The 288358-nt window shown below is 38.9% G+C and overlaps 13 protein-coding genes across 13 annotated transcripts; 6 read left to right on the plus strand and 7 right to left on the minus strand.

Moving 5' to 3' along the window:
- The first annotated feature begins 997 nt into the window (after positions 1 to 997).
- On the plus strand, positions 998 to 9638 carry LOC134650689 (uncharacterized). The gene is made up of 6 exons (XM_063505625.1): positions 998 to 1461; positions 2885 to 3105; positions 5389 to 5524; positions 6168 to 6433; positions 6842 to 7049; positions 9531 to 9638. The coding sequence occupies exons 1-6, from the start codon at positions 1413 to 1415 to the stop codon at positions 9599 to 9601; spliced, it is 951 nt and encodes a 316-aa protein (XP_063361695.1). The 5' UTR covers positions 998 to 1412; the 3' UTR covers positions 9602 to 9638.
- A 1825-nt stretch (positions 9639 to 11463) lies between these two features.
- Positions 11464 to 17417, minus strand: LOC134650678 (pro-resilin). The gene is made up of 5 exons (XM_063505614.1): positions 17127 to 17417; positions 15696 to 16868; positions 14717 to 14906; positions 13270 to 13305; positions 11464 to 12164 (listed from the first exon to the last, which is right to left on the minus strand). Exons 1-5 carry the CDS (start codon positions 17133 to 17135, stop codon positions 11575 to 11577), a joined length of 1998 nt encoding a protein of 665 aa, XP_063361684.1. The 5' UTR covers positions 17136 to 17417; the 3' UTR covers positions 11464 to 11574.
- An 11990-nt stretch (positions 17418 to 29407) lies between these two features.
- On the minus strand, positions 29408 to 55266 carry LOC134650700 (facilitated trehalose transporter Tret1-like). Its single transcript, XM_063505635.1, has 9 exons — positions 54954 to 55266; positions 42276 to 42411; positions 39178 to 39392; positions 38340 to 38484; positions 37687 to 37825; positions 36242 to 36411; positions 31144 to 31339; positions 30096 to 30279; positions 29408 to 29622 (listed from the first exon to the last, which is right to left on the minus strand). Exons 1-9 carry the CDS (start codon positions 54984 to 54986, stop codon positions 29440 to 29442), a joined length of 1401 nt encoding a protein of 466 aa, XP_063361705.1. The 5' UTR covers positions 54987 to 55266; the 3' UTR covers positions 29408 to 29439.
- Positions 55267 to 76912: 21646 nt separating this feature from the next.
- On the plus strand, positions 76913 to 93120 carry LOC134649422 (uncharacterized). Its single transcript, XM_063504206.1, has 17 exons — positions 76913 to 76984; positions 77065 to 77288; positions 77488 to 77587; positions 77662 to 77792; positions 78523 to 78838; positions 80138 to 80335; positions 80679 to 80756; positions 81372 to 81526; positions 84156 to 84327; positions 86917 to 87146; positions 87562 to 87661; positions 87912 to 88048; positions 88677 to 88968; positions 89968 to 90138; positions 91315 to 91392; positions 92660 to 92814; positions 93042 to 93120. The coding sequence occupies exons 1-17, from the start codon at positions 76927 to 76929 to the stop codon at positions 93099 to 93101; spliced, it is 2655 nt and encodes an 884-aa protein (XP_063360276.1). The 5' UTR covers positions 76913 to 76926; the 3' UTR covers positions 93102 to 93120.
- Positions 93121 to 96047: 2927 nt separating this feature from the next.
- On the plus strand, positions 96048 to 99686 carry LOC134650710 (DNA methyltransferase 1-associated protein 1). The gene is made up of 8 exons (XM_063505646.1): positions 96048 to 96326; positions 96509 to 96672; positions 96897 to 97115; positions 97337 to 97468; positions 97870 to 98130; positions 98605 to 98746; positions 99218 to 99372; positions 99539 to 99686. The coding sequence occupies exons 1-8, from the start codon at positions 96125 to 96127 to the stop codon at positions 99653 to 99655; spliced, it is 1392 nt and encodes a 463-aa protein (XP_063361716.1). The 5' UTR covers positions 96048 to 96124; the 3' UTR covers positions 99656 to 99686.
- Positions 99687 to 100003: 317 nt separating this feature from the next.
- Positions 100004 to 100685, minus strand: LOC134654057 (rRNA-processing protein FCF1 homolog). The gene has a single exon (XM_063509475.1). It carries the CDS (start codon positions 100592 to 100594, stop codon positions 100028 to 100030), a length of 567 nt encoding a protein of 188 aa, XP_063365545.1. The 5' UTR covers positions 100595 to 100685; the 3' UTR covers positions 100004 to 100027.
- A 573-nt stretch (positions 100686 to 101258) lies between these two features.
- On the plus strand, positions 101259 to 104926 carry LOC134654069 (NADH dehydrogenase [ubiquinone] 1 subunit C2). Its single transcript, XM_063509486.1, has 3 exons — positions 101259 to 101467; positions 101560 to 101703; positions 104765 to 104926. The coding sequence occupies exons 1-3, from the start codon at positions 101308 to 101310 to the stop codon at positions 104812 to 104814; spliced, it is 354 nt and encodes a 117-aa protein (XP_063365556.1). The 5' UTR covers positions 101259 to 101307; the 3' UTR covers positions 104815 to 104926.
- A 524-nt stretch (positions 104927 to 105450) lies between these two features.
- On the minus strand, positions 105451 to 108983 carry LOC134650720 (zinc finger protein 568-like). The gene is made up of 9 exons (XM_063505656.1): positions 108816 to 108983; positions 108286 to 108425; positions 107766 to 107796; positions 107643 to 107674; positions 107372 to 107533; positions 107126 to 107251; positions 106782 to 106848; positions 106110 to 106238; positions 105451 to 105874 (listed from the first exon to the last, which is right to left on the minus strand). The coding sequence occupies exons 1-9, from the start codon at positions 108924 to 108926 to the stop codon at positions 105488 to 105490; spliced, it is 1185 nt and encodes a 394-aa protein (XP_063361726.1). The 5' UTR covers positions 108927 to 108983; the 3' UTR covers positions 105451 to 105487.
- A 4943-nt stretch (positions 108984 to 113926) lies between these two features.
- On the minus strand, positions 113927 to 187161 carry LOC134649582 (lysosomal-trafficking regulator). The gene is made up of 57 exons (XM_063504437.1): positions 186951 to 187161; positions 183764 to 183839; positions 182390 to 182475; positions 181976 to 182091; positions 180917 to 181053; positions 160997 to 161130; positions 160504 to 160587; positions 157977 to 160339; positions 155345 to 155520; positions 154674 to 154799; positions 153848 to 153938; positions 153209 to 153320; positions 149118 to 149302; positions 148486 to 148683; positions 147706 to 147816; positions 146007 to 146123; positions 145356 to 145487; positions 144518 to 144669; positions 144220 to 144274; positions 143572 to 143747; positions 142587 to 142661; positions 142281 to 142398; positions 141615 to 141781; positions 141082 to 141414; positions 140611 to 140754; positions 139837 to 140007; positions 138657 to 138806; positions 136835 to 137031; positions 136447 to 136493; positions 135687 to 135826; positions 135091 to 135195; positions 134298 to 134471; positions 133684 to 133773; positions 132902 to 133036; positions 132050 to 132220; positions 131856 to 132008; positions 131195 to 131281; positions 130844 to 130925; positions 130557 to 130730; positions 129963 to 130046; positions 129501 to 129619; positions 127783 to 128015; positions 126787 to 126977; positions 126166 to 126309; positions 125657 to 125837; positions 124996 to 125217; positions 123525 to 123786; positions 122886 to 123033; positions 122133 to 122273; positions 120996 to 121210; positions 120347 to 120502; positions 118644 to 118833; positions 117228 to 117364; positions 116409 to 116644; positions 115697 to 115905; positions 115307 to 115493; positions 113927 to 114332 (listed from the first exon to the last, which is right to left on the minus strand). The coding sequence occupies exons 2-57, from the start codon at positions 183827 to 183829 to the stop codon at positions 114209 to 114211; spliced, it is 10509 nt and encodes a 3502-aa protein (XP_063360507.1). The 5' UTR covers positions 183830 to 183839; positions 186951 to 187161; the 3' UTR covers positions 113927 to 114208.
- Positions 187162 to 187513: 352 nt separating this feature from the next.
- Positions 187514 to 196109, plus strand: LOC134650731 (sphingosine-1-phosphate phosphatase 1-like). Its single transcript, XM_063505665.1, has 5 exons — positions 187514 to 188002; positions 188866 to 189019; positions 190423 to 190519; positions 193688 to 193860; positions 195619 to 196109. The coding sequence occupies exons 1-5, from the start codon at positions 187585 to 187587 to the stop codon at positions 196034 to 196036; spliced, it is 1260 nt and encodes a 419-aa protein (XP_063361735.1). The 5' UTR covers positions 187514 to 187584; the 3' UTR covers positions 196037 to 196109.
- A 7193-nt stretch (positions 196110 to 203302) lies between these two features.
- On the minus strand, positions 203303 to 223619 carry LOC134651636 (NF-kappa-B inhibitor cactus). Its single transcript, XM_063506738.1, has 5 exons — positions 223037 to 223619; positions 221085 to 221404; positions 213661 to 213749; positions 203829 to 204044; positions 203303 to 203576 (listed from the first exon to the last, which is right to left on the minus strand). Exons 1-5 carry the CDS (start codon positions 223432 to 223434, stop codon positions 203523 to 203525), a joined length of 1077 nt encoding a protein of 358 aa, XP_063362808.1. The 5' UTR covers positions 223435 to 223619; the 3' UTR covers positions 203303 to 203522.
- A 608-nt stretch (positions 223620 to 224227) lies between these two features.
- LOC134654078 (DNA replication complex GINS protein PSF1-like) lies at positions 224228 to 225097 on the plus strand. Its single transcript, XM_063509498.1, has 3 exons — positions 224228 to 224330; positions 224418 to 224482; positions 224564 to 225097. The coding sequence occupies exons 1-3, from the start codon at positions 224259 to 224261 to the stop codon at positions 225012 to 225014; spliced, it is 588 nt and encodes a 195-aa protein (XP_063365568.1). The 5' UTR covers positions 224228 to 224258; the 3' UTR covers positions 225015 to 225097.
- Positions 225098 to 273575: 48478 nt separating this feature from the next.
- Positions 273576 to 279401, minus strand: LOC134654516 (uncharacterized). The gene is made up of 3 exons (XM_063509964.1): positions 279033 to 279401; positions 277876 to 278778; positions 273576 to 273694 (listed from the first exon to the last, which is right to left on the minus strand). The coding sequence occupies exons 1-3, from the start codon at positions 279148 to 279150 to the stop codon at positions 273576 to 273578; spliced, it is 1140 nt and encodes a 379-aa protein (XP_063366034.1). The 5' UTR covers positions 279151 to 279401.
- Positions 279402 to 288358: the final 8957 nt, after the last annotated feature.

A 288358-nucleotide genomic window follows, 5' to 3' on the forward strand; every position in this document is an offset into this window, starting at 1 on the left:
AGAATATTGGCTTTTCACTATTTTTCAGATGAGGTAGGTAAGCCGTGGCCTAGCAAAAGATCTGAGCCGGAAAATTCCTTTTCCCGCAGAGATTTTGTTTCTAGACAATGTGAGAAAAATAGATTGAATGAAGATCTATATTATAATACCTTACCTGGAACAGCAATGGTATTCCTTCTTCTCATCTTAGGGCTTTCCCGGCTGCATCCAAGAGCAGCGCAGGACTCTGGCACGCTTTGGCAACCTAATTCCAAGAATCGGCGCAAGCACTAGCATTTACGAAAGCGACTCCCATCTGACCTCAAGAGGGAAAATTACGAGTATTTTATTCCTTATTGGGATTAGTTTCGTTTGCCTCACGATGTTTTTAATCGTTTTCAAAAACTGTAGCCATGTAGAAAAGAATGGTTACTTACTTACTATATTACTACTGAGTGGCTATTGATTGATGACCTCTCACCTCGTCACCCTTCACACGGCATTATAAGTTAGTTTTTAAAATGAGATTTAAATGTTGTTCTTTGTTTGCTACTAAACCGGGCGCAGTTAAACTCTATATTTTCTATTTTACTTACCCAAGTGCCCTACTTTTTGTGCATTTCAGCATTAAAACAATCGTCAAATATTTTATTACCTACGCAAAGCAATATTTCAACAACGTTTCATTTCGGAGTTCAGAGAAGGGTGGGAGCTAGGAGATCACTCCTAGCGAAGGTAGAGGCCAATTTGACCCTATCCCGAGCTTAATTAACGTGCGCCCGAAGCGAATATTAAATGTTTACAAATAAACTTATTTGTCCGACTGTACGGGCACAGTGTGAATGGACCGCAAATCCACATTAATTCCGGCCTCGAGACCTTTGTTACGCTCCAGGTAGCTTTGATACTACTGTAGCGGATATGGGTGCAGATTCATTGTATTCATATAATATTAGGTAATAAAAGAACCTACTTAATTATTTATATTTCGCATTAAAAAGTAGCAACAAGAAAAGTTCCGAGAGTCTCTCAGCAATAAAACTCGCTGATAGTTTCGTTTTAATGGCCTCTCAGACGTTCTCATTCAAAATGGATCAAGGTCCACAGCATACAATTAAAAATATGTTTTCCATTGTCCAGCGCACAGACGCGACAGTGCACATGTATAATATCTCCCGATCGCCTCTTGCGCATGCGTGAGACATCGCGACAAGATTTAAATTTAGCCGAGTCGCCGGAATTTGCTGGCCTATTTCGATTCCGCCGCAAACGGCAAATTTTAACTGACTTCAAAGTTCCCTTATCGTTATTTATTGCCAAATTATCGTTAAAAGTGGATAATTTATATGGTAGTGCTGTATAGGTCGCTGTGATGTGTAAAGAGAGGACGCTAAAGTGTTGCGTGCCGACTAGGTTATAATCAGCTGTGAGAGATGCGTCCAGCGTTTGTGTTAAGTGTTTTGGTGTGGTTACTAGTGCAAGGTTTGTAAGCGAATGTAAATGTATTACGTATTTAGTTTTTAATTTGTTATGTGTAAATTTAGTGTTAAAAAGTTACCCCCGGTAGTAAAATTTACTAAATTTGTGTTTAGATAGCGTTTAAATGGAAAGACTAAATGAGACATCGATTGGTAGCTACTCGTGTAGTTTATTTGTTTGTACCAATGTCTATAATTTGTTTGTACTTCTTATAATGTTACCAAATTCAACATAAAACGAGAAAACACCGGCGCGGCGGGGTGCGACGACGCGACGATTAATATTTTATTCCAGTGGTTGCCGGCCGACCAGTGTAAGCCTATTTCTGATCGCGCATATTGTTACGAGTCTTGGGGTCTGATTATACCAGAACCTAACTCAAATCCTAGCCCGTGAAAAGCCTCGATCAAGGGTCAAAGCAGAATAAGCACGTTTAACAATCATCTCACGTTTTATTGCCTGTAAATCGGTATTCGTGATAATGACATCGGAAAAGAATTTTTGTCAATGAAGAGTTACAAAACAAGGGAGGCGGTAGATTCTTTATTTGTTTTGTCAGTCATTCATGAATCTATTAAAACCCCTTTTTAGTCGTGTCAAGTAAGATTTTATTTTAGAAGTTACGCACTTATTTATTGGTAAGTAGGTAGAATTTTTAGGGTAGGTAAAACTGGCTTCTCCACTTGATTTGTTATTGGTTTTCAAATCAGACCCAATGGTCTGATTTAATGGTGTTATTCGTCAACTCCTCTTTAATGTAATATGCCAAAATGATAACATAAAACGTTGTTGCGTTAAATGTAAATTGATACATTGATAACGTAACTTGGTCCAGTAAATAAAATGTAAATGCCCTAACTGAAAAGTAGGTACCTAAGTAACAATAACATTGACATTGCAGGCCTAAGGGGGCTTAAATCAGACATAGGTACCTACTGTAGTTGCATATCTTCTTCAATATTTTGTACGCATTTCGACACTTCGGTATTTTACTACTTTTGTAGAGTATAACGATAATACGAACTGAGTAACATAGGTAAAAAAAATGTTATTACATTTTTGTGGCCAAAAGTTAACAATTAGTGTGCAAATAATATTATATGCTATGATTATATCACTCAGGAACCGACGTTTTGGTTTAAAAAAATTAGGCTTTATAGTTATGTCCACAGGTGAGACGTGAGTCTATGACCCAATTATCGTACCGATTAGCAATTGTCCTATGATAGAGATTGTCAAGTTTTCAGCAAAATTACCAGTACTTACTAACATGTTATTCTGAATAACGACAATACCTATTGATTTAGTCTGCCTATGTTTGTGTTTATTTTTGGGAGACTGAAATATTTACAATTGTACCTAGAAAAGATAGCATGAGGCGAGGCCCCTGTTCTAGGAAATTATTAAAACGGCCATCAATTCTCAGATTCCATAACATGTGTGCGGATCCGCGACCTGCGGGTGCCGGCGCACGTGGCCGAGGGCTCGGAGGTGGTGCTGGGCTGCATATTCGACATGCAGGGCCATCGGCTCTTCTCCGTCAAGTGGCTGAGGAACGGAGAGGTCTTCTACCACTACAGGCCCGGAAGCGGCACCTACAACGTGCCAGACATTAGGGCCTTCTCAGATCAAGGAGTATCTGTTGATGTGAGTAATGGTAGAATCAAAGAAGGTAGAAGTAGAACGAATCCGATTTGTTATGATTTCAGGTCAGTACATAGGTACCAAACGGTTTTATTTGTTACCATATGTTACAACTAACGCTAATATGCCTAAATCGGTAAAAGTGCTAATTAAATAGTTAATCTAGTTAGTTTATAATTTTAGGTTTTGTTAGGTATTGTAGTTAGTTGTAGTTTTTAATTTTTTAGATATATTACTTTGATAAATAAATAATCATCTGCAAACTATCAGATTGACACTGTTATAGTAGAAAATGATGTAGAATTGATGCATTTTACCAAACAGCATATGGTTAAGATAAAGCAAACTGTTTCCGTATTTAATATGCATATTAAATTATAAATGCTGCAAAATTTACGGTGTTTCACCTTACCTCTGTTTTAACTAACCTCGGTCTCCCCTAACGTTAGAGAACGTCAATAACTGCATAAAACCGGAAAAAAGCTTTTGTAGTTGCCAAATACTTTTAACTAAAATAGACCAGTGACGCCGGTAACTAATTTAAATGCATTAACTCCATCTTTTATTGGCACCATCTGGAAAAGGTCGAACATGGGTCATGTACAAATATAGTAACTAAGTAAGTACATACTGCTACCGAAAGAAATTATTCTTTGAGATCTTTACGTTTGTTACTAGTTGGCAGTGGTTTATTGTTATAATACCGACATTGAATGTAGAGTATGTATAGAGTAGTGTTAATGCGAATATGCCTATCTTGGCAGCACCATAATTACCAGTAATTACTCGAGACACTAGGTCCGTGGGGTAGGGGGGCTCGGGGACTCCACAAGGCGCTCAGCAAACGCCTAAGGGAGGCCACAGGTGACCCTCGCGCAGGCAGTTTTCTCGCGCAAAGATTGGCCATAGCAATCCAGCGCGGGAACGTTGCCTACGTGACGGGCACCCTACCAAGGGCGCAAAATTTTGATAGGTATTTTTAATTTTTTTAGCTTTAGTTATCTTAATTGTAGTAATGTTAGTATTATAGGCAAGCATAGGGTTGAATGATAAGCAGAGGTAAAATCGCCACGACGGAAGTATGATTTTATAATACGTCGATTTTCTTGTGTTTACGCGCACACATTCACAATAGGGCATGCAGTACCGGTCCCGGTACCAAGAATTTCATTTCCCGGTTCTGGGCATGGCCGGAACCGGGATTCCCGGTTCTTCCCGGTTCTCAAGGCATCTTATGATTATTTTTAAGAAATTGTTTGTGTTAGCGTCACGTTAGCGTACAATCTTTATGAGTGACTTATTTTCATAAAAATAATTTCATAAATATTAATAAATGGCTTAAATTATAAAAAAAAGCCTTAATTAGCGTTCTAACCCATTTTACGAAATTAACCAGCGCACTTTGCCTCCGCCTGGGCTTAAAGATTTGCGTGCAACACGGCCGTAGTCGATACTCAGCACTATGACGGCGCGGCATACAGAAGTTAAAGTACCTATACAAAAGCGCGGCATACAAAAGTTCAACCCGAGTACGGAATATTTTCATATAAACCCAACTTCCTAGAAGAAGAATATTCCAATATATAATATCCTACTTAAGATTTAAAAGTTGTTTAAAGATATAGCTTAAGTCGCTCGGGTCAAAATATATTGTTAGACACCTAATTCATCTAAATAGGTGTAATTTAGTAGTATATTTAAAACTGGGTGAATTTTTACAATTTACCAATATCCGTAATACCGATTGGAAGTTAGTTTGTCCGGTTATTTGGGTCCCCCGTTTCATAGCACCATTATTAAAATGTTATTTAATGTCCCGAGCTAAAGCACTAAACATAACTACTATTGAAATGGGAATAAATACGCATACTTATGAGAACCGGGAAGTACCGGTACCGGGTCTTCAGAACCGGTTCTTTCGACACTATAAAATTCCCGGGAATTCCCGATTCTCAAATTCCCGGGAGCATGCCCTAATTCACAACTCGAGAACGCGCGGTGAATGGCTCAAAGCCGGTAAGTAATATGTGTGCGTGTGAAATTGTCTTATATTGAAGTTTTGTCTAAGCGATCCTACTTATTTTTTTATTTATTTTATTTAATAGGTCTGCCAACAGCGATTACAATAATACATTGTTAGGTAGGTACATACGATAGGTGTCTTAAGTTTATTGCACAGCTAATTATAGGCACACACCACATGTGTAAACTTAAAGTTAAATTAATAAGATTATACTTATATTTATCAACTCTGGGATAATAGGCAGTATTTCCACCTGTTGCCAGGTGTCCCGGTCGAGTATGGAGACAGTGACGCTGCTGTTCATGGGGCGCGAGTCGGCGGGCGAGTACCGCTGCGACGTCACCGGCGAGGGGCCGCTCTTCCGGAAGGATTCCGCCAAAAAAAACATCACGGTCGATCGTAAGCATAATATTTTCCTTTCTTAATTACATTTTGCGGTATATGCTACATACATTGCTGTTGCTACACCTGTATTTAACGCTTTAGAGATTTTAATATTTAGTCTGGCCTAGTGGGTAGTGACAGTGACCCTGCTTTTGAAGCCGATGGTCCCGGGTTCAAAACTTCGAATAAGGGCATTTGTTCGTGTGATGAGTACGGATATATATCGTTATCTAAGTACCCACAAACCAAGCCTTATTGAGCTGTGGGACTCAATTTGTGTAAGAATGTTCTTTAATATTTATTATTTATACTAGCGCGCCTACTTAATTGCATATAGTTCCTAGTTACCTAAAAACAAAATAATATATTTTGGAGTTCAAATAGTTATAGATATGTCGCGGTCATCAGATCATATAGGTAGATTTTGATCATTTCATGAAAAGCCATTTTTTTAGACTTGACAAGTTCATGATATGGTTAGGTTTGATTTGACCTTTTCATGATGTGGCCACCGATGGTTTAACGAACTGATTGTCACATCATGAAATGATCCGTTCTAAGATTAGCCACAACAGATAAATCAGCCTCTGCAGATCTATACAAGTCGAAAAGGAACATCAACAGGAAGGAATCTATGGAACATTATTGTCTGTTCCAGTGGTACCTGAAAAAGAGCCTGAAATTACGGGTCTTCAGGAGTACTACGACGTGGGTTCACCTGTACTACTGAACTGTAGTTCCACGGGCGCGCGACCCGCGAGTCGGGTGCAGTGGTTTGTGAACAACATGCAAGCGCAGAAGTACCACGTGCGCGGACCATGGTACCGGCGCTCGCTGCACCGGCTGGACGCGTACGACACTACGGTCGAGCTCTCATTCGGAGTGCGGGAGTCACATTTCTTAAATGGAATCATGAAATTAAAGGTGAGCGTGATGTTTTATTTATGAAAATATACTTTCACTTTTGTAGGGGAGAAAGTGGCATTGAGGAGCTAGGTGTTGAATTGTGCGAGCTTTTTTTTTACTACGAGTATAAGTAGGTATCATTGATTTCCCGAAACCTACAAACATTTGACTCGTATAAAATTATCTCTGAAATTACCGAAATAATGCAAGTGTCTCTTTCAAAAACTAGCTCCTTTATTCTCCTTGTCCCCTACTTTTATAGAACCTTGAATTTAGTTTTTGGGCAAATATATTGTTTTATAGCGATGAGGACGTTTACATCTTCTTAAATTCATATCATACTACTCGTATTCCGTATTATTTACGTTTGAAGGGCTATACCCATTATTATTATTAATAATATTTGTATTATATGTACATATACAGTGTGAGGCAACATTAGCGCCATTGTATCGCAAGGAGGTGGAGTTCAAATACCAGAGACTCCCGCGGACCAGGGGAGGCATACTCATGGAGACCACTACGAAGTACCTAGAGAAAACCACTGAGGAACCCTGTACTGACACCCTAACTGTGGAATTGGACGAGCCGCCGCCGCACTTGGAGCCATGGTCGATTGAAACACCTGATCCAGGTAAGGTTTATTTATTTATCTATTTAAAGTTTATTGCACAAAGAAAAACTTAATGTACAAAATATGAACTTAATACCATGGGGCATTCTCTACTTGTCAACCTTAGGGCAGAACAGAAAAGAGTAAATAAAATGAGAGCACACATACATATATATATATACTATTTAAATACATAAAGATATGTCGCTATACGCCACCCTTATGGCGTGTATGCATAAAGGAAGGGATGGAAAGATTTGCGATGTCCTGGTAGGCTTCCGTAGCTCAACTGGTTAAGAACTTAAGAGCAACGGAAGTCCTGCCGGAAGCGTAACTTTTTCCATTTTTTCCTTTTTATATAATTTGTATCTATCGATTATATCGATATACATATAATACGAGTATGTATACACACATTAAGCAACTCGTGAGACCGATACTTATTACTTCGCTCGAGCGATAAACTTCATGTTGTTAGGTTAAAGGTTTGTTATTTGTTATGCCCGTGATGTACCTGTTTAAATTTTTGCCTAGCCCCAGTTTATAAATAGTAGTTTGTGTTACAAGGGATCAAAATGATATATTTCCGTCAAGGGCCTACATTGAATTCTGAATGAAGCGATGGATTCTACAATAGAATCCCGAACATGGTGAGGGATTCTAAAGTAGAATCCTGAGCGTAATGAGGGATTCAAGTGTTAACGCCCAAGACGAAATAATTTTGATACCGTGTGACACATACTGCTTTTCACATGCTTTTGAGGGAAAAAAAAATCTTAGTGTTGACACAATCTGATGCTTAAACAGATTATTTAAGCTAAAAAAATTATGTGCAAAAAATGAAAAAATAGTGTGCTAGAACAAAAAGTGTTACTTTAATCCCTCCTAGCAGGGAGGAAAAGTGCCACTTTGATCCCTCCTAGCAGGGAAGAAAAAGCTCTTTTCCGAATAGGTGGTGTGGAATAGTTATTTTCGATACAAGTGCGAAAAAGAGGAAATTCGAAACGAGTGGCGATAAATTAAAACACGACCGAAGGGAGTGTTTTAAATCGACACGAGTTGCGAATTACCTATTCGCACGTGTATCGTACAACGTTTTACAGTACATATGGCACTTTAAAGTTTCGACATACGCACGAAAAGTGCTATTTTACGCACTAGTGCGGAAAAGTAGCCCCATATGTACTGTAAAGGATTTTTTTATCTTATGCTGGGACATTAGGAATGTTTTTTTCTGATTTATAAGAGATGATTTTGTAGTCAGAATGGAACTTTCCTATTAGTCTCGCCATATCAGTCTGTCCATAAGTTCAGAAACCGTTTGGGATCGCGTTTACGGCGGTCAATTACTTATAATAGGAGTTTAATTTAAATAAGTAGTTTAATTACTCTCTAATTGCGACCACGGAACCGACTAGTTTATTATTAAAGATTTGTAATTTTGTATTCTAATTTAGTGGTACAAATACAATACAATCATATCTGCTAAATATTAAATTGCTCGTCGAATTATAATTTCAAACCAGTGTTGTCTTATTAAATTGTACAACGGGACTTAATCGCGTATCTAAGTTTTTAAGATTTACCTCCGACGTTTCGAGGACGGCGTTGTCCCCGTGGTCTCGGAGAAACGTCGGAGGTAAATCTTAAAAACTTAGATACGCGATTAAGTCCCGTTGTACAATTTAATAATGTGTAAAAATCGTGAATGTTTAAATCAGTTTTGTCTTGTTGCAAATATACCTACTTACTAAACTGGGAATTTTAATAATTCGCTTTTTTTTGGGACGACATCATTAAGTAATGAAGTAGTCGTTTTAACAACATAAGTAAAATTATTATGGATTAGGAATCAAGAATTCTTGATTTCAATTTGATATAAGCTAAACTTGTTATATTATGTACTTTTTAGGTATATAGTGTTAGGTCCAATAATAGGAATATTGAGAAGGAATCGCGTCGTTAATATCGTTACGTTATATATGACACCGTAAGATTGTGAACCCGTTAGTTTATAATCTAACGTAGGTTAGGTTAGATCAGCGGTCGGCAACCTGCGGCCCGCGGGCCGCATGCGGCCTGTGAACCTGTCACTTGCGGCCCGCGAGCCTCCCTGGCTATTTTGTATGTAATATTGACAAACTAAAATGGCTGATAAAGTCATAAATATTAACAAAGTGCGGCCCGCGTCAACTTCGTTAACTACTATGTGGCCCTTGGCTGCTAAAAGGTTGCCGACCGCTGGGTTAGATTATAATCTCCCTACCGTCAGTTTATAATGTAACTAGCGAGATTATAATATGACGAGTGTTTACAATTTTACGGTGACATATATATTCCAATGTATCATTTCAATCCAATGCAATCGCTATGCAATGGTAATGTCATTAGCATTCAAAGAGAATAATAATATAACCACTACGTGTCATTCTTAGTGATAATATCGGAACAGCATTAAGAACAAAAAATAATATTTAATGAAATACATCATTTATGTTTCAGACGGCGCCACGTTCACCGGATTGTCCGTCAAACTGTTATACCTCTGCATTTTATTAAGAATATTACTTTAAACGTTTTTTTTAATATATTAGGGATTGTGGCTTTAACTGTACATGCACACTAGCTTCTGTGCTACTGCTAAAAGAAAATACTATATGTATCATAGATAAATGTAAGAAAACTGATGTATGGAGTTAGTACTCTTTCTTTGCTTATATTTATTTATGGTATGTATTTACTTCTTTAACACTTGGAATATTAAAATATACAGTCAGCTGCAGAGAAAATTGACAAAGAAATTTGTATGCAAGCGAATAAATAGCTTAGTACCTATTGCTGACTGTATGTTTTACTAGTCAGGTGAATAATATCGTGTATTTTAGGGTTCCGTACCTCAAAAGGAACAAACGGAATCACTCGTGCGTCTGTCTGTCCAACCATCCCCCCCTTTATCTCCGAAACTAGTGGGTCTAAAACTTTGAAGAACATACACAAAATAGTTCTTTACCTATAAGATAACAGGAAAACCTATTAGAAATGTGCAGTCGAGCGTGAGTCGGACTTAATTACTAGGTTTTAGCTCTGACCTACGGGGTTTTTAAAGTAATTTCATTCATTTCCCACATATTTTTTTTATGTGGAACCAGAATGAAATGACTTTAAAAACCCCGTAGGGGTCGGAGCTAAAACCTATAGTTATTAAAAATTGGGTAATTAACGAAACCCTTGGAACGCGAGTCCGACTTGCACTTGACCGGTTTTTTTTCTAGACGCATTTGGTTAAGATATATGTACCTATACCTACTCTGTGCCACATTTTAAGATGTCAGTTTTGATTGACTGAAGCGAAATTAAGCACAATACATTCATTCTGATTGTGACAACCATTTTTCTACAAATAAAAAAAAGTATTCATAGTCATTTACTATTTGTCATATGTAATTATGGTATAAAGTAAAATGCCGAATTATATTTTGTTTACATTTTTTTTTCATTTATTTCATGCTTGTTGCTGCATTACGTAGGCAGGCACCTACTTATATTCGCATTTCAAAAATCATACGGAACTCATAAGTATTTCATGAGCGCATCGCTCAATTTTGATCAAAATATAATAGTATTTACAGTACATATGGGGCTACTTTTCCGCACTAGTGCGTAAAATAGCACTTTTCGTGCGTATGTCGAAACTTTAAAGTGCCATATGTACAGTAAAACGTTGTTCGATACACGTGCGAATAGGTAATTCGCAACTCGTGTCGATTTAAAACACTCCCTTCGGTCGTATTTTAATTTATCGCTACTCGTTTCGAATTTCCTCTTTTTCGCACTTGTATCGAAAATAACTATTTTAACAGTCTGCTATGTTCGAAATGCCAATCCATATTTCATTTTACCGCGGTTTAACAAAAGGCCTAACAATAACAAGTGAGCGAGTGAAATTGCGGTGTATACGAGGCGTTAGCACGGTGCCGATGCGGCCACAGAACGATATGCAATTGACTTTGTCGCCAATTTTTCGAGTCTCTTTGTCCTCGTGAAATGAAGTCGCAAAACTGTCTAGTTATATGTATCAAACAATAAAAATTGTAGTCTTTTTCACATTCGATCTCACAACTTTTTCATTTTGAAGGAGGTTTGAATAAATACTTATCATATTTCATTAATCGCTGTAACATACCTAATGATGGTTCCTTCTATTGTTACGTCAGTAAATCTTATACTTTAAACGAGAAATTCTTGTATAACATATGTATATTTCTATATTTCGGTGATCTCGTAAGCGGCTCTAAAGATTTCGATGAAATTTGCCATATGGGAGTTTTGGGGGGCGAAAAATAGGTCTTATCTCTGGGAAAACGCGCGTTTTTGAGTGTTTATATGTTCACTGTATAATTGTTGTTTGTTACTACTAGTAAAAATAAAATTAAGATTATAAAAATGTAATTTTATTATTAAAACATTTATTTACAATGCTTCTTATTTTCTAGCCTCGTTTGACGTTATGAAAGCGTAATGTACATAAGAGTTTTTATTGTATTTCTTAATAGCCAGAGCCCCTTGGACCGTTAGGGCCACCGCTGGGGTATCCTTCGTCTCCGCCCCGACCCCCTGATCCTCTGTTTCCTTGGCTGCCACTAGGGTATCCGTTGTCAGCAGTGAGTCTATCCGGAGAGCCTGAGCCCCCCTGTCCTCTGCCGCTCGGCCCACCGCTAGGATATCCTTCGTCGCCCCCTTGCCCACCACTGGGAAATCCTCTACCGCCCTGAGGTCTACCGCTAGGGTAACCACTATCCCCATTCAACCCTTCCAACCCGTTCGTGCCGGGGCCACCGGACGGGTACCCGGCATTCCCCTGACCGTTCTGTTGTCTCTGAGGGGCCCTAAGATCTCCAGAAAGCTGTTGGCCTCTACCGCCTCCAGGTCCTCCTCTTGGATATCCTGCTTGGCCTCCCTGGGACTGGTCGTCGTAGCCCTGCGAGCCACCTTGGCTGCCTTGTGGTCCAAACCCAGAATTTCCTTGGCTAGGTCCGCCCTGCGGATAGCCAATATCGTTATCTCCAGAGAACCCTCCGCCACCGGCGCCCGGGCCGCCGCGAGGGTAGCCTTGACCCCCACCACCGGAACTTCCACCTAAAAGTAGTAAAAATGCAAAGATGCGTTAAATTTGGAAAATAATTTGTGAGCTTGTTCGCTCGCACTAACGCGAACCAATCGTTTAAGTATGTAAAACCACTATTTACTTTGAATTCAAGCGATTATGGCTGAAGGCTGTTTATTATTTCTTTTAAGAGTCTAGTCTATTAAAATTCAGCCAGTAGAAGTTTTGTATGAAAAACGTTACTCGCTCTATTATCTTTAGATTACAATATTTAGCAACGAAAACGAATACCAGACTAAACATATAGTATTTATGTTATTTGAAAGATCAGTATATAATTTTAAAATGAGAGAGTATATTCTATTATATGGCGGTGGCCAGGTTCGTGTGCGTCTTAAAGTTTACCAATTATTACACGTGTCAAAAATCAAATTGTGACTGGAGGACCCTGAGGTCTAATAATTTTATTACGCATACTATCGACACTCTCCTGGGGAGCCCGCACTATATTTATACTGGATCAACCAAATCTTGTCAGTAGTAAAAGGCGGCAAATTTGAAAAATCGCGGGTTAGCAACACTGTGTTCGAATAATTCCAAAATCGCGTGTCATCTGTGTGTTATCTGTGGAATGTGGATCGTGAATGACAGCCTTATTGTTTGTTACATTCTGAATCGTTTCTATTTCAAGAGAAATTTCTGCTGTCACCATTAACTACCAAGATTATGCATGACCTCAAGCAAAGCTAAGGTTCCTACAATGTACAATCATGCTCGTTGACGGTAAACACAAAACATTACTAAAATTTGAGGTTATGATAATTCACTCGAACTGACGTATGAAGAGCGGAAAAATAAACACGTTTTGGTTCGCTGTACATTGCTGCTTTTCTTAGCGCAATTCTGCTCTTTGAGTGTTACATGGTGTTACCCTACTTTAATTTGCAGTACATTGCTACTGACAAGATTTGCTTGACGCACTATATATGCATTTACATACAAAATATATACGTGTGAAATAAAGAAAATGATTGATGAAAAAAAAATGATAAAGAAAATTATTGTTTACAAGAATATAACGGACGCAATATTATTAATTAATAGGATTATATCATCAGGAAGATTTAACCAGATTACCTGCGCCAAACCCGGATCCGCCGCCGGCTGCTCCACCTGATAGACAACATATTTTTTGTTTATTTTTCACTATAAAAACTGTTACGCTTTTACTTAATCTTTTTATAAGTTGGAGTTGTTGTTTTCAGAAAATTAAAAGTGAAAACAGATTTAACCTAAACTTGTTTGATTTACATGCAGAATATCACTTCACTAGAGTTATAACAATATTACAGTTTGGGTCAAAGTAGAATTTGCTTTTGACATTAAATTAAATGAAATTATGACTAAACTATTACCAATATTACTTAATTAAATCTGAGCTAAATAGAATGCGTGAATAAATTTGACGACCGGTCTAGCCTAGTGGCTAGGGACCCTGTTTGTGAAGCCGCGGTCCTGGGTTCGAATCCCAGTAAGGGCATTTATTTGTGTGATGAGCACAGATATTTGTTCCTGAGTCATGGTTGTTTTCTATGTATTTAAGTATTTGTATATTATATATATCGTTGTCTGATTACCCACAACACAAGCTTTCTTGAGCTTACCGTGGGGCTTAGTCAATTTGTGTAATAATGTCCTATAATATTTATTTATTTATTATTTATAAATTAAGGTGATACCTCTAAGGAGCCATCCGACACTTACTACGAGCCAGTATTTTCTTTATAATATGCTCAAATTTTAAATGTGTAAATACTTACAATAGATATATATCTACCTAAAGTTATAACGCCAGTTCGGGTAGAAGTCCTCAAGCGGGTTAATAGTTTAGAAATACAAGTAGAGGGTAAGTACCTACTTGAAACACTATCATGATGGGCTTACTTTTCAAAATAGTACCGGGAGCGGTTCCTTTCTCATTATTTGAAGACACTTTGAAGACCATAAGCTCTAACAACACACATTTATTGAAGGCCGATATTATAGAAAATTTAATGAAGCCTACATTTATTGTATTGGCAGTTATGTTATAGCTTCAACAATTTTTATACAGAAATAATAATTGTAAACTGGGATACAAAAGTGCAGGGAGGAGGGGAAACAATCAGTTTACGACTTGTTTTTACTTCTATTTTTTGTAACTATAATAAGCTACATGTATGCCAAGTTGTATTCTTTCTTCCGCATGGGACCATATTGCTCTTGCTAACACGTAGGTATGCTCTATCTTTAATCTCTATCTAGAATTCTAGAGTGCCCAGGGGGCCTACTGTGAACATCGCATGATTCAAGACAAAAAAACGAAATTTCGTTGTTCACGGTAGACCCTTAACCCACCAGTCAAGTTAGCTCAATCGTTTATAAGTCCGACATAAAGCGTTCGTTCCGTACTTGCAAGTATGTGAGTGAGAGTGATAAATGCTTTATATTGGACATATAAACAATTTCATAGCTAGTTCTTTCATCTTATAATTTGGATAAAGGAACGCAGGGTGTTATGTGGATATACTTGCAATGAACGAACCCTCGTATCGGATCATAGGCTTGTATCCCTGCAGGCCCGCCTCGTACTCCACGACCTGCTTCCTGCCGTCGGGAAGCACTACGTTATACTCCCCGGTGGCGACGTCGCCGTCGCGTTGTTCTGAATGACCAAATTTAGTACCTGTCTGCGCATCGTCCACTTCATAGTTATACTCGTATTTAGCCGGCTCCTGAAACAAAACAAAAGTTTGTTTTTCTAGATTTTTTTTATTATTATTATCAGTCAGGTTAGGTTAAAAAAAATTCCATACAAATAAAACTGTGGTTAAAAGTTAATTGCGCAAAAATATTTCCGACAACGGTAATGATATCCAGAGAGGAAAACTGAGACTACGTTTGTATCGAGAAGCGGTAACATGACGTCGAACTCCTTCCTCTAACAACTAACACCAAAACCTATCGTAAAAGCTGTCAACGTTATGTATCGCCTAAAATGTGGAAAACGGAATAGAGTACGTCCATTGCTCTGGTACAAATATCCGCGATAAACATATAAGTAGGTAAGCAAATTCCTTTACCGGGATTGGATTTGCCATAAGTATTAATCAATTACGCATAATTTCTAGTTAGTTGAAATGAAAATAAAAAAACGTGTAAAAACATAACTGTTATTATTACATTTACCTAGTGTGCAACATAGCGTTGAGGCGGACAAAAAATTAAATTGGAACTTTTAATAAACTTTTGCGTAATTCGACACGTGGCAATATTTTTTTTAGTTTTTGCAAATATGTAAGGCTATGTAACGTTCAGATAAAATCTAGTTACGGTTGTTATTTTGCACTCATTTAACCATGAACGCTGTAAAATGTTGTGAAAATATGTACGAGTAGGTATTACGTTGCCTTTCTTAATAGCGAGTTTAGTAAATTTATTTTTTTAAGATTTTGGCGCATAACTATTATACGCTGATATTCTTTACGAGGGAATTATGGATTTTGAAATATAAAAATACTTACATCAGATCCGTTATCGCCAAAGTCAGAACCGCTGTCGCCAGAGCCACCTCGACCAGCGCCCCCACTACCACCAGCGCCGAAGCCAGGCGCGCCATACGACGAGGAGGGTGCACCAGACGGGTGACCACCGAATCCACCCGGCGGCCCGTTAGCGTTCGGAGCTCCATAAGAAGATTCTGGTGCTCTTTGAGAATTGGGCGACTGACTTCCAGCACCGAACTGGTTATTCGGTTGCTGGAATCCGCCGCTAGCAGGTGGGCCGTACGAGCTATCCGGCCGTTGGCCACGGCCTTGGTCTCCTTGACCGCCACGTCCTCCAGCCCTTCCACCTCCAGGTGACTGACCTAAACCCTGATTTGGAGCATCGTAGCTTGTTTGTGGTCGTCCGCCACTTCCAGGCCTTCCTCCTACACCGGAAGATGACCCTCCTGGTTGTCCAAACGAATCAGGGCCCTGCCCGGGAGCACCATATTCAGCACTCGGAGTGTTAAACCCTCCTTTTCCTTGCTGCGGCGATTGACCTCTTTGCCTGCCAAAAGAACCGCCGGGGCCCTGCTCCGGGGCACCGTATTCATTACTCGGAGCGTTGAAGCTTCCTTGTCCTTGTTGTGGCCGGGAACTAAATCCTCCTTGCGATGGCCTTCCTCCAAAACCACCCTGAGGACCTCCTCCGCCTCGAGATGAGCTAGGTCCACCACGATCTTGGCCTTGTGTTGAAGGTGGTCCATACTGCTTATCTAAGTTATTAGATGATCCTCCGAAACCACCTTGAGAAGATGGTCTTTCTCCAAAACCACCTTGTGGGCTACCTCCAAAACCACCTTGTGGACTACCTCCAAAACCACCTTGAGGAGAGCCAGGTCCGCCGCGACCCTGACCTTGTCTTGAAGGTGGTCCATACTGAGTGTCTAAATTATTCGATGGCAATTGTCCTGGGGGCGAGTAAGACTCGCCAGGCTGATTTTGGCTTTCTGGTCTTGAACCCAGGCGGCCTCCAGGACCGCCGAAAGCAGCAGGATCTCGGGAATTACCACGGCCTCCGTTGTTGGCTCCGGGAGGCCCATACTCTGGAGATGGTCGGCCATTACCACCGGAAGATGGCGGGAGGTAGCTGTTTACTGGAGGCTCGCATTTAGTCGTTGACCATGCAAGGGCGCTAAGCCAAATAACCCACTGAAATCGAATCAATATTTAAAACACAGTTTCTTCTTAAACCTTCTTTAGAAGAACGCAAGTTTCATATTTTAGCAGATTATTTGGTTTACCTAAAAAGTTCATTTTAGTTCATTTTGGTCAAAGCGTGTTTTAAGGAAAGTAAATTATTAGTAAGTACCTAGTAAACAAAATTAAAGTATGAAAATGAAAATTTATGACGTAGTACTTTTTAGTTTAAAAAAATAGACTATTTGCATAGACAAATAAAATTCTTACTAAAATCATCGTTGGCTATTGTAGTGTTGTCATGAATATAATATTATTCTAATATTAATATATGAATTAATTGGAGATGCTGCTTTAATGAGATTTAACTTAGGAATAGGTTTGACGATCGGGACCGGAGCTTATATAGTTCGGTCGGCGAGCGTGATATCAGTGGTAATGCAAGAGCCTCACGCGTTCGTGTCGCGTTTAATTTCGTGCATCTGACTATGGCCGCGGCGCCTGCGCCGTGGGAGTCCTTGTTCGCGTCGCGCTAATACTAATAAATCTATACGTATAACTACTATATCTGTATGGAAATGGTTTGAATATTAAATAATTACAGTCTACAGCAGGGTTACATTCGCAAACCTTATATTTAGAGATTTTAAAGGACCGACAAAGCGCTTGTGATACCACTGTATTTGTGAGAGTCCATAGGCAGTTGGTGAATAAGGTGTAGGGCTTGCAATTCGAATATTCGAATATTCGAATTTGTCGAATATTCGACCTGTTTTGATATTCGAATATTCGGCCGCTCAGGTTTCGAATATTCGAATATTTTTTGATTGAATAATGTATAATAATAATAATGTAACACATATGGGTATTTTCCTGAAATAAATTTTAATTTAATTTAATTTAAATTTTTTATTACTATAAAAAAATCTATGTCATCCGCTGTAGTTACAGTTTCTGTGTGTTTTACGGGTATTTACAGTGAATGAGGGACGGTAGGTACCCAAATACGAAGGATATAATATTTTTACGGTATTCCTCTCGATAGACTTCGTGAATACAGTGAAACCTAACTCAATTTAAAAGAAAACGAAATCAAAAAGTATGTTATTTTTACGGTGCGTAAGTTTTAAGTCAAAGGGTCATTCTGTTTATTCAGTACAAGCGTACGTTAAGCGAATTTTTGAAGTCTAAACCTTGCCATTTATCGAAATTCTCAAAATTAATCATACCAAACCTGCCCAACTTGGTAATCTAAACATGCACCTTTAGCTGACGAATAATCCACCCAGTACTCAACTAACTTTTTCCCTTAAATATTCCAATATTATATAATTAGCCGACCATTAGGAATAATAACTTGCCAAAACAAATAAAGTCAATAAAGATTCAAAATACAATGAAATTAAAGGCCTTTTTACAGGCCTCTGAGTGATTACAAGTTAATTTAAATCGGGAAATAATTACCTACTAAAAAAATATCTTACATACCTAGGTGTTTGGATGGTTAAAGTTATATTATTTCACGCAACGACGCATTTATAATAAGTTTTATCTAGAAATATTAAATACGTTTAATTTTGGCGTTTTACTTGTTTTTATAAATGTGGGCATCTTATAAATAGTAGGATGATAAAATCTAGTCATTTAAGTGGATTTCTGCTAAATATCCTTAGTTTTAGCAATATGTGAAAAAAGCTTTTGAATAAAACGATAATAAACCGATTTCTCGTTCCTTTTCTTATTTTTTATAATATTCGAATAATTATTCGAATATTCGAATACGTCGTCAGAAAAAGTCGAATATTCGAATATCTGAAAGTTTCGAATATTTGCAAGCCCTAATAAGGTGTAACTGCAAAACCGCTAAGACGAGGAGGATGTAGAGTTGGGAAGGTGAGGTTGGGGGTGGTGATGTTTTCATAGAAGTGGGTATCTTTATTTGAATCTAGTTTAACTTTAACTTGCTCAACGTAATTCAAAGTTGCACCGCACAGACCTTTGAAAGTTTACCCTCCACTACTTACATAGTAGCCAAATATAATGGCTATTCACCGTCTACGACTTCTGCGCGCTTTTTGGCCATAGTGCGTAAGAGCATTAGAAACTTGTAATTAAAATTTAATTTTAAATAAGGAAATTGGATTGGTCCAATTGGTTGTTCCACTCGTGACACATTGTTTAACGTGACACGCCGAAAACATGTGCGTTGATAACTTACATAATATGCTGAAAATACTTGTAAACAAAAATCTAAATCGTCCTAGGTGGTGCTATTAACCTCGTAAGTCCCCGCGTACTTGTACAAGTACAAATTAAGGATAGCACTTCAGACCTGACATTTTAACTAGATAGATGGCGTAACTGCCTAATGTACTTACTCAAGTACAAATTTTTCATTCCCCATTTACCGGGTAGTTTTTTTACAACGGCAACACTGACACGGTCATTCTCATTCTATTTTCTATGGTCAATTTCGCCATGTTAGACAGGTAAAGTCAACTGTCAGTGTCAGTGTCACTATTTCGCAAGATGGCCACACAGTCAGGTCGCTGGCCAGCACGAGGTAAGATAATCGGTTTATATTCAAGTAATCACTTGTTTTTTCTGTTGTCATACGAATGTATTAGTATATTTAAATTATAAATATTGTAAAATAAACAATATTTCAAAGAAACCTGTATATTTAAGGAGGATCGTGATTGGTCAGAATAATTTGTACTTACGGTAGTACGTTCGGTCTAACTTACAAGTATTTTTTTTTCTTATTCTAGCGTTTGATGAAAAGCAAATATCACAACTTCTCAATAACTATGTCTTCAAGGACTCGGATAATGAAGATATGTTTATATCTGAACCCGACCAAGAATCAAATAGGGACTTTTCTAATATGAAGATGGAGAAATAGAAGTTGTAGTACGCGGACGTGTATCTAGTCATCGATTTCAAAGTGCTCGTGGTCAATGAGGTGGGCGTAGCCGTGGTAGTAGCACAAGTGCACAAGGGCGCGACGTGGGCAAAGTGCAAGGGGTAGGTCTGGAGATCTAGTCCAGATTTTGAACACCCAAATCCAACCTTCGTAGATGTAGTATGGTATTAAAATAATGAAAAGAGCTTTTTTAATTCACCTTTTTATAAGAAGAAGATTAGTTATGTTGTAATAAAGTAAATATTTTACTTTAGTGATGTTTAGACAAAATATATGATTTAATTTTAATATTAAATAAATCCTTTAACTTTTTTTATTATACTGTGTAAAAACCCAATGTACTCACACAAGTACAAAATATTTTCAATAATTTCCTTCTTAAAGAGGTGCTATACATAATAAACATACCATAAAAAATACTGAAAATAAGACCCCACTTCAAAAATCTCTAAAATCGACATCTTTTTGTTTCGGTCTGAAGCACTATTCTTGGTTTGTACTTGGTATAGTACAGCCGGCAGATATGACTACTGCTGTTGGAAAAACACAGGACTTACGAGGTTAAAACAAGTGTGGACTCAAAATTAAATAGGAAATACCTGAAATCAGATCGCGAACACTCTTTAGTCTAAGCTACCACGATTAGACTTAAACCATATTCAGTCCTTGAATAAAGCAAATAATCACGTCAATGTGCCGGTGCCATCAATTACAAACGGTATCGAAATCCGTGATGGAGCGCATGTGATCTGTGCCATCCTCACTAGTTAGCGTCGTGACGCGCTGACGCAACGGCGGCGGAGCCCTAGGGCTGCAGCGCATCATGGACATTGCGACATATATTTGTTGGGATCCCTATATTACTATATATGTACATCTCATGATATCGCTGAATGAATCATTTTTTGCGGATTATGGCCCAAACGAATCCTCCAATGTCTGATGTGTGGGGGAATTTTTGGCGGTATATCCGATAACAACAAAAACAAGTAAGTTTTTGGCAAACATTTTATTTTTAGTACAAGCTTTTATCGCTGACTGTACTTTTCTTACGACAGACAACTAATACTCATCGAGACAATTCTAAAAAACCCTAACACAATTAGGTTGCGTTGTTTCATCACAGAGTTCCTATGGCCACCTCCTGTCTCCATCATCAGATCAGTTCGACAGTACCATATTATTGTATTGTCATCAGAACTACATCCAGCTGCCAATTTTCATGACGCTACGATCCTTGGAAGATGGTTAAATTAGTTACCTTAGATTCCATTACATAGTTACATACAGGTCGACCTAATAAAAGCTTGTTAAAAACTAAAACACTCTTATAATGTGTATTATTTCAAAAACATCTAGATATTGTCGTGACAATAGGGTAGGATTTGTTGACAGAATACTATCTGTAACTTTCTTCACGCACAGTAGGAGTAGGCGCCAGTAGTCGAGTTGCTTAAGAGTGCTATTACATTTCGGGGATGAGCGAGTTTAGGTATTTTACGCGCTGCGGCAGGCCCCGCGAGCTCAGTACGCCGATCCGTTCCACCGCATTTTCCCTCGGTCGCACTACAATGATGGATTAAACATTCTTGATCCGATCGTGAAGCATATTGAAATCAACCATAACAACACTAACTGTACCTACTTTAATATCAAAGTCCTAAAAATGTTATGTGGTACGAAAATACTAAATCCAGTGCAAATATACATACTTATGTAGGTCATTATTACTAAAAAGAAATTATACGTAAGTACTTAGGTACTCGCTTATTTTCATTTTTCGTAATTGCATATGGTATAGGTTGTATAGTGAAACTATTTTAGCTATATAATAAAACCTTTAATTTGTATCAACGAGGGTTTAGAAACGAGCTGGTACTAAGCATCTGATGATGAAGCCTGATGATGATGATGAAGGTGGTCACGGATACCAATCAACCATGTAGTAACATGATTAGGCTCGTTTGATTCGTCTCAACAAGATCTTTGGCACTAGGTGATACTCAGGGTCTGATGATGGAGCTGGAAGGTAGTCACCGGTACCAGTCAACCATGCAACTAAACCACTTCGTGTTTGGGCTCGTTTGATTCATTTCAACATGATCTTTGACACAAGATATGACTCAGGGTCTGATGATGGAGCTGGAAGGTGGGCACCGGTACCAGCCAACCATGTAACTAAACCACTTCGTGTTTGAGCTCGTTTTATTCGTCTCAACAAGATCTTGGACACTAGGTGATACTCAGGGTCTGATGATGGAGCTGGAAGGTGGTCACCGGTACCAGTAAACCATGCAACTAAACCACTTCGTGTTTGGGCTCGTTTTATTCATTTCAACAAGATCTTTGGCACAAGATATGACTCGGGGTCTGCTGATGGAGCTGGAAGGTGGTCACCGGTACTAGTCAACCATGCAACTACGACATTACGTCACACGAATTTCTAGGTTTTTTTACCCCTCCCGTCCTTGTTACACTTGGTCACATTTTGCAAACCCCACCCCCCTGGTGTGACGTCACATTTTAGGCAATTTTGTTTTCAACGAAATCGACAATATTAACTCGGCATAATTTTTTTAATAAAAAAATATTTTTGATATATAAATATTAGTAATTTTATAACACAACGAAAGTTACATCCAAAATCATGTACATGTACAGCGAATAAAAAAATATAAATTAATTTTCGGTTACTGATGAGGTTAAAGTGACATCACAATGTTTGTGACTCCCCCCTCCCCCATGTCACAACATGTCACATTTTCTTGACCCCCTCCCTCCCCCTAAACGTGTGACGTAATTAATGGATGGTTGACTGGTACCGTTGACCACCTTCCAGCTCCATCATCAGACCTTGAGTTCTGTCTTGTGTCAAAGATCTCGTTGAGAGTAATCAAACGAGCCCAAACACGAAGTGGTTTAGTTGCGTAGTTGAGTGGTACCGTTGTCCACCTTCCAGCTCCATCATCAGACCCTGAGTTCTATCTTGTGTCAAAGATATCGTTGAGAGTAATCAAACGAGCCCAAACACGAAGTGGTTTAGTTGCGTGGTTGACTGGTACCGGTGACCACCTTCCAGCTCCATCATCAGACCCTCAGTACTATCTTGTGTCAAAGATCTTGTTGAGACGAATCAAACGAGCCCAAACACGAAGTGGTTTAGTTGCATGGTTGACTGGTACCGTTGACCACCTTCCAGCTCCATCATCAGACCTTGAGTTCTATCTTGTGTCAAAGATCTCGTTGAGAGTAATCAAACGAGCCCAAACACGAAGTGGTTTAGTTGCGTGGTTGACTGGTACCGTTGACCACCTTCCAGCTCCATCATCAGACCCTGAGTTCTATCTTGTGTCAAAGATCTCGTTGAAAGGAATCAAACGAGCCCAAACACGAAATGGTTTAGTTGCGTGGTTGACTGGTACCGTTGACCACCTTCCAGCTCCATCATCAGACCCTGAGTTCTATCTTGTGTCAAAGATCTCGTTGAGAGGAATCAAACGAGCCCAAACACGTAGTGGTTTAGTTGCGTGGTTGACTGGTACCGTTGACCACCTTCCAGCTCCATCATCAGACCCTGAGTTCTATCTTGTGTCAAAGATCTCGTTGAAAGGAATCAAACGAGCCCAAACACGAAGTGGTTTAGTTGCGTGGTTGACTGGTACCGTTGACCACCTTCCAGCTCCATCATCAGACCCTGAGTTCTATCTTGTGTCAAAGATCTCGTTGAGAGGAATCAAACGAGCCCAAACACGAAGTGGTTTAGTTGCGTGGTTGACTGGTACCGGTGACCACCTTCCAGCTCCATCATCAGACCTATACTCCTATACTGTGGATGTGGACCTATATATGTATATTCTGAGATGTCATCAAAAACATTTGTATTCAGCCATTTTTTTCATTTAGTACCTATAAAATATCAGGTCATTACAAATATTTTTAATGCGGTCCGGTTGCATTTACTATACTATATAAAACCAAATACACAGTAGTAGGATCAAAGTTTCTCAGTCGCCGTTTACACGCAGCGTCACGCACACAGTATAGCATTTTACACGGCGCCTGCCGCACACAACGATAAAAAACCTCGTCGACGCCGTTGTAAACGTGCGGAGCCGACCGACACACGTCCTACCTCTACAAGCTCTGCCGCGGCACTGAGCTCACGACCGCGCGTCATCGGTAATATTAGACACGTTTTCAAAAAATTGCCAAAAAATTATAGTAGAATTTCATAAACACTAATGTATACCAACAGTATAAGCAAACGCTGCAGATTGCTTGAGTATGAAAATGACTTCGATATTAAGTAGAATTTCGTAGGAATTGACACTTGTTTCGGAGAGAAAATTGAGTTTGTTTTTCTTCGATTTTCTCTTTCTCAAAGGTATTTAGGAAAAATGTCAAAAGTAATTCCTAAAGTACAGGGTATTAGTAATACAAAATAGCCAGCTTTACCAGAGTAAACTTCTCAACATTTACAAATTCGAGCTCACAATTCAGTACTAGACGTGGTTTTTCGGAAACGACCATCAGAAAAAAATTCATTATTAATTTAATAAGTCCTTTTTCTAATATTTACAAAGTAATTCCTAAAGATAAGAAGACGCTTTTACTGGAACAAGTACTCATTATTTCTAATAATGAGCGTAAAGTACTGAATGTCATCGAGGAATATCATCAATTTTGCATTATTTCGACTTTCCTTGTGGGAGCGCTCTTAAACTTCCCCGTGCTACAATATACCTAATACAATACAATGTGTAACTTTGCCAACAATGTTTTCCAGTATAGTTGATAGTTGCTATGTTTTCTGCAATATTTTTGTCACTGCACCCAGTTTATGAGTGAGGTATGTTGTTGTTAAATAGGTACCTAATATCTGGGAGAGCGAGCTTTGCTCGGAAAACATAAAAACTCAAAAATGCGCGTTTTCCCAGAGATAAAACCTAGCTAGATCGATTTTTCGCCCCCGAAAACCCCCATATAGCAAATTTCATCGAAATCGTTACAGCCGGTCCCGAGATCCCCGAAATATATATACATATAAATAAATAAATATACAAGAATTGCTCGTTTAAAGGATTAGATAGATTAGATAGATAATAGAAATGCGTCAGATTAGTCGTAGGCAAGCCGGAGCTAGTTTGTCTTTACATTTCATCATGATCAGTAGGAAAAGTGCTCAACTGCTACTTAGGTAAGCCCATGGGAACCGAGTTCTATGAACGCCTTGATACATACCAAACTCCCCTTCCCCATCTAAACTCCCACCCTAAAATCTCTTCTCTTTCTAAAATTACAACCGCATGCATTCGAGATCAGTTTTATCCATATATTTGTGGTTGCCCTAACTAATGTTCACTAACATTATTTTGTCGCACTTCACCTCTTACTTTTAGCCATCAGTCTCGGGCCGACTGGGCGATTATTCATCTACTGTATGAAGAACCTTGTCAAACTATAAACCATTACAGACTCTACAGACCATATTTCAGTCTGTTAGGAATTGTTTTCTCAATTTTCATAATCATTCTTACTTATATTTATTTTTTTATTCGGGTAATTTCTGTGGCAATTCATCACGAATTGGCCAATAGGAAAATTGAGCTAGATTCAGAGTCAATGTCAATATTATATCGGTACTAATAGAAATGACGAAGTAAGTAGGTATATTATTGTTTATTGCTTGGAGGAGGATATAATCAAACGGAGACGCCATGTCTGTAATTTTCTGTACAAAACAGTCTGCCGATTTTTGCGGGGGAGGGGAACGTCAACTGTATGCGTAACGTAAAAATAGCCATGTCAGATAAACGTCAGTCCATACATTGTGTATGACCGTTGGCCGCCTATTTTCGACAGAGGGGAAAGCCTGTTAATGGCTACTCCGTTTAGTTGTATCCTCCAAGGTTTATTGTATCTAGGTACTCTAGTTGGCACAGATAATGATCATTTATAACTATAGGTTACCCATTTTAATCAAGGGCAAATATCATATATATACAGTAAAACCCCCTTAATACGATCACGTTTAATACGAGTTCCCGCATAATACGCCATTTTACGCCGGTCACTGCAACTTTAGGCCTGTTTTCATACATTTTTTCACGGTTAATACGACTCGAGTCCCGCTTAATACGCCATCTAAAATTATATATTACTTATCCGTCCCATTACGTACTATCTGCACGTTTGTGTTTTTGTCATAACCGTCGTATTGTTATGCAATACGCCGTTAGCCAACATTTTTTAATGTGTTTATTACCTATTATGTGTAATGTGTTTTTTGTTTTGTCTAATCTCTTTTGTCGGGTCCTTATCGGCGTGCGAATGCGATGCCATCTGCTTGACCGTTATGGAGCACGGAGTGCAAGCTATCGCACCCAGATTTATTTGCAGCCAGTTACTCCAAGACTTTCTAGTTGAGCCTATCGTTAGCGTTCCTAGATTATTTAACTTATACCTACTACACTTAAGATTTAATTCGCTCATTATCATCCGTTATTATAGTTTTTTTGTTCACGTTTAATACGATTTCCCGTTTAAGACGCTTTTTTGCTAGGTTCCTGCAGAGTCGTTTTAAGCGGGGTCTACTGTATTTATATAATTTCATAAAAAAATCTATGTGGGATTGTGCTCCAGCTAAGTATGCCATAAAGACAAACACGGCGAAGCTATTCGTAAGGTACAAACACAGGGTACAAGACACACAATAAAATTAAAAACCTTAAGAGGGGCGAAAAGCCAGGAGGGCTCAATTATTCTGAAAATATACTTCTAATAACAAAACTTTCGTGAGACACAGACATATTAAATATATTAAATTATTATTATTAATTTGAACGTTTTCGACTACGTGAGTGACCCGTTTTTAATATATTTTTTCTACTCCAGCACTTAAATGTGTCAATTAAATGACTGACAGTGATATCTAAAGCAATGTCATTTGAATGATTTGTCTATAGGCTCATAAGATGACTGCTAGCAGTCATCTTATGAGTATAATAGAACTGCTTTATTTTTTTTAAAGATACAAGTTCCGATCATCTTGATTGAAAGAGGTATGTTTTCATTTACAATAATAACTCTTTTTTTTTTAAATAATAACTCAATTTTTTTTAAATAATAACTCTTTTTTTTTAATATATATATATATATATATATATATATATATATATTTTTTTTTTTTTTTTTTTTGCTGCAGCTGTCATAGAAAAAGTAATGTATGCAACAGCTCATAATTGGTTCTTAAAATTCTCGGGTCTTTTTTTACAAAACTCGACTACGTCTCGTTTTGTAACTTCGACCCTTGAATTTTAAGAACCCTTATTATATCACTGTTGCATAAACTACTATAAATATACTTCTATTCAAAATATTCCCTCGGGTAGCTATTTTATACTAAAATTATACTGCTATAAATAAATGAAAATTAGACATGGTTTCGTGACTAATTTGTGGGATTTTTTACATTTATTGTATTAATAGCCTGAGGCTAGCCTGATTGATTTTTAGGTTCTAAGATTTTTATTATTGTATGTATGCTCGTTTGTAAGGATACGTACTTTACAAACTGGGCCTTAGTTGCTTGACAATAAATGATATTTAATTTAATTTAATAGGTATTATACAGTATTACGGGGAAATAATAATAAAAAATAATAACATTTTGTTTCCTTATATTTTTTTATTCGTGCGACTTCTCATATTCGCTCTTACACTTAAAACTAAAGTATCACAGATCTACTTTGCACTACTAACTAAAAGTGGTATTCCAAATTAGAAAAGAGCCTAACAGGGTCATTCTCTCATTTCGTGCAAATCGGTGATATTCTCTCGATTTGTAATCAATATAATAAAAGAAAGTGTATAATGTGCGTGCCGCTAAAACTCAGAAATGAGTCCCGATACGATCAAGGAAGCAATATGGGGTGGTAGCCCTCTATCTGCCGTCCATGAAGAAGTTTTCTGTTTTTACCTGAAGGATGTGCTTTTGAAGATATAAGGGGTGACATTTCTTGACCAGAAACAATAACTCTGGTACAATTTTACATAGGACCGATAAAAACCGAAATTAATTATAGTTACTATAACTGGTCAAGCAGATCTTGTCAATTGAAAAAGGCGGCAAATTTGAAAACTATAGGCGCGAAGGGATATCGTCCCATAGAAAATTTGAATTTCGCGCCTTTTTTTACTGACAAGATTTGCTTGACCAGCTTTATTTATTATTTTCATGTTAGGTACTACTCTCACTCTCAGTCATTATACCTACTTAAAACAGAATGATCAAATACAAATACAACAACTGTACAGTTCTGATGAACACACACGTGATCTCTCCTGTGGACAAAAGTTTCCAGCTTGTGGGAAGCATGTAGGTAATGATATGATCATACTTATCCAAATAAAAGGAGTACCTTTTCATGTGGATAAGGGTTAAATAATAAAATTAACCTTTATAGCCCTTAACTTTTTGGTATGTCTACAGGATAGATGCGAACACGGTTTTTTGTTTAACCCAACTGTAGGTACACTAAGTTGTCATACACATGTTCATTTTAATATACTTAATTAAATAAATAAACTAAACTTTCCATTAAATATGTACTGGTATGTGTGGTATGTCCATAACAACAAATAAGATTTAATCATCCTTTAGACTTGTACGCATATGTAGGTGAAGATTGTACTATGAATAATTCTATACAACCTTAAGGTTTAATGTTTTTTTATTATATAATCATGATATTTTAATAATCTCAGTGCAACTCACTCGCTTTATATGTATATCAAATTGATGTACCTAGTTAGAAATTGAAACCGATCCCATTTGAACTGACTTGCTGGCTGAAAAATCGTATTGCGCACACTCGTCGTATACGTACTAAATTAATTTAAAGCATTATGCAGTTAGATCGTATTTTGCTATGTTTTTATTACTTATATTGTACAATTAGATACCTACATTCATATTGCTCACACTCACAATTGTTCATTTCGACAATTAATTTTAGATTGGAGTAATTTTACACCAAACAAACTTCGAAAAATAACAAATTACTTTCATACACGGTCTGAAAATATATGATGTGACATTTAATTAGAATGAAAAAAAGATGTATTTATCATTCAGAGTTGAGATAGTTCAAATCTCGCCTGTTGTTTATATTATTAATTGTTTTCAACTTTTAAGGTGTCTAATAAGGTGGATTTACAGTGTAATATACTTGCCAATCTTCCTTATATGGTAGGCCGCTAGAGGCATAGAGAAATATAATAAGACAAGAGTGCTCACTCCATACATCAGTTAGACTATTAATTTCAGTGTCTACATCTAGCATCGAGTAGCGGAACTTTCAGTACTGCTACTTGACAATAGATGTAGCACCGACCGGAAAGTCTTATGCTGTTGAGATAACCTGCTGCTGCTGCTGTTGCTGTTGCATAAGACCTTCCGGTCGGTGCTACATTTATTGTCAAGTAGCAGTACTGATAGTTCCGCTACTCGATGCTAGATGCTAATAGTCTTTTTGGTACTAAAACTGATGTATGGAGTGAGCAAGCTCCATACATCAACATTTTATTCTCTATGCTAGAGGTAAAAGTATTAGGTATAATTTCCTACTTATTTCCTAGTAACTATTTAATTTATCCCTACGCTATCGTGGAGATTTTTTGTAGTATGACCGCGTCGGATTTCTTGTTGCCGCGGAAGTGCTCCTCGATCTCGGCCAGCGACTTGCCCTTGGTCTCAGGCACCATGAACAGCACGAAGAAGAACGCCAGCGCGCAGAAGCACGCGTACATCCAGAACGTGCCGGCAGATGTCAGCACAGTCTGACAAAAATAAGATAATACAATAGGGTATTTGACTGTATTCAAAATAAATTATTGTACACTATGCATGAAATAAAGCATCAGAAGATTAATGGAGAAACGTAGATAGCAGTTATTCTTAGACACAGTATCTATTTTACAACCCGTATAAAATTATAAAGAGTAGGTAATTTGATTGTGACGTCACATGCTAGTGTTTCATATAAATTCCATGGGAGCCAAATCATTTTGACAGTTCTAAAAAGAAACTGATTTGACTAGTTATCAAATACCCTATTGGCAGGAGACAAATTCGGAATAGACTGCACTATTACCTGTCAAATCCCACGATATGACGTCACCATAAGCGTTCTGGCTCATATATGAGCCGTGGGAGCTGACAGATTAATATAATATATGATGCAAATCGGTATGAAGATGCAACTTAAAATTATACACAAAGGCGGGTCAAGTAGTGGCATGTATATAGGTACCTCTAACGCATGGAAGGATTTGATGACAGTGAACATAGACAGCAGGTTGACGGCGCTCGCCATGGCGGAGAGCTGCGAGCGGTGGTGCGCGGGGAACAGCTCGCCCAGCAGCAGGAAGGGCAGCCCGCCGAACCCGAGCGAGAACCCGATCATGAACACCACTAAACTGCCCACTGGGAGGTACCTGTAAAAACAATCCGGAGTCTGATCAATTGATCATCTCGGTGCCTACCTATATAGGGGTATTAGGGTATTGATGTATACAGTTAGGTACGCCATAATATAAATATAAAGTCCATTTAAATATGGAGGCCAGTTTTGGGGGGTAAATAAAAATTAAAAAATGAAGTATTTTAAACTATATCGTGTTACATATCAAATGAAACTAATGAAAGAGCTCATTGTAAGAACCAATCTCAAATATATATTTTTATAATTTTAGGATACCTAAACAGTTTAGCAGTTATTCAAGAAAATAAGCAAAAAAATACCAATACAAGACGATACAATCACAATAAAAGCATGTACCGAAAAGGTTTTTTTTTTGCCAAAAAACTTATTTTCCTATTCAAACCCAGTATAATGTTATGTACCAGTACCACCCTGTCCATACAGAATTCATAATATTTATATAGGTACATAGAGGACTGATAGCACAAAGGCGGTATCCTAGTATTTGCTCAGTGTAAAGGAAAAGGCGTTAATTAATTCATCTTTAAGACACTGCAGGGTTTGACTGAACTAATACGTATCTATAGCGAGCTAGCGATGCCCAATACTGCCAATACTAACGATACCCTGATATTTTTATATTTTTTTCACCATTTAAGTGTAGATACAATTTACAAGAGCTACTTAAGCAATGCGCTAGTGAGAGCTGAAAATGTACCAGCCAGTGTATTATATATTATATATATAAGAAAATATCGAAACGTTCCACTATTACCGTGACTACTACCGTTGCTTTAAAGTGCTCCAGTCAAAATCCGACTATAATCTACCCAAACCACGGTTTTGAGTGCTCCGTAATGTCAGTAAGACAACCTACCCAAGCCACGCCGAGTGCTGCAGCTCCATGTAGTAAGCGGTGCCCATGGCCAACATGGAGGCACACATGACTGCTGCAGACAGCAGCAGCAGCGGCCGCCGGCCTGCCCGGTCCACCACCATGGTGCTCACTCCGTTACACACCAGCTGCACAACGCCGACTATAATCGTCGCCATCATAGGATTCAGAGTGCTTCCTGGGGACAATAATAAAAGTATCCTGTAGTAATAAGTTTAGATAAGGACTTAATTGACCTTTAGAGTTCGATAGTGTCTTACAAATCATACAATGTTCGTAAGAGCTAAAATGAATCGGAGCAGAAGAAAACAAACCTTTATTTACGATACAACTACTTTCCAAATAAATAAAAAACCGGCCAAGTGCGAGTCGGACTCGCGCACGAAGGCTTCCGCACCATCAACAAATAATAGAGCAAAAAAAAGTCGTGTTTGTTGTATGGGAGCCCCCCTTCAGTGGCGTAACTAGGGGGGTGCTGGGGGGGGCACGTGCCCCGGGCGCCGTCCAAGGGGGGGCGCCAAAATGGGCCAAATACCTCTCATAGAAAATGGACCAGCCAAAATGTAGGAAACAGTCATATTTTTTTTTTCGCGACTTAGGGGTTGGTCTCAAAGTAAAAATTGGTCAGTACCTATAATCCCAAAACCTCCCTGGCAACGGAAATGCAGTTATTTTTTAGCCACCCTGTATACAGGGTGGTCCAAACCTTGACGTGAAAAAAATTTTTTTGGAATCCTAGCTCGTCGTTGGTTATCAGAATATACCCCATGTATGTTAGCCGATTTTTAGTAGATTTCGAGTTTAACTTTTAACTTTTGTTAAGAAATTCCGGGGTGAAGCTTTGCGTTGTTTTTATGCCTTCTAATAATTGTTCGTGGTATTTGCACTGATAACATAAATAGCGATGGGGAAGTGACCCCATAAAATAATAGTAGAAATAACAAAAGAGGATTTTTGTAATGAATTACTAATTTGGAAGCTTTCCACCTCAGTTCCTTTGGCCGGCGACTCTGACAAATTATGACTATTAAGTATCAGTTTTTTGACCTTTTAAAAAAACGTAGGGTCTAGCAGTTTCTAAAATAACCAAAAGTCTTTGAAATCGCTTGTATTTTTTATTTATTTAGGTAAGGGCAACATCTAAGCTTGACATGCTTGAACGTAAAAGTTTGTCTTTTTTTCCCAACTCAGCCAAGTGAGGATGCTGATTTTTATTTAGCAACTGCGCCGTTTGTGAAGGATTATGTTACAAAAAGAAATATTCAAAAAAGTTCAATAGTTTTTTTTAATAAATAATTGCTTCACCCCGGAATTTCTCAACAAAAGTTAAAAGTAATAACAATAAAAATCATAATTCGAAAACTACGAAAAGTCGGCTAACATACATATTCTGATAGCCAACAGCATGAGGAATCTAAAAAAAAATTTTGGACGGCATGGTTTGGACCAACCTGTATAACACATGCCGTGCCAACATCTCGTTCTGTGATACTAGAATGCCGTGAAAAACCTGTGTCAGGTATTGAGGTATCCAGAGTTTTGGTGTGGGATCGGGAGAATTTAGTCCAATTCAATCCCACCAAGGCTCAATTTTGCGCGTTTACCGCTAAGAAAACCTTATTTTTCAAGGCACAACCCATCCCATGTCAGGGAGTATTGGGAGCCTGGGTGTTGACATCTCCATCAGTGACGTCCAATAATTTCGTAGCCATCTTGCTGGGTAGGCTGCGCTCGTATCCAAAAAACTCGGTATGCTCAATAAAGGGAGGCGATACTTTACTCTGGGGCAGACAGATCCATAGGCGTACCCACGGTGGGGCAAGGTGGGGCAGTTGTCCCACCCTGGTCTCTGACCATAAGCTAAGAATCTCTGTTTCAACCGTACTCTGTTAACGTCCCCAGCCTCCCCTACTTCTGCCCCACCCCTTAAAAAATGCTGCGTACGACCATGGACAGATCCCATATAAAGAGTACTGCTGTCACCTTTGGGCAGGAGCACCTAGATGCCACCTTGGTCCCTTCAAATCAGTCCAAAGGCGCGCTATGAATAGTCTACGATCCCAAACTTACAAGCGATATTGAATCTTCAAGTCTAAGGAGATCTCCAAAAAGAAGTGTATAAGTTTTAAAATGGTCGACAACGCGCATTACCCGCCCCTGGAGTGTAGACGTCCATAGGATGCGGTGACCGCTTACCATCAGGTGAGTCGTAAGCTTGTTAGCCACCGATGGACTAAAAAACACTTATTTGTCTAAATCAAAAGTAAACTTTAATAAGTAAAAAGTAACCCTTTCGTTAGTTCATTTCGTTTGGGGGGGGGGGGGGCAAATTTGGTGCCTGCCCCGGGCGCCATATCCTCTAGCTACGCCACTGCCCCCCTTAAATATTTATTTTTAGTATTTGTTGTTATAGCGGCAACAGAGATACATTATTTGTGAAAATTTCAACTGTCTAGCTATCGCGGTTCATGAGATACAGCCTGGTGACAGACGGACGGACGGACGGACGGACAGACAGCGAAGTCTTAGTAATAGGGTCCCGTTTTTCCCCTTACCAACCCTAAAAACGGTGTACTTAGGTATAGGTATATATTTTTAATGGCTCACGACTAATATACGAGTGCCTCGGCGATACACATAATACCTACGGACGCAAAAACAAAAATTGTCTCCTATGTATCCGGAAATTATTAGTTTTTAATTTAAGTGTTATTTATTATGTTTTGAAAATAAAGAATCCGGAAATTAGGATCTGGAGTCTAATCTGACTGTAACCTACTCGAATATCCCCTAAAATATGTCGCAGCGTACCTATTAAAATTCGGAGCATTTGATTTGAATCACTAATTTTAATTAACTTTCTGGAATAGAAAAGACAAATGAAAACTAACGTATTGTTTGCGTTAAGTAAACCTAAACCTCTATTAAAAAAGTCGAATCGAGTCAGGCATAAAAATAGAGTAAATAATTCAATTTTATTTTGGCAAACTTTCATTTAAATCAGCGGCTTCGTTAATAAAATTTGTACTTATTTTAATTGGTGTTTAGTTACGCATATAAAAGTCGAAACCTAATAAATTGCTATTTTGCTACAATTAGGTACTTACGTAGCACGACATTACTTTCTTACCTACCGATGTTTATGTTATCCAGAAAAATGAGTTGGAAAACTATGTATTCGTTTATTTAGCGTATACTTAATATCACAAATTGCTTTGTTTTGTCTCTCTAACATAGCTGACTAATTAACATAGAGACTGCAAAGCTTTACACTTCCTATCCAGTAGGCGGCCTAAGATGGTAGCGCTTATTTTTTTTTCTTCTGTCACTATAAATACATACTTAGACGATAAAGTCGGTTTTTTTTATAAACTTATAAATGGAGAAGTCGCAGAATAGTTAGAACCTGAAAAGAAGAGGCTTGCAAAGGTCTGCTTAATCCATTTATGTAATTCTCTACAGTGTAACAGCTTAGGCGGCCTAGCCAAGGTGACAATCGCTATCGCTTCGCCATCGAATCGCTTTGTGTCTCTCTATCACTCTTCCATATTAGTGTGACAGTGACAGTTGCGCTTCGTTCGCTATGGAGCGTTAGCGATTGGCATGTTGTCTACGGGGCCAGTTCATTCTGCAAAAAGGGTGACCTGGTATGGTCAAAATCGCTCGAAGGACAGATGGTTTTTATGACTCGAGTTAACAATTTTTATATCGCCCGCGTTCTTACGTTCAATACTTTTGTGAAAAGTGCTATAATATTTTAAGCTACATACATTCATTACAGATATTTTTAATGTTTGACGTAAAGACATGTACATAAATAAGCGATTCGATTTATGACCCTTACTGAAGCACTTTTAGATTGTTTGGTACATTAGAAGTCTTTATTATTTTACCTATCTAATGATATTTAAAGAGGCATTTGGCATTAGTAATTATGTCCACGAGAGCTAATAACGCTTCCTTGTTAAACGGTAAGTGGAACCGCGAAGTTATTCCGGCAGTCATAGTACTTAATTGCAGTTGCAACTTGCAAAGATGCTTGGCGATTATCCTTACATCCTCATCTCACCTTAGACGTGGTGCTTAATTGCTTATACTACCTACTATTTGCGTGGTGCCCTAAGCAACTGCTTCGTTTCCTTATTAGGTAATCTGGCACTGATTTCTTCCTAATTTTTTTGTTAGAACCTTAAGAGACATTTGATATAATATTTTTCACATAGCTTGGTGGCTGTGACAGCTATCATCTCCACCATTCATTATTTATTTATTGAATGAAGGGGCAGCCTCACGGGCCTTTGCCAAAATACAGTAAGCGTAGATTACAAATAACAGTACATTACGCTACAAGTGCGAAAATAGGAAATTCGTATCGTTTTAAAACACTCCCACAATTTACCGCGACTCCTTGTGAATTACCTATTCGCAGCTTTCGCACATGTATCGTATCGTTCAACGTTTACAGTACATATGGCCATTTAAATTTTCGAAATAGTTACGTAATGTGCTAATTATCGCACTAGTGCGGTAAAGTATATTATTAAATATTAATGCATGATGTACGGTGGTAATTAGTCAGGGTCAAGGCTTTCACGATGCACTGGAGGGTAGCTGGAGCAGCAGTCCCTACAAAGCATAATGACGGCCGAGACGGTCACGAACCGTCAAATCATGTCCAAAGAATTGGTTATTTGCATTTCTAGCATAATTCTGGACTTCATTAATGTCACCAGTCGCTTGCCATTTACTGCATAATATCCTATCAAAATTATGTATATGACACCGTAAGATTGCGAACCCGTTAGTTTATAATCTAACGTAGGTTAGGTTAGGTTAGTTTATAATCTCCCTGCCGTCAGTTTATAATTTAACTAGCGAGATAAACTGACGAGTATTTACAATTTAACGGTGACATATACATACATTAATCAGCAGCATGCAAAAAATATAGATTTCTGAAACACGATCTGCACGATCCGCCATTAAACTTCTTGAGGACCCAATAAAGATTGTTCAACCATGTAACGTCAGCACGATTTTTGTATCCACCCACTATTATAGCAGCATCCATGAAACTAACCTGCACTTTGGAAAATTTCAACAGTGAAGAATATGACGGCGTCGATGCCACTGAACTGCTGGAAAAAGAGCAGCGAGAAGCCCACGATGAGAGGCTTGATGACCGAAGACGAGAAGAAGACTTCGCGCGTGAACAGGCTCGGCGGGGCCAACTCCGTTGCCTCCGACTTCCTGAAATTAATACATACATACAGCTATTATATTATATACAAAAACGGGAAGACGAAAGTGGATGGCCGGGCCGCGAGAAATCGCTTTTTCATACAAACGTAGTCCTCGCGTTATTAATATACATCAAATTCCAGTCTCAGTCTTAATATCCAGAGATGAAAATGGGGACTTAGGGCCGATATAAACGGACTGCAACCCGATTGCAATTTGTATGGGAACTACACGCCAACTGCAGCATCGGCGTTCAGTTCCCACACAAGTTGCAGTTGGGTTGCAGTCAGTCTGTACCGGCCCTAAAGGTACCATTACAATTATATATGTATGTTTAAGTAACACTACTATTCTTAAACATCCACACCATTCAACACGATGGTCTCACATGTCCTATTTCTTGTTCCTTTAGGTATTACATGGACTACTGGATTGGGAAACAGCTTGGGAACAGGTGGCAGAGAAGAATTATCTTACCTACTAAAGTTTGGATATTTCTTAATCTCAATGACCTCAACAACGCAACATTGAAGCGATATATTGAAATTGAGAATGAATTGAGAATGTTGCATGAGGCACTTGAGGTTAAGAAATATCCATTTGCATAACATATTCGTATATTATTTCATAATATATGATATTATTATTTCATAATATAACGGCCGCCGTACACTACACTTCTTCTTCCTGCCCTTATCGCAGCACGTTATGTGGGGTCAGCACAACATGTTTTTCTCTTCCATTCTCCTGTATCTTTCGTTACCTCTAAACTCACTCCTTTCTTTCTCTTTCCTCTTTCACACAATCCAGCCATCGTTTTTTGTGTCTACCATCCGCTCTCCGTCCATCAACATTCATCCCTAACACACTTTTCCCTAACATGGCATGCACACTGTTTATATATTATGATAATTGATAACCGATTATAGAATATTAAAATCAACTGCGATGAGTTTTCGTAAAGTTAGAAAGATACAATTTGGCATTGGCATGGATTTATAAATCAAGCCAACAAAGTGGTGAACTAAAAACTATGTAGAAAACATTATTTTCGGGTAGGTACATATAAACTCTCCTACAGGTAAAGTGGGAATGTTTTTTTTTTCGATTTTACTATTAGTATGCCTATCGTTGGATAGCTCTTTCAAAAAGAAAAGGGATTTTCATTAACAACTTTTTGATAAAGTGAATGTTTTCGAAAATAATCACTCCGAAAGAAAGCAATAACTGCCATTAATAGATTCGAAGCTTTTATCAGACGGGTACAATACAATTTTCACGTACTTTGGCACATCGTCCTTGACCACGGCTGTGGCTCGCGAAGAGAGGTGAAGCCATTTCTTCGCAGCCGTGGAGTCCAGCCCCCTCGATTCCAGCCATACGGGTGACTCGGGCAGCGGCAGGAGGACCAGGAACAGAGCACCTGAATAAACAAATAAATATAAAACGTAAATACAGACAGAGTAAGTATCCTCCCCTCCTCCTTTCTAGAGTTCATCTAAAAATGTAGTCGTTAAAATTCACTATTCCCTAGTACGTGTAGGTAGGGAGGTTAACAAAAGAAATCTAACGATAAGCTAGGAACCTACTGTAAGATTTGTACCTTTGATCACGTACTAGGTCGCGCTCTAATATCCCAAAAAACAATCACTTAACGTTCGCATAAAAATGTTTTTTTTTTGCAAATTTTGATTGGATTTGATTCAGTTTGTCATGTTAGTTAAAACCCAGGACTATTCAATATGTCACTTACAAATTATTTTGGTTTAAAAAAGAGAAATTGCATTAGAGTCTGTGCGGAAAGAGAGGACCAGACTCTTTCCAAACAGACTCTACCGGAAAATGTCACAAAGAGAACATTCAGGAGAACGAAAATGGCCAGGAACTTCAACCACCCGCAGATTTTGACGTTAAACTAAAATAGTAGGATGACATACCGCAGAATGTAGCGGAGAAGAACGCCAGATGCCTCCAGGAAAGCCAGTTGCCCGCGACGTACGATAAGAGGATGCCCAGCGACATGGAGAGAGTGGGCAGGGACCCCAGCCGCCCCCGAATTTCCGGGTCGCAGCACTCGCTCACCTAACAAAACAATTCATTCTTCAAATGGCAGTAATATTGAAATTGAACATCAGCACATTTACATACAGACCGGAGAGCCCTTTTAAGCTAATATGTTTTTTTGCGACATTTGCGGTTAAGGGAACTTTTAATGCGTAATTAAAGAAAGAAGATTATTTTAACGAAATGGTTTTATTTGAGTAATACCTACCTATTTACTTTCAGCGATATACATACGATTACAACACATCTAAAAGATCTAAATAGGTATATCATTAAAATAATGTGCAAAAATAAGTTTAAGAAATCATTCATTGTCACACGAAAAGTTAGAACCTAATAATTTTATGCTTACTTTGTATTTGTATACTGCTGTCATTCAAAGCAGTATAATTTTTTTTTTAATTATAATACTAACTACACTACACAATTAACTACATAATTGAGTAAACTTGCAGAGCTTAATACCGTGTAATACTACATATTTTTCATACCGTGGTCGCAAACGAGCCTATGAATCGCCTGGTGGTAAGTGAACATCGTGGCGTAACCTATGGATGCTAACAACTCGTGAGATATCACATATTGTACTTTGTGTGAACCAGGATAAAAACTGTTATGACATAATGTATAAGCAAGAGATCGCCTAGAGACGGTACGCTCCGCGTTGTGGTCTTACTCGTATGTTCACTGTTAAAATAACAATCAACTTACGTAAACTTGCGCGGGCGCCAGCGTGAAGCCGACGCATAGCCCGTCAACGAAGCGAGCGAGGAGGACGAGCGGGAACGAGGGCGCGAAGCCGAGCAGCAGCCAGCCGGCAGCCCACAGCGGCGCGGCCATCTGCAGCGTGCGCTTGCGGCCCGCGTGCTGCATCACCACGCCCGACATCATGCTGCCCGTGAACGCACCGAGCGGGGGAATGGCTCCTAAGTAGGAACATACATGTTGATTATCAGTACGGTTACCATCAGTTTGTCACTGACATAAACGCCGTCGAGAACGTAATTTACTTTCTATACATCTCGCTCGCACTCGCATATTAGTGCAAACGGGATGTATAGAAAGTAAATTACGTTCTCGACGGCGTTTATGTCAGTGACAAACTGATGGTAACCGTACAGGCGGCTTAACTCCACACACACACACACACTCTATCATCATCTCTCATTTATCTATCTCTCATTTATGCGTTAGAGGGAGCAAGTGATATTGCTATCTCATTCTATCGCATGGCTGCGTCCCTTGGAGTGGCCGGTGCTGGCCCATCGTGAAGAGGAGCCATAAGATGACTAACTATAGATGTATTGTGTTATGTACAGACAGCTTGAGAAATAACAGACCTAGATGCAAGTGCATAGAAATTTGTTTGCGGGGGATCAGGCTTTTTCTGCAGCTTACTGTGCATAGGTTTAAAATTGTTGATTATGACAAAGTTATGAAAATAAATTGGTACCTATACTTTTTAAATTTTTTATTAAACTCATGCATTTGTAGTTATGCCCCGTATGGAAGCTTTTCTTATACTGCAGACATAACCTAAATCCGTAGATCAAATTGCCAATTTAGAAATAGCACATTTTTTAAACTATTTAAAGCGTAGGTAAGCAGTAGTATTTTGCGTCTATAAGACCATTATGTTGCAAACGAACGGTTTTGAACAGACCTATTAATTAACAAGAAATATATAATAGTAGTTTATGCAACAGTGATATAATAAGGGTTCTTAAAATTCAAGGGTCGAAGTTACAAAACGAGACGTAGTCGAGTTTTGTAAAAAAAGACCCGAGAATTTTAAGAACCAATTATGAGCTGTTGCATACATTACTTTTTCTATGACAGCTGCAGCAAAAAAAAAAAAAAAAAGTTATTATTAAAAAAAAAGAGTTATTATTAAAAAAAAAGAGTTATTATTTAAAAAAAATTGAGTTGTTATTTAAAAAAAAAAAAGAGTTATTATTGTAAATGAAAACATACCTCTTTCAATCAAGATGATCGGAACTTGTATCTTTAAAAAAAATAAAGCAGTTGTATTATACTCATAAGATGACTGCTAGCAGTCATCTTATGAGCCTATAGACAAAGCATTCAAATGACATTGCTTTAGATATCACTGTCAGTCATTTAATTGACACATTTAAGTGCTGGAGTAGAAAAATTATATTTAAGACACATGACCTAAACGTCAAAGCAATAAAGTAACTTTCTACAAAAGACCACGTAAACCGTCCTACGCATCCTTTTTTAATGAAAAAGGACAAACCTTATTGTGCTAATTACGGCCGGATATTTAAAAATACGTTTTCCAGCAATACACTGGAAGTTGTAGAAGTAGTCCTTGTCCAATATTACAGGCCGTTTGCAGCTTAGAAGACGACGCCTATGGTTGCTATAGTCTGTTGTAGTGGTGTTGTTGTTGTTGCACTATCACTTCACCATCATCTTCCTCGCGTTGTCAGGCATTTTGCCAGGCTCATGGGAGCCATGGGGTCCACTTGGCAACTAATCTCAGGAATTGGCTTGGGCACTAGTTTTCACTATCACTTATGTTACCTAACTCGGTGACCCGGTAACATCTTAGTAAACGGAAAAGGAGCACATAGAATACTGATTATGCGCAAAAAAATTGTATAAGAAGTGCGAACATCGTTACTCAATGCACATAACATAATATGTATTTACTTTTATTTGCAAAATTACCCCTCTATAGGCTGATACTTTGCGAATTGCTTAAGCGAAAGTAGAATTAACACCTATTTGTTAAATTTTCTTGAAACGCAGTGGGCCAAAATGTTTAATCATGCTCATATAAAGCCACTGATAATGATTAGGTAGGTATGTTATACCGTACTTTCATACAATTTAATTGAAGGGTTTTGTTTTTTGTGTGAAAATAGGCTAAGTTTTATTCAGGCATTTTATTTTCAGTTGTGTTGTTCATCTTCCGCCCCCACTTGACCAGCCCTAGTTTAGTTTTCATAATGTTGATTTTTGACTGTTTACACTTTACAGTAAATAGGTAGGTACTCGTATAGGTAGCGTCAAACTTGGCTCTCTTTCAAATACCATTACTTTTGTTCATTTATCATATTTTTTGTGATAGATGGCATGGACAATATGACAATACTGAATTAATCGACCGTTAATGAACTAAAGTGTCATTCTATGGAACTTGCTAAATAAGTATGTAAACAAAAGTCACTAGTAATATCATTATTTTTGACAATTTCAATATGGCGGTTTGTTTACATTGGAACTTAGTTATTTAGTTCATGATAATGTCATGATAAAATTACACTTTCTTTAGTGAGCTTAATATTTTGTCCTATCACTCTTGTCACTTCTCCACGCTTGGAGGATATAATCAAACGGAGACGCCATGTCTGTAATTTTCTGTACAAAACAGTCTGCCGATTTTTGCGGGGGAGGGGAACGTCAAATGTATGCGTAACGTAAAAATAGCCATGTCAGATAAACGTCAGTCCATACATTGTGTATGACCGTTGGCCGCCTATTTTCGACAGAGGGGAAAGCCTGTTAATGGCTACTCCGTTTAGTTGTATCCTCCAAGTCTCCACGGCAGGCATTGCCAGATTCAGAATTTTATTCATAAAACATAGTCATTTACCTACATGTCAAATTGGGTACGTACCTAAAACAATTCATTCACTGAATACTAAGCAATACACATTGCCAATGCCATGTAACAACCGTTAATCGTTAAATTATATTGCATTCAATTTTTATTTTTATTTTACACGGGAAATGTATTTATTTATCAAAAATTTAAAATTATAAAATCATGTTCATACCTATCCATGATTTTTGTTCGCTGGTCTGGATGAGATTGGGTTCAAGAGCCTCGATGGACGGCAGAGCAGACGCGGAGTAGCCTCTCACCAGGCCGATGATTAAAAATGCCAGCGAAGCGCCAAATGTCAGCCATAACTGCAATTAATACAAGCACAATATAGTTTGAAATCACAAAACATTAAAAGCATACAAGAAACGAAAACAAAAACCTATATATATCTATTCTCATAATTCATAATTCTTTATTGCAACCATGGTACAGTATAGATATCAAATATAATATATGTACAATGTCTCACATGGACCCTATAAGGGCACAGCATAGCTTACTTATAACATATTATTATTCTTTTTTTGTATTGTATACTAGCAAAATTATCTAAAAATCAGGTTATAAAACAATTCTTGTAATTATACATGAGATCGCTAAAAAATATACATATTCTTTCGACTAAGTACGAGTAATTGAATGAAATATTAAACAAAAAATATCCGTTGCACTCATCGCGTGTGAAGACGCGAGTTTGAGAGCGCAACGCACTGATATTATGAATCTGAATGGGTATGTGTATGTATTTTACATTTCTGTAGGTACTCTACCAGCAGGTAGCAGGTACCCTACACCATCTACTCGTAACGAAGCAAATAAAGCAACTTGGAAATATTAGAGCCATATTCTGAACTTTTGTTTGCAGCTTCAGTCCATTATGTTTATAAATATGTAACCCCCCGGATTCTGCGCTAAAATTTAGTACCTATAGCTATGTATCAAACAGGGATATTGCGAACATCCGCATCCGCAGTAGGTATAGCCGGTCAAGCAAATCTTGTCAGTAAAAAAAGGCGCGAAATTCAAATTTTCTATGGGACGATATCCCTTCGCGCCTACATTTTTAAATTTGCCGCCTTTTTCTACTGACAGGATCTGCTTGACCAAGTATATGTATTTATTATTGCAAATCGGCATCAAGTACCACCCTGCGTGTTGTCATTGGTAAACGCGTCCACTTCGTAACCGTGGTGTGTATTAATATTAAAATATGCAAAATACTTACCTACTAGTAACTGCCACCAGATCAGCTGCTGCAGACACGATAAGATAAGGTTTCGTACAAACCTTATTTGAAAAAAGCGAACTAAGTAATTAATTAATATACATTGTAGTGATTGAGCACTTATTGTAATACAGTGATTATTATTCTACTCTAAGTAGGTATCTACTTGAACTGCTAATGATTGTAAACGATATACAAACAGATGATGTAACTAGTTTACTGGTGAATGTCATTGCCCTTTAGTAGTCAATTCATTCTATCAGGCACGTGATCGTAAACACATTAAATGAACTCTTGAACTTTTTGTTCTAGTTGAAGATATATTTTTTAAACATTTCACGGTGAATTAAACATATACCTGAACTGGAAATATCTCGTACAAAATATTATATTAGGTAATTACGATTTCTACTCGGATTTAGCTTCCTCTAGTAAAAACGAATCCGAAAGACAAAATAGGTATGATAACTTGTCACACGAAAGAAAAACTTCAATTATTTTGAGGGAGACAAATAAACTAGTTACAATTGAAATTAAATCTAAAGATAGAAAGAATATTTAATTACACAAACGGGTCTATCGCGATATAATTTCAGTGTTTTTACCTTAAACCCGTAGGTAGACCCGTTTGTGTAATTAAATATGTGTACAAAACGTTTAAAGTGTGATTTAAAGGAGTTGAATTGCTCCCAAAAAGAATCCAATGTTAGAGAAAAAGTAAACTTTAAAATAAGTACAAATAATAATGTAAGCACGAGTTGCCCGGGCTACCATAGTAGAAGTATTATCACCAATTAATAATTTCTTAATCCGATTAAATACGTTCGACAAGTTTATTATAATTATAAGCGCTCAAAGTTTAGATTCAGTCAATATAATTCCAAAACAACTTTAGCATTGTACCTGCTCATAAGTATGTATGAACTCATACACGTGTTTGTAATTATAAGGAATAGGAACCAGCGCAAACTACCTCTACTACTGACAAAAAAAACTCGAGGTCACGGCATTCAATAGTAGAAAGACAAAAACAAGAGTACCTACCTACCCAACCTAACCATAATAAAAAAGTGCGGAACACGAAGCAGTCATTTAAATGTGAGCGTGAGAAATGATCTACCTATAGTGTGCTATAGTATAGTACTACACAAAGCAAGAAGTTAGACTGCTTAAATGTTTACGCTTCCCTTTGCCCGAGACCTATTTGAACTTGAAGTTTAAGATCACGACTTGATGTTTCACTGGTATGAGACCGATCATGACACAATGCATCTCACATAACTCGCAGTGTAAATTTCGTAACCGACTTCACAAAACAATTTGAAATGACATAAACATTATTTACGACCATAGTGCAGCTCATAACAATTTACAATTAGCCCCAAGACGTAAAATACTTGTCGTGGAGGAGTTCCATTCTGGCTTTCAAAACTTCTTTTTTACCAAATAGCACTGTTTAAAATAGTTTAAATGCAAACACTTGGTTTTTATATAAAAATAAAAAAGCGGCCAAGTGCGAGTCGGACTCGCCCATGAAGGGTTCCGTATTTAGCGGATTTATGACGTATTAAAAAAAAACTACTTACTAGATCTCGTTCAAACTAATTTTCGGTGGAAGTTTGCATGGTAATGTACATCATATATTTTTTTTAGTTTTATCATTCTTTTATTTTAGAAGTTACAGGGGGGGGGGGACACATTTTACCACTTTGGAAGTGTCTCTCGCGCAAACTATTCAGTTTAGAAAAAAATGATATTAGAAATTTCAATATCATTTTTGAAGACCTATCCATAGATTCCCCACACGTATGGGTTTGATGAAAAAAAATTTTTTGAGTTTCAGTTCTAAGTATGGGGAACCCCCAAAATTTATTGTTTTTTTTTTCTATTTTTGTGTGAAAATCTTAATGCGGTTCACAGAATACATCTACTTACCAAGTTTCAATAGTATAGTTCTTATAGTTTCGGAAAAAAGTAGCTGTGACATAAGGACGGACGGACAGACAGATAGACAGACAGACAGACATGACGAACCCATAAGGGTTCCGTTTTTGCCATTTGGCTACGGAACCCTAAAAATCGATAAAAGTCGGTATGCTTATAAGATTTCAGGAGGTAAGGACTTCCTAAATTCCTCATGAAATACACCATCAGAACTCGTTCATGACAAAACAATTGCTTAAAAGTCTTAAAACCTTACTTACTGAACAAACTTAACGAAACAGACAATTATCCCTAAACCTGAAATCTTTTTGAGGTGTTCGTTCATAGCTTGTAATTATGATATTGCTGTTCACTGTTCAGCCCATGATTCTGGCGGCACATTCCACTGTGCAAAAGGGATAGTAATTGAATTATGCGCGTGCGATAGAGATAGGAACAGGCGGGACTAATACAGAAAAGACCCATACTTTAAAACGAGAAGGCTTATGTGATAAAAAACATCTATAGCTAAATATAGCTTCGATATATCATGAGTTGTATTCAATGCACTTCAGCAAAGAAATTCAGGTAGAGTCAGCATCAAATAGATAGTGATGGATATAATGGCCGAATATATCGTAACACACTTTTGTTACCGAATAAATATTTAAGGATGTGATGTGTTACAATATATTGGTCTACTTTGGCTGTCACTATCAATTTGATGCTGACTGTACCTGTCTGTACCTGACTGTTTGATGTAATGGGTTAATAAACAGACATAAAGAAATTTTAGGGGCTTCATTTTTTTCTGCTTTAAGTACTGAACCTTAAAACTATAATATCATATCACGTTGTTGCTATAAACAAGTAACATAAGTATTTCCTATAGTAGGTACAAAAGTTAAGAGTCGCTACAATTTTATTTTATTGCGATGTCATGTCATCACGTCACGCATCACTTGGGCTATTAGGTGTAGGTAATAATAGCGAATTAATTCATTCTGCCACATTTTACGCATCGTATTTGCCATTGAGTCTGCTTTTCTGGTCTTTTCTCTCCACTTCGCGCGATCGGACGTGTCGTCTACTGAAACGTCGCAGGCCCTCATGTTTTTTGCTATGTGTCCGCCCATCTCATCTTCGGTTTTCCTCTTCCTCTGGACTCAACAATGATCAGATCCATAGCAACATTCCCGATGTAATCAGGAGGTCTTCTTTTTACGTTTTAAAGAATATATCGTAAGCATGTTAAGCCCTATATATTACTGAAAATTCAGGGTTCTAGCTTCAGCCAGCACAAAATTACAGGACGTCGAAAATGGCCTGAATCGCTTCGAGAAAAGGATGGTACGGCCGTGCCTCTTTGTTTTGCTCGGCGGGGGCACTGCCGTGCCCCCAGATAGGTATCTATGTTATGTTGCTGTTAGAAATCCCAAGAGTCGTCGTTCGAACAATAAGATACCTACGTAATGTCAAATATTAGATATTGTGGTGGTGTGCAGTGATTGGAGAATTAATCTTGAAGCTCGTTAAACCACCATTATGGAGTCAACGGCCGGTTGTCCACGTGCTTCTTGTAAGGCCGCTATCGCTTTACAAGAGCTAATAAAATCACCGTTCACTGTCTTGTACTAACCGCACAATTTTAGTCGTATTACCTTGCTCCTAATACCTTGATACTGAATGACTGGCAAAATATCCCACTGGACTGAAGCCATAATTTAAAAAAAAAGAATGGATCTAATATTTGACGTATATCTTATTGTTCGAATGGGTACTGCTGGTGTGTGTCTGGCTTTAACGTGGACAACGGAAGTCACTCAGTGTTATTACCGCCCGAGTAAACAAATCGCAATTTCACAACCTGCCATAATTCCGCTATTGTCCAGCCCAGCGTGCGTGTACGACAAACGATAACACATTACATAGATAACCAATATTATGCCAATACTTAGAGATCTTAATTAAATAATATCTGGGTGACCGAGCTTCGCTCGGAAAACATATAATAACTCGGAAATGCGCGTTTTCCCAGAGATAAGACCTAGCTAGATCGATTTTTCGCCCCCAAAAACCCCTATATACCAAATTTCATCGAAATCGTTTCCGAGCCCGCTCTAAGCCGTTTCCGAGATCCCCGAAATATATATATATATATATATATATAAATAAATAAATAAACAAGAATTGCTCATTTAAAGGTATTAGATTTCATTTTCGATTGCTTGGATAGATCGGCAAATAAACTCAATGTCATCGGAATTCTCTGAGCTATCTACGACACGGGCTTGGATACTTCTACGGCTAGAGCCTGTGCGGAAAGAGAAAAGAGTCGTGGAATGTATGGGGCCCAAATCCACGACTCTTCTCTTTCCGGACACTCTACAACCAGTTTGGGACTGACATAAAAATGCGGCATTTTGAGTGTGTCATAACCGCTACTAGGTGATAGATTGTTATTGCTGTCCGTTTATGTTTTAAATCGCTTTCTGTTTTTTCACTAACACTTAGTTTTTAATCTTAATTGTTACTAACCATTGGGCCATTGCTGTCTATTAAATAAATAAATTAAATTGAATAAACGCTAACGTAAACGTAACTTACTTTAGCCTACGTAACTTACTTTAGCTAACGTAAACGTAACTTGCATCTCGCTTGTACTGACATATTAGTGCAAGTGAGATGTATCTATAGAAAGTAAATTATGTATTACTGTCAGTGACTCATGGTACGGTTACTAATCATATTACTGTTGGCGCAACATAAGTACTCGTGCAAGGACCGGTTGACGACACATGACGTCACACACATACGTTACGGCTCCCCGTTCCGCGTACAGTGTTGCCAGATCGTACCTTTTAGTACGGTTTTGCGTACTATTTTGGATCCTTGCGTACCTTTTTTGTACGCAGCGTACATCGTACTAAATTCGTACCTTTTGAAGTACGATAGTTTAAAAAAAAAAATCGGTATATTGGTTAATTCGGGGCAACATTTCTAATTTGAAAATAATGGCCAACATAAAAAAGTACCATGTACATGTAGGTACTATAAGGAAATTAAAATTATGGACAATATATGTCCAAACAATGTACTTACGTAATTACAAATAGCAGTTGCAGTCGGCAGTTGTGTCTTAACAAAACTCTGATAGTCAAAATTCAGTCGGCCATAATTTTTCATGTATATCAATTTAACTTTGTTTATGTTAAAATGTATTTACTGAGAGAAATACTTAAAACAAATGAGTTGTATTGTGTACTTTAAAATACTTAGTTCTTTTTTTAATTGCAAATTGCAATCGCAAAATGATAGCAAAATGTAGGCAAACGCTGATGCTGTTTTATAATATAACCTTTTTGAATCTGAGGGCCTACCGCGAAAACCGAAATAAGCAAATTGCGGGGTTCTTTCTTTTTTACTCCAATGAAGGCGTAATTAGAGTGACAGACAAAGATGCCCGCAATTTGCGAACTTTGATTTTCGCGGTTATAGCCCTGAGGGTCAACCGCGAACCACTTTTGACTTGTGGCCTCTCTGTCTCACTTATGAATTCGTACGTAAGTGTGACAGGGAGGCAGGCAACACGTCGAAGGTGGTTCGCGGTAGGCCCTCTGGACTATTAGCCGCGAAAATAGATGTTCACAAATTGCGGGCATCTGTCTCTGTCACTCTAATTACGCCTTCATTGGAGTAAAAGAGAAAGATCCCCGCATTTTGCGAATTTAGGAATTCGCGGTAGACCCCCAGATTCTTCAGAAATATTATTTCTGTAAGAAATTTATCCTAAAAAAAAATCCGTACTTTTTTTACCCAAATCGTACCTTTTTTGACGTACCTACGTACAAAAGCTGGGAACGCTCTGGCAACACTGTCCGCGTACCTACATTTAGACTGCACCGTACAGCCGAAGCGGCTGCACATATTTTGTATAGATTTCCCAAAAACCTAAACGATTACATGTATCTAGTTGTTAAGTAAATAAAAGAAGATTAGTACTATCCTGGAGTTCCTTCATTCTTCATCCGAAGAGCTTTAATTGAGGAGTACATCGAACACATACCTTTCATATATAGCGTTGGTAGCGTAAAAAGGTAAGTTTCGTATGAATAAGTGAATTTATAGATAGCATAATAAAATTATGTTTCTTATTATTTCAATTTTAATGTTTTTGGTTTCTATGCTAACGAATGGACAGCATTTTCATACCACCCTGTAGCTGAAAGAAGTTTCCATAAGGAAATTGACACGTAACACATTACGGGATCGAACTCGTGCAAAGGAAGAGCACCTAGTACAATAAAGACTGCATGATGTGATTCGTGGGAGGCCAGACTCAATGCCGGATTGAATCGTTCAAGATGTCGGGACAGTCGGGACGCAATTCTTCAACAATTTTATAACAACTTACACTCATCCTACGCGTGCATCGTGCAGTTATGGAAAGATTTGTAGCTGTCGACAGTTCATATGCACTTCATTATACCCGGCGAAAAATGTTTTTTTCCAATCTAAATTTTTTAATTACACCTTATAGGTTATTATTACAGGATTGTTATATTGATAATGATACCATATGCGGCTTTCCATCAGAGTATGGTCGTTATGCTTCATGTGCAATAAGGACCTTTCTATCAGAATTTATCATGCATTTCAGATAAAAAAAACCTTGTCGCACTTGAAAAGGACCCTTCTGTGATGGAAAGCCACATATCATTATTGATCGATAGTTAGCGAAGCTTTTATAAGCGTTGCTTTTAAAGTCTAAGTTATATCTCCTGAATGTAGGTTTCATATTTTCCAGTCCGCTAACACGTTTTGGTACAAGCGGGCCGCTAGGCCGCTACGGAAATCTAAAAGTGGTCACGATATTGAATTTCCTGACTGTCTTTTTCGGACTCATGAAATGTTCTTATACGTGTGGCTCCCTTTTGGACAAATCAATTATCTTTAGTGACTATCGTAAGCATCATTTTAGATCTGTGCAAAAAAACAACATGACTATGAAGGTGACAAGTTGACAACGGACGGACAAAAGGTCGAGTAACTTATTACCCTCCCTAAATACACCGACACGTACAAATTTAAAGGTTCAGATGAAAATCAGTGACCTTTAAACTACCAACCGCTCCTGGGAAATATCACTAATCAAGCGAGCTGGCAACAATGAAATTAAAGTTTCCAATCCCTAATAATATTTCAGGTAAATTTAGTTTAGGCGAACACGGCTCTATTACCTTATGTTAATTTTGTCCGGTATCAAATTAGTAACGCCCTACGGAACACAGCAGCGTCAACTTGTTTCGCAAAATATTATGAACCATAATAATGGATGTTATGTAGGTAAATATGTTAATGAACTGTAGTCTAAATAGGACAAGTAACACCGTTTTTTGATATTTTTAAAAGAATTTCAGAGAAAATATATACTTAGGTACAAGTTTTCCAGTAACATAAATATTTAATAAATAATAGTTCCGCCTGTTGTTTACCTTTACATGAGTTGTTTTCTGTATTAAGAGTATTTTCACATCACCTATTCGGAAAAGGATTTTTCATTTGTCATGCTCTGAAAGAGGGTCATTGTTGTTCTAAAAGGTGTGCAGAAAATGATACGTTTCTGCACTAGAGCATTTTACGTTCCAAGTACGACTACATTTTTTACGATAAGCAATTGAAATTTGGGTTTAAATGGGTTTATAAAATTTCTATTCTGATATTTAACTTCCCATTCCATAAATAATGATACTTTTGCCTAAATTGTTAATTGAAAGTGTTCAAGATTTACTCGTACTGTAAAAATGTCTACTTTCTCATGTTTAAAAAAAACACATACATTTTACTTTCCTCGTATTCGAAATGTAAAGTAGAGTGTTTAACTCGGGTGAATGGCACTCATTTCTGCCGAGGTAGTTTGGCGCTCTCTCTAACACGTTCGAGCGCCAATATTCCGAGGCTGAAATGAGTGCCTTCCATCCCTTGGTTAACAATCTACTATTTTTTCCTGCAAGGAAGCATCAAAGGGGCACTTTTCTGCTCTAGGGCATTTTATTGCCAGTATTAATTTAGAAAATTACTTCTGCCTTGGGAGTTAACACTTGAATGTACGCTCAGGATTTATGTAATGTCCACCCACGCCGTAAATAAGTCATTTAGCTCCCTGAATCTAAGTACTATTTATTCCCTTGTATAAATAAATAAATATTTGGCTTCAGAATTTGAAATCATATAATTCCAAACGAAATACAACTCCATATCAACACGGCCTTATTGCCTGCAATGTACATTAAGGGAGTGTATACAAGTTCTTGGCCCTTCATCCGTAAAGATAATTTAGAATTTGTACTACCAAAGTATCTTGATCATATAAATATTTTAATATTTTAACAATTCCCTTGCATTTTAACATATCTGTTCCATTGAAAAATAAATATACGTCTACCTATACCTATACGTTAGACAAAAGAAAAGTTGAACTGGGAAAATGTTGATAGTTCCATCAAGCTTGCCTTGTTATTAGGTGTATTCAGTTTTGTTCCCAATATAAATAAGTAGGTATGCGTATGAAAAGCGATAAGAACGATTTACGCATTCGAACCATAAAAATGAGACAAAATGAGATAAAAATGATAACAAAACCTCGTGATCATCTTCATCAGCTTCATCTAAGATCCAATCTTTATACCTAATCTACTTAGCTTGTTGAGATTGTCAATCACGTCAAGTCTAGGTTGAGATTATCGGTGAACGACCGTTGGTAGAATCGAAGATAATAATAAATTGTTTATCAGTAATCACTGTTCATGGATCATAGACAATATAAAAATAAACAAAATCAGGACATTAAGGACATAAACAAACCCAAACAAAATATGTATATATAAAAGTAATAATTTGCCTGTTTGCAAGAATATATAGTACCTAGGTAATATAGTTTTTTATGCAACCGTTGTTTAAGAGAGGTCAAAAAAGGCGAGTGGCGTGAGTAACAATATGAGGCGAAGCCGAAAATTGTTAATAAAGACGCCACGAGTATTTTTTGACTCAGTTAAACAACGTTGCATGCAATACTTTTTCTACGACCAAGCACTTACTTTGAAATAAAATTGTAAATTTAACAAATATTTTTCATTCAAGAAGTAGCAAAGAATCCGGTACGGGCGGGAAAAGATGGAATAAAAAAAACATGTCTATGGTTCACTCATCTGTCAGAGACACAGACTTAAATTTAAGTCTGTGGTCAGAGATGACAATTAAAATTAGGTTTGCAACAATGTATTTCATACAATATTTTTTAAGTGGTGAATACACGAAGTATCGTAAAAGTTCCAAAAAGATACTGTGTGTATGCACAAATACTTTTTTGGGAAATAGACTAAAGACTTGTCGTGACAACTATAAGATAGGGGTTTAAAGGTGTGTGCGCGACCCTTTAAATGACAAATAAAAGTACGGGAGTAGAAAAAAATATATAATACCCATATATAGAGTCGAACCAAGCTAACTCTGCGTCTCATTTTCTAACAAACTGTGGAATTGTCATAATAAACGTCAAATTCTATATAAAAAAATAAGATGACTCTTCCCCGCTTTGTTCTCTCAAAGTTGGTGCAAAGTTCGCTTAGTTAGACGGCCTTCATTTCTCTAATTCAAACAAAATATGCAATGTAGTCGAGTCAGCCTTTATAGTACCTAAGCACTCGAGTACAAAATTAATAAGATTATTTAGTTCAAGTGCTCATAATAGTGCTGATAAGTGCATTACGAAATGAAATTACCTGATGGAGTATAAAAAAATAAATGAATGAGACACATGCAAATAAAAAGGAAAAATAGTACCTAAAAACTAACCGAAAAAGTTTTTCTTGATTTAAGACGAGCTCAACTTTATTAAGTTGAGCTCGTCGGTCAGGTAAAAATTAGGTAAAAGTCGAATTCCTAGTTAAGTTTCATAACTATTTCAATGTTTGATAATGATAACTTGAGTGGCGGTTAAGCATGTTCTAATAATATATTGTTTAAAACAATGATATCGTTCTTCACCAAAGATAAGAGATAGCCTAAGACCTTCTTAAACTAATGGGAGATAAAGAACAGTAACATCTACAAATTTTGTGTTGGCAAATATTTCACATCATATTTAGAAATAGGTAATATTTTTTCTTCTATTTAACTGGAAATGTAGGATATGAGATTATACTTTCTCCTGATTTTTTTCTAGTAGCTTTTTCCCATACCCACATCCCGCGGGTTTCCCGGCCACCAGTATTTACCATAGCGACTGCCATCTGACCTTCCGTCCCAAAAAGTAAACTTGGCTTTATTGAGACTATTCCCGTTTCCCAATGTTTCTTTAGTTATCTCCAATTTGTATTTAATAAATACTGAAAATAAATTTCCAAATAAAGATTCTTAGTTAAATACTTACCTACAGACCAATCTAAGTAGATAATATTTTGTCTCATGTTGAAATTAAATATTTATTACTAATTTACAGTAGAATTTATTTACAATTATTAGTACTAACTATTATTAATAATTTTGAATAAACTCTACCTATACTTACCCATCCATAATATGGGAAACTCGGAGCACCTTCAACTACATATATTTAGATAAGGGTGGACCAATGTTCGCTCTTTATCCATAACTAAACCAGACCATTCTATTATACACTAGCGACCCGCCCCGGCTTCGCACGGGTTACACTAAACCTTAACAAATTATATACCTAAACCTTCCTCAAGAATCACTCTATTGATAGGTGAAAACTGCAGGAAAATCCGTTCAGTAGTTTTCAAGTTTATCGCGAACATACATACACACAAACAGACAAACGCGTTTTGTTTTATAAGATGTAGTGAATGTAGTGATGAGAGTATACTTGGTCCAGTCGCATAAAATAGTATTTACGATTATTATGTATTTATGGTACATAAGTACGCATAAAAAAGAATACCTACCGCGTGTGGTGGCATTTACATGAATTTATGAGTTTAGAGACAATAGGTAAGTACCTATATTTTTCCTGTTGGTAAAATTTTGTATACCTATAGGTACCTATAACTCACTAGGTATTTCACTTTGGGATTAGAATTTGTGACATGATTAACTTTTCATTTATAATTGATAGACACGAGGCAATTCGTAAAAATACAGCGTATTTTTGCCAGTGATATTAAATTGCATGCGTGTCGCCGGCTGTCAAGCCGGAAAATACACAAATAAATAAAATATACAATATACAACCTTAGGAAGAATTTAACGCGACTAACTGACAACCTAACGCTGCATAATTTAATTTGGGGAACACTGATGATAATTACATAAGTAGTGATTGCCATATATTTTGTAAGGGTTGGTAAGCTGTAACGCAATATTAACATGCGTGCATTGTTGACGTTAAATTGCTCAAATTTCGGTAACGATAACGGCCATCACGATCACGGATAACGTACATTATTTTATGCTACTGTCATGTTTTATTTAGGTAAACATTATTCAATTTTATTATTGGTAAATTGTACCAAAACCAAATATAAATTAACGCTGGTTGAAATAATAATTCTATACAATGTTTAAAAAATTTATCCCTACATAAACGTAACTTAAAATCTAAAAAATATTAACTACCTCAAATTATTAATAAGTACCTAATATTAAATAAATTAAACTGTCGTATTATATATATTTTACCTGTTTCAAAAAGGCTGTTGAAATTTTAATCATGTTGGTTTTTTTTTTCACTGGCACAAACGAAACTGGTCAATCACTGCTTCACTGACATTCATGGACACTCGCGTGGCTTACTACGTACTAAGTTTATGTTGTTATAGAGGTGGAGGACCGGCAGCTCGTCACCACGGGCGCGGACTGCGATCATCCGAGCCTCACCACCTGTTTTGATGGCCGGTGCACTTGAAACCAGCTTCCATCTGCGTCACCAGCGGTCATGTGAGATGAGGATTGCTACAGTTGAAACGGATTACTCGCGTGTGACTGACCGCATATGTTCGGTACCTACGCTTACGCGGAAAATAAATAAATGGTAATAATTAAATTGAAGATTTGAAATGATATTTAGCAGTATGTAGCTACTGCAGAAATATGTGATCTGGGGGCACGGCCGTGCCCCCGCCAAGACGAAAAAAAGGGCAAAAGGCAGTGCATATCTTTTCTCGGCATAATTATTATACGTTAAATAAATCATGTGGCTCGATTAAGCAAGTTGTAAGTCTTTTTTTTATTTATTAGAAAATCTCCGTAGGACTTTTCATGAGATTAATCGTCCTTGTTGAAATTATTTCATTAGGTATAAACCTTATAAAGCACCCGATTATAATAAAAGTGTCTCTAAAATATTAAATTAATACTTGTAAGTCCCCAATCCGCATTGGGCTAGCGTGGGGACTATAGGTCGAGCCCTCTCGCGCATGAGAGGAGGCCTGTGCCCAGCAGTGGGACGTATATAGCCTCAATCAGTGTTGGCCGTAATGTGTAATTCTAATTAACAATTAATAATTTCCATTAACCATTAAATCCGCAATTAGTCAATTGCATTACGCATCAATTTAAATTAAGTTAATTAGAATTGAATTTTGAGACGTTTAATTACATTGATTGTCAATCTAAATTAACGTTTAATGCAATTAAATCAATTTTTTCATAAACTAATAATTAATGTTACTATTGCTTAGAAACTTGGAGCTAGGTATTAAAATTAAAAATAAGCATATGAATACAAGCTTCAGTGAATTATCAGGTCGTGATATTTTAAAATGAGACAACAAAATTACCCTGAAACCTGGCAGTAGGTACCTACTGGAACTCAGGTTTGGTGCAACATAGACACACGCCGTTTAGGCTATTCGACTCGTCACAATGAGCACTTGGGAGAGCAGTACCCAAGATGGAGCTGATGCTGAACCTTGGCTGTACCTAGTGGAACTCAGGTTTGGTGCAACATAGACACACGCCGTTTTGGTCATCCGACTCGTCTTGATGAGCACTTGGGAGAGCAGTACCCAAGATAGAGCTGATGCTGAACCCTGGCAGTACCTAATGGAACTCAGGTTTGGTGCAACATAGACAAACCCCGTTTTAGTCATCCGACTCGTCTTGATGAGCACTTGGGAGAGCAGTACCCAAGATAGAGCTGATGCTGAACCCTGGCAGTACCTAATGGAACTCAGGTTTGGTGCAACATAGACAAACGCCGTTTTGGTCATCCGACTCGTCTTGATGAGCACTTGGGAGAGCAGTACCCAAGATAGAGCTGATGCTGAACCCTGGCAGTACCTAATGGACCTCAGGTTTGGTGCAACATAGACAAACGCCGTTTTGGTCATCCGACTCGTCTTGATGAGCACTTGGGAGAGCAGTGCCCAAGATAGAGCTGATGCTAAACCCTGGCAGTACCTAATGGAACTCAGGTTTGGTGCAACATAGACAAACGCCGGTTTGGTCATCCGACTCGTCTTGATGAGCACTTGGGAGAGCAGTACCCAAGATAGAGCTGATGCTGAACCCTGGCAGTACCTAATGGAACTCAGGTTTGGTGCAACATAGACAAACGCCGTTTTGGTCATCCGACTCGTCTTGATGAGCACTTGGGAGAGAAGTACCCAAGATTGAGCTGATGCTGAACCCTGGCAGTACCTAATGGAACTCAGGTTTGGTGCAACATAGACAAACGCCGTTTTGGTCATCCGACTCGTCTTGATGAGCACTTGGGAGAGCAGTGCCCAAGATAGAGCTGATGATAAACCCTGGCAGTACCTAATGGAACTCAGTTCTGGTGCAACATAGACAAACGCCGTTTTGGTCATCCGACTCGTCTTGATGAGCACTTGGGAGAGCAGTACCCAAGATAGAGCTGATGCTGAACCCTGGCAGTACCTAGTGGAACTCAGGTTTGATGCAACATAGACACACGCCGTATTGGTCATCCTACTCGTCTTGATGAGCACTTGGGAGAGCAGTGCCCAAGATAGAGCTGATGCTAAACCCTGGCAGTACCTAATGGAACTCAGGTCTGGTGCAACATAGACAAACGCCGTTTTGGTCATCCGACTCGTCTTGATGAGCACTTGGGAGAGCAGTACCCAAGATAGAGCTGATGCTGAACCCTGGCAGTACCTAGTGGAACTCAGGTTTGATGCAACATAGACACACGCCGTATTGGTCATCCTACTCGTCTTGATGAGCACTTGGGAGAGCAGTACCCAAGATAGAGCTGATGCTGAACCCTGGCAGTACCTAGTGGAACTCAGGTTTGGTGCAACATAGACACACGCCGTTTTGGTCATCCGACTCGTCTTGATGAGCACTTGGGAGAGCAGTACCCAAGATTGAGCTGATGCTGAACCCTGGCAGTACCTAATGGAACTCAGGTTTGGTGCAACATAGACAAACGCCGTTTTGGTCATCCGACTCGTCTTGATGAGCACTTGGGAGAGCAGTGCCCAAGATAGAGCTGATGCTAAACCCTGGCAGTACCTAATGGAACTCAGGTCTGGTGCAACATAGACAAACGCCGTTTTGGTTATCCGACTCGTCTTGATGAGCACTTGGGAGAGCAGTACCCAAGATAGAGCTGATGCTGAACCCTGGCAGTACCTAGTGGAACTCAGGTTTGATGCAACATAGACACACGCCGTATTGGTCATCCTACTCGTCTTGATGAGCACTTGGGAGAGCAGTACCCAAGATAGAGCTGATGCTGAACCCTGGCAGTACCTAGTGGAACTCAGGTTTGGTGCAACATAGACACACGCCGTTTTGGTCATCCGACTCGTCTTGATGAGCACTTGGGAGAGCAGTACCCAAGATTGAGCTGATGCTGAACCCTGGCAGTACCTAATGGAACTCAGGTTTGGTGCAACATAGACAAACGCCGTTTTGGTCATCCGACTCGTCTTGATGAGCACTTGGGAGAGCAGTGCCCAAGATAGAGCTGATGCTAAACCCTGGCAGTACCTAATGGAACTCAGGTCTGGTGCAACATAGACAAACGCCGTTTTGGTTATCCGACTCGTCTTGATGAGCACTTGGGAGAGCAGTACCCAAGATAGAGCTGATGCTGAACCCTGGCAGTACCTAATGGAACTCAGGTCTGGTGCAACATAGACAAACGCCGTTTTGGTCATCCGACTCGTCTTGATGAGCACTTGGGAGAGCAGTACCCAAGATAGAGCTGATGCTGAACCCTGGCAGTACCTAGTGGAACTCAGGTTTGATGCAACATAGACACACGCCGTATTGGTCATCCTACTCGTCTTGATGAGCACTTGGGAGAGCAGTGCCCAAGATAGAGCTGATGCTAAACCCTGGCAGTACCTAATGGAACTCAGGTCTGGTGCAACATAGTCAAACGCCGTTTTGGTCATCCGACTCGTCTTGATGAGCACTTGGGAGAGCAGTACCCAAGATAGAGCTGATGCTGAACCCTGGCAGTACCTAGTGGAACTCAGGTTTGATGCAACATAGACACACGCCGTATTGGTCATCCTACTCGTCTTGATGAGCACTTGGGAGAGCAGTACCCAAGATAGAGCTGATGCTGAACCCTGGCAGTACCTAATGGAACTCAGGTTTGGTGCAACATAGACAAACGCCGTTTTGGTCATCCGACTCGTCTTGATGAGCACTTGGGAGAGCAGTGCCCAAGATAGAGCTGATGCTAAACCCTGGCAGTACCTAATGGAACTCAGGTCTGGTGCAACATAGACAAACGCCGTTTTGGTTATCCGACTCGTCTTGATGAGCACTTGGGAGAGCAGTACCCAAGATAGAGCTGATGCTGAACCCTGGCAGTACCTAATGGAACTCAGGTCTGGTGCAACATAGGCAAACGCCGTTTTGGTCATCCGACTCGTCTTGATGAGCACTTGGGAGAGCAGTGCCCAAGATAGAGCTGATGCTGAACCCTGGCAGTACCTAGTGGAACTCAGGTTTGATGCAACATAGACACACGCCGTATTGGTCATCCTACTCGTCTTGATGAGCACTTGGGAGAGCAGTACCCAAGATAGAGCTGATGCTGAACCCTGGCAGTACCTAGTGGAACTCAGGTTTGGTGCAACATAGACACACGCCGTTTTGGTCATCCGACTCGTCTTGATGAGCACTTGGGAGAGCAGTACCCAAGATTGAGCTGATGCTGAACCCTGGCAGTACCTAATGGAACTCAGGTTTGGTGCAACATAGACAAACGCCGTTTTGGTCATCCGACTCGTCTTGATGAGCACTTGGGAGAGCAGTGCCCAAGATAGAGCTGATGCTAAACCCTGGCAGTACCTAATGGAACTCAGGTCTGGTGCAACATAGACAAACGCCGTTTTGGTTATCCGACTCGTCTTGATGAGCACTTGGGAGAGCATTACCCAAGATAGAGCTGATGCTGAACCCTGGCAGTACCTAATGGAACTCAGGTCTGGTGCAACATAGGCAAACGCCGTTTTGGTCATCCGACTCGTCTTGATGAGCACTTGGGAGAGCAGTGCCCAAGATAGAGCTGATGCTAAACCCTGGCAGTACCTAATGGAACTCAGGTCTGGTGCAACATAGACAAACGCCGTTTTGGTCATCCGACTCGTCTTGATGAGCACTTGGGAGAGCAGTACCCAAGATAGAGCTGATGCTGAACCCTGGCAGTACCTAGTGGAACTCAGGTTTGATGCAACATAGACACACGCCGTATTGGTCATCCTACTCGTCTTGACGAGCACTTGGGAGAGCAGTACCCAAGATAGAGCTGATGCTGAACCCTGGCAGTACCTGCAGGTTCAAGATGTGACGGATGACCTAAATAGCGTGGGCCTATGTTGCACCAAACCTGAGTTCCACTATGTATAGCCAGGGTTCAGCATCAGCTCTATCTTGGGTACTGCTCTCCCAAGTGCTCATCAAGACGAGTCGGATGACCAAAACGGCGTTTGTCTATGTTGCACCAAACCTGAGGTCCATTAGGTACTGCCAGGGTTCAGCATCAGCTCTATCTTGGGTACTGCTCTCCCAAGTGCTCATCAAGACAAGTCGGATGACCAAAACGACGTGTGTCTATGTTGCACCAAACCTGAGTTCCACTAGGTACAGCCAGGGTTCAGCATCAGCTCTATCTTGGGTACTGCTCTCCCAAGTGCTCATCAAGACGAGTCGGATGACCAAAACGGCGTGTTTCTATGTTGCACCAAACCTGAGTTCCATTAGGTACTGCCAGGGTTCAGCATCAGCTCAATCTTGGGTACTGCTCTCCCAAGTGCTCATCAAGATGAGTCGGATGACCAAAACGGCGTGTGTCTATGTTGCACCAAACCTGAGTTCCACTAGGTACTGCCAGGGTTCAGCATCAGCTCTATCTTGGGTACTGCTCTACCAAGTGCTCATCAAGACGAGTCGGATGACCAAAACGGCGTTTGTCTATGTTGCACCAAACCTGAGTTCCATTAGGTACTGCCAGGGTTCAGCATCAGCTCTATCTTGGGTACTGCTCTCCCAAGTGCTCACCAAGACGAGTCGGATGACCAAAACGGCGTTTGTCTATGTTGCACCAAACCTGAGTTCCACTAGGTACAGCCAAGGATCAGCATCAGCTCCATCTTGGGTACTGCTCTCCCAAGTGCTCATTGTGACGAGTCGAATAGCCTAAACGGCGTGTGTCTATGTTGCACCAAACCTGAGTTCCACTAGGTATAGCCAGGGTTCAGCATCAGCTCTATCTTGGGTACTGTTCTCCCAAGTGCTCATCAAGACGAGTCGGATGACCAAAACGGCGTTTGTCTATGTTGCACCAAACCTGAGGTCCATTAGGTACTGCCAGGGTTCAGCATCAGCTCTATCTTGGGTACTGCTCTCCCAAGTGCTCATCAAGACAAGTCGGATGACCAAAACGACGTGTGTCTATGTTGCACCAAACCTGAGTTCCACTAGGTACAGCCAGGGTTCAGCATCAGCTCTATCTTGGGTACTGCTCTCCCAAGTGCTCATCAAGACGAGTCGGATGACCAAAACGGCGTGTTTCTATGTTGCACCAAACCTGAGTTCCATTAGGTACTGCCAGGGTTCAGCATCAGCTCAATCTTGGGTACTGCTCTCCCAAGTGCTCATCAAGATGAGTCGGATGACCAAAACGGCGTGTGTCTATGTTGCACCAAACCTGAGTTCCACTAGGTACTGCCAGGGTTCAGCATCAGCTCTATCTTGGGTACTGCTCTCCCAAGTGCTCATCAAGACGAGTCGGATGACCAAAACGGCGTGTTTCTATGTTGCACCAAACCTGAGTTCCATTAGGTACTGCCAGGGTTCAGCATCAGCTCTATCTTGGGTACTGCTCTCCCAAGTGCTCACCAAGACGAGTCGGATGACCAAAACGGCGTTTGTCTATGTTGCACCAAACCTGAGTTCCACTAGGTACAGCCAAGGTTCAGCATCAGCTCCATCTTGGGTACTGCTCTCCCAAGTGCTCATTGTGACGAGTCGAATAGCCTAAACGGCGTGTGTCTATGTTGCACCAAACCTGAGTTCCACTAGGTACAGCCAGGGTTCAGCATCAGCTCTATCTTGGGTACTGCTCTCCCAAGTGCTCACCAAGACGAGTCGGATGACCAAAACGGCGTTTGTCTATGTTGCACCAAACCTGAGTTCCACTAGGTACAGCCAAGGTTCAGCATCAGCTCCATCTTGGGTACTGCTCTCCAAGTGCTCATTGTGACGAGTCGAATAGCCTAAACGGCGTGTGTCTATGTTGCACCAAACCTGAGTTCCACTAGGTACAGCCAGGGTTCAGCATCAGCTCTATCTTGGGTACTGCTCTCCTAAGTGCTCACCAAGACGAGTCGGATGACCAAAACGGCGTTTGTCTATGTTGCACCAAACCTGAGTTCCATTAGGTACTGCCAGGGTTCAGCATCAGCTCTATCTTGGGTACTGCTCTCCTAAGTGCTCACCAAGACGAGTCGGATGACCAAAACGGCGTTTGTCTATGTTGCACCAAACCTGAGTTCCACTAGGTACAGCCAAGGTTCAGCATCAGCTCCATCTTGGGTACTGCTCTCCCAAGTGCTCATTGTGACGAGTCGAATAGCCTAAACGGCGTGTGTCTATGTTGCACCAAACCTGAGTTCCACTAGGTACAGCCAGGGTTCAGCATCAGCTCTATCTTGGGTACTGCTCTCCAAGTGCTCATCAAGACGAGTCGGATGACCAAAACGGCGTTTGTCTATGTTGCACCAAACCTGAGTTCCATTAGGTACTGCCAGGGTTCAGCATGAGCTCTATCTTGGGTACTGCTCTCCCAAGTGCTCACCAAGACGAGTCGGATGACCAAAACGGCGTTTGTCTATGTTGCACCAAACCTGAGTTCCACTAGGTACAGCCAAGGTTCAGCATCAGCTCCATCTTGGGTACTGCTCTCCCAAGTGCTCATTGTGACGAGTCGAATAGCCTAAACGGCGTGTGTCTATGTTGCACCAAACCTGAGTTCCACTAGGTACAGCCAGGGTTCAGCATCAGCTCCATCTTGGGTACTGCTCTCCCAAGTGCTCATTGTGACGAGTCGAATAGCCTAAACGGCGTGTGTGTATGTTGCACCAAACCTGAATTCCACTAGGTACACCCAGGGTTCAGCATCAGCTCTATCTTGGGTACTGGTCTCCCAAGTGCTCATCAAGACGAGTCGGATGACCAAACGGCGTGTTTCTATGTTGCACCAAACCTGAGGTCCACTAGCTAGATAAAAATTACGGGGGCCTTTATAAAATTACGATATATTTTTGTTAATTGATAATTATCAATAATATTTTTAATTATCATTAAAAATTGATTTAATTTTTAATGGTTTGTGAAGCATTAACCATTAATTCTTTTTAATTTTTAATGGTTCGAAATAAATTAATATTAATGCAAATTGATGTTAATGCGAATTGACAATTAATTTTCCTTCAATGGTTAATGGTTAATTCGAATTAACCTTTTCAATGGTTAATTTTTAATGGTAATTGGGATTAACGTTCGGTCAACACTGGCCTCAATTTATTGTTAATACTTGTAAAAAAGTAGAGATCAGTATTTTACGCCACTTTATTTGTCAAAGATTCCGTTTTGATCTTCAGTAAAAAAAAAACATAAAAAGATCCAACTTTTTAACCGACTTCCAAATCTCAAAAGGAGTCCTGGTTATCAATTCGGTTGTATGTTTTTTTGTATGTTTGTTGTATGTTTGTTACTCCATATCTCCGTCATTACTGGACCGATTTTGATTTTTTTTTGTACGGGGCCAATCTGTATGCATAATATAATACAGATTGGTCCCGTTTTTCTCAAAGCCCAGTTCTGATGATACAATCCATGAGGAATCGAGGGAACTCCTCAAATCATATAAAATATAAATACATACAAATAAAGGCATATATATATATATATACATATGTAGTGATTTTTGTGTTTTTATCAACAAATTAAGCATTTATATTCAAAAAAGTGACATTTGATGAAGTGAAACTGCTGATGATGATCAGAACGGAACTCTTCAACAACGCATAGCTCCCGTTTGGCGATTTGTCCTTTTCGCCATGTTCGTTAACCAAGTTAGGTTTTTAGGCACATTTATGTCAATCTCAAGTTCTGAACATGGGATCCATGAGGAATCGATGGAACTCCTCAAATCTTATATTGTATTTTCATCAGAAAATCAAGCATTTACATTAAACATTGTCGCATTTAAAGAAGTGGAACTGCTGATGATGATCTGAACAGAACTCTTAAAGGACGCATATTAGTAGGTACACGTTTTGTGATTTTGAATTTCGATTTTGACTTGGACAGGGGCCCGGACTCCGGACTCGTACTCCGACCCTTGGACCCGGACCCGGACTCGGGCTCGGACCTTGAAAATCACTATGATACCTAAACTAAATAAACCATTATGATTACCATACAATGTATAGGTACATATTACGATGATATTATACCAAATAAAGTATAAGCGCCGTTAAGTGGGTTAGGTTAGTAGATAGAAGTTGGTTTTTTAGAGTTCCGTACCTCAAAAGGAAAAAAACGGAACCCTTATAGGATCACTCGTGTGTCTTGCTGTCCGTCTGTCACAGCCTATTTTCTCCGAAACTCCTGAACCAATTAACTTGAAATTTGGTACACATATGTAAGTCTGTGACCCAAAGACGGACATCTGTGACCCAAAGACGGACATGTAACGTAATTAAATGATTTTTAAACATAGGGGGCACTTTTGGGGGGGTGAATGAGACAGAAGTTTTGCAAACTATATCGTGTTATATATCATATGAAAATTATGAAAGAGCTCACAATCTCAAATATATATTTTTCTACTCCAGCACTTAAATGTGTCAATTAAATGACTGACAGTGATATCTAAAGCAATGTCATTTGAATGATTTGTCTATAGGCTCATAAGATGACTGCTAGCTATAAAGATACAAGTTCCGATCATCTTGATTGAAAGAGGTATGTTTTCATTTACAATAATAACTCTTTTTTTTTTAAATAATAACTCTATTTTTTTTAAATAATAACTCTTTTTTTTTAATAATAACTCTTTTTTTTTTATAATAACTCTTTTTTTTTTTTTTTGCTGCAGCTGTCAGAAAAAGTAATGTATGCAACAGCTCATAATTGGTTCTTAAAATTCTCGGGTCTTTTTTTACAAAACTCGACTACGTCTCGTTTTGTAACTTCGACCTTTGAATTTTAAGAACCCTTATTATATCACTGTTGCATAAACTACTATTTTTATAATTTTAAGATCATTTTAAGATCAATTGTTTAGAAGTAATTTAAGAAAATAGGCAAAAAATTACCATTACTGGGTCTAAAATTTTGAAAAAAAAATACAGAAAATAGGTCTTTACTTATAGATCACTGGAAACCCTATTAGAAATGTGCAGTCAAGCGTGAGCCGGATTTAATTACTTATTAGTTTTTGATCCGACCCTTACGGGTTTTTTAAAGACATTTCACTCACGTTTCACATCAAAAAATACATTGTTAAAAATTGTGTAATGTACGGAACCCTTGGAACGCGAGTCAGACTCGCACTTGGCCGGTTTATTAGGGTTCCGTAGCCAAATGGCAAAAAACGGAACCCTTATAGATTCGTCATGTCTGTCTGTCTGTCTGTCCGTCTGTCCGTCTGTCCGTCTGTCTGTCCGTCCGTATGTCACAGCCACTTTTCTCCGAAACTATAAGAACTATACTGTTGAAACTTGGTAAGTAGATGTATTCTGTGAACCGCATTAAGATTTTCACACAAAAATAGAAAAAAAACAATAAATTTTTGGGGTTCCCCATACTTCGAACTGAAACTCAAAAATTTTTTTTTCATCAAATCCATACGTATGGGATATCTATGGATAGGTCTTCAAAAATGATATTGAGGTTTCTAATATCATTTTTTTCTAAACTGAATAGTTTGCGCGAGAGACACTTCCAAAGTGGTCAAATGTGTGTCCCCCCCCCTGTAACTTCTAAAATAAGAGAATGATAAAACTAAAAAAAATATATGATGTAGATTACCATGTAAACTTCCACCGAAAATTGGTTTGAGCGAGATCTAGTAAGTAGTTTTTTTTTTATACGTCATAAATCGCCTAAATACGGAACCCTTCATGGGCGAGTCCGACTCGCACTTGGCCGCTTTTTCTATTAATGATTATCTCTATAAAAATGCGACACCGGCAATCACCTTGCTTGCTAGTTGGTTTTTGAAAGCCTTCTATAAATAATGAATAATAATTAACTAAAAAATATACCTAGGTACATATTTATAATATGGAGAAACAATAATAATACATACTCGTATTCTTTATTGTCCACCATACAGTTAAAAACAAACAGAAAATTAAATACAGATTAAAAGCTAGGTAACAACAGGCGTTCTTATCTCTAAGAAGCGATCTCTTCCAGACAACTATGTAATAAAAAAAACAACGGGTTGCACTCCGGGAGTGCTGACAGAAGTGAAAACTCAATGACTAGTCCAAAATGTCTGCAGCACTATGTATAATTGACCCATCCTCCTTTCTATTGAAAACTTTAGTTCCGAAATTGCTGGTCAGTGAGCTTGTTTAAATTTGTAGCGTTGTTTAAAATTCGAATAGAAATTGTAAAGTTACCTTGCAGACCTCGCATCTATTTACATATTTTGGTCATGATATTTTGAGTTTTATTCACCAGTACAGATTTCATCAAGATAAGCTACAACTATTGAATTATATTGGAGTGATATAAACTTAGAATGTAACTGTGAGATCCTCGTATTTCAGCCCGTACAAGATTAGAAACTTTTTCATGTAATGTCATTGAGTTTTTCTTTATTGATTTAAATGCCATCTAAATGATCTTACGGTCACGTGATCGCCTTACGGTCACGTGATCGCCTTACGGTCACGTGATCGCCTTACGCTGTCTCGAGTATATCATTTTTTCCCCACCTCAAAAAGTGCCCAGCGCCGCTAAAGAAGTTTTCACTTCAAAAAACTGAAGCCGTAAACAATTATATACTTTAATAGGTATAATAAATACATATATACATACATAGATACATAATATTATTATACAGGCATAAATAAAGACAAATTAAGGCATTTATCTTTTGTTTCGGCGAGCGAACACAATACACAAAGTAACTCAAAAAAGTAGGACGAGACAGTACAATTGTCACATAACATCACGTTTCTTGCAACAAATTATAATCAATTAATATTTATTAGTATTTAGAAAAGTTACTATTAGCATTTCCTACAATACTTATGCGCGGCAGTTCAATAACATAAAGTTACTTATAGCTATACCTACCTAGGTAATTAGTTAGCATTTTCCTTATATTTTTTATTTTATATTTTTATAGCCTTCTTTAGCTTTTTTGCTTGATTATGTATTATTATTATTATAATAGTTATTTTCGATACAAGTGCGAAAAAGAGGAAATTCGAAACGAGTGGCGATAAATTCAAACACGACCGAAGGGAGTGTTTTAAATCGACACGAGTTGCGAATTACCTATTCGCACGTGTATCGAACAACGTTTTACAGTACATATGGCACTTTAAAGTTTCGACATACGCACGAAAAGTGCTATTTTACGCACTAGTGCGGAAAAGTAGCCCCATATGTACTGTAAAATATTTTTACAGTACAAATGATGCTACTTTACCGCCCTAGTGCGGTAATTAGCACAATACGTGCCTATGTCGAAAATTGAAAGGGCCATATGTATTGTATAAACGTTGTACAATACACGTGCGAAAAGGTAATTCGCAACTCGTGTCGATTTAAAATTTTACATTGTTGAAGTGTTTAGAAAGTGACCAATAAATTGACGAGTTAGTTCAATGAGTGTCGAGCGGTCAGGTGAGGCCCCGAAGACACGAGTCCATATTGCACTTTCGGTCAAGAGTGTAAATCAAGCGCTCTTTACGACTAGTGTGATTAATTACATATTTTATAACCATGGCCCGGTGTTTCTGTGGGCAATAACGTATATTATTAGTGATTAATTAAATGTTGACCTAAATGTTATTGATTTCGATAGCAAGCAATTTCTAAATCATAAAAACGAATGTGGCTCATCCTTGAGTAAAAAATGTTAATTAAGAATGTTAGTTTATCTATTCACGTAGCTCTGCCCGCTTCTTTTGATACCCTGGCGGTACCCATTGTTGGTCTTTTACCCGAACTTGAGCTCTATGCTTCTAGGGCACTAAGTATAGCCTCGCGCTGCCCACCATACAAAATTATAGCCAAGGAAGTTTGAATCTTGTTGTATTTTCAATTGGGTTGAATTTCATTTGTTCGAAAATTTTACGAGACAAATGAAATGCTACCTACTTTGTTTTTAACTAAGGTTGACATTTCATCGAACCTGAGTGTACATCCTAATGTACATTGGGCGGCACGAGGATAGAGCGATCAATCTGTGGACTGTGGTGGAAAGTTAGCCTGGGGAAATTTGAACACCATTCTTGAGGATCAGATTTTAATGGAACTAACTGCCGTATTCGAACTTCAAGATATTCACAAGAGACGACACGTACTAGATCCATTCTAGATACGTTATATGTAGTTTAGATTACAACTAGTTCTCTTTTGTTTGCAGCTCAATTCGAGCAACCAATGTCACTTTTACGTTAGATAGAGTTAGATATTTATTAGATGTGAATTGGATCTCTAAGTCATATCTTGTGGAAATCGTTCAAGAGTATCTCCAGAATCGCGGAAATGTCAAATTTGACAGGTTAGATCCTAAAAATATCGTTATCGTATCTTGGTGATGTCTAAAAGATATCTTATATTAGTATAGATAACTATTTCAAAATCCGAATCGGGCCGAAACTTGATTTTTAGGGTTCCGTACCCAACGGGTAAAAACGGGACCCTATTACTAAGACTCCGCTGTCCGTCCGTCCGTCCGTCCACCCGTCTGTCACCAGGCTGTATCTCACAAACCGTGTTAGCTAGACAGTTAAAATTTTCACAGATGATGTATTTCTGTTGCCGCTATAATAACAAATACTAAAAACAGAATAAAATAAAGATTTAAGTGGGGCTCCCATACAACAAACGTGATTTTTGACCGAAGTTAAGCAACGTTGGGCGGGGTCAGTACCTACTTGGATGGGTGACCGTTTTTTTGCTTGTTTTGCTCTATTTTTTGTTGATGGTGCGGAACCCTCCGTGCGCGAGTCCGACTCGCACTTGGCCGGTTTTTTAACGTTACCAATTTAATTACACTTACCACACCAATCCATAGGTATAGGTAGTCACTCGTAGTAGTCGTAGTAGTGCTAGTAGTGTTGTCATAGGGACATACGGATTGGCACACTCGTGAAGCTCGTGACCAAACAAGGCATACGTAGTGTCCGTGAGAGGTCAATGCTACCGTTTTATAGTTTGATCCGTATTACGTATATATGAGATAACAGCAGCATACTTTTTTGCGAATAAGTAAAGTACATAAGTAAATAAGTAGTTACAACAGATAAGGATACGGTACATTTGTAAATTAGCATGATATCGTTAACAGTTTTGATTCTTTGAGAAAGGAACATCACATGATGAGTTTTTTTTTATCAAATTGGTTTGCAAATTGTAATTCAGATTTATAGGTCATATAAACCAATAGGTATATATAATATTACAAATTTAAGGTATAGTTTGTAGCTTTCTAGTAGACGAGTAGTGCCGGCGAGTCGAACGCTACAGAACCAGTCTAAAATGTGTCATCGAGATGCGTAACAAAGGCGCGTTATCGGAGACCGCACCTACACTGGTTTTTTGAGCGTTGGACTAGCCCGCGCTCAGGTGCCAAATAGAATAATGAAGACCCTTTTTTGCAGGTAAGTAGCACGTGCGGTTTTACTGAACAATAGACAATAGGATAAGCCTTCGGGCTCTACTAGAAAGCTACAAACTATAAAAACATATAATGAACCAATGAAAAATTATTTAATTGGTAACCAGAACATTATTTAAATATGCCACAATAGGTACGTACTATATAATAGCGTTGATTGCGCCACTGCGCATGCATCATTTTCTCCAGTCGAACCTGAGGGCTTACCCTGAAAATATAAATCCAAAATATTGATATCTGCCTCTCCATCACTCATTCATATTCGATCGATATTGAGAGAGATGGATGAACGAACGAGCGGCATCGTCGCGGTTGGTTTTCCGGCAATTTAATCCTTTAGGTACTCGTGTTTGCAACTTTGCAACAACATTGTCAATAATGCTTATATGCACCTATATACAACGTGTTACGTCAGCCACTGAAAGTGGTGTGGGTACTCGTTGTACTGGTCATACTGAGCAACTTCTACTATGGGAACAACCCCGAAATCGCGAAAAAATAATTGTCTCGCCCATACATTTTGGCTGGCTGATGTTGATATCTTGTATGGGAGTGTCAATTTTCTTATCGCAATTTCGGGGTTGGTCCCATAGTAAAAGTTGCTCAGTACCGTTAAATGGGGTGAGTAGGGTCAAAACTGAAATTCAAACCTCGATAACATTTTATTTTTAGGTACATATGAAAACTGAATGGTGTATATAATAAGTGTTCCGGACGTTTGTATTTTAGTTTTTATTTTATTTTGGGTAGTTCCGTTTCATAACTTTGACGATAAAGAGGAAAACCCACCTCACCCCGTAGTGCTTCGTATTTGAGGTGAGAGGGGTTTTCATACAAAGGTGATTTTGGAAGATTGTTGGATCGATTTTTTTTTTATTATGCGGATTACTATAGTTCCATTTTAAATTGGAATACATTATTTTTGTAGCAGTAGGCTGAAAATCCCTTCTCACCCCCCCTCTCAAACCTTCTCTCCCCATTCATAACCCACCTCTCCCCGCGAAACCTACTCACCCCGTTTTACGGTATGACCTAAGATACAACGTGTACCTATCCCACTTTCAGTGGCTGATGTAACGTACGTACGTTTAACAATGTATTGTAAACCTGAAAATAGAGTCTTAATCGAGAGTAGGGTCGTTTATACTGACCTTATAATTGTGTGGTGGCTCTGTTTCTTGTTTCTATAATGCATGAAAATACATACCTAGGTCTGTACCTACTGTACGGATGATATACTGCGCATTTCACCGAAAGTACTAGCTTTAGGAGCTAAAGACCTAAATAAACATGAAGTACCTAAACGAATAACCTCTACGTCTTTATTTGCCACTCGTGTCTAATTAGTTATGAAGATGTAGGTACACAGACTACACAGCTACCTACGTGCAACGACAACGACAAATTTGCTCTATAATCATGATGAAAATGGAGCTGTAGGTTTTTATGGGGAATCAATAACCGCTGAACCGATTTAGATGAAATCGACGTCTACATCTTTGATTTAGTTAAAAATGGTACCTACCAAACTTGACTAATGAACCTAAACTTAAACAATTTCACCTCGAACGTCGCCGCGGCTGACACTATAGCCTAATGAGCCTAGAGGTGGGCAATGTACGGCTCGCGGGCCAGCTCCGTCCCGCGTAATGGCTCCTCTACAAGATGGGCCAGCGCCGGCCACTCCAAGGGACGCAGCCATGCGGTAGAATGAGATAGCAATATCACTTGCTCCCTCTAACGCATAAATGCGTCCCTTGGAGTGGCCGGCGCTGGGCTATCGTGTAGAGGAGCCATAAAAATTTTATTCGCCCCGCTGCCGGTCCTTCGAAATAATTAGTATATGGCTCGCGACGTAACAGTTTCAAATCAAACTGCATTTTTCCTGCAGTTTCGGCCCTCCTCGGATTTTTTTATTGTTCTGGCCCCCCATGACAAAAGTTTGCCCAGCACTGGCCTAGAGTGTCCCACGTCCCACTGCTCGGCAAAGTCCCTGCTATCCTTCTGTCCGTTCCGGATTTTTAGTGTTCCGTAAAATACTTTGTTCACGGAACACTTATGGGATCACTTCGGTCTTGCTTATTTTATTTTCCACAAGTTAAATATTTCATTTGTTATTTCATAACGTTTCTAAAAAAGGGTTGAGTAGCAGGTAGGTATTTTCGTCTCTAGTAAGTAAAAATACCTAGAAAAAAAGCGCTTTATTGATAAATAGCGACCCGCTCCGGGTTCGCACGGGTTACACAAAACCTTAACAAATTATACACCTAAACCTTCCTCAATAATCACTCTATTGATAGGAGAAAACCGCATAAAATGCGCCTGGTCGGCCTCCGTGGCTCAGTTGGCAGAAGCGATTGGACCGGTGTTCCAACTGTCGCAGGTTCGTGTCCTGCCGGAAGTGTAACTTTTTAAATTTTTCCTATTTTTTAAATGTTCGCTCGCTCGTTGGCTAGGCACCCAGTAGTTTATAATTATGAAATGTAGGTACTTAAGGGTACAGTTATTAGTAGGAGTAGTTAGGACCCTCCTATTTATTTACAATTTGGGTTACTTTTTTAGGGTTCCGTAGCCAAATGGCAAAAAACGGAACCCTTATAGATTCGTCATGTCTGTCTGTCTGTCTGTCTGTCTGTCTGTCCGTCTGTCCGTCTGTCCGTCTGTCTGTCCGTCCGTATGTCACAGCCACTTTTCTCCGAAACTATAAGAACTATACTGTTGAAACTTGGTAAGTAGATGTATTCTGTGAACCGCATTAAGATTTTCACACAAAAATAGAAAAAAAACAATAAATTTTTGGGGTTCCCCATACTTCGAACTGAAAGTCAAAAATTTTTTTTTCATCAAACCCATACGTGTGGGGTATCTATGGATAGGTCTTCAAAAATGATATTAAGGTTTCTAATATCATTTTTTTCTAAACTGAATAGTTTGCGCGAGAGACACTTCCAAAGTGGTAAAATGTGTGTCCCCCCCCCCCCCCTGTAACTTCTAAAATAAGAGAATGATAAAACTAAAAAAAATATATGATGTACATTACTATGTAAACTTCCACCGAAAATTGGTTTGAACGAGATCTAGTAAGTAGTTTTTTTTTATACGTCATAAATCGCCTAAATACGGAACCCTTCATGAGCGAGTCCGACTCGCACTTGGCCGCTTTTTTATTTTAAAATGGTCAAGGACGTACCTAATCAAGAATGACTATTTTTATTTGGTATTTACAAAACCAGACAGCTTTAAAGTTCTTTCAAGCGCTAAATTGTTTAAACAGACAATGACAAGAGTGGACAAATCACGTGTTCATATGAAATCATACGAAAATTTTATAAACAAATATGGATTAAGAAATTGGTAAACACGGATTGCTCATATTTATTAAATCTCCTAACCGGGTGACTGGCACATGACGGATCCATCACATGCTTTAAATTATCATCATTATGTTTCACGTGCTTATGTACACACTCAATAATAATTTACCAATTGCGTAGGTACTTATTGTGATTAGTAGGTACCTACAGTCAGCATCAAAAGTAGCAGATCTGGCTACGCGTCAATAGTATTTACTATTCTCTAATAGCTTAACATAAAGAGACGAGTCTCTGTACGTATGTAGGACAATTAGATTGTGGCAAATAATTTTAAACGTGGACTGTAGAGATATACCAGCTACCTCTATTCGGGGAAGTATTCCAGAGTGACACATACTTTTGATGCATCCGCTACTATATATGCTGACTGTGCGAATGTCTTCATAACGAGACTAATAGGTGAACGAAAAATAATGAGAGTTCAAATCCCGGCTTGTACCAGTATAGTAGTTTCTCGGAACCTACAATATATCATATGTACTTACTTACTAAAATATCATTTGTGAAGGAAATCATCTGGAGGCCATCATCAGCAAGATCCCGATTATCCTTAGAGTTGGAAGGTAAGGAAGCTTTCGTTGACAGTCGTCTGAGCCATTTTTGGGTTTAGATCGCCAAATTGAACCTCACAGGCTCCAATAGGAGAGGAGGGCACGCAAGGGTCCTCGCAAGAGCCAGTGTGGCACTGCGGAGCCGGATATAGCTTCTGGCTTGTGGTCTGCCGATCGAATATGTTCGCAAGTAGACCCGTCATGAGCTGAGGGTGTTCCAGATGCGATCGCACTATTATGTGCACTTCAGCCCGTTTAAGGTACTGACGAGGCCGAAGGGTGTGGTATTTCTGCGGGTTCGAGGTAATCTGCCGAATCCTAAAATAGAAACCGGCCAAGTGCGAGTCGGACTCGCGTTCCAAGTGTTCCGTACATTACACAATTTTTAACAATGTATTTTTTAAATTGAAACGTGAGTGAAATGTCTAAAAAACCCGTAAGGGTCGGATCAAAAACTAAGTAATTAAATCCGGCTCACGTGCACATTTCTAATAGGTTTCCAGTGATCTTTAGGTAAAGACCTATTTTTTTTTTTGTATTTTTTTTCAAAATTTTAGACCCAGTAGTTTCGGAGATAAAGGGGGGGGGGGGGGGGAATGGTAATTTTTTGCCTATTTTCTTAAATTACTTCTAAACTAGCTGAGCTGAGCTCTTTCATATGATATATAACACGATATAGTTAGCAAAACTTTGTTTTTAACTATCTCATTCACCCCCAAGTGCCCCCTATGTTTAAAATTCATTTAATTGCGTTACATGTCCGCTTGGGTCATAGACTTACATATGTGTACCAAATTTCAACTTAATCGGTTCAGAAGTTTCGGAGAAAATAGGCTGTGACAGACGGACAGCCAGACACACGAGTGATCCTATAAGGGTTGTTTTTTCCTTTTCAGGTACGGAACCCTAAAAACGGTTGTATCGCCAAAATTATTACTAGTTTTTAAATGATTATTAGATTTATTAGTGTGTAAGGTAGGTAGTATGTATCTATGGGCCTTTGTTGCCGAAGATAAGTACAAGTTTTCAGGAAATGCAAGATCGTTCTATTGCTTCATTTTGTATTACAAATTAAGCGTGGTCATAAAGCCAAATTAATTATAGCTCATTGCGGAAAATGGACCTCACCTTCATTACCTTGACAGGAAACAACTACGGTATAAAGAGATAATGATTACAACGACACTGTAACCTGTAACATACATGAGCGTACAAACTAAAACACAAAAGACTTCAGAAATGATCAATCACTAGACGTGTTTTAAGCACTTTTAGCATGTGACAGCTTCGTTGAGATACATATTTACCTGCATATGTGCTAAATTTACACATTAAACAAATACATAGAAGAACAAGGACATTATAACTGAGTACTTGCCAAATAAGAATGTATTTAGCGCTATTCTACTGCACAAAAGGAACCAGATGTATTCATTTACATTTTAATTGTTGTACGTAATTATGGCTAACGTAAACATATAAAGGTAAAGGAAAAAAGACCTATTTTTAAATCAACGGAGGCATTCAACTTTTGAAGCCACTATGACCATATTTGTTTAAATTATTAATTTATTTATTGAACATAGTGTTACGAGGGGCGTTCAAAATATTCTCGGTATTGATATCTTACAACCTCTTCTAAAATTTCTTTCGTTACTGGCCGCTAAGGTTTATTCATTGACATTAAAAAAAAGTATAATTCGAACCGAGATGTTCTTTTGTTTTTCTGCAATTGCTGAACAAACATGAACATCATGTGGGAATTGACAATGTTAACTAAATTAGAACATCGATGCGTGATAAAATTCTTGACAAAACAGGGTAAAAATCAAAAAACCATAAAAGAGGAAATGGATTGTGTTTACCGTGAGTCTGCTCCTTCTTTATCTACCATTCAAAAGTGGTCAAGCGAGTTTAAACGTGGAAGGGAGAGTGTTGAAGACGACCCTAGACCTGGCCGGCCTGTAGTAGCTACTTCACAAGAAAATATTGATAAAGTGGAAAAACTTATATTGGAAGATGGTCGAGTGAAGGTAAAATCTATAGCACAAGTAACCAATCTCTCTATCGGTACCGTACATGATATTATCCATGACCATCTTAATATGTCAAAAGTAAATGCAAGATGGGTTCCGCGAATGCTGACTCGGCTTCAAAAAGACATGCGTGTAGCTTGTTGTTCCGATTTTATTGACCTGTGCGGTGAAAATCCTGATGAGGTGCTGCAAAGAATAGTTACTGGAGATGAAACCTGGGTTCATCATTATGACCCAGAGAGTAAACAAGAGTCCATGCAGTGGCACATTAAGGGTTCAGCTCATCCCAAGAAGTTCAAGGTCATCCCTTCAGCTGGCAAGGTCATGGCCACGATATTTTGGGATTGTGAAGGAGTATTACTGATCGATTATAAAGAAAAAGGTGTAAATATCACAGGACAGTACTACGCTAACATTCTACGTCAATTAAAGGATGCAATCAAAGAAAAGAGGCGAGGAAAGTTAACCAAAGGTGTTATGCTTCTGCATGACAACGCCCCCGTCCATACTGCTCATATTGCCAAGGCAGCTATTGTTGAATGTGGGTTTGAAACTGTTACTCACCCACCGTATAGTCCGGACTTAGCCCCCAGCGACTTCTTTTTGTTCCCCAATCTTACAAAGGATCTGCGTGGAAATAAATTTTCCGATGATGAAGCATTGAAGGCGGCAGTGGAGGAGCATTTTTACACCAAAGATAAAAAATATTTTTATGCAGGATTAAAAAAAAAATTGATCGATCTTTTAAGTGTATGAACATAGGGGGGGAGTATATTGAAAAATAAAAATATCAAACTTTTCGTACTTGTTTGTTTTTTCTCATACCGAGAATATTTTGAACACCCCTCGTACATTACTATTTAACATAGCCGTAGCGGTAATAAGGCGAGCGAATTTCAAAACGGAGGTCGGGGTTCGAACTATGGCTCGTACCGAAATTCATTCGTCATTTGATGTTTACATTATAATATATGTAGTCAGATTTTTTGTATCTGAACTGTAGGGATGTTAATTAAGTATCATAAAAACACTTTAAACACAGACACAGTATACATACACAGTACATAGTATACGTACATACACAGTAGGTATACAGTTGAATTAGGTATAACAGTTGTCTTCAAAACTATAGCATAACTAAAGTGTTATGTAAATCAATACCTAATTCAACATGTCTTAGGTATTAATTTAGGTCGAAATTATTTGATTTTGTAATCTCTGAGCTTGATATTATTTATCAGAGATTAGCCATTTTCAAGTTTGATTATTAGTAGGTAATCAAACATTATTTGATATAGCTACTTTAATAGTGTCGCTAAAGTAATGGACATGTTGTCACAGTGGTTGATTATTTCGGCTTCGTTATGTTGTCTAGTAAATGGTATTAAAACGTGATCAATTACTTAACCTAGATGTGCATGCGGACATATGAATGGGTAAATATACTTACATTCATTTCAGGTCAGTTCGGGCCGTTCAGGCAAGACTCGGGCTATGTGACTGTGAGACAGGGTGCTCATATGTTCTATTGGCTGTTCTACACGACCGCCGATGTGTCCAGCCACACTGACCGACCGCTGGTAGTTTGGCTGCAAGGAGGCCCTGGAGGCTCGTCCACCGGCATCGGCAACTTCGAAATATTAGGTCCGCTTGATTTATCACTGCAGGAGAGAAATTACACTTGGGTAAGTACACACAATTATTTTATACGGATAAAAAATATAGATTTTTAATTGACTCCCATTAATTTAATGGTGAGTAGGTAATTTTCACGTTTTACCATAGAATTTTACATCGGCATTACATATTTATGCACATGAAGTGTAGGTACTCAATGTGACCTACTAATTATAAGCTGTGTTTTAATTGAGCTGTTAATTGCAGGTAAAGAATTTTAATGTTCTTTTCATTGACAATCCTGTAGGCACCGGTTACAGCTATGTTGACGACTGGAGTTACCTCACGACGACTAATGATGAAATTGGTAACGGACATTCGAATCGATACCGGTTAAATTAAAAAAGTTGAGCCGTTCTAATTTCAATCTTGTTTTTTCAGCTGTGGACTTTGTAAACCTCATGAGAGGTTTTTATGAGGCGCATTCCGCATTCGAGGGAGTGCCGCTGTACATTTATGGACAGTCGTATGGTGGGAAAATGGCAGTTGATATGGGCATTCGTATGCATGAAGTATGTATAAAAATAGCAATTATAACTGAGTATAGTTCCGTCTAAATAGGTATTAGGATTGTGGAGCAAGCTTCTTTGTTTCGTATTTTGATTTCTTTGCGAGATTGAATTAGAAATGAGGAGAGCCAAGCTTCAACAGCTGCCAGACTTAAGTGACAGTGACAGCGAGACGTTGATGACTGATGCTAACGAGGCGAACCAATGATCTGGTCAAGATCGCAGCAAAATGAAATGCAGGCAGTGGATGAGCGAATGTGAAAATCTTTGGACGTATTTTGGGTTTATATGATGATGACAATGATAACAGCTACCTAAATACCGCACTTGCGTATGGCGTACATTAAATATTTCACAACTATATATGTTTCAGGCAGAGAAAGTTGAAAAAAAAAGCGCTGGTGGCCTAGCGGTAAGAGCGTGCGACTTGCAATCCGGAGGTCGCGGGTTCGAACCCCGGCTCGTACCAATGAGTTTTTCGGAACTTATGTACGAAATATCATTTGATATTTACCAGTCGCTTTTCGGTGAAGGAAAACATCGTGAGGAAACCGGACTAATCCCAATACGGGCCTAGTTTACCCTCTGGGTTGGAAGGTCAGATGGCAGTCGCTTTCGTAAAAACTAGTGCCTACGCCAATAACTGGGATTAGTTGCCAAGCGGACCCCAGGCTCCCATGAGCCGTGGCAAAAAATGCCGGGACAACGCGAGGAAAATGATGATATGTTTCAGGCAGAGCAGGCAGGAACAATTAGGTCCAATTTAAGAGGCATTGCGATGGGCAATGCATGGATTCACCCGGTAGACTTGACGCTCACATGGGGTCCCTTGCTCCTGGCTGCGGGGTTGGTCGATGAGGCCGGTTACCAGAACATACAGGAGGCCGCGAGGCAGGCCGAGAGGCTGTTCGACGAAGGTCTCTACGTGGAGTCCACGGCCGCGTGGGCTGCCACGCAAACACAGGTGTTCCGAGCGGCCCACAATGTCGACTTCTACAATATACTGACAAAAACTCGAGGCCTCGGACCAGACACCAGGACCGATTATGGTACTATTAATATCTTAAACATATTCTCGAGTTTTAATCGTGACTAAAGTTCACGTAGCATAAAAATATTGTATGACAGAAGGACTTGCGCTTTCGAGTTTAACGAAGTATGGTTCACGAGTTACATTTGTTACACATCAGTTACACATTCATACAAGCCTGTCTTACAAATACATAAGTCAAAATGTAAGTGGGCCATTTTATTTAAAGTTGTCACTTTTTTTGGATTTTTCATATTATTATTTCTACTCAGAATCATGAGCTCTTTTGATCCTAATAGGAGAAAAAAAGTGTCCCAAAATTTCCATACATTTTTCGATCTTGACATTCCGTGACCGCCATACAATATGAAAAATGGTAACGGAATGAGAAAAAACCTTGGACCACTTTTCTTCTCCTATTAGGATATAAAACGCTCATGATTCTGAGTAGAAATAACATAGAAATTCACAAATTAAAAAAAAGTGTACGGGACAACTTTAAATAAAATGGCCCAGGTAGAGTCTGTGCGAAAAGAGAATTGAGTCGTGGAATGTATGAGGCCCAATACATTCCACGACTCTTCTCTTTCCGAACAGACTCTATAAGTATTATGCGTGCTGAATGCGTTTATGAATAACGTCAATACTTTTTAATAAAAACGTACTTAAAACCCATAACTAATGCGTGAAAAAACGTTTTAATGTGATTATGTGGCCGTAAGTTCTTGACGTTCTTCTTCGTCTCCCAAAATAAATCTTATTAAAATAATAATTCGCAATAAGTAATTTAGTTCTCTGAAGAACTTTCGGAGTACCTACATTATGCATGATAAATTATAATATGTACACACTTATTATTAATGTTATGGCTAACCGCACATTAATTGCTAGTAATTTGAAATAGCAAACCCAGGTGCATGTTATTTGAGAGTAGATTTAGTGGTGAATTTTCATTAATATTCCTTTATATTTTAAACGTAAAACAAGTGATTGTGTTAGTCAGTTTATCCTACAGACAATTGATGAATGTTGTGTTTAAATCAAAATGCCACACACATTTACTAAGTCCGTCTTAGCTAACTTTGCACCAATTTGAATAGAACAAAGTGAGCAGCCGTCATGAAAAACGTCATAATAAGTAAAAAAATGTTTTGTATGTTGTACTTATAAGTATTTTTTAACATACATTTTTTTCACACGTACCTACCTATAATGAAATTGGTAATCATTACGTAACTCAAGATGTTCAAATATTATATAGAATCAAACTGTTTTAATATATTTAACATTACGGGTAATTATATTTGCTGTCAACCAGAAATCGCCAGAGAACTCATGATCCGCGACATGTCCTACTCCGCAATGAGCCGCCAGGAGGAGTACGACCTGGCCTACCTGATGAACGGGCCCGTGAAGGAGGCGCTCGGCATACCGGCCCATGTGCGCTGGGGCTCGCAGTCCAACACGGTGTTCAACCAGCTGCGGGGGGACTTCATGAAACCAGTCACCGAAGGGAGTTAGTTGTCATCCTATTTCTTTAACCAAATTGGTATAGGGTTTGCAACTCCCGGGTTTTGATTAATATCTAAAGAGGTATTCTGGTTTCAAAATGTTTTGGTTTGGATATTGTTTTGATACGACCTTGACACGACTTGCAGCTCGACTATCAGCGAGAGGGACCAGATATTTAAATTAGAATACCGCTCCCAGGCTACTGAAAAAACTCGTACTAACTAAACTACTTATATCTCAAGATAGAAACCGTAAATTCCGTATTTATTTGCAAAAGGCTCACATTTCAGAACTATGATTGTTTAATAGTAGGTATAAGAACTAAATGTGACTTCTTTTGTTTTCAGTTGAAAAACTATTAAACGAGACTGACATCATTGTTCAAAAGTATAATGGGAACCTGGATTTGATCTGCGATACTCCTGGTAAGTTGTTGTTAGAAATTTAGAATACAGTAGAGATACAGTGCAGTACCCATAGATAACGTCAAATAAGTAGGTAGTCATTGCGGTTCTTGTGATAAGCACGCTAATTTACGGCCCGACAGCAGAGGCGACAGAGGCTTCTGATTGCATTAATATTATATACCTATAGTTCCAACTGCCCCCTTCGGCTATTATGGACCCCTTAACTTGAAACATATATATCTTGTAGTTTTAAGGTTAGAAGGTAGGAAAAATCACTCTGATTCTACTAAAAGTAGAAACCTTGAAATAAAACATCTTGAACAGGAAAATATAGGTAAATACCCACCTACCTACCTATGAGGTTGAAGAGTTGAACATTAGCGAGTTATGAGTATACGGAAAATCGTTAGACGTTAAATTGCTGTCTTTAAATTAATTTGACAAAATGGACAAATACTTACTTAGGTGCTTAATTGTGTTGTATGTAGCCTAGAAGGCTACATTAAACGTAAACGACTACTTATTAGAAGTGTTACTTAATTATGTATATTAAACCATATCTTCCGTCTCAAGTTTCGCGCGGTGCGCCATATCTTTCGTTTCCTTCCATAACGGCCCCTCTTAATCTCGAAGGCCAACTGCTGTGGATGGATCGCTTGCAATGGGCCGGCGCCGAGGCCTACCGCAACACGCCCCGGCAGCCTATCTGGGAGAACAACCGGCTTGAGGGCTACTCCAAGTCCTACGGGAACCTGAGGTTCTTCTGGATAAACGTGGCGGGCCACAGTGTGAGTTAAAAAAAACATAGAAGTATTGTTCGACATATAGGCCGATTTTTATTTGGTTCTCGATTTTTTTTTCGTTAGATTTGGATAAAATTTGGGTGGTTTGGATTGACTTCTCATTCTGGGCAGAATAAATAATATGAACAGAAAAAAAATGTATGTAAATTCCACCCAGTTAGTTACTAAATACCATCGTAACTCGGATCGGTTTCCATCCACCAAATTTAATCCAAATATGACAAAAAGAAATTAGTCACTAAATAAAAATCGACATATATCTATAGGTACTTATATTAAGAAAACATCTAATCTGTATGGCAAGATCGTTATAAATTCAATTGGCAAATGCATGCCGCAGCATTAATCTCCCAATGCCGTTCTACCTCTACTAACTGTCTGAAGGCCTGCGGAATCTTGTTTGGGATAAATGTAGCGGGCTACAGCGTAAGTTAAACATCGGAGCAGTGGATACCAGTTAAAATTGAGCCGGCTGTCGCAACTCTCCCCGCCGGGAAAACAAACAGCTGGAGGCCTATTAAAAGCCCTACGGGAATTGGCCTCTTGAATAAACTTGGCCGAACACATTGTAAGCTGAACCGAAGCCGCTATCGAACTTTAAACTGTCAACTTGATTTGATAATACAAATTGCGAAGTGGAACACACGTATGCACGATCAAGGTGCACAAGTGATGACAATGATGTGAGTCTCTAAATTGCTTGTTGGTGGAATTGTCCATATTTCCATAAAATGATATAGAAACATTGGTATCTCCTGGATAATCGTAGTCGTGTCGCAGCATAGCTAATTCAATAAAGCCCAATTTGACCCAACATTATTTGCTTAGCCCCGATGTTATTTCATTTTCAAACTGAATTAAGATTTGACTGCAGAATCGTCGGAACTCCACCAACTGAACAATCTATGTATCATCCTTCACTCGTCTAAATCTGGTCCAATCGAAGAAAGTCGGATGGCATACATTTTTAGGTACATACCTACCTGAGTAGATTCGTAAATAGATATGTGGGTATATAGACTTAAGAAACGTATCAGACCTAAACATACAAATACATGAATACACATTATTTATTTATCGTTTTCTAGGTTCCAAGAGATAACCCTGCCGGATCAGATGCCTTTCTACGGGATATGACTTCATTTGGGTGAAGGTAAAATCACTACGAGTACCTACGAGGAAATAATTACACACTTCAAAACTTGTAATAATAAAAGCTTATAACATTTATAAATATGTTGATTTAATTTCCTAAGATTCATTCACCTTAATTAGATTACTATCGAGAGTTGTGTGCTTTACGACGATATAGGGTCACACGGAATGGGTAATGCTAATATTGATTTTGTTTAAAATGATCTGTAACGCTAGGTAAATATATTTCCTAGTATTTCAAAAAAGTTCTTAATTTGCCCGCCTTTTTTCATTTCATAAAAGATAAAGCGGAAGGCTAGATTATAGGTAAATGGTTGTAACGGCCACCGTAGAGACCCTGCCTACGAATCCGTAGGGGCATTGGTTTGTGTGATGAGCAGATACGTACATATATATACTTATTTGTTAGGAATTATGAATGTTTTTCATGTAAGTATCTAAAAATTTAATTGCCTTTTCATTTCTCATACTTACTTTGAAAGTAGCTCATTGTTTATCTACATAGAAAGCTAGAAAGCTGTGCTGAAAGTAAGTTTCGAATAATATAGTATTGTTGTCGCGTGCATACTTACCTATATCTAGAAATTCTAAAATCACAACCTTTTATAAGTAGCGTACAAGTAGGTAGTTAATTTAAAAATACCTTCTATTGAAAAGGAAAACGAGTGTTTGGGCTTTTTCTAAAATAAATATCGAAAACCCGATTCTTTCAAATCTGGACATTCTAGGGCTCATTCTACTCAGAATCGACAGCACTCTCCATCCTACCATTAAAAAAACATGTCCCAAAATGTCCATTCCATTACGTCACGTTTTTAGTATGAGAAAAATGTTCACTTGTATGTAACGTAAATTTTGTATGAAAATTGTACATTCCACTACGTCATGGAATGTACAATTTTCATACAAAATTTTGGGACAATTTTTTTATCATCAGGATTGAATATGCTAATGATTCTGAGTTGAAAGAACCCAAAAACACCAGGATCTGGGAGAATCGGGTTTTCAATATTTATTTTAGAAAACGCACGTCTTACAGAAGCGCGTGCAAAAGGGTCAAAAAGAATACTGTGTTCACGTCTTTCCTGTAGACATACACAAGAGTTAAGGGCTATAAAGGTTAATTTTCGTATTTAATCCTTATCCACGTGAAAAGGTTCTCCTTTTATTTAGAGAACTATGATAAAATCATTACTTACATGCCCACAAGCTGTTAATTAACTATTGCCCACAGGAGAGAAAACTAGTGTGTTCGCGCGAACTGTACATTTTTCTCTTCTGTGGATAGACGAATTTTAGTACGATAACAATTAAAACCACGAATATTTTGTACAAATCGCGAAATCATGATTATGCCAATAATTCACTGAAGTATTTAACTATCTCACTAAATCGCCTTAATTTATAATCAGTTTACTTATCAAAGCGATAATGCCAAGTAACACCTACTTAGTGTTAGGCCCAATCTTCAGACTGCAACTTATACGAGCCGGTTCGGTTTTGTATACCGAACAGTAAAATGGTTAAAAAAGCAGTTGTTATTTCTGTGACGGCAGGAGTAGTGATTGCGGGAGGTCTGGCTGTACTTATTTGGTGGCTTGTAGCGGGCCGCGATCCCTTCAGAACCGTACGTAAGTACATTTTGTAACATTGTTGTACAAGTGACCCGCCGTACCTAGATTACTTTACTTTGATTTAACATAGGCACAGACACTCGACGCCAGAAAAGAGAATTCCCTTTTTTACCCGACAGCGCAACGTAAAGGAATGTGTTTATCAGTCTATGTAGGTATGTATGTTTGCTCCAAGTTTGCATTCTAGGGACCAAATGCGTCTATGTTAATGTATTAGGAGAATCAGATTATTTACGACTTCTTATAAAATGGGCAACCCTGTTTTTTTATTTCTGTTGATAAGTATTTGTAAGTAAGTTTATATTCTTTATGGCACCAATAAAAATATAAGTACCTATTAGGTATTTTAGGTAGGTACCTATACAGGGTGCTTCCTGTAACAGGAGCAATAAATTAAACTGTAGGCTGTACTCTTCAAACTGACCAACATTTGTTCAGCAACTTTTAAAAATTATGAATCCTTTAGACTTCCTCTTTTTCATACAAAATAAATATTGCCTTCAATGTACGCTGACATCAGTGTGTTTGACGTTGCTTGTCACGCTTTGAACATAACAAAATTTGCAATACATTGCGTCTTAGAATAAACTTTAAAGTGTAATAAAAATCAAAACCTGAGTTATTTTCAAAAGTTGCTGAACAAATGTTGGTCAGTTTGAGGAGTACAGCCTACAGTTTAATTTATTGCTCCTGTTACAGGAAGCACTCTGTATAAGTATACAGTGAAACCTGGTTAAGTGGGACCTGGATAAGTGAGAAACCTCTATAGCTGGGCCTCATGGTGCGGTCCCGACACTTTAGTACTGAATTACCTCTGTTAGTGAGAAAAAACGAACCTCTATAACTGGGATTAGCTGTTGTGATTTTATAGTCACATTTACCTCTATAAGGGAGACAGAGAGTGTATTTTACCTCTTTTACTGAGACTATATTTATACGATTACATTTTCCTAATTGTTTTTTTTAGAATTGTATAGGAATTGACCTCTGTATCTGAGATAACGTCAATCTATGACCTCTCTAACTTGGACTTTATTGATCAATTTCCGTATTCTTACTAACTCTTAGTCTATGCACAAATTCCGCATTTGCTTAATTGTGTCTAAACGACTTCAAGTTTCTTTTTTCATTTAGTTACTTTATATAGTTAAAACTATCGAAACGAAAGCTGAATTTTTGATAAGTAACACGAAAAAACAGATTTTCATTTAATACATTTCTAAGACGCAATGAAGTCCGTATCAAATTTAATTGAAAAAATCTATCCTTTGGAGAATCATTCAAAATAGATTCAAAGAAATATTTAAACAGACTTAAAAAATATTTAGGGACAAGCATTATTTTACCTTATTTATTTTTAAAGATAATTATAAAATACCTTATTAACCACCTCTATAACTGAAATATATCCTCTATTCTCACCTCTATTAATGGGACCCTCTGTAAATGAGACAGACATTTATTTGTACCTGGCTAACTGAGAGCCTGGCTAAGTAAATTACCTCTTTAAGTGAGACAAATCTGCTCGTCCCTTGAAGTCTCACTTATCCAGGTTTCACTGTAATTACTTATATAGGTACCTATTAAACAATAAAGCTAAGTAATAATAATAACAGGCGGTTTTATCCCTAAAAGGCCCCGCTGATGGTAAGCAGTTACCGAAACATATGAACGCCAACAACTTCTGGGGTTATACCTATGCGCATTGCCGACCATACGGTCGAATATATATGTATATAGGTATATCTAGATATTAAACCAAAACCGAACACCGTATATTTTGAACAGAATTTGTTAACCGATATCGTTCTTTTGTTTTAACTGAAAACATAATTCCCGCTGAAAGCGGTTATGGATTTTCGCCGAACTTTACCTCTGCCCTCACGTAAAATGCAACAGCTTATTTCAAATCATTCAATTATTTACCTTGTTCTCATACAACAGGTCACACAATTGAAAGATTTCAAAATTAGTTATTGCACTTTACGTTAGAAGGACAGACCTATTGTCTATTTCTACCACTAGTAACAGCTAGTTCATCGAATTCTCGCAATAAACGTCCATTAGGAGCATGTAGTATAGCATGGTTTTTTTATCATGTTCTAGTTCGTTGAATTAAGACATTTGCTGGGTTACGGGAAGCATTTGGCTGTATTTGACTTTCCACCGGTACGGCAGCTCTCTGCGCTTGTCTTACCCCCGCCGGTGTGTAGGTGGTTTTTCTATGTTCCCGTATAAGTAAGAAAAAGATTATAACTATACACCCAATATTCTTACTTCAATATTTTTACTTAGGAAGTATATTCCATTTCAAAAGAAAAAAATATACGAGAAGTATTTAGCGTAACGCACGGAAAGTGAAGTCTATATTGAAAAAAAACCTAGGTACTTTGACTTTGACTCGAGTTTGACCATTGTTTAAAATTGTTCCATTATTAGATAAACTTGGAAATTCACCGACGTAGTGCCACTTGCTGATAGGTGCATTCCCCCTACGATAGGACTCCAACAAGTTCTCAAGCACAATAGGTATATTATATGGCTTGTAGGTAAAACGTCATATTATCTTCATTTGACTATTTCCAGAGCTTAACAACCAAGCTATAGGAAATGTGGAAGGCACAGCCGCCCTGACCAGGATCCGGGGCTCCGGCGACATGTTCTGGTGGTTCTTCCCCGCCCACGACGAGACGCCGACCTCGAAACCCATCATCCTGTGGCTGGACGGAGTAACGGGAGTCTCGCCCAGTCTACTAGCGAATTTTGGGATGTTTGGCCCTTACGATTTTAATTTGAACGAACGGAATAATTCTTGGGTAAGAAACTAAGCAGTCTATTAAGCACGTTTGCATGTCTTGTAGAAAACCCACGTACCAAACCCTCTAAGCTAATTCCGACATGACGCCAACAAAATGTTGCAACATGGTGCACTTGTACTACACTTGGTGCTTCTAGAAACATCAACATTTTCACCATTTTCATAAGATTATGACGTTTATGGTGCCGTCCAAGCTCCGCGCTTGCTAGATCGGTACAATTTTATTGAGCTTGTTGTAATGCCACAAAATTGATTAGCGTGCTTTGGGTAAACTACAAAAACAATACGGACCTACAGGTACAGGTAATTAGTTTTCGTAAATTCAATGTTTATTTATACAGTTGTATGACATTGTCTCTGACATGTGTTTTCCCAATTATTATGAAAACTTTACCTAACATTTTAATTTACAGGTTGACCAATACAACCTATTATTCGTGGACGCACCCATAGGCACCGGCTTCAGCGCACCGCAATCAGACAGCACAATTCCAGATAGTCTCGATGAAAACGGTAAAATATATACCTATTATTTGCAAGCAAGTGAAAACAGCCTACTAACGCTCTAGTCTTGGGAATCAGACGCCAAGTGGAGGCACAAACATCCGAAAAAGAAATTTCGTTATCTGCCCCTATCGCTCGATTATGCAAGATAGAGCGGCACACTATCTCGAATTTCGATGTTCGCGGCCTTCCTCTGGACACCTTCAAGATACTTTTACTTACGTGCATTATCTGAACTATTCATTAATTTTATTTTCAGTTGATCATTTGGTGTTTACTTTGGAATCATTTTATGAACTGCATGAAGGTTTCAACAATGCACCTCTTTACATTTTCGGGCAAGGACATGGATCGAAGTTAGCTTTGGCTCTCACCACGCGATTGCTGGAAGACAATGTAAGTTTTCTGAAGAATTAGTGAAACTAAGTATAAAGTGACGGCCTTGGTCGATGCCACAAGGAACTGTAGCAATCTGACATGCATATACATTGCATATATATAAACACGTAGTGAGTACTTACCTATCTACACAAATAACACAGCTTATGGAGTCAAAGTCAACTCTACCGCAAGTACGATTTTCATAACCAAGTTCATATCAGGCGATAACAAGGAAAGTGCTTCAGAGAGAGCACAATAGAACAAAAAGTTTTGGGATTTCTTGTCCATCGAAAGTAGATGGCTTGTGCTAATAGTGCTCACGACATTATTTGCATTATTTGCAAAAATATCAGTTTTGTAGACTAATGTGCGTTTGTGCTGACTTTTCTAATTCGCTATTGGTAATAATAATACTTAGGTTCTAATGGGCCTGTCCACCTTGTCTTAGCAAGCCGCACACACTTATTTACACACCCCATTCCACCGCATGTACATAAATATAAATAAACGCTGCTGGTTTACCGTAGCGTAGTTAACTTAGTTAGGAAGCAAATAAGCTCACTAAACGTATCACGCAATTCATCTAAGAGGTATGGTATAGGTATCTGCTCAAAGAAGTCTAATGTTTACTTTTACATTTCAGGAGCTTTCACGTAATTTAGAAGCCATTGCACTCGGCAATGGGATCGTTTCCCCGGCCCTCGCCCTGACGAAACTCAGTTTCTATCTATGGGAGCTCGGCTACGTCGACGAAGACGGGCGCACCGCTATTGATAACTTCTCAAACGAAACGAACGATTTAGTCGACAACGGACAACTAGGAGCTGCCTTTGATCACTTTTTGTCACTGGGAGAATACACAAACGAGAACGCTGGAGCAGTGGCAGTCAATTTGGGACATATTGTTGAAAAACTAACACGTGACGCTCGGCAAGGTCGACCCCTTATACGTTAGATAACTTATTGTGCTAACACGGCGCTTTATATATTGTACAATTTGTACAGTGACAGCTTGGCATATCACCCCTATTACTTTTCAGTACTTCCGAGGGTCCCGACGGTTACGTAAAAGATATAATATTATCAGGGAATGATGTTTCGAATGTTTGCTATTCCTATGTAGGTATTTAACGAATTTAAAATTGATAAAAATTATTATCTGAGCCCCATTTGAAATTTCTGAAAAAAAAAATACAACTTAAACGAAAACAACGTATTATTTCGGTTTATATTTTAAACGCATGAGTTCTCGTCACTGTCCCAGTCCCAGTCCCAGTCCCAGTAAGTCCCTAGCTCGCTACTCCCTACATATCATTTTTAAACTTACGTCATTAGCAATAGAAATGACAACGGGAAATCAACTATTGGGCATTAGCATGTCCAGCACTGTGACGTTTACCTTAACTAACGCGTTAAATCTGTTTTGTTTGCATAGACAAATTAAATAGTTATTTGTTTTACAAGCGGGCAAAATTGTTGTTTAACCTCTCGTGCTGATATTGATACCCGAGCAAGCGAAATATTCGAAAGGTGGAATCTTGAATGTTGTTGCGAGGGTTTCAAGGCACGAATGTTAAAAAAATTCTGCCGCAGAGTGAAACACAAAAAAATTCACCACACCAACGCAAGGCAATTAGGTACTAAGTGTAAGATATCAAACCTAATCAAGTCCAAATTAATTTTATAGTTTAGGTATGATTCAAAACCATCATGCAAAAGACAATTCTACCAGCAAACTTAAGAAAACAACTCAAAATTTGCATTTGATTATCTACTTTGCCACACATGTGGATAAAATGCAACTTTCTCATCAGTTTTTGAGCAATCAAGAGAGCCTTTACCAGCTGGTGAGGTCAAATTTTTTTTTACTATTCCGGGTTTCGTGGGCGGGCTTTTGTCTTTCTATCCTTACCTTACCGTATGACCATTTACAGGATACTTCGGACAACCTAATTACCTAGACAATGTGATCGGACTGGACTCTTTCCGGTTTATGGATGAGACCGTGGCGCCTGCCCTGGGGATCAGTAGCTCCTACGCGGCCCACCAGGACGCCGCAGTCCGGGCTTTCAGAACCTCCTTTATGGAATCGGATATCGAAAAAAGTAGGCATAATAGATAAAATTCAAATATCAAATCATTCATACATACTTTTCACAATTGTTTGAAGTTAAAATGTAGAGTAAGTAAGTATAGGTAGATGCGGTAGCGGTGAGGCGTACCTGACGCGCGTACTTACTATTTTCAACCCGCTGGTTCGTTCCACTTGCTGATATGGACTTACATCATTTTTAACTTTGGTAGCTGAACCCCGAAATATACAAAATGAGCCGATCGTAATCTGAACCAGAACCATACTTACCATATCTCATTACATGTCGTATCGTTAACTATAATACTATAGTTAACGATACGACATGTAATGAGATATGGTAAGTATGGTTCTGGTTTAAGTTAAGTACGGTATAAGTTTAGCTGCTTCGTACTTCCTTGTATACACAAGGAAGTACGAAGCAGCTAAACTTATACGCTGTACCTACAGAGTTATCAGGCAAATTGGCTTTTTTTAGGGTTCCGTACCCAAAGGGTAAAAACGGGACCCTATTACTAAGACTCCGCTGTCCGTCCGTCCGTCCGTCCGTCTGTCACCAGGCTGTATCTCACGAACCGTGATAGCTAGACAGTTGAAATTTTCACAGATGATGTATTTCTGTTGCCGCTATAACAACAAATACTAAAAACAGAATAAAATAAAGATTTAAGTGGGGCTCCCATACAACAAACGTGATTTTTGACCGAAGTTAAGCAACGTCGGGCGGGGTCAGTACTTGGATGGGTGACCGTTTTTTGCTTGTTTTGCTCTATTTTTTGTAACCCTCCGTGCGCGAGTCCGACTCGCACTTGGCCGGTTTTCTTACTAGAAGCTGACAAGAATAACTTAGTTTCAATCACCTCATGGTCATAATATGCAAGTACCTACCTAAGTAATATAAAAATATCACTTACCTAATGATGGACGGTTACGTACGTAACACATCAGGTACTTTCCCTGCATATAGTGTTCTAAGTCATGCCATAAATACGAGGTTCTATATAAGAATTATTGAGAAATTGGTACTTCCGGTTGCAATTTTACTTTTTTTATTACTAGCTAGGCGGATAACTTAAAACATATAAGTAGGTGCGGTTACAATAAATAAACGTAGGTAATCCATAAACATAGTTATATTAGTTATACCTACTTAGAGTTGTATTGTGATTGTAATTTTAATTGTTCACAGTTGAATACATTCTCGAAAACACGAGTCTCAAAGTGACTATTTACAACGGCAACTTGGACGCGGTGTCCAACACTCCAGGTAAAAACAAAGTTTTAAGCACCAACCGGTACAATGGTAGGTACCTACAACTAGGTACCTAATATATACATACCTACAAACTAAAAACTGAAAAACTTTTTGTAAGGCCCACCCGGGTAGGTATATACCTATAGGTAAACGGGCGCGGCATTCTCAACTAAGGTTTTAAATCCCAGATAAATATATAGATAGGTATAGTTTGTCGATTTCTAACAGGCCCCGAACGGCTTATCCTTTGTCTATTGTTAAGTGAAACCGCACCTGCTTCTACCTGCCTAAAAAATGGTTGGGCCGTTTTTACCAGTTATTGAATTACCACTCTATGGAGATTGCAATAAGGTTCAAAATGAACTAATGGAATAATAGTTCGTGTTACAAGGGATCAAAATGATACCTATATTTCCGTCAAGTATGTACGCCACATTGAATCCTGAGCGTAATGAGGGATTCAAGTGTTAACGCCCAAGACGAAATAATTTTGATACCGTGTGACGTGTGACACATACTGCTTTTCACATCAACTATGAGGAAAATAAAAAAACTCTTAGTGTTGACACAATCTGATGCTTAAACAGATTATATACTTAAGCTTGCTTAAGCTAAAAAAATAATGCGCAAATAATGTTTCGACATCGCACGAAAAGTGCTATTTTACGCACTAGTGCGGAAAAGTAGCCCCATATGTACTGTAAAATATTTTTATTATGTGTAAAAGTAGCCCCATATGTACTGTAAAATATTTTTACAGTACATATGGGGCTACTTTTCCGCACTAGTGCGTAAAATAGCACTTTTCGTGCGTATGTCGAAACTTTAAAGTGTCATATGTACTGTAAAACGTTGTTCGATACACGTGCGAATGGGTAATTCGCAACTCGTGTCGATTTAAAACACTCCCTTCGGTCGTGTTTTAATTTATCGCCACTCGTTTCGAATTTCCTTTTTGTCGCACTTGTATCGAAAATAACTACTTCTAGGCTGTGTGTGGTCCATTTGACTCGCCGGCACTCAGTGCCGGCGAGTCGAACGCTACAGATTTACAGAACCAGTCTAAAATGTGTCATCGAGATGCGTAACAAAGGCGCGTTATCGGAGAGCGCACCTACACTGGTTTTTCGAGCGTTGGACTAGCCCGCGCTCAGGTGCCAATAATTAGAATAAATAAGACCTTTTTTGCAGGTAAGTAGCAGGAGCGGTTTTACTTAACAAATATAGATAATATATATGTCTCTATGTGTAGCATTTTCAAGAGGTCCATGTTTTTCAGGTCAACTCGAGTGGGTAAATGCCTTGCGATGGTCAGGGCAGCAGAGCTTCCTAGCCAGTCCCCGCTCGACTCTCATAGTCAACGGCCTGGTGCAGGGTTACTTCCGAGAGACTGAGCGACTGAGCTTCTATTGGGTGAACGCGGCTGGGCAATCGGTTTGTATTTATCTACCTGCTGTTTAGAGCTACGCGGCATACCTAGGTATGCCTTCAATAATATTTGGGCGGCGGAGCGGAGTAGCAGCAACTATACGAAGTAGGTATACTTAATGTATGTATTCTACAGTAACTACCTATGTAATCAATCATTATTTGTTTAACTAAGAGGCAAAGTTGTTGCTTGACTCCTCGTGCTAATACAAGTTTTTTCATGCATATTTCAGGTACCCCTTGACAGTCCTGACGCCATGCGACGTATCTTAGACAGAATAACCGGGAGTTGATTTCGTCAAAAAATAAAAATCCTCTGAAATTTGAATATTGCTGTGTATGGTTTATTCCCTCTTACTAGGACCACTCCGCCCTGAGGGCCTACCGCGAACCACGATGGACGTGTTGCCTCCCTGAGCGCCTACCGCGAACCACGTTCGACGTGTTGTTTCTCTGTGGCACTTGTAAATTCGTACGTAAGTGTGACAGGGAGGTAACACGTCGAACGTGGATCGCGGTAGGCCCTCTGTCACACTTACGTACGAATTTACAAGTCCGACAGAGAGGCAATACGTACAACGTGGTTCGCGGTAGGCCCTCTGTGCTAGGACCTAATAAATCGTAAATCTAAAGACCAATGGGAGAACCAAACGTGTCGTGTATCATATCATATCATATCATATTTATTCATCAACAATACAAGATTGTGTTTGAAGTAATATAAAATTTTGGAAATAATATACCTAACAATTATCATATTAGTTTTTAGACAAAATACTTACTTACTAATAACACATTTTAGGACAATATTCACGTTATACATAATGAGATCAAATATGGCATTTATGAACAACTTATATACTATAACTAGACTAAATCAGTATTAAATAACTCATCCAAGCTATAGAAGCAACCTCTTGTAGCTTTTATACCTTTAGAGCTAGCCCCGATAAATGTTCAACGATTTGAAAAGCAACGAAACCTGTCTCGTAATCATTCACCATTTTCCGGGGCTCGGTTGCCATCTATTAAGGCCTCCATATATATTATTATGTCACCAATTACATTCGATTTGCATTACATGCTATTTGTTGAAAAGTTTGTACATCTCATTCTACACTCGGGTGCAAAGAAATCGGACCACCCCAGCATTTTTATCATTTTTTCAATTTCTGTAAAAACTGTATGTGCTACTGTGACATATTATATACCTAATGAAAGGTTGGCTTTTCCTCTATAAATTGATGTGCTTTTCACAGGTTTACTTCCAATATTTTCAGGCTTTCAGGGCTAAGAACTTTGTCACCCTAAAAATGCATACTGGAGTGAAACTTATGCATAATGGGAAAACTGCGATTCTAAAGATATCAAGTAAAAATTAAAACAATTTTCAGCATTTTAATACCGTATATTGCCTCCTCTAGCCCTACGACATGCAGTCATTCGGTTTTTCATTGATCTTATGAATTTTTTTACAGTGTCTTGAGGGATGCCCGCCCATTCTTCTTCGATCGCAGTCTTTAGCTCCAGTAAGGATTCAGGGGCGGGATTTCTGGCCCGGATTCTTCTTTTCAGCTCGTCCCAAATGTGCTCGATCGGGTTTAGGTCAGGACTGCGGGCTGGCCACTCCATGACTCTGATGCCGACCTCCTCCAAGTACTCCTTAGTGATCCGGGCTGTATGCGGCCGAGCGTTATCTTGCATGAGGATGAACTCATCGCCGATATAACCCGCAAATGGGACCACATGATCAGCCAGGATTTCCTCCACGTACCGACGTGCAGTCAAACCGCCTGAATTCGGTCTGGTACCTGGCCCTGTGATGAACACAATGTCCGTCTTCGCTTCCAAAGAAATACCAGCCCAGACCATGATTGACCCCCCACCATAAGCAACACGTTCCTCGATGCAGCATTGAGAGAACCGCTCCCCAGGTCTTCGGTAGACTCGTACCCGTCCGTCATTGCCAGACAAAGTTATCCTGCACTCGTCGGAAAAAAGTACGGAACTCCATTGCTGAAGGGTCCATTCTTCATGTTCGCGAGCGAAGACGCGTCGTTGTCCACGATGTATTGGGGTGAGTTTTGGGCCATTTGCAGCTCTGTGAGCTGTCAATTCCTTCTCCTTCAGTCGTCTTCTAACTGTCCATCGGCTGATAGACACATTCCTGGTCTCTAGGAGCTTCTGCTGAAGCTGAACGGCATTCAGTCGACGATTTCGTAGCGAGGTAAGAACGATGAAACGGTCATCTCTCTCAGAAGTGATGCGAGTTCTGCCAGTTCCGGGTCTTCTGGATAACGTCTGATCTACGCGGAATCTCTGGAAGACACGTTGAACCGATGACTTCGATAGGTTGAGTTGTCGAGCCACTGCACGTTGACTAAGCCCTCCCTGCAATAGGGCAACTGCTTGGCCGGCTTCAGTCGAGGTAGTATCCATTTTTCTCCAGTTTTTCCAGGTTCAGGCGATGAGAGTAGTGTTCAGGAAGACGTACCAATCATGAATGATGCATAAACAATGATAATGACTGTTTTTATACCTAATGATAAGTGGTCAATTAGTGCATGCGCTAATGAGGCAGTTGGAGGGGGGTGATTTCCAGGCCCATATTTTGCACAATATCCATCCCCACTCCTGAATATTGATGTCATTTGATAGGGCAGAAAATTATCTACCACGTGGTATTTAAATTATCATGATCGAGGTTACAGTTTTTACACAAATTGAAAAAATGTTGAAAATGCTGGGGTGGTCCGATTTCTTTGCACCCGAGTGTACAATTTAGCTTCCATCGAGTGGAAGGTAGTTCGCAGTACGTCCGTTAAGGACGCAGCTATAAATAAGAACGAGAAAGAGTGTTGACCAGACCCAGGTCGCGGTCCAGTACGCCCGTCTGTAATAACTTTAAAAGTGCCAATGGTATCTATTATAGTTTGTCAAAGGACTGTCTCATTTCAAACAAAGACAGAGAGAATCATACTATCTTTGTCTTACACTAGTACTAGCACCCAAAAGAAAAGTATGAGTATACGTTGCCTGGTTGTTACTGACTCAGAAATTGGTTTCACCAACTATAAATCCCATGCATAAATCATGTGAAGTATGTAGAGCCCATAACTCGTTATATATCTGTGGCAATAAAAAAACTGTCTAGTCTATGAAATTTTGACGCTAGTTTTTTTGACACATTATGACAAAATGACAAACAGCCCAACCAAAAGGTTATGAAAAGGTTTTACAAGACATAATAGAAGTCAAATTTGATAATAAAGTGATGTGCACTGTTGAGATTTAAAGACCAGTTAATAACAACACAATGGCCGACATTCGCGATATTCTGGATATCGAACAACCAGCCTCCGAGATTACTCGCGAGAGCATCATCCATGGGGATAAGATAAAGAAGAAGTATGTGACCGCTAAAGCTGTGAAGAGGCCTGAGGGAATGCACAGGGAAGTGTTCGCGTTGCTTTACAATGACAACAAGGAGCTGCCGCCGCTATTGCCAACTGATACTGGTACAATATTTTTGTATTTATTCTATATACATTAAAGAGTCACTGCTGAACTAGCTTGTCCTGGTACCGTTAATGCTTGGTTCTTCCAAGTATTTCGCATGTTAAAATGTCTAGTTGAAAGGTTTTATTTTCAGGCGATTTAGTATATATTATTATAACATTATACAATGTAAAATTTACAGGTAAAGCTTACAAACAAACAAAAGCTAAGTTGGGCATGCGAAAAGTGAGGAAATGGACATGGGCACCATTCACTAACCCTGCTCGTAAGGATAATGCAGTGTTCCATCACTGGAAGAGGGCTTCTGATGAGGCTAAAGATTATCCTTTTGCGCAATTCAATAAGGTAACTAGTGTACTAGGTACTGTATTTAGGCAAATGCAACCCTGCATTTGAACCCAGAGTAAATACTAGTAAAAATCACAACATTTGTTCATGAACATAAAAAGAGTTGTTCTCGAGTCTTAAAGATTTACTTTACTTGTCTATAAAAGTATTGATATTGGTCTAATATTCCTAATTGAAATTCATAAATTTATAATTGAATCAATATTAATCTATCATTGCAGCAAGTATCAATCCCATCATATTCAGAATCAGAATACAACCAATATTTGAAATCCGAAGACTGGAGTCAAGCGGAGACAGATCACTTGATGGACTTGTGCCAGAGATTTGATCTCAGATTCATTGTGATACACGACAGATGGGACAGAGCAGCTTTCAGGGATCGAAGTGTTGAAGACTTGAAGGAGCGCTACTATCACATCTCTGCTACTTTGGGCAAAGTATATAATATAACCAGTTTCCTTAGAGACTTGATGCTTTACCTTCCAGATAGAGTCAAAGCTTCAGCATTCTCTGAATTGGCTTTGTATCTATATGATTATAAGAAGCATTATAGCTATCTAAAAGATCAGTCAAGTCACTCCATTTGGTTGTTCATGTTTAAAGTTTTTTTGTAGTTATTATTTTTACTTAAAATTAACTTATTGTTTTATATTTTTAGCTAAAGACAAATCCCTGGTCTAATGCTGTAACAACTGTAAATGGTGAAAAGCGTACTTACCATTATGACGCTGAACATGAGAGGAAGAGAAAGGAACAATTGCGCAGATTGTTTGACAGGACACAGGAGCAGGTGTGTAACTCTAGTTGTATTAGTAATATTTAGCTGTAGCATATTCATGATTATGGGCTTTACTGAAATTTAGCTTTGCAGAGCTTGTACCACAATCTGCGTAAAGTCTGTTACAGTTTCATCAAGTTGAGTTTGAGAAATTGGGAAAAAATGCAATCTGTGAAAGGCAGACCGATTTTTGGGTTACTCACAAAAAATTTTTAATTCCATGCTTAAAGTACCTACTCAAAGTAATTTTTCTAACATATGTTAGAAAAATTACCTACCTACCTACATACACCTACAGTACCTATATAGGTACTGTAGGTATGCTGTACTGATAGTGCACAAAAGACATGCAATAGGGAATACCATCAATAACAAGGTGCTTTCTCCCTACCTCAACTATTTGCTTTTTATAGATTGATGAAGAACAAATGTTGATTGTGGAGCTGAAAAAGATAGAAGCCAGGAAGCGCGAGAGAGAACGCAAAACTCAAGATCTTCAAAAACTTATATCCAGAGCTGACAGCGGAATTGCGGCTGGGGCTAACCAGACTCTGAGTGCTGAAGCCAATGCTCCTGCAAACACTCCTTCAAATATTGCCAGACGGCACGACAGGAAATTGCATAAGAAGAAGCTTTCGTCACAGCAAAGACCCATTCGAACTGTGGAAGCAGTTGTAAGCATTTATTAACTAATCTTAAACATTTACAAGTAGCAGAGTAAATAAATATCTTTTTAACGATTGGACTTGTAAACAGAATTCTAATAGACTCCAAATGCTGCCCAATCATTCCTGGTTTTTCCAAAACAGCAATATTACAATAAAATCTATGAAACTAATGTTCTACCGGTAGGCTAGCTAAGCTGTATTAGTATAATACTGGCTTTCAAACAGGTTTGAAATTTGAATCTTGCGTACTAGTAAATGTGTAAATGTGTAAAGCAATGTTCAATGTTCTCAATCATAAGGGGCTTGATTCAAGTTGTAGAACCCTTAAGGTTCCGTCACACAGGCGCGTCGCGCAAGCCGCTCACGCCCCGCGCGGAAAACGCACCTGTGTGACGGAACCTTTACAGGCTGTATTAAGATTAATCAACCCCCATGCCTGCTGATGTTATGAAATCTACTAAACACAATTTTATTTGGCAGACTGTAGAGTGGTCTGGAATCAAGTTCCCCGAAGCGCGCGGCACCGGCGTGTGGCTCCGCTCGCAGCGCATGAAGCTGCCCCCCGGCGTCGGCCAGCGGAAAACCAAAGCCATAGAGCAGGAACTCAGGCTTATGGGCATTGGTAATTAAGTTATATTTATTTACACATTGAGAGTATGTCATTAGATTATTAGATAAGACAGAAAGATGAGACGAAAATTGCTTAACACATTCAGTGCCAGCGCTTGCTACGCGCTACGAGCGTAGCCGATAACATGGGAAAAACCGTATGTAGCGAAAAGCGACTACGGATAGTGCACCCGCCTGGCGGGTTGCTGGCAGTGAATGCGTTAAGCAACTTTAAAAAGAATGATAAAGATTATTTAATGTGGAACTAAGATTTGGTGTAGAACATTCTGCTTTTTACGTCATCTTAAAAAAAATGGCGTGATTCAATTCATGCCCTGCTCAGATCAGATCTCGGGATTTAAATTACTTGTCTTCTTTTGATTGGATGTTAAGATTTAAGCAGAGGTTTTCACTCTCCAGTGAAGAAATCTAGAGTCTAGACAGTATCCATGTAAGACCTATTTACATTTTTTTTTTTTTTCAGATATAGCGCCTACTCCTACTGAGGCAATATGCAAACACTTCAACGAGCTCCGGTCAGATATAGCACTGGCTTTGGATTTGAAGAATGCCTTGGCATCATGCGAATTTGATTTGCAAGCCCTAAGACATCAGTATGAAGCACTGAATCCAGGAAAGGTAAATAACTATTAATTAAAAATCATCAATTTTATATTAAAGGTTTTTAACATAAGTCAACTATTTTCAGGTCAGATTAAACAAGTTCGTGATTAAATTTTTTTTTTTTCCAATATCATATGGTCAGTTTTGTATGATTGAACATGGTTTTGTTTTCTTGTTTCAGACTCTAACAATTCCAGCATCTATTTGCAATTCAAATACTGACAGTGAGACCAAGCCTACAGCAGGGGAAATTATTGATGTTGTGGGCTCTCCCGGCACCCCAAACACCTCTGTTTAATTATAACAAACAGTATTTCTATTCATTATTATTATATCAAACATATTGTGTACCTACTAAAGATTAAGGCAAAATTTAATGTTGTTTTATTAACACTGTAAAAAAATACTTAGAAAAAATATTGCAATCTTTTATGGCTTAAAAGTGTATCCATGTTAGTATTTCAACTTGATATACTGCAGTGTGGCGTCCGAAACCCCAATCACTGTCAATTTTGATATGTTCTATGTTCTGACCTAGTTGCAAATATCTCGAAGGAATACTTAATTCCCCTCAAAGAAAGCAAGCCAGCAGGAATATTTATACAAAGAGGAGTAGGCAAATATTGAGAACAGAAAACAATGATAATTAAAACTAAGTTTAATGCTAAAATTAAATAGCTCCCTTTGGTGCCCCATATGCATCAGGCATTCTCTCTATTGTATATTTATGGTCTGCAACATACATGATAGGCACGCCTGGTATCTTCCGTACTCTCCTCTTCAAGTCCTTGTCATTGGTGGCAACTATAAAGCACTTGTGCTGGGTCACTCTCTGCACTATGCAATCATCAGCATAAGTGCCCTTGTGAAGACAAGTAATCCTTTCAAATCGGGGGTCCTTTATTATCCTGAGTGCTACCCGATATTTACGACCAAGTTTTTCCAACTCGGCTAAAACACAATCAGTTATGTATGGAATGCATTTTGCATACAAACAGTCCATCATGTTCTGCATTATATCCAATTTGTTCTTGATGGAGAAATTAATGAAGTTGGTATCGATTAGGACGTGATACGGAGGGCCTAACTGAGTGTTGTATTGGAAGAACAGCGCTGAGCTTGCTTGGGGCGCTTCGCGAATCTTCAGTTTATGAGGGTCTTCTGGTTTCTTTTTCTTTGGAGGAGCTCGTTCGCTTTTCTTTATCCGACTGTCACTAGGACTTATCATTTTCTTCATTTGTGCGAACCGCTTTTCCACAATTTTACGAGTTTTTCTTTGTTTTCCCTATGAAAATAAACAACACGTGATATTATTTATACTATGAATAAACCGTACTCAGTTTGACGGAAATTAACTCGAAGCTTAACAATTAAACAAGATCCACGAATACTTACCATTTTATCTAATGCTTTGTTAAATAAATGTAAAATACACAGTAAATGGACGCCTATTATAGGTTAGGTTTAGTTACGATACGGATGACAAGAGAATTGATTTTTTTTTAACAGATAGCCTGGATGAACAATTGACATGAACTTGACAGCTGAGCTGTGAGCTCTGCATTTATATCACTTTCACACGATGAGATTTTAAAGCCCTAATACACTATCGCACCGCATCTCGACCTGAGACTCGACCCTCGCACCCATAAGTGAGAGCGAGAGAAGTTTCTCGCTCGTGAGAGTGAGTATGGTATGGGTGCGACGCACATGGGCGCAGTGCAGTGCGATAGTGTGTTACGGACCTAAGACAGTAGTTGATGGGCGTACCGATTCGCGGGCACGTGAAGAACTCTACTGACGCTTGCAATTTATCTATAGAGCCCTATAAAATGAATATGGCGACATTTTTTCACTGACAATGACATTTATTTGACACTCTTGACAGTTATTAGCTCGAACGAATAATATTCCGTCGTGCCGAGGAAGTGAAAATAATCACAATTAAAAATGTCCTCGCAAATGTCTGCGATTGATTTACTTAAATTAGGTGATGATTGCAGAGAAAAACCATTACTGAACAAGTACTGGCCAGAAATATTAGGTGTTGGCTTTGGAATTGCAACAGGAGTTTTCATAAACTTCGGCACGAGACGTCCAGTCTTTAGCGGTAATTACATAATATTAATAACAACTTGATTACAGAAAATAGGTTCAACCTAACCAATCGTTGTACATGTTGTTCCACGGTTTATTTTTCAGGGATACAAAAACACATCCTCGGCGTGGCGGGTTGGGTTGCTGTGCTGAGTTTTGCCCAGAAGAGGCGTGATGCTTATTTTGCTGAAAGAGACGCGGTTTACAGGCATTACATTGAGCTTCATCCTGAAGACTTCCCAGTCCCAGGTACACTTTCGAACGGGGATTAATACTAGCTGAGCACTTTTATCTTCAATTAGAATTAGTATAATATTTAGTAAAATAGGTAATCATTTTATGGTACCATGGACCATGAGAAATAAAATGTTATTTTACTGAATGCAATGTTTTGATAGCTACGTGTCAATAAAGGTAAGGTTAGCCCTAGCTAGATAATGTTAAATGTAGACAAATAAGAATGTATACTGTACTAGTTTCTGCCCTCAATGTCATCTGCATAGAATGATGATGACAAAAAATTCCATATGTCCTTCCCTTGGCCTCAAAGTATGTCCATATCAAATTTTAATCTTAATTGGTTGAGAGCTAGTTGTTGAAAGAAGCAATTAATATTCATGTTCTAAAGCCCCGTCTCCATATCGCGCGGCAAACCATCGAACATTGGCTGGCGCGGCTGCCGCGTGAGCCAATGTTCGATGGTTTGCCGCGCGATATGGAGACGGGGCTTTATAGTACCATACCCTGGCTATAGTACATTGTAGAAGAGACTAGAAAGTGAGTGAGCTAGAGAGACAAGTTAGCTTGCTTGAAGGTAGGAGTCCATCTGTTGCACTTTCATGAATTGCAGAGTCATAATAAAGTACTTTTAATACATAAGCACATTCAGTGGCATGAAATTTTGCATTAAACCTGTGTGGATCTCACCTTAACATTTGACATAACATGGAGCTTAGGTATACTCAAAGATTGATTCATGATTGAGTATCTCATCAAAACTCTCATGTTTTTTTAATGGAAATTTTATCAAAATAGTAACCCTTAAGTACCTCAGTTTTCTCACTATTGTACCGTTTCATAGGGGAAAAAATAATGTGATATTTGACCTCTTCCTCAATCAACTGCCTTTCCTTAACCCTTAAATGCATGATTTTTTTCTTTTTGTTCTGAATTAATATGTGTTACATAATTGTTTGCTGATTCTAGGAAAAATAGTAAAAAAAATATATAACATTGATTTTCACTGCAAAATCAATGTTAGAAGTTGTATTGGCTAAATTATATTTGTGTAAATATATAATTATTAGTAAGAGATATAGGACAAATATTACTATTATCATAAAGATACAAATATACCTCTGATAAAGTTTTGAAAAATAAAATAAATACAAACCCTGAAAAATCTGCCCATAATCACATACTAAAAATCATCAAATTCTGGGTTTGTCCAAGTTTTCCGACATTTTGTCTTAAAACAAACGTAATTTTTATAAATTAAATTACTGCGTAAATTTATGTGATAAAACGGAAAATGGATTCGTTTTATTATTAAAATAATATACAAGAATAAACAGAATTTGTCCAATTACGCATATAATTAGATGTTTTGGTTATGTACGATGCATCTTACACCATGCATTTAAGGGTTAAACAATGTCTCCTATCAATGTATTATCATCATGCTTTAAAATCTTTAAATGGTTAAAGAAAAAATCAGAAATGCATTGAAACTGATGGAAACTTTTTATTTCCCAAGTATTCATTATGAGAATATTCTTAAAACTTTGTGTAGAATGTTTGAAGGCATTTGCCTATCTACGAGGGGCGTTCAAAATATTCTCGGTATTGATATCTTACGACCTCTTCTAAAATTTCTTTCGTTACTGGCCGCTAAGGTTTATTCATTGACATTAAAAAAAAGTATAATTCGAACCGAGATAGTCTTTTGTTTTTCTGCAATTGCTGAACAAACATGAACATCCTGTGCGAATTGACAATGTTAACTAAATTAGAACATCGATGCGTGATAAAATTCTTGACAAAACAGGGTAAAAATCAAAAAACCATAAAAGAGGAAATGGATTGTGTTTACCGTGAGTCTGCTCCTTCTTTATCTACCATTCAAAAGTGGTCAAGCGAGTTTAAACGCGGAAGGGAGAGTATTGAAGATGACCCTAGACCTGGCCGGCCTGTAGTAGCTACTTCACAAGAAAATATTGATAAAGTGGAAAAACTTATATTGGAAGATGGTCGAGTGAAGGTAAAATCTATAGCACAAGTAACCAATCTCTCTATTGGTACCGTACATGATATTATACATGACCATCTTAATATGTCAAAAGTAAGTGCAAGATGGGTTCCGCGAATGCTGACTCGGCTTCAAAAAGACATGCGTGTAGCTTGTTGTTCCGATTTTATTGACCTGTGCGGTGAAAATCCTGATGAGGTGCTGCAAAGAATAGTTACTGGAGATGAAACCTGGGTTCATCATTATGACCCAGAGAGTAAACAAGAGTCCATGCAGTGGCACATTAAGGGTTCAGCTCATCCCAAGAAGTTGAAGGTCATCCCTTCAGCTGGCAAGGTCATGGCCACGATATTTTGGGATTGTGAAGGAGTATTACTAATCGATTATAAAGAAAAAGGTGTAAATATCACAGGACAGTACTACGCTAACATTCTACGTCAATTAAAGGATGTAATTAAAGAAAAGAGGCGAGGAAAGTTAACCAAAGGTATTCTGCTTCTGCATGACAACGCCCCCGTCCATACTGCTCATATTGCCAAGGCAGCTATTGTTGAACGTGGGTTTAAAACTGTTACTCACCCACCGTATAGTCCGGACTTAGCCCCCAGCGACTTCTTTTTGCTCCCCAATCTTAAAAAGGATCTGCGTGGAAATAAATTTTCTGACGATGAAGCATTGAAGGCGGCAGTGGAGGAGCATTTTTACACGAAAGATAAAAAATATTTTTACGAGGGATTAAAAAAAATAATTGATCGATCTTTTAAGTGTATGAACATAGGGGGGGGGGGGGGAGTATATTGAAAAATAAAAATATCAAACTTTTCGTACTTGTTTGTTTTCATTCTCATACCGAGAATATTTTGAACACCCCTCGTAAGATATCTTTAAGGCTTCGTCACACAGGCGCGTTTTCCGGGCGAGACGTGAGCGGGGCGTGAGCGTTTTATACCTAAAAGTGGCGCGCCCCGCTCACGCCCCGCCCGGAAAACGCGCCCGTGTGACAAAGCTTTTAATCTATTATGTTTTCTGTTTCTGCCATCTAATATAAGCTGTTTGTTACAGAGAGGAAGAAGATTGGAGAGATTTTGGAGCCATGGATCCCAATTCGCTAAACCTATTAGAACAATAAATTTATTTATAGTAACTGAAAACTAGTGCAAATAAAACTACTGTTAATATAAAGATGATTTAATAAATTAATGTAAGGTTCTACAAAACACACAAGCTTGACCCAAGTCATTTAATACCCTAAAACAGTAAAGATGTGCCTTAATCTAGAAACTGATTTTGCCTAAATTCATAACCTGTATTCTTATACTGGTCACTTTTGTCTGTGTAACAGCATGAGTGCCAGACTCTTAGAATTGTGCGGTATTAAAAAGTGACACTTGTTTTATCTGTCTGTATACATGGGTCACCCAAAAATTGCTTTTACAAAATGTCATTAGCCGGGTCCACACAGCGAGCATACGCGCGAGGCAATTTCCTCGCTCACAAAACGGCCAGTGTAGACGTGCCTCGCGCGCGCCGCCTCGGCCGGCCGGTGTGGACCTGGCTATTAAAAATTAAAACAATCATTTAACTAACACAAAACTTTGATACACATGTAAATGTTTGTTTAAAATTATCAACAATATGCTAATTATGCCGCAGTAAAAAAAATGTCAACGTATTTTTGGGCCACCTGTAATGCCATCCATCCACATATGCCTGCTTAGGTTTCGTATTTTAAAAAAAAATTTAAAGTCCCTATCACAGAACTTTGCTCGGAATAAAACATACCAATTAACTTAATATAGGTAATGGTTCACAGTCTTTATGTCGATGCAAATAATGATGTGCTAGAGCAGTAATGTAATCAAACACTTCACCGCAAACCGTGCAGGTGTGAGGGTCCAACTTGTTGCCGTACTGCTGGAACCCTTTACTCTGACACAACTGGCTGAGCTGCGGTGGATGCTTCCCGGCAACTGAATGCAGCTCTTTAGAGCTGACCAAGCCTATACTTTCGATGTCTGCTGGTCTATGCCCACTGTGCACCTTGGTTGGCAAGGAGCTCTCTTTACCCACATCAATGCCAATGATGTCAATGTTGCTGCTATTGTTGTAAGCATCATTTTGAGTTGTGGTATTTTGAGTGCTAATCTGGTGCTTTTTCATCTTGTGTATTTTCTGAAACAAAATAATTCAATATAAACGTAGGTACAGAATGTTATTGTTGTATTACGATTTTCAGATTACCTACTAGAATCTAGATGATATTCAATACTTACCGAACTCTAAAAACTACTACACACGTCCAAAGTTTTATGCTTTCTACTATACTTTTTAAATTTGTTTCTGTTACTTAGGTACCTAATCCCACATTTACAGCAACATTATAGCAGTGAGCAGTGTAATAAGTTACCAGATCCCTGCTTTGCGCGTAAGCAGCTCCGCAGATGTCACATTTGTAGTTCTTTACCCCTCTGTGTTTGTTGATGTGTCGCGATAACTCGCTGGATGTGATAAACGACTTGTTACACAGGGAACAAACCTGAAATTTATATAATACACTTTTTAATAAGGTAAAGGTATGTATGAAAATAACACAAGCCTACCACCGAATCGAGGAACCGTTTGCGAGGGTTGAAGACACTTGGCGGGCGCGGTAACAGAGTTTTACTACAAAACTTTTACTACGCTTCGGGCAAGATTCGAACTCACGACCCTACGGAAGACCGGTCCGATCGCTCTAACCAACTGGGCTACCGAAGCATAGCAGACCCGTGTACATTTTTCCAATCCTTCCTTTGTTTCACACGGCATTCTTGGACAACTTGGACAAAAATTATTTGAAACATAAAAACGTGCTAAAAACTAAATCGAACATTTACTAGAATCGGTTTTGAATTGCGACCTTCGGAAGGATTTTCGGCCAAGATGAAACTGAGACCTTCGCTAATGTTCGGTAAAATATTTAGCTAGTTTTAGAAATTTTAAACGATAAGTAACATAATAATAAAATTTTAAATCATAAGCGCTAAAGCGACGCAACTTATAACATAGGCGTACAAGGTACCTATATTTATGAACTTACATAATCCTTTTGTCCTGTGTGAATTTTGAGATGGGCCTGAAGATTTCCCTGCGCGGAAAATGTTTTACTGAAACATAAATTTGAACACTTGAATACATGTAGCATGCCCTGAAAACTACTTACCTAGATCCTCGTTGGGATAGGCAGGCCATTCTTTATTTTTTAAATTCTTTATCTTAATTATTTATCTTTCTTTTTCACCCAAATGTTCAGAGAAAACGCCACTTCGTATGAACCGCATTATCGACACACGTAGACCGACCGGATATTGCCCTTTCGCGTGTGTCCATAGGACGCACGCAGATACAGCACTCGCCAGGGAGTAAGGATTATTTTTACGGTACCTGCAGACCTCGCATTGAAATGGCTTCTCCCCTGTGTGTACCCGGAGGTGTATGGTCAGGTTGTGTTTCTGCGCGAAGCGGCGGGAGCAGTACATGCAACTGAAGGGCTTGTCGCCCGTGTGAGTTCTGAAAAACATAACATAATGAAAGTGAAAAATTTTCACTTGGATAATTCCATCCATCCGGCCCCTGCTGGGTTGTGTAAAAATAAAAGGGCGAAAATCTTACAGGAACTAGTGTATGTACCTGACATGCGTCTCCAACTGTGCCTGGCAGCGGAACTCCTTGTCACACTCATAACATGCATGCACTTGTTTGGGTTTAGGCTTCGGTCCACGCTTTAGCTTTTCCTCCTCAGCTTTCTTCTTGTAGTTTGTGCTACTTTTTTTCTGAGACAGTCTACACTTGCTGAAAATCAATGCTCTCAATAGTCAATGTCTCTTAGTCTCTTAAGAATTATTACTAGAATTTTGTTACCTCGAAATAATGTTAGTATATAGGTAGTATTTAGTCTTACCATTTCTTTATTATAGCTTGTGGTATGGGCAGCTGTAATTAAAAAAAGTTTGTAAACATTAATGCAATAAACAGCGCATTCTTAAATAATAATAATGAAATACTCTGAATATAACAGGCTTACAGGGTCCGTCATAATAGCTGCATCATTATACCTAGAACAAAAAATAAAAAGTCACTCCAATCTAAACAACAAGGAGTCAAAATCTCTTGCGATTTTATGAAAAAAGTGTATGAATTGCAAGTTGCTAGTATGCCTCCCCACATGCTGCATTACCCCTACTGTATACCTATAACTATGAACCAGTGATGGCGCGTCCATAAAAGCCGATTCCCACCGGCTTGCCTGTTTTTGGACGTTAGAGCAGGGTTGTAAAGGAAATATGTAAGCCAAATTACGGCTTGCCTATGGGTATGTTTGACGCGCCGCCACTGCTATGAACTTAGAAGTTCTATAGATGTCTTCGTTCATGCATGTAGGTATTATTGTTTATTATCTAAACATAAAGTACAAAATTATGAAAGTAATATAAAATGAGCCTTAAAATATGAAATAAAAAACGTCATTTATTTCTGGGTATACACTATAAATTATTTGTACTTAATCTAAGATAAATCTTAATTAAAAAAAAAATGAGCCTTACTTAGACGTTAACTGCAGACCCAAGTATTGCCTGAGCCGAACATCAGCACTCTCGCATGTCTGTTTAAAATGGTACGCCACTCCCAGCTTGTATATACAGTTGCTGCACAATTGTTCTGGCAGCCCATCATTTTTCCGGATCTGTAATATTTATAACTGTATAGCCTGACCAGTAATATATGATAATTGTCAAGAGGGCGCTGTTATTCTCATGTATAGGGTGACAATTCAGTGTAGTATGAAAAAATTAGTTCCAGTGAAATTCCGCAACATGGCGCACCCTCAATAGATCCTGGTTCACCTATAAGTTATTTTGAAGAGATGTTACCATAAATATGTATAAAAAATTATAAAAGAAGTATACTATTTTAACTACAAGACTACTTCCGCCAGGAGCAGGAGCCTTTATTAAAAAAAACTTAGTGTATATTAGAAAACATTAACAACATAATTATGTATTTGAAATAGAATAAGGAACCTAGAGTAAATTCTCCAAACAGTGGAAGTTGGAGTATTTCCGAGATATTTTACCTTCACATTACAGCAATATTCAATCATATCACATAACGATATATTGAAATTCTTTGTAAACACCGAAGAAAGTACCCCTTCCTCCAAACAAATTCTGCAGATTTTATTCATTTCTTGATTTAACTGATACCCAACAAACTCAAAACAAAGTAATGATTGAACATTTAGTCATTTGTTTTAGTTAAATAGAATTTATTCTTCTTCATCCAGTCAGCGTTCAAGCCAGTTCAACCAATTTTATTATTTATAGGTTCAGTGAGCACTGTGAGCAGTCCAAGCGAGCCAGTGTCTTTTTGAAGTTTTGAGTGTTTTGACACTTTTGACAGTACTGATTGCCTACCGCGAACCACGTTCGACGTGTTGCCTCCTTGTCACACATACGTACGAATTTACAAGTGCGACAGAGAGGCAAGACGTAGAACGTGGTTCGCGGTAGGCCCTCTATACTTCAGTGGTTGAGTGACAGCTCGATGTGGCAAACTTATTTATTCAATTTTTGTATTGGCTACAATAATTTTTAAAGCCTTATAGACTACCGCACCAAGGTCGCGGTGCGGTAGTCTGTTACGATTTAAGTAACGTATTACTTACAGCACAAACGATTAACCCCTTTATTCATAAACTAGCGACCCGCCCCGGCTTCGCACGGACATCGACAATAAGGTCCCTTTTCATAGATAATTCCCCATATAGTACCACTGCTGAGCAAAGCCCTCCCTCTTATTTCTCCACGTATCTCTACCCCCTGAAGTCTCCCACCATAAGTACCTATTTAAAATAATAATAGCTATCATTAGGTAGGTGTTAATAATTAAAAAAAAAATTTTTTTTAGAAAGTTTATTCATAGCTTGCAAAAGAGTAATATTCTACACTGTTTCTTTGACAGAGTAATAAAATAAAAGTTACTTAATCAATATACATATCTTTGATGACAATTTATACTGTGGACGCTTCAGGTACGTGGCTAAAATATACACACTAAATATGTATATATTAATTATTACACATATACATATTTAAATAGTGTATTATATTTATGTTCTTAGGTTATTATGCTATGGTAAGAGAGATAACGGGTTATTCCCACTAGTTACCACCAAGTTGTTACCAGTGGTAACTACTGGGAATTTTTATTCCCAGTAGTTACCACCAAAACTTTGTTAGAGTTAAATACTAATAAAAACAGCATAAATAGTATAGTATAAATATCGAGTGATTTAATAAATAATTGTTAGTCTATTAGTGTTTTAGTAAACTGCCTTAAAAGTGACCAAAAATATAGAAACAGTTTAACCGGTACTAGTACAAAAACTATGATATATCAGATATATGTAAGAATAAATTTAATAATCCGTTTAGATTATTTTTCAAGTCATTTTATTAGGTAATTCAGAATCACTCTGTATTTATACTCTTACTATTTATACTGTTTTTATTAGTATTTAACTATAACATAATTTTGGTGGTAACTACTGGGAATAAAAATTCCCAGTAGTTCCCAGTAGTTACCACTAAACCGAGTTGGTGGTAACTACTGGGAATAATTTTTCCCAGTAGTTACCAGTGGTAAAAGGTGGGAAAAAAATTCCCAGTAGTTACCACTGGTAACAACTTGGTGGTAACTAGTGGGAATAACCCGAGATTACTGATAAAATTCAATGTAAAATTTCAATGTTAAATTGAGTAAAAACATTAAAATGTCATATACATAATTATATTAACCCATTCAGGGCCAGGGACTCAGCGTATGGGTCATGCTCAAACAGTTCCGCAGGGCCAGTGACTCACATGTGAGTCCTGAATAAATTCTGATTTAAACTTAAACGAAACGTAATTTGATGTAATAACGTAAGTAACATATAAGCTAACAATCATTTCTATAAGGCATATTCGGATAAAAATTATAAACACGTTTTATTTTAATGAAAACAGGGTCTCGAATATTCAAGTTCGGTTTACTATCAGTGCAATATAGTAAATATACTGAAATTCTAGATACATAATGCGATGCAAGCAAACAGAAAAATCTATATTGAAAAAATACAAAAAATATATATATTTCAGAAGTTATTGACAGGGCTCAAGGTATGGGTCACCGTGGCCTGGCGCTACTTGTAAAAACTGCTAATGTTTCCGTAGCAGGCTAAAATAAACTTTATTGGCTGGTTTTAAAGCTTATTTCATGTTGAAGCTGTTTGATATTGTACCATTTCACAACTGATTACTATTTGGATGATGGTAAGCAACAATTTGTAGGAACCAAGCCGTAGTATAATAATATTTTGTTTTGTATGAGGGGTAAGGCAACGAGGATTTTTTCCCACTGTACTTTTATGTCATAATATTTGGTGATCGTTGTATTGTATCTTAGGCAATTACCTACTAACAATGATGTTAAAGTTAATTTTTTTTCGTTTCAATATAGAACAAGGCGGTTGAAACAGTCACCACTAACTAATATGTATTGTATAACAAATAGTTTGTGACAAATATTTACAAGTTTTTTCAAACATCGTGGTTTCTACGGCAGATTAGAAAGTAAGTACTATAATACATTTTAAGTTCTCTATTGTTACTAATATAATGGCGTTTACCAAAACAAAGATAATGACCGACGGTGTAAGCTTATCGGACACACTTGGACAATAAACAAGGAATGCATCCGAACGGCGGCGGCGGTATTATCTTTCATGTGGTATTTGTCACAAGAGTTCAAGATGTGATTCATCCCATCCCCCCTATTAGAGATGTATTTTGGAGTAACATGGAAATATTATTTAGTCACGATTTATTCGTTGGCGACTTTATACTCCTCCTGTGCTGTTTAGCGATTTCGTATTTTGTTCATCATAATATTGCATTCGATTTACATACGTATGCAAAATTTCATCTAAATCGGGAAACGGTTCTAATTTAACTTCCAAGATTTGCCCTAAAAAACAACAACAAAAAACACGGCAAGTTAAATAGAATCAGACTAAGCTAAGTTGGCAGCGATTTTGATAGCACAGGCTGAGTACCTAAGTGTAATTTAAATGTCATACTTATATGAAATTATGACGTTTAAATTAACACTTGCACAGGCTGGGCTATAAAATTTGCTACCAACTTAGCTTGGTCAGACATTAAACGCTTGTAGAAAGTAAAAATATTCACTCCTACAAACTGCAATAATTAGTTTCTTTTTTGATAGGCACAGAAAATCGGTGGTTAGTAAAAATGTTGCATAATGCTGTCCAACTGGCCGGCTTCATAAGCGGCGATTTATTTACCGTTCGCGCCAGGCTCGAGACCCATAAGCTGAGTCATGCGTTTTAGCTAAAAACGATTTGTATGGTGGCCTGGCGTATTGTGTACGCTCGGCGGTTCGTGGCCATGAATGGGTTAAAGATTTCTTTACTGTCTATGTGCAAATCGTAATTAGAATACAAAAAAAGTAAGGCAATGTTGCCACTGCAATAATTTGTTTGTAAAATAGTAAATTCCTTTTTATAAATAAACACGCTAAGATAATTTATTTATTGGTATTTTTACTCCTACGATTTAAAAAAGTAGTTTTATTTACTTATTTTTACATAAATACAAGACGCGTTAGTAAAAAGTGGCAACATTGCCTTACTTTTTTTGGAATCTAATTATGATTTTCAGTTTAGGTTACGCATTTTCTAATACTAAGTTAAGATACCACAAACAGCAATATGATTAATTAACGAAGTGCCTGAACATAGTTTTCATACATTTTGGGTTTTCGTTTCATTCAGGGGCTGCGTAAATCAATAAGGTAGCCCAGCACCCCTAGCCAATCATGCATTGGCGCGACAGTATCTCGCGGCGAGATAAGACTACCCGTCTTTTTCTAAATATGTTAACAAAAGAGGGACGGGTAGTCTATCTCGCCGCGAGATACTGTCGCGCCAATCATATGCTAGCCCAGCTGCTACTTGCTAAGTACACATGGTCAATCCTCTCATCCTCTATAAAAAATAATAATATCAAAGTTCAATAGAAACCTTTTTAAATACAAGCGGATTTAAGCTAAATATTCGATTTCACTTGCCTTTTATTTGTTTATAATATAAAACTTTTATCATACTTAATATATTGTTTTTTTTTTTTTTACAAATAATTTATTGCTAAGATAAAAATTTGGCTTGGCCAATGAGGCATAAATACCGTTGGATAATTTACATAGCTTTGAGCAAATAAACCACTGTCTAATATGTGAGGGTGGTAGGGTAAACTAAAAACTACCCAAGGAATTGAAAAATACCAGTCCTTGGCACCTATGTTAGGAAGAACCTCACTACCTGCTGCTGCCTGTAGTGGTGTGGTACCGAAAATTGCGTAGTTTACCCTATTAAAAACACCAGCTGAGCACCAATTATTTCGTTCGTTGACGCTTCTAAGTCTAGTCTTACTTCATATCATTAAGTATTTGTAAAAAGGAAATTGATTTCCATTCTGATTCCTAATATGATTAGTGATTGGAATGTATTATGTTATGATACAATTTTACTCCATACAGTACACTTAAACAAGTCTCTTAAAAGTATAAATAAAGCAAGCTGCAATGTTTTCGAATACGTGGCAATATCATAGATTATAATATAACATAATATAAGTATATTAAGTAAACCTATTTTGCTAGGCTCTGACGGAAGACAAACATTCATCTTAAAACTATCTATATTCCAATCCAACCACAAAACCAGTACACATTATAATAAGGCTATCCTTATAATAATAATTATTTATTATTACTATAATTATAATAATTATGTATTGGGTAACTCTATATTTTAGCGTACTTTCACGACACCATTTATCAGACGTTGAGATTCGTGACTTCAATTTTTTCGAGTGCTAAATGTTTGATCATATTTAATATCAGAATGCATTATTTCTTGCAGCCTCAGCCAGCCAAAAGAAATAATGAGTGACACATATCGTTCGCACAATTGGCCTGAGCCTGACCAATACTTTGACAAGATCAAATAAAAAAAGGTAAGAATATTTACGTTAATCTGCTCCATGAAAACCTAAATTACGTAGAACGCGCTTCAAATGCCTGTCATTGCATTGTAAATTTACGAAAACGCGGGTTTTATACGTGTAGGAAACAATACCAATCCGTTGCCATTCACAAGAATGTCTACGAGCGCTTACAATTCCGTCTTAGCTCGAATACTGGGCTACCGTTTTTAACGCGTGTTTACTGAGCGCATCGAGCATCAGAAAAACTATACATAAGTAAAGTCACGTTTTGCTACGCGCGCTTAACGTCGTGCAAGTCAGTGATTGACCAATCGAGAGCCTGTGCAGGATGCGACACTAGTCGAGGTCATTGACCCCGCTAGCCGGGCGCGAGGCAGCAGCGCGCGCGCAGCGAGCGTCAGAACAGCGCGTGCGCGGGCAGCAGCTGCACGGCGGGCCGCGCGCCGCCGCCGTGCCACGCCACGCAAGTGCCGTCCGCGTAGCAACCGAACAGGATCTCGCTGTCCAGGCTGTATGTTAAGCTGAGACACAAAAACAAATATGGTTAAGAAAAACAATAAGGTAAGTATAACAGAAATTCACAGACAAAAGGAATCCGTAATAAAAATAGTACATTATTGCAGAGGCCGGGAAAGGACAATTCGTGGATGAGTTTCGATTTTGTCGGACGACGCGAAGCGGAGTCCGACAAAGAAGACGAATCCACGAATTGCTATTCCTGCCGAGGCATATATAGTGCTTTTCTCCAAACATGCGAGGAAATAAGGTAAAATAATAATTATTTAAGCAGCAAGCATCACTCAAATCGAACCTTCACATCAAAAATGTCAAAAACAATTTCCCTCTAAAATATTTTTTTTTAAGTTAAGGGCACAAACTTATTCTGCCATTCAGTACCATTCAATATAATTGTGCAATATAGTTGGTCAAACCAATTTGTCAGTCAGTAAGAACCAGGAAAACTATACCCATCCTTTTCTTTTGGGTGCTAGTACTAGTGTAAGACAAAGATAGTATGATTCTCTCTGTCTATGTTTGAAATGAGAAAGTCCTATGACAAACTATATCAACTTTTATGTACACGGATGAGATCCTTAAAAAAATATAAAAATAATCTTTGATTTTATTAAGCAGTATTTGCACGATCATACACGAGCACAACGGTCTTGTAAGAACGAGACAAGTAAGGTCGTTTATCTTACTATCTCACTCTATCCTATAGTTTGAAATGATAGCTGATCGGGTCGTGTAGACGCGGCTTGCGGCTATAATAATTGGCTGTTTGCGTTTTTTATTTTTAAAAAGTAAAAAACACTACAGTAATAAGTCATTACTGTAGTGTTTTTTTCATTCCCGTCCGCTAGAACAGGACAGCGATAGTTTGATTTTTTTAAATTAGAGTTTGACAATAACGTAGAACTTCCCGTACTATTTTTGCTACAATAAGGTGAACATTTCCGAGCATATTGGAGAAAATAATATTTTCTTTTAATACCTGACTACGCCTAGTGCAGCGGGTGCGGTGTGCGCGGCCGGCAGCACGCCGAGCGGGCGCAGGTCCCACGCGCTGTAGAACCGCACGGCGCCGCTACGGTCCCCGCACGCTATTGCGTTCACGCTGACGCCTTCCGGCGCGTTCGAGTAGCAAATGCATGTTACTCGCTCTGCTACTTTCACACTACCTGCAATGCACGTGATCATAATAGTATCAACATTTTAACATATATTGCAAATCATGTTTAAATAAAAGTCACTATAAGTTATTGTCACATCCTCCACATACAAGTAATGAATGAGCGGTCAGCGGGCTCGTCAACGCCGTGACATCTTACACGTCCCCACGGCACAGCGTCTGTGAGAGAAATGTAAACGAAGTTCAACTCACCAACAAACCTCCCGTTGACCGTATGCACGCGTATCAGCGACTTGTAGTTCTCCGCGTCCTTCTCGTACGAGTCGTCGTCGGCGGTGGGCGCGCTGGTCGTCGGCGCCGTGACGTCGTGCACGCTGGCGACGTCGCACAGCGTCTCGCTGATCGCCACGTGCGTCACGGGCAGCATGTCGCGGTTGGGGAGCGTGCGGATGTAGGTCAGCCTGTACGGGATATTTTTTAATCATAAATGATTATTAAAAAAATTAAAAATTCATAGATGTGACTGACACAAGAATATACCGGACATAAGTGTACATGAACTCAAGCAGCTAAAAACCTAGATAAAAAACCGGCCAAGTGCAAGTTGGACTCGCGCACGGAGGGTTCCGCACCATCAACAAAAAATAGAGCAAAACAAGCAAAAAAACGGTCACCCATCCAAGTACTGACCCCGCCCGACGTTGCTTAACTTCGGTCAAAAATCACGTTTGTTGTATGGGAGCCCCACTTAAATCTTTAATTTATTCTGTTTTTAGTATTTGTTGTTATAGCGGCAACAGAAATACATCATCTGTGAAAATTTCAACTGTCTAGCTTTCACGGTTCGTGAGATACAGCCTGGTGACAGACGGACAGACGGACGGACGGACGGACGGACGGACAGCGGAGTCTTAGTAATAGGGTCCCGTTTTTACCCTTTGGGTACGGTACCCTAAAAACTAACTTGTTCAAGTCCCACAGCACTATCTTGCCATCAACACTAGCGGTGACCAGCAGCCCGGCGGGCACGCACACGGCGGCGTCGGTGACGTGCGCGTCGTGCGCGTGCAGCGCGAGCGAGCGTGCACGTAGAGCGGCGCCGCCGCCGCGCCGCGGCCGCAGCACTAGCACGCGTCCGGACGCGTGCCCGATGACGACCGGACACGAGGCTGACGTGCACGATGTCGCCACTGCTGTGATCTGAAAACAGTCCGTTCACGTTTATGGTTGAAAACTAAAGCTTATTAGGTTCTCAGAGATCTTAAACAATTAGGGTTGCCAGATCGAAAGGCGCTATTATCGGGAAAAAAATATTAATTTTTCGGGATTTTGGGCCTTAAGTCGGGAAAATGAACTATTCAAATTAAAAATTAATTGTATTAAAAACAACGATATTATACATTATTGGCACTACGTCAGCTGCTCTGCCCAATCTCGCCAAGCGCGCCCCGCGCGCGCGCTGACGGGCTCGACGCGGGTCGCTGGTTCGCTCGACGACAGTTCAGAACTTGAAATTATTATTTTATAACGTGATGCTGTTTTTCGGGACAATTTTCACTAAGTCGGGAATCGGGACACATGCTAAAAATCGGGAGAATCCCGCCGAATCCCGACCATCTGGCAACCCTATAAACAATAGACTATATATCTAGTAACACCATCAATAAACATACAAAGCACTAGGCAGGGCCAGAAGCGGCGTTGGCATTTTTTTACAACGATTACTTGGCTTAGGCCCTCAGTTTTCTGTGAATGAATAACTCGCATGCCACTGGCAAATTACCTGGTCGAGGGGGGTTACTCGCAGCACGGGCTCGAGCGGCGCGTCGCGGCGTCGCTTGAGACGCACGACGCCGTCCGAGTGGCCCCACGATAACAGAGCTAGACAGGTATCGCCCGACGAGTTGGTCGAGACGTCGCCTACAAATTACACGTAGATTATAAAATCACTGGAGATTAAATGTAGAATAAAATTGCGAGACAATGAACCACGGCACACATTCAATTGTAGGTACATAACGTACATTGACATTTAGAAATAATTCGAGAAAATTCAGCTAGGAATTTTCTTGTATCCAAAATCAACGCTATGATTATTATTACATACTTCTAACGCCTCGACTGCGGAACGTGCATGCTCGATGCTTTTACCGTCGGCCATACATCTGTCGGAAGCGTTCATCCGTGGCCCTCGGGTGGCTAGGTACGAGTAGGTACCCATTAGCATTGTTTGTTTGTACAGGGTGGCCAAATAAGAGGTATACACTTTATTTTTGAAATTTTATTCTATAAAACATAAAAAATATTAAGTATTTCTTGTTAAATATAATATGTAGGGTCAGCAATTACACATGGAAAATAATGTCAGACAAATGTCCACCTCTAGCAGCATGGCAGATGCGAACCCTATTCATCGCGTTTTTCATCACTTTTTCACACATTTCTGGCGTTATCTCAGCGGCAGTGTTTCGAATATTTTGTTTTAATTGCTGAAGGTTCGTTGGCCTATTAGCATAGACACGTCCCTTTAGATAGCCCCACAGAAAAAAGTCAGGAGCTGTTAAATCAGGCGATCTTGGGGGCCAGTCAATGTCACCGTTTCTCGAAATTAATCGACCGGGCAACGTTACTTTTAATGTTTCTATTGTTTTTAATGATTAAAACACGTTGTTCCGTCGTAAAACGCTCCATAATAAATTTGCCGTATCTACACAAACTAATTTTCATGCAATAACTGTCATATTTACCGCCAAAATAAAATGGCGGCAAAAAAAAGTTGTATACCTCTAAGTTGGCCACCCTGGACATATGTCGTAGTCAGATTGTATAATCCTCCGTCTAGTTAAGTTGCGAAGGAAATGTTTTTTGAAAAGAAACAGTCCGACGAACTCCAGATTTGATGGACACCCCAGCGTTTTTCATAGTTTGTTGTTGTTATGTCAGGCAGCGCCACGAGTGTTAAAAATGGGAACTAAAAACTGTCAAAGCGGCGGCTAATGACTCGCTGTATTACATTACGGCTCTTCATTCGGTCTTGAAGAACGTATGGCGCCGAATACATTCCGGCGGATTTTCATTCAGCCGCATTCAATCCGGCTAATCGTCGAACCGCCGCATTTCAAAACGCCCCTGTTTTGCAAAACGGCTAGCCGTAATGTAATACGGCGGATTATACAATCCGACTGCGACATATACACACCGTGGTCGGCAGGCAGCGCCAGCAGCGCGTTGTGCGGCGGCGCGGCGGCGGCGGCGTGCGCGCGCTCGGGCAGCGCCGCCAGCCTGGCGCCGCCCAGCGCGCGCCGCAGCGCCACCCGCGCCGAGCCGAGCGCGGGCGAGCCGCAGTAGCGGCCCCAGCGGGCGCCTTCCACCCCCGCCCACACTTGGGGCTGCAATCAAATTACGTTATGGTTTTTTTCTACTCCCGTACTTTTATTTGTCATTTAAAGGGTCGTGCACACATCTTTAAAACCCTATCTTATAGTTGTCAAGACAAGTCTTTAGTCTATTCCCTAAAAAAAGCATTTGTGCATACACGCAGTATCTTTTTGGCACTTTTACGATACTTCGTGTAATGACCACTTAAAAAAATATTGTATGAAATACATTGTTGCCAACCTTATAGTCGTAACACACTACCGCACCGCAACGCGACCTTGGTTCGTCGCATCCATAAGTGAGGGCGAGAAAGAAATATCTTTTTCACCTCAGCAGCTCGAACAAGGGTACTTTGCTACAAAACTTTACTTTGCTTTGGTAGTGGGACAAAATGAGCAAAATGCGATTTTGCTCACTGTTTTTAAGTAGCAAAGTACCCTTGTTCGAGCTGCTGAGGTGAAAATTTAATTGTTGGAATATCTTAAGAAAACATGAGTGAATAGAGGTAAGTGATGAAGAAGGAATACATTTTTCGGGTTCTCTAATATGTTCTCACTGCTGAGGTGAAAAATGTTGTGTACTACACGAGATCAAAGTTATTTACATCTCGTGCGCTTTTGAGTCCCTTACTACGCTCAAGATTCTAAATTAGATTCACTCGCTACGCTCGTGAATCTATTATAGAATCTTTCGCTTGCACGGGACTCAAAATAAGCACTCGAAGAAATATCAAACTTTGATCTCTTGTTGTACAAATAACTATTTCTCGCTCTCGCTTATGGGTGCGAATGTCATCTCTGACAAATAAGTGAACCATAGACATGTTTTTTTTTAATTTCATTCATTCTTTTCCCGCCCGTACCCTCCATTCTAAACTTTGCTACTTCTTGAATATTGTGAATCTTGAATATGAATAGGTACTTATTGTGCCTGTCGAATAAAAACTTAATTTTTGTGTTAAGAAACAGTGTGTCTTTCAAGTTAAAATGGAAGAAGACAAAAACTTAGTGTCTACGCCTGAAGAAATATCAGTGATAGCACAAGAATCATTGAAAACAGGTAGATACCGTAGGTAGAAGTCCACTAGATGAAATGAAAAATATTTGTTAAATTTACAATTTTATTTCAAAGCAAGTGTTTGGTCGTAGAAAAAGTATTGTATGCAACGTTGTTTAACTGAGTCAAAAAATATTCGTGGCGTCTTTATTAACAATTTTCGGCTTCGCCTCAAATTGTTACTCACGCCACTCGCCTTTTTTGACCCCTCTTAAACAACGGTTGCATAAAATACTATAAGTGAGGCCGCAACGGCAGGGTCGCCATGTAATGTGAGGATGAGCCAACTCTTTCAAATTAACTTATGTATAATTTTCCCTGCCGCCTTAAAATATTGAACAAATAAACTTCAACTTCTAGAGACAACATCACAGGGTGGAAGTCATATCAGGTTCTCCGACAACATCTCCGAATAGAAACTGCAGTATTTATTCCCAATAACATTAATCGTCCCTAGTGTTACTGTACCTGTCTGTCAGTAGTAGGCGCCAGGTCGGACGCGCGGTGCGGGTGCGGCGCGCGCAGCAGCTGGCGCGGCGCCTGGCCGTACGTGCGCACCATGGCGGCCGCCGCCGTGCGGTCCACCTCGTCCGACAACATCTCCGGGTCAAAGCCGTAGTAGGTCTGCAAATAATACATTTATTTAGTGGTTGAATTGCTCGCTAGGTCCCAAGACGATTGAGTTGAGACACGCGTCTTTTTAGGGTTCCGTACCCAAAGGGTAAAAACGGGACCCTATTACTAAGACTCCGCTGTCCGTCCGTCCGTCCGTCCGTCCGTCTGTCACCAGGCTGTATCTCACGAACCGTGATAGCTAGACAGTTGAAATTTTCACAGATGATGTATTTCTGTTGCCGCTATAACAACAAATACTAAAAACAGAATAAAATAAAGATTTAAGTGGGGCTCCCATACAACAAACGTGATTTTTGACCGAAGTTAAGCAACGTCGGGCGGGGTCAGTACTTGGATGGGTGACTGCTTTTTTGCTTGTTTTGCTCTGTTTTGTTGATGGTGCGGAACCCTCCGTGCGCGAGTCCGACTCGCACTTGGCCGGTTTTTTTTGTTACGCGACCGTCTCAATATAACGTGTTTTTTTTTGTTTATGTATGCTTACGCAGTGCGGGAACACGTTGACGGCGTCGATGGCGGCCTGGCCGGTCTGCTTGTAGCCGAACACGAGGTCGATCCAGTGCGGCAGGCTCTCGGTGACCAGCGGCGCCTCTAGCGCCTGGCGGTGGACGAGCGTGAACAGGCGCGCGTCGGCCGCCCACGCTGGGAGTTCCACGTCGTCCACGCACGCGCCGCATTGACGCACACCGAGATTCAAGCCTGTGAGATACACAGTTTATTTAGGTTGGCGTCCTCCAGAAGATCGTTCGGTCATACTGACAGCATTAGGTACTAAATACGATACGACTGCGCTGTCTGCGCTATATTTTGCAGTCTCCACAAAGCAGGACTTTGACTGCAGTTTTTTTAAATAGCCTATTTCGTGCCCCACTGCCGGACAAAGGCCTCCCCTTTCTTCCGCCACTCATCACGGTTTGTTGGTGTTGCGTGTTCCCGCCATAACGAAGTAAAAATATCTATCTTAAATCTTCTAGAATGATAAATAGACAGAAATTTTAAATTGGCATTCCGTATATTTAAAGGCACCATACACTCTGATAACAACAAGTACGGATACTACCTTGGTCGTTATGGAACAGTTCCGGCAGGTAGTACAGTTCGGGAATGAGCTCTTTCACGTCGGTGGGCGAGTCGTTGGTGATGAGTCGCCACGTGGTCGCCAACGAGTGGAACGTGCGGTCCGGCATGTCGAAGTTGTATTGCTCCTTATTAGATGTCACATACAAGTACGGGTACACGGGTACTACCTTCGTCGTTGTGGAACAGCTCGGGCAAGTAGTACAGTTCGGGAATGAGCTCTTTCACGTCGGTGGGCGAGTCGTTGGTGATGAGTCGCCACGTGGTCGCTAACGAGTGGAACGTGCGGTCCGGCATGTCGAAGTTGTATTGCTCCTTATTAGATGTCACATACAAGTACGGGTACACGGGTACTACCTTCGTCGTTGTGGAACAGCTCGGGCAAGTAGTACAGTTCGGGAATGAGCTCTTTCACGTCGGTGGGCGAGTCGTTGGTGATGAGTCGCCACGTGGTCGCCAACGAGTGGAACGTGCGGTCCGGCATGTCGAAGTTGTATTGCTCCTTATTAGATGTCACATACAAGTACGGGTACACGGGTACTACCTTCGTCGTTGTGGAACAGCTCGGGCAAGTAGTACAGTTCGGGAATGAGCTCTTTCACGTCGGTGGGCGAGTCGTTGGTGATGAGCCGCCACGTGGTCGCCAACGAGTGGAACGTGCGGTCCGGCATGTCGAAGTTGTTGTCTAAGGGCCAAAGAGGTTTGTCATCAACAAGGGAACAGTAAGGAACTATTGCGTCAAACCGGAATTATAAATGCATGCTTCTCTAGTTACCAGTGTATCTCTTACCCTAACATACAAAACAAAAGAACAAGAAACAAAAGTCGTTATCCTCAAATCCGGCTAAGATATCTAGCATACACCATTACACCACCACTGTAGACCAAGAACCTCGATATAGAAACATATTGAATCCATACCACGGAACAAACGGAAGGTAATGAAGATAATTATTAACGTCGCCAATTATTTAAAAGTGTAGGTCAATTTTAATTAGTGCAACCTAGCTTAAGAAACATAATTTGAGCCGCTGACAACTCATGTGGCGTAGAGTGTTTATATCCTTAAATAGTCTGATTGTCTATTAGAAAAACCAGATTAACTATGGGATGGGATGATATTTTATGAAGGTTTGTGTAAAAAAAAATCGAACTTTATACGAGACCTAAGCAGGCCGGATTGAACTCCTCACAGACCACAGTCAGTTCGTGGGCCATACTTTGTCACCCTGTATGAATGAATGAATGAATTCAAAATGTGTCTAATGCATATATGCAGCTCGCTGTACGCACTTACCTTGGTAGTGCAGCAGCAGTTGTGTAAACGGGGGCAGTCGCACGAGGTAGTGTAACACACAACCAGGGTTCGAGTATAACGAGGCGTAGTGATGAGGCTCGCGGGACGCTAGCGCGCCGCAACCTTCTCGACGGGCTGCTTTTAGATCCTGAAGGTCAGTCACATGTTTACAACAGATAGAATGGGGTTGGCCGGTTAAGTATTTAGCAGATGGCGCCATCATAGCTTGCCCTGTTAATCCCTAGAATTATGCCAATTTTTTAAGCCACATCTCACAGAAAAAGGGGCAAGCTATGCAAATCTTTGACAGTTGCCAACCCCATTACGGCAGGGCATATGTCCAGTCCTTTTTCTATACAATGTAATGTATTTATCTATGTAATGTATGTATTTTTGTATGCAATCTTCTTCCCATCAGGCCGCTCGATAGATAAATACATTACATTGTATAGAAAAAGGACTGGAAGGAAAGCATTGCACTATTTACGCTGAGCTTTACGCTGAGGCGAACCAATATTACAAACAGAAGATGGGCTGAATATATGGTCAAAGTTAAATACAGAAAGTCCGTCAAAAGATAACTGAAATGGTTAGAAAAATACTCGAAACGTAAGCTTTATGACTTATTATTGTACTTACATTGTATGTGTTGATATAATGCTGCTCCCTGCTCTTATTCTGTATGGCCATGGGCTTACTTAGGTCTCTAAACGTGGCCGGGTCGGTAAGGTCCAGTATCCTGCTACTATAGTCGGCTATCACAAACGGCAGGACGGGATACTGCATGAGGTCGTTGTAGGTGCGGCCCGCGAGGCCGTTGAGCTTCATGAGGTACTCCCAGTTGGTGATGGTGCCGTTGCGCCATTGGTTCATGGCCTCGGATAGGGTTTCGGGCTCCATTCTGGGGAAAATCTTCAATTAGAAACAGGGTAGGAGAGCAATTTTTCAGGCCGTTTTATGTAGTAAGCAGACGTCGAGTGGCGGGCGACGTGTTGGACCTCTTCCAGCGTCCAGTCGAGAATATCTTATTTGATATTAAACTTTCGTGAGACATATTTTAAACTGTTTCACTCACTTGAATTTTTAGTCGCTATTACATATTAGCGACTAAAAATTCAAGTGAGTGAAACCGATGTCGTCTAAACAGTTTAATATCTTATTTATTAATAAATATGACATATGAGTGTTATGAGACCTTTTAGAGTAGAGTAGAGGGCGTTTATTCTTGGCAAAATAAAAGAACAAAACAACACGTAACACAACATAATATAGGCCACGAAATGGTCCCAAGTCAGCATGGTTGTAGACAAACATACATTCAAATTTCATAAAATTAAAACGAAACTCTAGGTACTTATACGACAGAATGGCGTAGCTTGTTGAATCGTCTGCTCTTGATTCGGATTCTAGTTTGCCGCGAAACTTTCGAAACAAGAACCCTTCCGCCAGAATTCAGCGCAATCGCTGTTACGGTCGAGGCACACGCACCATAAAAGAGTTGTGGCGCGATCGAAGCGGGGACACCTTCAGTATGCAACAGGTATGCGATATTCCGATGCCCAGGGACCTTAAGCTTTGGATTCCTCCGAAAACGGTGCCGTCATATTACGGCCGCTATATAGCGTTGACTGACGTCACTAGAACGTTGTCTATGTAAACAAGATGGCGCGGTTTCCTAGACGGCGTTACGTTACGTTGATTGTCAACGTAACGTAAGATGACGGCCGTCATGACCTTGTCGATAGTTTCGTGAACGTTTTATTAGATAGCGGTGACGCCATTTTGGAATAAATGACACGAGATTTGAATAAATGATTCCGTACTACGATTATTTTCCTCTTCTGATGATATTTCATCCTCCAAGTAAATTATAGATGATCAAGCAAATCTTGTCAGTCGGAAAAGGCGCGAAATTCAAATTTTCTATGGGACGTTACCCCATCGCGCCTACATTTTTCAAATTTGCCGCTTTGACCTTGGTGGATGACGGTGTGTTATGACGCCGTGGTACTTTCCACATGTCGCCACCGTAAAGGCGGCCGTCTTTTGCGGCCGCTATATGACGGCCGTCATATGACGGCACCGTTTTCGGAGGAATCCAAAGCTTTACCTAGTGGGTAAGTGCTTGGCGGTGTGCTGTAGGAAAGCGGTCCGCTCTGCGTTCCCCGCGAACGCTAGTAGCCACGCCCTGCCCTCGGCTAGGAAGAGTTCCGCGGCCCGTTCTTGCAGGCACCACCGTCGAGTGGCGACATGACGAACGTCTTCTAGCGCCCAGCTTAGTGCTTCCTCGCCTTCCGCGTCGCCTAGCGAGTCCGGAACGAAGTGGATGCATCTGTAATAAAGAAACAAACGTACGTAAAATGCTATTTTCTGCAATCCAAGAGAGTAGACAGGGACCACAAAATGACAACAATACGCTTGGGTAAGATCTGTTCTTACAACAACGTTTTTTTCCAGCATACTTACAACAAAGTTTTTTGCACTCAACTGAAATACCCTTCGTAGGTTCGGTCTATAATCACTCACTCTCCCTACGTTATCGTCTGTCTATAGTTGTACTATTCTCCAAGAAGTATTAACCAGAACTGCCTGATGCTTGTATTTTACTAATAGATCTTGACAGATCTTGATCAAGATTCAAGTAGCGTTCAACCAATAATAAATTTGGGATACTATGAGTGCGGAGGACCCTTTTGTTTTCACTGGTATCTGAAACCGATTCCAAGGCCGCTGAAGAAAAGGCTTATGGCGATTATGATATTTCCTGTTACCTGTCGGTGAGCAGCAGCTCGCCGTCTCGCTCTCGCGCCACGGTGACGAGCGTGACGCGCGCCATGTGCGCCACGGTCTCGTGTAGCTGGAGCCGAGCTACTAGCCCCCCGCGGAACCCTCCAGCATCGCCCGTGATGCTGCGAAGATGGACTGTGCTGTACGCAGCTGCTTCTGCCAGTACTGCGACACAAAATTAATAGAAAACATTATTAGAGTTACATTGGACAATAATCTGATCAAATCGATGACGATGGTGCCTGTATAGCGTTTCTGCTGGTCGCTTAACTATTATCATTTCGACAGCCCTATGAGCGACCAGACGATCTGTCTTCTGGCATCTGGCATAATACACTTTGGATAGTTTAGGTACTCTGTGGTCCTAGTTTGCCGTTGAACGCAGGATAGTGAGCAGGGATATCTGTCGAAACCGCTTTAGTCATGCTCCTAACACTAACATTTGTCACCCTTCGCGTAAGTGACTGTAATATTCATGAATTAGTCTACTCACCGGGTTTGTGCTGGTGACTGGGCTTGAGGAAGCGCGGTTTGAGCGCGAGATGGGCGCGGCGCAGGCGCACGCGCACGCGGCCCGGCGCCTCCGCGCCGTCTAGCTCCCAGGACACGGGGTACGATTCCGGCTCGTGCCATAATGCTGCAAACAAAAATTAAAGTGAAAAATTCCGATTTCATCAAACATGGTTAAAAATGTTCAAAAATACCTCACCTTTCCTTAAGGCTTCGGACCTACAAGCTAACAAACACCCTGAACACTAGAAAATATGGATGTAAACATATTGTTGCATTGCTGACTCGGTTAGGCGCGCCGCTAACGACTTTAAGCGTATGTATTTACCCTTAAATTACAATACCAACTTAAATTATATTTTCCTAAAAGTTGGTATCTAAAGGTTATCTCGAAGAGATCGCTCATTCGCGATAAGACTGCATGTTGTTTACTTCTACTCGTAATCATATTATACATATTGTATTCTGTATTTATCGATATACATGTCGATAAGCGAGAAGTCCCTATGACAGCTCAAAAATGCTACGAGAATTCCGGGCTCCGAATTTATATCTTACGTTTGCGTGCAACTTGAAATCGTATCCAATATGCGATCAGCTTTACCTTGCTCATGAGTGAGATGGTCGGCCAGCCGCTGCCAGCGCCTCGTGGCGACGGCTCCAGAGGACTGCGAGCGCCGGAGCACTTCCATGAACGCTTTGCGTTCTCCGTTTTGCGCGTCCACTACGGCTCGCGTCGCTGCCATTGCTGACTCGGTTAGTCGCGCCGCTAGGGACTCCTTGCTGAAGATTACTCTGAAGCAAAAATGATTTGTTGAGACTAAATTGGAAAAATATTGTCTTTTGTTGTGTTTATACTGTATATCAATCAATCAATCAATCAATTTATTTATTGCTTACTTTTACATAGGAGCTTAACTTAGGTACAAAAATCGGGTGTGGTACATTGCTATACATATAGATATATTTATACGAGTACTTGTATGGATGTGCAAGGTATAGCGAAAGCAAGCTACCCTCCGTACTAGTGTACACTGTATTACGGCAAGGTACCCCCTTCCCCTTCTGCCCGCGGTCCATGATGTCATAGTTGGTCACCCCATATAGGTAATGAATTTGAGTGTAGGTATACGGTAAAATAATAATAATAATAAAAAAAAAAGGCTATGTTATAAACTTAAGTACTAGAGTCTGTTCTCGCGCCCATCTTGGAGCGCCATGCACCAGCTGCGCGCCCATTGTGTGATGTTGAAAAGGTCGCTGGAAAAAGGAAAGATGGCGGTCGAAGGAAATCGTGGTTGCGAACTCTTTCGCCTCGCCAAGGACAAACAAAAATATGCGGAGCTGACTGCTAACCTTCACTAGTTGCGGAGGAACCTGAAGAAGAAACGATGTTGAGCTTCCCGCCCTGGTACTTACTTGCCAATGTTAGCGTTGTGGTTGTGGGCAGTCTTGGCTCAGCGCTCCTCGTCGACCCTCAGCAGGGCAGCAGCCTCGTCCTGCAGCGCCGCCCCGAGCCTGTTCTCGAGCCCATCTTGTAGCGCCACGCACCAGCCGCGCGGCCATTCAGTGTTTTCGAGCTTCCCGCCCTGGTACTTACTTGCCAATGTTAGCGTTGTGGTTGTGGGCAGTCTTGGCCCAGCGCTCCTCGTCGACCCTCAGCAGGGCAGCAGCCTCGTCCTGCAGCGCCGCCCCGAGCCTGTTCTCGAGCCCATCTTGGAGCGCCACGCACCAGCCGCGCGCCCAGTCTGTGATGGCGAGTTCAACGCCCGCGGCGCCGTTGTCGGCTAGCGCGTGCATGTGACGCAACATCAGGAGCAAGTACACTGCCAACTGACATAAGTAACTTTATAGCATAATAATGAAACATATACATATGGGAAATATGCTTTTGATTATAAAATGATAACTGTTAAGCCGGCCACACACACTAGGTTATAACCGATGGTTATGCCTGCACAGTTTACTTGTGCAGGCATAACTGAACGTGTGTATGACATGACTCCTTGCCTGCGCAAGCAAACTCCTTGCCTGCGCAAGCAAAATTGAAAATATCAAAATTTATATTTTTTGCCTGTCGGTTGTGCTTGCGCACTCCGCTTGCGCAGGCATAACTGAACGTGTGTGGCTGGCAGGCTTGATAGGCTTCAGTTATCCAGTGATTGCCGAGGGGATAGGTCGCAAGTCACTGTGCAACAATGTCGTCTCGCAAACGAAATGCAATTGTAGAGCATTTTTAGTAGATATTTAGGGTTCCGTAACCAAAGGGTAAAACGGGACCCTTTACTAAGACTCCACTGTCCGTCCGTCCGTCTGTCACTAGGCTGTATCTCATGAACTATGCTAGTTAGACTGTTGAAATGTTCACAGAGATGATCTATTTCTGTTGCCTCTAGTACAACAAATACTAAAAAACCGGCCAAGTGCCAGTCGGAGTGGGGCTCCCATGATTTTTTTTCCGTTTTTATAGATAATGGTACGGTACCCTTCGTGCGCGAGTCCCACTCGCACTTGGCCAGTTTTATTATTTTTTAAGTGTGGAGTGGATTCATGGTTTGTATGCGTGCATGGCTGACGAAATATAAACCTAATAGCGCTATTGCGTCGACGTCAACCACCGCTACCGGTGCCATGATAGTTTGAACTGAGAGTTTGTGCAGGTTTGTCGTTACGTGTGTGTGCCCTATGGAACTCGGTCGTGCCTGTTGGTTTTTCTTGCACAAGCAAAACCGACACGCAAAACCTAGCGTGTGTGGCCGGCCTTACATATAAAAAATACTCGGACCAAGATTATGAAAAGTGCTGTCATCGTATTTCTTTACAAGCTACGAATAGTAAAGTTTAAACTTTTGGTAAAGTCTGTCTAAGCTAACCCTGCACCGACTTTAACGTAACAGAGTATGGAAGTGTTATTGTAAACGTGATATATTCACACTTTGTCATTGCAAAGGCCACGCAGAGTTAGCTCTGTCCGACACTAGATTATTATTTCCTTTTAAACTTGGTTTCGGCACCGTAAATATGTTCATCAGGTAATCAGTTATTTTTCTCATAATAAAAATGTCTTCGTCATACTTTACCAAATTATTTTCTGTCTGATTCTATAGGCTAACTGGCGCAGTCGGTAGGATACACGAACTGACCGTAAGATGGTCTTCACATTTGAATTTGAAGCGAATTCGCAAGCCGCTCCGGTGTAGGAGTGGCACATACATAAATACTACCGGTATGCACGCTGTCTCGCTCACACACCGGAGCGGCGTACGCATCTGCAACAGTGTGATGACTGCTTAACCAGGAGTATTTTAGGACGAATACCTTTCTGCAAGGTGGTGGAGGCTTGAGCATGCTGGCCACGTGTGGAGCGGCGTGCAGTGCGCGCAGTAGGTGCGGTTGAAGCGCGCGTGCGCCCGGGGCTGGGGCACCCACCCACCATACTAGATAAAAAAATAAATAGAACCGACGTCACAACCTGTAATTCTAAATTGTGCTTTTCGAGAGCAAATGCATGACTTACAATAAATAATAGTTCCATAGCCGATTTATCTGGGGTCTGATTAAAGAGCTTTCTAAATCAGTCTAAATAAAAGTTTAAATAAATCCTACGAATTGTAGTGATTCTCCTTAGGATTGTTAACAAAATTTCAAAATATCCATACTGACCAATTGTGACCAAGATCTTACGGCTTGGGAAGAAGGGATATGAAGTGTCAGTTACTTGTGTACATTGTGTATTAAATTATGAAAAAACGTTTAGAAAAGTAAGTGGTAAAAATAAACCTAGTTCTCGTAGAGCCCGCAGCCACCCATCTCCGCCGGAGCCAGCCCACCACGCCCGCCGCGTTGGGAGACCCCCGCTCACGGCTGGGAACAAACATATTACTGGAGTTTGGGCAACCAAACGGTCGACTACAGTCTACCCTCAATATTCCTGTCTTGGACTAGGAGCGTAGCAGTTGGAAAACTTCAAATCCACCTTCCAAATGTACCACGAGATTTGAATAAATAATCTTCCATACTACCATTATTTTCCTCTTCTGATGATAGTTCATCCTCGAAGTAAATTAGTAAAAGCTAAATCAAGGTCGTCCAAATTCTCTCCTGGATACGTTTCGTTTGACGGTGTGTTATGACGCCGTGGAAGTTTCCACATGTCGTCAACGTAAAGACTGCCGTTTTTTTGCGTCCGTAAATTACGGCCGCTATATGACGGCACCGCTTTCCTAGGAAACCAAAGGTAAAGAGATGCTCTCAGGCCAACTGTCGTTACCAATGCTTCTCGTGATAAGTTATTACTTTATTAGACAAGATGAAAATGTTGTGTGCGTTTTCGTTTTGTTTTTGTAAGTGAGTTTGATTCACTAGGTGACTTACCGGCTATAAGCATGACTAGTAGTTGTTCCACTAGCTCGCCCTCGGAGTGGAGCGGCAGCACGGGCGAGCGCGCCTGCAAGAAGTTGACCGCCGCAGTGACGGTGGCTAAATGTCGAGCTTCCAGTTCCGTTTGGGATATCCCCTCTGTACCCAGTGACACCGCTGATGAGAGAACTGTTGAATCATTTACTAAGATTATGTTTAGTTTTTGACATAAAATCATAACAATATACAGTGGCCTTGAGTGTATTTTTCACAATGGAATTTAGAACAGCTACAGAACGTACCATTAGTGAAGTAGTTGTTATGCTTCTGACGCGCGCGGCTCGCTATGTCCAAGTGGTTGAGTTGTGCAACGAACAACGACACCTGCAAGTTTAACGCCGTTTTGATACAAACGTAAAAATATACATCTACATCTCACCTTTCATATTTCTTGGGACAGCTATGTCCCATAAATTAGCTTTTAGTCAAATCTGTGGTCAAATAAAGAAAGTGTCACTATGTGGCCACGATTTCAACTTAATTTGTAGCCAAAACTTCGTCCAAACCACACCGTCGGCGTAGTACAAATAATTCCGTTGTCTCCCTAGATGCGTGCTATAAGGATGATATTCAAAAGTGCAAATTCTGTATACCTGGGCAGCGCGTGCGGCTCGCGATACGTTCTCGCTGTCGGCCGTCAGTTCCACATATGTCAGCATATGATGCATATCGGTGATTATCTGTGGACGATAAACAACTCATCTAATATCCGCTAGAACTAGTCTTTAAACTACGGTCCCCCGGCCAAATCCCGCACGCGAGACATCACTTTTAGCCCGCAGAATCGGAAGAGCCGAAGGCCTGGCTGTGGTATTCGCTTCAAAAAGTTCCCCTCAAAAAGGGCCCTCTGAATCAAAAGGTCTAGCATGTTTACGTCTGGCAGGTTAAAAATCATACATTTTCGTATAAAATAATATTGCATTCTATTTTTGCGTCTATATGCCAACCAGTGATCGTCTGTTGTGTCACCTCGGCTACGCGTGTGTCGGAGAGCAGGTTTAGGGAACCTTGTGTGTAGCACACAACCTCTCTCTCGCACACACACACAGACACACACTACCTGCATGTGGTGGTGCGACTCGAGCGCCTTGACCGCGAGCTTGGCGAGTAGCGCCCCCATGTCTGACAGCAGTAGCGCCCTTCCGTTGAACTCCGCGGTCGCGCCCAGGCCGCTTATACAGCGCACGGCCACCTCGGCTACGCGTATGTTGAGAGCAGGTTTAGGGAACCTTGTGTGTAGGAGTCACACACTACCTGCATGTGGTGGTGTGACTCTAGCGCCTTGACCGCGAGCTTGGCGAGTAGCGCCCCCATGTCTGACAGCAGTAGCGCCCGTCCGTTGAACTCCGCAGTCGCGCCCAGGCCGCTTATACAGCGCACGGCCACCTCGGCTACGCGTATGTTGAGAGCAGGTTTAGGGAACCTTGTGTGTAGGAGTCACACAGTACCTGCATGTGGTGGTGCGACTCGAGCGCCTTGACCGCGAGCTTGGCGAGTAGCGCCCCCATGTCGGACAGCAGTAGCGCCCGTCCGTTGAACTCCGCGGTCGCGCCCAGGTCGCGTATACAGCGCACGGACACCTCGGCTACGCTCATTTCGGAAAGCAGCTTCAGGGAACCCTGTGTGCAAAAAAGTAAGGGGTTAATAATTCGCTATAGTCTGTGCGGAAAGAGATGAGTCGTAGAATGTATTGGATCCCATACATTTCACGACTCTTCTCTTTCCGCACAGACTCTAAGAGGAGACCTCTATTCAAAAGTGGGAGTCCTTTGGTTGAAAGCTAAAGTGAGCCTTATTATATTCTCGTCATAAAGCACAGATCACTTCCTCGACGACATGGCTCACGGCTGTATATTGAGCGTAAGCGCAAGATCGTGTATAGGCTAAAGAAGAGACGCTTTCCGCATAAATTTTCGTACATTAACTCGCCTGTTGCTATATCTATTGCACGCGCATAATTTCCTTCTCTTCTTTAGGGCCACTTGCACCATCTCATTAACCCGGGGTTAATGGGTTAAACCTGGAGTTACCGTGGATACTAGTACAATTTGACACTGGGTTAACGGTTTAACCGGTTAACCCCGGGTTAGTGGGATGGTGCAAGTGGCGCTTAGTAGTATAGCTTACCAGCTGTAAGTTAAAGTCAGCCATATTTCTGCGGCAGTGTGCATAGTTCACCTTGTCAATAACACGGCGAACCAACACGTAAAAAGCGCTGGATCGTGTAAACAGGTCAGTAATGCAGCTACTAGCTCTGAGCTGAAGGAACACTTATTCCTGCGACACAGAGTATAGTTTACCTTGTCGATAATGCGGCGGACGAGTAGAGACACGTTATGCGCAAGCGGTGGATCATGTAGGCAGGCTGGCAGCGTTGCTAAGAGCGGAGCTGCGCAGTGTAGCATTTCGGGAGAAACGTCCACCCAGATGTCGTCCTGGATTATGACAATTGATGAAAATTGGATTTTGTTATAGGTCATATCTTTCAGGTGATGGATATGATGTAGTATGTCTATTGCGTTACTTTTGACTGTGTCATGATAGTTATTGCATTATTAAAAGCAGGGATGTTGCGGATGCCGATTTTTTGACATCCGCGGATGCGGATGCGGATTTTTAAAGGCTCACATCCGCGGATGCGGATGTCAAGATAGGTAGCTACATAAAAACGTCAAATACATATTACATTTTAGTAATTTTTATTTCAGAAAACCGGCCAAGTGCGAGTCGGACTCGCGTTCCAAGGGTTCCGTACATTAAGTCCCACTCACGCTTGACTGCTCATTTCTAATAGGTTTTTTGGCTAATGACTAAATTACCTAGCAGTCTAGCACTTACGCCGATGCTAAGACGTTCCTGTACCGACCTGTTCCACATCCGCATCCGCATTAAAATCCGCATCAATTTTAAGCGGATGCGGATGTTGAAAATAATGCGGAAGTTCCCCGGTTGCGGATGCGGATATTCGCAACATCCCTGATTAAGAGTGGGTTTTCATTCCGTATCGCGCTTGTAACAGCAAATGCATCCGGTACACGTTTTGAGCTAAATGGATTATATTATTATAGGTATTGAAGGTTACCTCGAGCTGGTCTTCTAACGGCACGTCGCACTTGGTGACAAGGGCGGCACACGCTGCCGCTAGCTCTATTGAGCTCGGATACAAGGCTATCTGCAAAATTAACCAAGGGTTTATAATCATAGTTAGCTTTAACATTGAGTATAAGTAGGTGTCAATCGACGGCAAAATGGAAGCAGACGCGAGCCTATAAAAATATATTATATACAATAAAAGCTCGAGCTATTTTACAGCAGGCTAAAACCAATTTAACCATAATCGATATTAAACTTTCGTGAGACATATTTTAAACTGAAACAAGCACCCGAAAGGCACCCGAAGGGCCCGAAACATGTCGCCAATAGCGACTAAAAATTCAAGTGAGTGAAACCGTTATCGTATAAACAGTTCAATTTAACCATTTTTTTTTTGGGTTTGTAGCTAAACTAATGCTTTTTTTTAAATAATGACTGGTCTGCCAGCTCTCTCGCAAGACCATAAACCTCTATCGAAGGATCGTAATGCTTAAGTATATTATCCAATGATGTCACGATCAGACACAGCAACAGCACGGCATCACTTACAACTGCGTTGCGCTAGTAGACTACGGTTATTAGCTGGTTGGTTGGTCCGGTTACCTGATTGGCTAGATGTCGGTAGAGGTACGTCTTCTGCGGCGTGCGCGGCTGCAGCGCGGGCACGCCGCGGCGCTGCAGCGCGCCGACGACACGCAGGACAGCTGCGCGCACACCAGCGTCGCGGTGGTTGGCCAGCACGACCAGCGCCTCGGGTTGTATAGCGCCTTGCATCGCCTACATGAGAATATTGAGAGTAACTTTAGTCATACTTTTATAACTACCACGGGACTTAATTGCGTAAGACTTACGTTTATTTATGGCCTGACGTTTCGAACGTGACATTACGTTCGTGGTCATAGGCAGACTGGCGAGGAATTGTATCAACATCTTCTTGCCGCACGGCAACTTAACTAACTAACTAGTAACTTTAGTGTTAATAGTGGTGGTTTTTGTGTATAGTCACGTCCCGCCCAATGTACATTAGGATGTACACTCAGTTTCGATGGAACGTCAACCTTAATTAATAACAAAGTAGGTAGCATTTCATTTGCCTCGTAAAATTATTGAACAAATGAAATTCGCCCTAATTGAAAATACGACAAGATTCAAACTTCCTTGGCTATAATTTTGTATCGTGGGCGGCACGATGATAGAGGAGATAAAATAGAATATAAATATTTTTACAAGCACAAACAAAATAAAATACATATATTTAAAAAACGTAAACGCTTTCGAAATAGTATACAAGTAGCTAAGGAAGAGGTGTTAAAGTGGAAGCAAGTTAAAACTGAGTGTATACCTGTTGTATATAAATATTAAGTATACCTACATTCTGTATATTAAGTTTACCTACCTGTGCTAAGTCGTGTTCGGAGAGCAGTAATATGGCGTCTCGCAGAAGAAGCAGTAGACCCTCGCACGCCGTCCAGCCCGGAGCGGCGCCAGCGCGGACTCGTTTCTGCAATAATACTGGATTTTGACGTGCTTCGAACGAATAAAACGGATGGCACCAAGGTTCATTTAATCTAAAATGAAACCATTACATTAGAGTATTTTGTTTCATAGTATGATTAATAATGTTAAAAATATTATTGTCAATAGTTAACGATACCCGACTTAAGTTTGCGTTCATAGTTTCTAACCTGAATGAATACTACATATATAGTGTAATATTTTGCTATTTCGAGGCCTTTATATTTATGTTATTTAGCATTAATATATGTGGAAGCTTGTAATTTGCATCTAGTAGATAAGTCCATCCACCTATGTATATTAGGCAGTAAGCATCCCGAATAAAAAAAAATAGAACATCGAAAAGTTAAGGCACAGCTACTGTCGGGTGCCAACAAACGTTACACTCGGACGGGTCGGTTGGTAGGCAGCCAATTCGGCCAGGTCCAGTCGATGATGGTGGTACATTAGTCTCTCGAGTTGTCAGCGAGTGCTTACCTCGTGGTAAATGCCACTGGAGTACATCTCGACGGTCGTGTGTGCTACATCGTCCACGTCGACGACTATGTACCCGCTGAGCGCGTCGTCGGGCCCGCCCTCGTTTTCCACGACGGGGTCTATCATGTCGCCGCTCATTTCTAAAAACGAACCGGAAATCAACACATAAAAAAAGTCGAGTTGAATTCTGGCTTCGAATAATTACGCTTTGAAGGGGAGGGAAGTCAATCTTCATCAGTTCTTTTATTTAGCGAAATGTCATATATGTCACCGGGTGTCCTCGCTTTTAATCATGAATCTAGTATATAACTGGATCTGGCATGAGGGGTGGGGGAAAAGATCGAACGGGATAGTCTTATGTATCTTTCAGTAGGAGTAGCAGCGAAAGCGCTATTATTGTTTGTCCTTGTCACAGTATCACATTTTTTTATTCCCCATCGTAAATTTAGTATGTATAATGGTCGGCAACAAGTAAATTCGACCAATCATATGGCTCCTCTATACGATGGGCCAGCGCCGGCCACTCCAAGGGACGCATTTATGCGTTAGAGGGAGCAAGTGATATTGCTATCTCATTCTACCGCATGGCTGCGTCCCTTGGAGTGGCCGGCGCTGGCCTATCCTGTAAAGGAGCCTATTGGCTATTGGCACTATTGTGTCGCATTGCCTATGTTTTGTCCCTCAGGGAGGCACGCGTATACCACTTCTATAGGATCCTACCTTCTATGCTTTTCATAGTAAATATACATAATTAACTTACCAATATTTAAATCCGAATTCTCTGATGTGGATGAGATATTGTGTTTCCTGTAGACAAGCAAGTCATTTAGACATGTCATGCAGAAACTAGGAAATTTAAGTTGAGTTATTGTGTTGAACAGTTAAAAGTAGGTATAGATTATGCCATTCACGATGACGCGCAGCTTTATCAAATCTAACCTTTAATAGCACGTCAATACGAACCAAAGCACGCGTCTTCGTGAACGAACCCACCGAACCTGGCGGTCTAGCATGAGTTGCGTTCTCGCGCGCGAGTCCATACTTGAAGTCGCGCGCAAGAGCGCAACTCATGCTAGACCGCCTGGAGGAACATGCAAAAACAATAGAAACAAAAAAGCAAACGAACAATAGTAGTTGTTTGCACTAACCTGCCCTCCTTGATCTGCATGTTGATGATACCCTTCATCAGCTTGCTGTCCTCCTCTCGCAGACTCCCGCTGTTGGTGATCTCGGGCTCCGGGTCGCGCCGCCGCGCCTTCACCATGAACTCGCTGGTGTCTTGGGTGTCGGCCGTTAGGAGGAAGTAGAAGTTCGCCCGCGAATGCGTCACAAATGTGTCGCTAGCCTGGTGACAAAGATAAGGTTTTGAGAACATATTTACAACGGGTCTCTAATGTTTCCCAAATAGTTTTAAGCCATAATGCATTGTTTGCCCGAATTTTTGTTAGTCATAATTCATTTGGTTCAGAAACGTGTCACTTTAAAACAAACCTAACTTAACCTAACCTATCTATAGGATAACCTAACGAAAATCCTGAAATGTTAACGGTTTCAGTTTTATGACTAATGATAATATGACAAACAATACATTATGGCTTAAAACTATATGGGAAACAACGGGACCCCGTTTATAACTCATTGTTTAGGGAGACAGATAATCTCTTTGAATCAAGCAGGGTCCGAACTTTGATAACTATCGCGATAATTATCTGATAGATATCGGATAATTATCCCAGGTATGGATGGTGCTATATTTATATTCTTTGAATTCTTTGACAGTAAAAAAAATATTGGGGGTTTTTTATATTTTAGGTTTTGAATTTTAGGTTATTATTAAATTGATAATTATCAGGCATAAAAATCACGATAATTATCGCGAATATTATCAGGATAACTATCATTGAGAATTATCCTTTCGAACCCTGAAATCAAGGTTAATTCTAAAAGACCTAAATAAAGTTTATGGACATTTTCACTTAACTGTGCACTTTAAAGCGCGACTTCAGTCGTGTTTCAGTAACGTCTAACAGTTACATTCCTGACAAAATGTATGGGATTTGACATTGACCGTCAGTTTTGTAACGATTGCTAACTGGCCGTTAAAGGTGCACAGTTAAGTGAAAATGCCCTTAAAAGTAGATATAAGAAATTCGGCCCAGCACGTATCCTCGGAAGGCAAGCTACACGGTCCTGAGATATAGCTGGTCAACCAAATCTTGTCAGTAAAAAAAGGCCGAAATTCAAATTTTCTATGGGACGATATCCCTTCGCGACTACATTTTTCAAATAGGGATGTTGACAATTTTTTGGAACTGGTTTCATTTTGTAGATAGACACGTAATAATTACAGAAAAAAATATTAAAAAAATATATTCATTAATTTTGAATAAAAAAACATGTATAATAAGTTTCGTGTTTAAATTTCGCGCCTAAACGCTCCAAACTGTCACGTGACCTTGATGACGTAACGGCGTTTTAAACAAACAGCTGTCAGTCATTTTTTTAAATTCTTTATATGGCAACTGACAATTTTTTTTAAGCCTTAACACACTACCGCATCGGACAGCGACCTTCTTTCTCGCTCTAACTTATAGCTGCGTCCTTAACGCACCACCTTACACACTATCGATTCGTGCGCCGCACCGCACCAAGATCGCGTTTCGGTACGATAATCTGTAGACACTTAGGCAGGTTTTATAACTTGTCTTTGGTGATTCCACTGTGATTACGTCACGCGCTCCGATTGGCGTTTGCAGTCACGTGATACTGGGCATTATTTTAAATACTTTTGATTACTTTTAATTCATTTATTACGCATATTTACACTTGCAAAATATGATTTTCCGCGTTCTAATATTCCCTGCTATGGTAAAAACATAACATGCTATATATTCGCGATTCATGTCAACATCCCTATTTGCCGCCTTTTTCTACTGTCAAGATCTGGTTGACCAAGTATAATATAAATACCTGGTGCATCAGTAGTAGGAAGTCGCACAGCTCCGCCAGATGGCAGGGGAGTGGCGGCGCTCCAAGCAGGCCGCCCACCACCCCCACGAGGCAGGCGCCCGCCGCGTCCGGGCTGCGGCTCGGATTGTCCTCTGAGTTCAGGAAACGTTCCTGAAAAAGTCCTGGTATTTAATCACAAGCCTTATCAGCATTCGTTATTTTCAAAGCCTTAAGCTTTGGATTCCTCCGAAAACGGTGCCGTCATATGACGGCCGTCATATAGCGGCAGCAAAAGACGGCCGTCTTTACGGTGGCGACATGTGGAAAGTACCACGGCGTCATAACACACCGTCATCCACCAAGATCAAAGCGGCAAATTTGAAAAATGTAGGCGCGATGGGATAACGTCCCATAGAAAATTTGAATTTCGCGCCTTTTCCTACTGACAAGATTTGCTTGATCATCTATAATTTACTTGGAGGATGAAATATCATCAGAAGAGGAAAATAATCGTAGTACGGAATCACTTATTCAAATCTCGTGTCATTTATTCCAAAATGGCGTCACCGCTATCTAATAAAACGTTCACGAAACTATCGACACCGTCATGACGGCCGTCATCTTACGTTACGTTGGCAATCAACGTAACGTAACGCCGTCTAGGAAACCGCGCCATCTTGTTTACATAGACAACGTTCTAGTGACGTCAGTCAACGCTATATAGCGGCCGTAATATGACGGCACCGTTTTCGGAGGAATCCAAAGCTTTACTGCGTTGAGGTCTTTCGCTTTTCATTTGTTACGTAAACCGTGTTCAGGCACCGAGTGTGTCGTAGTCACTTGTAATTGGAACCTGTCTCAATAACAGCACGCATAGTAACGTGCACTGTAGAGCATCGATGGTGCTTCGCGGTATCTACATTGTCGTCAAGCTTGTAAGTCTGATCTACCGAGCGTCGATGGTTGTCTCGTCTCTACAACCTAGTACATTCATACAGCCGCAAAAGTGCTGGGCTCTTTAAAGCCTCGTCTCCATATCGCGCGGCAAACCATCGAACATTGGCTCGCGCGGCAGCCCGGTATCCATTGCGCGCGGCTGCCGCGCGAGCCAATGTTCGATGGTTTGCCGCGCGATATGGAGACGGGGCTTAAGAATGAATCCATTCAAAATGTGTCCATGCAGTTTCGCAGCTGGCTGTACCTTGCAAGCAGCCAGTAACAACCGTAGTAGATGGTGCCGGTGTAGTTGCTGCTGGTTGAAGGCGCGCCACCGCCGCGCGGCCGCGTCTTCTAGCAGCGAGCGTATGCAGCACAGCGTCAGCGCCCAGAGAGAGCCGCGCATGCGCTCGCCCTCCACTTCCCATTCCAGTTCCTGGATAACAAGTAACAACAGAACGGTGTAAATAATGCAAGCCACCGATAAGTTATTGTTTAGGTTTCCGTACCTTAAAAGGAAATACGGAACCCTTATAGGATCACTCGTACGTCTGTCTGTCTGTCTGTCCGACCATTGCCCCTCTTTATGTCCGAAACAACTGGGTCTACAATTTTGAAAAATATACACTAAATAGTTCTTTACCTATAGATGACAGGAAAACATATTAGAAATGTGCAGTCAAGCGTGAGTCGGACTTAATGTACGGAACCCTTGGAACGCAAGTCCGACTCGCACTTGGCTGTTTTTTTTGTGTAAGGGCTGACAGTTCGCTATAACTGACCATTTAGGCTACGTCTACCGCAAGTCAGCACAGGAAGTTTATCTTCTTCTAAGGTCACAAGTGACATCTAACGCACACTCGACTCCTCTGTATTGCGGTTGGGCTTGGACAAGTAGTGCTAGCAGCTAGTAGCGCTGGCTCGGGCACCATCGCGTCAGCGCCGCTGATCACTCAAGCGGCTCCCGTGGAATTCAACACAGGGCTAGTGCTTCCTCTAAAATCGCAGATATCTAGATACATGGTTCAGTTCTACATACCTCCTCCGTGTCAAGATGGCGGCTGGCTTGCACTAGTAGCGCTAGTAACGCCGGCTCGCGCACCACCGCGTCAGCACCGCTGACCACCAATCCGGCTCCAGTGGAAGTCAACACGCGGCTAGTGCAGGCTTCCTCTAAGATCACCTGCGAAAATACGCGCAATTTAGTAATATAAACTAACAAAACTCACAGCAGCAGCTTGACACCTTCAGCGCTATGCAATGTCAGCGCTGAAGATTTCGAGCTAGCCTGTTGTCAGCGCGGCACACGCGGAGAACTATTCCCAATGCCACCACTTGTTCTTCTGTCTTTATGCAGCATTCGGCGTGTGAGGCGGCACTTCGGCGTCCCGAATACCCGCAACAGCAGTTCTAAGCCGTCAGCGCCATGCAATGCCGACCGTAGCCTGTTGTCAGTGCGGCATGCGCGAAGGACTATTCCCAATGCCATCGCTTGTTCTTCTGTCTTTACCTGCAGCATTCGGCGCGTGAGGCGGCACTTCGGCATCCCGAACACTCGCAACAACAGTTCCAAGCCGTCAGCGTCGTGCAATGCCGACCGTAGCCTGTTGTCAGCGCGGCATATGCGAAGGACTATTCCCAATGCCATCGCTTGTTCTTCTGTCTTTACCTGCAGCATTCGGCGCGTGAGGCGGCACTTCGGCGTCCCGAACACTCGCAGCAACAGTTCCAAGCCGTCAGCGCCGTGCAATGCCGACCGTAGCCTGTTGTCAGCGCGGCATACGCGAAGGACTATTCCCAATGCCATCGCTTGTTCTTCCGCGCTCGCCTCCATTTCTACTACCTGTATGAAAAAAATTGGCTTTGAGTATTGACTCCTTTAAGTTCTCGACCTGTTCGGACCCAGGTTGTTGAGTGATCTGCTATGCACATATGGACATATGCTATACTGTGACCGGAATATTAGTGGCGCAAGTGGTGGTAGCGCTTGTGGCACGAACATTACAAAATGAACCTTATAAACACAAGCACAAGGTACATTACCCTGGCGAAGAGATACAGCAGCACGGACGGCCCGCCCAGCATGTAGACTGCGGGCGCGATGCCGCAGTGCCCGGACACTTTCCAGCGCACGTTCCAAGTGCATGCTAGCGGCTCGGGGACACAGGCACCAGCCATTGGCTTCGGACCCGGGTTGCGAGTCGAAAATACTGGGGAAACAAAAGAATTCTCATATATTTTCTAATATCTGGGAGATCGAGCTTTGCTCGGAAAACATATAAAAACTCAAAAATTCGCTTTTTCCCAGAGATAAAACCTAGCTAGATCGATTTTTCACCCCCGAAAACCCCCATAAAGCAAATTTCATCGAAATCGTTAGAGCCGTTCCCGAGATCCCCGAAATATATATACATATAAATATATAAATAAATAATTATACAAGAATTGCTCGTTTAAAGGTATTAGATAAATAAATATGCAAGAATTGCTCGTTTAAAGGTATTAGATAGACAGATACTCGTATCAATCAATATGTATGGATGTTCATTACAATAAAATGTCAAGAATTTGTGGCAACCTGATTAGAGTAAATTAAAAGAAACTTTACGTACATATCTGTACGTAATATCTTCTAATTAATATAAAAACACTAGCTTTTGTGTTGAAACGATATGCATTGACTTAAAACGAAAGCGCACACCAAATTACCTGTGGGTAATGGCGTCGTCTGGTGGTAGAGATTGACTATATTAGGTGCGTGTGCGCTGAAGGACAACAACAGATTCTCGTTCAGCTCACGAAGTGCCGCTCCGGACATATCGTATACCTAAACATACAATATATATTAGTATTGTTTATCTGTTATATTATATTAGACACTGATCTATTTATTTAATCGTACGGCATAGTATGACAAACATAAATACTGATTAAGTCCAATCAGTCACTTGATGACAAAGGGTGACAGACAATGATCATATGAGAAGGAAGATCTAACAGGCTATGCAAGCTCACCTGATCCCAATCTATGTTTGAGTCGAGCACGTTCGGAGTCAAAAGTCTTGAGTAGTTTGGAATTTCATTATCGACCTGTGAAAAGAAAACTTCTCGTTTTATAGCGGCCTTCAAGTTTTACTAAAAACTTTGAGTTTAACCCCCTAATCCATAGAACTAAGCAAACTGTGCTAAATGTTGTCTGTTTCTGACAAACAAAAATGACAAATTCATAGATTTTTCAAGTAACGCAATAAGAATTTTACTTTAGAAGGGATTCTTTAGAAAAATATACATTTACGCTTTAACTTGAAGTACTCTTAAACGCCCAATCAAACACGCAACATTTATGTCAGGAGGCCTATAGTTCTCACGAATAGCGAAATTAACTCGCACTGCAGCGCATACCCTCCCGCTTTTCATTCCACTGCCTTCGCCACTTCAACAGCAATCCACGGTTATCGTAAGTCAAATATTTTATTGCGTTACATGTGTACATTTGATGCTTATATATAGTTTAAAGCAGGGATGTTGCGGATGCCGATTTTTAGACATCCGCGGATGCGGATACAGATTTTTAAAGGCTCACATCCGCGGATGCGGATGCGGATGTCAAGATAGGTACATAAAAAACGTCAAATATTACGTTTTTATAATTTTTATTTGAAAAAACCGGCCAAATGCGAGTCGGACTCGCGTTCCAAGGGTTCCGTACATTAAGTCCCACTCACGCTTGACTGCTCATTTTTAATAGGTTTTTTGGTTAATGACTAAATTACCTAGCAGTCTAGCACTTACGTCGATGCTAAGACGTTCCTGTACCGACCTGTTCCACATCCGCATCCGCATTAAACTCCGCATCGATTTTATGCGGATGCGGATGTTGAAAATAATGCGGAAGTTCCGCGGTTGCGGATATTCACAACATCCCTGGTTTAAAGCTAAGTGAAGTCTCAATATAGCAAAATGTAATATGAAAGTGAACTGTAGACGCTACGACTCTCACCTTGCACTTGAGGTGCGGGTGCGGCGCGGGCTCGTGCGCGGCGGCGTGCAGCGCGGCGGCGGCGCCGAGCACGGGCGCGCGGTACACGCAGCACCCCGAAATGTGGTAGACGCCGGGGGCCGCGGCCGAGTGACCGATTAGTAGGTACGTTGGGATCACTTTGCGGACCAGGATGCCTGCGTAAGGACGTTATTTGTAGCTGAGGTATTTCACGAAGTTAGGTTAGGTTACACAGGGGTCATCAATTAGTTTCTTCAGGGGTCCGGATTTTAAAATAATATGACCATTGCGGTCCGATTCTACTTGAGTTTATTAAATAAGTAAACAAATAATGGACCGGATCCGGACCGCGGTCCGCCATTTGGTGACCCCTGGCCGTTACACTATTTATGCAAAAGCTTGCGAAATAAGCGTTTATATGTACAGGTATTTAATCAGCCATGAGGGGCTTAAATTAACGCATGTATGACCTATACAATAACAGTGTTAGGTTAGGTTAGGAACACGAAAAATGGATAAAAGACGAAATCTTTGTAGCCCTCATAAAAAAAAAGGTTGAGTGCCGCTGGCTTACTATGTTTCTGTGTTCTTTAAGACCAAATGTACTAAAATATAACTACGTCAAAACGAATACCGTAACGCTCTTACCTTGTAAAGGCAGTGACACAGTTTCACACTCGCACCCATCTATGTAAAGTGTCACCTGATAACAGAAAAAAGTAAAAAATAAAAATCTGTACATTATCATATCAACTTTAACTAAGAATCGAAATCGAAAAATTAAAAATGTATGTTCATTAAGAGCGTTTTCACAAGAAAAGTCGAAATAATGCAGAATTGATGATATTCCTCAATGAAATTCAGGACTTTACGCTCATTATTAGAAACAATGAGTACTTGTTAAAGTAAAAGCGTCTTCTTATCTTATTATTATTTCTTCACTAACCTGTATGTGTATTTTTCGCTTATGCACGACCTCTTTAACGTTTAGGGCTACACAGCACCACTGCGCGGGTGGTAGGGCTGCGTCCACGCGGGTCTCACTTAGCACTTTGTAGCATGATGTTTCGGGCCGCGAAAGGCGTAGAGTGAACGCACCTGAATAGATAACAAGTTACTATAACAAATTACCCAGTGGGAAGAAAATTGGCACATTTTGCGGCACTATACTTGAAGATTTTTATGTTACCATGGATAGACATAGGCCAGTGTAAGATCAGAGGTATCTTGGCTCAACAGGAGAGTTACATAGGCTAATAATTAATTTTTTATTTAATTTAAAAATGTAAAAATATGGACTGTTTAATTGTCTGAAATAAATTTATTTTATTTTTATTTATTATTGGAGATTTATTTAACCTAAATGCAGATGTGCACATCTTTATGACGACCAGTTTGGCCTAGAAACGACCGATCTGGATTAGTCGGTAGTGACCCTGCCTATGAAGGCGATGGTCCTCGGTTTGAATCTCGATAAGGGCATTTATATATGTGATGAGCACAGATATTTGTATCTGAGTCGTGGGTGAACTATGTATTTATATATTATATATTAGGTAGGTATATTGTTGCCCGAATACTCACTTCATTCTTGAGGTTATTGTGGGGCTTAAGACCATTATACCCATAATAACATTATGTATACCGTTAATTAGGTATTAGGGTAGTATGCCATTTATTACGTTATTCAAAATAACGATGTATAATATATGAAAAGTAATTATAATAAATGTAATGCACCCATTTATATACTTATTTACTATAAAATGAAAGCGCGTACACACCGGAGTCTGTGTGCAGCCAAAGCTCAAGTAGGAGCGAGTCGTGTCCAATAGTCAGGACGTGTAGTTCCGGGTTTAAGTCTTTTTCCATCGCGTCCAGCGATCGCTCGGAGCCCTTACATTCATTTGCTGGTTCTGTAAAAAGTAATACCTATATAAATTGTTTAATTAAGACTTTTGAAAGGTTTCCATTATGATACGTATGTAGCTTAGTCTTTCAGATACATTATGGCCTCCTGATCTTTTTCCAAAGTCAAATTATTACAGTAGTCATGCTAATCGGTAGATAAAGAACCAAGTTAAGAGCAAAATTCATTCGTTTTTGAATAGGATACTGCACTAACCAATCAAGTCTAATCGATTTTATTTTATGATAAAGAGGCAAACAAGCATTGGTGATTCACCCGATGATAAGCGATTACCGTCGTCCAAGGACACCCGCAACACCAGAGGGGTTGTAAGTGGTAGTTGTTAGGTACTATAAAGTTAAAATGAGAACGGAAAACGGTGATGTCACAATAAATCAACCTCTTTCTAATGATCATTGATGTTTTTATTCATTTAAAGAAAATTTATTGCATCAAAACATGTTGTTATTTTTTCAGTGTATTCCTTTTTGATTCCGTGACCACTGTGAAATAGCATTTTTTTTACCGTAGGGCGGATGACGACGTAGCCAAGTAGTGAGAGCGAAGCCCTGTAGCCACGGCGCCCAGCCTGCGCCCTCCGCGCCGCAGCGCGCCGCGTGCAGCGCCCATGCCGAGTTCAACCCTGTAATACAACTTAGTTACTAGTGGCTCTGTGAGCTGTAGACCTCGCGAGCAGAGCTTAAAACTGAATAAATGTATGGCAAAAATATTTATTAAAATATAGGTATAGTACATGTAATATAAACAAAAAATTAAAAACTACATAAAGCTACAAACAAAAATTAAACTAATACGCTTAACCCGCGCTTGATAGATAAAAAATACAAAATTTTTAATTTTTTCAAAAAAAAAAAAAAACAACTATACGAAATTTAATTATAAAAAAAATACAAAAAGTTATGTAGCAGTATACAATTACTGGGGATGGAACCACCGATGGACCTCCCGATGCAAACAAAAAAAGCGAACGTTTGCAAAATACGCCATTATAGTTCTTACTAAAGCTGACGAAATTTAGCTACTCATTCTCAAGTAAAAACTAAATATCTAAATACCGCCAAAACCAGCGATACAAATTTTCTGAATTTTTGGCCATTTAATCTATAAACATATCTCAAAAAGAAAAAACTCTTATGATACCGATACGACTATTTGTTTAGGCGGGAGCTATCACCACTCCGCCATTTTGAAATATTTTTAAAAACCGGATCGACAAAAAAAAATTATTTAGTCATAGAATTCGGTCACAAAATTTCACGAAAATCGGTTAAGAATTGCGACCTGTAGAGGAGAACATCCGGACATACAAAAGCAAAATTCCCGAGTCAAAATGTAGACCTTCGCTACGCTTCGGTCAATAAACAGCCGATTATTCGAGTACTTTAGAACTGAATTCCCGTGGGGCCCGCACGTTGGCCGCAACGGGATTGAGAGGGACCATGTTGTTAAGAACTAACTGAATTCAAAATAGAGAAACTTTTTCTAAACGGTCTGTAGATGAGCCCCTCGTAGTGTTGTGAATAACGCTCATTTCGAGGCTTAACGCCTCAAAGGCGGCAAAGACGATTTCTTACAACCATACGCGTAAAATAAATAAATACAATTCTCAAATATAATTGAGTCTTCAAGACTTACGAGTCTTGAGGGCTCGAGTCTTTAAGCCTAAAAATAAGCGTTATTCACGACACTGGCCCCTCGACGCGCCCGCGCCACGGCCTCGGCGTACGGTCAGCGCGAACACGCACACATTCTCAAACTCGACTTGCCACTCCGGAATACTACCCGGTTTATCCTTATAAGGGAGCCTCTCGGAACTCCCGTCTGCTTTCCCCTAAGGGCCACCCCACATCTAGCGTCTTTCGAGCGTCGGCGTCGCTCAGCGCTATGGAAAATGACGTCGCTGCGCAGTTGCGTCGACGTTGCGTCGAGCAGGGCCATAGAGTTGTAGACGCCGACGCTCGAAAGACGCTAGATGTGGGGTGGCCCTAAACCAGGGGTTTTTAAAGTGTATTTTAAGGGAGGCGCGGGGCCTCGGGAAATTTGAACACGATTACCTAATAGTTCTCCGTCTCCTTGCTTCAGAGCGAAAAGGGGGGCGTGGGAACTTCATTTTAGGCAGCAGGGGGGCGTGCCTAAAAAAGTTTGGGAACCCCTGCCCTAAACCCTACATATCACTCCGGAACACTGCATCTGTGTGCACTTACCGGCCTTGAGGTGAGCCTCTCGGAGGCCCCGCGCCGCCGCTTCTGCGTGTGCGCAGTGCGCCGGAGCGCTCACGTCCTCGAACCCGTCCTTACGCCCCAAGGGCCCGGCATCTGTTTAACAAAAACTTGTATTTTTAGGGTTCCGTACCCAAAGGGTAAAAACGGGACCCTATTACTAAGACTCCGCTGTCCGTCCGTCCGTCCGTCCGTCCGTCCGTCTGTCACCAGGCTGTAGCTCACGAACCGTGATAGCTAGACAGTTGAAATTTTCACAAATGATGTATTTCTGTTGCCGCTATAACAACAAATACTAAAAACAGAATAAAATAAAGATTTAAGTGGGGCTCCCATACAACAAACGTCGGGCGGGGTCAGTACTTGGATGGGTGACCGTTTTTTTGCTTGTTTTGCTCTATTTTTTGTAGATGGTGCGGAACCCTCCGTGCGCGAGTCCGACTCGCACTTGGCCGGTTTTATCTATACGATCTAACCAATACGAAATTACGAATATGGTACTTAGAATTTCACTTTCTGCCCTAGAAGTCGACAGAACTAATATAAGGCGCACAAAAGTCACCAAAAACTGCGACTCAGAAATTAATTACTTCCATTGGAATTCCGCTGGGTAGTTCTCATTTACACATCTATGTATAGGTCGGAGTCGCTATGACGTCCCGTCTGCTACTTATTTATTCTACGTAGACACATCGTTAGCGCGATGTACAAGATGCTTGCAGCACAGCGACATCTAACGGACTATGCACCCAACTCCACTCTAACCTGTAGCCTGTGTGACGGGGAAGGCGAGCACGGCAAGCGGCGCAGGCTCCGCGTCCCCGGCCAGCCGGAGCAGCGCTGGCAACAGCGCCGGCAGCGCCGCACGCCGCGCACACAGCCGCAGCAGCAACGCAAGCTCTGAGGCGCTTATCGACCGCATGGCCACCACGTGGATTAGCTCTAATATGCTACGCTGAAGCTCTGAGGGCAAACATATTTGGTGTATACAGGACATGAATGTTGGACAGGAATTAATCGGTAAAGTGTCATTCTATGGAACTTGCTAACTATGTAAACAAACCGCCATATTAAAATTGTCCCTGAATGTCAATTTACTAGTGGATTTGTTTACATAGTTAGCAAGTTCCATAGAAAGGTACATAGCAAAAATCCGTCACGACCATCCCAAGACAGATTCCCGAAATTAAGGTCTAGGAAGATTATCATTAATGTATGTGAGGTTGAAGTCGTTTTGTTCCATGTCGTAGTATTTTAACTATCAACTAACCAACTTAATAACGGCGGAGAGGCCGATCCAGTGTAACAGGCGCGTGCAGCACGCGTGCGCTAGAAACACAACCACTTTGCTGCCGTGGCGTGAATAATGTCTACATTCTACAATAGCTGCTGCTAACCTGCAAGATCAGGATCATTCAACTCCAGTAAGGCGGCGGTCTTGGGGCCCAGCAGCCGCCCCAGTAGCGGCGGGGGTGGTGCCCGAGCCCGGCCCAGCGCGGCGGCGAGGCGCGTGCAGCACGCGCGTGCTAAACACGCGCCCGACGCGCGCGCGCCGTCTTGCCCGTCGGGTTCCGATACTAGTCTATAACATACAATTTTTCTCTAATAAACTGTTAACATTACAATGTTCTCTTATTCTCGGCTAGAACGCCCTAGCCAAGTAAGCAATTTATTCTTAGTGAATTCAGGATCTACAAAACTTAGTATTTATTTAGTTTAATCCATTTAAGTAATTGTTTTGTCAGTGATGACAGTGATGTCGACAAGACACATTCTTAACATTGAAGTTTACTCCCATTTACGTCACAACCTAAACTATACTGTGATAGGATTACAATTAAAAAATGATACATATAGTTACTTGCCGTAATTAATATCACGCGTAAACATAGTTTAGAACTAGAACACCAATTTACCAATAGCACACACCATATTACTAAAATGCAAAACTATTTGGACGAAGCGAATTGAGTTTGACTACTATAGGTACCTAGTGTTCAATAATTAGGTGTGACAGTTATACGGCTTCGAAGAAAAAACGGTACAGTCTGAAGGTGAACTCAAACAACTAAGATAATCGCATTACTTCATTGTATTATAACATATGTAAAGATAACTCGTTAGGTTTTAAGATAATCCTATAAGTATATAATATTGTTATTGCAAAACAATAGTACGTGAGTGATTTAAGTAGGTACACGTTGTCAATAAACAAACAAATAATGGAATTGGGTTTTGAGCGCAAATGCAATTGAAATCATAGTATACTAGCTTTTGCCCGCGACTTCCGTCTGCGTGGAGTTATTAATTTGGGTAGCTTATATTTACCCAATCTGCTTTTTCTCGATTTCCCATACACATTTCCACCCCCTTAACGGTGATTTCTGGGATAAAAACTACCCTATGTCCTTCCCCGGGACTCAAACTATCTCCATACCAAATTACAACTAAATTCGTTTAGCGGTTTAAGCGTGAAGAGGTAACAGACAGACAGATAGGCAGTATTAGTATGGATTGTTATTGCAAACAGTACCTACGTGAGTGAATTAAGTATACTCGTACGTTGTCAATAAACAAACGAATAATCGAATTGGGTTTCGAGTGCAACTGCAATTAAAATCAATAAGAGAGGTAACTATTCAAAATCAAAGACTTTGGGCCCGATTCGGATTTTGAACTAGACATCCATTAGATATCTATTAGACATCACCAAAATACGACAACGATATTTTTAAGATCTAGCCTGTCAAATTTGATATTTCCACGATTCTGGAGATACATTTAACCTTTTGGACGCCAATGACCGATATATCCGCACCGTAGGTTCAACGCAACAAAGACCTACGTGCATATGCATAAAGTTAAATTTCAGTTTTGACACTTCGGTGACGTGGCGTCAGCGTGACAGCTTTTGTGTTTGACACGGCGTCGAAAAGGTTCACGATTTCCACAATGTCTAAAACGTATTATGGTTATGTATTTTTAGATCTCATTCTCAATACGAATTTGAAACGATCTTAATACAATAATTTAACGTAAAAGTGATATTGGTTGCCCGAATTGAGCTGCAAAAGATATATAGTTGAAATCTAAACTATCAGGTAGCTAGTACATATCGTATCGTTCTCTTCTCTAGAACGGATCTTGTTTTCCGAATACCGCGGTTTGATCCTCCATTTACTCCACAGAATGGACGTACAAATAGATGCAACTTAACTTGTAAAATACTACGGCGCAGGCACCTTCCGTTGCATACTTTCTCCACTTTACACTATAACAGGACATGTTTACATCTGGGACCCAATTATTGTAAACATTTTTAATAGATAAGTATAAGTACAGTACGTAAACATGACGCAACTGGCCGCGTAGCCAACGTGCCAATCGCTTATGCTCCATATCGAACGCAACTGTCACTGTCGCACTAATATGGAAGAGTGATAGAGAGACACAAAGCGTTTCGTTGTCGAAGCGATAGCGATTGTCAGCTTGGCTAGGCTGGCTGAAATAAGCGGTCGTGCACACATCATACTAAATTAGTACGAAAGCTTCTATGTACCTACTTGTGTAGGGTTGTCATTTGAAAAAATGGAATATCCTGACAAATCCAGACATCACCCTAAAAACCCTGGCATTTGCTGGACGGTCATTTCTCCACGAACTAGTGGTGATAAATGATTACAATCAGGCGCAGCCCGCCTTAAGGAGCGCTTGTGCGGTGCACTCCCATAAATAATCAAAATGGAATTATGGTACTTATTTAATCTGTTACTATTTAAGATCTATCGTAAAAAACTCAATACCAATTAAATAATAACCTTTATTCATTATACTTAAGTTTATAGACAGCTCACCACTACCTACACGGCGTACTCCTATAATTTCATAGAAATCAAACGTAACGCGCGAAGCGGAGCACTTTGGATTGCGCTCCTATGGAAAAAGATTTAGTACATTCGATCAATAGGAAATTCAATAAGAGCGAAAGAGAAGTTTCGACAGAGCTCTGCGCTTGAAACTGAATATTTTCTATGAGGGAAGAGGCAAAATCGGTGCGGCGCTCCGAGCCCGGTTGATCTGCGCGCGCATCCCGCGCGCCATGTTGAGATTGTTGTCACTTGTTTCTAAACAGACCTTAGTCAATTTTAAAGTATGTGCGGGAATGCAATTTTGGCTTTTTTTCATTCTAAATAATGAAACAAGAGTTTAAACAGTTAAAGCACATAATTTGTTTGTTGTGAGGTGTTTCAAAATGAATGAATTTAACGTGAGAATTTGAAAAAGTTTACAAAATCGACTCGAGTTAAATTATGGACGACCTTGAACTTTCGTAGCAATGTTACATGTTAGCATAGAGAAAAAAATACATAGAGTGCTCACTCCATACATCAGTTTTAGTACCAAAAAGACTATTAGCATCTAGCATCGAGTAGCGGAACTATCAGTACTCCTACTTGACAATAGATGTAGCACCGACCGGAAAGTCTTATCTCAACAACATAGGACTTTCCGGTCGGTGCTACATCTATTGTCAAGTAGCAGTACTGATAGTTCCGCTACTCGATGCTAGATGTAGACACTGAAATTAATAGTCTGAACTGATGTATGGAGTGAGCACTCTTGTCTTACTTATTTCTCTGTGATGTTAGTCAAAAGCAAAAACTTATATATTTTTTAAATCAGATTAATAAGCAAAAACACCGTGGTTGTGTTGTGTGAATGTGATAAAAGTAACTAGCTTATTTTGTTTTTCGTGTTACCTATATGTTTTGTGTTTGGCGCGGGCGCGGGCGCGGGCGACGGCTGTGCGGTGAGTTTGTTTGGACCGAAACAGGTGTGTTAACAATTTAGCACATCTTTCCATAAAATTTAAATAAAAACATTATATCCATTTGTAAAATGAACTGCAGTTGGCGTCTATCGGTCGTCAAGATATTCGTAATACCGAAAATCTATGAGAGAGTTCAATGACCGGGTGGACGGAAACCGACATCTAGGTACTTTGCGACGGTTAATTGAATGTGTAGGTTTAGTTTTTAAGGTTCCGTACCCAAAGGGTAAAAACGGGACCCTATTACTAAGACTCCGCTGTCCGTCCGTCCGTCCGTCCGTCTGTCACCAGGCTGTATCTCACGAACCGTGATAGCTAGACAGTTGAAATTTTCACAGATGATGTATTTCTGTTGCCGCTATAACAACAAATACTAAAAACAGAATAAAATTAAAATTTAAGTGGGGCTCCCATACAACAAACGTGAATTTTGACCGAAGTTAAGCAACGTCGGGCGGGGTCAGTACTTGGATGGGTGACCGTTTTTTTGCTTGTTTTGCTCTATTTTTTGTTGATGGTGCGGAACCCTCCGTGCGCGAGTCCGACTCGCACTTGGCCGGTTTTTTGTTTTTTATTGTGAGTGAACACCCATAATACATAGCTACCAGCCGCCTCTGATTACAATACATGGATTTATAAAAATTGTTAAATACTTACTTGTGTATTAGGTCCGTGAGTATGTCTAGCACGATCACGCATAGCTCGGGGTGCGCTAGTCGCCCGCTTTCCGCATACTGAGAGCATGCTGCCCCCAAAGCAGGCTCTGTACCTAAGTAACGCAAATGTAAACATTTATGGAGTTATTCATAAACGGCTGCTAACTTAATCAGTTGATGATCGTCGTTTGTGCCTATCTGTTGCTATGCCATAGAGAGGGACAAACGACGATCATCAGCTGATTAACTTATGAATAACGCCGTTAAACTATTATTACATTTTATTGTTAGAGTGCATAGTGTCTTATTATTTGCGAATGCCGAGATGTATTTTATGAGTCGTAGGCGAATAAAATACACGGGACAAGTAGGTATATCAAACCGGGACTAGTTCGCAAATACCCACGTGAAGTACCTCTTTTTGAACAATTGTATTAAAAAATTAAATATGGATGGATTTATGGAATTGTATTTATTTTTATTGTATAACATACGGATTCTCAATTGTTTGATAAAAATGAATTTTATTTTAATTTGTATTTCAAAAAAGATTTTTTCATGTAATTTTCCCCAATGTCAATGGAACATATTTTTGAACTAGGCTAGTCTTTTATTTGACAATACAGAATAGAACACTCACCAATAGCGCTGCTCAGAGAAGACAACGATTCTGACACCTTGCGTGATTTGTGTGTTGATAGCAGGTCAAATTTGCCTACTTCCACGTCTGCCTGCAAACCAAATGGTATGCTTTATATACATCCGCTCATACATACGTCCCCACCAGGGATGTTGCGGATGCCGATTTTTTGACATCCGCGGATGCGGATGCGGATTTTTAAAGGCTCACATCCGCGGATGCTGATGCGGATGCGGATGCGGATGTCAAGATAGGTACATAAAAAACGTCAAATATTATTTCAAAAAACCGGCCCAGTGCGAGTCGGACTCGCGTTCCAAGGGTTCCGTACAATAAGTCCCACTCACGCTTGACTGCTAATTTCTAATAGGTTTTTTTGGCTAATTACTAAATTACTAAGACGTTCCTGTACCGAACTGTTCCACATCCGCATCGATTTTATGCGGATGCGGATGTTGAAAATAATGCGGAAGTTCCGCGGTTGCGGATGCGGATGTGGATGTTCGCAACATCCCTGGTCCCCACTACGTAAGAAACCCATCTCGACGGAATTTAGCTAATATTTTTCGTAAGTTCGGCTCTGCTCGATCTTACAACTCAATGCATTACTTTTGTCTCATGAATACTTTACTGGCAGTATGACAGCTTCAAATGGATTTATATTAATAAATGGATGCCTAAGTTAAATTTTACGAAAAGTGCTTAGATATCAAGGAACGAAATTGATTCAATTCAAATGAGACATATTCTTGTCAATGGCAGCCCGTCTTGTTCTTTACAGTTCTAATTTGAGCCTTCGTCATAATGTAATAAGGTGTAAAGTTACCTCGTACCCCTCGTCGGCGCGGTAGTAAGGCTCGCTGTGCTCGGAGGCGTAGGGCACTGCAACGCTCTCCTCGCTAGAGGAGCCTTCCACGGAGCTGTTGCCGGAGGGACAGAGGAGGGGCGGTACCTGGTGAAATATAACGTAAAATACAGTTAATGAAGTTATCAGGCAGAGGCAGAGTAGATTTACAGTAATGAGATGAAACCTAATAATAGCCCGTAGGTAAGTTAGGTTATAGAAAAACTATTAGGATTAAAAAAAACTTAAATCTTTATCCGTTGGTTTTCACACACAGTTTTCTTAGATCGGTCGTGCTAGTTGCAAGTGTCACTACAGATCTTTGATTCGGCGGAGATGGCGGAATGGCTAGGCGCTAGGCTCAGCCACAGCGACGTGCACTTAGCACCTCGCACAGCGCTCGCAGCGCCGCGATTCCGTGAGTGTCCACGTTATTCAGTGACGCTTGACCTGCCGCGCAGCATCCTTGGAACAGTCATGCAAGCGTCACTACAAAGTACAAACCTGTGCGGAGGCGGGGGCATGGTTGCGCGGCGTCGGGTTCAGCAACAGCGACGCGAACTAGCGCCCCTCATAGCGCTCGCAGCTCCGCGCATCCGTCGGCGCCCGCTCGAATACCGTGTAGCTTATAGAAAATGTTACTACAGACAGACCTTTGCTTGCGGTGGAGGCGGCGGCATGGCGTGCGCAGCGCTTGGTTCAGCAACAGCGACGCGCACTAGCGCCTCGCATAGCGCTCGCAGCGCCGCGCTGCCGTCAGTGTCCGCGTTGTGCAGCGCCGCTCGGACCACAGCGCAGCTGGCCTCTTTTGAACGGTCGGATGTTACGTCTGAAATGTTCACTGATATTGAATATGTCCTGTCCTATTTGCATACGATTTACATCGGCCGGGATGGGGTGAATGAGCAAGAGATCTCACGAATCAATCGGATACTGAGCTGTGTATTATTTCAATACTTATAACCTTTAACAACTGAATGCAATTTTCAATATCGTTAGACATCTAGTAAGATTCGCTCCGGCTCTTAGTTGCCCGGTCCGGTCGATTTGAATCGTTTAGTTGAATACTCGTAAGAAACTGATACAGAAGCGTGTCCTCCTAGCTAACGAACATACGCAATTATTGGAGCATTGTTCAGGCGACCCTCAGTAATTGTATCCTGCAGCCTATAATGCACCGTGTGCAGTGACACAGAAGAATCGAACGCGACGTGCGACCTTAGCTGCACTCGAGATACTTATAGACTGTATACACTGTAGGTACTACTTGTTAATTCTTTGAGCATAAACGTAATTTATAAAGCCCTAAAACATACCAAGTCTTCTTAAACCCTGTACCTATCTAGTGTATCTAAAACGTTGTATATCTACTTTGAATTTAATAAATAAAATAAAAATATCGCCAATGTAAAACGAACCTTTAATATAAAAGAGTCTAATTTAGTTTTGCGTGGTACATTAGCAATAGTACACGTTTTGCCAATATAAAGTTACCAGTGCCGTATTATCTAACCACGTGTCGGGTGGAATGTTCCGTCTGTGGTTTCTGTCCGCAACGAAACATTTCATACAAATTGACCAATCATTTAATAACGGGTGCCTAGGTACAGATGAGAAAATGATAAGTCTATTGTATTATTTGCTTCTTTCTTGTTTGCTTGCTTTCAATATGTTTTGTATATTGTATACCTATGGTTTATATTTTTAATAATGTTCGGTATGCATGTACTTCAGATGTACTTAAGTACGATCATAGAGAAATATAGTAAGACAAGAGTGCTCACTCCATACATCAGTTAGACTATTACATAGAAGGTAGCATCCTATAGAAGTGGTCTACGCGTGCCTCCGTGAGGGACAAAACATACGCAAACCGACGCTATGATTGGTCGAATTTATTTGTTATGGTGGGCAACAAATAAATTCGACCAATCATCCATACTAGTTTACGGTGGGGAATAAAACAAAAAGAGAGACTGTGACAAGGACAAACAATAATAGCGCTTTCGCTGCTACTCCTACTGAAAGATACATAAGTCTATCCCGTTCTGTCAGTTATCCCCACCACTCATGCCCAATCCAGTTTAATACTAGATTCATGGACTATTAATTTCAGTGTCTACATCTAGCATCGAGTAGCGGAACTATCAGTACTGCTACTTGACAATAGATGTACTCGTAGGACCGACCGGAAAGTCTTATCTCATCAGCATAAAGACTTTCCGGTCGGTGCTACATCTATTGTCAAGTAGCAGTACTGATAGTTCCGCTACTCGATGCTAGATGCTAATAGTCTTTTTGGTACTAAAACTGATGTATGGAGTGAGCAATCTATGTATTTTTTCTCTATGGTACGATTTACAAATACGACACGACGTGTAGGTACCTAATATGAGTCTAATTATTATCGAAGGGTTCTTTAATAAAAAACGTCAGAAATTTGGACTTAGAATTTGACTGACAAACAATAAGTGTAGGAACCTGAGTTTTCGGTATCAACTTACGTTTGAGGTTTCTTCTCTAGTTTGTAATATCTTTATTTTCTCAAAGACATTATACATTTCACTACAGAGAGAAGTAAATTTTTACATACTTTAACGGCACATGTCAAATGTGTGTAATATAGGTATGTAAATAAAACAAACTTACAAATATTGGAGGCACTACCAATTTAGAGGATTAATAGTAGTTAAATGGCACAAAACAGAGACAATACGGAAACCACGACTGTTTTCGAACACTGCTATCGTGTCTATAAGTTATTTATTAATGACAAATGTAATTACTTCACTAAGAAATAAAAGAACTGTGACCGATAATGTGTCAAATATAGACCAATAGATCAAACACATATTTGTAGCATTTTCAGACAAGCTTACGGGATAATTTCTAAAATTATCATAATCATACTAACAAAGTGACACATTGCGACCTATATCTACGGTGTATTACTAGGATGATAATGATTTTATTTTATAGGACTATTCTACATAGATTGAACTAGTCCAAGCTCAATTTGTGATAAACATACAAATAAATACAAAGAGGATCTTTTGTAGAGTACCCGTAAAAAGATATAAATGGTAATTGGAACCCACAGGAAATTAAGTATTTGACCAGGAAACTGAAAGTATTCATATTACCCCCTTACAAATTTCCACTGGACGCATTATTAGGTCCGGTTTCCTGAACCAATGAGCCGACATAATAGTCTCCAATTTCCATCAAGCAAGAATCAATTGGTAATCAGATTGTAGTCAAAAAGCAGTAATAATAATAACTCACCTGACACGGCAAATTGCACCGTCAGCAAGGCCTCCACGATCTTAATGAGCAGCCTCATCTCCACCGGCGCGATCTCGCAGTTCCTCACGAAATACAACAACACTCGTAGCAGCGCAAAACTGTCCAAGAACACATCCTCGTCGACCACGTATTGTCTGAACACGGGACTATAAAGACACAGTGCCGCGCATGATTTCCAGAAAGTCCATGCATTCTTCAAAGCCTCTAAGTAATCGTCTATAGATTCTTCTATTACATTCTCACTCGCAGCGAAGTTCGTTTTAATTGCTTTCGGCATAGAGATCGACACTTTTCTTATTTGTGACGAGTCACGGCGTTTCTCTATGAATAATAGCTGTTTCTTCTCTTCCGTGACATCAGAAAGCTCATCGAATTTTTCTTCTGGCAGTTTAAGGCGGTAAATTTTGAAGCATCTCTGGGTAGTTTCTGACAGAGACTTGAATAGCATTTGTATAGATGCTAGAGAGCTCATTTCTCTGTAATAATTCGTGTTTGTATTCTCTTTGATCAATTTAAATATTTCAACGGTAATAGCTATTTCGAGTATGGAACAACACTGGTTTGAAAATTCTGGTAGGGAGACGAGTTCCAATACGTAACTAAGGCCACCTTTTTGAATGAACTGATCGGCAAACGAAACCGTGTTTAGTAGACTGGAAAAGATATTTAGACACGATACGGTCAGGAAATAGGCCGAGTCCTCCATTCTAATAATGTATCTATGTTTGGCGACTATGAAAGTCGGGTATATCACGCTGAAGAGTAACTCGTGCTTCATTTCTAACCGACACTTTGGTGTCACTCGAAGCAAATGGGACACCGTCGCATGCAACACATTGTTATGATTATCCAGCTGTAGTAAAGAGTTGTAGTGGATCAAGAACGACCATACACTCTTCCGATCGACCGGGCTAACGGAATGGAGGCAGTGTTTCTTGGCGAACCTTTTGTCATCGCTCGGCTCGCAAATAGAACAAGGGAGTTGATCTGTGACCTTCGGTATCAGCACGCTCGCTCCCAAATCCCCGTACACAGTATGTTCTAAAACTTGGAGACATTTCGAAGCGACCGAGTCGTGCGTTAACATCAATCGGACAATGTTTTCCATTAGCAGTCCAGGTGAAAAGCAACAGCAGACGCCACAGTTTAACATAACACGCAGTAGTTTATGTCTGAGCGGGGCCTGAGCTGATACTTCCTCGTCCGTTAACAAGCAAGCCAGTGTACCGTATAGAACTGATACGCAACAAGTGGACGATAAGGGAAGATCTGTGCTGGGCTCGCCTAGAATGTCATGGTGATGATGCATGCCCGCCGCGACCCGCGCACGGCAGACCTTATGTCTAGTACGGGGGCAAGCTGCAGAATGCACAACCTCACTCCGCACCCTCTTCATTCCGTTTATCAGCTTCCCCACAGACTCTAACAGCTTCTTGATAAGCGTGACGGTCTCGTCGTAATCCACGCCACGTATCCTGATCATCAACTCAACGCATTCTTTGAGTAGACCGCCTTTGAGACACTCCCCGTACAACTTGAACTGGTCGGTGAATTCCCTTAAATTGTCCAGGCTGCGACACTGCATAAGAAGACAGTGGAAGAAAGCTGTGATAGAATACGCTATGCCGAAAACGAATCTAAGCATATAGTCAGACTGAGCCTCTGTTAAAGTATCATCGACGAGATTCTCATCAGACTTCTTATGGTACTTAGAACTAGATTTGCAGATTACGTCCTCTAATATTCTTAGCAGCATCGGTAGTATGCCATTGTTTATTAGTTTGGCACACAGGTCAGACCGGATGAGAACTTTGTCTAAAGAGACGATTAGTAGTTCTGTCAGGGCGACTTTTATGTGGGAGACTTCGTCCGCGCTCTTTGAACAAGCGGGAAGCGAACCAAATTGTAGAGAGCATAGGTTTTTTAATGAGAAATTTATACACTGCATTGATATTTGTGAACCTTCAGAACCCGACAGGCTGCTTTCAGCTTTACACAGTTCCTGTAGTAAATCCGTGATCATGAGGATGAATTCAAACGCGGATATCTCAGAATTTATAACTTCTCTATGCTTTTCGGTCATATAATCATCTGGTTTTGGTTTTGTTTTCTTTGGCGAATGAAAAGGGTCACTGTAAAGTTCATTGGCGTACTCATTGGAAGACTTTAGGGGCGAGTTGAAGTACTCGAAATCGTCGGGAGAAGAAACTTTGATGGCGAGCGACCGGTTTAGAACCTGCAAGTCATCGTTGGAGTCAGCGGACTCAGAAGAAAGCTCTTGCTTAAGCGTTTTCCTTTTCGTTTTGACATCGGCGTCTTTACTTTGGCTTACGTGTCTCGATCTAGGATAACATAAAAAAACGGTTTTAAGTTATTGTATTGTTATTCAATGGTTGATCTTAACGGAATCGATTTTATAGAAAGTAGAAACAAAGAACTTTTGGATTTTCCTACATTGAGGACTACTTATCAAAATACCATCAATCTGAAATTGTATTGTAATTACCGTCCAGTCGTACTCCGTTCGGACACTACAGTGTTGTTCATTTTTGATGCCGGACTGCCAGCAGGCTTTTGTTTGGACCATATCCTGTAACAAGAGCCTATATTATATATTAGGACCGAATACTATTAGGCGCGCTATTCATCGATATGTTAAACATTTCCCAAGAGAAGACATGGCACTTCATGACCACGGTATTCATATAGTACACGATATGTATACCTACTACATATGAGTGTTTTCATAGTAGAAATGTGCTGTCGTTACACTCGCGCCCTTTACGGGTATAGACATGCATGTCTCTACATTGTCTCAGTACTGGGGGCCTAGCCAAGATGACAATCGTTGATAGAAAACGCCAATCGAAACAAAATAACGTATATGGAAATAGTCGTAACTTTTCGTAGCATCTGTCATCCCGATATTTTTTTTTCTTTTCGTTTGGCGTTGGTTGATGTTTGTCAACTTGGCTAGGCCCCCAGGTTAGATGGCTCACCTATTAGAAAATAGTTGGTGTATGGGCGCTCTTCGGCCGCGCGGGCGCGGCTGCGCCGGAGTGGACGCGCCCGCGCTCAGCTCGCCGAACAGCCAGATGAGCACGGAGCTGAGTTGGCGACAGCATGAGAGGCCCTGTATTAACATTAATTATTTGTAGTACTAAGGGTCGGTTGCACCGTTTGTATCGTTAAAGAGTTCGCAATTTTTTTATGTATGGAAAGTTTCATAGTAAAGCGCTGGGGCGCGCCGGCTGACGTTGATCAGTCTGTCAAATGTGATTGGCGACTGGCCCTAAGAGCATCATTGATATTAACCAACATCAATTGCAAGTCGTGTAACAGAATTTTATAGTTCTGCGGGTCACAATACTATGTAGCTAACAACGGTATCCTATAGTCGGTAGTGACCCTGCCTACGAAGGATTTGTGTGTTCATCACAGATTTTTTCTCCTGAGTTATGGTTTTTTTTCTATGTATTTAAGTATTTATCTATGATATCTATTATTATATATCGTCGTCTAGTACCCACATCACAAGCCTTATTGGGCTTATTGCGGAGCTAGGTCGATTTGTATAAAATTGTCCCATAATAATAATTATTTATTGAAGTATGTAAGTAGGTCACATCACTAGACATGTCAAAAGAAGACGCGTGATGTTCTAAGTATGACTTCGGTGATGACACCTCACAAATTAGGGGTTTTACTGAACACCATTTTTTACTTTATGACAAAATTGATGACTTTTTTATTGCACCTTTGTCTTACTTTTATTGTACCTAAGTTTTCAACAATATAAAAAAATTGTTAAATTACTAATCACCCAAACGAGATTCCAAATTCTCAGTTCTTTCTTAAAGATCCACATTCCTAAAATAACTTTGTGACGAATATATTATCATTAAGAAGTGTTCAACAAAAACCTGTTTTATAGATAAAATACAATCGGATCAAGTAACGCGACAACTATTTTTACATCGCGACGGGTATATTTGATCCAAATTATAGTAATACATTTACTTTTAGGACATTAGGTTTATTTTAATTACTACTAAAGACAGTTGACTAAGTGATGAGAATTGTTATTTGTCTGTAATGTCTTGAATAAGGCGTCAATTGTAATTTTTTTGTTTCTAGAATTGCACTCTAGCATGCATGCTCATTTATGCATAATTACATTTTTAACTACATAGTTTTATCGCATAATTTTGTAATTTAAATAACAATCCTAATCCATTTAGATATGACATAGATTTCAAATATAAATGGGTGGTGCCGTATTTATTAGTCATTATGCCCCTCATGCCTAACTAGATATAATTCAAGCAAACACATATTAAGATATGAATAACAAGTTCTAATAAACAAGGGTCATAATCAATTTAAGTCATGTGACTTGTTATTACACTTTCCCAGACATTGTAACGGTTCACGGGCTCCCGTACAAGAATAAACTATAATATATATATATATATATAATAAATACAATTAAACATATGTTAATATTGAATATATACATTCACAATTAAATAAGTCAAGATAATTTTAAAACATAAAACATTGCTATAAAATTAACATAATCAAAAAGCTTGAATGGAATGTGACCTTGAAGACCAGGTGCGCTCCGAGGTAATTAGGTCAAGGTCGTTGCTATGGGAGTTGGGGATACCAGGGGTCGGAAACCCGAAAAGTCGGGAGATTTATGCCGAACGACACAAGAATGAGGAATTTGAAATGGTAAAGTATCGTAAGGGTTTTTATATATTTTGTCATTTTAATTACATTGAAATTAAAACAAAATAAAATAATGTAAAAGGAAATAATAGACAAGTACTATTCTTGTTGGGTAATATTTATTTAGTGGAAAGTGGGCGTGGATGAATGTTCCAGGCTCAAGAGTATTTTCTGAATAAACAGTAGAATATTAGGAAATATATAAAGGCTGTAGTATAAATTAGTTAATTATATTAATAAACATTCTTTATTTATAAGAAAAAGTTCATAATACAAAATTAAAGATAGCTAAATGAGTAATTAAAGGAGGACAGATTTATCATTAGAAATCGAAGAGATCAATTTAAAGAAAAAAACTCACTAAGCAACTTTAATTAGTGTAAAGTATACTTTGAATAATTAATAATGTGGGGTTTATTCGGGAAATTCGGGATATCGGGAAATTCCGAAAATCATTGTAAAATCACTCATATTCCGTTGTAGTAAGAGTCAGCTTTCGGAATTAACCGCCACTATACATCATTCGGGAGTGCCCGAGTACACCTTACAATATTATTTAAATATGCTCTTGTAAAATAGTATGGATAATATTTTCTAATAAATGCCTTTCATCATCATCGAAACGAGTGGAACGGAAATTTTATTGGATAATTCAAATTGTAGCTGGTAACACCGTACATCAGTGGTCAATAACCTACGGCACACATCAACTATAAAAACTACTATGGAACACTTGATTAATAAAAAGGTTGCCGACCGCTGCGATGCGCGAATGAAGAGCTTACTGCGCATGACCAACAGTGATTGCAGAGATTGGACTATGAACACGATATGCACTATGTGGACTGTTTGGAAGTAAAAGAAAATGAACCATAAATTTAAGGGGATAGGGTTGAATTTCGAAAAACCTCAATCAGAAAAGAAAATTTACTATAAATAGTAGTGGTTTTTATTTAGGGGTCATTCAATTTCGGAAATTCAAACGTGTAAGGCGAAGCTCTGTCCGTCCGTACATTGAGCCTAGCCTATGGATTGTGTGGTAAATTAAACATAGCTCTGCCATCGCGCTGAGAGGCATTGAGCTTCGGCCAGGAGTTGGAGCCAGCAGGGAGCGTCTACAGGGTGCAGCAGGGAGCGTCTACAGGGTGCAGCAGGGAGCAGCAGGGTGCATTGAAGTACATTTAGAGAAGTTCGGCGGGGTGGTGAGCTAATTTATCTTATTATATTTTTCTTAACAAATAACAGATTGATTAACTAAATTTTATTCTCGTTTAGAAAGACTATTTGACCTTTAAATGTACATTTTTCATAATAAATAAATAAATAATTAATTAAATAAATATTATAGGACTTTCTTGCTCAAATTGACTAAGTCTCACAGTAAGTAATAATAATTTAAGTCATAAATTATAGATTAATATCCTAACAAGTAACTTAATTTTGATTGAAAATATCAATGATTATGTTCCATTAATTCCTTGATTTAAATGTAATTTGTGTACTAATCTTTTTATTAGCATTGCTCAACTTGAGGGTGGATATGTATAACGATGCCAACGAAGCTCTCGAGTTAATCAGTGATTTCAGGAGTGATAAGTGTTTTGATTCGAAGTGATAATCAGGCAGATGGCCATTTTAAAGCTAGGGCAGTAATAGTATACTAACGTAAGTCAGATTGACATAGACTTTGTTGTTGAACGAGAAGAAGGGGTCCTGAATCGGTGAGTGAATTTTCATTAAAGTGTGATAGAGTCAGTTGCATCAATCTGTTTATATTATTAAAGAGTTCAAAAAGTTATTTATGGATAGTCTAATAGTAAAGCGTCAGGCATGCCGGTTAATGATGTTCAGTTTATCAAAAAATGGTTGGAGCAACTGGTTTTAATGTGTGTTTTTCAGGAATCGTTTATATGTACGTTTACAGGCGTACGGAACCTTGGAATTATGTGATTATATGTGTGTGTTTTTTTTTTAGGAATTGAATATTTACATGTACGTTTACAGGCGTACGGAACTTTGAAATTATGTGATTATATGTGTTTTTTTTTAGGAAATGTTTATTTACATGTACGTTTACAGGCGTACGGACCTTTGAAATTATGTGATTTTATGTGTGTTTTATTTAGGAAATGTTTATTTTACATGTATGTTACAGAGCGTACGGAACTTTGAAATTATGCGATTTTATGTGTGTCTTTTTTTTTTAGGAAATGTTTATTTACATGTATGTTACAGAGTGTACGGAGCTTTGCGAATTAAGTGATTTATGTGTGATTTTTCAGGATATGTTTGTTTTGTGTAATTTTACAAAGTAAACGTAAAAATAGATTTCTTTGTGTATATTTTTCAGAGTGTTTAGTATTTTAGGAATAAGCTTTTACTTCATAAAAGAGTCATATTGATTTACAATTTACCCTAACCATTAATTCTTCATACCTATAGAGCTATTTGCTCAATTTGTATCTACATTCTTAAACATTAAATAACCATTCTAAAAAATGTTTACTAATGATGTAATTATTTATTCTCTATAGATATTATATATTTAAATTATGTATGCTTATTTCCTCTTGTAGTGAGCTTTCGAAATGGGATTTGGGCTAAGCTATTTTCTGACACTCCATACCATAACAGAACTAGTAAAGCTCTTGAAATAAGTCCATTTGTAACTATGGTAGACATATTCAAATTTAGAATTATTTTTAAGAGTTTAGAATAGATTAAATTATATAGAGTAATTTTGAGTAAACACAATATTAAATTAGACAGGGATTTTAAAATTTATTAAGGGAAGACATACTGTTTCACATAGTAATATTTGTTTTATATCTAAAGAAGTATAAATTTTATAAATAAAGCTAGTGTTTTGTTTTAAATTCACATCTCTCAGCGCTTAGGCCATTTTATTATGGTAGGTTTTCGTCTCTATCACTGAAAGCTTGTGATTAGATTTCTATCAAACTACAAAATGTAGTTAGTTGATAGTATAATTTACTGATTTTGGCAAGTTGGAGTCAATAGATCCATCTGTTCATTTTATTAGAAACTGGAGAATTGTTCAGGAAAACGGACAATTCAAGCACTGGCTGAGTGTAACACAAAGTCAGGTGATGGTCCGCTATACTTGGAACGTGGTATCATTACATGCAATTTGAATTTATATTCCGGATTTTTGAATAATTCATTAAGGCTAAGGCCTATCTATACTTTATTTTTACTTAAGGGTAAATTGAGTCCAAGGACTTGCCATATGACGGAATTGTACTTTAAATGAGTGAATTTCTTATTAGTATCAAAAGATGACCGAATGATAAGGGTCCAAATAGGAATATCCCAAAGGAATTCCACTTTCTTTGCTAGAACGAAAATAGGAATGAAGCAGTCCTCACCCTGATGACAGAGAGTGAAGTTGATGTAAAATAAGATCTCGCAACTCAAAATAACACAAGAGATCATGTGTTCCTTATTTTAGTCTTTATAGTACTTTAAACTGGTACTCACTCAGAAGTGTTAAGACACTTTTCTGAATCTCCTCCTAAGTGTTCTAAGGAACTTAATTACTCAATTATAAGAATAAGAATTGAGCCATCTACTTCATTTGGTCGCACGCTTCAGCTGGAGAAATGCTATAGATGATATATATACCTATAATATGTCTCCAGTAGGTAGGGGACATTAACCCCATTTTATAAAAAACTATTATTCATATCTTATATTTATTTTGTGTACTTCATGTAAAATAATTTCTACAATACTTTACCCTAATTTACATTCATATAAATTAATCATAATCTACTTGTGTCTTACTTGTCATCATGTAATAATTTTTGGTACTTAGTATGGGCTAATCTTATCCTTCTAGTGTAAAAAGAATTTGAGTTATTACACGCAACTTAGGAGTCCTACCATATATTAGACGATCACGATTTTCTTTGGCCAATTGATTTAAATCTAGACTGGGGTAATCTTCATCCTTTAAGTTCGTGGGTTTTGGTCTCGGTTACTGGGGTAGTCGGGTAGTTAAATATTGTTTTAGTTAAGTTATGGGGTAAGGGTAGTATTTTTGTAGTGGTTAAAATTTAGTGTGTTGGGGTGCGGTTACAAAGTGGTGGAGCCGTAGACCAGAGGATGAATTTACACTCTTTGTTTGGTTTAAATTACTTGTTATGTTAGTGTGACGTTTGTCACAAAGTTTTGCCGTGAAATAAGATACATTAGTTAAGGATTTGTTAGCCTTTTACGTCCAAATAGCCATTTATTTCGACACTTATTTCTAGTTGGTACAAGAAGTTTTATCTGATAGTTTTAAGCTGTCACAGATGTAGCAATAGAAGTGCATATTAGAATTCTTATAAGCACATACGGGAAAGTGCACTAACCTGGGTTTATTATGAGGCAAAATTGTAAATCCGGCATGGTAAATTCCATCACAAACTAAGCACATAATATATCTCACTCATCACTAGCTTCACTAGACACAATATTGGAATCATTAACAGATTCATCTTGTATTTAATAAGATATATTTCACATAACCTAAAACACCGGATAGGATTGTATGTAAATTTGAATAAGAATTACTAGTGTAAATGATTTTACTTTCAACTAAATTGATCACTTTAAGTTAACATGCGTTTGCGCACATATTACCACACTTAACACATTAACTTTATAGATAAAATGGTTATAATGAATGCAAGCAAATTGAAAAGCCGCATTGTTTGATAACTACCAAGTCAGTACCGGGGACAGAAGAAACTATTTGAGGTCATTGTGAATGTGAACAATTAGTTGTCATCGTAAAGGAATAGTCACACGGAGTGGTTGTCATTTGGTCAGGTTGTGCGGAAAATTGCTCGTTTAAATACATACTGAAATAGCTTTTATAGACAAAATTATTTCGGAATGATTATTATGTTATAAAAAGGACATTTATTTTACGTATATGGGTATAGGCCTTTGCCTTGGGCGAAATACGGATCTCTTAAATCTTAGTCGATTTCAGTTAATTAGTTATGATTTTTCTGTCAATCACTTGAATTTAAAAACCTGATAGGTAGGATTAATGTCATAAGCATCACTACATGGTATGGAATGGAGTCGCTTCCCGCTGTCTGTCGGTCTGTCTGTCTGTCTGTATGCTTGTATCTTTAAAACTACGCAACGGATTTTGATGCGGTTTTCTTTTTTGTTGATGGATAGAGTGGTACAGGGGGAGGGTTTTTGTGTGGTTTGTTGGCTGGTGCGGAGCCGGGCGGATCGCTAGTATAGATATAAGCTAATTTTATACTATGTTAAGTTTCATTGTCATTAATTTACACGGAATTTATAGGTATTGAGTCAAGTTAGATTTTATTTTATCAAAATCGATGTGTATAAGGCTATTGATGGAAATGTCACTTTGACATTTATAGTAGGCAAGCATTGGCTTTGTTCAATCTTAACCATATCTCTTCTCACCTCGTTATGACATTCATGCTATCACTCTATCATCTTATCAGTGGTGGTAATATAAATTAATAATATATAAATAAATAAACTAGAATAATGAGAATATAAAAGTATGCTTCTAAGGATGCAGTGTTTAGGTGGTTAGTTATGTTCTCACTGGGAAATATTGAAACTCTCTTATCACAAAAGATTCCTGGACAAAAGATTAGTGTACCTATTTATAATTTGTAGGATCTTGTAGTATTAGAACATAAGTACTAGATTTAAGGAATATTTTTATTAGGAATCTTTACATTGTCTATAGAACAAACTTAGGAACAGATAGCTTGGGAATAAAGAGGGAAATCCTTTAGGCATTTATACAGGAATGCAATGTAAGTATGTATAGGCGTTAGGCATTGAACTTTATTTCAGCAGATTAAGACTTAAATCTTGGAGGAATCAGTAGCTTAAAATGATGAAAGGTACATAAGCTTAGAGCATTGATTAATTGGATAGGTAAATCATCATCATCATCATAACAGCCTTTATCGCCCACAGCTGAATATAGGCCATACTTCTAGTATGCCACTTGTTCCGGTCCTGAACTAAGCTCATAGAGAAAAAATCTAACATCTAAGCATAGTATGTATTAAGTAGGTAGTTCTAACTGTAAGTATTATGTATGTTATCATCATCAAAAGCCTTGGAATTAGAAATTCGAACAGTTAGGTAATTCAATATCTCTATTTTAGCCAAAAGCTAGTGGTATCAAAAAGTTGTTAACTATAGACATGAAGCGGTGTTAGTATAGTATTTAAAGGTAACTTGTAGGTATATTGAAGGCTTTTATTCAATTATCTAGCAGTACATTTCATCAAAATCATGAGTATAATAAAAAAAAAAGAAGCAAGCAATTGTATGATGTAGAAAATGAAACTCTTCAGACTAAATGCTTTATTAGTGACTTAACGGAATCTAGAAACATTACTAGTACCACAGGGCGGACACGTCATACATCAAAAATGATTTGCATTTATATGTGAGCGCGGCACGTCTGTACACGCGTCATTGTGTATCTGACGGACTTCTGGCATGCTCGCAGTAGAGCGACTTATGCACACATTCATGTCGAGGCCAGTTGTGGGGAGGAAAACCGAGTCGGTGCAGGGTGGAATGTGTCCATTCAGTACAATAATACTATTACTTATTCTGTGCTAGTACAGTGCATAACCACAGTAGAAAGAAACAGAAGTAGGTTTAGTACATAAGCTTAGATTGTAAGTAACTAGGTATAAATTGGCTTCTCTCGACTCTCCATATAGACTGCATCATCATTCTATCCATTCTATCTATCTATTAAGCCTTTTATTCTGAATTGGAGTGTGTATCGAAGCTCAGTGTGCCGCTTAGCAAGGGCCTCCTCTAGCTCTTTCCATTGGGGTCTGTCGTGGGCCACTCTTCACCATTTCGGGCCCGCTGTGAGATTGAGTGCATCCTCCCATCTTGTTCGAAGTTTTTCTGATTCCGTGTGCAACCACTTGGGTACCAATCCATTACATCATCATTATCTGAAATAAATTTTTTTTTTAATCAGGTTAGAAATTAAGTTAAGTTAAGCAATAATTTTATTTTACGCATATAGTGATTTATCATTTATTACACATATCTAACCACTGACAGGTTATAGTCATCAAGACAGTTTTAGCAGTCCTGAAGCATGACTACATAGTGTTGTTTTGTCAGAGGTTTCGTGGATATCTCTTGTCACATTATTAGATCAACTCAATGGTACATTAATGTTGCACTGTCACCCAGCAAACTTATGTATGCGAAAATTTCAACTACATCAAAGTCGAAAAGTAGGCCAGATAGGACATTTATAGTTTACCACATTTCGTTCTTAGCTATCAGTCTGTCAGCTTTCCCATGAGTTGGAGTACAGTAATTGGAAAGCATATACAGTAAGTTTGTAAATAAGTAGTTAGACATTATTAACACTCAATAGCATTAAGTGAACATTTGAAGTGGGTCTTCGGTAAACTTGTCAATACAGGAGCTCAGGGTTTACTGATGCAATCACTATTACTGATTTTAGACAAGAGAAAACCATTTACCATTCTTTAGTTGGGACAGTAAAGTTGGAACCAATTGTATCATTCTGGGTATGATTCAAATTTCATTCAGCTTCATATGTAAATATGTAGATAAGTGTGGCGAAGGGATAGCAGTCTGCTGATAGAGGGGGCAAATCAGCCAGCATAGCATACTCTGAAAAGAGGAAATACATAATATAAATGTAGGATTATATAAAGATAAGACTTAGATATAAGGAAAAGTTGATTGGCAGATATTTCATAACTATAATGTACTTGACAATTTTCAAATATTAGTAAGTCAAAAAAAAAAAAAAATGGTTGATATACTCAAAAACATAATTTTCAAAATTGTTTTACCGGAGTCACTACAAACCAAAATAAGTTTAAAATGGTTAAGTTGGTTGGGATTCAATATATGTATGTAATATTCTTAATGGGGGATAAACATTTACATAGGTTTATTAGTTCATTATTGTTAGAAATAATTAGTATACCTATAACTTACCAATTTGTAATAGAGGCTGCATAGAGTTTCACATTATCAACAAAACATTTAATAACACATTATTCATCCGTTTATTCCATTGTCTTCACGGGGTTAGTGACGAGTATTGCACTCAGGGTTGCAGAAGCTGGACACTGGTCTTAACTTGTAAGCTTTGGGGGGCATTGAACATGCCACATCTGGAAACATGTAAGTAGGAATATAAGTAATAGGTACATCTAAACGGGTTGACGCCGTTGATGGAGCTAAGACCTAGGATTTAGAGTAGTTTGTTAGTTTATCATTGGTTAGGGCAGGCGTGTCTCGCTCCGCGGTTTCGTCGCTTTGCTGCGGGTGGCTGGAGGAGCATCCGTTCGGCCTCGGTTTGGGGGGGGGACATGGGCCGCGCTGTTACCCCCTGGCGGCCGTGTCTGTGCTGGTCGTGTCGGACGTGTTTTGTTGAGGGGAGGGTTTTCTGTGCTTGGTGCTATTATTTATTCTGTGGTTAGGGTTAGAATAGTGACAATCTAGGGAATTTGTACCCATATTTAGTAAGTTAACCAAGCTGTATTTTAAATTACAGACTTGTAGGTACTGAGCACGATATTGCATAATTTAGGTTAGAACTTACAGTAAAAAGCAGACGCATCTTCATTAGGATGTCGTAGAAGTTCTAACACAGTTCTATTGTTTTGTAAACACATCTTAATCTTGCAATAAACGCCGCCTGATTCCGCCACGACGGGAAAATATAACCTAAAACCGAATGAACCATTATTACTTTGTTCAACACATTTTACGTAATTACTATTACACTAGAATCAACAATTAGTAGTACTAAGTTAAATAATACTCACTTCTTATACTTTTGCCTTAATTCGGGTCATTTTGTTTTGATTATTTATTTAAAATATCGTTAAGAAAAACACAATTTCTGAAATTTTGCGTATGTGTGTGACTTGACAGATCGTGTTTACGTTTGCGTTTTCTTGTAGTAGTGCAAGGGCTTAACAAGTCGTGTGAGATTTTATATTATTGTTGCTCAAGTAGTGTGTTCGTGTCCGTTTCCATTTTTGTGTAAAATTTTAAGTTGTGTTTGTAACTTCGAATTTTACTGAAATATAGATAAGATTTTTCACATTGTTAAGGTCTGTAGAGGCTTGAAAGCGACCATAGACAAACGTTATCTTGAATGTAACCTTGAGTCAACCAGTGACGAGACGGGATGGTCTATACTCTATGTATGCGTGTGCGTCGGCGTCCAATGACGTTGTCTGTCAAGTTGTCAGTGTTGCTACAGTGCAAAAAAATAACGAATTTTCGGTCCGAATTGTACTACGGAAAATATGCGAACGACATTTATAGTTGTTCGAACCTATTTGTCGGTGAGTGGGAGCGAAGGGGCTGTACGCGTCCTTTTCTTTTGGGTGCTGGGGCTGGTGTGGGAGGGGGATGGTGTGGTTCTCTCTGCCTGTGTTTGGAGTGGGACGGTCCTTTGACAAGCTATATTTTATTATGAATAAAAATATTGTTATTGTTAAATTTCAAAAGATGTTTTTCTAAATGAACATAGTAAGTTGTGTTGTGTATGATAAAGAATGAGTAAAATAATTGTTCGGATATTCAAATATATGTATTGCGGATTATTATTTAATAACCATAGTAATGAAATAAAAGAATGTCTCAGACCATTCATTTATGGTATGTTTAAGTTAATTAATTTCAGAACGCATCCTTATTGACAGTTCATTCCACATACTAGTGTAGTGTGTGTGTAGGTTGTGCTAAAAACATCAATGAACCGAAATTTAGTAGAATTAAGTGCAGCGAAAATAGGCTTTATTTATATTGACATAGAGATGATCTTAGTAATTGAGCAGAAGGAAGTTAGGTGAAATTGCGCCATAGCGAGAAACATGTTTTAGTTTTGACGTTTCCAACTTGATGGTAACAGTTTGTTATCAAACAAAAAGTTTCATTGAAATTATAGAACCTTACATCGGCAAATAATTACAGACTTAACAAGTGAATGACCTAATGTGAATTGTGTAAAGTGAGGATCATTGTCTGATTTTCCAAAAATGAAGACAATAGGATATAGGTAAGGTTATTTAATACATTTTAATTGCATTCGATTGTGGTTCGATTTCACTGTAAAAACTTGGATTTATGTGGGCCTTCATGTGGTCTAGTTGTGGGTCGCTACCTGATTGACAAAACAGTTTAAATCTACGGGTATTATGTTAATAACGTGATAAAGAAAAGTTGACAAGTAATGTTGTGATATTTTCTGATGATGCAGATAGGAGAAGTACACTTTCAGGAATGAGAAAATAAAGGGAGGGGGGGCATGTATATATTATACATATACATTTAATTATATTATATATTTTATTCACTGAACTATTGAATTTCACTATACAAATTAGAAAATACTTGGTTATATACAAATTCTATTACAGCCAAATATTTTACAATTATTTGTGTTGTGAGGTTTACATATTATTTTAAAAGCAGTTTTAAGCGTAGCACGTTACTTGCGGCACTTGGCGTAAAGATTGTTTATATAAAAATGCGTAGTTATAAGGGTGTTTTGCGTTAATTGTGATATTTTGTCTTTTGCATTAAGGGCATGTAAGTTAAACAATTACACTTAGTGAAAATAATGATTAAGTTTTATGATTGTCATATTCAGAATAGACTAGCAGCTATGACTGAAACAGTATATGTGAGCGGTTGAGGAAGAATGAAAAGTGTATGGAAAAGATGACATAAGGAGTATGGAGTATTAGACAGATGAATGTAAACCAAGGCGTATGAGCGAAATAGTGTTTAGTTACAAAAGGGTTTCATCATAGTTGCATTTCTAGGAATAGTGACAGTGGTTATTGAGATTTTGACATTGGGGAAAAGGGAATACATAAATTTGTTATCAAAAGAATCTAAGAGCTAGGTTTAATTATCATACCTTTTATAGGTACATTCTTTTGATAACAATTCACTCTACAAGAAGCTATCAACCGAACTAAACACTCATCCTGTGTTCTTATGGGAAAAATCAGGAAAATCATCTAATATATAAAGATATTATGTACTATTTTTCTTGATCCAAAATTTTGGATTATGAAAATATAAAATTTTGTTTTCAAAAAGGAATCATTTCAAAGATAATTAACTATCTGATTGATCTCATTTGTACAAAGGACAAATGCCAAGAAAGAAGGAGTATTATTGTTTGGTGCTGGATTGTGGACTGGTTTCCTAGACTATGGGGAGAACAGTTATTGCTGGTTACTTGGAATAGAAAGGCTTTTTCATTTTAATAAAGAGATTTTTGTAGGTTCATTATACCTGAACAATGTAGGTAGCGAGATCGCCTGCCGAACAATGTGGCTATAGATTTCAAATGAAGATGCAAGAATTTTACCATTAGGGTACATTTGACTCACAACCAAATGCTTTTGTTGGAATGAAAATTTATGGCTGGCAATGATTTGACTCATGGAATTGGAAAACCATTAGGTTTATAGTTCGCACTGGATAATAAGGATTCTTTTAAGTATTGGTCATATTTACTCACTACATCTACATGAAGGGAATTAAAAATTTCAATAACTGAATAATTATATGGAGTTTTCATTTCGACACTGATACAATAGTTGTTAGCTCTTGTGCCAGGGTCGGAATGAAGGGGGCAATCTGTAACGGTTCACGGGCTCCCGTACAAGAATAAACTATAATATATATATATATATATAATAAATACAATTAAACATATGTTAATATTGAATATATACATTCACAATTAAATAAGTCAAGATAATTTTAAAACATAAAACATTGCTATAAAATTAACATAATCAAAAAGCTTGAATGGAATGTGACCTTGAAGACCAGGTGCGCTCCGAGGTAATTAGGTCAAGGTCGTTGCTATGGGAGTTGGGGATACCAGGGGTCGGAAACCCGAAAAGTCGGGAGATTTATGCCGAACGACACAAGAATGAGGAATTTGAAATGGTAAAGTATCGTAAGGGTTTTTATATATTTTGTCATTTTAATTACATTGAAATTAAAACAAAATAAAATAATGTAAAAGGAAATAATAGACAAGTACTATTCTTGTTGGGTAATATTTATTTAGTGGAAAGTGGGCGTGGATGAATGTTCCAGGCTCAAGAGTATTTTCTGAATAAACAGTAGAATATTAGGAAATATATAAAGGCTGTAGTATAAATTAGTTAATTATATTAATAAACATTCTTTATTTATAAGAAAAAGTTCATAATACAAAATTAAAGATAGCTAAATGAGTAATTAAAGGAGGACAGATTTATCATTAGAAATCGAAGAGATCAATTTAAAGAAAAAAACTCACTAAGCAACTTTAATTAGTGTAAAGTATACTTTGAATAATTAATAATGTGGGGTTTATTCGGGAAATTCGGGATATCGGGAAATTCCGAAAATCATTGTAAAATCACTCATATTCCGTTGTAGTAAGAGTCAGCTTTCGGAATTAACCGCCACTATACATCATTCGGGAGTGCCCGAGTACACCTTACAATATTATTTAAATATGCTCTTGTAAAATAGTATGGATAATATTTTCTAATAAATGCCTTTCATCATCATCGAAACGAGTGGAACGGAAATTTTATTGGATAATTCAAATTGTAGCTGGTAACACCGTACATCAGTGGTCAATAACCTACGGCACACATCAACTATAAAAACTACTATGGAACACTTGATTAATAAAAAGGTTGCCGACCGCTGCGATGCGCGAATGAAGAGCTTACTGCGCATGACCAACAGTGATTGCAGAGATTGGACTATGAACACGATATGCACTATGTGGACTGTTTGGAAGTAAAAGAAAATGAACCATAAATTTAAGGGGATAGGGTTGAATTTCGAAAAACCTCAATCAGAAAAGAAAATTTACTATAAATAGTAGTGGTTTTTATTTAGGGGTCATTCAATTTCGGAAATTCAAACGTGTAAGGCGAAGCTCTGTCCGTCCGTACATTGAGCCTAGCCTATGGATTGTGTGGTAAATTAAACATAGCTCTGCCATCGCGCTGAGAGGCATTGAGCTTCGGCCAGGAGTTGGAGCCAGCAGGGAGCGTCTACAGGGTGCAGCAGGGAGCGTCTACAGGGTGCAGCAGGGAGCAGCAGGGTGCATTGAAGTACATTTAGAGAAGTTCGGCGGGGTGGTGAGCTAATTTATCTTATTATATTTTTCTTAACAAATAACAGATTGATTAACTAAATTTTATTCTCGTTTAGAAAGACTATTTGACCTTTAAATGTACATTTTTCATAATAAATAAATAAATAATTAATTAAATAAATATTATAGGACTTTCTTGCTCAAATTGACTAAGTCTCACAGTAAGTAATAATAATTTAAGTCATAAATTATAGATTAATATCCTAACAAGTAACTTAATTTTGATTGAAAATATCAATGATTATGTTCCATTAATTCCTTGATTTAAATGTAATTTGTGTACTAATCTTTTTATTAGCATTGCTCAACTTGAGGGTGGATATGTATAACGATGCCAACGAAGCTCTCGAGTTAATCAGTGATTTCAGGAGTGATAAGTGTTTTGATTCGAAGTGATAATCAGGCAGATGGCCATTTTAAAGCTAGGGCAGTAATAGTATACTAACGTAAGTCAGATTGACATAGACTTTGTTGTTGAACGAGAAGAAGGGGTCCTGAATCGGTGAGTGAATTTTCATTAAAGTGTGATAGAGTCAGTTGCATCAATCTGTTTATATTATTAAAGAGTTCAAAAAGTTATTTATGGATAGTCTAATAGTAAAGCGTCAGGCATGCCGGTTAATGATGTTCAGTTTATCAAAAAATGGTTGGAGCAACTGGTTTTAATGTGTGTTTTTCAGGAATCGTTTATATGTACGTTTACAGGCGTACGGAACCTTGGAATTATGTGATTATATGTGTGTGTTTTTTTTTTAGGAATTGAATATTTACATGTACGTTTACAGGCGTACGGAACTTTGAAATTATGTGATTATATGTGTTTTTTTTAGGAAATGTTTATTTACATGTACGTTTACAGGCGTACGGACCTTTGAAATTATGTGATTTTATGTGTGTTTTATTTAGGAAATGTTTATTTTACATGTATGTTACAGAGCGTACGGAACTTTGAAATTATGCGATTTTATGTGTGTCTTTTTTTTTAGGAAATGTTTATTTACATGTATGTTACAGAGTGTACGGAGCTTTGCGAATTAAGTGATTTATGTGTGATTTTTCAGGATATGTTTGTTTTGTGTAATTTTACAAAGTAAACGTAAAAATAGATTTCTTTGTGTATATTTTTCAGAGCGTTTAGTATTTTAGGAATAAGCTTTTACTTCATAAAAGAGTCATATTGATTTACAATTTACCCTAACCATTAATTCTTCATACCTATAGAGCTATTTGCTCAATTTGTATCTACATTCTTAAACATTAAATAACCATTCTAAAAAATGTTTACTAATGATGTAATTATTTATTCTCTATAGATATTATATATTTAAATTATGTATGCTTATTTCCTCTTGTAGTGAGCTTTCGAAATGGGATTTGGGCTAAGCTATTTTCTGACACTCCATACCATAACAGAACTAGTAAAGCTCTTGAAATAAGTCCATTTGTAACTATGGTAGACATATTCAAATTTAGAATTATTTTTAAGAGTTTAGAATAGATTAAATTATATAGAGTAATTTTGAGTAAACACAATATTAAATTAGACAGGGATTTTAAAATTTATTAAGGGAAGACATACTGTTTCACATAGTAATATTTGTTTTATATCTAAAGAAGTATAAATTTTATAAATAAAGCTAGTGTTTTGTTTTAAATTCACATCTCTCAGCGCTTAGGCCATTTTATTATGGTAGGTTTTCGTCTCTATCACTGAAAGCTTGTGATTAGATTTCTATCAAACTACAAAATGTAGTTAGTTGATAGTATAATTTACTGATTTTGGCAAGTTGGAGTCAATAGATCCATCTGTTCATTTTATTAGAAACTGGAGAATTGTTCAGGAAAACGGACAATTCAAGCACTGGCTGAGTGTAACACAAAGTCAGGTGATGGTCCGCTATACTTGGAACGTGGTATCATTACATGCAATTTGAATTTATATTCCGGATTTTTGAATAATTCATTAAGGCTAAGGCCTATCTATACTTTATTTTTACTTAAGGGTAAATTGAGTCCAAGGACTTGCCATATGACGGAATTGTACTTTAAATGAGTGAATTTCTTATTAGTATCAAAAGATGACCGAATGATAAGGGTCCAAATAGGAATATCCCAAAGGAATTCCACTTTCTTTGCTAGAACGAAAATAGGAATGAAGCAGTCCTCACCCTGATGACAGAGAGTGAAGTTGATGTAAAATAAGATCTCGCAACTCAAAATAACACAAGAGATCATGTGTTCCTTATTTTAGTCTTTATAGTACTTTAAACTGGTACTCACTCAGAAGTGTTAAGACACTTTTCTGAATCTCCTCCTAAGTGTTCTAAGGAACTTAATTACTCAATTATAAGAATAAGAATTGAGCCATCTACTTCATTTGGTCGCACGCTTCAGCTGGAGAAATGCTATAGATGATATATATACCTATAATATGTCTCCAGTAGGTAGGGGACATTAACCCCATTTTATAAAAAACTATTATTCATATCTTATATTTATTTTGTGTACTTCATGTAAAATAATTTCTACAATACTTTACCCTAATTTACATTCATATAAATTAATCATAATCTACTTGTGTCTTACTTGTCATCATGTAATAATTTTTGGTACTTAGTATGGGCTAATCTTATCCTTCTAGTGTAAAAAGAATTTGAGTTATTACACGCAACTTAGGAGTCCTACCATATATTAGACGATCACGATTTTCTTTGGCCAATTGATTTAAATCTAGACTGGGGTAATCTTCATCCTTTAAGTTCGTGGGTTTTGGTCTCGGTTACTGGGGTAGTCGGGTAGTTAAATATTGTTTTAGTTAAGTTATGGGGTAAGGGTAGTATTTTTGTAGTGGTTAAAATTTAGTGTGTTGGGGTGCGGTTACAACATGAAGCTCCCATTGTGACGTAATATAGTTGGGGCATTATCTATGAAAAGGGACCTTATTGTCGATGGCGCTTACGCCGCACAGCGTCGCGCGGCATTGTATTCAAACTCAAACTCAAAATATACTTTATTCATGTAGGCCTAGCAACAAGCACTTATGAATCGTTAACATAAATATTATCTTAAGCTAATTATCAGAGCAATTTATTGATGTCATTATTCCATAATAATATTGGATTATTATACAAATCAAATTTAACACAAATTTAAGAATTTCACAAAAGGATCGTCAAACATGAAAAAAATTGTATAAAAAAATACTAGTCTAGAATGTTTCTAGAATAAAATCTAAATGTCAAATAAATAAATAAAAAAGCAATTTATATCGGAGCATCGTTAATAATGGCGTAACCACCATCGACAATAAGGTCCCTTTTCATAAATAACGTCACAGTTAAAGTGCGTTGAACCAGTCTATAAGTTTCGATTAATGCATTTCATGCACCGGAAAGAGCTCGTAGTTGCTATGGCCGACGGTGAAGTGAAGGGGCATACATTTACAAATTTTATTTTCTGGAGGGATATAGTCAGATATACTATTTCAATAAAATACTATATTTCTATTTTTACTAAAACGACTACCCCAACATCAGGCATCTATGAAAAAATATAGTAAAATAAATTCTCATATCCTACAAATATCCAGCCGACCCAGTAGCTATGCTTATCTAATGATAATAACGTGTTTATTATGTTATACATAATATACATTGTATTGAGAAGTGCGCTATGCATCGAGATATGAACTATTTACGTTATGATAAGATTAGAACGATTACATAATGTAATAGTACGTTTTACACAGCGATCTATTTAGATTGCAATTATTAATTATAAATACTTAATCATTATCCTGTGACTACTAAATATAACCAACTAAAATTTCTAATATCGGCCGAACATGTGTCTGAATCGCATATGAACGGTTCGATTAAGATTTAACATTACTAGGTTAGCTCAAATGTATGTATTTGTAAAAAAACGCAGAAAAAAGCCTTTTTTAGGAAGTGTTTAAATTTACAAATGTTTAAGACATCACATCTTTCAATAACCGATGACAAAAGCACGTTCCTTGGCTGGGCCCTCTTATTATTTTGATTATTTATAATCAGCCATCGGATTACATAAAGGGACCGAAAAATGACAGGTTGGGAGTTCCTATATCGATAACTCAACTATCGATATTTTTCATATCCAAGTGATCGCGCTAATAAGTTATGTTTCCTATTCATTAAGCTGTTCACAATCATTGTTTCGTCATAAGTGTTAAGTAGGTAGGTATTCATTACATCGTATAATTCGGTTGTTTGGGTACGGTAGCGAAAGCATGCTTCTACGCCGGTAGTAGGTTGAGCGCAATAAATAATTCTTGTTACAGGAAACCAAACGATTCATAGCTATGCCGGTAAGTACCCACTGATTTCCTCTTTATAATTATAACTAATTAATGATGTATGATTAATTTCAATCTAATAATAGATTAATTTACTTAAGAGATACGTAAAGCCAGGAAATTATAAAGAAATAAAACTTGTGACTAACACAGATCGCGCGGGTTTCCACCTTTTATCTCAAGTAAGGCCACCCCAAAAAATAGCGTCGTTGCGCAGTTGCATCAACGTTGCGTCGAGCAGGAGCCATAGAGTTGACAGAGGCTGTTACAACTTAAGGATTTTATTGCTACTTGGAGAAAAGTGCAATTTAGAAAATGTATAAGATAAAACCTAAGTATAAGTCAGTAGTAATAATAAGCAAAATTGTGAACCACCAATTTTTTGCTACACGCTTTCCAGGGTCCGTGTATATTACATCTTTACTATGGTATGCAAATAAAAATCTCTATCTATCTAGATATTACGCCGACGCCCGAGAGACGCTAGCAAAAAAGTTGCCACAGCCTCCCACCAGTCCCACCGTCGGGCCGTTTCGTGAACGTTAGTCAGACGGCAAAATATATCTATCCGACTACATTCGCTGTAGCCTTATAGAATCGTACCTCGACTCCTAATGCTCTGAGCAGCGCCAGACAGCGCCATGCCACGCCTCCCAATAAGTACTTGCGCAGCACTTCTCCGGTCGATTGTGAGTTGGCCTTTGTGAACAGGCTTGTAGGACGATCTTCTTTTTCTTCAACTATTTAAAAAAAAAACGATTAGAATCTTTGAAACACAACAAATAATAATTACCAAGGAGTTACAAGATTTTGACGTAAATACCGTATAAAAAGCTCAGTTTTTAAAATTAGGTACTGAAAGTCAAAGTAATATGCCATTCGTATCGCAACAGTACAGTTTTTTTTGTCGAGTAGCTGCCTAATCAAGTCTGACCTAAACAACGACAAGTGGCGGTTGGTCCTTTGTAAACATGACCTATACTAACGGTAACACAATACGGCGTTATTCATAAACGTCTGCTAAGTTAATCAGCTGATGATCGTCGTTTGTCCCTCTCTATGGCATAACGACAGATAGGGACAAACGACGATCATCAACTGATTCATAAACGGCTGCTAACTTTAGCAGCCGTTTATGAATAACGCCATTATTTGTTTAACAGAAAAAAAAAGAAATGCCATTAAAATCATTTATTTTGAGAAGTTCCATTTTCCACTTCATGAAATGACACTTTTTTTAATTCTAAGTGCTTGGTATAAGATATGAGGAGTTCCCTCTCCTCCATTACTCATGGATTCCATGGTCAGAACCGGATTTTGACAAAAATTTAACTAAGTTGGGAAATGGGAAATAGATACTCATTCTGGAAGGCAGGATTGAAAAGACGAGAAGCAGAGGAAAGCCTATAATAACATAATTAGTTATGTCTGGCTTAGGCCAGATGGAAAATAATGCGCCGTATGAGGAAACCAAAAGACTGGCCAGGAAAGGAACGATTGGCCATTACTTCACAGACAATACATGATGATGATGGAACCAATCCGGATTATTCCGGATGTACATACTTTTCTTTTTAAATAGTTCTGAGGTACAGGTTCTGAGGTAAGTGAGTATCTTAGTTCTAAGAACATCTGTAAACATATACATGATTTATGATGTACCTGGTGCTGTAACATCATTTTCTTTGGGTGAACTGTGCGCGCTCAACGAAGACGTCACGCGGTGGATCCCGCAAAGCAACTCACAACCCACTAGTGTCACCACTCCGCTCACGGGACTACAGACAAACAGAAAAATATACATAGTTAATTGAGATACAAGGTTGGGGAGTAAGCAATTTCCGACGATATCAGCCCGTATGTTATAAATAGGTACAATAAGGGTTTTCCGGGGACCACTTTTCATTTGTGTTATCCGGAGTTTTACCTAATTAACCACACTCACGCCTGAAACCCACATGCGCGGAAAGTGGTACTTTCGCCTCTTTGCTGGTTTATATTGAAGCATTTTAGAGCACATTTATTATAGAACAAATGACAAACGTGTTAATTATTCAAAGCTTAATAATTACTCACCAAAAATTGATGAGTTCCTTTGGATTAGCGCCGCCATTCAGTCTGAGAAGGAACTCGGCTAAGAACAGGTCCAACCACGTTGATTTCTGCAACAACAACACATCTGTTTAAATGCACTTTGGAGTAAGTACTTCTTCAAGACTTCCTTGAAAACCGTAAGACTGACGAGAAGATTTGGCAACGGTTATCTTGGAGATACCATGACTTATAATCGAATATGAACTTTCTACGGCACAACCATTTAATTTACGAGTAGGTACAAGTCTCTGCTACTAAAAAAAACAATGTCTTTTTTTTCAGAATTTAAAAAAAAGTTGAGTTTTCTAATTTTAGATTTTTCTTTTTTATAACGACGAGTAATACCTACTAGGTATACAATTGAACATAAAATGATGCCGCAGATTTTTTTTTACTAATTTAATTGATGTTTTTGGGTTCGCCCACACGTTCCGTTTCTAATTATAGGTACGAATAAAACATAGAAAAATCAGCAGTGTTAACTTTTGTTAATTTACATTCTGACTCGTCGTCCCACAAAGAAAAAAAATCAGAAATTAATTTCTAAAATGAACTACTGTCATAGGGACCATCATCCACCGGGAGAAATAAATAAAATAGATGTTTGTTGCTTTCATAAAAACTATAGGACGCATAGCACGAAGGATTTCGTTTATTGACCCGCACGTTCCTATCTCTATCGCACGCGCATAGTTATATAGGTATTGCTATCCCGCCAACGATAAAATGATGCCGGCGGTCAATGCCCCTATGCGAGCGAGAGAGCAATATAATTATGCGCGTGAGATAGAGATAGAAACCGACGGTTAGCGTCCTTAGTTTAGAGTACGTCCTGTCCCAATGCTTGGGATGGCCAAGCAGAGCCCAGGGTCCCTGAGCCGTGGAAAAATGCCGGGACAACGCAACAAACGTGTCTACCGCGATCGCGATATAATTTCATTCCGTTTCCAAAGGGCAAAAACGGGACTCTATTACTAAGACTCCACCGTCCGTCGGTCTGTCACCAGGCTGTAATCACGAACCGTGATAGCTAGACAATTGAAATTTTCACAGATGATGTATTTCTGTTGCCGCTATAACAACAAATACCTACTAAAAACAGAATAAAATAAATATTTAAGTTGTATGGAAGCCCCATACAACAAACGTGATTTTTTTGCCGTTTTTGCGTAATGGTACGGAACCCTTTGTGTGCGAGTCCGACTCGCACTAGGCCGGTTTTTTTTTTTACCTTAAATTCCGACGTTTCAGCTGAGTTGCACCAGCTGTGGCCACGGAAAGAAACGCGAAACGGGAAGAACGCGACAGTTGAAAGTGTTATACAATGCAACGAAGATGATGATTATAGTGGCTCACCTCATAAGTGCCGGTCTCCGCTTTGAAGAAGTGGTCCCAGTAAAGCTTCAGTGGTTCCTCGGCCATCGCCTTTCAACTATGACAATTACAAAGTCTATTAAATTAAGTAACACAGTTATTTTTTTATCTTTAACTTTATTTTATATTAGGTACCTAACTAGGAAAAACGAACTTTCTTAAGAATGTATTCTAGAGTCAGACCAAGATAACTCTGCATTGATTATGCAGAAATTTCGAAGGAAATCGCTGCAGGGTAATCTTGGTCTGACTATTTAGCTGACTCGACTTTCTGATCGTTAACCTTTCATATGTGTGGTCAAAAATCGTGGGTTCCTCGGTTCAGGTTGTGACGGCATCCTATCGGACGCTGCGCTAGCGATACCAGCAGCCACATGCGCATGGCTATCCTTTAGGTTTATAAAAATTTGCTTTATTTGGCAACTAAATCATAGAACAGTGTTATACGGCAGTGATCTCCCGAATGTTGCGTAGGTTGCGTAAGGTCTATAATATTTTCATAATGTCATAAGATCGCTTAATAGTTGGCATCATGGAATAGGTTCATGGTTGGCATATTCTTATGCCAGGCAGGCAAAATAACCTGTGTTTTTCTAAACACAGGTTATTTTGCCTGGCGTAAATGAAATAGTTTTTAAACTCATTAAATAGTATCTAAATTACGAGTAGGCACTCAAATCTATTACATATATGCCTATACACAAACATTACCCACCTCGCAGCTTACGACCAACCACACAATGTAATTAGAACTAAACGATCCGATAGGTATAGGTTAAACAAATGTTAACACACTCAACGCACTAGCACTAATTCGTTAATTCACAAAACTCTCTCGTAAACAACGCATCACCAAAACTTCCAAAACACGGAAACTAGTTTTAGTTTCTCTACGTACGACGGCCGAGCGTAAACTAAACGAACCCGCGAACAAAACTATTCAAATTATTTTACATTAAAACGTGTAGCGTTGTCTCTGACATTTGATCCGCGAAAAGCGGGACGGATAGTAGGACAACATCAGAATCAACCCTTGGGAAACCTTATCTATAATGCGGTCGGTCATTCATTATTTATTATAATTCGTTGCGTTAAACGAGTTTAGACTTTAAATTGGTAAGTTAAGGCGTATTTTGATTTGGAAGCGAAACTGCAGTTAGCTTACCGGACGTCTTGGTGGTTATCAGTATATTCAGTACCATCTTCGAAACATATAGATCACTCCTAAACCTTATTGTAACAGGGTAAGGTCTAGTATTGATTAGTTAAGTGTGTTGTCACAACACAGATAATAGGCATAAGTATACAATATTTACTCTGCGAATGCTAAGTACTAGTTGTATCATTGTATGTTGATGTTTTATAATGTTTCTGCTTATAAACATTATTAACGAGGGAAAGTTTTAATTGGCCATTAGATAAGCTTGAATAAAACATGAATTGACAAACCACATCTATTGGTACCTACTATACAGGTATTCTAGAAGTTCTAGAACATATGGAATCAAATCAAGCATGTAGAGTTGGTCATTCTGTTTCTGGATAACTAGAGCACAAAGTGGCATGTTATCATTGCTCTTGTTTGTTGTGAGTTTTTTTTTACTTTTCGTCGTTTTAAAATTTTTAGCAGTGAAATATATTTATAGAGGCACAGAGGAACTAATTATATTTTTTATACTTGTTATTAATTTTATATTTATTAGAATTAATTTAGATTAAGATACAACTTTGCTGGGGGTACAACTGAAAAAAGATTGAGGAGAACACTAGTTCTAAAAATTAGAATTACTTTACAATAGTATTATCTTTCTGTCTTTAAATAGAGAAAATTAATAATATTTGAAATCAGAAATCAAGGCAATACAATATAACTTAAAAGTTTTAAATTTACACAAAAACTTTTTAATTCTTAACTGTGTTGTGATCCAGCTAAAATGCATTATTTTTGTATATAACTGGCATTTGTCGTGGTAGGATGATGATTCATCTCCAAAAAATTTGAGGTTACCCTTTGCATGGCAAACTCTCGCAGCGGCAATGTCTATTAAAAATTTATTAACAGAAAGTTATAGGTAATTCCAACAACTCTAAAATGATGTATGCCACCTAAAGAGATAATTATAGGATAAACTAATTTGTAATCTCTATTACCAAAAAGTGCATTTTTAATGCCAACATTCCTTACAATATCTATGGTTAAGATTTATTTATATTTAAAGACACATCTTTTCTATCCATTTTCTATCGACTATTGTAAACTATTATCTTGAAAAATAAAAAGCTGTTAACAGACAATTTCTATGTGCCAGGTGCACAATCCGCACTTGACAGACTGATCAATGTCACCCGGCGGTTTACTATGAAACTTTCCATACAATAAAATTTAGCGAACTCTGTAACACTGACAAACAGTTTGTGAGTTTGGTGCAATCGACCCTAAATCTTATTGCACAGACATAAAGTCCACTAATAGCCAGTTAAGAATTGTTGGTAATCATTTCATGGATTTATTTGATTGCTTATACAGTATAGACTAAAATCCCATTCAGACAGTGCGAGAACTGCCGTCAGACTGTAGTTACCTGAGGTATTATGAATTTAACCACATCAATTATTGCATTGGAATATAAAAGATATAGGAAGAAAAAGAAAAAATTCCTACTGGAATGTATGTGTGTGACTCATGGCAAAGATATTTTTTCATATGCACTGGAGATGAAGGCCCAACTTTCTTAAAGTTCTCTCTCACAGGCATTTTTGCATTATTATTTTTTGTTATTTGTGTCTGAAGCAGAAAATTTGTGTGTATGTTGGCTTTTAACAGATTAAAATGACTCTTTCATCAAAATAATAAAGAATCATCTTCACTTCCCACTATAAGTCACTTAATAAAATATTAGAAAGGAATCAGAGTTATGCATGATATGTATTTTTGTTATTAATGTAATGACAAAAAATTATCAAATTGTGTATTAAAACAATATTATTTACGATTTTATACCCATCTATTATATCTTTTGTCTTACTACAGTTTCTAATATGTATCATGTTATTTTTTTTAAGTTATTGCTTTAAAGTGGTAGGTAGTTTCAACAAAGTAATGCCAGTAATTACAGCACCCGAAGTTGACGAACTTTATATGAATGTTATGTAGTAACAAGTAACTTACCTACTTTTACGCAGAGTACTGCAATCCAGGAGACTAAGATAATATACTTATTGACGAAGCCATACTCTTAACTAAATCCTACAACTAACTTTTAATAACTAACACTTATCACCCATGGCTTTAAAACAATGAAAGTAAGAAATAAAAGTATTTACAAGTATTTATTTGGTTATGTTTTAGAAAAAGAGGTAAACAAAAAACCCTCTCAACAGCTGAACTTATTTTGACATTTTTGACGTTTTCGAGTCGAGGTCCTTTACAAGGGCTACTTCAGACATGTGTTATAATCCCAACAGACGGGCGTACCGGTCCACAACTTTGGTCCGGTCACCACATTTCGTTCTCGCTTTCACTCATTAAATTTACAGCTCAGCTATTACCGCGAATACCGAAGTTCGCAAATTGCGGGTATCTTTCTCTGTCACTAATTATGCCTTGATAAAGATGCCCGCAATTTGCGAATATCTGGAAAGCCCTTATAGTTTTTTTAGCTGTTATCTGGCAATACTGAGGATTTAACGTCAAGTTGTCAATTTTGAGTTTTGACAGTGACAGTCCAAGGGTATCGAGGGATCGGGCGTGATAGATTCTAGAATATAATTTCTAAGTAATAGTTAATTTAAGTTTTCAAAGAATGTGGGACGACTTTATAGACTATTTAAAAGACCCTTTGTTGGTCATCAAAGTGCAGAACTTTTTTGGAGTTATATACAAGAACAGTGTTCGGGACAACGAAGGTAGTGGTGAAGTCATACATTCAGAGAGGTTGGAACGTGAGAAGGATAATGACAGTGATATAAGGCAGCACAAACGGGCGCTCAGCAACATCTCCAGCAGTTCTCAAACCTCATACGATACGGATACTTCCGGCGAGAGCGTGGAGGAGGTCGAGTGCCATATCAACAACAAGTTCTGGTACTGGCTATTTGTACTCGGTACTGCACTCGGGGATGAGATATTCTATGCTACATTTATACCCTTTTGGTTCTGGAATATTGATGGTGCGGTCGGCAGGAGAGTCATACTTGTCTGGACTGTTTGTATGTACCTAGGTAAATATAACTCTATTTTTAAAATATATCTCTTTAAAATAATGCTATTATGTAGGTATATTAAAAAAAATGTATTTATATCTTTTTTTTGGCTGTCTTTAGATATTTAAATTGCTGAGTAACAAATGTTATCCTTGGTGTTATGAGTCATACTTCAAATCTTATCACAAGTTAGACTTAGATACAAACTACTCAGAAGGTTACTGTTACAAATAAAATGAAATTCTTATCCTTATGCCAACACATTAAAGGTTATATTGGTTTGGTGTAATGTTTGAGTGTCTTTACACTAAACTTTATTCTTTAATCTCAGATATAATAATAGATTCTTCACAATGAATCATAATACTTTTTTATCATTTAGGATCGTAAAAATATTACATTTACATCTAACGTAAATCCCAAACATTTCCTGGCTTTCCTGGCCAAACAGTCAAACTAAAAAATTAAAAGATGTTTGGCTTGGTAATGTTGTAAAAGTTAATAGACATATTAAACCAAGTGGATATTGCTGAATATGCTTCTATTTAATACATAATTATGTTTTTTTTATAGAAAAGAATAAATAGTTTAATATGTATACTATAGTATAGTATAGGTTACTTTGTCTTTATCTTTTATCTTTATGCTAAGTGCAACTGAAATATCAATTGCAGTTGTTACCTATTTGGGTACTTATAAATGCACCCATAATTAATTCATCTATTCATGAGTTTTTTCTTAGAATACACAATTCAATATTTAAATTGTAAATTTACAATTTACATATTACACAATTTTAACTTAATCTATTCATTTTGTTTATTAGGTCAAAGACAATGCCTATACAAATAACACTCAAACAATTTTCTTTTCAATTCCAGGACAAGGTGTGAAAGACATAATCCGGTGGCCCCGGCCTGGATACCCGGTCAAGAAGCTGCAGACCAAATGGGCCATTGAGTATGGCATGCCATCTACACATGCAATGGTCGGAGTTTCAATTCCATTCTCCGTGCTGCTGTATACTATGGACAGGTGATTTGCTGTATAATAATATAGGGAAACTGCAATTCTGCATGCGTCCCATAGCCCCGTCCACACTCGTGCGTGAATCGCGACTTCGCACGGCGATTCACGCACATCGTCTGGAGGGGGCTCATGACACGGGCAAGGGCAGCATTGTGTACCCCCTACATCTCATTAAAGTGTCAAATAACAGATCAATACGAACATTTCACACTTATTCTCCGGATATATTGTAAGTGGTCAATATAATGTTATCTTCTGCGCCATAAGAGAATTTGAAAACCTATTACCATTCCATTAATAATGTGTGTGCTGTGATATAAGGTACATGAGACATTTGTAGAAAATACGGACAGACAGATCTTAATCGCGTAAAATTTAGTTTTAAATTCGCGTCCGATGTTTCGAGGGCGACGTTGTCCCCGTGGATTCGGAGAAGACTGGCTAAAGTTGACATCAACATCGTCTAGGCGCGCAAGTTATTCAAACTACTCGCACTTGGTCATGTTTATCAACTTTTGCGCACTAGGGATGTCATCGGATCGATATGCAACAGTCAAGATGTTCGATTTTACAACCTGCGATTAAGTCCCGTCGTTGTGAATAATAATGAGCAAATATCGTGAAATTTTAAATCAGTGTTCAGTCAGACAGATATGAGCTGTTATTGAAAAAACTTAGCAAACCTTTGTTAAATTTTGTCTGTCTGTAACAAACACTAATATCAAAATGAGAGATAGGGACAATTGATTATCAATGGCTAAATGGTAAACAGACATTTATGAATAATTACCTACGCAAGTGGTTCCCAAATTTGTCTGGGCTCCGACCCACCTAACGAAAATTGCCAAATTCGTGATCCACCTCTTGGCGTCTTAAAAAAGGGACATAACATATTTATTATTGGTTACCCTCAGATTCCCTATTAGTTTCACGGCCCACTCAATATTCGCTCGCGAACCATGGTTTGGGAAATGCTGACCCACGACATTAGAAATCACTAAGGTCAGGAATTGACCACCTAGATGTTCCTAGTCATCCGACTAGGGTGGATTTCGATGCACACTCAGGTACTTTTGCTATATGAAAACCCCAGGCGCCTTCTATAAATAGACCACCGTACCACCAGCTGATGTTTCATCCCCAAGTTTTTCTTCAAGGAAAGGGCTAAATGGGGCTATCTATTATTTTTAGATTTGCAACAGACTCTAAGAGGGAGCTAACGCAAGATTAGTTTTTAAATTGTACACGTTGTTATCAAGGGCAAATGCCAGGAAAAAAATCACACAGAATCTATATTTGCAAGGGCACACTTGAATCAAAACCTTAAAAAGTTAAAGGTAGCTCGATGGAAAAAGTGCTAACTATTTTGAACTTTTTATCTACTTTCAAATGTACTATTGTTGTTCTAGATACGAGTACCCGGTTCACTGGGGTGCCTTGATTGCCGTCTCGTGGTGTACACTTATCTGCGTCAGTCGCGTGTATCTTGGCATGCACAGCGTTCTGGTAAGTCGATTTATTCATCTAGAATTCTAGAGTATAGGAGTAGGTACGTGTACTCGGGTTTGGCATAGATTGCAACACATTACTTTGTTTTGTTACCATTTCCCCGTAAAAATTAAAGGCACAGGAAAACTTTTAGAAGTCTAAGATATAGATGCGACCAATTTAGCACAACCTTCAATTTTTTTGTAGATACCAAGTAAAAGCTACCGAAGGGCTGTATCAAAAAAACATTCCAACAGGCATGAATTCTTATCACTACGGCCCGGTTTGCTGTGATAAACAACAATGAATGACGAAATGATTGCTTATGGAATTTACTACGAACATTCCTACATAATAAGTAGCTTGTAACTTCGTAGTAAAACATTTTCCTTGTCTTTATTGCTTACGTTTACTTTTCCATGTTTAATTATTTTCCTCTTGATGTCGTTTAAAATTTTACCGTGAATTCTGATAAGGGTCAGGCGTTAGTAGGGATTGCTCCCGGTACTGAGTTTGTATGGCGAGAACCGGTAATTCCCGGAAATTCCAGGGAATTCCCGGTTCTCGCCATACAAACTTTGTACCGAGAGCAATCCCTAGGCGTTAGTCACTTAGAGTTGGGTGCACAAATTAGGGATTCACCACACTGAAGTTTAGAATAAGTTGACGCATCTCGTGCTGTTTAGGTACTTTTTTTACGTTGCGTAGTGAAACGTATGGTATGGGATGTTATTAGGTTCTTTATAGCGGGCGTCTACGATAATGTCACGTTTTACTGTCACGGTACTGCAGGGGACCTAAATGTATGATGTTTTAGTTGTAAGTAGTCAGTGGCATAGCGTGAACTAATCTAGCCGTGGGCGAAATCGCATCTGCGAGGCCCTTTTCTTTCACTGTGGCCGAAGGGGCTTCGCGCGGGGCCGCGGGGCAAAATGGTAACTATTGTCTTATATAACGATCATTCCATTTATAATTTAATAAATTCAATTGTAAAATAGGATTAAAATGTAATACATAAAAAATATATAATAAACTTTAATGACATCACAGTTTCTTACAATTTGTACTTAGGCTAGCAAAAAAATTAAAAAAATCTTAACAATCAACAACTTCAAGTAACTTAAGTAATTTTCCTTTTTTTTGTTGAACATTGTATTTATACCTAAAAAAAACATTTAAAAAAAAATCTAAAGACAGAATAAGGCACTAATCAGTCCTGAAGTTGGTACTTATTTTAAAGGATTTTCCTCTATCAGCCATGTATAATATAATTACCACCACCAAATAATATAAAATAAAAATATATAAATAAATAAATAATAATATATTATAATTGCAACCACTGTACTATACTTTTCTCAATAAATTATTTGTATTTGTATTTGTAATTATTTATGTGGCGAGGTCTCTCAGACACTATAGAAACATTCATATTTTTGTGAGGTGACGTCTGACAGACACCATAATTACTATGAACAAGTACATATTTTTATGAGGTGAGGTCTGTCAGATAGTGATTGCAAATATTCGAAACTTTCAGGTATTCGAATATTCGACCTTTTGACCTTTTTGAAAATCTTCTAAGGGGCTTGAGAAGGATTATATCGAGAACAATTTTATTCAGTTAGGGGCTTGAAACTTCGTAGGTTGTGAAATACAAGTCTCATGCGTTGTATAATATTAATAATTAACAAATGATTAACCGTCCTACTGCAATCTTTTGCTGTATAATGTTCTAAGCTAATGTAGAATATATAACCACCAATATACAAATCCACGCGTACGAAGTCGCGGGCAACAGCTAGTAAGTTGATATGTTTGAGGGTCACGTCATTCTGGACTACAACCTCTAGTTATTAAACAGTATGACTGTATGTAAGATATAATGGATTTAGGCCACTTTTGCTCTCAATATACATGCGTATTTGTTTAACGACTAGTACTAATTATTTCTACAAACAAACGTAGGTACTCGTATATGTACTCGTTAATTTATCTACACTTATGTAAACAGGCATGTCAGTTTCTAAGCAGCCCAAGCAGACATCGTATTCATATCATTTTAGGGCGTAAAGCTCTAACAATAAGTACTATAATCGCATAAATAATAGGCTATACCTCTCTAGTTTAGTACAGTCCTGGGTTTCCCTAGTTTATCAGTTGAATCACCGCAAAGGATTTTCCTAATGCTGATTCAGTTTTTGAAAAACAATTTTTCAATACTAGTTGACTAGTGACATACATCATTTTGGAAGTAAACGTGTTTCTCCACGTGTTCATTGTTATATTAAATATGTATTTTATAACAGTATTGTTGTGACTAAATTAACCTACGAGATAATTTTATACTAGGTACTATTCAGGGATATTACCAGGAAAAATAAATATACAAAAACAAAAACAAACAAATACGTTTTTGTATACAAAAACGGGTAATATTAATATGTATATTGTCATACCTAATTACCTAGGTACTAGCCTGATGCGCTAATATGACTATAATTATGACTCTTCATACTCATGAAATGTTCATAATTATAAATAATAATATATTATATACCTCTTTTGCACTTAACATTGGATTAGCCAAAATGAAAGATAAGTAATACAAACGGCCCTACCTACAAAAAGTAGGTTTATGTAGGTAGGTAGGTGCCTACAGTTAAACACCGACGGCATGACATGACTTCAATAGAAAGGTTCTTGTCCTATCCATTCCACGAAATGGGTGTGATCTGTGATGTCGTCACTTAGTAGCACGTGCACCTTTAATGATTCTAGCCTAAGCGTAAATACGTGTCACTATGCAAATAAAATACCTAAGTTTTAGAGGGACTGTCTAGCGGTCAGGGAATTTTACAAATAATACGAGTACCTATGAGTGTTAGCTGTTTTTTCCTTGGGTTTTGTTAGGATTTAATTATTGTTATTCACATGGGAAACTTTTTGCAACGGAAAACACTACGGGCTACGGAGTAACTAGTAACTCAATCGAAGAAATTATTTTAGACTATAGAACACTAAAAGCGCAGTTTGTAGCAGTAGCGCATTTTCTATTGGTCTAGAAAGAAACAAATGAACTATAACTATAGTAATGATAAAGTGTTTGTGTACGATGTCGATGATTGATCCACGATGATTGTGTCGTCGATAGCTTAAATGTAACCAGCCCCATCTCTTTTGCAGGACATAGCAGCGGGCCTGCTCATGGCTTCAGGACTGCTAGTGCTCCTGATACCTATGGTGGACGCGCTGGACGACTGGCTGCTCACGCACTGGCTGTCCCCTGCGGTGGTGCTGGCCGTCTCTGTGCTGGTCATCGTGTACCACCCCAACGCGGACAAGTGGACGCCCACCAGGTGAGGAACCGTACTGGTGCCGCTGAACGACTGGCTGCCTCTGCGGTCGCGCTGGTCATGTCCGTGCTGGTCATAGTGTACCACCCCAACTTGGGCAAGTGGACGTTGTTGACGCACGGGATAACGATGACGGCCGGTATCAACGGTACGATATATATTGACAAGTACAATTTTACAGCGAGGCGGACTTTGACGGGGAGTAAGATTGGAATTGGACTATTAAACCTATTAAAAAAATGGGACAGTCTGACACAAGTCGTCCTGTTCTAGTGTGATAGTAGCGCAAATTAGCCTTCGTATTGTGGGCACCAGACGACGCTATATATAACTGATATTTACATAGAAAAATTCCATGCTACTATTATTGCTCATCGCGCAAATAAAGGTCCTTAACGGGGTTCCAACCAGTGACCTTCATAGGCAGGGTGAGACTAGTGAGTCACTAACAAGTAGGCTACCGAACGAAGCCGTTAAATTAACTATAACCGAGTCTTACATTTTTATTATCGTTAAAATATTTGATAAATTATTATAAACTAAATATATTAGTAACTAAAACTTGGTTAGGTTAGGTTAAGTTAGATGGTTAGTTGATTGACCCATCAATTATAAATGGGTCAATCAACTATTTTTTGTTGTTATTCTGTCCCATCAGCGAGGAGACAATAGTAGCATAAATTGTTAAAAGAACTGCTGTACCATATTACTAAATACTAACGTATGCGGTTTTTGTGATTGTAATTGTTTTTATGTCGTTCTAATAGTTACGGCATACTTGGCAGTACAAGTTCTCAAACATGTTTTTTTGCAACGGTGTCAATATTCGAAATACTGTTAAAATGTCAAATCGGTTGAAGCTGACCCCATGTCATGACAACTGAAACAATGGAAATGAAAAAAATGTCGGTTATCACGAGTCCAAGGACGTGAAAACAGGGTTTCCCTCCATACTTAAAATGTACACATTATTATTAGGGTCAATGTATGTTTTTCCAAATTGAGTTTTATGTACACGTGACAAGACGAGCATTGCCTCATTTCGTTTATCAGAAATTACTTCAACCATATTATTTTAAAGTTAGGGTTTCTCCCGAGGCCAAGGCGTGCCATTAACCTGTCATGTTATTGTGTCATGTTTATTACCCTTTGACGGGTAGCGGCAAGATACTCGAAATGGTTAGAAGATAAATACTTCTATAGTGTAAAAATTACAATTTGGCCTTAATAACAGGATATGGGCTTACTACTCGTGCCAGTTAGTAAATTCAATGTTCATAAAAGATGGAACTAAAGTTTAATTGAATAGATATTATGATACGTTTCATGATGTCACTGCCATTTCAAAGAAAATATCGATTGCTTTAATGCATTTTCCTCTGATTTAGTACGTACTGTGTGTCATTATTTTCAAAGGATTTTGTTGTATACTCGTAATTACCAGCGTTTTTGTCTTACTAGTTTATTTATAAGTCTGAATCACACTATGATCTCATGTAGAAACTTGTTCAAGCTCCCCGTTTTACGCCCTAAGAATACAATACTCTGCCGTACCCGCAACGTGATTTTCCCCTGATCATAGTGCCCCCGCCAAGTCGCGCAAAACAATACAATATTCACTGTGGGGAAAATCACTACGTACCTATGCCGTAACAGTCAAGATTATACACCTGTATTTATTACCTTTATCTCTTTATAAAAGGGGACTAAGCTACTAATAACAGTAATAACCACCCCTGACTAGTTTTCCACGGTTTCCAGAGGCGACACGACCATGATCGTGAGCGTGTGCGCGGGCATCCTCACGGGCTCCTGGACCAACTACCAGCTCGGCAACATGGCGCCCGCCTCCACCCCTCCCCCCTACACCATCATCTGGCCCTCCATCGACATGCTCGGCAACACCATCCTCAGAACCATCCTCGGCTTCTGCGGCGTGCTAGCCACCAGGGCCATAGGTAAATCAGTCTCTTATGCATTCATCTGCGCTTTACTAGGAAAGGATAAAAACGAATTAAGAAACTCGGAGAACAGTCTAGATAATAAAAATAAAATAATCGTAGAATTATGCTACAAGTACTTCACGTATGGCATGATAGGTTTTAACACGGTCTTCGTTTTCCCGAATGTGTTCTACTTGCTTAGAATTAATAGGCCGACGTATTATACTGAGATTTGATACTAGTCGTTTCTTTTATTTCCGACATTCCATTTGAGGCCTTTAAATCGGGGTTTTCCGTGTTCATATTATAGTTTGGTTTAATAATTTCAATCAGCGATTTGTGTCCGGAGCAAAGTACCTCAAAACACCCCTTTTTTGATGTAATAGTGTTAGAAAATTTGTCGCAAAGAGATAGAAGGAGTCTTTCAGCCACTTTCTGGTAACATGGTTGATTGGGCTCACTAATAGTGTTGTGTTAGTTGTTTACTTTAGATATCATCAATTTTGTAATGTGCTTACTTTATACCTAAAGTTAAAGTAGGTAATTTGTAATGTGGGTCATTAGTTCTATATTTAAATTGTTTTTTTCCTATGTTGGTCTTGAACAGGAGAACAAATATTAGATGGAATCATTTGCTACCTTACTTGGAGGATATAATCAAACGGAGACGCCATGTCTGTAATTTTCTGTACAAAACAGTCTGCCGATTTTTGCGGGGGAGGGGAACGTCAAATGTATGCGTAACGTAAAAATAGCCATGTCAGATAAACGTCAGTCCATACATTGTGTATGACCGTTGGCCGCCTATTTTCGACAGAGGGGAAAGCATGTTAATGGCTACTCCCTTTAGTTGTATCCTCCAAGCTACCTTATGTTTAAAGGAAAAAGTTTAATAATGTTTTCTGACCAAAACCTCAAATAAAACCTGTCTTCTGTTAGAAAAGCTGTAGTTTTTTAGTCAATTATACCCCGATGTTCGTTCTCCAAGAATTATTTATTACATTAATGATTGTTTAGGAAAACCTCGGTTAGTTAGAAACGGCGGTCACTGGTAAGCTCGTTGTGTTGCGACGGTCACCAGGTTTTTACACCGTGAAAAACTGTGAATTAGGTACCTTATGAGGAAAAAACAAAACTATTAAGAAAAATCGTAATATTTTATTACATTTCGACGAAATTTATTATTAGAGAAAAGATGAGATAAGAAACACCTACAGTCAATTTTTAAAATAGATAAGAAATATTACTTTGATTTATCTGGTAGTTCTCTGATTTGTAGGTACCTTTATATACTATTTCATAGGTCAAACATTGGTACGGTCTACATTAAATAAATAGCAATTTCCAAAAATATGTATTAGCTAAATTAAGATCGCGCTAGCTAGACGTTGCCTAAATGTGAACTATAGTGGGCTCATCATGCTAAAATCAAAGTGTAGCGCAACGATAAATGTATTTATTATTATTATGCACATGTTTTTACCCCGACCGTGGCAAACAATCGTGCGGCCCGTTTAATCATAAGCGGTGTCTTCTATTCGAAGTCGAGTGTAGAGAGTAAGCGGTAGCGCTCTCGCGCTCGTTATGTATTTGAACACCGTAGGTATCCATAACTTTAATGATACCTCCCGTCAGTGAATTTAACATGTGACTGACATTCTATTACTATATCGACTAACTACGTCAAATTCCTGCACTGCACCTTATTCATTTAAGTAGGTACGCAAATATTATTATGAAACCGAAATTGTTCTATAGTTATATGATACCTACCTACCTTAATAGTATTAGTAATTTTACACAAATTAAAATTAGTAATAATTAGTAGTAATTTGGATTGTTATAGAAAATTGTTATTTTTTTATCGCCTAAGTCGTCGGTGCCTTGATACATTATTTGCTGGAGGTAAGTATGTATAATTTTGGTTGTATTTTTTTATATATTTAGGGCTGAATGTCAAACCAATAGGTGTGCAAAACGGAATTGTCCGTTTTTTCGCTCAAGAGGTGGTTACCTACAGTATATCTCTTGTTATTGTGACAAAACGTAAACTTACTTGCGTATAAATTGATTTTTGTTACCTTACATGTAAAAAAAGTGTTGCATATTGAATCCGCCTCTCATGTTTTGTTAAAATGACGTTCGAAAATTTCCAAATATTATAAACAACAATTAATTAAGCACATGCCTTTGTGTATAATCTGAACATTTTTACTATGTACCCTAAAGTACTAATTTGAGTGTTCATAAGGCATTAGTGTATATGTATTTTTTTAAATATTCTAAAAATCATCACAAATAAATTGAATAAATGGGCAAACGGTCGGCATCAAAATTATAGGGTAAACTACTCAATGATTTGCCCTTAGAAGTTCAGTCATATGGCCTCTATTTTTGTAGGAAAATCACCACTGTTGCATATAAGGTTGAAGGTACCAATTAATGGAGAGGGACCAACATTAGTATAGTTTACCCTATTTGAGTTAGGTATATTTTATTTACATATATATATGATTTGAACATTATAATTATTTGCGCATTGATTAGACGTCTTTGCATCGAAGCGTAACCGCACCGCACAATACATTGTTATGCCTATTATGTACCTGATAAGGTTTAATGTTCGATTGCACTCGCAATTCAAATATGTACCTACAATGAACAATAATATTATGATTATGAGTGTCAAGAGTTCGAGATTCCGAAAATAAACTGAATTGTTCTAAGTATTTCGTGGTTTCATTCCTACTACCTCTTAGTTTAAGAGCCTCGTCGTGTTCATCTTTCTGGCGTGAATTTTACAATGCTAGTCCCATCTAGTTCAGTCCCGGCTAGTTCACGGATGCGGTGGTTGCACTTTGTCATTTGTCGCTCTTGCACTGACATAACAGCACACACGACGACGGACGATAAAACACAACCGTGTTGGGCTCCTGAGACTGCGTGTCATAATCTGCTGGCTGCACAGTGCAGCGACAAACGGGATAACACGACGTGGCAACGATATAAATTACCTACATCTATGATAGCACTGTCATTTGTCCTGTATAAGTAGTTAACGTCTTATTTGTGTTTCTGTTGTAGAATCGACTAGGAGGTTCATGTAGGAGTAGGAGTACATGCACGACTGCACGTGCACAACATTAAAAATTGTGTCATCATTGTTTTTGTAAGTGCGTATACTTATTAAACAGCGATAAGACCGTCTGTTGTATACCAATGTGTAGGTATACTTTTTAATCTCTTGTGCTTTTATTTAAGCCATTCTCTAATAACAGTAATAACTTAACAAAATGGGATGTCTCTATCTCTATGTGTAGATCAATTAGATTGTCAGATATTTTTGACGCGTTGTTTCATCCGCTAAGTACTTACTATTAAGTACTACTACTATATTTACCTAAATAGGTCATCCGGCATTGTGGCAACATCGTAGGCCACAGTGGGCAACATCCTGCCCTAGTAGCACGGTCGCATTTTTATTGTTTGTCACTATGCCTGTCACGTTCTAACAAGTATGTAAGTGCGAAAGTGACGGGCATAGTGATAGTAGATAAAAATGGACCGTGCTGAGCCCGCTGTACAGTCAAGTGTAAAAATATAGGTACACACATCATACTCAAAAATATGTCCCATAGTTCTTATGTCAGCGAATTAAGAACTGTGTGACATATTTTTGAGAAGTTATATGCACCCATATTTTTACCTATGTAACTCGATTTCATTGTTAGGTTCGTGCTCTCAAGGATTCTATTGTTTAGCCTAGTTTATTTACTAGTCTAATGAATGGTTTTCCATTGATAATAACTTAAGTAATTTTCACATGAAGTCAATTAACATTAATTAAGAATTACTAACTGTTTGACACGCGATTATGGTGTAAATTTCTATGGACATAACATACCACTTAAGGCAATTTACCAGGCTCTGATCTTGTTTAGGTAAGTAGTAAGTAGGTACTTGACATATTTATGTTGATTGTATTAACAATCAGTAACCAAGAATTCAACCAATCCGTAATTCCTCCTATATCTTACTTTTCTAGCAATCGAGTTAGTAAAATGATGGTTTTAAGTTATAGCACAGAATAAATAATAGTACTAAGTACAGAAGACTCACTCTCTAACAAAACGCGTCTGTTACGATCAGCGATCAGCACAGATATGGCCGCTAGGTGGCGACAGCGCCACGCGCGGCTTATGGCTTTCCCCAAAATTGGGACCGAACGGATGTACTTTTAGCTACCTGTAGCAAAGCGACGAGATCGCGGAGTGAGACACGCCTGGTTATAGACCTATTAGGGATTACGGCCTGATTGAGACTTAATAGACCGTCCAAAACAGCATTATTTATTTTGTCTAAAAATAAAACAATAAATTGTCATAAATACCATATATTTATTTGTTTGATTATATACAGATAAAAACTATTTTTGAATACATATACATTTACAATACAAAAATAGACACATTTATAAACAAATAGGTACCTACAGGACATCAATTACATTTGAAGGCAGACGGTCATCAAAGAGATCTCGAACAAGGTGCTCGCAAATATTTAAACACGACTGGCAAAGCGTTCCAGTATTTTTGAGCACTACTTAAAGGCTTTGTCACACAGGCGCGTTTTCCGGGCGGCGCGTGAGTGGGGCGCGCCGCTTTTACATATAAAACGCTCACGCCCCGCCCGGAAAACGCGCCTGTGTGACGAAGCCTTAATTGTTCCTATTTATTAGTTGTTGGCTGTACTTCGAGGTCCTCTTGGAGTCTTAAATCTTATTAAACAAGGCTATTGTCTACATACATATTTGTATGCAGGGGTGCTAAACTAATAGTTTTGCTGCCTGTACCAACACCTGCATGACTGTGGAGCTAAATATTTTTGATTGTTTGTAGGACCTTCGTAAGGTACCATGGCACATAGTGGCACTTAAAACTTGTTATTTATCTCAGATCTACTTCATTATAAACAGTAAACAAATATCCAACAGGTAGTAAGAAAACTTTGGGCCCAGAATGTTATAATTATAACTTTGCCTTAGATTGCTCTTTTGCAGCTTATTATTTTGCCAGAAACCCTTTCTGTTAAAATGTGTGCACTACAAATTGATCTTTGTAGATAAAACGAACGCTATCATATTATATATGCTCTAGATGAAACCTATTGCGACACACGCTGGGTATATTTCGTCAGTTGACAAGCAAAACTCACTAAGTACCACCACAAGTTCATAAATATGGTTTATTCATAGCCATAGTGAACCATATTAGTACGAAAAGAAGGTTGATTTGGGTTTAAATATTTTTTAATAATTAGTGAGTTTTGCATGTCTCCTGACGATTTGTGGGCTGGGCGAACATAGGAACATTTAATTCCAAAGTGCAGCGTACTGCTCCATATCTTTGTTATGGTTACTAACAAGTTATTGATTAATTTCAAAGTTCGTAGCTCAGACGCGACATACTATGTAACTTCCACTAAATAGGTATATAATTAGGTAGGTCCTTTATCTGATCAGTTGGCAAGTATCTCAATTTAATTTGTGCACCATATAGAGTAAGTATTTTAATTACTTTTAGTTTAAATTATGTTGGCCAGCCCTGCTTGCAGACAAACGAAAATCTCTTTTATTGTTTTAAAAATAGGTATTCATTTATCACATATTTCGCATACAATTACATTTTTTACACAAAATGCAACGATGTTTTTATGTGATTTACCTACTAAATAGTCCTTAGATTTTATTAGAATATCGGTCGACGTTTTCCATCTCTCTTTCCTCCTCCAACAACCGACAAAATAGAACCGTTTAATTAAGAACAACAATAAATAATAATTCGAATCAATGAATGTGTAGCTGTGAAGCCAACGGCCATATAGTACTGTGTACTTATTAAAGTAGGTAGGTTTTATTTTTACTTATGGCAGTATTATAAATTCATAACACAACTATATTGATCCAGACACTTTATACGGTTGATCTAAATTATAATTGAATGTTAAATTCATGCGATCAACTGACGTCGTCGCGCGCATAGCCCTTGTACGCAGCGTAGACATTTTTATAGCCGCGGTGAACTTATCAATGTAATTGTGCCACAAGTGTTTGATGTGCTAAGTAATGAAACTAATGAGTAATGAACATTGATTCAGAGCGGCAGTTTCAGAAGTGATAATTGTTTGTGTTGTTCCAAAACACTGAATTGGCTTTCGCTAATGCTGATTAGTACGGTTGCTGTGTTACTGGGGCAAGCCAATGGCACGTCCTTGATGGCTATCTGTAAATTATGTAGATTAACCGAGCGAGTTTTTTAAAAATATTTAATGAATTTAACATCATAGCTCGAAAAATATTTATTATTGACAGTATTTTATTTCACGTATAAATATTTTTGCAGTCAAAATCGCAACGGACTTAGTGTAAATTGAAGAACTTAAACATTTGAAATGCTCGTAGTTAAAATATGCTTTCGAGTTATGATTGTTAGGGACTTTCACTTCTGAAACTATACAAGGTGTTTAAACTTATGTTATTGTCGCAATGACTGTGGGTGTGCTGTGCACCTGCCCGCTCACGAACCAACATCCAAACATCAAATATTTTTATATATGTGTAGCTGTGGGGTGATATGGGTCAAGTAGCCTTCACTTCTCCTTTCGAACGAAAGTTAGAGCGAGACAAAAACGTTTCAGAAACAGTTGTCACGTTTATTATACTATTTACAATAATTTACACTCACATAAACATACTATTAACAGAAACAATTGACTATTTCGAATGCCGATACTAGCGCTGACCTGATGTCTTTCAACAGATAAAAACAAGTATTTGGGTTTAAATTCTCACATTTTCAACATCTATATAGAATCATTATCATCTTAAATTGCCGCATGGCAGTTAAAACAAATTCCGCTCGGACAAATGTCTATCACAACTGACAGTATGATAGTTGGTAGACAGTTCCGTTCGACAATTAGCCAGCGTCAGCAACGAACCTCACCCGTTGAAACAAAATTATCATTATAAAACAGAAGGCTCATTAGTAACAACAAGTCTAAACTACATAATAGTGTCTTCACATAATATTACGGAAGACCTGTGTTAGCCAATCGTCAGGCTAAAGTTATATCCATACAATTATACTATTTTAAATATAAATTCGAACTATGAGAAATAGAAAGAACCGTTAACGCGTAGCCAACGATTTTGGTGGGTTAATTAAATAAACGCACGCTTTTCTAAAAAACGCGGTCTCACACCATCCTCAGACTAACTAACGATATAGACTAGACAGACGGACGGGCTCCTACATAGGGTTCTTCGGAACCCTAATATCACAGTTTGCACTTAGCAAACGTAAATTTAAATAAATACACGTACAGTCACAATTATCTTTCCACTTGAAACCATTAGCTGATAGGATTAACTGTATGCAGCACTAAAGACTTAGTTTACTGTAATCCTAGGGTACAATTTAATTCTAGGGTACATTAAAATTCTCGGGATAGCTGAGCATTAAATCTAGAGCCTCAATACTCGGCATAGATTGATAAGAAAACAGTCTTCGGGCTTCAATAAGAGTATCCTTCAAGTGGAAACACAATTAACGAACGTTTAGATTGCACGCTTGGGCGTTGTCGTGAACGGGCCACCCCTTCAGTCTAACGTAACAATAACGTAAGTGCTCGGTCGCGTTCAATGTTGTTTACTTAATGACGTCATACCGCCACCGGCTGCGACTTGTGCATCTCCAAGAAGTCGTCACCATCGTCCTGTAGGCAAACAAAATGTATATTAGTGGCTTATTTATATGACGTACGGGAAGAGTATGTTGTACATATGATTCTTTACATCATAATGTTAAACAACATAAGTATCTCGTTTTATAAAGACCAAAACCAAAGCTTGCAAAGCTTTTTTTTGCAAATACTGATGACATTTTTGACTAACCTAACCTTGTCCATTTCTAACTAAATATTTTGGAAAAAATGTGGACCATTATTATGGTTATTACACCAACTCACCTCATCACTCGTGTAGTCCTCGTCATCATCATGCTTGTACGTGTTAATGAAGTAGTTATGTACGCCGGTGCGACGCGACAGACGCATGGGCGTGCGTCCGGCGTAGTCGGAGACGTACTTCCACACTTTGGGACAGCGCTCGAGCAGGTACTGCGACACGGAGTGGTTGCCGGCGCGCGCCGCGTAGTGCAGGGGCGTCCAGCCTGAGCTGCCGTCCTGAACGAGACAAAATATTTAATTAATAAAAAAATCTAAACTTTTACATTGTTTATGACTCTAAAAGGAGTTGAGAGTGGTCTTCGAAAAATTACTGACAAAAATATCAATGTAATTTACAAACGAAATGACGGTCTTCAGCAGAAAAAAATAATATGTACTACTTTCAGTTTAAAGTACCGATAAAAACCTTGTAAAGTCGAGTCCACAGATATCTTTAGAAACCATCGTTCTAAAAATATATTTACACACTTCTAAGACACTGACAATAAGGTGGCGTAAATATATTTTTGGAACGTTGGCTTGTTGGTTGTCTGTGAACTCGACCGTACTTAAAGTAGCCATAAATTCGCTCGTTAACAATGATAACTCAAGATAGGTTATAGGCGTTCCAAAATTGAAGCGCTTAACTTGTGACAATTGGACAAGTTGCCTTTAGTCGCGGCTGGACAAGCAAGAAATGTGCACGTGCTAACGAGCTCCCGCACACCGAAAGAGAAAGAGACGACCTTATGTTTAACAACGAGTGTGACAAAGATGGATGGAATGAGAAAATTTATCAAAAATATAAAAATTTTACCTTCCAATAAAATTATTATTATGTTTCCTTCCACGTCTGAGATCTTCATTGAGAGCGTAACGCCTCCGGTGACCGATAGATGCCGCTAGCGTCTATGTAGTCGCTCCGCCGCCTCGCCGTGACGTAGTTCCGCTTCCCTTTCCTGCAAACAGACGCCCGCCCCCCGCCACTCGCCGCCGCCATGTCATTGTTGAGGAGAAGTACCGTCGGTATAAAAGTAGCCTAGTAGCCTGCCAGGAAGGCATTACTCAGATCTCAGACGTGGAAGGAAACATAATAATAATTTTATTGGAAGGTAAAATTTTTATATTATGTGTTCCGTTCCACGTCTGAGATCTTCATTGAGACCTGTTTATTATCTCCTGGTGGCGAGTCAGCGGGCGCGCAAGCGTTAGGGCTACACCTACTGTCATATAACTCAGAGAAAGAGTAAATATATATACGCCTTATTGCAACCCATGAAATCACAATAACTCGTTATAATGATGCATTACAGGAAATTAAGAATTTAAACTGTAATCCCAGGTTCGAATCTGACGTTAAACTGGTTTGAGAGATTTCTCATTCGAAATCGCATCCGATCCGCAGAATCTCGCGATAAGATCGTCTAAAGAAAGAGTCATGTTCCCAATTAACTTAAGCCAAAATATCGCTAAGTAATTGGATAGTTTTCCAGCTAATTTAGTGATTAAGTACATCATGGATCGAAAGCAATCGTAGGCGAGGCCGGATTGGATGAGACTACTGTGTCTGAAGGAAATAAGCGCAGTGTCCCCTAACATTTTGTGTAATTCTCACAAGTTGACGTACCTAGACTACCTACTGGGTCTATACTTTATTCCGAAGCTTCTAAGAGAGTCCAGTCGGTGAGACACGTTATCTGGTTTAGAACCGAATTTCGGACACAAAATAATAGCGTCAAAGTTATCTATGTAATTGCCTGGGCTACAGTGTAGTAGGGTAAGGTCATTGACCCTGTGGCCTGATGCTAACAGTAAAGGTGCGGCAGCTCTTCTATTATAGGTACGTTGCAGGATTATTCAAGTTAGGGCAAGTAATTTGAATAAGATTTCTCGCGTCCCAAGCTGGTGGTTTGGGAGGCGCTGGTCTCGCTATGTCCGATAGTGGTTCACATACAGCACTTGTTACAGGCTTCTGAACAAGTATCATTCTAAAAGCTAACATGGAGAATAGAAATAGATGTCCGAGATAGCTTGCTACTTCACTGGGTATTAGAGGTACCTGGCAGTCGATCTCATTTTTGATGCACCATGAAGATCATTTCTACATTGTGGGCGTACAGCGACCTCGACGAGGGGACGATCTAGGGAGTGCTCCCCGGTACTGGTTTTCTAGACAACCAGTACCGGAACCGGAAATAGCCGGTTATCGCCGGCTCGGTGTTGGAGCGTCCTATCTGACAGGAGCTACACCTCGATTCTTAAGGTCGTTGACTTGTAAGGGATGGTGGTCTGACGTTGTGTTCACTAGGACCGCCGGTAAATTGCAAGCTTACCACAGCTCTCCTCATCACGCCGTCACAGTAAACAGACTAGCCTGGGAGGTGGAGATATCCATGCCAAGTCGTATCACCGGCAGCTGCCAAACGCGTCGTGGTAGCACTTCAAAGAGTCGATTAAGACATACCGTGGTACAGTGCGAGAGCTCTCGAAAGCGGAGAGGCCGACCAACAAGGTGCCTATCAGGCGAAGATAGCTCGGCGGCTTCTGGGCGCAGCTGCCACTCGGGGGACGCAGTGACTTTTTGATAAACCGTCGCCTTTGGGGGTTATACCGACCTGGTAAGTTGCAAGGAACCAGCGCGAACTATAGACGATCTGCTGGCATCAGCAGTTTTTTCGACAACCGTAGTAACGGTTGTATGTTTGTAGTACACTCCTGTCGTCAGCGCTGCAGGTGCGGCCCGTTAACGATTACTCTCCACTTGAAGGGCCTCACTTCGTACATTGTCTACCATTATTAACGGACTACAGGTATAAGGTGAGGACTACGACGGTGCAATCTCCATAAACTAAGGTTTGCGAATTTGAGACTGAACAGGAGGCATCGAGTATAGTTTCTGTGAGAAACTCGGCAGCAAGGCAGGTCTGTATGTTGAGAAAACGAAAAACCTTCAGTCAAACTTGTATAGGAGCATGGTAGCATGCTTTTAAGGAAATCGCACTGATGAAATCAAGTCTAAAATCGATTTTGGCGCTTTGCTTAACAAAACTGTTTCGATAAAGTCGAAGACAGACAGATGGCAACTGCTGGAGTCCTCCTGGCCCCTTTCTCTTGGCACCGGAAACACAAGCTCGTTCAGGCGCAGCGGGTTTATTTGTCCCATTTTGTTTATTAGGGGCTTGGCGAACGAGTTCGTCTTTGTAAGACGGAACTTAAGCTGGAGAGCGCGGGCAAGCAGAGAGATAATTATGTGAACACTGCAAACCTTTTCAATGCCTTCAACCTCGGTTTTGAGCGGAGCACACGGGACCTTGTCTGCCGTCGCCTTGGCGACGGAGGAATCCTTAACCGAAAGCAAGAGTTTAGCGGTCTGCTCGTGCTGTTGCACCATAGCTATAAGCGCCTGCGTACCTCAATGGGGCCATGTGGACAGGGAAAACTGGTACCGTGGCACACGTGGCGCCGGACGGCGGCGGCGTGGCGCCCGGGCGGCGTCGGCTTGGCGGGCTGCATCGACACGGCCGCTGGCGATATCATTGGGAACGGCAGCAGGTAAGTTTTCTTACGAACAGAACATGGGTGCCATTGCAAAGGACGACAGCGTCGTACTTGCAGCATCGACGTAATTGCCGGCGCTATCATGGCAACCGCCGCCGCTCGGAAGGTGCCGGTGCGTGAGGTGGGCGGCGTCATCGTGGCGGCAGCCACCGCCAGCTCGGGAGGCGCCGGCGCGTAACGCGAGAGGCGCCATCGTGGCGGCAGCCATCGCCAGCTCGGGAGGCGCCGGCGCGTGACGCGAGAGGCGCCATCGTGGCGGCAGCCACCAACAGCTCGGGTGGCGCCGGCGCGTGACGCGAGAGGCGCCATCGTGGCGGCAGCCACCGCCAGCTCGGGTGGCGCCATCGTGGCGGCAGCCACCAACAGCTCGGGAGGCGCCGGCGCGTGACGCGAGAAGCGCCATCGTGGCGGCAGCCACCGCCAGCTCAGGAGGCGCCGGCGCGTGACGCGAGAGGCGCCATCGTGGCGGCAGCCACCGACATCTCGGGAGGCGCCGGTGCGTGACGCGAGAAGCGCCATCGTGGCGGCAGAGGCGCCGGCGCGTTACGCGAGAGGCGCCATCGTGGCGGCAGCCACCAACAGCTCGGGAGGCGCCGGCGCGTGACGCGAGAAGCGCCATCGTGGCGGCAGCCACCGCCAGCTCGGGTGACGCCGGCGCGCGACGCGAGAGGCGCCATCGTGGCGGCAGCCACCGACAGCTTGGGAGGCGCCGGCGCGTGACGCGAGAGGCGCCATCGTGGCGGCAGCCACCGCCAGCTCGGGTGGCGCCGGCGTGCGACGCGAGAGGCGCCATCGTGGCGGCAGCCACCGACAGCTTGGGAGGCGCCGGCGCGTGACGCGAGAGGCGCCATCGTGGCGGCAGCCACCGCCAGCTCGGGTGGCGCCGGCGTGCGACGCGAGAGGCGCCATCGTGGCGGCAGCCACCGACAGCTTGGGAGGCGCCGGCGCGTGACGCGAGAAGCGCCATCGTGGCGGCAGCCACCGCCAGCTCGGGTGGCGCCGGCGTGCGACGCGAGAGGCGCCATCGTGGCGGCAGCCACCGACAGCTTGGGAGGCGCCGGCGCGTGACGCGAGAGGCGCCATCGTGGCGGCAGCCACCGCCAGCTCGGGTGGCGCCGGCGTGCGACGCGAGAGGCGCCATCATGGCGGCAGCCACCGACAGCTTGGGAGGCGCCGGCGCGTGACGCGAGAAGCGCCATCGTGGCGGCAGCCACCGCCAGCTCGGGAGGCGCCGGCGCGTGACGCGAGAGGCGCCATCGTGGCGGCAGCCACCGACAGCTTGGGAGGCGCCGGCGCGTGACGCGAGAAGCGCCATCGTGGCGGCAGCCACCGCCAGCTCGGGAGGCGCTGGCGCGTGACGCGAGAGGTGCCATCGTGGCGGCCAGCTCGGGAGGCGCCGGTGCGTGAGGCGAGAGGCGCCATCGTGGCGGCCAGCTCGAGAGGTGCCGGTGCGCGAGGCGGGCGGCACCCTTGTGGCGGCCCGCCACCGGTTCGCAGGTGCGTGAGGCGAGAGGCGCCATCGTGGCGGCCGGCGCCATCGTGGCGGCCGCCACTGGCTCAGGAGGCGCTGGTGAGGCGAGAGGCGCCATTGTGGCGGCCAGCTCGAGAGGCGCCGACGCGTGAGGCGGGTGCCGCCATCGTGGCGGCCCGCCACTGTTTCGCTGGTGCGTGAGGCGCCATGGTGGCGGCCAGCTCAAGAGGCGCCGATGCGTGAGGTGGGCGGCGCCAATCGTGGCGGCAGCCACCGCCAGCTCGGGAGGCGCCGGTGCGTGACGCGCCATCGCGCCTGATGGACGTTGTCGGCTCAGGAGGTGCCGATGCGCGTGGCGGGCAGCGCCACCGTAGCGGGCGGCACTGTTGCCCGACGCCTTGATAGATGGCAACCGGCGCGGCGAACGGCCCCGCCGCTGTACTCGTAGTGTTTCCACAGAGTGGCTTCCACGTAACTTACCTTCCTTCCACTTTGAGCTCGAGATGCAGTAGCATGCTCCCCGTGGTCCGGTCCGCCTTCACCTTGGCGCCAGGACGGGACCGAGAGGTCCGCGATCCACCCGCGCCGCGACCGCAGCAACAGGAGCGGGCGCGTGACGCCTCTCGGAGTTCCGCGGACCGGAAGCACCTGCGCTGCGACACTTCGGGCGCCGGCCCACAGCGTCGCGGCGTCTCGGAGTCACCTCGGACGACAAGAGAAAGTCGACGGCGCCGACGCGGCGAACGACACGAACTGTCGCGTCGGAAACTAACAACACGAGGTAATACTCCCGGGCTCCGAGCACGGGCACCGACCTCGGCCGACACCTGCGGTAATCGGACGAGAACCGGGGCTTTAGCGTCCAAGTAGGCATTCACAATGCGCTTCCGAACGCCAAATACAGCTAGAATATCTTACCAGATGGTTTGAGACAATCCAAACCTATCCTATTGCAGCGCGGCCCCGGCACCCCACCGCGCCGGGCCGGCACCGCTCCTCGCGGCAGGCACGATAACGCACGTTCCTCTCCGATGCGGAGCGACTTACGTTACCACGCGTTGTAACAAACGACACTTGAAACGACTTGTTGACGCACTTCCTACTTCACTCTCGAAAATGCGAGTTAACGGTAACGATTTTAGCAGCATGGCATGTAAAAGATAATTTAGCAAGAAAAAAGTGGGTAGAATCGAAAAGCACCGTTGGAAGATCGATCCCGAGAGCGCCAAAAGACTAGTAGTGGCGATCTCTGGCTATATCTCGCTATTTAATCGAACAAACTTTGGATCGGAAATTTTTAAAGCACCATGCTGCAAAAATGTTCGCAAAAAAATTTGCGGACCATCGGTCAGGACGGTCGACGAAACAATGACATGGCGGCGGCGAGTGGCGGGGGGCGGGCGTCTGTTTGCAGGAAAGGGAAGCGGAACTACGTCACGGCGAGGCGGCGGAGCGACTACATAGACGCTAGCGGCATCTATCGGTCACCGGAGGCGTTACGCTCTCAATGAAGATCTCAGACGTGGAACGGAACACATAATAACAGATTTCTTCGTAGGCACAGAAATAAATATGCAAGTATTTTTTGTGCTCCTCAAGTATGAGTATAACCTATCTAGGTTATATAATATAATTGCTCGTTAAATCAAACATTATAATACCAAGAATCAAGAAGCAATTTGGGAAACACTAGCAATTGTTTATGAGTCGCCATTTTAACGTTAATTAATGTTATTCCCATTATTATTGCTGGAAGGTTTCGACCGCACTGGATTTTCCTAATGTAATTTTATATTGGCATCGCCTTGCGTTTCTAACTAGCGTCGCAAACAAGGATAAAATCAATTTTCGTATCAATTAAATAAGCTAATAAACGTATTAAATAAAAAGAATTATCCAATTCTCACGGACTTGGATATAAACAATCGAGAAAAATTTTATAAGTTTCAGTTTGTTTAAGTAGATACGCATAAGGGCTGATTTAGAAGGCGCGCGAACTCGCACGCGATTTTAGATACATTGCGGACTGTTGGTTACGTCCAATTCAACCGAGCGATCAAAACCCGCAATGTAATGAAACTCGCATACGAGTTCTCGCACCGTCTAAATGAGCCCTTAGGGTGTTGCTTATTTCGTCGAAATTGAAATTTTCTATGTCTCACCCCCTTAAATTGTTCTCTTTCCCTAAAAAACAAATGCGGATTTATTTCAGAATTTTTAATTTCGTTTTAGGGGTCGTTACCGAATTTAGAAAATTTGGATCCTTCATACATGATGTTTTTTTTTTAGTGAGACAGTGAGTCAAAGTATATGGAAGCTATTTATATATAATTCAATAAAGGTATAGTTAATACGTAGGTTGCCCTGAAAGTTTCGGGAATTGGAAAAAATACGCGTTTAAATGAAATAAAAGTACTTTTATTGTTTTTCAAAGTATTCTCCTTTGTGTTTAATGCACTTTTTCATTCTCTGAAACCAGTTTTCAAAACAGTTATTGAACTCTGAACTGGGGGTTGACGAAATGGCCATTTTATAAGCGTGGACTGCTTCTTCCGCGGTCTGAAAACGCTGACCACGCAACCGATTCTTTATTTTCGGGAAAGTAAAAAAATCGTTGGGACTTAGGTCGGGGCTGTACGGAGGATGGTCCAGTAATTCGACTTTTTCGCCCTTCAGATAGTCGTTTGTTTTCTGAGCAGTATGAGGGCTGGCATTATCATGGTGTAGTATAATACGGCGGTTAGGGTTATTTTTTCGCAGTTCAGCAAAAACAATCGGTAAACAAACGCCTATATACCAATCGGCATTGACAGTTCTTCGATCTTCAAGAGCAATAGTCGCCACGTGACCCGATTTGGAGACAAACGTGGCTACCATTTTTTTGATCGTGCTGCGAGAACGAACAACTTTTGTTGGCTTCGGCTCGTCTTCGTAAACCCATACTCGAGATTGGTTTTTGGATTCAGGCTCATATGCGTAAATCCATGACTCGTCACCTGACACAATACTAAAAACGGCAGTTGAGCTTCCTCCATTAAATCTTTTTAGGGTTTTGTGGCACCAATTGACACGGACCGTTTTCTGCTCGTCAGATAACAAGTGAGGAATCCACCGGGAAAACAACTTCCGCACGCCCAACTCTTGCTGTAAAATAACTTGTACCTGACTCATTCCAATGCCTAAAGTCTCCTGAATTTCCCGATATGTAACATGCCTATCTTCTTTTATCAGTTGGCGAACAACATCGATGTTTTGATCGGTAACGGCAGTTTTCGGTCGACCCTCACGTACGTCATCCGCAAGAGACACACGGCCACGTTGAAATTCCGAATACCACCTGTATATTGTCGTCTTCGAAGGTGCTTCACTACTAAAAGCAATAGTCAATCGGTCTCCACATTGTTGTTGTGTTAATCCACTTTTAAAGTCATAATAAATCATTGCTCTAAAACTTTCGCGGGACAGCTCCATTTTCACCAGCGACTCAACGACTTTAAAAAACAATTGAAAATAGAACATTGTTTTTTTTTTCTAAGTGGCCAGTGTTTTCGAATAATGAGACTATGCTTGTAACAAAGAGGTATAACACATGTCAAATATACGTTCCTAAGTATGCAATTCCCGAAACTTTCAGGGCAACCTACGTATATATTTTTAAATATTTTTTATTCCTGTTTTAGGAGTGCGCACTGCTGAATCAATATTTAGAACGCCTAAAACACGCATAATAAGCTTTAAAAAAATAGTGGTATTATTTTATGTTGAACTGCACATGAATACACCCTGACCTGTTACCTCATAAAAAAAAAATATCTTGTATGGAGGATCCAAATTTTAAAAATTCGGTAGCAACCCCTAAAACGTAATTGAAAATTCTGAAAAAAATCCACATTTGTTTTTTAGTCAAATATAATAAATTAAGCGGGTGAGACATAGAAAATTTTAACTTCGGCGAAATAAGCGACACCCTAATACGCATGTATTAATTACAGTCAATTATACTGTATAGTAAAACGCTTTAAAAGCATAATTTACAAGTACCTTGATAGATACTTACTTACTGTAGTCAATTGTGCAAGTCAAGATAATGCTAACATCAACAAAGCAAAAGAAATCTATAGGTGGAGTGGTGAAAAAACCCGGTAAGTATCGTTATCAGTATAAGATTAGAACGGGTTTTCCGACGGGGAAACCTATTCAATGCCAAACAATCGTGGTGTTTTGTTCAGCAATGTGCCACATAGCACGTTTCCTAGTCAGCTAACTAGCGAATGTTGTCTTTTACTTAATACAATATTTAGGTAAATATTGGAATGGCGTCAGCCGGCAATGCTAAAGATGTTCGATGCCAAATCCGTCAAAATTATTCTTGTAAATATGTTTATTCTCGTCAGCTTACGTTTCGTTAGAAAACAGAGGTCAAAATATCTATCATATTAAAATCAGTGTTTTAATTTTCGCTTTGTTTTTCTGATAGCAGTGCACGCATGCAGTTAAAAAGTCACTTAATTCACCGAAATAATTAATTAATTACATAATTATCCCTTGAAGTGGCAGGAACCGTCTTCCGGACAATTTTCGTCATTAAAATTTGAATAATTAAAATAAAATCGAAATTCCAACAACTCGAAAATGACGTATGCCACTTGAAAGATTATGATATACTTAATCGAACTTTTAATAAACAAATACGCATACATCACGAAAACGTACCATCGATCATTACTTGCAGCTGCTGTAATTAATTATCAATACTTAAAGGCTAATCACGGTAATGGTGTAGTAGGAATGTGTACGGCTATGTACGTCACGCACGACACTCACCTTGGCGTTGATGTCGGCACCGTAGAGGACGAGGGTGTGCAGCATTTCTATATCTCCCTTTTTGGCTGCGATGTGCACGCAAGCTTGGCCTGAAACAAACAGAAAAATATAAAAAATAATTGCTTAAAGGCCAACCAAAAGCGACTTAGTTATATCAGTCCTACCCCACAGGATCTAGCGATACGATAATTATATATCACACGATTGACACGATATAGAAAGTTATCTGTTTCCATCAAATGACGCTACCGGTGTAATACAAGCAAGTGTTTCTGTATGTAAACAATCATCTTTGTTTGGCACTGACATAAACGCTATCCAGAACGTAACTTACTTTCTATGCATCTCGCTCGTACTCGCATAATAGTGCAAGCGAGATGTATAAAAAGTAAATTACGTAGACGTTAGCGTATGTCAGTTTTGACACTGTCAGTGACTCATGGTACGGGTACTGGTGATGTCACTGGTACACCGGTATCTAGTCAAACCTTTGATTCGCCATCTATTTCATTACCTCGTAACCTCGTGTAGTCACGGATGACTGGCTTCGATGTCTATACTGAGAAAAGCAAATCCCGCAAAAAGTCGAGGAAAAAACATGGCGTTTCGCTTTTCAGACTGCCCCGCGTGAATCTTCTTGAAGGACAGTTTTACTCGAAAACACTAATACCACAGCGTCCACAGCCTCATTTGTGGTCATGAACTATTATAGCATGAAGGTTTACATTACGTGAATTGTAATAACTGGGGACAACATATGACTTACATTTCGCTTAATTGAAATCTCTACATAAATTAAACGTAGGTACTTGTACTACTTGAAACCAAGCTGTCCAAATTGTGAAAAAAAAACATTTTGTTCATAACAATTCTAATGTCTATACAACAAGATCCAAATCTTAGTACGCTGTCGGAGTTTAAATAATGCCAGCTATATGGCAAATTATGTATCTACCGGCTTTTCTGCGTCATCTCATAATGTTGGCCGAAATCCAAGTTTATTTAAGTCGACTAGAATAGACAGCCGGACGAATGAAAAATAAAATAGCTACTGTTTAATACACCTTCTATTATAAGTTTTTGTTTCATTTTATACTACGTAAATGCTGAAGTGCATTCAACCTTGAGGAAAACCCTAGCTGATCGCAGTATATAGGCATTGACTGTTTTATGCGCAATTTACCAAGCACCTTGAAGTGACATAGGTAACTACACTAAAAACATTAGAAAAACTTGCACTGAATAACTACAACACTCGTTTGTTACACAAACGTTATGTTATTTATTATCTAGTCATATTGTGACATTTCGCTTGGAGAGATCTGTAAATACATGTGAATTGTGAATATTTTACACATGAATCTCTGCCGTATTCGAACTTCAAGATATTCACAAGAGACGACACGTACTAGATCCATTCTAGATACGTTATAGTTTAGATTTCAACTACATAGTTCTCTTTTGCAGCGCAATTCGGTCAACCAATGTCACTTTTACGATAGATCGTGTTAGATATCTATTAGATGTGAATTAGATCTCTAAGTAATATCTTGTGGAAATCGTTCAAAAATATCTCCAGAATCGCGGAAATTTTAGCGTCAAATTTAACAGGTTAGATCTTAAACATATCGTTATCGTATCTTGGCGATGTCTAATAGATATCTATTACAAAATCCGAATCGGGCCCTCTGATGTTATCCTATAAAGGTACGATCTCGTTAGAAAAGTACATGTGTTACACGTGGTACTCATTGAGCAAACGCAACGTAGACGTGACCGCTGCGCGCTGTGCTATCTATGGATAGGTTGTGAGGCGAGGCGAGGGGGCAGGTACGACGCAAGCTGGGGTTTTCCAAGTTATGTGGACTGTGGCCCAGCGAGGTGCGCGCGCGACGCACCGCGCCAAATATGGCAATCGTTATTTTCACTGTTTCCGTATGCAGATGCGATGAGTCCGGTTTAATGGAAGGATTGTAATGGAAAATTTAATAGTATCGAGTTGTTTGTTTACAAGGAAACGCGTAGTAAGTTCATGGAAACCGTCAGCAATAATAATTACAAGTAGGTAGCTATTGATCTGTAACGCGTATAGCATAGCGCACTCTCAGGTAATTAAGTGGAACGATGCTCATAATCGTTAATACAGGTATTTGGGTAAACACGAAGCATTAGAGGGAAATCTGGGATTATGACACCGGAGAACCCGGCCGCAGAATGCCATGGTGGCAAGAATTTGGATGCGTTGCAAAACACCTTGGAATTTCCGTTCACTACCTCTACCTGTACCTAATGCTTCCGTTTAACTTGGGTCAAAGCTGTGTTCATTCACTATAGGATCACTATCGAAGTACATAGATAAATAGTTAAATACACATATAACTCATATAAGTACCTACAGCCGGTATTAATTTATGCCACGGCAAAAGTTAAATAGAAGTCACAAGTACGTTAGCTTAGCTGTAAACAAAGAGAGATGACCAAATAATGTACTACCGATTCACGGATCCGTATCTTCAATCCCATCTCAATATTCAATAACGCCAGCTAAGACGTACGTGAAAGAATTCTTGTTTTACACATGCGGGGTGTTTGACATTGGAAAGCCCGAGGCTGGGAAACCCAGCGCCCTACAAACTGACAAGATACGCGCCAGCGAGAAGTGGCATTTCGAAAACTATTGTTTACCTCAACGGTATTATGAAATGATGCCGTGACGAGGGGTAATAAAAGGATCATTGTAGATGTGGGGTTTTCCTGTCCCTTCCCGATTTAAGACGGATCGGAATTTGGAAGAGGCAATAATATTTTGAAAATAATAGTGTAATAATATAGCTCGAATTTAAACCGAGTTTGTTTTTTGTCACGGCGATTAACGTGACTTATGATTATTAAATTTACAATTGTGTTTCTTTATTGAATTAATATCTTTATTATATAAAACATATAAAAACTCACAAATGCGCGTTTTCCTAGATATATCGATTTTTCGCCCCGAAAACTCCTATATAGCAAATTTCATCGAAATCGTTAGAGCAGTTTTCGAGATCGCCGAAATAAATATATAAATAAATAAACAAGGATTGCTCGTTTAAAGGTATAAGATAATAGAGATGCCTATGCCTGCCATTTTGCCGTATATTCGGTATTTGGCCGAATGTGGCCTACTATTCGGCCAAATACCGAATATCTGGTGCACCTACTTAAAAATAATAATTAATCAATAAAAATAACCAACAACTCTGTAGGTATATTTAGAATATGTTCTTGAAAAATTGTTAAATACGAAGACCCTTTTTTGAGCATTCGTTGATTAAAAAGCATTTTGTTTTTATCATGAGTCTGTTTTGTTTGACTCTATTCATTAATGCTGTTCAACAAAAATATATCTTAGCTAACGTCATCTAACGTTGAGCTTTGTTAGCGATTAGTTTTTATAATAATTGTGACTCAAAATGTTCGCATGTCATGCCGAATATTCGGTCGCCGAATATTCGGTATTCGGCCGAGAGAGGGGCCGATTATTCTGTATTCGGTATTCGGCCAAAACCACTATTCGGGGCATCTCTATAAGATAATATAACAGTGGAAAGTAACAACGACAAAAGAATATCAGAGATCTACTGATGTCGACTGTACCTACTTATAAAACAATATCATCAATACGGTTTACACCCTTGGCACAACCGATATATTTGCCTTGTTAAATTTTCTATCCACGAGGTATTTTGCGGTTGACTGCTGGGGTTTCCTACTGAGCAGTATGACTGTTTTTTTAAAACCGCGTTTTCCCTGACTGTTACATAATGCAGACTCATTTTATAAAGTACCTAGTTTATTTTTACAGATCGCTGACCCTATTATATAAAACAGCACACGCACTTTCGACAGTGCTGTGGATGCAACTCTTACCCGGGAAAACCCTCTCGCAACGCAACCTAGATAGCTCGTACACGTATCAGCACAAACGCTCTCAGTGGAACAATAGCCGGGGTATCCCAACGTGGGTGCGCTCGGGCTGAAACGGTCATATCTCCGTTAGAGTTACACGGTGAAAGACTTTTTGGATTTTGGTTGCGAGAACGGAAGGCTTTCACTCGCCAAGTGGTTACGCGAGCGGTCAAACGATGCTGGAAATACCCAAATTGCGCGTCTCACACTGGCTTGGACCGGTCCAAAGGGGCCCACACATTCGCACCTTTACCTTTACTAATTAAAATTCCGCGATCATCTTAGGAACTATCTCGATCTTTGGGTAAACCCATTTATGCAAATGGCGATTTATATTTCGGTTATATGCGAGGACATTGAAGAACACTTTGGGTTTTCCGACGATTTAAAATATATTTGACAGAAACTAATCTCTTTTTAATACTATTTGCTTTGGGAATTCCGAATAGGTCGTTAGGTAGGCTCAATTTGTAAAAAGATTTTCACAAGAAGTCAATTGTCCCAATGTTCCCAATGATTTGATTCCAAAGTTCTGTGTGATCTTAGGCCTATTTCTGTTAGATGGATGCAGGAGCCTTGATTCATGGCGGTCACCCTATAACGTCTGCAAGGCTCGCTGTTGACGTAATAGACCTTGGGCCACGTCACCAAGTACGTTCACACGTAAACAATCTAATCGTGTCGTAGTATCCTTAGTAAACAGGTTACATGCATTCAGACAATTTAATTCATAAGAGATCCTAGTGCGCTTCCGTATTTTTTCTGAGACGATCTTCGTGTGAACGCTCGTGTGAAGGTCCGGATGGACGTCCTAGGGCGTCATTCAACATGTTCTAATCGTTCATAACATTGCCGATATCACGAAATCAACTCTATTTCTATCCATGACTTAATGCGCTACGAATAACAATTTTACAATTTTTATCGATCAAAATATCACCTTTTCAAGTGCTTATTTCGGTCTCTTGTCTTCACACCAAATGATAGTATCAAAAGAAGCAAAATATCATAAATATGTACGCTTGTGTAAATTAGCCTGAGGGCGACGCCTCGATAAACACCAATCGAGTATACATTATGGTTATATCTACCTACAAATATTCATATACCTATGACATAGGTACAATTTGTATAGGTGAGGTCATCGCGGGAAATAGGTTTGCGATAGATTTAGACGCAGTTTTATCAAATGTAGGTATTAGGACCAAGCACTTTAACTATAGTCATCGTAAGAAATTATATTTCACAGTTATGAATTGCCCTTTATAACATACGAAGCTACGGAAATCAATTCAATGGAATTACACGTAATTAAGTATAATCAATTGATCACTGTCAAATATCATCTTCCGTTACTCATAACATTCATAAAGATGATAAAGATATCCAAAGCTTATTTAAACATTCACAGAGCAGCATATGTATATGTGTGACCTCCGACTATGTAAGTATCTAGGTATACTAGTGGCACCTAGTGGGAAATTTCCAGTCTAATAAAAATGTTTTATGAGAAGATTCTTGTATTCCTGAATCGCCCCGAATGCCTGTTTAACTGCGTCTCTATCTTGTTCTAGAAGCATTGGGCATTGGCGCGATAAGGACATAAGTACATAGCGCCCACTTTATTTACTTCGGTCATAACCATTATCGCGAGGTCGTGACCTCTGATGGCGCTACATGTGATAACGAACGATTGTAACATATAAGGTATTTTCAGAGAACAATAATCAAATTAGTTGATGCCTACTTTAAACTAATTCAAACTAAAAAAAAAGGTTAAAAAAAAGAATTTTTAGACTAGTATTAGGGATTGCAAATATTCGAATATTCGACTTCTTCTAACGACGTATTCGAATAATTATTCGAATATTATAAAAAAAAAGAAAAGGAACGAGAAATCGGTTTATCATCGTTTTACTATTGCTGAAACTAATGATATTTTGCAGAAATCCACTTAATTGACTAGATTTTATCATCCTACATTACTATGAGATGCCCACATTTATAAAAACAAGTAAAACGCAAAAAAATGTCGTATACAATACTTCTAGATAAAACTTTTATTATAAATTCGTCGTTGCGTGAAATAATATAACTTTAACCATCCAAACACCTAGCTAGAGTATGTAAGATATTTTTTTAGTAGGTAATTATTTTCCAATTTAAATTAACTAGGTAGTCGCTCAGAGGCCTGTAAACCTTTAATTCCATTGTATTTTCAATCTTTATTGACTTTATTTGTTTTGGCAAGTTTTGATTCCTAATGGTCGGCTAATTATATAATATTGGAATATTTAAGGGAAAAAGTTAGTTGACTACTGGGTGGATTATTCGTCAGCTGAAGGTGCATGGTTAGATTACCTAGTTGGGCAGGTTTGGTCTGATCAAATTTGCGAATTGCGATAAGTGGCAAGGTTTAGACTTCAAATATTCGCTTAAGGTACGATTATACTGAATAAGCAGAATGACCTTTTAACTTAAAACTTACGCACCGTAAAAATAACATACATACCTACTTTTTGATTTCGTTTTCTTTCGATTTGAGTTAGGTTTCACTGTATTTACGAAGTCTATCGAGGAATACAGTAAAAATATTATTTCCTTCGCATTTGGGTACCTACCGTTCCTCATTCACTGTAAATACCCGGAAAACACACAGAAACTGTAACTACAGCAGATGGAATAGATTTTTTATAGTAATAAAAAATATTCGAATATTCGAAACCTGAGCGGCCGAATATTCGAATATCAAAATCAAACAAAACAGGTCGAATATTCGAATTGCAAGCCCTAACTAGCATATAAATAGTATAGTAGTATAGTGACTGTTTTACATCGGGCGAGCTTATTATTTATATCTATACTATAAAAATATAAATTAATTACATTAGACTTATAAGTTCTAGAAACGTAAAAACCAAGAAAATGATGCGGTATTTCGGATCCGCGTCTTGCATTATCGGGAAAACCATCTTGGGTTTTTACTCAGTGAATCAAACAGTGCAACGACCATGTAAGGAGCTTTTAGACGACGAATTACGTCGTGTTTAATGATGTAGAAAAGGATTTTCAGATCTTCTGTTCACTATTTTAGAATTATATTACGTTTTATCTATGATAGAACGGAAACGAAGCATTCATATAATATGTTTAAGTTAAACAAAAATGAGTGCACTAATTTTATAGGAGTTTTCTCTTTAATTTGTATTAAATCAGTAATCAATTATTTTACACATGGAATGGCTCCGTAATGGATGGTGCTAATCATTTTTTGAAATATATTTTGTATTTTAATGAGTGATTCTTGGTGATTGGCTTTCTAGATATTGCTTTGAATTAAAATAATTTCCTGTCACTGTTATAGTAGATCATACCCGATAAACCAGATTATTAATACAATGTAGCATCAAATATATATATAGTAGTAACTGCATACTATGTTACTTCATACAAAAGGTAGGTACATAACCACTCACCATGATAATTTTTTTGGTTCAATACAGCCTTCTGATCTTTGCGGTTGGGCACAGGGTCTAAGAGCGCCAGTAAGCAGTCTCGCTTGCCAGCTTTCACTGCCGTGTGTAGTGGAGTCTCCCCCATGTGATCTCTGATGGCGAAGGAAGCACCCGCTTTGACGAGCATTCTGGCGATTATGGCATGTCCACTCATGATGGCTAGGTGTAGCGCTGTGTGGCCATAGTCATTTGTGATGTCGAGCCATGATGGGTGAGGGCACAGCCTGATAAGGAGTGCTGTTCTCACTTTGCAGCCGTGAACAGCTGTGATGTGCAATACACTGGGAAAAAAAAAAATACTATTAATAAAGATTATTCATGGTATGGTGTGTCATCTTATAATTAAAGTCATCTACCACTTGTGTAATATAAAACAACCCATGCTGATAGGTACATCAAATGATTAAATTTTGAACATAATAGAAATTAAAACAGTGTATCCAAATGCAAATTGTACACTATTTTGTTAAATGCCAAGACATTTTTGATTTATTTAAGTTAAGTTTTAACATTATTATTACATTTGCAATATATTTTTTAACTTAAGATATTAAAAGTCATTCTCATCATGACCATAACCATAAAAAAGCTCTGTTTATAAAGCCCAATCAAATCACCCTATTTATTTAAAACTTTATTGTACAGTCAGTACTATACAACGCAAGACTGTATATGTATATCAAAAGTACAACAGGCGGACATAATGCCTTTACTTATTATGTCCTGGTATATTATTAGATAAGGTTATAGTGCAAAATCTTATCAGTGAATTTACCAAACACTTCAGCCACTTAAATATTAATCCTCCTCTACAAAGAAAGCAACAAACATTTTGAAACACATGGTATAAATAAACCTCTCTGGAAGGAATAAATAACTTATTTGTACATTAAGTTTGGATGGTGAAGAACCTTGATGTTATAATATATTTGAACAAACAACATTGAAATTATTCATATTGAGTTAGAGTTAGACTAAGATAAGTCTTATGAAATGAAACTTCTATGAAATTATGACATATAAACAGAGATCGGACAAATTTGCGACATTGCTCGCAATAATGTGGACAAGACTCCGAAATTGATTAAATAATTAATCATTTAATTATTTTAATTAATTTTTTACTTGAGATTTAATTTTGTTCCCTCGGCAATAAATAGCACTTAAATATATTATTGATATAAAAAAATGAGTACCTACAGAAAATTTGGAAAACATACTGATTAATTTCTTTAATAAATTTACATTATAAGAAATCTTTGTGTTTTTTATTGATTAGGAATCAAAATTAAACCTCAGGTAAGAAATTAATTAAATTTTTAATTATTTAATCAATTTTGGAGTCATGTCCACATTATTGCGAGCAATGTCGCAAATTTGTCAGATCTTTGCATATAAATAACACTTGCACAGTCTGTCCTGTCCAAATGGTTGCAGAGTTATCTTGGTCTACTCTACTTATGTTGTTAGAGATTAAAATAATAATTATTAAATATAATGACTGATTAAAAGTAAGTGATAAACTGCATAACAATAAACAATGAAATGCATCATGTAACATGTTGTAGCCCTAATGCCAAAGGCAGAAGGTTAGTTATTGCTTGATTCAAATGTAATTTTTGGTGCATCATATTTTAGGTTATATTTGTTTCATTAGGTATTATTATTTTCCATTCTAATAAGAATCCTCCACATGGTGATAACATCTAACTAATAATTAAATACCTTTTATCAAGAGATGATACCTACCTAAATATATAAATTGAGGTCATTGCAGGCATACGGCCATCCCTTTCTTAAGAATGATATGTCCTTTAATGCTAAAGAGAGATGAGTCTATGCTTCCTATAAGAAGATCAGAGCATCATTTTGACTTCCCTTTCCTACGTTTTTAAAAGTTATTGGATACTTACTTGTCACCATCCGCATCCTGCTGGAAAATGTTAGCAAGGGGTATCTGCAAGTGTTCTGGTATCGAGGCAGGGCTAACGTTGACTTCAGGTGGACCATCAATGTCGCATTTTTTCATTTCCGCCTGTAGTTCCACAACTTTATCCTCTAACTCCGTGCTGCTAAAATCTTCACAAGGCCCCTCCGTCAAAACACCAGAATCCATTTCCGTTTTGTCTGAACTCAACAGTCTCGACGACTGGGGACTCGACACATCTTCGGGACGACTGAGTTCTTCAGAAATAGGACCTGACAAGGCCTCTGAATCCAATCCTCCGCTAATTGGACCAGACAAATAACCAGAATCTGCGCTCTCCTGCACGGGAACCTTCGTTGATTCAATCACTCTTTTGGCACTCATTTTGTTTAGGTTAATTTTACACTTTCACTATGCACAATGTTTATAACACGAGAATAATAATCCGATTTAAAGTGTAGAAAGGCACTAAAACATACTTTTCACAGTGTACTTTTATTGTAATCGCGTGTTATATTACAATATATCGCTCCCGCTCCACAACAGGTCTACTTAACAGCGATCGCGTTGTCAATTTATTTTTCCGCAGTGGGTGTTGTCTTTATATATATAGTTACCACAGATTATACAACGTAACTGGGCATTCCCAATCAAACGTCATGACACTTGGCAGTTGGCAACACTGGCAGACGTGTACGACATGTGTACGACTGTCTGTAGTGTATAGTCGTACCGTGTTGATGGTTCGGTGCGATAGTGTGGAAGTCCACGCCAGGGCTACAAACGAATCTACTTAGTCTAATTACCTTCATTGGCGTAAAGGAGAAAGATCTCCGCAATTTTTGCTCAAGCTTTACTGGATTTTTATCCCCTTTTATCTCAATTTGTCGCGTAAACTAATAAGTCGCAGCCGTCTGTAAGGCCCATAAAATTTAGAACGTACCCCGTAATGTCACCTGTCTAAAAAATTAAGTATTAAAAAAAACAGTACTGTCTATTTGATGTTTATGGACGGTAATGCAATTTTTAATCGGAACAAAACATTTTGGTTTGGGGTTATTTAAACAATAAATAGGCTGTTTTGTTATATTATAATTAAATTTTCGCATTTTTTATGTATTGAAATAAAGATACTTATACTATCCTTAACGTCAATTAGTATCTTGTATAATTGATAACGAATGTGAACATAAATATTGCTTGTCAAAATGTTTGGTGAGAAAGTTATAGAACTTATAAAAGAAGCAGAAAGAAACCCCGAGACTATTGATCAATTCAATGTAAGTTACTCAAATGTTTAAACAAATTATTAAGCTAAAAGTAGACAAAAGATAAATCTAAGTCTCCTATTCTAATTACATTTTCAGGATGAAAAGATACGGCAAATCTTGGAAGAAACGCAGTCCCTATTTCAAATGAATATGAATGATGCGTGAGTGTTACCCTCTTACCTCTTGCTCCACTTAAACCTGTTAAAAAATGTATATTTTATACATGTTAAATTTAATTTCAGAAATGCTACATCAGAAAACAAATCTCTGTGGACAACAGTGCAAGTAAGGCACTCCGCTTTAGAACGTAATAAGCGCTGCTTGCTAGCGTATTTGTACAGTAGAATGAACAAGATCAAGACTCTACGCTGGGAGTTTGGCTCCGTCTTGCCTCCAGACGTAAGAGAATTACTCTCCGATGATGAATATGACTGGTTCTCAAAATACTCAACCAATCTAGCAACATACATGAGATCTCTAGGAGAGGACATTGGCTACAGTGGAATAGATTTGACAGAAAATCTAAAGCCTCCAAAATCACTGTATATTGAGGTGTTGTGTATGGCTGACTATGGCAAGTTAGAGCTTGAAGATGGTGATGTGATAACTTTGAAGAAAAATAGCAGACATTTTTTACCAACATCTGAGTGCCAAACATTAATAAGACAGGGCATTTTGAAACAAATATTATAACTATTATTGTTATTTTAAAAACATGTGGTGATAAAAAAACATTGTGGATGTCCATATTGAATGAATAAACAATTGAACTGGAATCAGGTATTACCTATACAAACATAGTCCTCATTTTGATCTCTGGATATTGACATTTTGAATAATATTTTTACACAACTTAATGTTTATTAACCCTATGCCCGGTGCCCCTTCATTCGATGTTTTTATTATAAGATGTAGGAGCAAAAAACATTTTCATCACAAAATTTTAAATAATCTTGTAAATCTTAAAATAAAATAAAAAATCAAATGTGTAGCTGTAGTAAACATACATCAAAATGTGTAAAAATATTTTCTACACCATGTTTTTTTCTGCTGAGTCACTACTGAGCTTAAATCAAGTACCTACCTAACTTTCTCAAAGACATTGGTATAGGGTATTTGACTGTATTTAAAATAAATTCTTTTACTACATGCATGAAATAAACCACCAGAAAATTAATGGAGAAACATAGAAATCAGTTATTTTTAGACACACTTAGTATTTTGAAACCCGTATAAAACTATAAAGAGTAGGTAATTTGATTGTGACGTCACATGCTAGTGTTTCATATAAATTCCATAGTAGCAAAATCGTTTTGACAGTTCGAAAAAACCGGCCAAGTGCGAGTCTGACTCGCGCACGGAGGGTTCCGCACCATCAACAAAAAATAGAGCAAAACTAGCAAAAAAACGGTCACCCATCCAAGTACTGACCCCGCCCGACGTTGCTTACGTTCGGTCAAAAATCACGTTTGTTGTATGGGAGCCCACTTAAATCTTTTTTTTACTCTGTTTTTAGTATTTGTTTTTATAGCGGCAACAGAAATACATCTGTGAAAATTTCAACTGTCTAGCTATCACGGTTCGTGAGATACAGCCTGGTGACAGACGGACGGACGGACGGACAGCGGAGTCTTAGTAATAGGGTCCCGTTTTTACCCTTTGGGTACGGAACCCTAAAAAGAAACTGATTTGACTAGTAGTCAAATACCCTATTCTGATTAACTCCATTTCGGAGATGATGATGATGGTATCCTGGGACATAGGGCTCTCAGAAGGGATTTCCACTTACTCGAAAGTGGAAAAAGGCGCGAAATTCAAGTTTTCTATGACACGATTACCCTTCGCGCCTACATGTTATAATTTTGTTTAATTCATTCTTTTTTGGACTGATGGAAATGCCTTGACAGACTATATTTCGCCTTACAAATACGTTCGCGTTCATAGAAGTTCGTTTCATGTACCAACAACAACACGTAAATGACGAAAATCCAGACTCAATTCATTGAAACTAACTCCGCATTGCGTCATGACATGGCTGCGTCATCTTCAAAAAAAAACATCACATGAGTTTACAAATCTTTATTTACTACGAGCACGTAGATTAGGTATGACTCTGATGAGATGACGCACTCAGCTCGGGCTCGGCGTAGTCCTGATAGTGTCATATTATTGTGAATAGAAACTAATATCAATAATATCAAATACTAAGAAACTAGTTTCTGGAATAGGTAACTTTCGGTTTTCACGGCCGTGGGATTCCATCTTTTTTAGGGTTCCGTAGCCAAACGGAAAAAAACGGAACCCTTATAGATTCGTCATGTCTGTCTGTCTGTCTGTCCGTCTGTCTGTCCGTCCGTATGTCACAGCCACTTTTCTCCGAAACTATAAGAACTATACTGTTGAAACTTGGTAAGTAGATGTATTCTGTGAACCGCATTAAGATTTTCACACAAAAATAGAAAAAAAACAATAAATTTTTGGGGTTCCCCATACTTCGAACTGAAACTCAAAAATTTTTTTTTCATTAAACCCATACGTGTGGGGTATCTATGGATAGGTCTTCAAAAATGATATTGAGGTTTCTAATATCATTTTTTTCTAAACTGAATAGTTTGCGCGAGAGACACTTCCAAAGTGGTAAAATGTGTGTCCCCCCCCCTGTAACTTCTAAAATAAGAGAATGATAAAACTAAAAAAAATATATGATGTACATTACCATGTAAACTTCCACCGAAAATTGGTTTGAATAAGATCTAGTAAGTAGTTTTTTTTTATACGTCATAAATCGCCTAAATACGGAACCCTTCATGGGCGAGTCCGACTCGCACTTGGCCACTTTTTTAGAAATTACGATGACAAACTTTTTTGTTTTTTAGGCGCGATAAGATAATTGTTACGGGTAAATTCACAGCCAGTCTTAGGTAGTTACCAATTATACCAATAATGAGTTTCTTGGGAACTTCTCGGTTAAGGAAAACACTGAGGAAACACTGAGGAAACCCGAATGACCTACTTTCGCCTCTGGATTGGAAGGTCAGGTGGCGTATAATTATTGTGGTTCAGGGATGCAAATGTCCCGATCCTGTGCAATTTCTTGCCATTTGACTTGGAGTATCAGTATCTTCAAAGCGATGTCGGCGAACTCGCCGAGCGGCGACCGGGGAAGCTTATAAAGCTGCAAGCTTTATTTACTAGACTCTGCTACAAGTTATGACACTTTCAACTTCAGGCCCTCGTCACTGGTCAAGCGTGTGTCCAAACAACGTTAATTATAATAGTTCGCCTATAGTACCTACGGTTGTTGGTAGCCCGTTTTTACCAATTTTTTGTAGGTAACCAACCGAACCATCAGCGATGGTTCAGGTCCTTCTCCAAACGCAGCGCATCTCGCTGAGCACTGAGCGGACGCTGAGCGTTTGTGCAAAAATAGTTACCTATAAAATTTAATGGTGCGCTGTAAACCTATAGATATATTCGTGTTTTTTTTAATATGGAGCGAAAGTTGTTTAGTACGTCCGGTTGCCCACGCCGGACAGAAAGTTCTATAATACCCGTGCATTGTGGAAAATTATATTAAAACTAAAATTGTTTGCCGGGTATTCCTGAAGCCTCTTCCAACCAAACCAAACCAAACGAAAACTTGCCAGTAAAAGTCACCTTGACATTCTCGAGCGTTGTTTTTATGGACATACGATTGCAAGTGTGGATGTGGATCTAATTGGCCCTGAGAGGTATTTCTAAACCTAAAACCTACCTATTATCAACCTATTTTTGGCCATCTTGTGTCCTGAGACTCCCGAGGGCCTACCGCGAACACTCAAGCGGGCATCTTTGTCACTCTAAATACGCCTCTGTCCTCTAAATTAATATTAAAAATTAATTGGAGTAAAAGCGATGAATAAAAAGATGCCCGCAATTTGCGAACTTCAGTGTTCGCGGGAGGCCCTCTGTGTGTAGGTACATACTTTTTTATATCCTTGGCGTTTCTATAATGCCTTGATCACACGTAGCTACCGGGTACGTGGCGAGAGAGTGCCCTCGGCCGAGTACTTACCTACTGAGCTCTCGGCTGAGGGCACTCTTTCGCCACTGTACTTATTCGGTACGTGTGATCAAGGCATTAGTACTATACTCTATTTGTCCACCGTACTAATTTTAATATTTCAGAGCAAATACATCATGAAGCGGGAGTGACTGGGCGTTTTTTTTTTTAAAGTTGTCCCCTACACTTTTTTTTCAAATTTGGGATTTTTTATGTTATTTCTACTCAGAATCACGAGCTCTTTCTGTCCTAATAGGAGAAAAAAAGTATCCCAAATTTTCCATACATTTTTCGGCCTTTCCATTCCGCGACCGCCATACAAAGTCTATGAAAAATGGTGACGGAATGGAAATAAAAACCTTAGGACACTTTTTTTTCTCCTATTAGGATAGAAAGAGGTCGTGATTCTGAGTAGAAATAATATAAGAAATCCCAAATTTGAAAAAAAAGTGTAGGGGACAACTTAAAAAAAAAACGCCCGACTATCATGTGATTGTCGGTAGCACAGAACATATTAAAGAGGTTAGAACGGCTATCGCGCGCAGTTAGTATCGGAACCGGTGTCGCCGCTCGTTCCTCTCCACATTTCCACATTTCTCGCGCAACGGTAGTAAAAACTTGTGTGCCTGGTGAATGGATACGCCTCCTTTAGACAGATTTGATGTCTGGCTTCTTAATCTAAACGTTATTGTGGCGCAAAAGGCATGTTTACGTTTTTCGGTCAGCGCGGGCGAGTACTAGCATGCGAGCGTTTGCTCATAACCGGCGGCGACACGTACCCTGCTCGCATCGCCATTCTACTTGTTCTGTGGTCGGTAGGTTTAGGTAGGTAAGGATGTGTATAGTAAATTCTTATAAGTAATATAATTGAATGCATTGAGGTATACAAGAGACGACATCTCGAACAAAATGTTTCCGCACCTCAGAGAAGTGCATGCACTTCTTTGCTTTTAGTACGTCACCGACCATTGACGAGATGCCACACATGTCATGTACAGATAGTTATAAAAAAAATTAAAAATTAAAAAATGCCTTCGTGCGTGTTAAAAAGTTGCAACAATAGCACAAGAAAATATAACAAAAGGGATGGAATAACATTTCACCGGTAAGCAATGGAATAACTGTTGATTTACTATTATTTAGTTTTCAAAGTACCGTCATTATAGCCAACTTTGCCACTAGGGGAAACTTTGCCCAAAATGACAATTTAAAACAAATTCGTTAATGTAGAAATATTTAAAATACTTATGGCCACCCTGCTATTTTTAGTAGAAAATAGATTATATTTGTGACAAATCTATATACTAAACATGTGCTAGGGTTACCAGATGACAGGAATTTTCCTGACATGTCAGGAATTTTGGCCTTTTGTCAGGAATGGGGACGGAACACGAAAATGTCAGGAATTTTTTGAACTGATAGACTTTATTATAAAGTACCTTTTTATTTACTTAAATTAAACAATTAATCAAAAACATTGTAAAAAAATAATAAATGAGATCCACTCAACTTATCAATAACTTCATAATTATTAATTAATATATGAATGTCAGGAAAAATATTCGGAAATCAGGAATTTTGTCAGGAAATTCTAAATTTGTATCTGGTAACCCTAACATGTGCACAACTTGACTTGGGAATTTTCAGCGAGTTGTCAAATATAGGGTATATTTCCGCGGGCCAAAAATTGTTGAAAAATGAATGCATGTAGAAAAAAATTGAGAACCCTTAGACAAATATTTCCGGGTTTCAGTTATAAAGCATGAAGCATAGATAATGTCTATAACATGTGCACAACTTGACTTGGGAATTTTCAGCGAGTTGTCAAATATAGGGTATATTTCGGCGGGCCAAAAATTGTTGAAAAATGAATGCAAGTAGAAAAAAATTGAGAACCCTTAGACAAATATTTCCGTGTTTCAGTTATAAAGCATGAAGCATAGATAATGTCTATTGAGGTTTAATCTAAAAAGGCCTAAAGACACTAAAAGTTATGGCGGTAGGCAATGTAATCCGGCAATTTACAGACCTACGGATGCCAACATTGCCCACCACCAAAAACGGCTTAGGGTTGTCATTTTTGACAAATTTACCCAACTTCGCAAGTAAAAGAAGGCTATGTTTGTACACTAAAGTAAGTTTATAAATATATATGTACTGTATTTAATTGGTCTTATTATCCTTTATTTAGATGTTTTATCTCTTTAACGCGTGACTGTATATTTACAGCAAAATTCATGTTTTTGGCCATTAAACTATTGTGACAGATTTTCTCTAAAGTGCCAACCGTAACCTTTGTAAAATGCTTAGGTGAGTCTTGTATGGAAAATGGCCAAAAACGGGTAGGCAACATTGCCCACCCAATTTATTTAAAAGTTCTTACACTTATCGCTAAGTTATTAACAGGGAATGGTAGGATTGCCCAAAACCTTTAAGTGATCCTTAGACATCATCATCATACGAGCTGTATTTGAACACCAAATTGACGTGGGCAATGTTGTCCCAAACCCCGGATATCCTTGCCCGCCCTCTAAAACACCAAAAAAGTGGGTAAAAACACGATTTAATTTTTTTTTCTTCAATGAAACTGATGCGTTTGATCACTATGGACGTGCTGAGCAAAACAAAGTCATATGATGTGATATAATTTTTTTGAGAAATTCGAGTTTTTTCAAAAAAAGCGGGCAAAGTTGGCTATAATGACGGTAAATGTTTGGTCGTAGAAAAAGTATTGTATGCAACGTTGTTTAACTGAGTCAAAAAATACTCGTGGCGTCTTTATTAACAATTTTCGGCTTCGCATGCATGCATGCACTATGCACTTCTCTGAGGTGCGGAAACATTTTGTTCGAGATGTCGTCTCTTGTTATATACCTCAACGATTGAATGGACACTGAGTTTAACCAAATTGTCAGCATTGCATGCGCTTTACATTTTGATTTGGCGTTCATAAGGTTAAGTATCTTATTTAGATATCAAAGTTTTGACAATGGGAGAATACGCGGGTGAGTAGGTTATCAGTACGGTTACCATCAGTTTGTCACTGACATAAACGCCGTCGAGAACGTAATTTACTTTCTATACATCTCGCTCGCACTCGCATATTCGTGTAAACGGAATGTATAGAAAGTAAATTACGTTCTCGACGGCGTTTATGTCAGTGACAAACTGATGGTAACCGTACTGAGGGCGTGAAGTACTTCGTCTGTATTGCGTATTTTGATGATGATACGGCAGTTTACTAGAAATAATATGACTTCACTCTCCAAATTAATGTAGAACACTTTAAAGTAGGTAGGTACACATGTGGGAAGTAAGCAGTAAGTAAGTAAGTATAATAATGGTCACATAGCTAATCCACGAAAGGGGCAGACGGCAGACCGTCTAACATAGGGTTGCGTTCTTCGCGAGTTCATACTTGAAGTAGGTAGCAGCTAGCAGCGTAAGCTTGAGCGAGCACCCCAAAGCCTGACCGTGTGGTTGTGGTTGATCGTTTAAGAGGGGGCTAATCTTTTATTATTAATATTGAATTTTTACACGAACACTGCAAATTTTCACGTAAACTAGACTATTTTTGCAAGGGCAGATTTCAACTGAAACCTTAAAAAGTTAAAATTCTCTGCTCGATAAAAAATAAAAAGCGCGATGGCCATATCTTCTATCGCTAGTTTCGCGCAGCTCGCCATATCTTTTGATTTCTTCTAATTTCCTGTGTGCTACTCTGCAGCGGCGCCACCATAATGAATACCAATGAATTATATGGTGAAATGATGTACCTAAAAGGTACATCATGTACCTATAATGTATATGACTGTACCTGTGATAGGAAACGAAATAATCGGCATTGAAAGTGGCGCCGCTGGGGAGCATACTCCCCAGCGGCGCCACACAGTACTCATAGATAGAAATGATATTAGCTATTTTTTTCTTATGTAAATTGATGTACTAATGCTGTTTATTACGTACCTATTGAAAAAAAGAAATATTTTGCATTGATTAGTGATTTTATTTACATTTTAATTCCGCATTCCGCCTAATAGATCAGTCAAATCTTACAAAAAAATCTCCTAAAAAAACATTGCGTGATGTAGTTCTATATTTTTGTGTATGTTGTTTGGAGTCCTTGGAGGAATGTGACACTATGTTTTGCAAGCAAAAAAAAGTTGTGCTCCCTTCGTAATTTGCAAAAAACTGCAAAAATTTCGAACTTTTTTCAGTTTTTGCATTTTTATTATAAAACTATGGGTTTTTGGTCAAAGCTTGCTATGTAATGTTGAAAGAACATTAAATTTGGAACAATTTAAGCCCATTTACAGCGCCGTATGTCAAATAGTTCATGAGATATGGAACTTTAAAAAAAGGGTATTTTTTTCCTTTTAATTTTAGGTTAATTTTTATTTTAAGTTTGTTATTAATTATGTTTATGGTTTTAATAAATATCATTTATTGCTATGTCAACTTTTTCCTTAGAATGAAATTTTTAGTTTTTCCTATATTTCAGGACAAATATCGGCACAACCGCTCATGCTATATCGGCACAACCGGTCATGCTATGAGATATAATGCGTGAATAAAGTTGTAGCAAATTTAATTACCTTTCATTTAAGTGCAAGAAAGGGTCAGTAAGTTCTACAGTTCTCTAGTTATCGTAAAAAAATGAAATTGCTATAATGAGGAAGGCAACTAATGTATTGTTTAAGGCATTGTCAAAATCCCTACAAAAGGCAGTACCATCGACGAGAGTGCCATCTACGCTTTTACCGGCCTTCTCCAATAGCAGCAGAGCGATGTTAGAGATCAACCATTTTTAAAATGCACTCCCCTCTTACGAGTAAGCACTTCATTCATTCAGTAATGAAATCAAGAACGCACTGGGATACTGGAAGTGTGTCATTAGATGTCTAGCTGTCGCTTCTTGGTGCTCTTGAGTCTACTGTGAGTCGTGTTAATACAAAATCACGATAATATCCTAACCATAACAAATTGATACATCAGAATCAGCTACCATTACCCACTCTAGGTATACGTTTGTGTTATCCACGGGTTTTAACTAGCAATATCCTATTACTATACGAGTCTTAACTACATACATAGGTGTATAGATTGACAACCCAAATCGGGAATAGAAGAAGAACTAAAGGAAACACGTATGTACTAGTTTTTATTCAGTAAGGTATAGATAAGTGTGTGTTAACATGATGCATGAGCTGGCAAGCCGGCGGTTTGCATACATCTGTTACTTTCTAGCAATGATACATTCTTTTGACATAATTAGTTAATAATGTTAACATTAAGATATATTCGGTTACGAATTACACATAGCTGTACTATCCCAAATAATTTACAAAATTTTAGTTATACTTAACTATCTAATTTGTAACTCAAAAAATTATGTGTATTTGCCGTATTTTCTATTGACAAATTAGTCCACTCATTTTCCAATTATTTTTGAATTGGTCCAGACTATAAATACATTTATACAGTAAAGAGTGAAATAAGTATTTATGGTCACAACCCGTGGATTGACAACTCACTGAGCAGCTCTACATAGATTTAGCCTTAACAGCCTTAACAGCCATTAAATACGGTGAACCACTGAAGAAGTTATAATATAGTGGTAACTTGACAAGTCTGAGTCACATACAGACATGCCTATAGCACAAACATATACCTAGAGTGGGTAATGGTAGCTGATTCTGATGTATCAATTTGTTATGGTTAGGATATTATCGTGATCTTGTATAAACACGACTCACAGTAGACTCAAGAGCACCAAGAAGCGACAGCTAGACATCTAATGACACGACTTCCAGTATCCCAGTGCGTTTCGCCAATACCACGCCAATCACTGTGAACTATCGTCAAGGTCGTATCAAAACAAGATCAAAACCAAAACTAATTCTTAAATAAGAATCGGTATCGTGGACTACAATCAATGGCTACGACCAAAAAGTGGAGCCGAAAAACAAGCCAAACTAGTTTGTATCTTGATTTCATTACTGAATGAATGAAGTGCTTACTCGTAAGAGGGGAGTGCATTTTAAAAATGGTTGATCTCTAACATCGCTCTGCTGCTATCGGAGAAGGCCGGTAAAAGCGTAGATGGCACTCTCATCGATGGTACTGCCTTTTGTAGGGATTTTGACAATGCCTTAAACAATACATTAGTTGCCTTCCTCATTATAGCAATTTCATTTTTTTACGATAACTAGAGAACTGTAGAACTTACTGACCCTTTCTTGCACTTAAATGAAAGGTAATTAAATTTGCTACAACTTTATTCACGCAATATATCTCATAGCATGAGCCGTTGTGCCGATATAACATGAGCCGTGGTGCCGATATTTGTCATGAAATATAGGAAAAACTAAAAATTTCCTTCTAAGGAAAAAAATACCCTTTTTTTAAAGTTCCATATCTCATGAACTATTTGACATACGGCGCTGTAAATGGGCTTAAATTGTTCCAAATTTAATGTTCTTTCAACATAACATAGCAAGCTTTGACCAAAAACCCACAGTTTTATAATAAAAATGCAAAAACTGAAAAAAGTTCGATATTTTTGCAGTTATTTGCAAATTACGAAGGGAGCACAACTTTTTTTGCTTGCAAAACATAGTGTCTCATTCCTCCAAGGACTCCAAACAACATACATAAAAATATAGAACTACATCACGCAATGTTTTTTTAGGAGATTTTTTTGTAAGATTTGACTGATCTATTAGGCGGAATGCGGAATTAAAATGTAAATAAAATCACTAATCAATGCAAAATATTTCTTTTTTTCAATAGGTACGTAATAAACAGCATTAGTACATCAATTTACATAAGAAAAAAATAGCTAATATCATTTCTATCTATGAGTACTGTGTGGCGCCGCTGGGGAGTATGCTTCCCAGCGGCGCCACTTTCAATGCCGATTATTTCGTTTCCTATCACAGGTACAGTCATATACATTATAGGTACATGATGTACCTTTTAGGTACATCATTTCACCATATAATTCATTGGTATTCATTATGGTGGCGCCGCTGCAGAGTAGCACACAATTTCCTGGCACTTCTTAAGTGACACCTTTTTTGCAATGTCTAATATATGTATATGTCGGACCGAGACACCAGAAGGACGTATTGCAGCGCTACAGTTCATAGCTTTAAACGCTTGTATAAAGTCGATTAGCAATGTTTGGCTACGTATTATTTGTTTGTAACGGAATAATAAAGTTGCGTAGTGAGTAACGCCACCATCTATTGGCGTATTGTTGAACTAAGATGACAGGTAGAAGGCTTTGGAACGTCAAGAGGTGTATCTTGAGTGAACGTAGGCACGAGTTGGCATTTTTGTCGTTATGTTGGTAGACTGGTCAGGTCAGGTCAGGTTGACCAACTTGATTTGGAGGCGGGAGCAGTTGGCTCGGCCGCTGGGACTTTCTTCCTTCTTCTTGATCGGACCGCCCTAGAGATCGGACGTTAGCCAAGCTCGTGCCTAATTCGCCACGTTCCTCAAGGCTTATACCTGAAGGATTATTCTAAAAGCTTATAGATTCCAACGTTTTTTTAACCATTTAACTAAGTGTTTTATTTCAAGTGTTATTTTGATTTCTTACGTGTGATTAGAAGCTTACTTTTGTAAAATAAAGAAACTATGTGTTGTTTTGAAGAGATGTGTCCCGCCGAGTTTGTTGCCGGGTTAAATCTTCTCGGGTCAGATGTGTAGGGTTGGAACCGGTGTAGTTTGACTTAAATAAAGATTTGAACGATTTCATGTGATCTTTTTATTAAATCAAATCCTTTTGGATCCAAATAGTGATTGGTCGTTTTGATTATTTAGTACTGAAATATAGTAGGCACTAGTATGGTTAACGAGTCCGAATGATTATTTCATGCGTTGGTAGCATACCTACTATTTTGGCTGTGAAGTAATACATAGAGGTACCATGCCCACCACCTCGCTATCAATAGCCCCCCCTTCTTTCCTTTTCGACATATATACCTACTCGTTCCCCATATTATCTCCGAAATCCCGTGGTGTGCGCATGTGTCATAACCCGGAAGGCGCTTGGCGCGAAGCCAGCGGCCCGACATTGACATGTGGTCGGTGGACTTTCCAACATTAGTGTACAGATGGTGCAAACATACCTAAATCAGTTAGGGCCGTATGGGCAGAGTGAGCCGTCACACTTCCCAGTAGGTAACCTACTGATAGAGACGTGATTGCTACATAACATATATATGCCTACCGGGTGGTTAAAATGAACAACGTTCGACATAAATATTAAGGATGCACATCCTCTTTACACTCAAGTGTTCTGTCTGGTTTATAAAATATTCTATGTTGCTATGAAACGTTGTTTATATTCTTGCTGTTCCTTTTGACTTATCTAAATAAACTATACACGTAAACACATTTCTTGTTATACTTTAATATGGTAGCAAAGCGTGGTTAATGTTACATTATTTGCAATTGTGGTGAAGAAAGCGTTATTCTCAAAAATGCATTCGACTATTTCGTCGGGTATAAAAATTGAGATTGGTCGCCTTGAAACACTGTGTGACAGTGTGTATCTGAAAAAGATATAACAATTGAGCAAGTACCGACAGCAGATCAACTTGCCGATATGTTTACGACACCTCTTTACAAACCAAGACTGGTTAAACTATGCGAAGCCTTCGGCTTGAAAAAGAAGAGGGAATATTAAGGATGCACATCCTCTTTACACTCAAGTGTTCTGTCTGATTTATAAAATATTCTATGTTGCTATGAAACGTTGTTTATATTCTTGCTGTTCCTTTTGACTTATCTAAATAAACTATACACGTGTAGAGTCGGACCAAAAAAAGTCTGCAGCGGATGTGATAGCCCACGCAGTGCAAGTGTTGTTTATAAGTCATAATTTCATAGAAGTTTGACGTTTAAAATAACACTTGCACTGCGTGAGCTATCAAATCCGCTGCAGACTTTTCTTGGTCTGACTCTAAACACATTTCTTGTTATACTTTAATAATAAATACAATTACATATTACAATGTTCAAATTGCCAGCATTCATCAAATAAATACAAAGGACAACCGAATGAATACCTCATAAACATTTACATAAATATTTTCTTGAAGTAAGTAGGTACAGTCACAGTACACTAAGAACAGTAGTGAATCTAAGACCGCTCGGCAAGTTATTTACCTACTCTTGCGTTGGCGCTTAGGGTTGTCACTTTAATATTTAGTTAAATATTATTTGCGTATTATGAGTAGCACTAGGTTTCTATTTATATAATATAATGAAACGTTCTATCAATTCATAAATGAGGTATAAATTAAGGCCGGTAAGAGCAGGCATATGCGAGCGTACTCGAATGCGCGCGATCTCAGTCGCGGTACGGCCCACACTGCCGCCACCGTATTCCCCCGTATATTATGCGAATGTGTGCGTGGCAGCGCGTGCGTACACGGCGCCCGGCGCGGCGCACGCACACATTCAAGCCGGCAGCGGCACATTTCTATGAAGATTCACTACTGTTCTTGTACTGTGGTACAGTCGACTACAAGGAGATGTATCCACTTTTTCACCTTACTGCCTTGTAATACATGTAATACAATGTAGGGTGAAAAAGTGGATACATCTCTTTGTAGTCGACCCTACATGTATGATCATTTTTGCTATATGATCGAGCTCTAGGTGGCCTTTTCTAAGAACTTTCAGTGTTGCATACCTATATGTATACCGGTAGGTATAAAATTACTAACATAATCATAAATTATCCAAAATGTGAAAAAAGCGCTGGTGGCCGATAAGAGCGTGCGACTTTCAAACTTTCAATGTCGGTCTCTGGTCGCGGGTCCAAACCCCGGGTCGTACCTATACCTATATTAGTTTTTCGGAACTTACGTACAAGATATCATTTGATATTACCTAAATATCAAGTCGCTATTCGGTGAAGGAAAAAATTGTGAGGAAACCGGACATAAGTAGGTATCCCAATAAGGCCTCGTTTGGCTCTGCTCTGGGTTGGAAGGTCAGATGGCAGTCGCTTTCGTAAAAAACTGGTCCCTACCGCAATTCTTAAGATTAGTTGTCAAGTCCACCTCATGAGCTCCATGTCAAGGATTCCCATGAGCAGTAGCAAAATGCTGGGATAACGCGAGGAAGATGATGATATTATCCAAAATATATTAAAAAATTTAATACAGTCTACTACTATGTTCAGTGTCCGCTACTTACGCGCTTAGTTTGATTTCATAGGTTAGTTATTAATAGTTAAAAGTCAATACTACCACAAACATAAGAAAACAACTCAAAATATTAACTTTGCTATCAGTTTTTGAACAATCAAGAGAGCCTTTAACAGTTTGGACTCAGTTGGTGTGGTGAAAACTTATTAATTCTAACGTGTCTCATCTTCGGGGCTTTTACTGTCAAACATTATATATTTAATTGATAAAAGATAAAAGATAAAAGATAGTTTATTCAAGTAGGCATAATTACAATGCGCTTATGAACGTCAAATAAAGCTAGGTAGACCGGCTCCAACCCTACACCTCTGCCCCGAGAAGATTTAAATCCCCCCTCAATTGGAGGAGGGTATCCCAATATGGGACCGGCAACAAACTCGGCGGGACACATCTTTTCAAAAATAATTACATCTTATAATTAACATGCATTACGAGAAAATAAGGGAAAAAATACAATTTAAATTACTATAGAATTCATGCAATTATACACATAAGGTGTAATAGAAATTTGATTTAGAAAATATACATATGTACATGGAATCATACAAAATCGTAGCTCTTTCAGAAAACATATCAAATTCTTACAAAAGGAAAAGAAAATAAAGTTATTAAAAGAAATGGGAAAACATATTATATAAATCTGATTGATTATTATTAATTACCAACATATAATATTTGATGTGCTTTCCTGCTTACCTGAGCTGTGTCACCTATAACTCTATACATAATACAATGTTTTTAATTGCTACTACTTTTTATTAGTTAGTTTCTGGTTTGGACCATGCATGTTTGTCTGTCAAGTAGTCCTCGACTCTGTAATAAGCTTTTAACATCAATGACTTTTTTAAGTAATTCTTAAGAGCTGGAAAGGGTAATCTTAAAGCATTCTCAGGTAACTTGTTATAAAAATGAATGCATTGCCCAACGAATGACTTTTGTACTTTACGGACACGAAACTTTCTGATAGCAAGCTTATTTCTATTTCTAGTGTTAAAGTTATGGACATCAGAATTCTTAGTGAAGGAGTCTAGATTCTTAATAACATAAATAATACTATCATATATGTATTGGGAAGCTACAGTTAAAATATTAATTTCTTTGAAAAGTTCTCTTAATGATTCACGCGCTCTTAAGTTATATATAGAACGAATGGCTCTCTTTTGTAAGACAAATATAGTCTGTATGTCAGCTGCTTTGCCCCAAACCAGAATACCATATGACATTACACTATGAAAATAACTATAATAAACAAGGCGAGCTGTTTCAACATTAGTCAGTTGTCTAATTCTCCTCACGGCGTAAGCGGCCGAACTTAATTTGTTAGCTAGTGTTCCGATATGAGGACTCCATTGTAGATTTTTGTCCAATGTTAAACCAAGAAACAGAGCTTTATCTACCATCTCTAAGCATTCATTATTCAAAAGTATTTTAGTATCGACTGGTTTAACATTCGGCAAAGAAAATCTAATACATTTGGTTTTCTTAGCATTAAGAAGCAGATTGTTCATAGTAAACCAGTTAAGTACATTAACGAGTGTGCTGTTAATTACACTATAATCGGTAGATTTCCGATCAACCTTAAAAAGTAATGATGTGTCATCAGCAAAAAGAACTATTTCACAAAGATTTTCTACTATACATGGCAAATCATTTATATAAACCAAAAACAGGAATGGACCCAAAATAGAACCTTGCGGCACTCCTAATTGGACTACAGCTCAGCTAGACTGGGTTTTGTTTACAACAACTGTTTGTGTTCTATTGCTAAGGTAAGAAGACATACATTGGTAAATATAAACCTTTTTAATTTCAGTGATCTCATTGGGTTTTGCCGCTTCAGTATCAGAAATAACTGGTTAGGTAAGTATCAAGGTAAAATTTCACATGACGTTGCTTATCCTCATTATTATTTTCATGAGTAGGTATTAGGTAGGTACCTACTTATTTATAAAGAAAGTCGATCAGAAATATGAAAATGCTTCTGAGAATAATTTCCAGTGTGGTAAAAAAGTGAATGAGCATTTCGGTAGATTACCTATCACTTATGTACCAATACTACCAATTAATCGAGAATTAACTATAGCACTTAAGTTTAATGTAATTAAGCATGTCGTTTTAAAACGCGGGCGGGTTTTTGTCGGCGGGTTCGTGTAACTCTTAGTAGATATTTTGATTGATTGATTGAAATTAGGACGACTCGTGGTCAAAACTAAAACCCAATTAAAAAACCGCGCATAATTATGAAACAAGAATAGTGTAGGTAGCTGTCTCTTCTCCTCTTCTCAGCATATTTGCGTCCACTGCTGCTGGACGTATGCCTCTTTCATGGATTTCCATGTTGTTCTGTATGCGTCGGTTCTCTGCCAGGTCGGCCCTGCCGCCTTTCTAATGTCGTCCGACCATCTGGCTCGTGGTTTTCCGTCCCTTCGGCTTCCCAGTCGAGGTCTCCAGAACAGTACTCGCTGGCCCCATCGGTCGTCATCCCTTCGACAGATATGGTTATATTGTAGCTGTAGCTTGTATGAATATAAGGTCCTTCATGTAGACTGCTTCGTCGACTTGCTCCTTTACTAGTAGCAACTGTAGGTACTAACTTACGTCCATAATACTTATATACATCTAGTGGTCTTTAATAGTCCTTACGCCTGTTTTCGCATCGCCATTATATTTGTGCCTAACACATAGAAAAATTCAAAAGTGTCTAAACATTTTATTGCAATAACATTCAACGCAAACTTTCAATTCAACAAACCCATTTGAATAACAAATAACCAGACGGTGCTACTTTATTATTAGTAGCTCGAAAGTTATCCAGACTCGTCCCCGGTCAGCGTTTTACCTAATAAGATACTGCAACTTGCGCTATAACTTAATTTTATGTGACATTAACGTGTTTTGCTGATAAATCGACAGAGTTCGCCGCCGTTTCATGCTTAGCTGGGGTGTCGTTCTAGTACCTAGCACGGGCGGGGCGAAATGTTGAGGTTGAGGAACTCTGATCTACCGCGAACATTGGAGTGCTAAGACCGTTTCGCTCTTGTCATTTTGAAATGAGAGAGATGGATTTTGATTTTCTGTGTTCGCAGTAACTTTCGAACGGCTCGAAAATATCCAAATAGACACTGAGAATAAGAAGGAATATTAGGGGGGGGGGGGGTACCTGCCTGTACCTGCCTACACCCATCGTAAGGTTATTCAATTACGTATAAGGTACAGTCAAAGAATTTAATTTCCTACCCATTGTGTACTTTGTCACAGTGACAAGAGTAGGTATGAGTTCTAAAGCGACTGTCATATTGATTGTCACTGTGACTGGAACGAAATGGGTCGGAAATCGGAAAGTAAATTCTTTGACTGTTTTGACCTTTTTGTCCACCTCCAGCCACCATATTCAAAATTACTACATTTATGGGCTATCGAACCAATTGGTTTGTCAGACTATAGGTAGGCAGAAGTTCCGAAGAGTTAAAGATCATATCAAACTGGTTCCGCAATCGGCTAATAGGTCGCGCTCGCGTCACCAATGGGAACACACGAAAATTGTTAAATTCCGTTGGATCAACTTTGTCGCCCCGATTTATAGGGTGTTCTGCATATTATGAATGGCTTGTTCCACTTGCACCTGCAAACGGCTTAGCGCGAACTGGCTTGATTTACTCATACTTAATATAAGAGTTTTGCTTTATTTTTCAGCTTGATCGCTTGCAGTTTTCTTCAAAGTTTCACTTTCCGTCTTATTCAAGTTATTGTTACAAATTGCTTGAAAATTCTTGTAACTTTTTGGTTCGTTGAGTATATAGCTTTTATCTTTTCTGATACCTATGGACTTATTACCGGGTGGGGCCTGTAACAAGAGTATACTCGAACGATGACACGTTTGTTCAATAACGTTCATAAATTATGAACTCTTTAAGACTTCTTGTTTTTCATACTAATTAAATATTATCTTCAAAGTACGCTGTCATCGATGTTATTGACGATGCTCTTCACGCTACAAACAACAAAATTCGCAATAAATAGGACATTGCGTCTTGGAATCAATTTTAAAGTTTATTATTTAATTTAAACACAATTTATTTTTAAAATTAGCTGAATAAATGTTTGTCCGTTTTAGGAGTACTTACAGCCTACAGTTAAATTTTTTGCTCCTGTTACAAGCTTACCCATCGGGTATATAATGGGCGATTACATCACTAGCGAACTAAACTATTTGGCGAAAAATACAAACACCAAATGATAATCAATTTACAACTTAATTTACATGTAAAAAAATGGCTTCGACTCCAGTTCCCTCGATTCTCAGCAAAATTTAACTTACGCAATATTTTTTATGAAAGTAACATCAGTTTAAACAATTTATGATGCAATTGAACAATAAAGCCGTAATGTTGATAAACATCACGATATAATCTGGATAAACCCATTTGTTTATTATATTTAACACTTGCGTCGCAACACTTGTGACTGAAAGCTGAAGTAGGTACGAACGTAGGTTTCCCAAAGATAAACGACGAACAGATTCAAATATCGGTTTGATGTCAGGTGCATGTTTGAATTGGCCTCAGAATCGGGCAATGCGTGTGATGCGTGGGTTAATAGGGAAATAAACACACTCTACAGCAGTGATTACGTGTTACTATATATGGAAATGTTACACAAAATAACCAGTTTCCATTGCTCTTGATTGTACTATATGGGAATAACCGGTAATGATAGATAAATTGTTTGCTTGTGCTCATCAGCAGTTATCTATCAGTATTATTTGTCCTATCAAGGTTGCACGATAACCGAAGTTAGGCATGTGAAGTATTTGATGTATCTTTCCTCAAATATTTAATAAGACCAATTCCAAAATAAGTTCAATTAATTTAACAACATTTTATTTGTAAACATTAAGAAAACTAAAATAATAATAAAATATAGTCTACAATAAAAGGCTTAATTATTTAAAATAATATAAAAACACTAAAGTTAATAAGTTTGTTTTGATAAAAAAATCAAAATTCCGCCATCCGAGAGAAAACAACTGTAGCTTAATAAATAATAATAATAAAAATCTACTTATTAGATTTCCTATCGAAATCATATATCAACTAAGATTTGATTTTGTCTAATTTATATAAAATAAGAGGTTTGTTATTTGGACTGCATCCTACATTATGCATTCTCACGATCACGAAATGTTCTTAAGGTACCCGTATTGCCCCAGTATCGCAACAGTGAATGGGAGGAGCAACTAACCGGCCCAGAGTTTTCAACTCCAGTGGGCGATTACTGACCAAGAGGTTTCCGAGCGAGTACTGCCCGTAGCAGCGTAGCACAGTCAGGCGAGGCGAGCTACTCGCATGCACCCTTGCTCACTTGGCCGGCTACGTGGAGTTGTAAGACCTACTGCAAGAACCATTCAGACTATGGTTTGTCTATAATAAATTAATTAATTCCGTGACATTCAACTTTGTTACTTATTTTATCAATAAAGAAACTACACATGTATGTACCTATACAAATATTGAACCCTGAAAACAATACACTTTTTGGGCAGTTGTGTTATTTTGGTCACCTGCAATAATTGTTGGTAAGAATATATATGAGCAACTTTTACAATGGGACAACCCCAAAATCGCAAAAAAATTGTCTGTTTCATACATTATGACCCATATATTCGCCCCGTAATTGATTAACTACAGATGACTAAAAACACCCTGTATTGAACAGTCGGCATCAATAGTATAGTAACTAGCGTATCAGAATATGCGTCAAAAGTATCTCTGATAGCTTAAGGGGCCCACTGATTACCAGTCCGCCGGACGATATCGGCCTGTCAGTTAGAACAAAAAGTTGACAGTTCCGAACAACTGACAGGCCTATATCGCCCGGCGGACTGGTAATCAGTGGGCCCCTTTAAAATTAAGATTGAGATTAAGAAATCGCCAGAAAATAAAAACACAAGCGTAGGTACCTAATTATTTTATTCGTAGGTATGTATTCCTACTATACTATCTACTGCTGAAGCGTGAATCACAATAGATCCATAATAGATAGCCTCATAGTTCTGGACTGTGTTGGTAAACATAATCTGTTTAATTCTGTCGGGCAGGAAAATCCAAAGACGCAGATGATTACGCAAACATTTCCCGGCCTCTACCAGTAGGTAATTAAGGAAATGTTTTAATATACATATCTTTTATATAAAAAAATCAATCCACGGTCAAGGAAATTTTATATTTCCCCTCTAACGTAATGGACCCTATAATGGACGTGGAACCGGTAATGGGATATAAAACCACAAATCCTCTAAAATAAGTATGTAAAAGTAGTTTATAAACACTGGCAATATTTTACCATAAATAAGAGTCATAGAGCTGTTTAAGTTTGACTTTTTATTAATTTCGGTTAATTTTTAAGAAATTGGCGCCAACCCAAAAGTTGTCGTGTCACTGGAAAAAATAACCAGTAAGAATTCTTAACAACTTCGCTAAGAGAGGTGAGTTCATATATTAAATTGTAATTTATTATTACTTGGTGTAAACTAGAATGTGTTTTGTTAATTGCATTTACCATGAGATAAGGTATACAACACATTATGTTGTGACTCTAGAGATGTATAAAAAATAGTGGTATTTTGCCCAATCCCATTATAGGAGCTGTAAAACTGCATACCTCCTATGATGGGATAATTTACATAATGATGCTTGCCATGGCGTAATTTCATGTTTAAACAATACAGAAGTATAATGTAGTTACTCGTACGAACTATGTCAGGAGGTCTTCTCGGACTTCGGATAAATTAATATCGTTTTTACAAAATTTTATTTAACTTGCCCTGTTAGTTTGTATACAGGGTGGATTTTCTTTTTGGGTCAGTGAGGGCAGCTAGCAGATCCCGTGCTGCGACGAGAAAACGGTCTTAGAAAACCTTCCCTCGATTTCAAATTAATGAAGATTGGCTTTTACAGATTTTGGAAAAAACATACAGGGTGCGAGAAAAAGGTAATTTTTGACAATCTTTTTTTTGATGCCAATCGATCCCATTCCTATTGAGGATCAAAAGCTTGTATGGAACTAAAAAAAAATTCCGGCTAGAAAAGCCACAAATCGAGGAAAACTTTTCCCAAACAATTTGTATGAAAATCAAAACTTTTATTTTTCACATGCTATTTTTCTATGCCAATTGATTCCATTTTTATCTAGTATCAATAGTTTCTTTGGGGTCAATTTACGATAATGTACTAAAAAGCCACAAATTAATAAAAACTTTTTCCATAGGTACATTTACTATGGAGAAAATGTGAAATTTAATTTTGACCCCAAAAAAACTATTGATACTGGATAGGAATGGAATCGATTGGCATACAAAAATAGCATGTGAAAAATATAAGTTTTCATTTTCATACATATTGTATGGGAAATGTTTTCCTCGATTTGTGGCTTTTCTAGCCGGAATTTTATTTTGTTCCATACAAACTTTTGATCCTCAATAGGAATGGGATCGATTGGCATCAAAAAAAAAGTTTGTCAAAAATTACCTTTTCCTCGCACCCTGTATGATTTTTCCAAAATCTGTAAAAGCCAATCTTCATTAATTTGAAATCGAGGGAAGGTCTTCTAAGACCGTTTTCTCGTAGCAGCACGGGATCTGGTAGCTGCCCTCACTGACCCAAAAAGAAAATCCACCCTGTATTAGTTAGTGTGGTTCAAATCTTGGAAATGGCATTTGAGCCACTTTCGGATTTCCGATTGAGTTGAAATTTTGGATACGTATGCAAATCGGATGACAATGCAATCGGGTGACAAAAATGACTAATAACTAGTTTTTTGCCAAAAACTTATTCCCTATTCCAATATCTTATACTGATAGGGTATGCCCATTATAGGGGGCCCATTACTGGATCCACGTCCATTACCGGGGTTCCATTACTGGAGCTTTGGTGTCCATGACTGGAGAAAAAAAACATACTTTTAATTTATTAATTATGTGGAAACTAACTGCAGTATCTTTGATACAACACGCCTGAAACATGAAAGAAGGATAGGATATTCATCTTTTAACAAGCTAAGCGGTAGAACTTTTACATGTATCAGGGAAATATCACAAATACTCCAAATTTCCTCTTAAATGTCCCATGACTGGTGCCGTTACTATATTCATAATCATGGCCGTCGGTAAGTATGTTTGTACAGCTACAGCTCGTACATACAGCGTTAAAAAGTCCCTAGAATAGAAATCCCGGATAACAGAGGCATCTGTGAAACTGAATTTACTTTCAACAACTTGTCAGCACTTTTCTTGGCAACGTATTAGTGATGTTTGGATGGCCACTGTAGCTGCAAAGAATACCTAATAGGTATTTATGCCAGTTATGCCTAGTCAACTTCACCGACAAATAATTGAAATAATGAGTCTAAGAAGAACAATTTGAGGTTTTAGTCAGTCTAAAAAATCCTACTAAAATTCTCTATTAGTCTTATTGTTTTCACAAATACGCACGTGATAATATTACCACGTGTTATTAATAATACGGTTTACACGTAACTGTGGGATTTGAACTTAAATATTAGTTAATTATTAAAACAAGTAAACACAAGTGTGATTTGGATACGCGTTCCGTGTGGCCGCATAATTAGTTCAAATTATAACGCGGAGGTAAAACTGAGACTCAGTGTATTTACACTTCCGACTGTACCATTATCCAGAGCATCCCTGAGCCAGGATATTACGAATCCAAGATTTAGAAATCATGATGCACATAACAAGTTTTTTGTTAATATCTTATTATAATTTATTCTTATTGTCATCCGTAAAACTGTATAAGTATATAAGTACAAATACAAAAGGCTCGAACGCTTTGGCAAAGCGTCGCTAAACGGATATAGGTATAGTGTAGTTAAAGTAAGTATAGTCTACTCGTAACTCAAATTCAAACTAGTAATTGGAAATTTGGAAACAATAAAAATATTTTTTATATCAAAAGAAAATAATATATGTAGGTACGGCAGGTCCGGGTAGGTATTTTTCTGTCTATTAGTAATACGATTAATGAACTGAGCCACGTATGGACAGACGGGCAGATGTCAGTCAGATGGACATGGCGAAACTATAATGGTTCCTAGTAGACTAAGGAATCCTAAAACTTACTCATTTTCAAATGTGTCAGATCAACAATATGAACATTACAGTCTAATTTTTACCATCGTTAAGTATCTAGGCACCTACATAGATACCTAAACTATTAAGCAAAGCTTTGCATAGCGCTCAATCTTCATAGTTACCTAGTTTCAATGTTAGGGAATTGATTGAAGCCTGGTACTGTTGCAATTTGCCTAATTACTTAGTGATTCCGTACGGCGTTAATTAACAAACACTACTTAATTAACGACAGTTACCTGCGTGTCCGATAAACGGATATACGCAAATTTATATGCTATAAGTAAATTTAGTTAGCGCTAGGAGTACTTTCGGTTCTGTACAGATGAAAACAGTAAAAATATAACCAATAACTATGTACTCGTATGTACCTACAATACTATTTAATTAACTATGTCATTCTTTAAATAAAAAGAATAAATTTTAACAATTGTCTGTTATTGCCTAATTTAATTAGGTATATAATAATTGTAAAAAATTAGGTATAATAAACATATTTTCTTGGTCACTTTACGATGTCGATGTAACTCGTTACTCGATGCCATTGCCATTAACCGATTCGATGACATTAACCAGCGCGGAATTACGTTCGATATGTGGCTGGCGATAGATGTCATAAATAATTCGTTGGCAATTGTGTTTCCATTTCATTGTCGAGTGACATTTAGTGCGCGTTTCCGCAGCACGAACAATCCCGACAAATCTCGTGACGTTGACAAAGTATCGGGCGCCAAAAAGTGGTAGTGAAGAGCCTGGAGAGATTATGACGCAATTGGAGGAGGATGAGTGACGTGACATGCACGAGTCGCATTCATGACGTTTTATTTATGTTCACCTCATTTTAAGGCCCCGTGGGTTCAGATACTTCTCTCACTCTCTCGAGCGTAATAGCGTGTGCGTGTCCGGGATCGCGGATATCATGTTTTTGATTTTTTTTGTGAGCAATTATAAACAAAAAAGTACCTAATTTTCATATTTACTTGGAAAATATGCAAATTGCAAACTAATTTTCTAGCGCGGAGTAGTAATTCAATTACCTAAGTACTTAAAGTAGAGTTAAATAGAAATCACTACATAGTATAAAACAAAGTCGCTTCCCGCTGTCTGTCTGTATGTATGCTTAGATCTTTAAAACTACGCAACGGATTTTGAAGTGGTTTTTTTAATAGATAGAGTACAGTGATTCAAGAGGAAGGTTTATGTATAATTTATTAACCCGTGCGAAGCCGGGGCGGGTCGCTAGTTGCAAATACATAATATAAACAAACCAATTTACCTTCATTACTTCGTAATCTCGCACTTTTAATGGACATGCATTTTAATGGATCAGCAGTTTACAATACAATACCAATACCTACTCTTTACTCTTTCCCTCAATAGCAAACAAGCAACAACGGTTGCACTCCGGGAGTGCCGATAGAAGTGAAAACTCACCTCACTATGTTACCGACGCCCGGTAACACGATAGACTACGTTCGGAAAGAGAAGAGTCGTGGAATGTATTGAGCCCCATACATTCCATGACTCTTCTCTTTTCGCACAGACTCTACATACGTTTAGCGGAGGTATTATATTTATTTATTATATATTATTATCATTCTCAAATAAGATCACACTTTTTCATTGACATCTTTATTTACATACTGCCATGACAACGTCAAATTATTTGAACATAGGTAAAGAGTCTTGAAAAGGAGTCCGCAACATAAATGTCAAATAACATTGAGTATTTCTTTATTGATTTAAATGCCATTTAAATTATGAGTGGCCACCTTACGGGGCTTACGGTCACGTGATCGCCTTACGCTGTCTCGAGTTTATCATTTTTTCCCCACCTCAAAAAGTGCCCAGCGCCGCTAAAGAAGTTTTCACTTCAAAAATTGTTGTCTTAGTTAAAATATACGTATCTTAGTTATGAATATTTCTGCGTCCGCTCATTAAAAATGTTACTTGCTCGGCTATCAATATTCGCACGAGGGGTCAAACGACAACTTTACCCCCTTGTAAAACAAATTTGTTTCTTACTAGTCTTAAATACTACAGCTCAATTCTCAATTGTCAATATTGCAAACTTTGCTAGTCATAGTGCATCAGGCCCTTACGCATAGTTTAGTATTTTCTGGTTAAGGGCTATCTGGGGTTTTCATCGATTTTTGACAAGTTTGTAATCCTATCTCTTTTTTTGCACCACACATAGAATTATAAGACAAACGGCTATCAGTTCTTCAATCCTTTATCTCCATTTTTGTCGACTGGATTTTGAAAGAAATGAATGCTTATTTTTATGATTTTTTTAAACATTGTCTAAAAAACACTTTTTTCGTATCTAGTTTGCTGTAAAGGATCTTAGATATACGAAATCTACATATTTGGGTTCTAAAAACAGAAAACTAAGGGATTCAGATCGAAGGTCATTGGCGTGGGGGATCCCCTTAACCTCGATATTTGTGCAATATAAATTTTAATCATTATCAATTTAACATTATGTACAATAATATCATTTGTTAGAAATACTATCATGCTCTGTGTTTCCCCTCATGTAAATAATGGTTTACCCCACTTTGAGTAGGTAACCTACCAGGAATTTTTATCAGTAAGAATTCTGGGGACTTTTTCCGATATTACTATATTTGTTTGTGTTGTTTCCTGCCATGGTAATACTGTGAATTTTTCTTACTATTTGTGATTAGTTGTGACTGTTTTTGCCACTTTTGTGTTATTTCTACTCAGGATCACGAGCTCTATCGATCCTAATGGGATAAAAAAATGTCCCAGAGTTTTTTTCCTATTGTGTTACCATTTCCCCATACACTTTGTATGGCGGTAACAAAAAAGGAGAATTTGAAAAACGTATGGAAATTATAGAACACTTTTTTTCTCCTATAAGGATGAAAAGGGCTCGCGATCCTGACTAGAAATAACACAAAAGTGGCAAAAAAGGTCACAATATATAAAAATGGCAAAAAATAAAAGAAACGCTCAGTTGATTATATTAAACACTAAATTAAACGATCTTAAAATGTCAAGTTGACAAAATTATTTTCCATTATAATTGCAGCACTTTTTTGTAAATTAATATACAAAACTACATAACAAATACTTTTTAACTCCTTTGATTAGAAAGTCCAACGATTGAACACGATTGACCTTTTTGTTAGGTAGCCTATAATTTCAATAAACATGTCAGTCATTTACACAAAATCTGATTTTCCCAATTTAGAAATTTGTCTTATAACTTATATAGCATAAACTTAGCTTAGACGAAACTTGGTAGTCGCCTCTTCGTTCACTAAAAGCAAGGAAAACTTTCAATTTGATTGTCTGGAATAAAACTGTACGGACGCCGTTACAAGTTGGCCACTGCAGAGCTTATCTGCTCCCTGGGTCCCCATTCATCTTTTATTGTTCTGATTAAATTCTTTGTTGCTCGTAAACAGGGTCGGCTTTCTTAGGACGTTAGGACTGAATAAACTTTATTGTGCCTTATACTCGCCTTAGCGCCCCTTGCACAGTCAGCAGCAGAAGTTGCTAAGCGGGCGAGGTGTTCAAAATGAACTTGACGCGACGTTATTGTTAAGAGAATAAGAGCGTGTCAAGTTCATTTTGTACAGCTCGCCCGCTTAGCAACTTCTGCTGCTGACTGCACTAACCCGGGGTTAACCGGTAAAACCTGGAGTTACCATGGTTACCAGTATACAATTTGACACTGTGTTAACGGTTTAACCGGTTAACCCCGGGTTAGTGGAATGGTGGAAGTGGCTGTTAGAGTTTACTGGTCGCACCAAAGGAATTCGTGTCGCGTTTAGCAGCCTATTAAGCCGTGTTTGCACTTAGTGTATTGAACTTACGTTCGCTCAAAATAGAAAATATCTGTTTTTATATAATGAGGAAACGAACAGTTTGTAAAGGTCAATCATTTCAGAACATCTGTTTTACCTTCCTACCTCTACCTAAATAATCTAAATATAACCAACAACAAAGAAATTGAATTGACTTGTAAGTGTCGTTTTTCATTACAAAGTTTTATAATATTTATATTTTTGATTCAAAAATTTCAATGAGCTGCAATGCTTTTTCCTGATTCCACTTCATCGCATTTAATTCCGGAAAAAGATCGGTGACCCACCGAGCACGTACCACGCCGGGCCAAAATTCAAAACAACAGTTTGCTTGCCTGTGACGTCATTTTCACTGAATGAATGAAAGAGCGATCTTCAGATCGTCACAGAACGAACACGTTCGCTCGCTGAAGTGCTTTCATGTGTAAAAACGAAGGATTGCTCGCTCAGAATTAGAAGGGTCAATTTCTGAACACGATTTTTTTTCTGTCCGTGATGAAAATCGCGGGTTAGCATCAGATAATACTTACCATTTTTTTTTTACATAAAGAAGTCACACTTTCACACCGAGTTCCATATGAATTCACTGATTAATTGGTTTTTAGAGTACACTTAAAAATACCTAAAGGCTCAAATTACTGCTCCCGTGCCCTGTCCGGAATCTACTTTTGAGCATAATGAAAAATCCTACGAAAAATTCTACATTAGTATCACTAATTTAGTGTCAAATACTTAAACTAGATGATATTTACTATCACTGAGCACATACACTATTAACTTCATTGTGGTAAATAACTCGTGATCGATGTTTAAATTTTGTCCGAGCGCGCGAGTACAATTTCGTCGGCAAAACTCACAGGGCTCTGACAGCCGACGTCTGTATTTGAACCGCCTCGTGTCCCGCCTCACCTGTACTGGCAGTATTCGGCTGTCTTTCAAAGCAAACGGATGTACGTCAAGCCGTGGCGTGTTTGAGCAAATCGCGTAAGTATTTCGGAATCCGGGTGGGCGACAATTTTTTTCTAATTTCGATGCCCCTTATAAATTTTATTTTCCACATAGCTTTTCAATAACAATTGTCATATTTAGGAGCCCTTTATGTATCTTTATGTAAGCGATAACATAACAGTTTGGTCAAACACGATTTAAATTTTTGGCGAATTTTTTTATTACGAATTCTAATTTCCGTGCCCTAATTCCCATAGCAAACTTACCTAAAACAGCTGATTAAGTGGCACGGGAATTAGAAAGTATTACATTTATTGTCAACAAATCTTTTATTGGGGGCACTTTAAGTTAATTGGCAATGTTTACGTCATATTATTATTACATTTATGTATATTGGCATTGAATATATATTATATGTAATAATAATATGACGTATATCTTTCTATTTTGCATTTAAGGAAATCTTAAAGAATGCACAAAAATTTGTGAACGGTTTTTTAGTATAAGTACTATAGTACATACAGGGTGGACCCGAATAACCCGGGCAATTTTAATACGTAAGGTAAGGTGGGGTAAGACGACACCGGGGTAAGACTATCACTTGTATGGAATCCTTGTACTGTTAGTCTTGCCCCACCTTACCTTATTCATTGATCATATTATAACATTAAAATATTATATAAACATAAAACTATTTCTGGAATTATTACATATTATAATACCTGTACCTAAGGTTACATGAAACAAAATGAATCAAATTTGCAATGTTTTTTTTTTGTAAATTTGACAGCTGACAGCGTATACCGTATAAAGTTTAAATATCTGGGAGACCGAGCTTTGCTTGGAAAACATATACCTACCTAAAAACTCAAAAATGCGCGTTTTCCCAGAGATAACACCTAGCTAGATCGATTTTTCACCCCAAAAAACCCTCATATATGATCAAATTTCATTCGAAATCGTTAGAGCCGTTTCCGAGATCCCCGAAATATATACAAGAATTGCTCGTTTAATAGATTAGTTGTTATAAATTAGCTTTTCTAATACAAGAAAAAATAAATATATATCCTATTCTTACTATATTATAAATGCGAAAGTATCTCTGTCTGTCTGTCTGTTATCTCGTCACGCTTAAACCGCTGAACCAATATCATCTTGATGATATTTGGCATGGAGATAGTTTGAGGCCCGGGGAAGGACAAAGGATCTGGGGGCACGGCAGTGCCGCCGCCAAGTCGAGCAAAACAAAGTGGCACGGCCGTACCATCAAATCTCAATAACATTCTATCAAAATAACATTTAATGCACTTTACAATCCCTTAGTTTTGTCACTGACACAATCACTCACGATCATCATTATTTTAAGGTACTTCTAGCATACCCAAATTTGAAACGTAATTTGGTTTTAGCTTTTTAAGCCAATACAAATCTAATAATACTGCAATATTAGTCACGTTCTAAAGATCTAATAACTGCATAAATAAGTTTGTAATCCCATAGAAATATATGCGATAACAACGTTACCTTTTAGTTCTTACAATTAGTAGGGAAAGTAAAGGTACACTACGACGTACGATGTGAGTATGAATAAAGATGTGTATACATAGTATCAGTATGGTATGGGTATGATTACCTGAAAAGAAGGACAGCCTACAAAAAGAGATGGGATCCTATCAAAAACATTACATGTAAAAAGATGCAAGTCTCGCAACGCAGTTCTTCTACTACAAAAAAGTTTTGAGATGTAATGGGAAACCAAGTCGGTTATTTTAGTCAGTGCCAGGGGGTATTAAAATCGTAATACTATTAGATACCTTATTAGGGTTCCGTAGCCAAATGGCAAAAAACGGAACCCTTATGGATTCGTCATGTCTGTCTGTCTGTGATAGTCTTACCCCACCTTACCTCATATGTGGTCAAACAATTTTTTGTGTTATGAATTTATGAAGGCAGCATATTCGATTTCTTCAGATTAACTTACACAATAACTTCTTCTCACTGTGCCCCTATTTACTTATTTCTTAGTATCATTTCCTATACGGCCATATACCAGATCATACACCTTGTACCTATCTACATGCAGATACATCATGACACTTTTTAATTTAATGAATAGTTTTGTATGTATGTATGTATGTAAGTAGGTATTGTTTTGAAATATGTACATTTTACTAAGAAAGAGAGATTAGTTGCCATTAAAATCAAGGAAACGATTAGTCAAATACGTAGTTTTTAGTGTATCATACTTTCGTAGATTTGTCGTCCGAAACTAATATTAAAGAAGGTAAATATGTTCGATGCCGCTTCAGTATGGTTAAAGTACATTATTGTAGATTAAAATATACATAAATAATAGTTTTTACTACCAAAATAAGTTAAGAAAACAATTCCTGTGCCATGTTCTAATTTCCGTGCTAGTAAAATCTAATTCCCATGGACACACTAATTCCCGTGCCCTGACCAAAATTTTAAATTGAAATAACTTTTATAGTTTTATGAATATTTTTACCCCATAAGAAAATTAATGTTTATTATATTTTTTATCAAATTATCAGCATAATTTTTTTTGTGTAATGTTAGTATTTCAAAATTCCATGGGAATTAGACAAAAATGCTCGTTTGGTGAAATTGACCCAGAACATTAAGAGTGAAAGTTCAGAGCACTTTTTTTCATGCAAGCCACAGCAAGCTGCCTTGTCAACCCAAGGGGGAATTTGACTCGTCATCACGATTTTGTCGCTAATATTTTCGTACTTAATTACTAAGATAATCATGTAAGAGCCGTGGTTTGCTAAAAAGCGTGTAGTGCCATGGCTTACACGACCCCTCATAAACCGCATTACATACATGTTACTGTACATTTCCTTTAAACGCAGTTTAGTCAAGCTTGCTCGCTTGACTTTCCTCAGACGAAATCTAAGGTTTGACACTACAGCCATCATAACTCGTGACCCATGTGTCCGAGAGCGGAAACGTATCCATTACTCACAGGACTGCCACTGGCATTTGACCGCGTTTTTACGTAAAATTTCACACAACAAAATAGAGAATTCCCAAGGAAGGAAAGCGTGAAAAAAAAAACGATGTAGGGGGAAAGCCGGGGAGGTGGAGAGCTGCGCGATCGAATCATACTACAAGGTAAATCTAATTAAAGCTAACACGGTAGCCTAATCTAATGGAGCCGAGATCCGACTGTCTTCCGCTGATTCATAAGTGCTCGTATACGGAGTGTTCTTTTTCCTGCTTTATTTTTATCGTTTTTGGCTGAATAGCGACGCCATTTGCTTTTTACTATGTTTTCTATCGGTGAGATAGTATCGCGACTGGATTTGTTGTTATTTAAGTACCGGGAACTCATAAAAGTTACGAGCGTTATCCTTTATATTTTTTTCCTGTTAAGGCACTTAAATTTCTTTGAAATATTTCAATCAGAAAATTCGAAATTTCCAACTAAATAAGTAACATCGAGGGCACTCTCGTCCATTCATACTTATATTGTTGCTTGTCATTGTCATCTTAAATTTACAATTAATATTCATAGAGATAATCGTGTTTCCTTTCGCCTACTTAATCATTATGTGTGAAATGCACGTTTTGACTTAAGACACAGTAGGTGTAAAATAAAGTTGTTGTATGTAAGTATTTTAATTGAAATGTGAGTGAAGTTTATTGTCCCGCGATTTTCCGGGTCCGTGAGGCCAGTATCAAAACATCACCGCATAAAAAACCCAACCGACCGTATGAGTTACGAGGCGCCGCTGGACCGCTTTTTCCTCATCCCGCTGCGGGGAATGCGTCACTTTAGAAAATAGGGGGTTCTAAACTACAACTATGTAGGTATGTAGTGTTTAACTTCTGTTGTTAAATACCTCTTCGTATAGTTTTGGTACAAGGTTGCCGTTTAAAACGAGCTTTGTATAGGAGTTTTAAGTAAATACCTACTTATATAATTCTCAGTGTAAACCACAAAAGCTAAAACGCATTGTTTGTCTTTTTTACCAGCGGAGATAAACTATTGTGTACAATTGAATAACCTTAATGATGATGCGCATTTTTAATTAGTAAGTGTGTCGATAAACTGCTGGTTCGTAACTGAACTTGATCTTTCGAATGAGTTTATACTTAATTTTTTCAGTATTGCCAACATTACCTAAATGGAATAAAAGAACATTATACAGTGTGGAAAGATAAGTCCGGCCCTGGAGGGAAACTACCTTAAATCCTTAAGCTGGCTCATTTTACTTAAAGGAGACATTTCTTTATTTTTAAAAAGAAATAAAACTACATTCAAAGATTTTCTAAAACTCGCTTGCCTCGCCCGGGACTCAAACCGACTAAACATTCCAAAAAATAAAAACTCGCAATTTTATTCTACTAGTCGGTACAGTTAATGTTAATGATAACATTTCTCCAAGAAACATTAGGTCTTAAACTCGATTATCCATAAAATGTAATATTTAGTACTCAAGATTTTTTTAGACAAGCCAAATTGAAGAAAAAAAGAAAAATACTTTGAATGCAGTTTTGTTTCTTTTTAAAAATAAAGGAATGTCTCCATTAAGTAAAATGAGCCAGCTTAAGGATTTAAGGTAGTTTCCCTCCAGGGCGCGACTTATCTTTCCACACTGTATATATAGGTTCAGATATGTTTTATATATTTTCAAATAAATCCTTAATTATTGTTGTTAACGCTTTTGTAGTTTCGGCTCTGCGTTGATGAGTCAATCAGTCAGGACTGTTTCATCAACGCAGACAGGATGGTAGGTATTACTCTGACTGGTGAATATGGATGTCATACTTTACAATGGACCTACCCCCAAAATCGCGAAAAAGCAGCTCTTTACTGTACAATTTGTGCATTTTAATATTCTTTGTCTAGTATGTCATCTTCCTCGCGTTGTCCCGGCTTTTTGCCACGGCTCATCGGAGTCTGGAGTCCGCTTGGCAACTAATCCCGAGAATTGGCGTAGGCACAAGTTTTTACGAAAGCGTCTCCCGCATTTTTTAATTCTTTGTGGTCGTATCCGAGGAGGTGTGCCGTTTTCCGGCCACTGTATCATTAATAGAAATGTCAATTTGTTTGTTAATGTTTTTGATAAATTGAGTGACAGGTGCTGCGATCCCAACCGCACTGCCGTTTGTCATTTCCAATCACGACGGCAAGTGGTTACTTAGTTCAATTTATCAAGTACGAATTAGACATTTTCCGCGATGCCCACAAATTTAATATCCAAGGAATATAATCGCTCAGCTACCGTTGCAGATTGCTACCGAAGAACAATAAGTAACCTATTTGTATTTAACAATATTGCGCGTACAGCAAGCAGCGGATATTTTGTAAAGCCAATTCAGGGAAAATGTAAACAAAACGGTCCTGTTATTTTGTCGGCGATTGCAAGTTTCTACCGGTACTCGGGGCCAGAATTCCCCGGCAAAGCTAATGCGATTCTGGGTTGTTTTTCTTTTATGTGATGCACTGTAGCATCGGTATGCTGTTTATTTTTAAAGCAGATGTTGTAGGTTCGAATAATTGTTGTCGTATAAATATTAAAAATGATGAACAAATTTTTACTGGTACCTTATTTATGACCTGGACTGTAGGTACCATAGGTTAGTAACTATATGCAAGATAAGCGTAAAGGTGACAGTCCATTTCCAACCGCAGCTGCACTACTGTTCATTTTACTATGGAAATTGACAGTAACAGCGGCGCGTTCAGTACCAGTAGTGCAGCTGCGGTCAGAAATAGAATGTTACCCTTAGGCTACTTACATGCTCCGTCTAGTATGTAAGTGATCTGTCAAATCGCATAGTCACAAAAAATATGGAATTCGGTGAACTTCCGGATCTTCAGAATCATTATGAATATTATGATAGTCGCATTATTATTACAAGGAAAAACATCGCGTCCGTTTCACAAACGGTCTGGTAAAACCCTCGCGAGGGGCATGTTGTGTTTAATCCATTGTGAAAACAGAATCGACCCATACGATTCTGTTTCCCAATTTGATAACGTGATAACGTAAACGATTTAACGTTGTTGTATTTCTGTTCTGCTTTAGGTATGCTTTGATTTATTGTTAAGTTTAATTGATTGAATCGATTATGTTTACATTTAGTGAAATGTAATTTTATTTTATGTACTCCTGACGTGTAATGTGTAATTAACTTTATCAATAAAATATGAATATGAATATGATAAGGTTTCGTTCTTATTTTGATACGACCATGAGTCGTGCGCGCACCAATGACTCATCATAATCATAATATCGTTTATTGCACCATGGTAAAAATAAAAGTTGTTACAAAATAGTGTCATTGACCCCAGAAGGGTGTGGCAAACATTTTCTTGAGCTACTTACCTAAGTTTTAACAAAATAAGTACAAGCGAGACGACGATTGCTCGCGCTGATTGGTATGTGCAAATTCAATCACAATCTCATCTTGCTAGCACATGAATGTGCGTGAGATGCCTAATTACATCAATAACAGATCGTTAAAGGTGCATCCACACTGCAGTTAACTTTTGTGTAGCAACACTGTGCAATACGGTAACATTGGGTAACTTACCTAGTGTTTCTCCACAGTTGCTATACAGAATCGGCCTCGTGATGTTTACAGCGTTTAATCGGTATAGCAGTACCAGTATGGTTTTGTCACTCGATTAGACAATGCTCTTATGAATCTTAAGTTCAAGTTAAACTGGGGACGTACCTGAGGCAAAACGTGTTAAAATAAACAGTTAATAGCACCCATTAACTGTTCTATTCTAATTCTAACTGCTTACAGAGGTGAAGTTTCAAACGGTCAGGTATCTTACTTTCGCACGAGGCCAATTACCGACACACTTACCACAAAGTTAATCTAACATTGTCAGCGGCTAAATAACGACACGCCTTAAATATAAGCAAGTTTAAATAAATATAACGATTTTAATATTAACTAAGTAACTTTGAGTATATAGCCTATGGAGATGTGATAACGTAAACTCTTCGAACAAATTTTTTCGCCACTTTAAGCGGGGGGCGAGGTAAACACCTACAGCACACCACCAAAAGATAAGTGTAATATCTGTAAGACTACTTATGACAGTCTTGGCACTTTTATTACTTATTGGTTTTACTTCTAGCCATTTAGAAAAATAGTCATATATCACTAGATAGCTTTTATTTTTATATTCCATTATGTCTGTTCCTAGCTTTGAGAAAGGTAAGTCTGGGATGTTATGACATAATAGTGGCTCTTTTGTGTTGTTATTTTGGTAAGTTTGACAAACAAAACACTGTCTTACAAAATTATCTAGATGTTCATCAATTTTGGGCCAATAATACAGACTTCTAGCTAGATTTTTCATTTTAGTCATACCAAGATGGCCTTCATGCAATTTTTCCATTATGTGTGTCCGTAAAGATTTAGGTATTAATAATCTATGATTCATAAATAACAAATTATCATCAACAGTAATATCGTTTTTGAATTTAAAATAATATTGCATGTTATCAGGAATATGTTTTTTATCTGGCCATCCATTTTTAGTAAATTCTTTAAGACATGACAATTCTGTATCTTTATTAGTTTCAGAAATTAATTCTTTTTTAAATTCATTAGTGCACTGCAAGTTATTTGCTAGGCCGACACAGTGAATGACATCATACATGTATGGTTCATCAGTTTCATTACCGGTCATGAACGCACGTGACAGCAGGTCAGCAATATACATAAATTTACCTTTAAGGTACTGAAATTCAATGTCATATTTGAGTAATTTTAATTTTAATCTTTGAAGTCTGGGCGATGGAACCTCATGTATGGATTTTTTAAGTAAGGTTTCCAGTGGCTTGTGATCATTAAGAACAATGCACTTTTGCCCATAAATATAGTAATGGAATTTCCTGGTTGACCAGACTACAGGGTAGCGCTTTTACAATATAGATCTTCTCCTGTTTGTGGCACTAAGTTTTCACCAGCTGAGTTGTTAATGAATAGAAAAATAAAAACTAAATTACCTGTAACATCTACATATTTAAGACCAAGACTGAATATTAATATTAGAAGTGAGTTTCATAAGACTGTATCTAGAAATGTAAATAACTATAATGCTAATACCAAAAGTAAAAATAATTTTGTTGTTGGCCAGAAAGTCTGGTTTAAGAAAGACTGTAATAGTAATAAGTGGCTACAAGGCCAAATTGTTGAAAACAAGGGACTGAGGTCCTATGATATTATAGATAATAATAGTAATGTTAGGTACACTAGGACTTCTTATCATGTTCGACCTGGGTGATTGGTAGTCTTCCGGTGCTCTGCTACTGGTTGAGTGTGGGGCTACATAGATCCTTATAGTGTGTATGGTACTTATCATAGATACATTATTAGTCATAAGGTAGTATGTAAGTACAGTTGCATACTGATTTTTTAAAAATACAACTATGTGTAAATCTAAAACCAAATTTGTAGTATAGTATTTAGTTAAAACTTAGACTTTGTATGTATTTTCATTTATAATGCAGAGTTACTTAAAAAAAAAAGGGGAAAGAGAATGTATAATTTTTAAAAAAAGAAAGGGGAAGATGTAATATCTGTGGTACTAGTATCCGAAACAAACGTTTCAGTATAGAACATTTCCGAACGTACTTTTAAAACATTGAGATGTATTGTCAAATAGGTGACCACACCCTCTTTCCTAGAAGCTTCCCTAACTATCAGTACTTGCTGTAAAAGTAACTTAATTAATATTATAATAAAAACATAAGTGTTCCTCAAAACCTGCGTTTCACTAAACTCCAAATACTACAACAGACACAGATTTTGTTGTTGCGACAAACGCACACTACAAAAAAATTCAACACATCAAAAATTACACGCACACAGACAGAGTTTTCACGTAACTATACAGCATACATACGAACATGATAGTGATGGGTCACATCTGAAGAATGAGTCAAATCAGTTTGATGAATGAACTGAATTGTCATATACTATTTATTATAAAATTGTAAAAGTGAAAATTCTGTACATTGAAGATATTAGGTAGTCAATAAAACGATTGTTTGTATGTATGGCTGTCTGTATTTATGTGTAAAGCCAGCACGCACAGCTAAACTGTGGAATGAACTGTCGCCCGCGGGTTTTCCGGGCTGATACATAGGTAAACATCCCATAGAAAATTTGAATTTCGCGCCTTTTTTTACTGACATTATTTGCTTGATCAGCTATATTAAACAAACTGCCGTGATTGAATGAATGAATGATTCATTCAATCATTCAAATGTTGAGTCGCTTTTTTGACTTTGTCACATCCCTTAAGACCGATTCGTCCCCGTACCACTGTATTCATGTTTACATTTTTCTGTCGTTTATGTATCGCAACGGTTTTTTCTTTAAATGGAGATTGTACTTCAATATACATTTAATAGTTAGTATAAATACTTACTTATGATAGGAAACGCGATCTTGTTGCGAATTTGAGCTATCAGATCGCCTTTTACATGATAATACTGCTCAATTCACAATTTTTTAAGAGAAACGTCTCGCGACACGGAACGATGCAAAATGGCGGTGAAGCGACTTCAAGTAGTTTTATATAACGTGTTTGAACAGTTGACCAATGTACTTTGCCGGAGGGGGTCGCCCGTGTATCACATCTCCATAGGCTATATACTCAAAGCTAAGTAATGAGGGTTGTCTTACTTGTCTTGAGTAGGTATTGGTGTCGTGTACTTAAATGATCAATTAACTGTAGCATCATCTGAATCAAGACGTTATTTCTCAAGCCAGTATATTTAAATTTGAAAACGATAAATGGCTTGTTTGCTTTTGTATTAGGGCATCCTCCCGGTACTGAAGGCCTACCACGAAAATCAAAAATAGAAATTCCGTTATCTGCCTCTCAATAATTTGAATATACCACTGTTGTATATTGTATCTCATTGGCGATTCTCAGAGATGACGTTCGGTGCCTGACTTCGGTGCCGAATTTTATTTTTTACTTATTTGATACACAACTTTATATCCTAAAATCTAGCCTTAATATAAAAAATATTGGTAGTGGAGGCCTCCATTAGAACCTTATAGTTTCTTTGATATTTGAGATTTAAAAAACACCGAAATCATGTGCAGGCACTGAAATCAATTTGAGTCACCGAATTCAAAAATGCTTACACAGAAATCACACTTCAATATTATATCTAAATTATATTATAATTTATTAATATTTTTTATTCTTATTTGATGATAACTATGATAAGCGATGTAGCGAGGCTAATGATATAGCATAGCTTACATAAATTTAATAAATAGTACCTTTGTTTATTCAAGATTTTAAAATAACCAAGTTGCGGCTTATGAAACAACATCTCTAGAAGATATCCCACACTAATTGACTATCCTCATACAATAGAGCGATGTATGGTCCTGAAACGAGTTTCAGACATGTCGACCACAAATTCGCACATAAGTGCTATGAAGAAGAAAATGTTTGTTTCACACAATCCAACGGCACACTCAACAAAAAGAAACTTATGTTACCTACATCCGATAAACAAGATACTTTTGAGTGGTGTTCAATGCTCAAAAATATTTAATGCACTTATAAAACAATGTAAACAATACGGAAAACAAGTATTTTGCTAGACTTATAAATATGTAGTATTTATTTATTTAAACTTTATTGCACGATAAAATTTGTACAAATGGCGGACTTAATGCCTTAAGGCATTCTCTACCAGTCAACCAATGGGTCAAACAAAAAACTTATACTTAGTGCAGGATTGTAGACAAAGAGAAGAAATATGAAACACAAATCAAGTATTTTTGAATGACAGAGGTTTAAAGCGTGAACTCCCTCAATTTAAAACTATTTGAAGTTGTTGATTAATGCTTAGGTAAAGATCAAATCACCTATTAATTATGATCTTGCACCCTCACACACTTCAGCTAAATTGTAACTCCGATATTTAAACATAAATACATCAGACATTGAGGATTGTTAAAACATTGGCTATGTTGAATTTGTGTTCATGGCTATGCTTTAGAAATATTGATCAGTAGGTAGTAGGTACGTTCAGTGCCTTTGAAGCGATCTCGACAATAGAAGGCCACTTTATTTGTAATCCCTTGTTTTGTGGGTGCACCTTGCATAGTATGTAAAAACACAAGTTATTTTAAACGAAGTGGGATTAACTGCATTTATTTAATATGGCTGACACGTTTAAAGGTATCGTGGTGTAGGGTCTCAAGTGATACAGAGGACAATTTCACATAATATACTCCATTGGTTTGAAGATGGATGCAGGGACAATATCGTTGCATAACAGGGACTTGGAAATTGTGTGTGTGTTTGGTTTTACGGGGACAATATCGTCGTAAAACTGAACTTAGGCTATTGTGGGGATTCTTTGCTACTTTGTGTAGTTATAGTGAAGTCTTCTACACTGTGTTTTTCTAAGTGTCGTCACGTTATGCAGGGACAATATCGTTGCATAACAGGGACTTGGAAAGCGTGTCTGTGTTTGGTTTTATGGGGACAATCAAGACAACAGCGAAAAGAGAGAAAGAAACATTGGGTCTACGATTTTCAACATACGTCTCGTAAAAAAAAACACTAGGTACTCATTGTAAAAAACTAGTAATTTTGTTTACTTATACTATTACTTAATTTACGTACAAGCATAGTTTTACGTTTATAAAGCGTATCTTGAACTTTTTAGGTGTGATAAGTTAGAAAATAAAGTACAACAAACTAGTTTACAAAGCAGGATTTGAATTCGGTGACCACTTTCTTGATATCGGTGGTCAAAAAATCACCGAAACCAAGGAAATCAACACCAGTGATGTCAAAATTAATCGCTTTTTAGCAATTACAGAAATAGTATGAATGATACAGAGGAGATGTAATAATGATGGGTTTAGGTACTTTCGAGGATTTCTTGATCACTTGCATAACGATAAATGCACTAAAACTGTGGGAAAAAATTGCACCACCGATCTCAAAAAAACATAGAACCAAATCCACCGAATGACAGAGAAACATTTAAAAAACTACCTTAGTATACTGTGACTGCACCTCTACTTTATTCAACGGTTAAGGCACAACTAAAGCATACTTTGTTTGAGCCACTGAGTTCCTGGTCTACAACTTTGTAAGAGTACCGACATGGTTTGTAAATTACACCAAAATCAGTCAATAGCCCGGGACACATCGAAAATTTGGTTTTATTCAATGTGTTGAGCAAACACATTGCTTTGATATAAAGAATATGATCAGTTAACTAATACCTTATGCGTGAACACCGATAATAACTCCGATATAATGCCCCATCTTGAGTACTAATTTTTTGTTTCAAAAAATCTGGGCGCGGGACACGCCCACCGAACATCACTTTTCGCAGTTGGATATTTTTTTAATGTATTATATAAATAATAAATAAATAGTTTGATAGTGTCCCAGACAGAATATATGCTGAAAATCATGCCTGAATTAATTCAGATTTATTGAACAGTAAATTCAATAACTTTTTGCCCCGGACACGTAAAAATGGCCCTCCTGAGAAATGCTTTAAGAAGGAATCTCTGATTTTGGATGGGAAGTTAGTAAGTATAATATGGACCACATTCTAATAGTCGTGATTATTAGCCCCGTATAATGCGCCATCAGCCTGAGCAGTCTACTCGCCTGTGCTCGGTGAAATGGGAACGGCCGCCCTGGATACACGGGATTTTCCCATGTATTAATAAAGCGGTTGATAACCTGGAAGTTTTGTGGGTTTTTTGGGTACCTATTCTTTGTCGTGTGAATGACACTCAGTAAAAGGGCATCGGAACATATCAAAGGTTTAAGTTAAAGGTATAATAATTTTACGTAGGTAGATCGATCGAATACTCTTTTTTACACACCTGATTCGCTACCTAATATGGGATATCTTTCTTTTATTAAGAAATCTTGTAGGGTTTTTATGCTAAATATTCAGTAAGTTAAGTAAGCAGACACTATGTTTGAAACTACTATTTACACCTATAGGTACTCAATGAAATTTCCACGATAAATAAATTTATTAGGGCCCCCTAATATTATCACATGCCTACCTCGAGGACCCTACACAAACTTTGCCCTCAGGGGATGACCCGTGACCTCTGGAAAGCACATGTGTAACGGCTTGTTTCCCTTTGGGACCCTCCTAACCAAAAAGTATGGCATCATCGGGTTGTAGGCGATATATCGTCACACAGGCCTCGAAAATAACTAAATTAAGTATCACAAGAACCCGACGCCAGAAAGCTGAAAGCGGCTGAAAATAGAGCGTGTAGAAGTTTTGTATTACTAGGGACTAATACTGTATACCTATAAGAAAGTTTTTATGTTTGGAAATGTATTTATAAGATATTTGATACTCCATTACTGAGAGAGGAAAGAGGACGGCTTCTCCATACAAATGTAGGCCCCATTTTCCTCTCTGGATATTGACATCATGGAAAATATTTTTACGCAATTTTATATAGGTACTTAGATTAACCATAGTTACGCACTAACGTTTGACTTTTTTCGATTTACTGATTTTTGTAAAATTACGACCGAAAATAAAATTCATACCTACAAATAATTAAAAATTCGAAAAAAATCAAACGTAGAGGCATATATAACTGTAGTTGATATATAACAAATTGTGTCAATATATTTTCAATAATGTTAATATTCAGAGAGGAAAATGAGGACCACGTTTGTATGAAAAGGCCATTTGGCGCGGGTCCTCCTCTTTCGTCGTAAGTCGTGAGACAAAGTTAACACTTTTTTTATTAAGGCCAAACAGCGGCAAAGGAGAACATCCCCACCGAAGCCTCGCGGCGCGTACAAAGTGGCAGGCTGGCAGGTAATCAATACACTCATCAAAGTTGTCGGTCGTCACAAAAAGTTCCGAGTCCAAAGTGGGAGGGACAACATGGAACTTCCATTTAGGTTGTACGAGTAGGTACCGTGAAACAACCAAACATAGTTCAATACTACAACTATGGTTAACAAGTTTAATAGGTACTTACGTAGGTAATTTATTATTCATAGTATTGTTGTTTTCGGTTTTGTCTGTGCCTGAGAATTGGTTTACTTACATAATAGACTCAACTAATATAAGATACGATTTAGTTTTTGACACATTATTGAGTCATTTTTTGAAAACCGACCACGCTTTACAATTTTGGGGAAAAAAATATGGGATTTGATAGCTTTTATGGTAAAGCACACACCGCGCCGCCTGGCTTGATAAAGTGTCAGTTTCCTTCCTAATTCTAATTAACCTTTTCGACGCGCCGTGTCAAACACAAAAGATGTCACTCAGACGCCACGTCACCGAAGTGTCAAAACTGAAATTGAACTTTATGCATATGCACCTAGGTCTATGTTGCTCTGTGGTCCATGACCGATTAATCCGTCTTTGGCGTTGGACCTGCGGTGTGTATATATCGGTCATTGGCGTCCAAAAGGTTATCAAATTTAAATGTCAGTCGCTGTTAGCCGTCATTGTTACCGAGGTGCGTAGGCGCCTTTTACAATAGATGATCAAACGAACTTCTCGAGCGAAGTTCGATCACTATTATATGAGTCGTTTCATTCGAAGATATAACATTTACGGTAGTCCTTTAAACCTACAGGCGACTTTTGCACTATATTAAGAGACAGTCATTTGACTATTGAACTGATTTTTAGTTCGTTCATTCGTTCCCCTACCCTTCCCGTTCGTTCCACCATCATAGCTGCTCATTATCTTTAGAGAAAATGCAAAACTTTAAAATTTGGGGTCATATTAGGGTGGGAAGGGTTATTATATCTTCGAATGAAACGACTCATATAATAGTGATCGAACTTCGCTCGAGAAGTTCGTTTGATCATCTATTATATTTCGTTCGTTTCATTCCTCAGATATAACATTTACCAGGTAGATGTTTAGAGTCTTAAAGTTTTGCTTAGGTGGAATGAAACTATAGATCGGGTCAAAATCGTATTTTTATTTAATTTTTCGACGTGACCCTATTAGTCAGTCATCTAATATTAACATTTATTCGTATTAATAAATCATCTAATTATGATCAATAATCTTATTATCTAAGGATTGTCATTTGTACTCGGCAAGCAAACAGATCTCGCAAAGAGTCCTTCATCCGATAGTGGCCTATTATAGAACCGCGCAAACGACGTGGACGCCGCGGTCCAGCCCGCGGTGCGGCGAATAGTGTCGACGCTGACGCCGGCGCGGCTCGCGGCCGACGTGGCGGCGTGGCGCGCACTGTGCGCGCTAAACACTCTTATGTCAATGCCACTTTCCGACAAAACATTTTTAATCCATCTGCTGATGGTCTGAGAAGTTGCAGGCCTATGTGGAGATTTGTATGACAATAACAAATTTCCTATACTATCAACTCTCTTATTTTTTGTTACAAAAATATAATCTCTGAGAGTTGTAGCAGGGTGTGGCGAGGCTCCCCGCCACCACCATAACATATGTATCCGTAGTATATAGGTATAGGATAAGTTAGAGCCGACTGCGCTCGGCGCGTAAGATTAGTCTCATAGTAAACACCAACTAATGGACACGCATCTTTTAATTTATTTACCGTACCTTCTGATCCCATAGTAGTACCCAATTACATATACTTACTTACATACGGTAAAGTGGTGACTCCCGACGTGTCTCAAGTGTTCCGCGCGCCAACTTAGAACTTTTGATTAAATCGGCTTCCGTACCTCGCATCACCATGACGGAGGAAGTAACTCAAGACCAGCTGCAGCCCAACCAACAACCTGTCACCCAGCAGTTCCCGCAGCAGCTGACCGCCATCACCCTCTCGTCGCGCATCCCTGAGTTTTGGCGGCAACAGCCAAGGCTCTGGTTCCACCAGTTCGACGCCATAGTGGATCCACAAAAGGCAAGTGACCTTCATAAGAGTCAACTTTTAATTGCTAAGTTGGGGAGGGACGAGTTAAGGGACATTAGTGACATTTTAGAAAATATGCCCGAAACCAATAAGTTCGAAACAATTAAAGCCCGATTAATATCTGTGTATGAAGAGTCAGAGTCGAGGCAGTTAAATCAACTTTTGAACGAAATTGAGTTAGGAGATCAAAAGCCTTCGCAATTACTCAGACGTATGAGAGAATTAGGTAAAACTCGCGTCCAAGACGACACATTAAAATTACTATTTGTCGGTCGTCTCCCTCAGTCAATACGTGCAGTGATAACGGCGTGTGACTCGGGGGAAGTAAAATTAGATACTTTAGCTGCGATGGCAGATAAAATAGTAGAAAGTACCAAACCATCGGAAATGGCCGCTATAGCATCATCTTCCACAACCTCTTTTAAACCCGATAACGACAAATTATTACGGGAAATAGCCAACCTAAAATTAGAAATACAGGCCATTACCAATAAATTAAACACGACAACGACTAGGAAATCGCGAGATCATGTCCGCCGCACGCGTTTTCAAAGAGATCCATCGCGAACACGTTCGAAAAGTAATAGCTCGAATAAAATCGCATTTATGTCCCAAGTAGCAAAACCAGGTGAATCTAATTATAAATGCTACTACCATTTCACCTACGGACAAGATGCTCGCAAATGCGGTGATCTTACTAATTGTCGTCATACTTCCGGGTCGGAAAACTAACTCCGACACCGGCACGCATATACCAAGTTGTCGGTGTCGAAAATATATACCGTTTATGCGTTACCGACCATAATACAGGCACGCGATTTTTGATAGACACTGGTGCTGATGTGTCTGTTTTAGCCGGAAAAAGGCAAAACACTCAGTCAGACTACACTTTATATGCTGCCAATGGCTCAAAAATTAAGACATACGGCGACAAAACTTTAGCAATTGATCTTGGCCTACGTCGTACATTTATTTGGAAATTTATATTAGCAGACGTCCAAAGATCAATTATAGGTGCCGACTTTCTAGTAGCTAACAAATTATTAGTAGATTTACATGGTAAGAAACTAATAGATAAAATTACTCTACTATCACGAGCTGCTAGTATCTGCAAAGATGTCGAGCCAACAACTATTCGGTCAATTGACGTCAATAATGAGTATCACAAATTATTAGAGAAATTCCCTGACATCACTAAAAAAGAGAATTTCAAATTAAATCCGAAACATGAGGTCCAACATCACATTTATACAACTGGTCCTCCAGTTTACGAAAAAGCACGCCCACTTAATCCAAAAAAATACAAATTAGCCAAAGCCGAATTCGAAAGAATGACGCAATTAGGCATTTGTAGACCATCTAATAGCCCTTGGGCAAATCCACTTGTGTGTGTCGATAAAAAGGACGGAAAGGAAACAAGACCTTGCGGTGATTATCGTAGGTTAAACGCACAAACAATTCCTGACCGTTATCCATTACCAAGACTTTTAGACTTTACATACACACTTAAAGGTAAATCAATATTTTCCAAAATCGATGTGCGCAAAGCCTACCATAATATACCCATGGCACCAGAGGATATTCCAAAAACAGCTGTAATCACGCCTTTTGGATTATTCGAGTATACTAGGATGAATTTTGGCTTACGTAATGCAGCGCAGGATTTCCAGAGGTTAATCAACACTGTACTCAAAAACCTCGATTTTGCATTCGCATACTTAGACGACATAATTATTAGCTCCGAGTCAAAGGAACAACACATTAAACACTTAGAGTTAGTCCTAGAACGACTCAACGACTACGGACTTACCATAAACACAAATAAATTCGAATTTGGGAAATTTTTCTCGGCTATCATATTAGTAAGGAAGGTATCAAACCAAGCGAAGAAAAAACGCAACTCATTTCAAACTTTCCGCTACCAAAAACAGTCGAGGAACTCCGGCGATTTCTAGGAATGATGAATTTCTATAGGCAAAGCATTCCAAAAGCCGCTGAAATTCAAGCACCATTAAACGCTTACTTACATAATGCTAGAAACGACGATAAAACTAAAATTACATGGTCTGAAAGTGCATTAGAAGCGTTCAGCCAATGTAAGAAAAGCATTAATGAAGCTTTAGTTTTGTCACATCCGGAAGTGTCCGCACCCCTAGTTCTAATGACTGATGCTTCCGGAAACTGCGTAGGTGGCGCCTTACATCAACAGATAGGTGATAAATTAGAACCTCTAGCTTTCTTTTCGAAAAAACTTACCGAAACCCAATGTAGGTACAGTACTTTCGACAGAGAGTTATTAGCTATTTACATGGCTATAAGGCATTTTCGTCACATGGTAGAAGGCAAAGAATTAACTGTATTAACAGACCACAAACCATTAACATTCGCACTTACAAAAAAGGTCTCACCTTCAGATTCACCTAGACGCCTCAGACAATTAGACTTTATATCTCAATTTTGTGACAAAATCCAATACATCGAAGGTGATAAAAACACAGTAGCCGACGCCTTATCGAGGATAAATGAAATATCAATACCTAGTTTAATCGATTATAAATCGTTAGCCGAAGCACAAGAAAATGACGCTGAATTACAGAATCTGAAAACTCAAAATAATCTACAATTTAAATTAATCACAATGCCAGAATCCGGGATAAAAATAACTTGCGAAACATCAACTGATAACATCCGACCTTACTTACCATTACGTTTCAGAGAACTTGCGATTAAAACAATTCACAACGTGAGTCACCCCGGCATCTCTGCTACAAGGCATGCAGTTAAAAATAGATATTTCTGGCCGAGCATGAACACAGATATCAAAAATATTGTAAAATGTTGTATTCCGTGTCAGAAGTCAAAAATTCAGAGACATACCATCACACCAATAGGCGAGTTCGACAACGCTTCACGTTTCGAACATGTGCATATTGACATTATAGGTCCGTTGCCGCTATCTAACGATTTCAGATATTGCGTCACAATAATAGATAGGGTAACAAAATGGCCTGAAGTGATCCCTACAAAGGATATAACAGCCGAAACGGTTGCTAAAGTGTTCGTAGAACACTGGATAGCTCGTTTCGGTTGCCCCAAGCGAATCACTTCAGACCAAGGCCGACAATTCGAGTCCGATTTATTTACGCAATTATTAAAAAGACTCGGCATCGAACGTGTTCGTACAACAGCGTACAATCCGAAAGCGAACGGCATGATCGAGAGATTTCATAGGACATTAAAGGCCGCCATTACCGCCAAATGTAAAGATAATACACAATGGTCACAGGAACTACCTTTAATCTTACTAGGTTTACGCTCAGCCATAAAGGAAGACCTAGGTTTTAGTCCATCTCAATTCTTATACGGCACAAACCTTAGATTACCAGGAGATTTATTTACCAAACATAATACAAACATAAATACCAACGAATATGTGAATAATCTCGCTCACATCCTCTCAGCCGTTCCGAGTATTGCGAACGCTACTGGTTCTCACAACAAAAACAACATCTTCATACACAAGGACTTAAACTCTTGTACACATGTATTCCTGCGTAACGAAGCTCGAAAGTCCTTAGTACCTGCGTACGAAGGTCCATTTCAAGTTTTATCTCGCCATCCAAAGTTCTTTATTATCACAGTCAACAATAAACATGTCACTGTGTCACTTGACCGTCTCAAGCCGGCTTATCTTTTAATGGCCGACGATATGACGGTTACGAGCCCCAGCATTCAACGAAGTGATACAGTAGCCGCATCTCCGGGTGTCATAACATCACCAACACCGACACCGCAGCGGAATGACACTAATGGCACCACTTCAACCGAACCGCTGGTGAGAACAAGATCCGGTCGCACGGTAAAGAAGACCGTGCGATTCAACATTTAGCATTCCATCACTCACAGTCTACATCAGTACATATTCGGACGTCGAGCTATATACATCCACTCTCAACCAAACATGGGGAACCCACCAAGCAAAACAATGATCGTGGCCCAGAATGGTGTCGCGTCGGACACCAAGCTGAGGACATCGGAGAAGGAGGACACATCAGGAGACAACACAAACTTTAAGATGTCTCTCGCAGCCGTGGTGCTGGTCAGCGCCTTAATAACGCTAGCCACCCTATACATTGGCTGGCGTTACTGCAAACAACGCATTAGAGCAACAGTGGACTATCGGATAGAGAAAACCATAAGAAAGAGGACCGCAGCCGCCGTGCAAACCGGCGCTATTGGAGCGCCGCCGCCGAAACAACAAACAATCAACCATGTGATAGTGTAAATAGTGTAAATACTTAGTGCAATCCTAAGATTGAAATAAAAAGTGCGGGCCGGATTTTTAGCAATAGTTTTTTCTAGATTTTTCTAAGGGTGGAGGACTGTGGCGAGGCTCCCCGCCACCACCATAACATATGTATCCGTAGTATATAGGTATAGGATAAGTTAGAGCCGACTGCGCTCGGCGCGTAAGATTAGTCTCATAGTAAACACCAACTAATGGACACGCATCTTTTAATTTATTTACCGTACCTTCTGATCCCATAGTAGTACCCAATTACATATACTTACTTACATACGGTAAAAGGGCATATAGACACGTTATCTTTAAAATATGGAAGGAAGAGAACGGGTTGTTCTCGTCCGGCAGCTGATGTTTTAATTGTGTCAGTAATTCCAATTTTGACACCGTTTGGGGAAATAACAATATTTTCGATTTTTATAAGCGCTAATGTTTGAACCCTATGCGCTGTGCATATGGCCAGTAATGTCACTATTTTTTTCGACAGTTTTTCCAGGCTTATGCTTGTATTGGGATACCAGTGAGAAACACGGTTTAAAACGACCTGTGGGTCCCATGTATGGTTATACTTGGGACCGTTCGGTCTTTGTTTGTACGCACCTTTTAGGAGGCGTTTCACGCAATCATCCGAACCGATATTGTCTCCCAATAACAAGGATAAGGCTGAACGGTGACTATTCAGTGTGCCGTATGCACAATTTTTATTAAATTGTTCTGTTAAAAAAGACAATATTGACGATTTCGGGGGATTTAAAATTTCAATAAAATTAACGGTGCAAAATTGCCACCAGAGCTTATATGTAACTTCGTATTGCTGTAATGTTTTGTCAGAGAGTGATGCCAACATCAGTGTTATAGCCTCTGGTGGGGAGCCTCTTCGACTGAAGGACTGTTGCAGAGCTTCGCGACCCCCAGGGTAAGCCCCTTGTGTAGGGGATGGCAGTCCCTGTAATGGGAATGAAGCAAGTTTTTATTCGGGTTGAGAAACATTATCTCCGAACTAAGGAGGCTCCGCATTAGGGGGAACCACGGTTGCGATGGCCAATAAGGGAACACTAGGATTCCGTTTGCTTGATCGTCTACGATCTTTCTAAGGCATTTTAAAATTAACGAAAAAGGGGGAAAGGCGTAGAAATATTTTTCACCCCAGTTAATCGTAAATGCATCGACCGCTATCGCATCTGGGTCGGGTTTCCATGAAACGAAATTTTGGCATTTGGCATTGGAACGAGAAGCGAATAAATCTATTGTTGGTTTACCAAACCGTTGTACTATAGATTCAAACGCTCTGTCTGACAGTTCCCATTCGGTATCAGGGTTAACTATTTTTCTAGACTCAGGATCCGCAATGTTTTCTTTTGTATTTATATATGATGCGAAGATCAATATATTTCGCTTCTCGCACCATTGCCAAATTGTACGCGACAAATCTTTTAGGTGTGGAAACTGTATGCCCCCCATGCGGTTTATATAACTTATGGCGGTCGTGTTATCAACTCGCAACAAAATTGCACAATTAGTCATATTTTTAGCAAAGCTCTTTAATCCAAGGTAAACAGCCAGCAATTCCAAATAATTTATATGAGAGTCCCGTTCCGAAGATTTCCACATGCCATTAACCTTATTTTTCCCACAAACCGCACCCCAACCGGAGTTGGATGCGTCACTGTAAATTTCGAGTTGAAAACTAGGATATCTCATGTAATTATTTGATGTTATAATATTGTTTAACCACCAGTTAAGATCGTCCAATATGGAACAAGAAGGTTTCATTTTGGCATCAAAATTATCGTTATTTTTTAATAACTCGAGATATTTTAGCCTTTCTAAGGTTTTCGTATAAACCCAACCATATTTAACAGCGGGACAGGCTGACACTAAAACTCCGATGAGTTGTGAAAAGTCTCGAATGGTACATTTAGGCAGCCCTAGGAATTTACGAACCAATAGGGATGTTGACATGAATCGCCAATATATAACATGTTATGTTTTTACCATAGCAGGGAATATTAGAACGCGGAAAATCATATTTTGCAAGTGTAAATATGCGTAATAAATTAATTAAAAATAATCAAAAGTATTTAAAATAATGCCCAGTATCACGTGACTGCAAACGCCAATCGGAGCGCGTGACGTAATCACAGTGGAATCACCAAAGACAAGTTATAAAACCTGCCTAAGTGTCTACAGATTATCGTACCGAAACGCGATCTTGGTACTGTGCGGCGCACGAATCGATAGTGTGTAAGGTGGTGCGTTAAGGACGCAGCTATAAGTTAGAGCGAGAAAGAAGGTCGCTGTCCGATGCGGTAGTGTGTTAAGGCTTTAAAAAAAAATTGTCCGTTGTCATATAAAGAATTAAAAAAAATGACTGACAGCAGTTTGTTTAAAACGCCGTTACGTCATCAAGGTCACGTGACAGTTTGGAGCGTTTAGGCGCGAAATTTAAACACGAAACTTATTAAACATGTTTTTTTATTCAAAATTAATGAATATATTTTTTTAATATTTTTTTCTGTAATTATTACGTATCTATCTACAAAATGAAACCAGTTCCAAAAAATTGTCATCATCCCTATTGTGTAATTTTATTTCGTTTATCATCAGGTATTATTATTATTGGGGTGGTATCGGGCCTTTGAGTGTCACGTCGACCAAGTATTGATCTATTGTGACGGCCCTTTAAAGTTCATTACTAATGCCCGTTGCATCCAGAAAATTACAGATGCTTTGGGCCGTAACGTTCTGTACCTCATAGGGTTGCAATACATGCCGCCCTAAGTAGGTACTTCTTTTTGACATTAGTGGTCCACAGGAACAGAGAATGTGCATTGCAGTCTCCTCTGACTCCTGGCAGAACCTGCATGTCGCATCTTGTTTCTTGCCAATTTGAAACATGTGCTTGTTCAACTTACAGTGTCCAGTCAGTATTCTAGTCACCGCGCAAGTTTTGTGCCTTTTGAGCCCCAGAAGCTCCTTAGTGATTTTGCTGTTGAACCCTTTGATTAGAGCTTTCGAGTGTACTTGTCCTTTAGCGAACTTCCACCAATCGATTGCTCTCTTTTTTTCTAAGTCGCTGAGCAGAGAATATGCATCCCGTTTTGTGATTCCACAGAACGGTTCTGGGCCGACCAGGGGTGTGTCTGCGCCCTTTCTTGCAAGTTCGTCTGCTTCTTCGTTTCCGTTAATGTCGGAGTGCCCTGGTACCCATCTAAGTGTGACTTTGTTGGAGTATCATCAGGTAAGGCAATGGTCAAATTTTGGGTGTGAAAGTTAAACCCTAAAAATTTACAAGTTTGTTCCGGATGTAAGGAACTCTTATCGTAATTGATAACAAATCCTAAACATTGCAATAGCTCTGAGGTTTCCTTAACATTATTTAGACATTCTTGAAAGGTATCTCCTATGCACAGAATATCGTCCAAATAAATGACAGACTTAAAGCCTCGAGATCTCAAATTAGATACCACTTCTTTCATTATCTTTGTGAATACTCTAGGAGCTACAGATAAACCATACGGCATTGATGTAAATTCGTATGTCAGATTATTAAATTGAAATCTCAAGTACTTTCTGTCATTTATATTTATAGGTATGACGCAGGCATCGGAGTTTTTGTCGCATGGTAAGACTAATAGCAAGCTATGGAGTCGACATTTGCCATAAATGTAAACTCTTATTCATACTCATACTCATGATTAATTTTATGTAATATGAGAACAGATTACTAAATAGTTACTACGTATTATATATGAGTTATGAGTTATGAGGTATGAGGAGGCTGTGCATAAAATCCGAGTGGCACAGAGAGCCATGGAGCGCGCCATGCTCGGCATCAAACTGCAAGACCGAGTGAGGAATGTCGAGATCCGACGACGCACCAAGGTGCAAGACGTCGGATACATCATTACCAAACTTAAATGGAGCTGGGCGGGACATGTTGCCAGGCAGAGTGATGGCAGGTGGGCCAAAATGTTAACGGAGTGGTGGCCGCTTACAGACGAAAGGAGTGCCTGGCGTCCGTTGGGTCGTTGGGTAGACGATATTCGGAAGATTGCGGGTCACTTCTGGATGAGATTGGCTCAGGACCGGTATAAGTGGCGTACTCGAAGAGAGACCTATGCTCAGCAGTGGGCGATAAAAGGCTGATATGATGATGATGATGATGATATATGAGTTTAATTTATTAAACCTCATTTGTTGCAATAGAGCCGAAAGTGAATGGAACTGTCACCTAAGAAAATAACCTTCCGCAATTAAAAAAGTTATGAATTAATTCTATCACTACTGTCATTGATTAGTGGTTTACTTGAAAGATATTTTACGTTTCAACATGTGTCCGTCTATACTTTCATACTTATTTAAACGAGAAATTAGAAAAATTAATCAGATGTGCGATTTGGACGAATCAATTTTATCAGCGGTCAGTACCTACATGACATTAGGTCTTTCGCAGCGATGTAGTTTGTATAGTTGTATGTTAAAATAGTTGAAGTTATGAATTCATGATGTAAGTAATAGAAAAACATTTTTTTATATAATTCGACTAAGATAATATACACGACCGACCGCTCTAAAGGCATTTTAAGATAAATTAAATAAATGAGTATGAGTATGAATAAGAGGTTACATTTATGGCAAATGTCGACTCCATAGCTTGCTTGCTATTAGTCTTACCATGCGACAAAAACTCCGATGCCTGGGTATGAGCAAATATGCTTCTGTCAAATCTATTGAGGCTAAAAAACCATTTTGAGGAATGAGTTTTGAGGCCGTGCGATAATCCTCCATCTTGAAATGACAGGGAGCAATAAATTTATTGAGACCTTTTAAATTTAGGATAAAACGCTTTCCTCCGCTAGGTTTTGGGGCAAGAAAAACCTTAGATATATATTGGTTTTTGACTTTAGGGCACTCAGATATGGCTCCTAAATCTAACAGCTTTTGTATAGCTAATTTCATGTCAGCTACTTCACTTTGTTCGAGCGTGTTTGATGGAACAAATGTTTGTTTTACGTCCGAGTTAAATGGGATTGAGTAGCCATATCTGACCCAATCTAAAACCATGTCGTTCGATGTTATTTTTAGCCAACAGTTATAAAAATGACTTATTCGGCCGGCATGTACCTGCTGGAAACGTCCGACGGGTGTAATTCGTCTGCCTGCGAGCACCTCTCCGCCCCCCCCTGTTCGACGCGTAACGAGGGGGCGCTGACCAGTTTCCCGAGTACGACGCTCGACTTGTCGACGGCTGAGTAGGCGCGGGTTTCTTTGGGGACGTTTTCTTGATTTGGAGACCTTGTTTTTCAATGGTCTTCGCTGCCTTGATTTTCTCGGACAATTTATTACTAAACAGGGTATCATCACGTTCTGTGTCTTGAATAACTTGCAAGAACGTCTTATCGAGACTAGGTGTGATGAGTTTTATGCGGCTTTGAGTAGATGACGCATGAAGGTCACACAGAATACGGCAGCCGTTGCTGAGGTGTTTCATAGCTTCGATTCCGTTGGAATCTACACATTTAATTAGAATATCCATGGCCCTGTTGACGGCAGCGATCCCGTGGCCGAGTTGTTGCTGCGCTGCAGCCAGGTTTTTATCTCGATTCCGGACCATATCGGGTACGGCTGCTGAAATCTTCACGTTTAATTTTGGTGCTTGTAGCAATCGACAATTGTCGGGAACCAAATAGTCTTTTCGGATTTTATCTTTGGCTTCATTTGTCATACCTTTTTTGAGTAACGGTAACCAAAGTTTCGATAAATTATCGTGGATTTTTTCGCCATACTCGGGGTTATCCTCGGTCGATTCCCCGAGAGCCAGCAGCATGTCCGGGTCGAGCTCGGGTTGAGCTGACGACATGAGTAAATCTGCCTGATTTTCAGGTGCAGGAATCTCGTTATTATGGTCCGGTATCGGTACATCACTATTATGTTCCAGTACGGGATTTTCGATGTTTAGCTGTGGTTCCTGTATAATAGGATCATGAGCCGGCACGGAACCATCTGGATTTTGTTCCATTACAACATCTAAAACAAAAAAGAAGTGATTATTACATTTTATGAAAAATATTTTCTCTTGGGGGTAGGTTGAGAAAATATTTGTGTCGCAGAGTAACGCGCATCTACTGAAGATTGCGCGCATTGTTCTGCTTATTTGCATCGTTGGAGACTCGCGGTCAACCCCGATGGTTATATGATCATAGTTAGAGACTCGCAGTCAATCCCTATGTCGGCTCATTTTAATCACTTCTTAACACTAAATAATAAAACAAACAACTTACCTTCATCTTCCGATGAAGACGAATCATAAATGATCCTGTATCGTCTTTTATGATCTTCAAGACGTTTAATTTTTTCACGGTAATATTTTAACTTGTCTTTAGCTGTGCGCTTCGACATTTTTGTAGGTAATAATGTCGTAGCCGAGGAGCTAAAGGGCGCGTGCGCTCGTCGCCGTGCACGAAAAAAGAATGAGCAGCTATGATGGTGGAACGAACGGGAAGGGTAGGGGAACGAATGAACGAACTAAAAATCAGTTCAATAGTCAAATGACTGTCTCTTAATATAGTGCAAAAGTCGCCTGTAGGTTTAAAGGACTACCTGGTAAATGTTATATCTGAAGAATGAAACGAACGAAATATAATCATAATTGTATTGTTCGTGACTTTACTGTATTTAGACTTTGTCTAACTTTACGTATTTCTGTTACTTTAGCTGTTCTGCGATTGTTTCTACTTCTTTGATTGGGTCTAAGCACCGAAATACATGAAATAATAATAGGCATTAATTCAATCGAGCCCATTTCAGCTTCTTTTCGTGTCGTTTGTCGCTAATATACCTAAACCTCTAGTATCGTAACAACTATAGGTACATACGTGGTAAGAGAAATGGTCGTAGGGGTCAGCAAGCGTGGTGAATAGTAGTCGAGTATCTTTGATAGCGCAGCCAATTTTACAACCGGGCAGCGTCCGTCTGAATAATACCTCTATAAAACTGTACGGAGCGAATACGCTCGAATGCAGAAACGAATTTTCTCCATACGAAGCTTCATGTACTTCCTGCTTTTTAATACGGACGGTTAACTCGTAAAGCTGAATAGGTACCATCGGATGGAGTAACGCACTAGAGTCCACACGAAGCTACGTGCCCACTTGCTTATCAACTTGGACGCGTATCTCGTAAAGCCAATAGCTTATTAATCTTATTATGGCCGCGGACGGTCACTATACGGCTGCGGCTGCGGAAATGACAGGATATGTCACAATGAGTTTGAATATCATAAGTCAGTATCAATTTCGAATTCGTGTTACAGTAACCAAATAAATGTTTAGAGGTACCTACTTATCCATTTATAATAATTTTATTTAGCGCTCTATTTTTTAAAGAGCGATTCAATTGTTTTTGTTTCGTCAGCACGGCTAGCACATGATTACCCGCGGGATAGCTCGCGCCGCGAGAGACGGCAGTCGCCCGTCACAAATTTCTATCTCTATCTGTCAATTCCTCGATTTTGGCAGCATGAGTTCGCACATCGAGAAAAGAGTTCCACGAGAGAGAGCCATCCCGCGCGCGACTTAGCCAATGTGGCCATTTATACATGGAACAAACTTTTCATTCGTGGCAACACTGAATCGGTAAAATAATAATCGGATAAGTAATGAATAGTCAGCCTTAGAAACGGAGCGTCCCTAGTCACGATAACTTTGTCTCTTTCTCGCAGTATGAAGAATAAGAAATAGCAAATATTATTTTTAAGTCGAAAATGTCAGTGTCAATACTGTCAATCAAAATTTGATTCGCTTTGTCGTTACAAGTTGGAATATATTATTATAATTATCTAAAGATTACCTACCTAATCATTAAAATACAACTCCTTACGAATAATTGGCGTTTTGTTAAAAGTTTTGGCTAACAAAATACCATCTTTACGAAGAAGTCAAGTTGTAAGTACTTACGTACACAATTCAATCTTCATAAAGCTCTTTTCCGTTGTATTTTGCAAAAAAATTACATTCCTTTTAAATCTTATTTACAGACTAAATATCTTATGCTAATCCCCGACATATCTCCCTTATGGCTGGCTAGCCGCTGCATTGCTGGCTTCGAAGATAGATTGAATGACAATCATGCACAAGCCTATCATCAAACACGGAGGTATTCTCTACACCTAAGCATGCTGCTGCTAACCGCAGCCCTCCTGCCATCACGGAGGACATAGAAGGGCTCAAGTTGGGAACCTACTCCGTGCAAGGACAGTCGAGTGTTGATAACACTTCTCAAATAATGTGACTTTTAAATAAATACTACCAAAAACTTTAAATGATTTTATTTACTTTGACCTTTTTGAGATAGGTACTCAGATTTAAGTACGATTCGTCGGAGTCGGAGCGCATTTCACATTTGTATGCCCAAAGCCGGTCGGCTGCTTGCGGATCGGATGACTCCGGACGGATTCTATCGCTTCTGCCACACATTATGTAAATAGGTACACTGAAAAAGCATTCCGGCGCGGCCCAACTCCAGCCGGTCGGTGGGAATCGTAACTTAAGGATTAGGCTAGTACCAACTCGTACACTACAAAGTAAGTATTACGGCTGTGGTCTTCTGTGAGGTGGAGTTTGAGTTGAGCTGCCAGATTCATTATTTGCATTCTTTGTGGAATGTTGTTTCACAAAATTTCGTCTAAATCGGTTCGGCGGATTAAGCGTCAAGAGGTAACATATAGTCAGCAGCAATAGTTGCTAAGCGGGCGTGGTGTTCAAAATTACCTTGACGCGCTCTTATTCTCTTAACAATAAAGTCGCGTCAAGATCATTTTGAACACCTCGCCCGCTTAGCAACTATTGCTGCTGACTGTACATAGGTACAGATTTACTTTTGCATTTACTTATTATAAGTGAGGTTGATCGCAATATTCAGGTCGGGATTGTGTTGTTTATAGGTATCCCACAATGAATGGAAACACCTAAGGAGCGACATAATATAGGTTGTCAACAATAATTGCATGTAAAAATACGCGTGTAAATATAACGGGTTAGCACTGATTGATAGCACGTAATTGTTTCCCGGATTAGCAATGTAATATTTTTGTATCAATTATTTATGTTTCTATTAATTATCCCCCAGTAAATTCGCCACCAAAGGTTTGCTTTGTTGATGTGGTCGTGATCGTACAATCTTAGGCTTAGATTTTTTTCTGTCGGATTTTCGTTTAACTTAAGACAACAAACAAGTCATTGTGAAAAAATATAATAATTTTGATATTAATGGCATGATCATGAAACTCAAGATTCAAATTATACTTAAACAAAAAAGTGTTGTAGTATGAAATAAATATAAAATATGGAAAATTATCTTTCTTTTAGAACAAAAGTCAACAAAACTTCGACCAAATGCGCTTGTCGCCAAACTCAGTACCGGGAGCAAACCCTAGTCGCGACCCTCTAGCCTCGAAGACAATTTCTCTCATTTTGACGTTCAAACGCGGGACATTTTGTCTCCCATAGTACACTCGTGCTACGATTTTCGAGAGTATCCCGCGTGGAACTGTCAAACGACAAAATTATGTCGCTTTGACATTTGTCCGCGAGACAGCGGGTTGTCGCGCGGCTCTTATGCTACCGATTCGCGAGAGAGCTCTATGTCGCGGCATTTTCTCGCCTGTCGACTGTCGCGCCCATCATGTGCTAGCCGTGCAGGTGTGCGGAGAACCATCTCCTTGGTCCGCCATCTTCTTCATAAAAAAACAACTCTTTTACTTCTCGTGCTGTTTAGTTGTGGAATATCTAACGGTAGATATCAGATGTGCTACATCCTTTTCATTTTAAGAATACCTACTTTATGGTGCACATATTGCACAATAAGATTTATTTTACTTTACAGATCTGTCACCAAAAGTATTTGAAGTATTTGAAGTTTGGGGCTAGAATGTACAATTAAATCAATTTATTGTTACAAAAAATCCTTTTTCTTTTATTGTTGAACGTAGGTACCTGCTACCACAAACGTTATGTACCTACCACTACTAACTAAGTACTTAGTCAATTTCTATTTAACAAATAATACAATAATAATGAAATACCCTAAAAACTACTACATTCAATAATCCACTCAATTAAATTAAATTGTTACAAGGTGTATTTTGAACTCGAGTTTGGCAGTTTTCCTCAATTGCAGATTGTATATCAAATATGTATCAAATATGTGTCTACTAAAGTAAGTACCTAATTTGGAAGATAGTAATATCAAGATTTTCCAGCAAATCCCTTGTTGTTTATGTGTGTTCTAAAACAGCCTTATAAGATTTTTGATTGTATACCTAATCATATCATAGTAACGGAATATGGCAGAGTTGAACAATGCAGAAAAATCGAGGGAATTGTTTTACCCATTTGGATTGATCTCCAACCCGCACAGCAACAATAGCTCACGGGGAAGTCCGGCAGCACTGGCAGCAGATCATCGACAATGCCTCCTGAGAACAAAAGTTGTAAATTACAAAAGATTTCAAACTTCCGTTTGAATTCAGCCTATTCTTTGTTATTTTTCGAAAATCCGTGTTCTTTGAATTCAGCTAATTGACTTTTAGTTTGCTAAATGAATTCAATTTTGTTCGCAATATATTTTTTCCTAACAGGCGCTTGTTACTGGAGAGTATAACAGAAGTTACAAAAGGTCACGGGAGGTAGGAAGGTCGGTATCGTACTTAACTACGAGCTATTGTATTATTGTATGTTTCTACAAAAATATACAAGAACATACAACTGCCAAAATTGGCTATCTATTTCGAGATCACTCGTAGCTATTATGCATTAGATTTCGCTATTACACTGGTTTTGTTGGTTTAGGTATCGCGATATAGGTAGGTACTCGTAGTAGATTGTTAACCAAGGGGTGAAAAGCACCCATTGTAGCTCGATCGCAGTAAGACCGCCAATACTCCGGGACTGAAATGGTGCCTTTCACCCGAGTTCAACGCTCTACTTTTCAATTCGAATACGAGGTACCTACCAATTAAAAAAAAATTGAAATCAGTATATTCTCATAGTTACATATTATATTTTCATGCAAATGAGCCAATAAGGATAATTGTGGCATACGGGTAAGTGCAAGTAGCAAAATGTATGACTACAGGACTCAATGTGACTGTTACATATATTATATAAAAAATGAAGACCGTCTAATTAATATAACGATCGCAGTTCATGCCGCCCTCGCACGTTACAGTTGCCGCCGGGCCAACACGACTTACACGACACCGTAACAGACTAGCGCACCAGCCAGCGACCTTGGCCAGAACAAAAGTAAAGTAGGTACTTATGTTTAATGGAATATTCTCTTTTTTTACATAATGATAGCAAAAGGATTTGTACCAAAAATATTAATTATTTTTAACCGCCTTCAAAAAAAAAGGAGGTTCTCAGTTTGACCCGTATGTATGTATGTATGTATGTATGTATGTATGTATGTATGTATGTATGTATGTATATTTGTTCGCGATTATCTCGCGTTTGGCTGAACCGATTTTGATGCGGTTTTCAGAAAAGTGTTTCTTACATTCTGGAGAAGGTTTTAGTATACATAGATCTGAGCTGATGCTGAACCCTGGCTGTACCTAGTGGAACTCAGGTTTGGTGCAACATAGGCTCACGCTGTTTTGGTCATCCGACACGCCTTGATGAGCACTTGGAAGAGCAGTACCCAAGATAGGGCTGATGCTGAACCCTGGATGTACCTAGTGGAACTCGGGATGTACCTAGTGGAACTCAGGTTTGGTGCAACATAGGCCCACGCTGTTTTGGTCATCCGTCTCATCTTGATGAGCACTTGGGAGAGCAGTATCCAAGATAGAGCTGATGCTGAACCCTGGCTGTACCTAGTGGAACTCAGGTTTGGTGCAACATAGGCCAACACTATTTTGGCTATCCGTCACATTTTGATGAGCACTTGGGAGAGCAGTACCCAAGATAGAGCTGATGCACCAAACCACCCTGGCTGGCAGGGTTCACCCTGGCTGTACCTAGTGGAACTCAAGTTTGGTGCAACATAGGCCCACGCTATTTTGGTCATCCGTCACATCTTGATGAGCACTTGGGGGAGCAGTACCCAAGATAGAACTGATGCTGAACCCTGGCTGTACTTAGTGGAACTCAGGTTTGGTGCAACATAGGCCAACGCTATTTTGGCCATCCATCACATCTTGATGAGCACTTGGGAGAGCAGTACCCAAGATGGAGCTGATGCTGAACCCTTGCTGTACCTAGTGGAACTCAGGTTTGGTGCAACATAGGCCCACGCTATTTTGGTAATCTGTCACATCTTGATGAGCACTTGGGAGAGCAGTACCCAAGATAGAGCTGATGCTAAACCCTTGCTGTACCTAGTGGAACTTAGGTTTGGTGCAACATAGGCACACTTTGTTTTGGTTAACCGACTTGTCGTCGTTTGCCTATGTTGCAGAGGTCCACTAGGTGGGTCGATGAACTTTTTTCTAACTGCCTTTAAAAAAAGGACGTTCTCAGTTTGACCCGTATGTATGTACGTATGTATGTGTGTATGTTTGTTCGTGATTATCTCGCGTTTGGCTGAACCGATTTCGATGCGGTTTTCAGAAAAGTGTTTGTTACATTCTGGAGAAGGTTTTAGTGTACAGTACATGGATGGTTTGAAAACCCATTGGACCCGGTAGGTGGCCATGCTAGGCCATCACCAACATTAGTAGACTAAATAGAGAGCCTAACAAACTAGTATTTTAGCCCAAAACCTAAAATAAATGAAGTACCTACCTATCACTAAAAAGTAAAAAATAAAATAAGATAATTAAAAAATTAAAAATAAACAAAAATAAAACCAAAATAAAATAACTTAATATAATATCTTTTTTAAAAAAGGGAACCGCCTTCAAAAAACCAACCCACTGAAAAATACAAAATAATTTTTATATGGCACCCCTTTACGTGTCCAGTCCCTATCCCACGGCGTAAAGCAATTTTTTGCCAAAAAGTAATTAATACCTAATAATAAGAAAATTAATAATCATCCGGGTAATTACTTAGTTTTTGAAGGCGGTGCCAAACCAACAAAAACAGTCTTTACTACCAATCAGAAAAACAATACGAGTACGTAGTACTTAACCTACAAGAACTAAATTAATGAGTAAACTAAGTATGTATTTATAATGCAAGTAAGTGCAGCGTTCTTCGTTGTATAAAATATCGGTTCTCAAAAATTTTGGTTTGGCACCGACTTCAAAAAGTAAGTAATTACCCGGATGATTATTAATTTTCTTATTATTAGGTATTAATTACTTTTTGGCAAAAAATTGCTTTACGCCGTGGGATAGGGACTGGACACGTAAAGGGGTGCCATATAAAAATTATTTTGTACTTTTCAGTGGGTTGGTTTTTTGAAGGCGGTTCCCTTTTTTAAAAAAGATATTATATTAAGTTATTTTATTTTGGTTTTATTTTTGTTTATTTTTAATTTTTTATTCAAGTAAATTTATAGATAGTACTTAGTAATTATAAATTTATTGGTAATAGTAGTTGAAAATTGTCTTGAAAGATCCGTTGTAGGTACATACTTCGCTATTTACAAAGAGGCTTACAAAACATCTTAACAAATATTACCATCTATAACTCAGCATAAATACAGCTTTGACAGATCCCAAGAATTCCGAACAAAGACAACGAGTGATAAGGAGACTCGTGAATAAGTCAAGGGGACATCGCGGTTAGCCAACGAACGCCGGAGATTTTGCAGGATATTCAAATCACGGTGGCTCTCAAAGAGAGTCGCATCTACTAGTGATGTCGCCCAAATGCAAACACTAGATATATGAGGATAAACGCGCAAAGCTTAACACAGATTGCGCTGAAATCAATGAAAAGTCAAACAAAATATGATAAAAAAAAACTGACTACAATAACAATGGCTAACAACTTACAGTCTAGCGCTAACATCGAGTTTCGTTAATTTGCCTCTCTATTGCTCGAATCGAAATCTGGATGTTCAATGTTCGCCTAAAGTTCATCTTTACTTATAGGCACTTGTACATGCTTACACTCGTGAGCGAAGTAATTTAAAACAAGTACTACAAACAATTTAAAGCAAGTTTATTCTAAAGTATTTCTCTCGGTAGGTACAAGGGCGGGAAGTAAAGCTTTATACAGGTATGTTTGACTTTCGCTGTCGGAAGATTCCGCCGACGTTATTGGATAGTCTGAAAACATTCTCGATAAAAATATTTGTGTGCAACGAAATTCAGTTGTTTGACATTGTGCTTAAATATTTTTCAGCTCACCAGCTGGAAAAAGCTTTGGATATTGTTCAAAATTGGGCGAATTATGATTTGACGAGAGATTTATTCGCTGTTGTAGAAAAACAATTAAAATTTGTTTTTTTTTACACCAATGATAAAGGTATATAACAATATATGGCACCTTTTTTTTAAACTTCTGCTCAGGATTTCACATTCTGACTTAACGTCCTCGCTTGGCCGGATTATAATCAAAGAACTCGCGCCAAACATCAACTGTGCAACTATTAAAGAGACAAATAAATGATATGTGCCATTCTCAATCAAAAAGGTAATACCTACTTATTGTCGGTTGTCAATAAGGCGCTATTTCCATAAAGCTTCAATTTGAAATCAACCTTTTCGAAAACCGACAATGTAGTACCTATTGATTGAAAACGTCACATATTTTGACGTGACTCCTTAAAATGACGTATCTAATGCGTATAGTTGCTAGTTTAATGCACATCACTAGTACCGTTAAGTCTAGGAAATTCCTGTTTTATAAATTATAGCAAGGAAAAGTGCTTCCACCGAGAATTAAAGTCGTGACTATAATTTTGTTAGTAGTGTTTGCCGGCGCCTTTAGTAAGATAAATGAGAAGTATAAAATTAAAAGTTTAATACCCTCGAGAATTGGATAATTAGCTGGATATTAGGAACTTCGTACACGTTACATGTTATTTAAACTGTTTTTAAGAAAAAAATCAACTTGGAAGTTAAAATAAAAAGAGTTTGTGAGATCTAGGTCACTTGTTTCTTTATTTCAAAAGATTTGTTGAAAGTACCTATTTGTTAAGTTGGAGAGGAACAGGCTACCTATCGCTTACTTTTGTGCATTAGGTACATTTTTAGAATTTAAAACTATACAAACGAAATTAAATTAAAAATTAGTTATTTTAAATAAATGAAATAAAACTGAAATTAAGTTATTCCATTTAACTTGAAATCATCAAATTAATTTCATAACAGACATTTCTGCTTAATAGAGGTTCATTAATCGCATCAAATTAGACAAGGTAAACCAATTTATTGCGGCCTAGTGCGCAAAGCTCAAATATCCGCCGCTAATTTAATAATAACAACGATAATTGGTGTAGAGTTACTCGTATGGACGGCAGGAGGTAAGTAATATTGAAAATAGAGTTGCGATTATATTAATTATTAATTGTTTCACTTAAGATTCGCATCCCTAACGAATATAGCAGTGAAGATGCGTCTAAAATGTTCCTAGAGAAATTGGAGCTAATTTGGCTATTTTATCTTCACAAGCAAAGATTGTAAATATGGGCGCTAGGCGACGATATAGGT

The sequence above is a fragment of the Cydia amplana genome, chromosome 1, assembly GCF_948474715.1.
Source record: "Cydia amplana chromosome 1, ilCydAmpl1.1, whole genome shotgun sequence".
NCBI lineage: Eukaryota > Metazoa > Arthropoda > Insecta > Lepidoptera > Tortricidae > Cydia > Cydia amplana.

Bases quoted from the DNA above. Each gene is read 5' to 3' on its own strand.
- LOC134650689 (XM_063505625.1), top strand. From the start codon at position 1,413: ATGCGTCCAGCGTTTGTGTTAAGTGTTTTGGTGTGGTTACTAGTGCAA. The intron at 1,462-2,884 runs GTTTGTAAGCGA...ATCAATTCTCAG, and splicing joins GGTGTGGTTACTAGTGCAAG to ATTCCATAACATGTGTGCGG. The intron at 7,050-9,530 runs GTAAGGTTTATT...TTTATGTTTCAG, and splicing joins GATTGAAACACCTGATCCAG to ACGGCGCCACGTTCACCGGA.
- LOC134650678 (XM_063505614.1), bottom strand. The intron at 14,907-15,695 runs GTAAGTATTTTT...GTTTTGTTTCAG, and splicing joins TTGGCGATAACGGATCTGAT to GAGCCGGCTAAATACGAGTA. The intron at 12,165-13,269 runs GTAATCTGGTTA...TACTACTTTTAG, and splicing joins CGGATCCGGGTTTGGCGCAG to GTGGAAGTTCCGGTGGTGGG.
- LOC134650700 (XM_063505635.1), bottom strand. From the start codon at position 54,986: ATGATTAAAATTTCAACAGCCTTTTTGAAACAG. The intron at 39,393-42,275 runs GTATGAACATGA...GTTCCTACTTAG, and splicing joins CGAACAAAAATCATGGATAG to GAGCCATTCCCCCGCTCGGT. The intron at 29,623-30,095 runs GTACCTATATAC...TATTTTTGTCAG, and splicing joins AATCCTTCCATGCGTTAGAG to ACTGTGCTGACATCTGCCGG.
- LOC134649422 (XM_063504206.1), top strand. From the start codon at position 76,927: ATGGACATGTTGTCACAGTGGTTGATTATTTCGGCTTCGTTATGTTGT. The intron at 87,662-87,911 runs GTAAAATATATA...TTTTATTTTCAG, and splicing joins AGATAGTCTCGATGAAAACG to TTGATCATTTGGTGTTTACT. The intron at 90,139-91,314 runs GTAGGCATAATA...AATTGTTCACAG, and splicing joins GGAATCGGATATCGAAAAAA to TTGAATACATTCTCGAAAAC.
- LOC134650710 (XM_063505646.1), top strand. From the start codon at position 96,125: ATGGCCGACATTCGCGATATTCTGGATATCGAACAACCAGCCTCCGAG. The intron at 96,673-96,896 runs GTAACTAGTGTA...CTATCATTGCAG, and splicing joins CTTTTGCGCAATTCAATAAG to CAAGTATCAATCCCATCATA. The intron at 99,373-99,538 runs GTAAATAACTAT...TTCTTGTTTCAG, and splicing joins AAGCACTGAATCCAGGAAAG to ACTCTAACAATTCCAGCATC.
- LOC134654057 (XM_063509475.1), bottom strand. From the start codon at position 100,594: ATGAAGAAAATGATAAGTCCTAGTGACAGTCGGATAAAGAAAAGCGAA.
- LOC134654069 (XM_063509486.1), top strand. From the start codon at position 101,308: ATGTCCTCGCAAATGTCTGCGATTGATTTACTTAAATTAGGTGATGAT. The intron at 101,468-101,559 runs GTAATTACATAA...TTTATTTTTCAG, and splicing joins GAGACGTCCAGTCTTTAGCG to GGATACAAAAACACATCCTC. The intron at 101,704-104,764 runs GTACACTTTCGA...TGTTTGTTACAG, and splicing joins TGAAGACTTCCCAGTCCCAG to AGAGGAAGAAGATTGGAGAG.
- LOC134650720 (XM_063505656.1), bottom strand. From the start codon at position 108,926: ATGAATAAAATCTGCAGAATTTGTTTGGAGGAAGGGGTACTTTCTTCG. The intron at 108,426-108,815 runs GTAAAATATCTC...TAAATATTACAG, and splicing joins AATATTGCTGTAATGTGAAG to ATCCGGAAAAATGATGGGCT. The intron at 106,849-107,125 runs GTACCGTAAAAA...TTTATGTTTCAG, and splicing joins TTTCAATGCGAGGTCTGCAG to TAAAACATTTTCCGCGCAGG.
- LOC134649582 (XM_063504437.1), bottom strand. From the start codon at position 183,829: ATGGCCGAGGAACCACTGAAGCTTTACTGGGACCACTTCTTCAAAGCG. The intron at 131,282-131,855 runs GTAGTGTGTGAC...TATCGTCCACAG, and splicing joins AGTCACACCACCACATGCAG to ATAATCACCGATATGCATCA. The intron at 115,906-116,408 runs GTTAGTTTTTAG...TATCCCGTACAG, and splicing joins GTGCTGTGGGACTTGAACAA to GCTGACCTACATCCGCACGC.
- LOC134650731 (XM_063505665.1), top strand. From the start codon at position 187,585: ATGTGGGACGACTTTATAGACTATTTAAAAGACCCTTTGTTGGTCATC. The intron at 188,003-188,865 runs GTAAATATAACT...TTTCAATTCCAG, and splicing joins GACTGTTTGTATGTACCTAG to GACAAGGTGTGAAAGACATA. The intron at 190,520-193,687 runs GTAAGTCGATTT...TCTCTTTTGCAG, and splicing joins TTGGCATGCACAGCGTTCTG to GACATAGCAGCGGGCCTGCT.
- LOC134651636 (XM_063506738.1), bottom strand. From the start codon at position 223,434: ATGAGTGCCAAAAGAGTGATTGAATCAACGAAGGTTCCCGTGCAGGAG. The intron at 213,750-221,084 runs GTGAGTGGTTAT...TGTTTGTTTCAG, and splicing joins GAACCAAAAAAATTATCATG to GCCAAGCTTGCGTGCACATC. The intron at 203,577-203,828 runs GTGAGTTGGTGT...GTTTGCCTACAG, and splicing joins AGGACTACACGAGTGATGAG to GACGATGGTGACGACTTCTT.
- LOC134654078 (XM_063509498.1), top strand. From the start codon at position 224,259: ATGTTTGGTGAGAAAGTTATAGAACTTATAAAAGAAGCAGAAAGAAAC. The intron at 224,331-224,417 runs GTAAGTTACTCA...TTACATTTTCAG, and splicing joins AGACTATTGATCAATTCAAT to GATGAAAAGATACGGCAAAT. The intron at 224,483-224,563 runs GTGAGTGTTACC...ATTTAATTTCAG, and splicing joins CAAATGAATATGAATGATGC to AAATGCTACATCAGAAAACA.
- LOC134654516 (XM_063509964.1), bottom strand. From the start codon at position 279,150: ATGTCGAAGCGCACAGCTAAAGACAAGTTAAAATATTACCGTGAAAAA. The intron at 278,779-279,032 runs GTAAGTTGTTTG...TTTTTGTTTTAG, and splicing joins GTCTTCATCGGAAGATGAAG to ATGTTGTAATGGAACAAAAT. The intron at 273,695-277,875 runs GTACATGCCGGC...TTCCCATTACAG, and splicing joins CCGTCGGACGTTTCCAGCAG to GGACTGCCATCCCCTACACA.